Below are 210,857 nucleotides of genomic sequence, written 5' to 3' on the forward strand. Positions count from 1 at the left end.
GCCATCCTCACTATATTATTTTCTTCTTTTTCTTAAAAATAGATTTTTTTAAAAAAAGTATTTTTTTTATATGTAAGTCCATTGTAGCTGTCTTCAGACACACCAGAAGAGGGTATCAGATCCCATTACAGATGGTTGTGAGCCACCATGTGGTTGCTGGGATTTGAACTCAGGTCCTTTGGAAGAGCAGTCAGTGCTCTTAACCGCTGAGCCATCTCTCCAGGCCTTGAAAATAGATTTTTATACAATATATTCTGTTTATAGTTCCCCTCCCCCAACTCTTCCCAAATACTCAACCCACCCAAATACATACCTTTTCTTTCTCTCTCACATTAGAAAACAAATAAGAATCTAAAACAATAAGATAAAATAAAAACAGACAAGCAAGAATACGAGAAAACAAACAAACAGAAGAAAAAGAGTCAAAGAAAAAAATCTTAAGAAACACATACATTAGAAAAAGATCTTTTTGAGCTAGACTTTCATTATGTAGCCCAGGCTGACCTTGAACTTGCTTTGTAGCCTAGCCTGTTCTCAAACTCATGGTTCTCCCTGCCCCCAGCTTCCCAACTGGTGGGATTACAGGTTTGTGCTACCAGGCTTAACTCTACTATAGCCTATCACCACTGATGTGTGCTGACCTGGAGCCTTAACCCACGGTACATAGTATGTGTTTCTCATACACTAATAAAGGTGACTTTGAGCTTGGTGTGGTGGCTTGTGTCTGTAAGCCCAGCACTCAGGAGGCTATAGCTTGAGACTGTCTCAAACACACACACACACACACACACACACACACACACACACACACACACAGCCCATAAGAAAAATAAAATTAAAAAGCAACAAACAAAAGATAATTTTTGTGAAGAGTGGGAACTATCTGCTATATTTCCATTAATTCTGGTGCTAGTGGCTTTCTCAGTACTATTTCAAAAGATTTGGAACTTTCAGATTCATAAGTTCTAATCTTGGGAAATGACTATGCACTGGGGATCCAAAGCATAGGAAGGGCAGTGATCAGGGAAGACCCCAGGAATAAGATGACATTTTTCCAAACCATATGATCAGGACAAAAGATTTTCTTGCCCACTTGTTTTTCTTTTTCTTTTTTTAAATTTATTTATTTAATGTATGCTGGCACACTGTATCTGTCTTCAGACACCAGAAGAGGGCATCAGATCTCTTTACAGATGGTTGTGAGCCACCATGTGGTTGCTGGGAATTGAACTCAGGACCTCTGGAAGAGCAGTCGGTGCTCCTAACCGCTGAGCCGTCTCTCCAGCCCCGCCCACTTGTTTTGAGATGCGGTCTTGTTATGCTGTCAGGCTGGTCTCGAATGCCTGGGATAAAGTGGTTTTCCCGCCTCAGTTCTCAAGTCTTTTTCCTTTTTCTCATTTGTAAAGAACCAATGAACTGACATCATTAAATTTTTGTTTGAACAGTAGTGTATTACTTTTGTTGAAAGGGGTATTTCCATAAAATCAGGACTCTTCTCTAGAATACCAGCAACGGAGACCAGCTTCGTAGGGGGAGAGCAACTTCAGCTATTCTTTGATGACTGGACAGGATTGTAGGACGAGATCCTGGGGAAGGTGAGGGTTTGTACTCACAGCAAGGTGAACGCTTCTGTGGCAGAGATGTATAAAGGACAGATCAATCAAGGAGAGGAAACTGGGCTTTAAATGAAATAGACCAGGGAGTCTAGGCCACTTAAAGTTCTTGGGCAGAGAACAGCATGAAAAAACAGAAGATCCAGCAGGAGTTTCCTGCTTGCTCCTGGACCTGTTGGTTAGGATGTATTGGAGTCTGTTTTCTCTTAACTCTGTCCCACTCCTAACAACTAAGGACCTGGAGGAAAAGCTCAGTCCATCAACCTGACTCTGTATGCCCGGGCTGCACCTTGTTTCCACGTAGGCACTAAGGAAGCCCAATCCAGACCGGTCTCTGGTTCCCTGTGACATTTTGGGATAGTCCACCTCACGAAGCCAGCTAACAGGGGGCAGTGTGTGCGAAGGCAAGGGTGTAATGAATGTGTTCCTGCCCCTGCGTCCCTGTGAAAACACAGGACTGCTATTGGTCCTCCACCTCCCGATTCTGCACGGTCACAGATGGACAGGGCAGGGAGAGATGCACTTGTGGAACGCACGGGTTGCAGTTGGCATCCTTTCTGTAGCTAAAGCTGGTTCCTCTAAAACAGCCAGAGACTCTGTGGCTGTACCTGGCCTTGGCCATCTTCCCAGGTTCGCCTCCTGATCTTAATGAGGAAGGTGAGGCCAGTTCTGAACCCGGGTCCTGAAGGTGGGGGGAAGTAGGGCTCCTCATGAACGTGGCTAGTCTCTCAAGCCAGGCTTCTTTCACTCATTGTCTTCCTGATGTGGGGCTCACCACCTACGGGGCAGTCACTCGGCCCTGGCCCTACAGGCATCAGCCACAGAGCAGGTTGCAAGCTAAACACTACGCGCAGGAAACAAAGTTCACAAGGCAGCAGTCTTGGTGCGCATGCGCACAGCCGCATTTGCTCCATCGCGCCCCCTAGCGGCTAACTCTTGACACTGCCCGTGCTGACAGAGCGCGTGCGCAGACGTGGAAGCGGGTTGCGGAGCTTCCTGGAGGCTCCACTGAGTCTCGGGTAGGCGGGAACTGGGCGTTCGGTTGCAAGATCCCTTCAACTCCCTCGTGTCCGAGCCCGAGCTTTGTCTTGTATCCGAGATCTAGTGGACGCGAGGTAGTTGCACGCCAGCCCCGCAGGTCCCAGACATCCCCGGGAAGCGTCCTTCCAGGCGGTCACCCTCACCCTCCAGCCAGGGGACACCTAGGAGCCCGAAGCCGGCCCAGTTACCCAGGGGACAAGGCTGTGTCCTGAAGGCCGTTGTTGGTGAGGCTCTACCCTTCGGAAGCTGTGGTACTGACTACTTTGAAGCCCTGAGGGGACCTGCAGAGTTCTGATTCAGGACCCACAGAGGCCTTGTGCTGTGGAAAGTACATCACAGAGAATTTGGTGCTTGCTGTTTTTAGAGGGCTATTTTCTCCTGGGCCAGCCCCCAGCAAAAACAGGAAGTGAGGCTTTTAAGAGATGATCCTAGGAGCTTGAAATTTAAGCTGACCTCCTCTGTCTGTAGCCACAAAGCTGTAGCCTAGAGTGGTGGCTCATGTCTTTAATCCCAGCACTTGAGAGGCAGGTGGTGAGTACGGGCCAGCCTGGTCTACAAAGCAGACCCTACAGAGAAGCCCCATCTCAAAAAGGTAAACCAAACCAAAATCAGAAAAGCGTCCACTGACCCTGCGTCCAGTACGCTGACTTTAGTATGGGGGCGGGGGGATACTTCCCCTTCCCCCACCCCCCAGTGAGAGAGATGAAAATGGCAGCTATAGGATACCAGGGGTAATATTGTGGTTGGCTGTCCTCCAAATCATCAATTTTAGGAGCTGAAAGGACTTAAGAGATTCTGTAGTAGTTTCCTCAAGAAGCCACCGCTGGCTGTGGTAGCCCATGCCTTTAGCCGTAGAATTAAAGGAAGAGAAGGCAGAATCAGGCCGAGTTTTGTGAGTTTGAGGCCAGTCAGTATACATAGGGAGTTCCAAGACAGGTTGACTACATAGAGACCCCGTTTCAAAATAAATAGGTAAAGAAACCAAAAACAAATTAAAGAGCCATAAGCCTTGGAATATAGGCAGAGTCCTTGATTACCAGGTGTGAGGCTCCCTCCCCTACAGACGTCCTGGTCAGAAAATAAAATTATTAGACTCTGTTTGGAACAAGCCCCGTGACAGGGATCTGAATTCAGAGCAACATGTATCTTCCATCAGGGTTCAGGGTAAGCTCATTCAGTGCTAGAAGGCAGGAATCTCCCCAGCATGAGACAAGTGTGGCTTCCCTGTGCAAGTCTGTGGAGAACCAGACAGACACATTACATGTGGCAGGGCTCACCAAAGGATTTTCGCTTGTCTTGGGACTTGTCTTGGAGCAGCCACAGGACATCTGCATGAAGAAGCCCCATGGGGATTGGCATCTCCCCTAATGGCTTGAATAGGCTATCTTTAGGTTAAAAGAGCAGGCTTGGGAATCTGAAAAAGTATCCTGGATTTCTGTTTGGTTTCCCTAGTGTCAGAGAGCTTTGGGAATTAAAAAACCCTTCTGTCTGGAGCCATCTTTACCCACCTCCTGATTCCTGAGATCCTCCACAGTCTGGGCAGGGACCCAGGGTGCTGTCTCTCCTACTCCATGTTCCACCCACAAGCTCAGTTCTGCTAATTGCACTTCTGGTGCTGCTGGAGGAACACTGAGTTCTCCAGGGATAAGCAGCAACCAGTCTGGTGGGTAGTTTCACCAGCACCCCTAAAATGGGGTGCTGTGGAGTCGAGAGTTTTAAAATCATGGAGCTCTTCCTCCCAGGCTTCTTCTTTCCTAGAGGCTTCGTTAACCCTTCCCCTACCCAATCTAAGCCCCTCACCAGAGGAAGTTACAGAGTTTGTGTGCTATAAGCCTCACACTGCACTTGCATAGCAGTCCATTATGCAGAAAGTTGGGTCTTTGTTTAGAGAACTTGAAACATATTTATACTTAAACGTTTCTATTTATTGTCTGTATCTGTGTGCATATACGTGCAGATACACTCAGAAGAGGGTGTCGGGTCCTTCAGAGATGGAATTACAGGAGCTGGGAGCTGCTCAGCAGGAGCTTTAACTGCTCCTGACTGCTAAGCCATCCATCTTGCCAGCCCTTGCCTGTAGAACATTCTTATTAAATTTAAATTTAAGACTTTTACATTTTAACCCCCACCCCTTTTCCCTCCCTTTAACGCCTCCTGATTCCTGCTCTCGGAATTCATACCCGGGATGCCCGACAACTACTACCTTCTCCTCCTTCCTCACCCTCTTCTTCCTGCCCCTCCTCCCTCCTCCTACTCTTCCCCACTTCCCTCCCCTCACCCACCTCTGGCACAACCTATTGAGTCCATTATAGAAATATTTGAAAACCACGATGTTAAGAGAAAAGCCAGCATTGATCTCATTCTCCTTCAAGGCTCATCCTGACACACTTTTCATTCAGAACAAGCCCTGTTGCTAGAGCTTGGTTTCATTTTGTACTCTGGCTACTGGAATCTTTTCCTTGTATGGTCGCTGGTGTCCCGAAGTCTCGGGAGTAACGCACATGCTGTTGAACCTTGTTTGTGGGTTTGCCTAATGTCTGCGGTGTGTATGTCTTATATCCCACCGGTTTCAGCGGTGTCTTCTTTGTTTACAGGCTGTCTCAGCTAACCAGTTCTTCAAAACTCAGCACAGTCGACACCTTCCACTCGACAGGCTTGCAGTTTCAAGAGTTCAGCTTTTGTAAATCTTCCCTACACTGACTGCATTTTCCTTCTGTTACAGCAATATGGATATGCAACTTATTTTCTTGGTCAGGCTGAAGTAGGGAATGTACTGTTTGTTAGTGGATGGCTCCTGTTCCTAATAGAGGATCTCACACTTTGTAAAGCACCAGGGAATAAATGCATTCAGCCTTTTATAGTGGACAGTGTTAAGTTTTTTGTTTTTTTTTTTTTTTTTTTTTTTGGTTCTTTTTTTTCCGGAGCTGGGGACCGAACCCGGGGCCTTGCGCTTCCTAGGTAAGTGCTCTACCACTGAGCTAAATCCCCAGCTCCTCAGTGTTAAGTTTTAAACCCCTGACAAAGCGCTGAGGTGTCAACTTAACATATCAAAGCAGATTCGACTGCCAGGCTCCCCCAGCATCCCTCAGGCCCTACCTGTAACAGGCCATAGCTGGCATGTTCCACCCCTACCCTAAATGCTGCAGCCCATGGGGCTGGGATGCTCTTCCCTAAGTAATACAGCAGTTTTGTATACTTGCCCCTTTTGTACCTTTGCCCTCCTGGCTAATGCACCTTGGTGCTCTCGCTCTCGCTCTCGCTCTCGCTCTCGCTCTCGCTCTCGCTCTCGCTCTCGCTCTCGCTCTCGCTCTCGCTCTCGCTCTCGCTCTCGCTCTCGCTCTCGCTCTCGCTCTCGCTCTCGCTCTCGCTCTCGCTCTCGCTCTCGCTCTCGCTCTCCCCCCCTTCCATACCCTCCCCCTTTCCCCACGTGGCCAAGCTCAGTCTTGTTCACTCTGGACTCTCAGTCATCTCCGGCTCTGCCTACACTCTCCCACATACCTACAATAAACTTTCCCTTCCACCACACCCAGGAGTCGAGTCCTTTCCTTTCCTTTCCTTCCTTCCTTCCTTCCTTCCTTCCTTCCTTCCTTCCTTCCTTCCTTCCTTTTTTTTTTTTTTAGATCTGAGTCTTTAAAAATATTTATTTATTTGTATGTATATAAGTATTCTGTCTTCAGCCACACCCGAAGAGGGCATCAGATCCTATTACAGATGATTGTGAGCCACCATGTGGTTGCTGGGATTTGAACTCAGGACCTCTGGAACAGCAACCAGGGCCGTCCTCCTCTTCCTCTTTTTTTTTAACTCAGGAATTCAGAATTTATAAAGTGAAGATGTTTCCCTTAACGTAACTTTGTTTAAAACAGCATTCTGCTGTAAAGTGAATGCCTTGGTAGAGCAGAGGGTGAAGGAGGGGAAGAAGTCCCTTGTACTTTTATTGAGAACTTAAGATTTGGAGGGCTGGAGAGATGGCTCAGCGATTAAGAGCACCTGACTACTCTTCCAGAGGTCCTGAGTTCAATTCCCAGCAACCACATGGTGGCTCACAACCATCTGTAAAGAGATCCGATGCCCTCTTCTGGTGTATCTGAAGACAGCTACAGTGTACTTATGTATAATAAATGAATAAATTAAAAAAAAAAAGGTTTGGAGGAATGAAGAGACACCAGTTAGCCAGCAGGGAAGAACAGACTGCTTGTTTCCTCTCCAGAGAGGCCCCAACAGCCTGCTAGTTGTAACCGATCACCCTGAAGAATACACTGTAGCTTTTCCCAGGCTATCTCCTTTATGTTTGTCCAGACAGCAAAAGCATCACCCTTGATTTTTATCACTGCAGGGTGACGTAGGTCTTGCCCATAACTGCGCCTTCCCTTCTCTGTGGCTTGAGTTGATTCAGAATATCCAATTCCCAAGACAGACAGATGCTGGGCCCCTTCAGCAGAGAACGGGTGTGGGCTGGGGTGAGTCACCTGCCTTGTCACCGCCTACAGCTCGGCTCAAAGCCTTTGGGAATCAAAACAGTTCTCTAGAGAGGCAGAGGAGGCTCTCCTTAGAGATAGCAGCCTGGGATCCTGCAGACCACAGATGTCCCTGTGCTGGTGGGTCAGACAGAGTCCAGGGTAGCGAGGGCCATGTGGTTAGACAGCTACCCTAGAAAGGAGTTCCCTTTCTGGACAGCAGAGGACTTAGATTCTTGCTTGGGCTCTACCAGGAGGTAACTGTTTCTGTAAAGGAAGGACCCTAACTCTTTGTTTCTATCTCTTTCTTAAAATCACCTCCAGTCCCTTTGTGCCAAGGGTAGAAGGGTTACATGAAGTGAATACCTCTCCTCTTCCCATCCACAATGGTGTCCCAAGTCTCTACGTATGAGCTATAGTAATGAATAAAATTCTAAGACTCTTTTAGTAGCACAGGAGAGACTAAGTCCGCCTTCCCAGGGTGGAAATGAACAGGTGAGATAGAATTTAACAGAGGAGAGGACACTTGAGTTAGGCCCTAAGAACAGAACTCCTTTGCCTCTAGGGAATGTTGGGTACTACTATGCCAGTGGAATGTGGAGGAGAGGAGGGTGAAAGCAGATGAGACTTGAAGATCTGTTGGGATCTAGTAGGAGAAGACCTTCGTAGACTATGCAGATTTAGGGCCTTTTCCTGAGGGCACAGGAAGGACTTGGACTGCTTTATTAATATTAGTATTATTAGTATTGACACTTTTAGTGCTGGGCATTTGCGTGCTATACAAGGACTCTGCTCACTGAGATATATCACGAGGCCTCTCTCCCCTTTTCAGAGGAAATCGAGATAAGATCTTACTAAATTGTCTATGTTGGGCTTGCACCCTTTCTCCCTTGGCCTCCTGACCTGGGATTGCAGGTGCACCTCACGCTGCCTAGTTCTCACGGTTAAAGAAACTGTGTTGTAGAGAGAGCCCCATGACAGAAATGCAGGGAATGAATTGGAAGAGTCAACAATGATTGATAGATAGATAGGTAGGTAGATAGATAGATAGATAGATAGATAAAATATGACAGAAAAGAAAATTTGAGGACCTTAACTATAGGGCTAGAAGAGAAGAGTGGAGTACACAGGATTATCTAAAACCAATATTCCATGCTCCTGACTCAACTGCCTCTGGGTGTTCGTTTGTTTGTTTATGTGCCCCTTCCTAATGTAGCCTTGGCTGACTATCATGACTTCAAGAACAATCAGGGGTCTGTGTCCTGTTTGGATTTTGAACCTATTGCATTTCCCTGTTTTATTTACCAACACTTCAGAGAATCCTTGGGAATCAATCAGGAAACCATTGCTAGCCTCTCCTACTGACTCTGTTGCCTGGCATTGGAACCGGGACTTTGGGTTGGTCATGAGATTGCTGTTGTCCTTGATCTTTCCAAAAGGAAGGACTAGACTCTGGTCTCGTTGTAAGATGCCCGACAAGCAGGAACTCAAGAACACTGGATTAATAACCAAGTTTGGGATCTCAGTCTTAAGAGAGATGGGAAGGTGAAATTCAGGACAGCCCTATATGGTGACCAAACATGTCTGAGTACCTTGGTTTAAATTTAGATCAGTTATATAAAGTGTAACTGGAAAATCAAAAGCACACAGCTTCTCAGTACCTCACTGTTGCCTCTTGGCTGGGGTCACACATGCTGGGGTCACACATACTGGGGTCACACGTGCTGGGGTAACACATGCTGGGGTCACACATACTGGGGTCACACATGCTGGTGTCACACATGCTGGGGTCACACATGCTGGTGTCACACATGCTGGGGTCACACGTGCTGGGGTAACACATGCTGGGGTCACACATGCTGGTGTCACACATGCTGGGGTCATACATGTTCCCCTTGCTTGTTCTATTTGTTCATGAAGCTGTCATCTAATGGTGCTTGGACCAACAGACTTTAGCTGTCAATCAAGTAGTTTCCTGCTACCTATGGTGTTCAATTTACCCTTAATTGTCAATTTGACACAGTCTAGAGCCGTCTGAGAGGAAAGCTTAGATTGGGAAATTGCCTAGATTGGATTGGCTTATGGGCATGTGCAGGGGATTGTCTTGATTGCTAATTGATGTAGGAGGCCAAGCCCACTGTGGGCAGTGCCATCTTGCGGTAGGCGGTCTTGAGGCTATATAAGAAGGCAAAAGCCAGCATGCAGCATTCCTCCAGGAATTCTCCCTCAAGCTCCTATCCTGATTTCCCTTGCAGATCTACATGACCAGGACGTATACGATGAAATAAATATTTTTCTCCCCCAAGTTGCTTTTGGTTAGAATGCTTTATCATAGCAACAGGGAGGAAAATAGAACACATGGTTAATTTAACGATTGACACTCTAGTGCACAGCTGGGGTAAGATAGAGACACCCCTTGGCTATGTTTTCAAGCAATCAGGAGACACTATTATTATTTTATTTTATTCTAGTTGGGAACATCAACACCATGAAAACCAATTAAAGTACAGAAAAGTAGACAGTTGGGCATGAGTGGAACAGACTACAATTACCACAGACCCTGAGAAAGAAGAAGAAAGGGATTAGGCCTTTCGGTCTCCTCAAGTTGCAAGTTGGATCTACTGAAATCAACCTCAGAAGTCTGAGCCAGATCCAACTAGTTGTAGCAACACTCTACCTGGTCTCCATGGGGCTGTGGCCCTGCATTCACCTGGTTTTCTTAGTCTGAATTCCCTAGAAACCAAGATTTCCCATCCATCCTTCAAGGTTCAGACCAAACACCTCTGTTTTGTTTTGTTTTGTTTTGTTTTGTTTTGTTCTGTTCTGTTCTGTTTTCCATGAAGATTTGTCCCTCTCATTCCGGGATGGGTGATGTCTTCTTTGCTTGATCGTGTTTGTGATTTCACCGATTCCATTGGATGGTGAGGTGGTTGTTAGCAGGGCACATGGTCCGGTCCGATTGCTTTCTCTAACTAGGAGGCTAGACTGGAGTGGATCTTCACTCAGAAATTGTTTGCTTAATGGATGGAAATAGTTAAACAGATTTCATTCTCCCTGGCACTTCAGCTATATAAAATTGGTTCTATAAGATTAGTACTAAAATCAGAATGGACTGCTCCTGTTTTCTGGGTCCAGTTTCCAGCAGGACACATAAAGAGTAGTTGGGGACTTAGTTTGGTGGCAGAGTGTGGGATGTCATACAGGTGATGTGGATACAGGATAGAACTAGGCGTGTCATTGGACAAGAAGGAAGGATGGGTGGGAGAAAAGTTTGGGGGAAGGGGAGGAGACTGGAACAGAAAGGAGGAAGAGACAAGGAGAGACTTGAGAGTAGCCGCGGAGAGAGCATGGAGGCTGACGTTAAGATTCCACTCTGTGTATTTACAGGTTGTTATGAATATTCTTAAGGGATTGATGTGTACAGGGCTTTGTATGTTTAAGTGGACAATTATATCTTATCAATTGGATCATAGGTTATTGTGTTGTGTGTTCTTTCTTGTGGCGATTTAAGTTTAAGAGAGTGTGTGGCGGCTAGAGACACTGGGCCACCACGGAATTGGGATGTGTATGTCTGGCATGGTGGCAGCCTGCCTTGGGAACTGGATGGGTAGAGAGATTTTTGCCAGGCTCAGCGAGAAGCCATTGGCAGTGTGATATGGGATGGAGCTGAGCGGGTGAGAGGCTTTGCTGACTGAGATTAAGATATCTTTCAGGGGGTTGGGGATTTAGCTCAGTGGTAGAGCGCTTGCCTAGCAAGTGTAAGGCCCTGGGTTTGGTCCCCAGCTCCAAAAAAAAAAAAAAAAAAAAGGAGAAAAGAAAAAAAGATATCTATCAGATATCTTGGGGTGCTACGGTGCTGGACCTAGAGCAGGTAAAAAGACTGCCTTATTTTTTTATAATTTTACAAAAACAGCAGAGCACTTGGCTATAGAATTTAAAACAAAAGGTTTGATTCCCAGTCTCATAAACAACAACAAACCCCAAGATACATAGAGATGAAATTGAAGGGATTTAAAGTAGGGGTTATGTAAACATAGGACGAGTGTTCCACTCAGTCTCCTCTAGGTCTCGCCCTCTCAGGACCAAAGGGACAAAATGGGGTATGAGAGGCCAGAAGGCTTTTCCGTACTGCATAGAGTCAAAGAACTGGGGCCAAGTTCTGATGGCTCTTTGGTGGCATGAAGGGTGCCTCCCTAACCTGATGGTATGTAGACCAACTAAGGAAACTCTTTAGGATACAAAGCCCTACTTGTATGTTAGGCAAAGACCTCTTCATGTCTCCTGCTAAACAAGCCTGGGGTCACTGTGTCCCCACATTCTCAGCCCCTCCTTTCTGTAAAGAAAGCCCTCACACACTAGCCCCTAATATCTGCCTAGAATAATTGAGTCCCTATTTATTTCCAAAGGATAGATCCAAAATAGTAGTCAGAGAAGAACATTTTTTTTAAAGCTTACATTTGTTTTGTTTTGTTTCGTTGAGACAGGATTTCTCTATGTAGCTGGAACTACTAACTGTCCTTTAACTCACCATGTAGACCAGGCTGGCCTTGAACTCACGGAGATCTTCCTGCCCATGCCTCCCAAGTGCTAGGATTAAAAGTGTGTACCACCATGTCTGGCATAGTCTTTAACGTTATGTTTGATTTTGTGCACATTTGTACAGTCCAAGCCTAAGGACCACCAACTTAATTTTTGTCTATCTCTGGGGTACAGCTTGGTGCAGATGCCCTCAGTTCTCTCTGGAGCTGGAGTTACAGGTGATTGTGAGCTGCCTGATGTGGGTGCTGGGAATTGAACTCCGGTCCTCTGGAAGAGCAGTGCGTGTTCTGAATCACCGAGTCATTATTCCAGCATCTAGATCGTGTGTGTGTGTGTGTGGTGGGGGGAGGGCTTGGTGGTAAAGGCCTTTACTCGCTGAGCCATTTGCTGGCCCAAAGAGTGTGTATTGTGTTTTACTTTGCTGGCCTTCTGCTCTGAGCCTAGTTTCCCTACCTGTAATGCAGAGATAATGGTATCTGTCCCACCCACCTGTAGGGCTACTGGGAGGATCCAATGAGACAAAGAATGTGACAGCCTACGGACTGTCAGCGTCTGTACAAATGCTATAGGTTTAGTTTTGAATCTCTGCTCCAGGGCTTTGCCAAGACGGTTGCACATCTAGACAGTGACATCATGTGCATGTTATTGGAGCCCAGGGTGGGGCACAGAAGACAGACCCAGAATCTTGGGGCAGGCTAGAATGTAAAAGGGAGCCCCACCCACTGCCTGCCTGCAGAAAACCGAGTCTGTTGCCTTCGTTTCCCTGGCTCCTAAACAGTCAGAGGTTTGCCCACCTCTGTGCTGGGGCATGATGGGATCGCCAGTCAAGTGCAAGAACCACACCATTCTATTTCTCTATCTCCAGGGTAGAGCTTGGTACCTGGACGTGATGGGTATCCCAGATAAGAATTTTGTTCAACAAAATACAGGCATTGCATTTCGTGAGACCTCCTCATTGCCCCTTTCTCATTTCCTCTGTGTTTGCAAATCCTACTTGTAAATTAACATGAAAAACCAGGACATGATTCCGAGAAATGGAGGCCTGACTCGTGCATAAGGATGACTGGAGGGCTTCAGAATCTGAGTCTTATTAGGTTTGTTGATTCCAGTGGCCGTGAAGCACAGCGTGCCCATAACCAGACAGTTTATGAACACCTTCATAGGCCCCCAGGTCACTGGAGCAGAAAGGAAATGGTTTTGTTAACAAAGACTTATATTTATTGTGTGTTTGACTCTGTTCTGGGTGCTTTGGGGAATAAGATAAAGGATGTTGGGGTTGGGGATTTGGCTCAGTGGCAGAGCGCTTGCCTAGGAAGCGCAAGGCCCTGCGTTCGGTCCCCAGCTCCGAAAAAAAAGAACCAAAAAAAAAAAAAAAAAAAAAAAAAGGATGCTATGGCTTCTGAGCTAGCAATTCTTTTTTTTTTTTTTTCTTTTTTTCGGAGCTGGGGACCGAACCCAGGGCCTTGCGCTTCCTAGGCAAGCGCTCTACCACTGAGCTAAATCCCCAGCCCGACTTAGCAATTCTTTTTTTTTTTTTTTTTGGTTCTTTTTTTCGGAGCTGGGGACCGAACCCAGGGCCTTGCGCTTCCTAGGTAAGGGCTCTACCACTGAGCTAAATCCCCAGCCCCTGACTTAGCAATTCTTAAAAGGATGGTTACGATGATGGCAGGAGGCTCGGTGGAATCCCGGCTGCAGGCAGCTTTTGCAGAGGACCAAGGGTGTGGTAGAGAATCACTGATTTAGAAGACAGGCAGAGGCGGGGTGATCCTCAGAAGCTGTAGGGCGGGGATGCTGTCTAGTGGAGGTGGAAGCGTGAGGAAACACAGGCGACTGTGGACACTTGCTTTCCTCAAGCTGTCTTTCTGACCCAGTCAGTTTTCAGGCCCAGTTGCTGCCTTACAAAATGCCACAAGCTCGGCAACTTAAAAGAAGGCATCCACGTATTACGTCAAGGTTCTGGAGGTCAGAAATGCAGGCGTGGGGCTAGGGACGTAACCCAGTTGGTGGAATGCTCACCTAGTATGCAAAGAACCCTGGGCTTAAGCCTCGGTTCTGCATAAATTGAGCGCAGTAGCAGATGCCTGTAATCCGGGGGGTTGAGGCAGGAGGGTTATAAATTGTAAGCCGTCCTCAGTTAATCAGACAGTGCAAGACTGGCCTGGGCTACACAAACCAACCAACCACCATTACCACCAAGAACAAAAAAGAAGCCTTCAGGCATAGTTTTCCCTGCTTTGGACATCACAAAAAACCGGAATCAGCCAGTGTGCAGTCTGGGTAATGAGCTGAGGCCTGCTTCTGAGCTCACTGAAGCTGTGGTGGAGTTCATGTCCTCACAGTTGAAGACCCGAGCTCCCTGTTTTCCTGGTGTCATCTGGGTTGTTCTAGGCTCCCAGAGGCCGCTCCTCACACACCTTCTTTCTGTGGTCCCCCTCCATCTGCAGTTTAGCACATTAAACCTCCCTCGCGTCTTGAGCCCCCTACTTCCTTTCTTGTCTTCTGGGAGAAAGGGGTCTGCTTTGGAGGGTTCATGTGATTACGTGACCAATTGGAAACTAGAATTACCCTTGCAGATATCACCTCTGCTGGGCGTCCTCACATAATCGCAGTCTTGGGAAGGGAGTAAGAAATCTTGCAGGCATGGGGGCTGGGGATTTAGCTCAGTGGTAGAGCGCTTACCTAGGAAGCGCAAGGCCCTGGGTTCGGTCCCCGGCTCCGAAAAAAAAAAAGAACCAAGAAAAAAAAAAAAAAAAAGAAATCTTGCAGGCAGGAAGTTCGAGTTTCTGCTGTCACAGATAAATGAGAAAGCAAGGCTCACGGGGCTAGCCTTAGGGCTGTACAGAAGGGAAGGTGGAAGCTACAGGTGACAAGCAGTGAATCAGGCAGCTTTGCCAGCAGTGCGGCCGTCCTCACAGCAAAACTAAAAGCACGCGGGTTTTCACTTGCCTCTTTTTTTTTTGTTACAACACTGAAGACAAAGACAAGAAGAAGACAGCGACTCAGTGACAGCCCACCCCCCCCCCGTGACTCCCCAGCATCAGCCTTCAGTACTGGGGATGAACCAACCATTCTGTAGAGCAAAGCAAGGAGCCCAACCTGGGTCTAGAAGAGGCACAGAGAATGGAGGTCATTCGTAGAAGTATTCCCACCTCAGCTGTTTATCGAATGGATAGTCCATTTCCGTGTGGAGTCAAATACTCAGCATCCTCGGGCTACACAAATTCTGACTTTTTACCTTCAGAAAATCTGGTTTTCCCAGCAAGGGGAGGTCAGGGCCATCCCTGTTGTATACTCGCATGCCTGGTTACTGATTAAAGAACACGAGAAGAGCTGAGGGCCCACTTAGATCCAAGCAGGTCGAGGGAGGAGAGAGAGGGAGGAGGGTGGGATACGGAAACCTTTGTACCTAGCGTTATGGGCAGCGCTCAGTGCTCAGATCGGTTTTATGGTTTTAAAAGAGCTCTGACTTTGAGAAAAATAATTCGACTTAAAATTATCCTTGGGAGACAGGTTGGTAAAGAAGGCTGAGGAAGGTTTTTTTGGGTAGATCTGTTTAAATAGGTCCCCAATTGATGGGAAAACGATGCTTCCGTGTTTTGTCGTTGAGTTGGTTTATCTGCGTCTATGTGTATGAGCCTGCTCATCAGGTATGCACTGCAGGCATGCAGGTGCGTTGGGATGCCAGACAGGGCATCGGATGCCCTGGAACTGGAATTACAGGAGGTTATGAGCCACGATGGGTGTCAAGCATTGAGCCCATGTCCTTTGCAAGAGCAGCAAGTGCTCTTAACCTGAGCCATCTCTCTGGCCTTTTTTTTTTTTTAGGACTATTGTTCTTTAATAAAACCAGCACTGGTTATGGAGTCTGAAGACTGGGTTAAGTATCAATTCCAATATGAGTTCTGTGTCTTTGGGCATTTTTTCTTTTTTACTTCTTATTGGTTCTTAATTTCATAATCATGCACCCCAATCCCACTCATCTCCCCATCCCCTCACCCTCCACCCTTGTAACCTCCCCCACAACAGAGAAACAGAAACCTCATGGTGGAAGCTGTGTGTGTGTCCCAGTGTGTCCCACAGTACGTTTGCCCACATTTCTTTGCTGCTCTCCTGATCCCAGGGACAGCTCTCGCACCTATTATAGGTGGCAAGGGTGGCGGAGGGCATCCCTCTCTCGTCCACCCTGCTGCACACAAACAAGTTGGGACCAGCTCTTCCATGCTCACACCCTTGGGGCTCACTCACCCAGACTTTCACCACCAGGGTCAGCTCTTCTGTGCTGCCCAGTTGAGGTTCAGGGCCCGTTCTCCTCCCGTTCTCCCATTCTCCCAAGGGCTGCAGCAGGTGAGGTGCAATAGAGAGGGAAGGGGATCTCTCCCTCGCTAACACCACCATACAGCAGACAAGAGGCAGGGCTGCCTCACCCACAGCCCTCCCACACAGTGCTAGCTGTACTATGCTGCCCAGGGGAGGTGCAGGGACCTCTCTCCTGAACAGTAGGTGGGGGGGGGCAGCTCTCCCATGCTCATGCCCTTGGGGTGCTCACCCACATCTTAGCCACCAGGGTCAGCTCCACTGTTACAGGCAAGTGGAGCTCATTTTTATTTTCCAAGTCCAGGCAAGGTGCAGAGACTGCTCTCCCAAGTGCTGCAGTGGCGAGGGGTGGGGGTAGCTCTTCTCCCTGGTGACTCCAGGACCAGGTCTGCCACCTGCTGCACACGTCAAGGGGGGGAGAAGGATATCTCTCTCTTCTCCGTGCCACCTCACAGAAGACAAGTGTCAGGGACAGAGACAGCTCTGTTTACAGGGTGATGTGCAGGGACTGCTTTCCCCGAAGCCGCTAGGGGTGGGGTCAGTTCTCTTGCTCTCATGCCCCCAGGGCTCCCAAGATGTTGGACAAGTTTTTGAACACCTTTGAACCTTGGTTCTACTTCTGAACACTGATCCAAGTATCAAGATCTACCTCATGATATCAGAAAGAGTATGTGAAGAGTCTGGCAGAGAGCTCAATTGGTGATCTTTAGCACTCACGTTAAAAAAATGTGTGTGAACCAGTGTGTCTGTATCATGTGCTTGCCGCTCTTTAAAACACACATTAATTTTAATGTGTGCACATGCACATCCTTATTTGCCATGGTGTGCATGTGGATGTCAGAGGACAATGAGGGAGTGGGTTCTCTCCTCCCGCAGTGTGGAATCTGTAGCTGGGATGTGGGCTGTCAGGTTTGGCAGCAAGCATCTTACCTGTCAAGCGTCTCTCTGATTCCCTGTTTGTTCTTCTTTGCATTTAAGCATTCAGTAAATTGATCTTGCAGAGATCATTGATCAAGCCTGTTTGGTGACGGTCGAGAGCTTCTGAGCAGAAAAACCTGAGCCTATGTGTTTATTTTTCAAGTGTACTCTGTGTAATATTTTTATAGTGTTGCCTAAGATTAGCTGTTCACTGTTTTTAATGCCACTACCATTTTTATTTTCAAAAAGAAAAATTGTAGGCTTATTTTTTTTTCCCTTCAGACCCAGAGTGTTATGTAGCCCAGGTTGGCCTGAAACTCCCTGCATAGCTGAGGACAGTCTTGAACTCCCTACCCTCCTACCTCCATCCCTCGAGTGCTGGGATTACAGGAGTGTGCCAACATGACTATTTTTTCCCTCAGTGCTGTGTGTTGAACCTGCTGTCTCATGCATGCGAAGCAGGGTCTGTACTACCGAGCTACGTCTTCAGCTCACTTCATACTTTTTATTTTGACTCAGAATCTTATTAAATCGGCCAGGCTGACCTTGAACTTATAATCCTCCTATGTCAGGCAAGTGACAATTTTTAAGTATAGTGATACTTATCTTTATGGTACACACTATGGGGACCTAAGTCTGAGAAGAGCTGCTCCTTAGAGTCAGAGGACACCAAAACTACCAAATAAATGTCCTGGTAACAGACTGGGAGGTGGCACAGGCAGTAAGGCCCTTGCCTTACAAGCATAAGGGCCTGAGATCAATCCCTAAAACCCACCTAGAAGCACTATGTGTGGCAGCGCACACCTTTAGTCCCAGCACTCAGAAGGCAGAGGCAGGAATATCTGTGAGCTTGAGCCTTGGTCTACAGAGTGAGCTCCAGGACAGCCAGAACTGCAAAGAGGAACCCTGTCTCAAAAAACCAACCCCTCCCCAAAAGAACAATAAAAAGCTAGATGTAGGGGTTAGAGAGGTGGCACAGGGGTTAAGAGCACACACTACCCTTGGAGGATTCCAGTGCTGTTCCAACACCAGCATCAGGTGAGCTTACAACCACCTATAACTCTAGCCTCCATCTCTAGTGGCATCTGAAACCCTCCTCTGGCCTTCAAACACCATGTGCTGTTTACCCATACATGTAGGCAAAACACTGAGGTATATAGAACAAACCAAAATAAAACAACAACAACAACAACAACAGCAACAGAAATTAAAGCTTGGTACCACATACCTTTAATTCCAACACTTGGGAGGCAGAGACAGGAGGATCTCTGTGAGTTCTAGGTCAGCCTGGTCTACAGAGTGAGTTCCTGGTCAGCCAGGGCAACAAAACAAACAAGCAATCAAAGAATCAGAAATAATCAAAAAGAATGAAAGAAGGAAGGAAGGAAAGATAAAGACAGACAGACAGACAGACAGAAAGACAAATTGTTCTCCAAAGGATACGTGTGCAATGTCATTCCTGACAGTAGTACCTAAAGTTGTCCTCTGATACACACACACATGTGCACATGTGTGCATTTGTACCTGCATGTGTCCATGGGTGCACACACATGTTAGAAATAAAAGCATGTTCAAGTAAATATCTGGTGTAGACTCTGATGACTCAGCCCTTCACAGATTCTCACTTGCCTTTCTTCAGAACCAAGTGACTGCTCTGCGGTAGGCTGTACCAGTGAGAAGCAAAACAAGCAAGCAGAACCCCTTGTCCTTACCTAGGTGACAAGAAAGACAGACTTCCAGCATGTAGTCGCCAAAGCAAAGAAGTTACAGGAGGCCATTGTTTTTTTTTTTTTTTATTAAATCCCTTCATTAAACCCTAAAAATCCAGATGAAAAATATTTATAGTGATGCTAGTAATGGAAACTAGGCAGTGCTCTATCCAGCACACAAGAGTTTCAGATTGTAGTAAAACACAGATAGTATAAAATTTACTCTCCTAGACATTTTTCAGTGTATGGTTTTGTGGTATTAAGTTCCTTCACGCCGTTGGAAGCCATCACTCGCTGTCCATTGTCCACAGCCAGACTATGCTGCGCAGCTGAAAGTCTGCTCCCACTAAGCCCCGCCCCTCTCCAGGCCCTAGCTCCACCATTCTTTCCTTCTCTGTGAATTCGGTAGCCGCAGCGAAACCTCACATAGGCAGACTCGTACAGTATCTGTCGTCTTGCGAGGTGAACGTGATAACCACGACACTATGGAGGCTGCATAATACTTACCGTTTTGTGAGCCGAAATTCTAGTTAATGCCCTCAGGATTAATCACTATTGTGGACTATGTCAGCACGTTTCCGTTTTGTGGTTAAGTGATGTCCCCTCGCACCCTGCCCCAACCTCGTTTATCCGTCCATCCCTGAGTGCGGATGCTTGAGCTGCCCTCACTGTCGACAGTTGAGCAGAATCCCACTCGGTTGTGAACAGCTATGCAATGAATGTAGCAATGTTGCTTCCAGCCCCTGCTTTCGATGCTCGTGGGTGTGTAGCCCACAGTGAAATTACAGGAGCCGCCGTACTGCTCTGCGCAGCAGCCTCGCCGTTCACACACCCACCAACAGGGAACGGAGATCCGTATCTCTCCACAACGCAGCCTACACTTGTTTTGTGGTTTTTATTAAAAGCAGTCATTTCCCAGCGTCTTAGGCGATGTTTCATTGTGGCTTTGATCGCTTTTCCCCATTGGCTGGGGTTGCTATGGGTCTCCAAGTGTTTACTGATCCTCCGCGTAGGGGTCCTGAGATCTTGATTAAAACCCCAAGGCCACGTGACAATGGAATATTCTAGTCGCAGAAGAATGACCTAAAGGGGAAAGTGTTATTTCTTTAATCCACAGTGATAGAAAGGAGCTTAGAGGTTACCCAGGGTGCAGGTAGATTAGGAAGTGACTGCTGCTGGGTAGAGGTTTTAGGGGATAACACAGTGTCACAGGATTATATAGTTAAGCGACTGTGACCGTATTCGAAGCTAATGTGTTGCAGCTTTTGAATGGTTTTTAAATCAGGTGCAAGCCAGGCATGATTCACACATCTTTGATTCCCAACATTCAGGAGAAAGAAGCAGGTGGGTCTCTGTGAGCTTGGGGCCAGCCTGGCTTACATACGGAGTCCCAGGACAACCAGAGCCACGTACTGAGGCCTGTCCCAAAAGCTAAAAACTAAAAACGAAATCACTTGCCTTATGCCTCCAGAGACCTTTTCCGGAGGCCATCCGGAGGCGAGCTAGTGCAGAGACAGCAATACAGCAAGTGTTGCTGCTCCCCGAGCTGGCTGCACCCAGCCGGAGTGGCGCCCGCACAATTCGGGTGAATTTTCATCTGTTCCCAGAATTTCCGTCCTCCCTCCTGTCCCCGTTTCTCCCCATATATCCTGATTCTTTTCATCCGTCTCTGTCGTAGGGATCGTTCAGTTCCTTCTAATCTAGGAAACATCTTCAATTCATCTGAGTGGTGAACGAGCCTCCCGGCGTACTAAAATGTGGACGGGAAGAACAAGCCAGCGTGTGGACTCTGAGCTTCGCAGAGGATGAACGTCCCAGACAGCGGCGCATCCAGGGGTAGAGTGGGCCACTGCCAAAGCCGTGCTCCACAGGCCCCGGCCCATTGCCTTTGCAGTGACCACCCTAGGTCAGCGGCACCTCCTATGGGCTGGGGATACACTGCTACGAGCTGGCGACTCAGGTGTGGCAGGAGTCTACATGACAGAAGGTTTTGAAGTTCTTTGAGTCAAATAAGTTCGGCTAGGTGGTGGGACAGCCTTGGACCAGACACCATAGAGGAAGATGGGTTCATAGCGAACCTTTATTGGTCAGGAAAGTGGGCGACAGCAATGGACTTGTATGGGTGCAAGGTACTTATTCTGCAGGTCTCCTCCTTAGTGGTTGTTTGGAAAACCTGGACAGGTGGCTCCTTGCAAGCTTCATCCCTGACACAGTAAGAAAGCTGGATAGAGGGCTGGAGAGATGGCTCAGTGGTTAAGGGCACCGACTGCTCTTCCCGAGGTCCTGAGTTCAAATCCCAGCAACCACATGGTGGCTCACAACCATCTGTAATGAGATCTGATGCCCTCTTCTGGTGTGTCTGAAGACAGCTACAGTGTACTCATATATATAATAAATAAATAAAATATTTTAAAAAAAAAAAGAAAGCTGGATAGAGTCTCAGGTGGCAGGTGGTATTTTGGTAGAATTGGGGGTAGAGAGCTGTCAAATTCTTATGGTCCAACAATCTCTCTGTAGGTGTTCGATCTTTTACCAAAGACAGAATGGACCCTCCACCCACCCTTCCAGGTGAGATGGCCCCAGAGAGAGGAAATGACTGGCCCAAGACTGTACAGACAGTGAGTGGCTGAGACAGAACTCCCCAACTCTCTTCACGTGCCACAGACCTAGCGGACTGAGGCCGGCAGCCGCTTCCGTAGCACCCCTGGCTGAAGAGCAGCAAGGGTCCTGGATTCTGCCGTGTGTCTGTGCCAGGTCCAGCTTTCCCCACATGTTGCTCCTCTGGCTCTCCCTGGATGTCTTCTCTCCTGGTTGGCATCCTGCCCTCTCTGCTGCACCCCCATCTCCATGCCTGCGCCATCTGGGACTCGGTTTTTAATCACTCTGCCTGCCCCCTCCACCATGTTCTGCCGAGTGTGGGCCCACACCAACGCAGGCTTGCTAAGCACAGAAAGTTCTCCTTATTCATCTCTGACTGCTTAGAAAGGAAAAAAGAACTTACTTCTCAGACTTCAGAGTCCCAGCCCTGGAACAGTGTTAAGTTAAAAAACGATTTCCAAACTCGTCCCCCTTGGCATTTACTAGAGTTCCTCCTGTGACCTCTCTCTGCTGATGCTCGTCCTTGGCCTGGATTTGCACTGCAGACGGGATCCAGCAGTGGTTTGTTACATTTGTTGCCTTGTTTTGAGACAGGGTGATCTCACCTGTAGTTCCGACTCCTCAGACTCAGTGGCTGTCCTCCTGGTTCAGCCTGAGTGTTAGGATTACAGGTTTGAGTCACGAGGTCTGGCTTAGGATCAGTGGTTGAAAGAGGTCTGTCCCCCTGGTCACTGCCACGCACATCCTGACTGTCACCGAGGTCAGGAGTCCTAGGAAGCCCTCAAATGTTGGAGACACTGGCCCAGACAGATCCTTTTGCACAGAGGAGCTGCTGCACCCGCCTTCTCAAGCTGTGGCTTCTTTTCTCTGCTTCTCCCCCATTCTTGCTTCCTTTCTTTCTCCATCCAGCTTCTTTCGATAGCAGATTTACCCATCTTGTGGTCAAACCGACATCATCCACTTGCTACCCATGCGCGATGCCTTGTCAATGACACAGCTGTTTTCTGTATGCTGATTTGGTATAGTGGCTCCTCACGGCCCTTTGGGATACCAACTACCTAGGAATGTCTGAAACCAGAAGCCAGCTAGAGAAGTCGGCTGCTCCAGCATGGGACTCCGTCTCTGGAGGGAAATGTGTGGCTGCTTTGTGAAGCCAGGGAAGTGAGAGGCATCCAGGCATAAGTGGGCTCAGAGTTCTTCAACCTATGACACTAGCCTAGGCTTTTTTTTTTTCTCTCTCTCTCTGTGATGAAGATTTTTATTGTTTCTGTCAAGGCTTCCTTCCCTTAGGCCTCTCCCTATCTGTGGTGAGCCTTCCTGCAGCGGCTGGGAGGAACTGAAAAGCGGCCTAGAGAGCAGCCATGAAACAGCGGTCGGTATGTAATCAGGAACTGCCTATCTCGGCTTGGTCTCTGGTCTGTCCGTACCCAGTTAATCTGTGGGTGGGAGCCTGGCTTGGTAAATGTGGTTCCATTTGCTTGGTACCCTTTCCTCAGACTGCTTTGTCAAGCTGAGATCTCCTGTGCTGGGACTTCCATCCTGTGTGAAGCTGTATTCTTTTTTTTTTTTTTTTAAGATTTATTTATTTATTATATATAAGTACACTGTAGCTGTCTTCAGATACATCAGAAGAGGGCATCTGATCTCTTTACAGATGGTTGAGCCACCATGTGGTTGCTGGGAATTGAACTCATGACCTCTGGAAGAGCAGTCGGGTGCTCTTAACCGCTGAGCCATCTCTCCAGCCCCCGTGAAGCTGTATTCTTGGGTCTCCTGGCTGCTACTGTGTTCTCCTCTGCCTCACTTTTTTTTTTTTTTTTTTTGGAGCTGGGGACAGAACCCAGGGCCTTGGGCTTCCTAGGCAAGCGCTCTACCACTGAGCTAAATCCCCAACCCCCTCTGCCTCACTTTCATCCAAGCATTCACGAATGAGGCTATGGCCACATGTTGTTTGCCTGCTTCTCACACCAGGTTCTGGGCTCTCAAAGGACAGGAAGAAGCCTTGCAATAGCTCACTGTGGCTCTGTTGTGGTTGCCTTCCGGGTGAACGAAGCGGCCTCTGCTATGTGCACACATTTGCAAAGAGTGTGTGGATTCCGGCTCTTTTTGTTGGAATAAAAATTTTGGAGGGAAAGATCTCCATGCAGAGCATTAAGAGGGGCTTTATATAAGGGATCGTGTGCAGGCTGTATATTCTGCTGGTCCACTATAACAAACGCCTACAGACTTAGTGGTTCCAGGCACACACTGAGTAGCTTGAAGTTCTGAAGGTCAGAAGTTTGCAGTCACTATCACGGAGTTAGATTACAGCATCTCCGGGCTGTCTGAAGGCCGCAGGAGAGAATCCCTTGCCATTTAAGCATCTGGAAGCTGCCTACATTCCTTAGCTTGTGATTGCTCCAACCTCCTGCTGCCAGCTTCACTCCCAGAACTGCGATCTCTTGCACCCCTCTCCTAAGAGCTCTCATGACTTTCCTGGACCCACACGAATAGTAAGGATAACTTCTCGTTTTCATAATTACACACACAATATCCCTTTCGTCATGTAAGGTGACATGTTCACAGGTTCTGAGGATTAGAGCCTGACTGTCTTAGAGGAGCCCTGTTGTCCAGTCTGTTATATGCACAGTGATTCCTCCGCGTCTTCTCATCTGTTTGTGTTAGCTCCTCCTGCTATGGAAGACCTGTTCTGCCTCCTTCCTGAAATCTTCGGAGCACGGCCCCCAGCTGGATACTCCCCTTACCTCAGCTGGATGCTTCTTCCCCCTCAGCTGGATGCTCCCCCCCACCACAGCTGGATGCTTCTCCCCCCTCAGCTGGATGCTTCTCCCCCTCCCCCCAACAGCTGGACGATGCTCCTCAACCTTGGTTGCTGCTGCTGCCCTTCACCCTGAGCACCTCTCTGGTTAAAGCAAGCGTCCCTCCGCGTGTATGTGTCTCTCTCTGTGTGCCTTTATTCCAAGAACCATGGTTCTCTCAGGAAAGTCCCAGCCTGATGCTAGCTTACCCGCTCTCTTCCACAAAGTGCCCCTTCTCCACGCCCTTATTCTCAGGCAAAGGTTCTAGACTGGTAGGCCTGGGACACTTCTACATTTTTTTTTTAAAGATTTACTTATTTTATGTATATGAGTACACTGGCTCTATCTTCATGCACACTAGAAGAGGGCACCAGACCTGATTATAGATGGTTGTGAGCCACCATGTGGTTGCTGGGATTTGAACTCAGGACCTCTGGAAGAAGAGTCAGTGCTCTTAACCACTGAGCCATCTCTCCAGCCCCCGACACTTCTACATTTTAACGACCACTACAGTGCACTGCAGTTCTTTGCAGCCAAGTCTACAGGGCCAGCCCGGTGAGCGAGCCTCTGGACACTGGTTGTCTTTAGGAAAACCATCTTGGGGTTGGGGATTTAGCTCAGTGGTAGAGCGCTTGCCTAGCAAGCGCAAGGTCCTGGGTTCCATCCCCAGATCCGGAAAAAAGAAGAAAAAAAAAACCATCTTACCCTAGGCATCAGTATGGAGCACAGCCCATAGCACATGTGGACGGGGCAGGGTGAATACTGTTTGAGCTTCTGTGGCATCCATGAACTATACCTCTCTTTGGTACAGCAGTCGGTGTCTGCTGACATCATTGTGTCATGCATGTGTACTGCTCTCAGTCCCTGCCCCCAAACCCATTGGGATCAAGGTCTCCAGTGCAACACACAGTGTTCTACTGGGTCAAGTCAAGTGAACATGAACTTGAAGACGTGACCGTTTGCAGCCTACAAGCTTGTTAAGGGTCTTTGGACGAGGGAGCAGTCGCTCATCATATTCCGACCCATTGGTCACCACATCTACCCTGCCAGTTCTGGAGTCACTTTGCAGTTCCCTCATCCACTTTCCCACCACTCCCTACTGTGGCTTTCCTCTGGCGCTTTGCTTTTTAAACGTGCCGTCATCTATCAATGTATTGATTAATATCAAGAACGGGAACTGCCAGGCTGACAGATCCTATCTCTCTTGCAGCAGGAAAACTTCCCCTGAAGGACAACTTCGCCTATCAGAGTTGCCTAGGACGCAAAGGTCACAGATGACCTCCAAGAGAACATGGAGGTCACTCAGCTCCAGGGTCCAAAAGGGGATGGCCTGGGTCAAAGCAGACAGGCCACAGCCCCATGGGGCCCCTTCATCAGCAAGTAGGGCCTAAGGTGGTGTTATATCCTGCTCAGTCTGGTTCTGGAAAACTGTGTGTGAATGAAGAGACAATAGAGACAGACACACAAAAGCTAGGCTCAGGTGGGTTTGCCAGCTTTGATGGATCCCCTCCTCCACCCACTAAACCCAGAAACTCTATTACAGACAGCAGAGGAGGAGGCCTAAAGTCCTCTGGGTAGGAGGTCTCTCTCTGGAGGGATTAGTCCCAGGTTGTAGTCATTCTGGAGGAGGAAGCTGCGGTTGCTGGTTTTTGCACACACTGTTAACATCCACAGGCCATCAGCAGAAGGCTTTGCTACTTCTATAAGCTTTCTCCTTGGATCTGAGACCGGGTGCCTGGCTGAGGTCATGTAAACAGTACACATTCACGGCGGACTCCTCCTACCCATGCTTCTCACAAGGTAGCTCTGTAGGGCTGAGTGCACCCTGAGGCAGGTGGGCAGAGTTGATCAGGACGCACACCCACATAGCCTGGGCATCGTGGAAATGACCTTACACACGGCTCAGTCTCCTCCAGTGAACCATTGGCTCTTGCTGGACTCTTATAACTTGCAATGGCCATGCCAAAGGAAGGAGAGGATGCAGTTCCTGAAATGTAGCTTTTCCTTCCTCTCTTCTTCCTTCTGCCTGTCCTTTCTCTCATCTTTTCTTTTGGGGATTATGGCTGGATGCGTTTTGATGAAAGTAGACATTCATGCTGACCGAGAAAGCCGTCCTTCCCCACACGGATAGCAACCGAAGTGATAAATGAACGAAGAAAATACGGTTCGACCACGCAATAGAATATTACCCAACCACGAAGGGGAATGTATCAGCACACAGACGAATCTAGAGAACGCTCTAGGTGGAGAAAGGCAGCCACGAAAAGGTAGTACATTGTCTGGAATGCTAGACTAGGCAAACAGGCAGAGAGTAGGTGAGCAGTTTCCCTCTAATTAGAAAAATTACCTGAGCATTCCTGCAACGGGAAGTGAGTGCTAAGGGTACTAATTTTCCTGGAATTAAATACTGGCGAGAGCTGTATAGCTGAATATTCTAAAAACTGCTGGAGAGAGGGCTCAGTGGCTAAAAGCACATGCTGCTCTTGCAGAGGACCCAGGTTGGATTCTCTGCACCTGTATGGAAACTCACGGCCATCTGTGACTCCAGTTCCAGGGGAGAAGACAGCTCTTTCTGACTCCAGAGGGCACCAGACACGTGCATGGTATAAATACATATATGCAAGCAAAATACTCATATACATAGGATAAACAAATACAATAGAAAGACCCGATGATAACTTATTATTATCGTTATTAATTTTATTGTTACCATTATCTTGTTTGTTTGTTTGTTTGTTTGTTTTTTGGAGACACGGTTTCTCTGTGTAGCCCTGTGTGTCCTGGAACTCACTCTGTAGACCAGGCTGGCCTTGAACTCAGAGATCCACCTACCTCTGCCTCCCAAGTGCTGGGATTAAAGGCGTGTGCCACCAAAGCCCAGCCTCATTGAGCACTGAACTTCATGTTATGTAAAATATCTATCAGTAGGACTGAGATCTTAATGAATGTAGGACATTGTCATTGTACAGAGAGTGCTCCGAAGGCTGCAATCCCGATCCATCCCCGCTCCCCAGAGCACAGCACCTACAGAGACCAGAAGAGGGCATTGGCTCCTCTATGGTTACAGGTGTTATGAGAATCCAGATGTGGGTGCTGGGACCTGAACTCAAGTTGTCCTGAAGAGCCCCAGTGCTCTTAACCACTGAGACATTTCCCCAGGTCCCTAGTTCAGCTTCACTTTGTGGCATGATATAACAAGTTGGAGTTCACTCTTGCCTTTTTTTAAAAATTGGTGCCTTTGTTGGAAAATCAAACTTTCACTGACTATGCAGGTCTACATCTGGACTTCCAGGTTCTATTTGTGTGTCCTCTCGCATTACCCAGCATCTTAAAAGCCGTTGCTCATGGTACATTTTAAATCCTCTAGTGCGATGACTCCGACTTTGTTCCTTATTAGCAACATTTTAGCCCTTCTACATCTCTTTTTAAAATCCCACTTAAATTTGATCCGCTTGCTGACTTCTGACAAAATAGCCTCTGGATCTTGATTATGTCAAACCTGCATTTCGGTTTCAGAGACATCCTAATAATATTGAGTTTTTCAACCCATGAGCATGTGTGTATTTAGCTTTCCTTTAATTTAATTTCTCTCAACAGTATTTTGTACGTAGTCTTTTTTTTTTCTTCTTCTTCTTTTTTTCGGAGCTGGGGACCAAACCCAGTGCCTTGCGCTTGCTAGGCAAGCGCTCTACCACTGAGCTAAATCCCCAACCCCTGGGACGTAGTCTTTACTCAGAAGACTGCAATACACACCTTTTACTAATGTATTGCCAAAGTAGCGCTTTAATCCTATTAGAAGACACTAGAATTACCAGACAGGTGAAAGTGAAGCCACAAGTAAAACAGACAGTGAGGTGATGCTTGGCCTGGGGGCCTGCTGGGCCCTGTGAATGATCCCTTCCTCCATTTGGATATCAGAGCCAAGCTGACTCTGTGTGGGAGCATGACAGTGAGAAGTCTGGGTTCTCCTTTTCTTTGTCCACGGTGAGCACCTTCTCGGTGCTCCTCTCTGATCCTGGTTGTTCTTCACAGGCCGGTTGGTCACAGGCTGGTGGGGCTTGCGTGCCTTCCCTGGCTGACCTCTGGTGTGGGCAGCATCTGATGAGTCTCTGCGGTTTGTTGCCAGAACAGCAGCAACTAAATGCCCACTGTCAGGCCTGGCTCCGTTGCTCCGCTGCTGCCGACTGGAAAACGTGGTGGAATCAACCACGTGCTTGACCGGGAAGAGAAGCAAAGAGGCAGAGCCAAGGAGGGGGAGCTGGGGCACTTTAGCCGCAGAGTCCTAGGTTATGAGTCCTGAACGCTTCAGGGTCTGTCAGACTTTCTCAAGGTTCCTGTGAAGGTTGGGTAAACTCGGATTCATTTGTTTCTCATTTCCACTAGTGGCCAAGCAGCCTTGCCCAGCCCTTTGCATGAGCAAACTTGAGGGAATGGTTGCTTCTTGATCCTGGACATGCAGAACTAACATGTCTGCTGCCTTCCCTGGGGTCTCTGGTACTTCTAGCTTGGAGACTTTTTTTTTATTCATGTAGGTCAGTAGGTTCCACGAATATAAACAAAAAACAAACCAACCAACCCCCTGGGGTTTTCCTTTTTGTGACACAGAGGCAGAGGAGTTCTAGGAACTTTGGACTGAACCTGTTGGAGCCATTCTAAAGCCAAAGAGAGGCTGACAAGAGTGTCCCCCAAGAACACCTCAGAGAACTGGGGTTCTCAGGAGAGGAGCTGGCAGTGAACTTTGGAGACTGCTCCCAACCTGAGCATACTTGTTCTGGTGCCACATGGGGAACAGCATGGACAAAGATTTGGCTCAGCGTAAAAATGTTTCAGGAGCTGTACAGCCTAGGAGCAGGCCTCCCCACCTGCCTGAGAACTCGGGACGCAAGGCGTGCACCGGTAAACGCCTTCAGAGCTTCCTTCACTGGGCACAGGGGTTCAAGGTCCACTTGATTCTGCTCTGACGCTTTACCACGTGCTAGTTGATTACTCCTCCTCTCCCCCCTCCAAGACTCAAGAGCAACAAAGGAAGACTTTTTTTTTTTTTAAGTAAAAATTTAAGAGCATCGATATTAATTGTAGAGAGGTTTTTCTGGCCAAGGGTGAAGGGTTGCCACCCCTAAACTGAATTGGAGCTGGCTTACAAGATCAGCCATCACCCACTGTACCCCATTCTCATCCTCACTGATCATTGATTGAGCTCCCCGAAATTAGTTGAGCTCCCCTGCCTCTGTGCAGCTGTATCCCTGAGAAAGTACCAGAAGGGATGGCATCCGGGCTGGAGGAGAGAGTGGGGGCTGCAGGCTGTGGGCGCCTACTCAGGCTCTCAAAGGAGGCACGCTTCTCTCAGCAAAAGCTTGGAGCCAACTTTTCTGTTTCTTATGACTCAGCCATAGTTAATTAGCAAAACTGCCTGAGCGTTCTTCTTCAATTCAATCCAAAGCTCTGCCCATGCGCAAACTGTCCGTCCGCCCGCATTGCTCCCCCCTCCCCCGCAACCCCCTTTCCCTTTTTCCCACCGCACTTAAGGTCCCAGAGAGAGCTTTTCCTCTCCACTGGCCTTCTCCACAAGTTCCCTGTGGTGGAGGGCCACGTACTTTCCTTGTACTTTTTTACCAGGCCCTCTGTGATGTATCTCTCTAGAATACTTGCCCGGGGTCCAAGTGGGGAGCAGTGCAGGGGACTAGGGGTGAGGGTGAGTCACTTTCATCATGGGATGCGAGGCATCATGGGTAAAGAAAAGAGACTTGAGGTTGTTGAGCCTGATCTGTTTGCCAGTCTCAACATGAATTAGCAGTGTGACGCTGGGCAGCTGCTTAGCTCGCCGGGGCCTCAGTTTCTGTACGACAAATAGGAGGTCATGACGTCTCTTGTGCTAGATTGCTGAGATTGTTGGATGAGATAATGGAGGTAGGATACTGGAGGTGGAAGCAAACGGTGTCGGACTGGCTTTGCCATCCTGGCTCTGCCCCACCCCAACCCTCTCTGGAAATTCTGATTTTCATTTTGCTGGAGTTCTCTTTGGTGGCCTCCTAAGCAGGTGGTGATGGGTGTGGAAAGTCCCAATTTATGGGATGGAAAGTCTTGCTTCCGTTTGGGGCTCCCACGGGTCCAGAGACCCAGTATGTGGACACATTCTGCTACCCGAGAGGGTGGCCTGGGAAGGGACCACACACACCATCTGTCATTTGTTTGCTTCCCTGATGTATTTGCAGTTCCTCCCATTAGTCATGGGCATTTTCTATTGTCTTCTAGAAGCATTAGGCACACCTGGAGAAAGAGTCTGTAACGGTCTGACCCTAGAAAGCCCTTTTCCAGGGTGGAGACCAGGACCATGGAGGCCAGCGCATTGGCTCCCTCTGCTCTAGTACTTCATGGGCCCTCTGAGAAGGAAATTAGCTGACTGACTCAGAGCCGAGGCTGCCATACACCTTTTCCCCCTCAGGATCATTGGGTACAAGGCCCTGCCTGTAGCATGACTTCACAGAAAGCTCATCTCTAATTTGTACCGTATCTCGTCTGTTTTGTATGCATATTGTGTTTGTGTATAAGTGGAGTATGTGGGTATGCTGTATATGTATGTATATTATATATATATATATATATATATATATGTGTGTGTGTGTGTGTGTATGTGTATGTGTGTGTGTATATGGTGTATATGCGTGGTATATGTATATTGTGTGTCTATGTGGTATATATGTCTGCGTGTTCGTGGTACCATGTCTACACATGGGTGCATGTGGTGTATGCATGTGTATATGTCATACTGTGAACAATATGTATGTGTTCACAAGCACACACGTGAACAGAGTGGAGATCAATGTCAGGGGTTTTCCCCAATTGCTCTCCACCTTATTTTGTGAGACAGGGTCTCTCTGAACCTGGAGCTCATTGACTGACTAGATCCCCCTACCTCTGTCTCCCTACTACTGGAGTTAACAGGCATGGCCTCCACATCTGGCTTTCCACGGCTGTGCTGTGGCTTGAACCCAGGTTGTTGGGCTCACATAGTAAGCTCTTTGCCCGTGGATTCGTCCCTCAGTGAATGTGTTTGAAGAATAATGTGGCCTTTGACATGATGTGACTCCAACAGTGCTGTCTCTCCAGGACACACGCTGTGCCAAAGGAAGCGTGGCGAGACCCTGCTCAGATGGGCGTTTAGAGCAGTCAGAATCCCAGGTGGGCTGGGGCGGGGCGGGGCGGGGCGGGGCGGGGCGGGGCAGGGCAGGGCAGGGCAGGACAGGGCAGGGCAGGAGCTAGGGTTGGTGTTTAGTGAGGACAGAGTTTTAACACATACGGAGACGGATGGTGCTAGTCATGCCCGTAACGTTACACGGATGTTACAAATTACACCAATTACATACAGCAAACAGGAAGTGTCATGATGACATGTGACCTGAAGACCTTTATGGGCTTTCTCCTTTTTCAGCCAGTGCTCCTTGGCTGCTGGCTCCACCAGACTTGTGAGCTAATCTTGGGGATGGAGAAGCCGTCACGTGTCGGCTCCCAGGTCTAAGTTCAAATGTAAGAGCAATGTCCTGGCTGTGCACCCGATCTGCCGATCGGCCGACTGCAGCTTGTTCTCTGGCAGAAGACAGGAAGGAGTGATGGCTTCCACCTGGTGTTTGGGGCCGCTTTAGGGGAGACTTGCTCGAGGCTGTATTCATCGAGGACCTGTTTCAGGAGGGTCTCCAAAGAAGGGGGCAAGGAGAAAAACTGTAGGAGGAAAATGGGGCCACCCCTTGTGAGGTCTGGACCTCCTGACCATGGTAGGACGCTTGGTACAGCTCAAGGTGGGGTTTGAACATTGGAGTAATTTCAGTGTCCTTCAACCAGGTCCAGCTTCAGTTTAATTTCTAGATTAAACTATTGACCTTGGCTATAGAGCTCAGTTTTTATATCAGTAAAAGAGAGATAATAAAATCAGCTTCTCAGGCTTGTGGGATTAAGTTAGATAATTTTTTCTGGTCAAGTGTGGAACAGATATACCCATATCTGTATCCCCATCTCTTATCTGTATTGGTAGAACTGTACGGCCCATGCCTGTGTCTGCTCTCCACACACAGAGATAGATCAGAGCAGGAGAATTCCATGCATTTAAAAACAAGCCTTGATTATTAGTTCTGACAATCTGAAATTACACCTATTTACTGATTTTGTGTGTACATGCACATCCAGAGGACAGAATGGGGGAAGTCATTCTCCTTCTACTATATAGATCCCAGAGGCTGAACTCAGGTCATCAGGTCTGGTAGCAAGTACCTTTACCTACTCAACCATTTTACCAGCCCAAGCCTTGATTATTTATAGATTTTATTTCTCTGCTTTTCAACAAGGGTGTTTTGTCTGTGGGGAGTGGTGAGATCATCTCGGGTGTGCCTGACGCCCTATGTCTCCCCAGCTTGGCCTCTCTGTCAGAGTGTTGCTGGAAGGAGGATCTGGATAGGGTCTAGGGATGACTGTGAGGGTGGGGATCCGGGCTGTCGAAGCTTGAGGCTTGGCCTTTCTGTGGTCCCTGAGTCAGCAGAGTCCTGGACAAAGCTCTGTGTCTCTGAGTGGCCCATTTGCTGTTTTCTGAGGAGACTTTGCCTCAGTGTGGAGAAGCAGTTTGGGAGGCAGTAAAGTCATCTGTCTCTGTCAGTAGAAGACGATGTCCTCTTGTACTCGGCGGGGCATCAAGTATTGGTGACTTGGAGGTAATAGAGCCCAAGGACAATTTGCTTGGAAACGCACAGTTGGAAGGCGAAAAGGGAGGCAGCCCCGCCCCGGGTCTCAACAGCCCTCTGGGTTTCAGCTTAAGTCATTTTGTCAGCTCTCATGGCCACTGACAGCTCTGCGGGGACACTGAGGGGTGTGACACAAAGCATGGGAGACACAGTGAGATCGGGAAGTCATCTGAGAAGGCAATGGTGAGCCTTTGAATTCGGCCAGTACAGTAGCTAACCCTCGCTGAGCACTTGCTGTCTGCCAGGATCCGTGAGAAGCGTTTCAGACCTCTCTATTTTTCTATCTTTAGAATAAAAACGGTTGCATCTTCTGTCAACATCTAGAGTATATTTAGCATGTCCTTCAACTACGGGTATAGCAACAAGCCGCAATTCACAACTATTCACAAGGATGACTTTGGCCCTGGGTATCCCAGACTGAACCGAGGAGAGCACAGAATGGAGCAGAAGGATCTATCTCTACTTCGGCAAGCTCAAGAAACGGGCGTAGAAGTACAATTTTTTCGTTGTTGCTTTATGAGCCATGTTGGCATAATCACTGAAGGAAGATGTGTGGCTCACGGCCAGAGAGACAGTGTGAGCAACGCTTCCAGGATTTCGCTGGTGGAAATTTCCACAGATGTGTCTTCAGGGGAGGAGGTCAACTTATTGGATTCGTATGGAACTACGAAAAGGGCTCTGATTAATTTGTTAGCTCTCTCTCTCTCTCCATCTCTCTTTCTCTTTGTGGTGGAACCAAGGGTCCTTTGATATGCTCAGAACTCTGCAGATCAGCTAAAAACGTACCATTTTAAACTGCAAAATTTATTGATTTTAGTTTTTAATATGTATCACTATTATCAACAATTATTTATTTAGATTCTTAAGGATGGCTTCAGGTAGTCCAGGCTAGCCTAAACTCACTTTGTAGCACAGCGCCGTCATAATTCCTGACCCTTTTGCCTTTGCCTTTTTTTTTTTCTTTTTTCTTTTTTCCGGACCTGGGGACTGAACCCAGGGCCTTGCGCTTGCTAGGCAAGCACTCTACCACTGTTGCCTTTGCCTTATAAGCGCTAGGTTATAGGCATCTATCACCAGGCCTGGCCTCCGTGAATATTTTCATACATTCGCAGAGGTATGCATGCTCTGATTCTAGAACACTTATCACATTGAAGAACACTTCTTGGCATAAATTATTTACACTGGCCCCTGGCTCTGGTCACCACAAGTCTACTTTAAAAAATGTTATTATTGTAAGTGTGTGCGTATGTGTACCTGGGGTAGAGGCCGTGCATATGTGGAGGCCAAAGGACAACTCTGCGGAGTTCGTTCTGGGACGGAGCTCTAGGTAGTCAGGCGTATGCAGCAGCTGCTCTTTACCTTTGTGTAAGAGCCTCAGGGCAGTGAGATGACCCAGGAGTGCAGGCGCTCACCCCCAAGCCTGGGGACTTGAATTCAGTCCCTGGGACCCACGTGGAGGAGAGAGAACTGGCCCTTTCTAGTTGTCCTCTGACCTCATCACTCATGCTCTGGTATGAACATGTGCATATATACACATGCATGTACACTAGATGGTGTACACTAAATGGTGGTGCACACCTTTAATCCCAGCACTGAGGAGGCAGAGGCAGGGGGATCTCTGAGTTTGAAGCCAGCCTGGTCTACAGAGCGGGTTCCAAGACAGCCAGGGCTACACAGAGAGATTCTGTCTCAAAAAACATCAACCAACCAACCAAAGAAAATAGAAAGTGCCTATGGGATGGCAAATAACTTAATCACTTATTTATGCCTGGTCCATTTCCTACCTTTTGTTTTTCTTACTATGTTATTACGTGACTACAACCCTTCAAATGACATTGAGTAGAAAAAAAGCAGGGCTACCTGTCTCTCTTGTCCTGTTCCTGATGTTCAAGGGGTCAGTGTGTGTGTGTGTGTGTGTGTGTGTGTGTGTGTGTGTGTTCCTGATTCTCTGGAGTTGGGGTTACAAATGGTTGTGAGCCAACTGACATAGGTGTTTTGAACCAAATTCAGGTGTGAGTATTCTTAACGACTGAGATAAGAACACCAGCTCTCTTTAAAAAAAAATATAGATAGATAGATAGATAGATAGATAGATAGATAGATAGATAAAGGAAATCTCTATTCTTACTTAGTTTCTTGAAACTAATATCAACTATCAACAGTCGTCAGTTTTGTAGTGTTTTTCTGCATCCGTGGACTCAGATCAAGTGTGGTTCTAGGTTTAATTACACTGGCTGATCTGCCCACTCCCATGGTGCTGTGGGTTGACCCATGTATACGCCCAGTTCCACATTACTAAAATCTCTAATATGGTGACAGACTTGTATTTTTGGAACGGCTGAGCTGCACATGAGAGGGAATATAAACTTAGCAGAGAGCTCTGGGAACGCAGGCAGGACTTGCAGAGCGGTCTTAGGAAGAGAACCACGTGCTGCAGGGCACTGGAGGTGGCTGTGGAATCCTAAACCTCTTAGACACAGAACAAAGGTCCACGGGGCTAGTCAAGGAGCGATCAGAGAACTATGAACCATGTTAATCCTGGAGCTTGTAGAGGGTTAGGAAACATTTGACTTTGCCCAACTGGAGTAGAAAATCCCTTAGGCACATGTATAACATCCAGGAGAAACTTCAAAGGTTAACCCTAGCGGCCAGTGTGTTTCTAGAGTAAAGGCTACTGAAGGCCTTAAGAGCATCTCTCAAAAGAGTCAACTGTATCTGCAAGCAGCCTGCCTCCTGTCAAACAAATTTTAATGCTCTTAAAAATTAACATGATTAGGCGCACCTGGGAAGGGGAGAATGGAGGAGGTAGCATTTGGGCTATAAATTAATTAATTAATTAAAAAAATTAACATGAGGTCTAACATTCAACAAAGTAGGCTTTATAATAAAACGCTCCAGACAGCAAAACAAAGAGGCAAAATGCAGTCCGTGACCGGAAACAACGGCAGCAATGGACACAGACCCAGAGAGCAGAGGCTGTGCTACTGAGGGCAAGGACTTTAACATACCCACTGAATGGAAGAGAAATTACTCATGTTTGAGGAGAAAAGTGGAGGCTACTTAAAAAATAACCAAGCCAGGTGCAGTGGTCCATGCCAATAATTCCGGAACTCAGGAAAAAGGCAGGAGCACCAATGCAAGAAAGATGTCAGCGAGTTCCAGGCCAAACAGCAACAAAGAAAACCCAAATGCTGCCAACCCAAGTTCGATCCCTGGAACCTTCACGGTGGAAGGAAGAGCCCCCCCCCCCCAGTTGTCTCTGACCTCCACATATGCATGGTAACACCAGAGTGCCTGCGCTCTCACACACGTGTGCACAGTGGCACCGGTACTCACATACAAAATACAGGCTTCGTGGCTCACACTTGTAACTCCAGCACCTAGGAGACTGAGGCAGGAGATTACCATGATTTGAGACCAATTGGGGGGATAGAGTGTATCAACCCCTCCCCCAAAAACCCCAAGTTTTCTTAAAATGTCTTTAAAGGACTGTTGCTGTGTGACACAGTGCTTGCCTAGCATGAACTTGATCCCCAACGCTGCAAATATATACACATACATAAATATATCTGTGTACACACACACATATTAAAGAAACACACACACACACACACACACACACACACACACATACACGTTTCTTTAAAATATAACTGCCAGGTGGTGGTGACACACGCCTTTAATCCCAGCACTCAGGAGGCAGAAGCAGGTGGATCTCTGTGAGTTTGAGGCTATCCTAGTCTACAGAGTGAGTTCCAGGGCAGCCAGGGCTACAGTTTTTCCTCTAAGGAAACCAAAGTAAGTAAATAAATAAAAGATAACAGCGTCAGGGATGGTTTACTTGTAGCAGATGGTAAAGTCAGGACAGCTACAGAATGAAGAAAGGGAAAGGAAACAGAGTCTCAAAGAATTAGCGGAAATACTGTATTTTTTAAAACCATCACTGCGTCTGAGTTTTCTTCTCTTTGCTCCATGTTTTTTTTTTTGTTTTGTTTTGTTTTGTTTTGTTTTTTGTTTTTTCTTTTTTCTTTTTTTTCTGAGCTGGGGACCGAACCCAGGGCCTTGCGCGTGCTAGGCAAGCGCTCTACCGCTGAGCTAAATCCCCAACCCGTGCTCCTTGTTTTATAGTGGTGAAAAGAGCCCAGAATAAAGAGAGGTGATACTAATTAAGAAAGAAAGAAAGAAAGAAAGAAAGGAAGAAAGGAAGAAAGAAAGGAAAAAAGAAAGAAAGAAAGAAAGAAAGAAAGAAAGAAAGAAAGAAAGAAAGAAAGAAAAGCAAACCAGGAACCAGTATTTCCTTGAATGCCTGGAAAGGTTACGTGTGGCCATCCGAGCACTTTCTGGCCAATGCCCAGGGCTGGAGGTGTTGTGTGGTTCTCAGGAGACATAAAGGCAGAGATCAGGCCTCTCCTCTCACCTCCTCCTCCACACCTGGATTCCTGGCTGGAGCCTGGCAGTTATCTTGGATAAAAGGCTGAACTTTGTACCTCCGACCTTTACTCTTCCTTCCTGGGCAAAGAGAATGTAAGAAGACCTAAGGAACTTGGCTCCCTGACCCCGTGGGTCACCAACTTCGAGTTGCACCTTCTGGACATATAGCAGCAAGGAAAAGAATACATCTTGTTAAGCCACTGTCTGGGTAGATTCCTCTAACTCTGTTTTAACTAGTGTGATTCGTTATTTGAAAGAGTCAGGTAGTTATTAAACCCCTGACACAATGACATAAAAAAGAAGAGAAAACATTAATGAACAATACAGCTGTTAAAGGAGGGAAGAAGGGTTATTGTGAACAGCCCTGCCTTAGTGTGCAAGAACGTAAGCACTGGTGCTCTGACATATGAAGAGTCAGCAGACCAGTGGGTCCCTGAGACTTGGTCAGAAGGAGGGGGCTCATAAGTGGTGAGGACAGAGGTCACTTCAGTCCGAGGCAAGTGTACCTAGTTTGTCTGCAGCTGCTATCAAAGACTTCGAATGCACTCTTGGTGCTGGCCTGACAGGGTCAAGGTACAGATGAGGCCACAGGCTTTGGTTTATTTGTCGTATGTATGCTGGGAAACTGCGGAGAAACAAACCAGGAGTTCAGAGGGGCAATCGTCACAGTTACCAGTCAAGATGGCCACAATTGGGTGAAGGTAGACATTGCATAGTATAGCGGAGATCTTGGGAGAGATCATGAATATCATGACAGAGTATGGAAACCCTTTTGTTAAAGTCTTTCACATTAAAAAAAAAAAAAGAGGGGTTGGAGATTTAGCTCAGTGGTAGAGCGCTTGCCTAGCAAGCGCAAGGCCCTGGGTTCGGTCCCCAGCTCTGAAAAAAAGAAAAGAAAAGAAAAAAAAAGGAATAGTTTTTTTTGGGGGGGTGGGGAGGAAATTATTTATAGGAACTGTGACTAGAAAGCAGTCATTTGTATGTGAGTATTCATGTTATGCACAAGTCAGGGCGTTTGTAAGTGAAGGTGCAGACAGATAAACAGAGTTCAGAGGGTATATGCCCATATCTCAAGATAACAGCCTTCAAAGCGAATGAAACTTTCTTTCTCAGTATTGAGGGAGCAGGGTCACAGTCACCTGCATTCAGGAATTTGAGACTAGCTTGGGTGACAAGAACAAGATCCTGCCTCAAAACCCAAACCCAAGCCAACTGAGACACAGAACATACAACCACACAGTACACCAGGCATGGTATGCTAGGTGGGATAACCCGCGTATAAACCATTCTTGAGGTATTTACTTGTATGAATTTTCTAGAATGGTCAAATTTATGTATAAACAGAACACAGACTGGGCTGGGGAGATAGCTCAAAAGATAAAGATCTGTCTTTGAAAGGTTGAGGACCAGAGCCGAGATTCCTAAGTGGGCAGATGGGCGTGGGTGTCCTCCTGTGATCCCAGCACGAGAGAGAGAGAGAGAGAGAGAGAGAGAGAGAGAGAGAGAGAGAGAGAGAGAGAGAGAGAGAGGAGATGCTCTGAGAAAGCTGACTAGTGGGGGTTGGGGATTTAGCTCAGTGGCAGAGCACTTGCCTAGGAAGCGCAAGGCCCTGGGTTCGGAACCCAACTCCGAAGGGGGGGAAAAAAAAGAGAAATCTGACTAGTTAGATTATCTAAATTCTGCAGAGTCAAGAGTAGTGAGAGACCCTGCCTCAGTGAACAAGTGGCGAGTAATAGAGGAAGACACTGAACATCACCTTCAGGGTTCCACATGTATATGCATACATGTGAGTTCATAGCACATGTAGAACACACAAACATGAGAAAGGGGCCGGAGAGATGGCTCATCTTCAGTTCCCAGCACCCACATCAGGTAGTCCTGCTACAGGGAATCCAAATCATTTGGCCTCCATGGGCAGTGCACTCCCATGTAGATGCCTTACAGACACACAAGTGCTCACAGAACTACAAATTATAAAATAATTTTGTAAAAGAGAGAGAATAGTCATGGACTTGGGGACGTTCACCTTTCATGGGGGGGGGGTCTGTGTTTAAGAGATGAAGTTTGTTAGATGGTAGTTGTACAATGATGTGGACACATTCAGTGTCACAGTAACTGTAGCCTTAATGATTGTTAAGATGTATCTTCACAGCCATTTACATTGTTATTACGGTGTACTATCTTACCAGTGACTGTTTTTCTATTTAGCATTGTCAGGCCTCTATGCTAATAGAAACAGGATGCTGGCCATGACATTCTAAAGCATCTAGGCTGGTTCCTTCTGTCCTTGTCCTATCTGGGCACTTAAATGATAGGAGGAAGATGATGCAGAGATAGGACATGATAGCAAGGCAGGCACAAAGCCAGGGACCGTGGTGTGTTCCCATAATCCCAGCATGCAGCAGGCTGGAGCAAGCGGATTATAAGTTAGAAACTAGATATTTATAAAGAGGAAGAAAGATGCCCCTAGAACTATCTGCTCTACCTTGTCACCAGAGAGGCTGTGCCCATTTCCTCAGGGAGCCAGCAGGGGCTTCTGTTTAGTTGCCTCATGTGAGTGGGGCTTTCTGACCTGGCCTGCCCTTGGAGTTTCTGTGGGAGTGACATTCATTTGACACCAGGCTGAGAGCAGGGCTCTAGGACAAAGCCACCTCCCTCTGCCCACCTTGCAGAACCTGTCACTGGATGCTGCTTACCTGGACAGCTTACCTAGAGAATTACCCGAGTCTCAAAAATGCACCAGGAATTCACTTTGGAGCATAGCACATTCCAGATCCCTGTTGTTGGGCGCCGCACCCAGATTCCAGAGGAGAGCCTCAACAGCCCTGGCTCCTCCTGCAGGCCTTCCCCAGCCTCTCAGGTGTATCTGCCTCGTGACTTTGGACCAGGTGCTGTCATGCCAGGATGCGGCTGGCTCCTGCATTTCTGAGTGACGTCCCCTGTTCTGGGCAGGAGGTAGACCTCTTCCCCATCTCCAGCCCTCTTCTCTGACTGCCCGGGCTCTATTTTGGTAATAGGTATAACCTGGTGAGTCTGTGTAACATAGTTTGTCAAGGACTCTCCAGGCACTTAACTCCACCATCAATCTCCTAAGGGTTTCCGTTTGACCTCTGAGCCTCCTCTCAACCTGCCTTTCCTGTGGCATTTCCAGATGTTTCCTCCTGTGCCCTGTGCTGTGGTTTTCCTAGCCTGCTCATCCCCCACAGTGCAGCCTACATTTTTGCCTGGCAGAATGTCCTTGTGGCTCCTGGCTACCAATCTTGTGGTATTAGAGTTATTATTCAGAGAAACAGCATGGAGGGAGTAGATATACAGCTAGGTCTGTACCTCCTACCCACCTAAAAATGCCTGCCTGCCTGCCTGCCTGCCTGCCTGCCTGCCTGCCTGTCTGTCTGTCTGTCTGCCTGCCTGCCTGCCTGTCTGTCTGTCTGTCTATTCGTCCATCTTCTGTCACCAGTATCTAGAAATCTATTACCTGTTGTCATTTCCTTATCATCTATATGTCCATCATCAAATATCAGTTTATTTTAAGGAATCGGCTGCCATGATTGTGGGGGTTGGAGTCTCAAGGAGCAGTTGTTGTTACAGTTATTAATCTGTGGACAGAATATCTTCTTCCTCAGAGAGCCAGTCTTTTTCTCTTGAGACTTTCAACTGATTGGATGAAACCCACCTATGTTATGGAAACTTATCTACTTTATTCAAAGTCTACCAATTTAAATGTTAAACACATCTAAGGGGAAAAAACAAAACAAAAACAATCCCCAAACAAAAATATTCCCCTAGGAATATCTAGACTGGTGTTTGTTTATGTGCTGAGGTCGCAGAGCCTGACCCTGCAGACAGATACCTTTAGCCTTCACACAGGGCTTCTTCAGGGCTTACCTCCAGTGTGGTAGGCTCGTAGCAGGCAGGCGTTAGTTAAATATTCGCCACACACCAGGTACTGACTGCATTCAGTTCTCTTTGGCCTTTTTGACGTAATCTTCACCATAGCACTATGGTGTGGGTTCTGTGGTCATCTTCAGTCTACAGAAAAGAGGATTAAGGTTGAGAGAGGTTGAGTGACTGGTTCAAGATCACACAGAAGCTGAGGAACAGGTTGGAGGTCAGGAGCTCCCACCGCAGTGCCCACTGCATTAGCTGCCTTTTTCAGAGCCCACACAGAACGCCTTTCCAACGTAGACTTATGGACTGTTTACAGGTTTCGGAGGTAGTTTTCCATTGTCTGCCTGTGTCATTTTCCTACTCGTTGGAAACAATAGTAGGTTTTTTGCATGTGAGTAAAACCCCAGATTGCATGTGGCCAGGCATCTTGGACATCTCTCTTCTTTGTCCCGGCTTGAATACCTGGACATTTATGCAAAGCTCTGTCACAGACTACAGGGCCCTGAGTCCTAACCTCAGCTGATAAGGAGTGGGGAGGAAGCCTGGCTCTGGGTTGTGAAGTCAAATGAGGTTAGTTAGCCCCAGGAGGGCACTGTGGCCTGGCCTAGCAGAGGCCATCAGCCCAGGTCCCCGCCCTCTCTGGATAACTGAGTTGCTCAGGAATTCAATCCGAGCCCTGTCTTAGCAACGCTGCCCCGAGCTCCAGCCTCTCTGACCCTTACAAACCACAACTCTCATACTGGTTGCTCCAAGAGCCAGCATGCTGGCCTCTGGCCAGCCTTGGCCCCAGGGGATGGAAGCCGCTTTCTCACTGCCTGCCCCACCAAGGTCTGGCCTGAGGGACAGAGTGACTCTGTGGGCTTAAGTCAGCATTTTCCTTGAAGTAAGTGGGTAGCATCTCCCACAAATGATTTGTCCACCTCTCAACTCTGAGCACCTGTGCGTCTGATCTCATTTGGAAAAGACGTTTGGGCACATAAGAAAGCCAGGGATCTAACGACAAATCAAATCATTCTCTCCTTTCTTTCCCCTCTCTACCCCGAGTCTGACCTTAAACCCCAGTTCCTCAGATTGCTGTGCATGCTCACTAACCTAACACGTAGCCCAGGCTGTTCTCAAATTTGTTAGGTAGCTGAGGATGACCTTCAACTTCTGTCCTCCCTGCCCCCACCTTTCAAGGATAGGACCACAGCAGGTTTTGTGTGGTGCTAGACGCAAGCCCAGGGCTTTGTGCATTTGTACGCACTAGGCAGGTAAGTACACTGACTCAGCCACATCCTGGAGCACAGGAGGTTTTTGGGTTTTTGGTATTTTGTGGGGATGGGTGAGGGTTGGGGTAGGAAGATCTCACTAAGCAGTCCTGGCTAAGCTGGAATTCCCAGTGATCCTCCTGCCTCTGCCTCCTCAGTGCCAGCATTAGTGGTGGATACCATCATACCTGCCCACAGGTATCCTTTAAAAAGAGAGGTATGGGAGGTGTGTGCAAAGAGATGAATATGAAAGTCAGACTGCCTCAGGTAAGACATACCGAGACGGGCTAGAGGCTTGAGGGCCAAGGAAGTATCCTTTTGTAGAGCCTGTGGAGGGAACCTTTATTAGAGGAAGAGTGTTTTTCCCCTGGAATCTGCTAGCACCTTAATCTTAGACTTCTGGCACCAGACTGTGAGTGAACGTGTGTCTTTTGTCATAAGCTGCCCACTTGTGTGATTTGATAGCGGTCCTTATATATCAATGCCTCTCATCATGGGCCTGGGGTACAGAGAAGCAAGCCTGTGCAGTGTTGCCTGGCTGTCCTGCCCTGCCCTGTGAGACAGTTTGGGCTAGCCTGTTCCTTAGCTCCACAGCATTCAGGTACCCAATAAAAACTGGGGGGACTCGAACTGGAAGAGACAGACAAACACAGGACACCCAGCTGTGGTGGAGATGGTCTCCAGGCTCTAGTTCTCGGATTTGTGGGCCAAAGCCTGATTTCCTTGAAGGCTGTTGGAGGACCGAGGGGAATTATACAGGGACAATGGCAGGCACAGGGGAGGTGAGTGTCAATGGTGGTTGTTGCTCTCAGGGCAGAGCAGAAAAAAATATAGGACCAGAAAACATGGAGTGCAAGCCTGGATACACCCCAGCATGGCCTTGCCAAGAGCTCTGCCTGCACCCATTTTCACTTCAGGGACTGGAGTGCCCTACCCCTCCCCCGGCGCCCATCACAAGACTATCATGAGACTCATAGGAAGGAGGTTAGACACAAAACGTTTACAAACTATGCTCACAAGTCCAAGCTGTGCACACCCTGGTCACACAGTTATTATCTGTGTCCCAGTGTGTTTGGACCCTGGAACCTTCAAAAGTGCCTTCGTGCCATCCGAATCAGTGGAAGGGGCAAAGGGAAGATCTCAAGTCTTCAGTATTAACTAGATTTGAATTGTGCTTATTGAAGAAACTTGGCTCTGGGGATGGAGAGGTGGTTCAGTCCTTTAGAGCACTTGTTGTTCCTCCAGATGACCTACATTGATTCCTGGTACTCCTGTGGTGGCTTATAGCCATCTGTAACTCCAATTCCAGGGGATCCGATGTCCTCTTCTGATCGACAGACATCAGGGATACACAATGCAATACACATACGCAGGCAAATATTCATTTACATGCAGTAAATAAATCTGAAAATAAAACCTGGCTCTAGAATGGAGATTAAAACCGTCTTTCAGCCCATAACTCAAAAAAAATTTTTTTTAAAGCCTGGTAGTGGTGACACACATCTTTGATCCCAGCACTCTGGAGGCAAAGGCAGGTGGATCTCTGAGTTCAAGCCCAGACTGGTCTACAGATTGGGTTCCAGGACAGCCAGAACTACGCAGAGAAGCCCTGTCTTGAAAAACAAACAAAAAATTTAAAAAGATTTATCTTTATTATTTTTAATCATGTGTGTATGTCTGTGTGTCTGTGTGCACGCAGGCACTGGCACCTGTGGAGCCAGAAATGTCAGCTCTTCTGGAGCTAGATTTACAGACAGTTGGGAGCTGCCTAATGGTGGTGCTGGGAGTCGAATCCAAGTCCTCCAGAAGAGCAGCATGTCCTCTTGGCCACTGAGCCATTTCTCCAGGCTCAGCTCACAGCCTTCTGGGTCTCACACTATGGTCACCAACTGACTTCCTACAGCAGCTCTATGGAGAGATCCTTGTCCAGGAGCCAGGTCGCTTCAACACCGGCCTTTCCTATACCCGTCCCTGCTCTCCCACCTTAAACTGCGTTATGGTGAATCGTCAGCTCCAGGCTGTTAGAATACTGAGAGGGAACAGGTTCTTCGCGCTGGACACGTGAATGAAAGCATGTCACAGAACAGTTCTAGGGCCATTCCCATGAATCTTAAGAACTTGATATTCCTGTTCCCCCAAATTCCTGGTTACAGAGGTGTAAGGGGGGCAGTTGTATAAGGTGAGGGGTGAAGCAGGGAGAGGCATAAAGAAGAAAGATCAGAGGAACTGGAAGTTTTAAAGTAGCTCTTCCCACACAATGGGGCGGAAAGTCCTGCTTCTCTTTGAGTTCATACCCCTCCCCTACCCAGAGCTTACCTTTCCTCTTGACCCTAAGGCTGCCTGTCATGGCTCCTGCTCTGCTCTGCTGAAGATGCTGGTCTAAGTCTCTGTCCAGTCACTCTCCTCCTCTCTCCCTCCCTAATGGGTTCCTCGCACAGGCACTTCTCATATCCGGTTGTGCTGGACTGCGGAGGGCGGAGGGGGGGGAGCCGTCGCCATCTGGACGTGCAGGTGGTCGCTTCTCTCCTGAACATTCTGGGCCTGTGATTATTCTGCTTCTTAACTGGGAAAGCACAAGCAACAACAATAACAGAAGTTGTCTCACATAAAGTTACTTTCTTAGGGTGGACACAGTACAAAGTATCACTGACAGGGCGGCTCACCCAAAGGAAACTTTTTTTCTTTTTTCACAATTCTAGATGCAAGAACTCTGAGACTGGTTTTCAAACAGCCATCTTTTCTAACCGTGTCTTCCCTATATACCTATCTGCCACCAAAGTTCTTCTTATAAAGCCAATCATTTTGGATTTTGGGTTAGGCCCTACTCTAACAACTTCTCCTCTCCAAACACCCTCTTTTCCGGTGCACTCAGTGCTGAGGGAGTGGGGCTTAGTGTGTTAACAGATGAGCTTGGAGGCGATGCGATCCAGTCCATCCCAACACCGTTCTAACTGTTAGGTGTATCTCTGTATCTGTAAGTGTTTGCTGTATCTACATTGTATGTATAACTGTCCCCACCATCCATCTCTAAAACTGGGCCAGGGCCAGACTAGTGCAACCGAGGAGTAACTTCAGGAGCCCTGTCCAGGGTGGACAGTGGATGATCTCAGTGGGTGTCAGCATGGGTGTCATAGGTAGTAGAGTCCTGTCTGTCAAGGACTTTCACCACGTCCCTGTTAGAATTCGACACCAGTTCAGAGGTAGTGTCAATGCCATGAGGGTCGGAGCACCGCAGACTGGTAGTAACTTTAGTGTTAGGGAGCCTGGTTCCCACCCTTGACTGCAGCCTGGTGTGGCCGTGAAGAAGGAGGGCTCCTGGAATGTCATCCCCAGGGGAGCACTGCCCTGGGCTGTGCTGGCTGCTTGCAGTGGATTGCTGGCTCTGCATGGCTCCACAATGAAGGGACAGACTATCCTACCAGTCTTCATTAAGGCTGTTGGTGTCCTCTTCACTTCTTATATTGATTGTTCTGCAATATAAGAGGGCCCCAGCCAGCTGAGCCCTAAAGAGGGGGCCTGGCTCCCGGTTACCCAGTTGCCATCTGAGGGATCATTGCCTACCCCAGCCACAAAGTGAGCTGCCCCTCAGTTCTTCCTAGATGGTTTACCTCCAAAGGTGGCCTGGTGCCTACATAGCCTTGATACCTTCCAGGGAGGGCTTTTTCCTTGTTCTGTGTTAGGGTGAGGCATCCCAAGGCATGGTCACATTGAGTCCTCTGTTAGTCTCTCAGGGCACCACGGCATCACAAATGAGATAAACCCTTGTCCCAGAGCCTTCCTGTACACTCAGATAAGTATTGAAAGGCAATTTGAAGTACAAAAAACAAAATAAAAACTGAACCTGTACCTTTTTAGTAGCTCTCTACTTCTTTTGCTTAGCATAATGTCTTCAAGATCCACCAGTGTAGTGGACTCAGAAGTTTCTCTTCTTTTACAGGCTGACTCATAGTCTGTTGTGTAGAGGGAAGCAGTTGAATCTTTTAAGTTTATTTTTAGTTTACCAACTCAGCAAGCTACTTTGAATATAGTGTGTAGGGCCAACCTCTGTTTAAATTTGGTGAGTTTACCTGCATGGGGTTGGGGTCAGTCCCGAAAAAAACTCTAGGTATCCAGTACCACTCCAAGGACCAGGACCTTCAGCTTTAATGAAAGTATAAAACAGAATCTCCTAGTTTCTAAAATATGGCAGGTATAGCTTAAAAGCAGAACTCTTGTTTTTAGTTGAAGAGTTAATGCCCAAAGAACACCAGGGTGCCTAGAAAGTTACCCATCTCTTCCCAGTTACCTGAGTTGGGCTAAGTGGAATGCCCTGGAAAGATTTTGGCATAAAAGAAGGAAGTGACTCAACCCTCATATCTGCTTCTAAGATACCATGGTCTGGACTAGAAGGAACTTGGGTCAAGTATACAGTCTCTGTGGAGGGAGGCACAGAAGGACTTGGGTTTCCTTTGTCTTTGGAGAAAGCAGAACAAATCTTGAATTTGCCATTGCATGAATCTTTAAGAATCTTTCGCTTCCTTTTCAGTTGTAGTTGCCTTAAGCTCCCTCCATGTAGAAAATGGCTACCCTAAGCCAAAAAGGGATGAAAGGTTCAAAGAAAGAAAGATGGCTGGGAACCCCCAGATACTTTACATCTGGCCCATGGACTGGTTGAGTGCTTACCACTGGGGCATGGATGTGTTGGGTACTCTGGGGACACGCTCCATGCATGATCACGAAGAGCTGGTGGTGCAGGAGGAACTGTGGAACGATTCAGTTCCCACCTCCGGCCATCTGCTCAACTCCTCCCCGATATATACTGCATTTGAGGAAGACAAAACTCTTTTCTGAGTGATGCAGAATGCTGAAGTAAAGCCTGTGAAGTATAACACCTCCGTGTGAGTTGGTAGTGCATATTGCCAGAGCCACAGATGTATCCCTTTCAGCACCACTGCAGCCTGTTAGAGAAGATCCCGTGTCTGGCCGTTGCTGTGACCAAGTAGAACCCAGATGGAACTCAAGCCCTGGAAACCCGCTGGCTCCTTCAAGGTTAACTGTCTTATAGCTGTGGTTAGGAGGATGCAGACATTGCCTTAAACGATATGGCTGTTCTCTCCCCCCACCCCAAGATGGCAGGTAACCCCCAGATACTCTACATCTGCTTCACAGATTGATTGTGTGCGGTTGTAGTCAGGGTTTCTATTCCCACACAAAACATCATGACCAAGAAGCAAGCTGGGGAGGAAAGGGTTTATTCAGCGTACACTTCCTGCATTGCTGTTCATCACCAAAGGAAGTCAGGACTGGAACTCACACAGGGCAGGAACTTGGGGGCAGGAGCTGATGCAGAAGTCACGGAGGGATGCTGCTTACTGGATTGCTTTCCCTGGCTTGCTCAGTTTGCTTCCTTGCTTTCTCTCTTTCTTTCTCTCTTTCTTTCTTCCTTTCTTTCTTTCTTTCTTTCTTTCTTTCTTTCTTCCTTTCTTTCTTTCTTTTTCTTAAAATGTGAATCGTGGAAACATTTATTAAACATTTCCTTTACGTTACAGCACAGATAGAATAATGGCTACAGCATACAAATACTCAAGTCTTACTTCTTTATATCAAAAAACATTTTGTTCACCTGCTAGTTTAATAAGTAGCTCTGTTAAGTTATGTCTTTAAACAGCATTGAGTGAATTGTGATTATGTTCCCTGGGCTGCCTAGTTTTATATCAGCCTGCAAAACTAGGGTAATCTGAAAGGAGGGAATGTTAATTGAGGAAATGTCTCCATAAGATCAGGCGTTTTTGTTTTGTTTTGTTTCTTTTTTAATTGGATATTTTTTATTTACATTTCAAATGTTATTCTCTTTCTCGGTTTCTGGCCACAAGACCCCTATCCCATCCCCCTACCCTTCTTCTATAAGGGTGTTCCCCCTCCCCAACCACCCCCATTCCCACTGCCCTCCCTGATATTCCCCTACACTGGGGCGTCCAACCTTTGCAGGACAGAGAGCTTCTCCTCCCATTGGTGCCCAACAAGGCTATCCTCTGCTACATAGGCAGCTGGAGCAATGGGTTTTGGGGTAGTGGTTTAGTCCCTGGGAGCTCTGGTTGGTTGGTATTGTTGTTCTTATGGGGTTGCAAGCTCCTTCAGCTCTTTCAATCTTTTCTCTAATTCCTCCAACAGGGACCTTGTTCTCATTTCAATGGTTTGCTGCTAGCATTCGCCTCTGTATTTGTCATGCTCTGGCTGAGCCTCTCAGGAGACAGCTATATCAGGCTCCTGTCAGCATGCACTTCTTGGCTTCATCAATATTATCTAGTTTTGGTAGCTGTGTATATATGGGCTGTATCCCCAGGTGCGGCAGGCTCTAAATGGCCATTCCTTCAGTCTCTGCTCCAAATTTTGTCTCCATATCCCCTCCTATGAATATTTTTGTTCCACCTTTTTTTTTCTTTTCTTTTTTTCAGAGCTGGGGACTGAACCCAGGGCCTTGCGCTTGCTAGGCCAGTGCTCTACCACTGAGCTAAATCCCCAACCCCTTTGTTCCACCTTTTAAGAAGGACTGAAGCATCCCCACTTTGGTTGTCTTTCTTCTTGAGCTTCATGTGGTCTGTGGATTGTATCTTGGGTAATTTGAGCTTTTGGGCTAATATCCACTTATCAGTGAGTGCATACCACGTGTGTTCTTTTGTGATTGGGTTACCTCACTCAGGATGATATTTTTTTTTCTTTTTTTTTCGGAGCTGGGGACCGAATCCAGGGCCTTGCGTTTGCTAGGCAAGCGCTCTACCACTGAGCTAAATCCCCAACCCCAGGATGATATTTTCTAGTTCCATCCATTTGCCTACGAATTTCATAAAGTCATTGTTTTTGATAGCTGAGTAATATTCCATTGTGTAGATGTACCACATTTTCTGTATCCATTCCTCTGTTGAAGGGCATCTGGGTTCTTTCCAGCTTCTGGTTATTATAAATAAGGCGCTATGAACATAGTGGAGCATGTGTCTTTGTTATATGTTGGAGCATCTTTTGGGTATATGCCCAAGAGAGGTATAGCTGGGTCCTCAGGGAGTTCAATGTCCAATTTTCTGAGGAACCTCCAGACTGATTTCCAGAGTGGTTGTACCAGTGTGCAGTCCCACCAACAATGGAGGAGTGTTCCTCTTTGTCCACATCCTCGCCAGCATCTGCTGTCACCTGAGTTTTTGATCTTAGCCATTCTCACTGGTGTGAGGTGGAATCTCAGGGTTGTTTTGATTTGCATTTCCCTGATGACTAAGAATGTTGAACATTCCTTTAGGTGCTTCTCTGACATTCGATGTTCCTCAGCTGTGAATTCTTCAATTTGCTTTCTTATAGATCCCAAGACTACCAGCCTGGGGATGGCCCCACCCACAACAGGCTGGGTCCTTCTCCCTTGATCACTAATTGAGAAAATGCTTTGCAGCTGGGTCTCTTGGAGGCATTTCCTCAAGGGAGGTTCCTTTCTCTGTGATAACTCCAGCTTGTGTCAAGTTGACACACAAACTAGCCAGTACATGTGCTTACCACAGGGGCATGGATGTGTCCAGTGCTCTGGGGACACACTCCGTGCATGATCACAAAGAGCTGGTACAGGAGGAGCTGTGGAACTACTCAATACCCACCTCTGGCCATTGCTCAACTCCTCCCTGGTATGAGCTTATGGCCATCAAGAGCCCAAAAGCAGTTAGTGGACACAAGGCACTTCGATTGGTCATGGAAATGGCTTGGGAACACATCTTGGAATCTTTTTTTTTTTTTTTTTTTGGTTCTTTTTTTCGGAGCTGGGGACCGAACCCAGGGCCTTGCGCTTCCTAGGCAAGCGCTCTACCACTGAGCTAAATCCCCAGCCCCCACATCTTGGAATCTTACATGAGCCTCTGCTGCTCACTTCTTACCAGAAAGGCTGGTCTCACTTTACACAGCCTCCTCTACATAGTGAGGAGATCTACAAGACCCGGAATAGTGATCTTGTGGGGGAACGTGTGTGCACATACACAGGTATGCTCACATGTAGAGCTGGAGGAGGGTGTCGGGTGTTTCTCTCTATTACTCTCCATTTTATTTTTGAGACTGAACTGAAGACTTACTGATCTGTCAGGATCGGCCTGCCTCTGTCCCCCAGTGTTGAGGTTAAAGGCATGAGTGTGGCCGTGCCCTGCCTTTATGTGCGTGCTGGGGATTCAAACTCGGGCCCGTACACTGGCACAACTCTTACCCACTGAGCCATGTCTCTGTCTGAGGCTTTTGTTGTTGTTGTTGCTTTGAGACAAGGCCTAGGTTGACCTGGGTTCTGTTTGCCTAGCCTAGTGTCAGGGTTACAAGCCTGCACCACCATGTCTGTCAGAGCTGGGCTTCTATCATGGCTTGGGTAAGATTCCTGTCAGGAACCACCAGGACATGACAAATGCATTGGGATGGCAGAGACCTCCAGCAAGAACTGTTACGCCTCTGTGCAGCCTGCAGCCAGCAACGTAGACGGTCTCCGGTGTTGCTGTGTGCACTTCCTCTTGGAGTCATTCTGTGTTCATGATGTTTGTTGGGATTTTTTCTAGCTTGCGACCATATATTTGAATAATGTTAATGATTATATTATACTACCATGAGCCCAGTGTAGAACTGGATCTTAACAACCAAACAGAACTGGGTCTTAACAACCAAGCTTCAGGCTCCTACCATGGTGAATACCAAGCTTCATTCCAGTGGGTGCAGCAACATCTGTAATGAATCTTAAAATGGTTAAACATGAATTCAAAGGGCCCCAAGATTGGGTTTGCATGCCTGTGTTTGCACACATGTGTGTGTCTGTGTGCATGCATGCCAGCAGTTCATCATGGCTATCCTCCTGTACCTCTCTCTCTCCACCAGAATTCTTAAGGCAAGTTCCTCCAGTAAGCCAGGAACTCATCAGCTTAGCTGGGCTGACTGGCCAAGTTCCAGGGCTAGGATTTCAGGCACTCGTGCTCACACATGCGTGTGTGCACGCACGAGTGTGCACACACACACTCATGCACACATGCACACAAACACACACTCATGCACACATGCACACAAACACACAGGCACAGGCACACACGCCCATGCCCATGCCATGGCTCCACTTTTCATGCGGGAGTGGAACTCTTCAGAAGGTTTGCACGGCAGGCACTTTTCTCAACGAGCTCTTTTAACTGAAGGTTTAGCTGCTGCAGGATAAGACAGTCATCTGCCCTTTCCGGCTGAGTGGCAGTGGGCTGGAAGAGCTTTTATTCATGAAAATGTGATTAACCCAAGGATGAGACCCGAAAGATATTGACGAAGGAACATTCTAGAGCAGAGTGATCTACGTCATCATTATAACTAGAGTGTCAGGAAGGGAAGGTGGAGTGCAGGAGTCATCGACAATCGACGACACAACTTAAGAAAAGTTTCCGGGTTAAATGAACTGAAAGAAAGCAGGAAGTGCCTGACACAATGGATGAAAACAGACCCCCCCCCCCACACCCTGGTAAAACTTTACAACCTCAGGGAGAACTTACGGAGGGCAAAAAGCAAGTTCCAAGACCAAGGGTTAAGAGTGAGTCTTGCACCTGATCTCAGAGCACGGGTCCTGGGAGCCACAAGATTCTTGGCAGCTCAATAGCACAGGCCAAGAATTTTACTTCTTAGCTCCAGTTCTTTGCCCATAAAATGGGCACAATGTTTCAGGGTCCTTTAGAGATTTTCTGAATAGAAGTAGGAAGAACTTCCAGCTTCCAACTGGTCTTGTGATATCCTTGGGAACTCAGAAGACCTTGGGCTCTTACGGTGCTGAAGGTCTGCTCAAATCTGCTGGGAAGTGGGGGGGTCACCACCCACCTATCCTCTGGTTTTGTTCGCTCTGGTTAGAGGAGTCACACAACAGTTCTCTAAGTCAGGCTCTTGCAATTTGAAATGTCTTGCATTAAGCTCCCAACCCATTAAAAAACTGTCTACAATCTACAATCTAGGTTACTCAGAGCAAGAACAATTTACTCCCTTATAGATCTAGAGGCCAGGATTCTGAAATCAGAGTGCTAGTGGGGCCATGCTCGTGTGTGTGTGTGTGTGTGTGTGTGTGTGTGTGTGTGTGTGTGGTGTGTCTTATTTATTGAGATGGAGTCTTGATGATGCAGTCTTGGATTACTTAGAACTCAGGGAAATCCTCCAGCCTCAGCCTCCCAGGTGCTAGGATTACAGATCTGAACCATAATGCCTGGCAATACACTCCTACCGAAGGTTCTTGGGTAGTGGTTCTCAAGCTCCCTAATGCTGTGACCCCCTTAATACAGTTCTTCATGTTGTGATGACCCCCAACCATAAAATTATTTTGTTGCTACTCTATAACTCTGATTTTGCTACTGTTACGAATTCAATATAAATAAGCCACCACAAGGGGTTGGAACCCACAGGTTGAGAAGCCCTGTTCTGGGCAGATCTCCTCTTGCTTCTCCTACCTCTGGTAGCATCTGTCAGTGCATTCCTCTCTCCCCATTTCCATCCGTACATGGCCTTTCTCCATGTTCCTCTGAATCACCTATTTAGTCATTGGATTTAAGCCAACCTGGATCCAGGATAGCCTAACTTCATTAATTACATGTGTGCAAAGACCCCATGTCTCAACCAGGCTTGGTGGTATGCTATAGCAACATTCAGAAGGAGTAGATAGGATTGCAAGTTTGAGGACAACCGGGGCTGCATAGCAAGACACACACACACACACACACACACACACACACACACACACACACTCACCACCACCACCACCATCACCACCACCATCACCACCATCACCACCACCACCACCACCACCATCACCACCATCACCATCACCACCATCACCACCACCATCACCACCACCATCACCACCACCACCATCACCACCACCACCACCACCACCACCACCATCACCACCATCACCACCACCACCATCACCATCACCACCACCACCACCATCACCATCACCACCATCACCACCACCACCACCATCACCACCACCATCACCATCACCACCACCACCACCATCACCACCATCACCACCACCACCACCACCATCACCACCACCATCACCATCACCACCACCACCACCATCACCACCACCATCACCATCACCACCACCACCACCATCACCACCATCACCACCACCACCATCACCACCACCACCACCACCACCACCACCACCATCACCACCACCACCTCCTCCACCACCACCATCACCACCACCACCATCACCACCACCACCACCACCACCACCACCATCACCACCACCACCACCACCACCACCACCACCACCACCACCACCACCATCACCACCACCACCACCACCATCACCACCACCACCACCACCATCACCACCACCACCATCACCACCACCACCTCCTCCACCACCACCACCACCACCACCACCACCACCACCACCATCACCACCGCCATCACCACCACCATCACCACCACCATCACCACCACCATCACCACCACCATCACCACCGCCACCACTACTTCCACCCACCCCAACCAACCCTCATGTCTAAGCCTGGTTAACTTCTGAGGTTCCCTGTGGACATGGATTTTTCAGGATACTGTTCAAAACATTCCACAGCTCCTGCAGCTTCATGTATTCATTCTTTTCAGTTTGTCATTGTCAGCCATGGAAGGGGATGACAAAAGCTTAACAAATACTCAGTGGGAGCTGGGCCAGGTGACAAACCTAAGTGATGGGCACCATGTCCTACTTAGACCCTCCCATCCAGTCCTCCTCTAAGTTTACCTTGCTGAAGCCACCAACCAGCTCCTCCTTACTTGGAACAGCAGTCACTCGAGGGGGCTTGTCGTCCCTGCTCCAGGAGATTTTAGTTTTGGGTTCAGAGCAAACCCTCAAGTGTAGGTAGAAAAGATCTGTCAACACATGAACATTATATAAGGTGTTGCTTGTCCTGCTTATTAACAACAGCCGAACTGGGTGTGGTGACACATGTTGGTAATCCCAGCACTCAGGAGGCAGAAGCAAGAATTTAAGAATCAACAACCTGACAAATTCAGGGACAACCTGAGCTACCAGAGACCCTGTCTCAAAAAAGCTAGAAATAATAATAACAAGTCAATAAAGATAAAGGAAGCTAAGAGTAATTATTTTCCAGACATCTTTCTTATTTTGTGTATTGACTCACTGAAGACTTGCTGGGGGATATCCATAGCTAGTTTGAATACTCTTGGATTATGAGGGAATCTGCAAAAGAATTGGGTAGTCTTCAATCAGTCTTCTTTGCTTGTCTGGGACAACTGGCCCTGTCAACGTCAAGGCAGCTACTCAAGACGCATGAACACTACCAGGAAGTCAATGGTAGAAAAGTGTGGTAGTGTCTGACAAGCTCACCCTCTCCGGTTGTACACATAACTTGCATTGGCAGCCTTGGGGATGACTCAACAGAAGTAAGAGGATTGCATCTTCCAGTGGGAGGCTCTGCACCATCCTTGCCCTCCTGACTATCAAAACATGGGCACTGCTAAGATCTCAGGGTCTGTCATGATGACTGCCCAGAACTCAGTCAACATGTTACTTTCTCTCAAGGCTGTGTGTGTGTGTGTGTGTGTGTGTGTGTGTGTGTGTGTGTATCTATCTACCTGTGTGTAGAGACCGGAGGTTGATGTCAGGTGTCTCTCTTAGTCACTCTCCTCTTTAATTTTTGAGACAAGTTCTCTCATTAACCCCAGAGCTCACCAGTTTGTCAAGACTAGCTGTCCAGCGAGCTCTGGGAATCCCCTTGTCTCTGGCTCTCCAGTGTGGGATTATAGGTGTGTCCTTTCTCTTACCTTTCACGTGGGTGCTGGGGAATTTGGACTCTTGTCTTTGTGTGCCTGAGGCAAGTGTTTTACTAACTGAGCATCTCCCAGCCCTTTCGTGGTTTCTTATGCTTTGCCATCAAAGTTCTCAATGAGCAGGGAACCTTACATATGAGGGAAAGTGAGATCAGAGGCTGGGACAGGTAAAGCATTCTGTAAGTGTTTGTAGAGTTTGTGTAAACACATTCTAGTTCATACTGGGTCAGAATGTACACTCTTAGCGAATCTGAGATGGAGAGATCTGGTGGATCTGGTAGCACCGTGTGTTGGGTGTTTGGAGAAAGCCATTCCATCTATCCCATACATCCTAGGTATGAAGGCCTTTGTACTTTGTGGAGATGGAGAAGTAAGACTCTTCTGTGGATCCCTCTGGCTTTTAGCATTGTGCCATCATGATTAATATTGTTTTGTAGAACTCTCTGTTACATCCAGTCTGTCTCCAGGCAGAGTCGATCCTGTCCTCATAACCAATCATCCTTCCACAGCATAGGAAAGATACGAACGCACATCACTGTACCAATGGCTTAGGTACAGTGCTGGTATCTTAGTCCCAGACCTCGAGGCCCTACAGAATGATCCACACCGTAGCCTAGAGGGCATCTCTGGCTGCTTGTAGGCTTCGACAGCAGGGGATGCAGCCTCACCACTTCCAGAAACACACAGACAAGAGAAGGGAAGCCATAAGTATGCTCATCTCCCACATCCAACAACTGATGTGCCCTGCCGCTAGCAGGGTGACATAAGGATTTAAAAGTTGCTGTAAATGATGGGTGCATTGAGATGATCTGTGGGAGGCAAGGAGAAGTGCGGACAGGTGAGTTTTCCCATCTTTTAAGGTGACCAGGAAGGGAGGCAGCAATGCATTTAAGGGAGAAAAAATGGAAATGGTGAGACCTGCCCCTCAGAGCCTCTCACCAAGGTGGGTTGAGAGAGGAGATGGGCAGGTCCAGTGCCAGGTTGCGGTGAGCTTCAAGAGTGTAATAGCTTCCAAAATCTGAGGTCTGCTTTTAAAACACGAACTTACTATTGCCCTTTGTGGGACTTTGGTCGCGTTATGTTCCAGTACCCGTCTTCACATCTCTAAGTGAGGGGCAATAATGTCTTCCTCGGGGGTTGTGGTCAGCAACAGGTCATGAGGGAAAGCGTCCCTGGTCTCTGGCACTGGGGCATTCAGGCCAGTATCAGCTGACCACTAGAGCTTGTTAGCTTTTGCTGTGTGTTCCAGTTTTCCAAACCTCAGATACAGAGGCACATAGTAACTGCTCAGTAAACCTCCATTTTTATCTTTATTCTGAAATAATTTTAGAGTTAGGAGAAAGTTGTAGAAATACTAGGGCGTTCCTCTGCGCCTTACACTCAGTTTCCCCTAATGTTAGTGTCTTAGGTAACCATGGGACATCAGAATGCCATTAAACAAACTGCATGTTTCACCAGCCTCCTTCCTACTGTCTCTTCTTGTTCTCCGGGCAATTTGGCTGTGGAGTATTTCTCGGACTAAGTTCCTTCCTCGGGTGCTTTCTCACAATTAGGTGGAGGTTTTGCACTTTGGGCTGGAACATATCAGCCGTGACACGTTTACTTTAAAAAGTTCCTATCCGTTTACTCTGGTGCAATGCACACCACATAAAACCCATCATTTGTGCTGTTTTACTTATCATTAAAGCAATTCAAAGGCACCGACCGGTACATTCATAACGCGTGCACCCTCTGCAGAACTCGCGGCGTTCTGTTCCTGCTAGTTCATCTGCTAGTTCCAGACTTTTTCATCACCCCAAAGGAAGCCCCGGGCTTGATAGTGTCGTCAATATCACACATCCATCACCTGTATTCTCTCTGTGGATTTGCTTGTTCTGGGCATTTTACATGAAAACAACCACACAACATGTGGTCTCTTGTGTTTGGTTTCTTTTACCCAGTGTGTCTCAGAGGTTGTAGTAAGTGTGCTTCATTTTTATAGTTGAATAATATTCGGTTGCATAGATTTTACTTTCCTATAATTCCACAGTGAGTGTGGACTTCTGGGATGGGCCTAAGAGTTGTGGGAAGGAAGAGTCATTCCCCTGGGGTTGGCAGAAAAGCACTGTACCGTGAGGCGGCCAGGGTGGGACCAGGGAATATAGGATTGTGTTTATTCGGGCCGGAGTTTACACAGACCAGTGTAGAACTTGTTCATGGGAAGCTGATTTCTTTGAAAGTTTCTCCTGTGGAGAGGGAAAAAACAGTTGTTCGTGTGAAGGATGAGAGGTCTTCAGAAAACTTCCCCAGGGGTTGGAAAAGGTGATTCTCAGTGGCGCTGACTTTAGAAGCTATCAGAGGCGGCTTGGCTGGTGATGATTATTTTCATCCCTAAGCAAGTTCAGAGGGGCCTAGCGCCACTGGGAACACGCCTTTATTGCTGGCAGAAGGGGAGGTCACAAAAGCCAGGGGTTGAAAACTTCGTTGTATCCAAAAGGTAACCTGCCCTCGGATGCTTCCTGTGCGGACTTGGGGGGCCAGGCTGCGGGGCGGGTAGTCAGAGGCAGTCAAGGCCTTGGAGGAAGGCGGAGGCCTGGTGCCCACAGCAGGCGGCCAAGGCGCCGAGCGGCCCGGGGCGGAGGGCGGAGCCCACAGCGCGTCCGCCGGGCCCCGCCCCGCTGCAGCCCCGAGCCCGGAGCGCGCTCTTAGGCTGGGTGGCGCGCTGCGGGTGCGCGTGTCCCGGGCTTGGCGGTGGCGTGCGCGGGCCGCGCGTGCGCGCTGCGGCAGGGTAGAGGGGCGGCGCGGGCGCGCGTCTGTCAGTGACAGCGGGAGGGGGAGGGGGAGGGGGCCGGAGATGGTAGTGGTGGCGGCTGCGGCGGCTGCTCTTCCGACATGAGGCAGTGACTGCGGGAGAGCGGGCGGCGGGCGCAGCCGCAGCGGCATCTGTAGCTCGGGCAGGGCCCCTGGGGCGTGGGCGCGGCGTGCAGGCGACAGGCGTGCGGGCCGGCCGGCGTCGGGGGAGTCAGACTCTGCGGCAGCCCGCACCGCGGTCCGCGGAGGGACCGGCGCAGTGCCCCGAGCTCGGCCCTGGGCAGGGGTGCGGCGCGTTCTGCTGCGGGCAGCAGGCCCTGCTAGACCGGCTGCTCGGACCGGCGGCCCTCGGGCTTCGCAAGCTCGCGGGCCGGGGCACCGGGCAGGGTAGCCCGCCGGTGCTCAGCGGCGCGGGGACGGGACGCCGCAGGAGCCGCAGGTCGGCCCGCGCGCTTTGACGCACCGGGCGCTGCTGCGGCAGGATGAAGCGCTGCTCGCCTCCGGCCGAGTTGTTTTTGCGAAAGCTGCTCCTGGTGCCCGGAGCGCTCAAGGTCTGAACTTCCCTCTGGAGCTGCAGTTGGAGGCGCACGGGGAGAGGCCACCAGCGGGCGACGGCGCCCGAGGGGGAGCGCAGCGCAGCGCGCCAGGGACTTAAGACTCAGCGCGGCCGCCGCACGAGAACCCCGGGAGCACCAGGTACGGCCGGTGCGGTTCTCGCTTGCCTTGGCGCTTTTATTCGCCTTTATGGGCAGTTTTTGTGAACATATGGTGCCTTCCCAAGTGGCTCGCCAGAGCTCGCACTCGCCACAGGCACGGGTCTCGTGGCCCTCCGGGAGTGTGTGTAGTAAGGCCGCTCTAATTCTGCTGCTTTTGCCTGCAGGTACCCCTGACCTGTTCGGGAAAGGTTCCAAGAGCTCGGCAACATGGCTTCCTCACCCCACCAGCAGCTGCTGCATCACCATAGCACCGAGGTGAGCTGCGACTCAAGCGGAGACAGCAACAGCGTGAGGGTCAAGATCAACCCTAAGCAGCTGTCCTCCAACACCCACCCGAAGCACTGCAAGTACAGCATCTCCTCCAGCTGTAGCAGCTCGGGAGACTCAGGGGGCCTTCCCCGGCGGGTGGGCGGCGGGGGTCGCCTGCGAAGACAGAAGAAGCTGCCCCAGCTGTTCGAGAGGGCCTCCAGCCGGTGGTGGGACCCCAAATTCGACTCCGTGAACCTGGAGGAGGCCTGCCTGGAGCGCTGCTTTCCGCAGACCCAGCGCCGCTTCCGGTACGCACTCTTTTATGTGGGCTTCGCCTGCCTTCTCTGGAGCATCTATTTCGCTGTCCACATGAGATCCAAAGTGATTGTCCTGGTGGTCCCGGCTCTGTGCTTCCTGGTGGTATGTGTGGGCTTTTTCCTGTTTACTTTCACCAAGCTGTACGCCCGGCATTATGCGTGGACCTCGCTGGCTCTCACCCTGCTGGTGTTCGCCCTGACCCTGGCTGCGCAGTTTCAGGTTTGGACACCTCTGTCGGGACGTGTTGACAGCCCCAATCATACTCTCACGGCCAAGGCGGCGGACACTTGCTTATCTCAAGTGGGGAGCTTCTCCATGTGCATCGAAGTGCTCTTTTTGCTTTACACGGTCATGCATTTACCTCTGTACCTGAGCTTGTTTTTGGGGGTGGTCTATTCTGTCCTTTTTGAGACCTTCGGTTACCATTTCCGAAATGAAGACTGCTTTCCTTCCCCGGACCCCGGGGCCCTGCACTGGGAGCTGCTGAGCAGAGCCCTGCTCCACGTGTGCATCCATGCCATTGGGATCCATCTGTTTGTCATGTCTCAGGTGAGGTCCAGGAGCACCTTCCTCAAGGTAGGACAATCCATTATGCACGGCAAAGATCTGGAAGTAGAGAAAGCCCTGAAGGAGAGGATGATTCACTCCGTGATGCCGAGAATCATAGCTGACGACTTAATGAAGCAGGGGGATGAGGAGAGCGAGAATTCTGTCAAGAGGCACGCCACCTCCAGTCCCAAGAACAGGAAGAAGAAGGCCTCCATCCAGAAAGCGCCCATAGCATTCCGCCCCTTTAAGATGCAGCAGATTGAAGAAGTCAGTATTTTATTTGCAGACATCGTGGGGTTCACCAAGATGAGTGCTAACAAATCTGCTCACGCCTTGGTAGGGCTACTCAATGATCTGTTCGGCCGCTTCGACCGGTTGTGCGAGGAGACCAAGTGTGAAAAGATCAGCACCCTGGGAGACTGTTACTACTGTGTGGCAGGGTGTCCGGAGCCCCGGGCAGACCATGCCTACTGCTGTATCGAGATGGGCTTAGGCATGATAAAAGCCATCGAGCAGTTCTGCCAGGAGAAGAAAGAGATGGTGAACATGCGAGTCGGGGTTCACACGGGGACGGTCTTGTGTGGCATCCTGGGCATGAGGAGGTTTAAATTTGATGTGTGGTCCAATGATGTGAACTTGGCTAACCTCATGGAGCAGCTGGGAGTGGCCGGCAAAGTCCACATATCCGAGGCCACTGCAAAATACTTAGACGACAGGTACGAAATGGAAGATGGGAGAGTTATGGAGCGTCTTGGGCAGAGTGTGGTCGCTGACCAGTTGAAAGGTATGTGCTCTTCTTTGGCACCTCCCTCCCTGTCCTGCTTGCACCCCACGATATGAACAGCACTTGGAAATCCTAACCTGTCCAGCATTATTGTCTGCAGGCAGTCGGTTGTCTCGGGACAACTGGCTGTGGGGAGTCATTGTGCTTGTTTTTCCTAGCGAGTCGGATGTTACAGACCCAGTCACACTGCAGACAGGGACACGGAGACAGGGCTGACCTAGATAAGACCTTAGAAGGAAGGAGGACTTTGAAAACTCACACCCTGCCTATTGGCTGCAGAGTCTCAGAAATTCTGCTGGAAAGCCGGGTGGGGTAAGTGTGTGGGTTATCAGAGACCTTTGGAAGTTGCAACTTTTTAACACTTAAAGGAATTGCCTTGAAATCCTGAGCAGGGCAGATGTTTCCCTATCTCTTTTGACAAAATGGTCAACCCCAACGAGCCCCTTGTTTTCTTCAGGTCTTGCTTTGGTTATGGTCAAAATTGGGCTAGAAGACTGACTCTTCTGTAGGATCTTGGAGAATTAGACATATGTGCCTGTCAGCACACAGTACCTTTGCCTGAATCAGTCAATGCGTCCCTTCTTCCCTCCCTCCCTTCTTCCCCACTCTCCTGAGTTTTCATTTCTGTCTTTCAGCTTTCATTCAGTGCTTTGTTACTGTATCTGCCTGGCTTCATACAGCCCAGATTTCAGAACTCCCAACTCCACAAGCTGCGAGGTGCTTTGGAGGTGGAGTTCTTAATGTCTCCCTTACTCCCAGAGCCTTCACATCTAGTTCTTTGTCTTTAGTCTCAAGGTCCTTACTGACCTTGGAATTTTTGCTGAGTTACATCTTACTTTAGTTTATTTTCTTTTTTTTTTTTTTTTTTTTTTGGTTCTTTTTTTCCGGAGCTGGGGACCAAACCCAGGGCCTTGCGCTTCCTAGGTAAGCGCTCTACCACTGAGCTAAATCCCCAGCCCCTATTTTCTTATTTTTATATAGGACAAAAGTCTCTGAGGTCTGGGAAATGGATGAGTAAAATGGGACCTGAAACAAGTATCCTTAGTAATCTGCTACATTTCTTGCCCCATTTCCCTGCAATTTTAAACAGTCCCTGTATTTTACTATACTTTTTTATTTTTGTTTTTGGGTTTTTGTTTTGTTTTGTTTTTTGGAAACAGGGTTTCTCTTTGTAGCCCTTGCTCTATAGACAGACTGGCCTCAAACTCACAAGATCCTCCTGCCTCTGCCTCCTGGGTGCTGGGATTAAATGTATGCACTACCACTTTATAAATCTTCAGGATTTATAAAGGGACATTTATTTTAGAAGTATATAAAGAATTCGCATGGACTTTGAAAAGCTACATTAAAGCTGTATTGTGTTCTGTGGTACCCAAATGCCACACAATTACACAATTAAAAATCCCCGGGAGAGGGAACTGAGAGGTGACGGCTTATATCGGACAGGGAAATCACAGAGTGGCTGAGTTGTACTAGTGTGCTCTGTCTGCCTTACAGCACTGAAGAGAGTTCAGAGGGAGTTTGTGATCTGGGCTCTCTTGTCATTTATTCTTCTCTGGACAGGGAGGGTTTTCTTTCTCCTGAGTTTTTGTTAGTTGTTAAACTATTTATGGACATAGCAGGAGAAATTTCACCAGAGACTTCCCTTGGTTTAGAGAGATTCAAATGTGGGCATTGACCAGCTCACAAATGACGCTTTGAGTTCCCTTGGAAAGATCTCGCTATGACAAGTGACTTTGTAGTTATGACTGTGGCACCTGCTTTGGGGCTTCATGGTCCTGGTGCCCTCCTTGACATTTTGGTGGTTTTGGGGATTGTGGCACAGTTGTAGGCTGTGGTGCTGGACCACACTGCAGTGCAGTGTGTGTAAAGATTGAATGTGTGGGTCTCAGCGGAGGCAAGGCAGTTTTGTGACATAGCGTACTTTGTGTGAAGTAGCCTTTGGATTTCAGAAACAATAGGTGTAGTTTAACTGTATTTGGAAGTTTTAAAGTCATAGAATTCTTGGAAATACCAGTGTTTGTTAATTTATTGGTGATATTTTTCCCCTTTTAATTTATAGACCAAGGGTTTCAAAGAAATCCCCTCAAGAAAAAATACGAAAAGAAATCCCGGGTAGGGGTTGGGCGATGTTTTTTTTTTTTTTCTTTTTTAAAGTTTAATTGCAAATAAACTTAATTGTTTCTAATAGTGTAAACTTGGTAAGCCAACTTAAGAAGAAATGTGCATTATGTACGAACAAAAAGTTTGTAAATGGACAGAGAAAGGAAGAAGCAGAGGAAAGGAAGGAAGAAAAGATAGAAGGCTCAGATGAGATAGAACGCTGGGTTGGACCGTTGCTGATTTTTTTTTTTTTTTTTTTTTGGTTCTTTTTTTCGGAGCTGGGGACCGAACCCAGGGCCTTGCACTTCCTAGGCAAGCGCTCTACCACTGAGCCAAATCCCCACCCCCCCGTTGCTGATTTTTAAGTTCAGTATTCTCTCCTTGAACCATTTTCTCAAGACTGGTGTATGTATGTATGTATGTATGTATGTATGTATGTATGTATGTATTTTCCTCTGCTCATTTTGAAAAACCGCATGGACAGGACTCTAGCAGTAGCGTCTGTCTGCTCAGCTCCCCGAGCCCTTTTCAAAGTGTTTACCTTCTTTACTTCTTATCCCCCTTCATATTCTGGAATTGTGGCAGCATGGCAAGGCCAGTTCTGTCCAAAGGACCTGAATAGAATGCTGATCTCTTATTTCTTCCCGTTCATATTTTCTCCCTCTGTTTTCCTTCGTCTGTCTGTCTGTCTGTCTCCCCCGACTATAACACTCCTATGTCTGTCCACCACTGTGAACAGACCCATGGCAGTCCCAGCCTTGGCAGAGTTGTTGCAGAGTGTGTCTGTATGTTTGGGACACAGAGAGAGACAGGGGCTTGAGTGAGCCCTGAGACCAAGCTCTACAGTAGGCAAAGGAAGAACTCTAAGTACAGAGCAGACAGCTTGGGCCTAGGCTGTCACTCGTGTTTCTCAGTAGGATTGGGCTGTTGGACCCAGCTCATCGGGACTGGGAAGGCAATGGGTGACCTGAGGAGTTGGTTGGGGCTTATGTAAAAGCCCTGGTGATCTCGAGCTGAGAACTCAGTTCTGGTGCTCGTGGCCTGGAAGGGGGATGAGCCTGGAGATGAATGTGCTGTTTGAACAGTTCCTCGGTGAGAGGGTCGGGGGCAGCCTGAGGGGAAGTGTCGGTGGAGATGAGGGGACAGGTGCTAGCTGTGTTAAGATAACCCAATAGGACTCCAAGCCAGGCTTAATCTGAGGCTGGGCTGGGGTGTGGCGGTTTCATAGTTTGAAAGTGAGAGAGCCTTTCAGGTTTCTGGAACTGGCCTGGAGATTTTCGGATTAAAGAAGGGTCGGCATGGCATTGCTGTGGTGAGAAGGAGGGAGACGGATCTGGCTGAAGAAGATTGAACAGGTCTGGAAACCTTGACTCAGTTCTGGGTTCTGGGGCTACAATAGGGTACAAGAGATAAAGCGTCCTGTTCTCATCATGTGGAGGCTGGAGTTCGAATGAACAACTGGCTCTCTTAGTCTCAGACAGGGGAGTTAGCTTGTGGGTTAATTGAGAAGCCCAAGATTTTGGAAATGATCCACAGAGTAACAGCGGTTATGAAACCAAGGCGAAACAGCTAAATTTGAGCCACAGGAAGAGTGCTCCTGCTGTAGTGTTGAGATAAACCTCAAAGCTAGAGGGATCCTGGCCATTCTGTGTGCTGCCACCAATGGCTGAGGCCTGCTATCCAGAGGTTTGCTTCTTCCTGTGGTAGATGTGGAGTTCTGGGGGGGCAGAAAGTGAAACTGTCTCCAGCTGCCCTCTCCCCCTCCATGTGGAGAGGGTTAAGCTTCACAGAAAGAATTCCTGGTTGCCATTGCACTGTTAGTCATACAGATAAAGACATTTCCCCAAAATTCAGGCTGTGAGGCCTCCAGGAGAGAAACTCAGCTTCCACCACGTACGTGCTAGGGTAGCATCTCCCATACACACAGAGACACAGCTTCTCAGGAAGCAAGTGGCTTAGAGAAGATGAAGCAGAAAATGTGGCTTCACAGCTGGCAAAGGAGACCAAAGCCAACTGTGGAGAGGCGGCCCTGTGAGTTCCGTCTGTCTGAGACGATGCCTTGCTAAGCAGTGTGCGTGAGTATAACCCAGGCTGGGCTTAAGCTTGCAGTCCTGCCTCAGCCTCTCCAGTTCTAGCATGTGCTGCCGTGCCTGGCCTTTTCTATGTCAGTCTTTTCAGGCCCTTTGGGACCAAATTACATGGCTTCCAATAAGACGCACACAGCTGTTAATTCCCAAGATAAGCTTTTGAGTGAATTAACTTTTGGCAAGGAAATTAAGAATAAGGTTTGCTGATTTCCTGATGGAATACAGAGGGAGAAAAGGTAATCTTTTTGGGTAGAATTACTAAGAGGGAGGAAAACTAAGAACAAGATTCATAATAATTGTTTCTGCTGACCGGCCAGAGGTGCAAAGCCACACTGACTTTCCTATGCTTGGGTACACTGTGTGCAAGTGCGTCTGGTGGTCATGGTTTTGGTGTTTCTGGTGGGATTTTGGTGTGCTTGTCTACCCAGTCATCATTCATCGGTGTGGCTACCTTTTTGGTGATGACAAGAAACTGGTGGCCACAAAAAGAGTGGGACAAAGTGGCACCATATCCACTGGGCTCTGGCATTCATGTGCAGTTTGCATTTGCGACACTTCAGAATTCCCTAAACAGGACCTGGAACACCAGGGGGATTTTATAAAGAGAAGGAGCTGAGCTTCACAGGAAGGGATACCTGCAGATGGCCAGGGGAAGGGGCAGGTTTCCCCAAGGAACACCAGGGAAAGCTGAGATGATGTCCTACTGTTGAACCTGCTACACTGTGTCGGACCAGCCACCCCGTGCCTCAACTTGACTGGGAATTTGTGAAGGAAGCCGTAGTGGACTCTCCTGCCTTTGGAAATTGGGTGTGTACTGTAACATTTATCAGTGTACTGGAGTGTTTGGTACCCTCTGTGTTGAGTTGAGTGGAAGACTCAGGTCCTTGGAATAGGTGAGAATGTCAGTCTTCTCCTCTATAGTGCAGTAGCAACAGGGTAGAGGCCCTGGAGGCCGACAGTGGGACCCTCGTAGATTTGAGCACAGGGTGAAGAAAGTCCTAGGCCTGGGACATTCTGGTTTATGAAGTTTTCTGCAAGCTAATAGCTCAAAGCATTTGGTCTCAGGGTCCCTTTGCGCTCCTAAATTATTGAGGTCACTGTTTGTCCATAGATTTTTTTCTTTCACCCCATTAGAAACCAAATAGAGAAATTTAAACAAATATTTTGAATTTAATTTCAAAATAACGAACTACCACATTACTATAAACAATATTTTAATAAAAATGAAAACATCTAAGAAGTAACTATTTTCAGACATAAGGAATTGGTGAGAATGGGAGGGTCTGTTTTGCAAGTTTTTTAATGTCTGCGTTAATGAAAAGTTAATTTGAGACATTATAGACTCCATACAGTGGACCCTCCGTGTTAGTCTTCCTTGAGTGCCGGCTGTGTTGTTGTAACTGCCTCAGTGTGCACTCTGTCCCTGGGTATGAAGGACGCTTAGCGCATAGCACATCTGTTGATGCAGATGAGGCCTTGGGAAGTGAAGGACCGTTTTATTGAGATCACTGTGGGCATTTTTCTTTCTCCATGCCAACATTAACAAACAGGAGTTTCTTAAAGCTCCGTGACGACATGGAGCCCTGGGCCTTGTTCTCGGTTTCTTTTGTACGTTGTCACAGGATGTTTCACTGGATCTTCAAATGAGTTTTCTCTTCAGCTGTGACTTTACGGTGACATACATTGGTCATTTGGAGAAGTCTGAAGTCTTTTCCCAGTTCCAAACACGTCCTAAGTGTTGCTGTCAGGACAGGCTGTCTATAAACACTGGGCAGATGCTGACTTGACAGTGTCTGGTATATATAGAGCTCTCCAGAATTCCCATCTTCACATCAGAGTCTGAACTTTTATCGCTGACAGCAAACAGTTTTGATTTCCGTGAAGCGGCAGCCTCATTTAGTTTTTCAGACACAGTCTGACAGCACTCAGGCTCGTGTAGAGTTTGTCTGTAGGTCAAGTACTGATGGTGTTCCAGGAGAAAGGCCAGCAATTTAGCTTGCAGCCCCTAGCTGCATGGCGGCAGTCCTGACAACCTTGGGACCTTGGTGTGTGACACAGTGCTGGAGGCATGTTTCCCATTTTATCACAGAGACTACTAAAGAGACACATACCCAAGGCTGAGATTTAATAGTCATTACTGCTTCATCAAGGACGTTCTTCAGTGAAACTGTTTTCCTCTGCATGCATGGCATGGCTAAGAGCACCATGACAGTACAGTTTGGTCCTTTGCCTTGTGTAGCACATGGTGTTAGCGTTTTTTTACCCCGGTAGCTATCGTAACACCGTAACACACCTGAAAAGGCAAATAAGGTCTTTGAGACTTTATGAAAATAGTTTTGCCCTCACGAACTCGTCCTGCTGTGTGATCAAAAAAAAAAAAAAAATCCCAGCTAGCAGTGTTTGTCCCTACCACGCATGGTATTATGGGTTTGATCTGCAGCATAAAAGTATGGCGGTCATGCCTGTATTCTCAGCACGCAGGGCGTGGCAGCAGGGTCGGAAGTTCAGGGTCGTCCTCAGTTACATAATGAGTTTGAGGACAGTCTGAATTAGATGAAGCCCTGGCACGTACAGAGAAATAGAAAAAAAAGGCAGGGCTAAATGTATATTGCCCAAATATAATCATATACACGACAGGCATTTTACGTGTATTGTGGAAGGAGCTAGTGACTTTAGTTCAAAAATTTTGCTTTTCCTTAAAGCTCCTCTGTGAGAACTTTGGTGTTGTTTTGCAGCTTTTTAAAGTGTCCACTCCATTGCCCTGTAATTTAGTGGTTAGGTGCTTGGATTAGGTTTTCTGTTCTGTGTCTCTTCACTGCAGGACCTGACAAGCTGCCTGGGGGCTCTAAGTGCACAGAGGACAGATCCTCTGATAAGAGGGGAGAATCAGATGAGATGCTTCAAGTGATTGGCATAGGGACTTGTTTACATAGTGTCAGTGGCCGTTCAGTCACCAAGAACCAAGTCTCCCCCTCTGGGGCAAGTTATATTTTGTCCTCACAGAAGGCCCTTCTCCTTTGCTACACTTGTCTGGTGAACTCTGAAACCCAGAACACACCAGGGACTGGGACTGTGTCAGTTTCTTGAATTCAGAAGGACAAGTATCCAGACTGCAAGCCTACAGCTTGCTCTGGTTACACTGTAGCGGCTGAGCTTGGCAGCTTCCTCACTGCAAGCCCCGGGGGAGCTCACCAATATTGTTCTTGGGCAGCTTCAAGTCCCTACAGCTTTGAGGTACTTAGAATGATGTGGCCCTAGATAATTGAGGAATTATGGGAAAATCCTCAGCTTTGGGAGCCTGGGGATATGGCTGAAGTTTAAGCAAAAGCTGTTATTCTACTGTAAACTCTTTTTATTTACTCACTAAAAACTGAAGGAGTTCGTACCCTTGGTGAGGCATGGACAAAGACCTGGAGACAGACTGTGGTCCTCTCCTGGAGTATATGACCTGGATGTGTGAGGACCCACCAGTCAAGTGACCACACAACAACTGTGTACCAACCAGACTTGCCAGTTTTATGTTTATATTAATAGACATATATTTATGTAAGGCCAAGCAAGACAGGCTTCTGTTGTCTCCATTTTGTGAGTGAGGGAATTGAAATAGGGAGAGGTTCGGTAATTTATAATATTCCTTCCACTGGAAAGAGTTACCAAGTGGTTAATCCAAAGGAATGTATCAGAACGGGAGTACCCACCTCATTGAGTTGTAGCGATTAAACGTTAAGTACATGTCAAGTGCTTAGGAAGGACTTGGCACACAGTAACTCGTCAGAGAGGTGCAGCAGCTGAGTGCTTTGAAAGGGGTGATTCTTCAGCAGCACCCAGAGCAATCGTACCTCTCTCTACCCCTCTGTGGTTCACACAGCACCTTTACATGTCTGCCATCCCAGCTGCTGTGAAATCCTATCACTGTGACACACGTGTAAAAGTTTTTATGTCATTGGCCTCATTCCTTCCCTTTTTATTTTGGTTGGTTCTTTTTAGAACTTTTTGTTTATTCTGTGTGTGTGTGCATGTGCTCGCTCACCCGTGTGTGTGTGTGTGTGTGTGTGTGTGTGTGTGTGTGTGTGTGTGCGCGCGCGCTCCTGGAATGTGGAGGCCAGAGGAGAGCTTTTGAAAATTGCTTCTTTTCTTTCAGCATGGGACCTTAAGCTTGTGTAGCCAGTGCTTTTACCACTGAACCACCTTGCCAGCCCTGTTTCAAATTGGTTTTCTTAAGAAGAGATTATTTTAATTATACACGTGTGAGGGCTTTCCTGAGGAGGCCAGAGGTGCTGGATCCCCCAGAGTTGGAGTTATGGATGTTTGGGAGCCACAAATGTATGGGATGTAGTTGCTGGGAACACAGCTCTCTTCTGCAAGACCAGTATGATCTCTTAAGCTGTGAGCCATCTCTCCAGCCCCCAGTTATTTCCTTAACAGCTTTCTCAAGGAAACAGTGGGTTTCTTCATGATACATATAGACTTCTCTTTGATTTTATTTGATTTATATTAGTTGATATTCCATTACAGATATCACTTTTTTTTTTCCTGAGTCAGGGTTTCTCTGTGTAGCTCTGGCTACAGAGTCCTGGAACTTGACTCTTAGACCAGGCTGGCTTTGAACTCAGAGATCTGCCTGTCTTGCCTCCAGCGTGCTGGGATTAAAGTCATGTGTCACCACACACAGCTGAAGATCTTTTTCTGAAATATTTTTATTTTTAATTGTGTGCATGTTTGTGTATCTATGTGGGTATTTGTGTGTGTGAGTTCAGTTGACTGTGGAATCCCCTGGAACTGGAATTATAGGTGGTTGTGAGTCAACCAACATAAGGTCTAGGAACAGACTTCAGGTCCTCTTGAAGAACAGCAAGCACGCTTAACTGCTGAGCCACCCCTCTACAGAATGCTCCATTTTGATACCCAATTCGTGTCACCTCAGGCATGTGAGGGTCCCCAGAGCTTGGCTGACATAACCTTTTCCATGCAACCCCAGTGGCTTATGGTAGATTTTCTTCTCGGTAGCATTTTTAAGTAGCCGAGAAATTATAGGTATTGAAATCTCATTAATTCAGTTTTTCTGATATGTTTATACAGAGAGACAGCTAAAGTTTACCCTCTCCTGTTTTGAAAAGAAAATTAATAGCATATGCATGTTTACATGAAGAAATAAACCGCAGAGGAAAGCCACGTACATCTCCAAGTTCCTGGGAAGCTCTAATTTGCATCCTTGCAGTTGGCAATTATGAAGCAACGTGGCATTTATTTTTACAGCGTCTTCCCACTAAGGTCCGCTGAAGGACATGCAACCTCGAACATAGATAAATTGCGGCAAAGATCAGCAGAAAAAAAAAAAAAAAACCTACACCAAAATGAAGATGACCTGTTTGTGGCTGAGATGTATACTCAGCATAGCTATGGAAGGTTCCAGAAGACAATTGCAGTAGTCCCTTCTTGGGAGCCTTGTTCTAACAGTGCCTCCTGGGGGTAGGGGGAGTACTGGGCCCTCTCATTTCCCTCAGGCATCCTTGGGTTTGACTTACTTATTCGTGGGTGGTTTCTCTCCACTGTGCTGCAGCGTTTTGAGATAAGGGCTTTTCACAATTTAAGCCCTGCTGACGTATTATAGCTGCTCAGTGGTCACACAGCAGTGGTCACACAGCCCTCTGTCTTCTTCTGGGTTGCATATCTGTGGACTTAATCAACCTCAGAGAGAAAATATTCTGAAAAGCAAATTGTGTCTGCATTGTATATACAGCCTTTTCTTTCTTGTCTGTATTCCCTGCACAAGCTAGTGTAATGTCTACTTACCTATCACTTATAGTAGGTATTGTAAGTAATCCAGGGCCACCAGGAAAATATGCACGGATTACGTGCAAATGCTGTGTCTTTTTATAGAAAGGACTGGAGAGTTTATGAATGAACACTGCTATCCTGGAAGCAGTTCCCTACCACTCCACAAATACTAAGGGACCGCCACTTGGTTTTGAAAATTTAAGAACCACTTTTTAAATGTCTTAGGGAAGATGTAAAGAGAATATAATTGTTTAAAAAACAAGCTTAATTTTTCTCTCTGTGAGTGTATGTGTGTATGTGAGTGAGAGTGTGTGAGTATATGTGTGTGAGTGTGTTGTGTGTGTGTGTGTTTGAGAGAGAGTGTATGTGTGTGTGTGTTTGAGAGAGAGAGTGTATGTTTGTGTGTGTGTGTGAGAGAGAGAGTGTGTGTTTGTGTGTGTGTGTGTGTGTGAGAGAGAGAGTGTATGTTTGTGTGTGTGTGTGAGAGAGAGAGTGTGTGTATGTTTGTGTGTGTGTGTGTGTGTGTGTGAGAGAGAGAGAGAGAGAGAGAGAGAGAGAGAGAGAGAGAGAGAGAGAGAGAGAGACAGGGCAGCCTTGGTCCTTCCTCCACTTGCTCCTATCTAGTGGAGGAAACATTACCACAGTTTCTTACATTCTACATTGTGGACATTGTGGAATGCTCAGCAAGACTTAAGAGGACCTGCGTTCAGTCCTCACTACAAAAGAACCCGACCCAGCCCAAAGCAAACAGTAACCCACCTGCAGCTTCTGTTCAGTGAACTACCTAGCCATTCCTAGCAAAGCCTTGTGGCTGTCCCTGGCCTGCCTTCCAGTTGGTTCTGTGTAAGTGTTGGGGTATAGTCTGGCATGGAACAGAATCCATTCCTGAGTTAAGTCTTTAACACAGAGGGGCCTGACAGGAACTAGAGTGGGCAATGGAGGGGAGAGAGCCAGTCGAGACTCTGGGCTTGAGGATGTGAGCAGCCAAGTCCACAGCCTCTGGCCTGGTGTGTTCCTGTGGCTGGAAGGCCAGCAGAGCAGCCTAGGCTGGGTGACAGGAAAGCACAGGATTAGGGATGTGGGAAAGGTAGGGTGAACAAGCTTTGTTTACTCAGGCGATCTGCAAGCTTTAAAATGGACTGTTCAAGAAGTATATCTTAGTAATTTGGTATTCGTGATAATTCTTTATTTGAAATTTATGTACATTAAAAACCAGCATTATCCACTCATCTGCACCCCTTTTGGGGGACCAAAGCTTCAGGTTATTTGTCTCATGTAATTTCTAGGATTTTTTTTTTTTATTTTTGGAGCTGAGGACCGAACCCAGGGCCTTGCGCTTCCTAGGCAAGCGCTCTACCACTGAGCTGAATCCCCAACCCCAATTTCCAGGATTTTTATGTAATGTCATTAAATTCCGTTTAGTTTCTTTTTTTCTTCCAAAGGGGAGAAATGTGATGCAGAAATCAGCTTTTCATTCATTTGTTTCCATGTTTGATTTATTTGCAAAATATTAGCTGACTTTAAAAAAAATAACCATCTGGTCTAGAGAGAGAGGAAGAAAATCTATAGTTATCTCATATACTTTTTTTTGTATACAGATATTAAAATACATTGTGTCACAAAAGCCGTGATGTTCTAAGTAAATGTTGTTTATGATTGAGCCAGTTAACTCTTTACATTGTTAAGTGTGACTGCTTGAAAGTGCAGGTTTTTGGGACTCTGTGCAACTGAGTTCTTATCTCCAGGAGGAGTTTTTAAGGTCATCTCCATTTCTTTTTTGTTGTAAGGAAGCTGTTTGATAGCTGGGGGTGGGGGCTGTGTCTGAAGGGGGAGTGTTGTTACAGAATTATCACAGTCGTGAAGTGGACTTGCTCTTGTAGATTAGCTTTCCATCTTAAGATGCTTTCCCCACCCCCAAGTTCAACACATTTGGCAGAGATCCCCCACCCCCACTCCTGCTTAGCCTTGCTGGATTTCTCTTGTTTATAAAATATAAACTCTGAAGTGGCTGAGCTTTAAGGTCCCCACTGTCCTCTAGGAATAGCTGAGATTCTCTCAGGATTGGAAAATAGTACTTTTCTTAATACGGAGAAGTGGTTTCCCCTTTGTCCATTTATTTAAACTACGAACCCTCATTTAGACAAATTTAGCATCGGGAAGCTCAGATTTACGGAACCACTAAATTATGGGGTATGTTCGAGATTCTTAACTTCATAGAGGACTCTTTGCTTCCTTTAAACCTAAGTAAGGTTGAATTCTAGAAGTATAAATTTGCACATGGGTTTTCAGGGTCACATGTTATACAAAACAAGAATATCCGATGAGGACCCCTACTTCACTTTGAAAGTTTAGGAACTGTTTTTGAAATTGCTTGGGGGAGCTGAGAAGTGAATATGGTTGTTTAAAAGAGGCGTCTCTCTCTCTCTCTCTCTCTCTCTCTCTCTCTCTCTCTCTCTGTGTGTGTGTGTGTGTGTGTGTGTGTGTGTGTGTGTGGTAGGCAGGGGTGGTGTGCATGGGTGTCTGTGAAGGTCAAGGGTCGCCTTGGGTATTGTTGGTCTTTGTTTCAGACAGGATCTCTTTGTTGGTGCTGCTGTTTTACACCAGGCTGGCTGACCTGGGAGTCTCTGGGGATTCCCCTCCTCTGCTACCCACCTTACCTTAGCACAGGGTTTACCCGTGTGTGCTAGCCACATTCACCTTAGCCTATACATGAGTACCTGAACATTATGTCAGAAAGAGACCAGAAGATTAGTTGTCAATAAAATGAATTTCATGATGTTGGCAAGTTTTTCATTAGTAGCACTGAGCAAATATTAAGACTAATAAAGTCATTACCAAGTGTGCCATTTGTGAGGTGCTTGTTTCTCCTGCCTTTAGCCCTCAGTTTGGCTGCCACTTATAGCATATCAGAGGTCTTTCTCAGAGTCCCCAGATATACTTGAACTCTGGATATTGTAAATATTTTTATGATTTTCTCTGTATACTTTGCTTCATTTCAATCACTGATATAAAACATTTGATACCCCCCTGCCCCCCCCCACCACCACACACACAGTGGGAAGATTGTACTAGAAGGGAACAGAGAGCCTAGAGATTGGGCACCACCCTCTGCTTTGTTTATGGTGGTTTGAACCTTGTCTTTCTTTTCTTTGCATTCTTCATCCTTTCTAAGGAATAACAAGGGCACTCCTGGCAGGGAATGTAACATTTGCTGTGGTTTGCAAGACTAGTGAAATAAAGTAGCAAGAGGGAAGCTCTCTATTTGGTTTTGAAATACAGTGTAGTCATTGAGTACCTTTGTCCCATGACCTGCAGGCAAGCTTGAACTCCACAGAAGCCCAGGTAGTGAGACTGTAGCTGTCCTGAGTGCAGTTGCTCAGAGCCTGCCAGCCTGGGCCACCGCAGACATCCAGACTGATGGTGTTCCTGTCAGTTTGCAAGGCTTAGAACCTTAGGATCGACGTGCAAACAAGAACTTCAGAGTCGTTTCCTCGTCTTTTACACGCATTTCCCGGAGAATTTCTCAGCTGGAATAACTTAGCACAGTGTTCTTTCTGGCTCAGGAGAGAAATTTTTATCATGAGTGCTTTGAGAGCTGAGGGTTCTAAGATGTCAGCTTGGTTCCTCTGCTGTGGGAGCTGGAGTGGAAATGTTTGCTTTCCCAGCTCTGCCCATGCTGTTACTTTATTTAGTAGCAGATGAGTTTCTGATGCCTCCCTTGGAGAAGCCTGGCCCTGCAGTAGGATTTCTGTCTCTTCTGCAGCCTTGGCTGAGGTGTGTGGACTGTCAGCAAGTGTCGCTTGGGTGATAAATTTGAACTCCTCTTTGATTTACTTTTCCATATCAGAGTTTTTTTTAGATACAATTTTCATGGCATGCAACGTGCTTACATAAAGCATTCAGTAAATAGTTTTCAAACTACATGTACTTATTTATTTGTGAGTATGTATATAGGTGCATGTGTGCCAAAGCATGCATGCAAAGGTCAGAGGATAACTTGTGTGAGTCTCCTCTCTCACGCAAGAGGGTCCTGGGATTGAACATAGGTTGCCAGCCTTGGCAGCATGCAGTTTACCCATTAAGCCATCTGACCTAGTTATTTATTTATTTATTTTTCTTAAAAAAAAAGAGCTGTGGGATCATTGCCACAATCAATTTTTGGAATTTTATTACTTAGTAGCTGTCACTTCCTGTTCTCCCCAAGCTTCCCTCCTAGCCTCTGTCGGTGACGGTACAGAGCCTGCAGACTTCATTCAAATGGAATCGCCGGCCCTTTGATAGATATCTCTTGCTAGATATCATGTGACCCTCCCCTACATGCTGGAGATCAAAACTAAGAGCCTACAAGCTCTTAGGCAAGCACTCGATGCTCTCTGCAGCCCCAGTCTGGTGCCTCCTGAGCTCAGGACATCCCAGCAGGAACTCAGCACTTCACCTCAGTGCAAGGGCAGATCATTTTCTTTGTCCATCCATCAGTCAGTGGAGAACAAATTCTTTTTCTGAAGCACTCAAACTGATTAAAATAAGTTGAGTGATAGGGACCTTTATTATTTAGTGACCGAGATGTAGCTTTTTTATTTTTGCCAGTATTTGAGTTTTTCTGAAAGAGGTAGTTAAGTGAGAATTAGTACTGGATTATAATTCAATGTACATGTTTTATATAACCAGTTTGGTTAATGTCTTTTACTAGTCAGCCTCTCTTCTAGGCCTATTCCAGGTCGATTAAACACCAAGTTCTTAGGGGCTTTTCCTTTTCTTCCAGCCACTTCCTTAATGGAGGCTTTCAGGGGGAAGCATGTGGCTGAGTATGAAGCCGCTCTCATCTGACATTATATAGATGTGAGTACCAATTATAGTAAGTCCCTCTGGATGGCTGCTGAGTTCTCTGAAGAGCTGAAGATTTCATCTAGTAGTCAATCAAAATATCCGTTCTCTTTATTTATTTTGGAGACAGGGTCTCCCTTTGTAGCTCAGGCTGGCCTTGAATTCTTGGCAAGCTTCCCTTCTCAACCTCCCCAGTGCTGGGATTTCAGGTATGAGTCCCCTCCCGTGCCTGCCCAGCAGACGTTTTCCCCTTTTAACCAATCAAAACCTCTGGCTCTACGTTTTCGCAGTGTGTGAAACTGCATAGAAGTGAAATATGCCAAATAAAATGTAATTTTCTTGACTCAGTTATTTTTACTACTTGTTATTTGGCATTCACTAATAGAGAAATTTCCTTTTAAAATAGTATTTTTTTTTCTTTAAGCAAATGGAGATCGCTCTGTTTTTCTAGTCCTTACATTTTAAATATGAATCTTTTTGCTTGGCCTCTTTCTGTCAACTCTTACATAACTGTTAGCATGTTTTCATGTAGCAAGTTTGCTCTGGCTTTTACTTTGTTCCGTTAAAACAAAACAGAAAACATTCAAGCACGTTAATCCCGCTGGGACAGCTTGGTTAGGACTTGGGGTGTGAGCTAGGCTTGTGGTACTGGCCTGTAATCATAGATAGCACTCTGGAGGGACGGGAAGGAGTATCAGGAGTTCAGGATCATCCTTGGCTATGCAGGGAATTCAGGGCCACCCTGGGCTACTCGAGACCCTGTCCCAAATAAGAAACAACAAAATAAGAAACAACAAAATAAGAAACAACAACCTAGAAAGCAAACAAAAGGACTAAGAATGCCATCTTTGGGCCATTTTTTTTCTTGGTATAAATTCTGAATAAATGAAGTTGCAAGGTACATGAGTTCAGAATGAGTATATTAGCTTTATTTATTCTGGTGTGTGTGTGTGTGTGTGTGTGTGTGTGTGTGTCTGTCTGTCTGTCTGTCTGTCTGTCTGTCTGTCTTTGAGACAGGCTTTTTAGCTACAGCCTCAGATACACTATCTTGCCAAGGCTGTCCTTAAAATCCTTCCTGTTTCTACCTTCCCAGAGCTACAATTACAGGCGTGTGCCACCATGAATATTTTCTTTTTTTTTTTTTTTTGAGACAGGGTTTCTCTGTGTAGCTCTTGCTGTGCTGGAACTCACTCTGTAGACCAGCCACCTGCCTCTGCCTCCCAAGTGCTGGGATTAAAGGTATGCACTACCACTGCCTGGCACTTTTGAAGATTTTTAAAGGGGGAGAGAAAGAAATGTCATTGGAATTTGTATCCTAACCAAGACAACATGTTTGTTCCAAAAAGTGGATTTCTTTTCTGCATGTAAAAATAAAAGGTGGAAATTCTAGGCAAGACTCTATAATTGCTAATTAGAGTTAATAATGAACTCCGTAACTAGTTCTATTACAAACCTAAAATGTGAGTTTTACAGAAAGGATGATTTTTTTTAATTAAACCGTACCAAAATTTCCCAACAGTATTTTGCAGAACTCACAAGAAACATCTGGAGAACTGTAGAAACCATTACACGTATAGCAATTTTGTATGTTCTCTGACACATCACCATGGAGAATTGGCTAGCTCCCCTCTTCTCTGGCTTAAACTGAAGGTATGTGTGGAGTTTTCTCCTGGAAATCTTGTCACCTGATGCTCAGTAGTGCTGACAGTGCTGGCTTGTCACATGTGTCTGGAAGGTCTGTGCTTGTGGAAGGGCACTGTGAGCTTGCCCCGTGCAGGCTGCCGGTGCCTTAACTGTCAAGGTAGCCTGTCATTTAAAAATGGCGCCTAGTTACTTAAGCAACCTGAGTCTCTATTTTCTCCTTGGAAAAGAGACTCACTGAGCTTGAAGGGTGTGGAGTACGATTGATGAGATCATGTGTATAGAGTTATTGGTCCTAGTGGATGTTTGGAGAACATTGATTTTACCCTGCTGGTCTCTCCCAAAGCCTGTTTTCATCAGCACTGAAATTCACATACTTGCTGCTACCCTATATATGGGGGCTTAGAATGTCACTCTGACTTTTCAGGGATGATCCCTTACTGTCTATCAGAACTGTACCCTTCCTGGCCTCCTTAAACCAGAATCTCAATGTGCCAGCATCTAGGGTCTCCAGGCCATGGCCCTGGTGCAGGGCACCATGCTGTGACTGCAGCTAAGAGGCATAGTCAACAATTACAGCTGCAGTCAGTCATTTCCTCATCTGTGGACACATGCCAGGCCCCTTCTCACCACCACAAAAGTCCCTGCCTGAGGGGACTTATCCTGAGGTAAGAGAGACCAGTGACAGACAAATGCAAGGTCAGATGGACTCTGTGTCCAGTGGTGGTGTAAGGTGGGGCTCAGATGCTGGAGTGAGTGCAGGCACAGCCTCCAGGAGGTATTTAACAGTTCCGAGGCTGTAATAAGACTGAATGTGCATTAGTAGGGGTGGTTCATGCCTGTCGTCCTGGAACTCAGCTGAGTGAGGCAGGAGGAGTGCCACATGGTCTAGGCCAGCCTGGCCAAGAATAAAACCCTATCTCAAAAAGCAAAACGAGAAGAAGCCGGGGTGGCAGTTCATGCCTACAATCCTAGCTCCTAGGCCTCATCGGCGGGAGGACGACTGGGAATTTAAAGCCAGCCTGAGGTGCAGAGTGAGGCCCTGTACCAAGCAAAACAAAACCCTCTCATGTGGCTGCATGAATGTGGGGCTTCTCAGTGCTCTGTGACAGTCCGCCTTTTCAGGGCTCACAATCTGTCACACACACGCCCCCAAGCCTTGCTGTTACTTTTTTGATTCTCTGTGCTCTGTTAACTTTTTAAAGCATCTAAGTGAAACATGAAACCATCAGTTGGAAGCAGTTGGTTCCGCGCGCGCGCGCGCGCGCGGGTCTGGGTACCTTCATAATGTGCTGCTGTCAATCCGGAGCAGCTCCAGCTTGTTTTCAAGACATGCCAGAGCCCCAGGAAGCAGTCCCTCCCCACTTCCCCCAACCCAGCACCTGCCAGTCACTCATCTTTGACTCTCTAGGAGTCACATCTTCTAGACGTTTCATGTAAGAGAAATCCTGTAACACGTGGCCTCTGTATCTGGTTTCTCCTGTTCGTATGTTTTCAAAGTTTATCCATGTTGTCTCCCAGTCATCACGACTGCCATGATTTTCCATCCATTTAGTGATGGCTCAGTGGTCAGTGAGACTATATTTGTGTACAGAGTTTCTATATGGGTTTTGAGCTCTTGTGTCCTTATGCCTTGGCATAGAAGTGCTGGGTCACCTGGTATGTATAGCTTTTGGACAATAGTCTGCCAGTTTCAAATAGAAAGTCACATCTGACAGCTAGATGTTTTGAGGAGGGTCCCAAGGGTTTAGAGTGAAGCCTTAGTTCTAAGAATCATATAATCTTGTTTGTTTTGTGGTTTCGTTGTTACCGTTTTTGAGGCAGGGTCTCAATGCATAGCCCTGGCTGGCCAGGAACTCGCTATATAGACCATGGTAGCCACGAATTCAAAGATACCCTTTTGCTTCTGCCTCCTGAGTGCTGGGATTAAAGGTGTGCTCAACCTGTTCCTTGGCTTCTTGAGACAGGTTCTCTATGTGTGGCCCAGACTGGTTTCAAACTTGTGACCCCTTTTCCTCAGCTACCTGAGTGCTGGGACTATAGGTATCTCTGTACCCACTTTGAGTGATGTAATCTGGATAGCATTACTTTGTTGACTGTAAATTGGAGTAATGTTGAGATTATAGGGAAGATCCGATGTTGAGAGGCTTTTTAAACACGTAGACACGGCCACTTTGAGATTATGTGGTAAACAGCACCTAGGGCAAGCTTTAAAATTGCTGTGTAAATACAGACTATTCCAAACAAGTCTAGGAAGGTTCTTGTTCAAGTTAACTCGAAGTATCTGGATGCAGTGTGGTAAGATGCGGCTTCCCCCATGCTTCATGAGCGCCTGTGCCCAGCTGGGCTGCACTGCTCTTACCAGCTGCCCCGAGAGCCTGGGACAGAGATACTTTCCATAGCCGGTCTCGTTCCCACACACTTCCTTAATATAGAACGTTTTCAAAAGAAACACTGGCCACCAGCAAGCTCTGCTCCCATACATGGCCATGAGTTCATAGTTCATTTTATTTTGTTTTCATGCAGTTAAAACAAGGATAATATGTAAACTTTTCAGTGTAACGGAGTGTCAGTATGGCTCAGGGTGGAAAAGGAGCAAATGGAGTTTCAAGTCAGTAGAGGAGAAGGCAAAGTCCCCCTGCTGCTGAACATGTGGTGTAGGGGTTAACAAGGCCTTCCAGAGAAGTTGGGGAGGGTGGGTATTCCCACAGGTTATGAGTGTTATGTCCTGACACTGAACTGGACTGGACTCCCTTCCCTTTCAGTGGTTTTAACTCTCCACTGGTATGTATTGGCCCACCTGAAAATAGAACTTTGTGAGCCAGCTCAGAGTGAGTCACAACATGGCCAGGTTATACCCTGCACTGGATGGCCTCCAAGGCTTTTAGCCAGCCCTCAGTCAGAGTCCCAAGAACTGTATACTGTTAGCTGAGATGTAAGTGATGCCTGCAGATAAAATTGTTCAGGGTGAATGGAGCTTCCCTAAGGGACAAGGGGAGCTGGAATGGGTGTCAGGCACAGAATGTGCTGGAAGGTGACTGGCACTGTGTAGTCAGGCTTCATTTTGCTCTGTTTTGTTTTATCATGTTGTATTTGGGGCAGTCTTGCTTGGTGGTCTGGCACTCACTGTGTGGGCATGGCAGTTTTCTGGCTTCTGCTTCCAGAGGCTGAGAGAACAGGCATGTGCTATCACTTCTAGTGCTGATGTCTTTTAACTTGAATCTTTTTGTTTGATAATTTTATACACGTGTAATAACTAACAGCAACACCTGATTTTTTTTTTTAAAAGCCACCACACTTGTTGGTTGAGCACAGGTTTTTAGTGCCTGCTATAGATAAAGATATAGGTCACTATCTCAGGATCTCCCAGAATGTCTGACTCTGCTGGTGGGGATTATAAGATTGTGTAGCTATTATGGACAGCAGTGTGGCAACTCTTGAAGGGAGATACAGAGTTACAGTATATCCCAACAGTTCTGCACTCGGGAGATAGAGTTACAGTACGTCCCAACAGTTCTGCACTCGGGAGATACAGAGTTACAGTATGTCCCAACAGTTCTGCACTCGGGAGATACAGAGTTACAGTATGTCCCAACACTTCTACTCTAAAGCATACACCCAGAAGTACTGAGGACACAATCATGCAAAAAACTGCTGCACAGATGTCTATGACAGCTCAAAAGTGCAACTCAGCTAAATGTCTGCTAGTGAGTGAATAGATAGACAAGTGTGCACTGTCTGCATGGTTGAATATTGTTCAGTCATAAACATGAATGGCCAACTGATGCATGCTACAAGATAGATGAACCTTGGAAATGTGCTGAGTGAAAGATGCTAAGCACAGTCCACTGGTAAGAAATGCCCAGAATAGGGAATCATAGAACTAGAGACAGATGAATAGTTTGGAAAGGGGGAGGGGGATGCTTGCTTAGTGGAAATAGAGTTTTCTTCTTAGGACGATGAACAGTATTCTGAAGTCAGGCTAGTATACACCTGCCATCCCAGGAAGGAATCTCTTTGGGTATGAGTTCAAAGCCAACCTTGGCTACAGAAACTTGGTGTGTGTGTGTGTGTGTGTGTGTGTGTGTGTGTGTGTGTGTGTAGAACGAGGGAAGGAGGGAGAGAGAAAAAGAGAGGTCTGAAGCCGAAATGCTTATGCAGTGGCTGGCGGCTGGCAGCTGTAGTAAGGATCACTGGATTTTATACTTAAGTGAATGAGTTGTATGGTTTATGAGTTTTATTTAAATATAGCCATTACTAAATACCAGAGTAAAGTTAACAGCTCGTTAGGCATATTAACACACTGGGACTAAGCAAGTGGAGATTGGTGGTGCACAACTGTAATCCCAGTACATAGGAGACTGAGGCATTGAGACAGGAGCATCTCTGGGAGTTTGAGGCTAACCTGTTCTACATATTGGGTTCCAGGAAAGCCAGGACTACACAGTTGAGACCCTGGTTCTAATCACCATTCCCACAAAAGAAATAATGATTTATGCAGATAAGTCTGTGATGGATGCCATTGTAGTCTTTGGGAGAGACAGTGATCTTGATTTGAGGTCAGGTCACAGGTTAGCAGATTCAGTGTCTTCATTTCTGTGTTCAGACTTGTGTAATTTTGGAGACCTGATCTGGGCTAACCATGAGACCATCTGTAAGCAAAGGTGCCAGTGTATTAAGTTACCTTGGGGAATAGTATGTACTTTTCCAGTGTCAAGAATATTCCTACCTACTGCCTGGGCTCTCCCTCCATATCAGGGTGTCTGGTACCAATATGTCTGCTTACAGAGCAGAAAGCTATGTTATTCAGCCTTGAGGAAGTCAGTCATCAACCCTATCTCAGGCAGAGAACTTGAGTGTCTTCCTGAGCCAAGTTCTTCCTTTTGCTGTCCTTAAGAGAAAAGGTGTATAAGACAAGTCCACGTGCAAAACGAAACCTCCCTGTATGATGTGTAAATGTACAACTGCAGATCAGGTAAGAGGTTTTAGATCAATGGAGTGCAGATGAAGGGAATCTGCTGATAGGACGTAGGCAGGCAGAATCCATAGACTGGTAAGCCCTTTCCCTAAGGCAGGGATGTGGTGGGGAGAACAAAGAGAGGGGGGTTTCTCCAGAGATGGGCCTGATAACTGTACTTTACTCATGGTCACATGGTATAGATGTACTGTGATCCACACTGGAGAAGGCTATTTCAGTGTACAGTCAATGTGGACATGCTGATGAAGGTGTTGGTCACACATCTTAGAAGTACAGAAAAATAGTCCCAGAAGGAGCCTGGGTCGTCTGAGTCAGCTGATGACTTCCTGCTGGCAATAGGCGGGAACAAGATGCTCAGATATGATGGCCACTACAAGGCAGTCCCAGTGTGGGCCACTGATTAGCCGTGGAGAGACTGTTGAATTGATATCTGCCATGAGTGGGGGCAGGGCTGGGTCTCTCTCCTTGTATCACCATGTTGGAACTGGAATCCTAAGTGCCCCCTACCCCCCCATCTCCTGGTCACATTTTGAAACATGATCTTTCACTAGAATCTCACAGATAGAGAAGAGTCTGCTATTTCCTGATATGATGTGTGTTTTAGAGACATTTGTGGATATGGATATAACCTATATCCTGCACTGTTACAGAGAATGAAACCTCCATTAAGTAGAGCCATTATTCTGTGGGCCCTGACCCCTCCACCAGCCTCTGGGCTCTTTGCAGGTCTTGATGTTTCTTCACAAGTGTCTGGGTTCTTTGTTGCCAGACATGAGGCTGATGTTTCCTTCTCAAAATTCCTGGGAACCTGGGGTTAAGTGGGGCCCTTCCTTGTCCTGGAGCACACAGGATGCTGCCAACTGTCTTCAAAGCCTAGACACAGGATTCCTCTTCCCCTCCCTCTCCACTGTGCAGAGCCCCACAGCAGAACACCACCCTCCCCTGCCTCCTCTGAGCTTTCAGCTCTCACCTGCTGTCATGGAGAGCTTGTGGGTGTGATGTGATGTGGTGGGAGGTAAAGTCCTCGGGAAGGTTGTGAGCAGAGCTGAATGCCAAGGTGAATGTGCTTTAATGTGGTGAGAGACTTATCCCTTTAGCAGTCACCGTGAGGTGCCTTCCGTTTTGCCGATTTGTCTTTTCAGAAAACGTAACGAGCATAATCCTTCAACTTTGGCCTGGATCACCATGAAGTGTCACTTGTTCTTGGGAATGAGCACCTCCCACAGGGCCAGCTCTTCTGTGTCAGGGGCCTCTCTCGGCTCTGAGGAGGACATAGGAGTGGGCAGCTGAACTGTGGTCCAGTGTGAGTGGTGTAGTCTTTTCTGTAACACAAAGTGGCCAGTTTCTCAGGTGCCTGTCAGTCCTAGCTCTGACCTGCGGTCCATGAGAAAAGACGCAGGCAAGGTGCCTGCAGTTCCAGGAACACAAATATAAATGTTCCTCGAGGGTTGTCCCCCATCTTAGTCCCTCCCAGGTCGCCCCATGCACATACGCAAGCTTGCATTTCCTTCTTCATAAAGCTCCCGCCTATAAATACCCCTCGGTTTAAAAATAATGTTTCCCTACCGTGAGTCAAGGCTCAGCTCTTCTGTCTAATTTTAGCTCCTTGTTTTTATGAACTTGGAGATGTTTTCCTTAACCAAAAAACAGAATAAAGAAAGAAAAGAAAGAAGAAGCCACAGAGATGAACGGTCCCCATGCTTCATTTCCCATCAGCCCTCATCTCTGTGGTGATTTTTTTTTTAATATATATTGTGATTAAGCATCTGACTGAAAATTAAAATTGTAAATTCAGACAGGTGTTAGTGAGACACACAGGGAAAAAGAAGCTTCGGTCAGTCAGTTGTGCTGTGGGAAAGGGTTGGGAGTTTAAGACTGGTGTGGGAGCCTGCCAAGAAACTCATGTTAGAGGCTAGGGAGGACTGCCCTGGTTCTGAAACCACCTAAGTCACTTCTATTGTATCAATTTTGAGTGAAAAAAAAATTAACGAAGAATTCAAAGTACATAATTTGACTCCTGTTACCAAAACAACATCTGTGTAAGACTGTGTAACTTAATCTTGTATATAGACAGTAATTATTTATTGATTAAAAGGTACCAACCGGGCTGGAGAGATGGCTCAGCAGGTAAGAGCACACATTCTGTTCTTAGCACATGTTAAGTGGCCCACAGTTGTAACTCCAGCTCCAGGGGATCTGACACCTCTGGCCTCTACAGGCCACACACTCGTGCACACACATGCACACACTTATACACAATTAAAAATAATAAAAGCAAAATATTTAAAAAAGTGATACCAACCAACTTCTCTTAAATTTCTATTGCTATTTTTATGAAGTTGTGTGTGTGTGTGTGTGTGTGTGTGTGTGTTGTTGTTGTTGTTGTTGTTGTTGTTGTTTTGAGACTGGGTCTCACTATGTATCTTAATCCTGCCTTGGACTTAATATTTTACCCAAAATAGCTTCAAACTTGCAGCGATCCTCCTGTATCAGGCTTCTGAGGATTGAGATTCCAGGCGTGTGCCAGCATACCATCTATGTAGTCCACACATATTTATTTATAAGGTGGCAGTTCTTGAATTGACAAAGCCACAGTTCGATATTGCATTTCTTTTGTAAGCTTTTGGATTGTTTCAGGTTTCTGCCCCAACCTCTTTCTTTTGCAGTTGTAGCTCTAAGGAGTTTGCAACTTTCAAACTTCTGTATTTAGGCAGATGGCAGGGGAATAGACATTTACTTCTTGATTATAAAGAAAAACATGTTTATACTTTTAAGTCTTAGAAAAGTCTTAGGGGAGAAAGGTTCTAAGCTGTTTTTATTTTTGTGTGTTAATTATGATGGTTTATTATGGCATTTCATACATGCGCACATGCATTTGGATCCTACTGACCTTGTAGAGATCGTCAGGTCTCGTGTAGGCGGGCAGAGCTGCTGGAGTTGAGAAGTGCAGTAGCCACAGCCTGGAAGTCAGCACTCCAGACCTCTCTGGAGCTTCCTTTGGCTCTTATGCTCACTCTGAGCCTTTCCTCCAACCCCTGATGTGCCCTTATTTTTGGAGAAGATGGTATAGAGGCCCTATTTATGAGAAAAAACTTTGAAGGTAATTACCACCGGAAACAACATTATTAATGTTTTAGTATACTGCTTGGTTTTCTTTCAACGCAGATATCAATAATTATCAATATGCATCAATAATCATCTTGTGAGCAATAGTATTATTGCAAGCATGGCCTTTTGAAATCTTATTTTTATATAAACAGACCAAAGACTTCTTTTTCCTGATATTGTTTGTATGTATCTCCAATTCTACTTTAAGTGATTGTTTGTTTTATTTTATTTATTTATCCAGGAAAATCCACCTTGTTGAGCTTGTGGTTGCTTCCAGCATTGTATATGGCATCATCATGATGCTGTATGTACGTTTTCCAGACATGTCTCAAACCAGGCTCTGGCGTAAGTGGTGCGCCATGTTTATTTGGTAGCATTTGGTTCCATTCATAATGGAACACAGAGGCGTCTCTAATTTGATGGGACAGCCGCGGTTTTGTAGGCACGAGTGGCACAGGGATTAATCTTATAGGCAGTCTTTGCCCACATTAACTGCTAGTGAAACCAAATGCGTAGGTTTTACTGTTTCTCATTCCAACTACGGATGTGATTCTCTCCCAGCAAGACTTCCTGTAGGACACGGTTAGAACTTAGGAAATTTGCCAGTTTCCATCATTTGCATGGAGTAAAATCCACAGTTGGATGAGTTTTGATAAAAGCCTGCAGTTTGCTAACCACCGACACATTCGAAGCACATGGTAGTATACCTAAAGGTTTGATGCACACGACACTATACCTAAAGGTTTGATGCACACGACACTATACCTAAAGGTTTCCTTCCGCAGCCCACCCCTCTCTCCCCATCAGCCTTGGTGATGTTGATTTTCTCCATTTTGCAGACCGTCATGGAAATGAGATTATAGGGCTAGAGAGATGCCTGCTGTTTCAGAGGGTCCGGGTTCAATTCCCAGCACCCGCACAGTGTCTCATAAGCATTTAATTCCAATCCCAGGGCATCTGATTTTCTCTTCTGTCCTCCGGACACATGTCATGTACAGACATGTGCAGGCAAAACACCTATACATAAAAATAAATTGTATTTTAATTAAAAAAGAAATCATATTATATGGTGTGTCTTTGGTGACTGGTGTTTTCTCTCCCTCCCTCCCTCCCTCCTTCCCTCTCCTCCTCCTCCTACTCTTCCTCCTCCTCTTCCTTCTCTTCCTCCTCTTTCTCTCCATCCCTCCCCTCCCTCCATCCCTCCCCTCCCTCCCTCTCCCTCTTTCCTTCCCTCTCCCCCTCCCCCTCCCCTCCTTCTCTTCCCCTCCTCCCCTCTCCTTCCTTCCTCCCTCTCCCCCTTTCCCCCTCCCCCCTCCTCCCCTCCCCCTCCCTCCCTCTCTCCCTCCCCTCCCTCCCCCTCCCTCTCGGAAAGCTGCTTTTGCGAGTCCTGCATGGCCTGCTGTAGTCGTTTGCCCTGTCCTGACCTTGCTGGAGAGTATTCATTTATTAGGAGGCCCACAGTTTTAATCAGCTTGTTTATCTGTCAGGGAACATTTGGTTGTCTTCAGTTCGCAGATGTTATAAATAAAGCGGTTGTGAACATGCAGATGTGTATCTTTGTATCTCTTAGGTTAAACAGCGAGCGAACCATATGGCATGTTTAACTTCTAAAGAAACAGTAAAGTTCATAATGTTATTTTTCGGGGTTGGGGATTTGGCTCAGTGGTAGAGTGCTTGCCTAGCAAGCGCAAGGCCCTGGGTTCGGTCCCCAGCTCCGAAAAACAAACAAACAAACAAACATAATGTTATTTTTCTCTGAAATTGGTCACTTAATTGGAATGCTTATTGGGTCTAATTGTTTTTGACACAGTCTCTCACTGTGTAGTTCTTGATTGCCTGGTGTTCACTGTATAATCCAGGCTGGTCTCAAACTTACTGGCTGTCCCCTCGTCTCTCCCTACAGTGCTGAGATTGAAGGTACTTAGAGCTATGCCCAGCTTGGATCGGAACGACAGTTCTCTATATTCTTTGGAAGAAAAAAGAAAATAAGTGTAAAATCCCTTTTAATCTTTATCTTTTTTTAAGATTTGTTTTATTTCACGTGTGTGAGCTTTTTCTCTCCTAAATCTATGTAAGTAGGACTGGAGTTACAGACAGCTGAGACCCGAACCTGTGTCCTCTGGGAGAACAGTGTTCTTCACCTCTGGGCCCTCTCCCCAGTCCTCACCTCTCTTTAATCTTTAGTCTTAATTCTTTTTGTTGAAACAGAATGTTAAAGGTTTATAACAAATGTCTTCTCTTAAGAGTTATGGTATTGGGCTCATCTGTTTATTTGTGTATGTGTTTTCCTTCGTAAGACAGCTATCGAGTCACTGGCTTTGAGGAAGGACAGTTGATCTCCCCACAGCTGAAAACACCCCAAGAAATGTTCCCTGTTCGTGACAATGTTCTCTCTTGCACTCAGAGGTCATGAGAAACTGTACAGGGTTAGAGTGAGACTGAGCCGTTTAAGTAGTGACCTCTGCTGCTGTCCATGAGTGTGAGTCTCCTCCAGATAAGGCTTAGCTTGTTTCTTTGTTTGTTTCTTTGTTTGACACAGGGATTCTTTGTGTAGCCCTGGCTGTTCTAGAACTCCCTCTGTAGACCAGGCTGGCCTCAAAGTAATTTATGAATATGATAAGCATTAAGTTTTATACCTCCATTTTGGGTTTAAAATGTATTAACTTAATATACAGACTCCTTGGGATTTATTTTCATTTAAAATTAAATCAGGCTCTGAAATATAATGAACATACACTGAAATTCAGCCTTTTCTGTATATATTCTAGCTGCTGGGAACAGATGTTATTCCTGACTATGTATTTATTTGTTTATTTGTTTGTATATGTATGAGAGAGATGTATATGTATGTATGTGCTCGTGTGTGTGAGATGTGTATGTGTCTATGTCTTCATGTAAGAGATATGTGTGTATGAGCTCGTGTGGGTGTGGGTATGGGTGGGAGATGTATGTGCTCATGTGCATGTGATGCATATGTGCGTGTGTGTGTGTTTGTGTGTGTGTGTGTGTGTCTGTGAGAGAGATAGAGAGAGAGAGAGAGAGAGAGAGAGAGAGAGAGAGAGAGAAGCAAAGAGAGAGAGAGGAGAGGTATATGTGTATATGTGCTCGTGTGTGTGGTTGAATGAGCCCAAGCCAGAAGTTGATGTTGAGTGTCTTCCTCTATTACTCACTAACTTTCTTTCATTCATTCATTCATTCATTCATTCATTCATTCATTCATTCAAGACAAGGTCTCTGACTGAACCTGCAGCTCACTGTTTCTGCTAGACTATCTGGCCAGCAACCCCTTAGAATCTGATTATCTCTGCCCCTTCCTCTAGCTGTGGGATTGAAAGCACACTCAGCATTTATGTGGATGCTGGGGATCTAAATGCAAGAACTCATGCTTGCATAGGAAACACTGCCCACTGAGCCATCCCCCCAGCCCTTCACGTATTCAAATGATTCTAGTTTTATATTCTTTCCTAACATATTCTAGTGATTGCCCAAAGTTTACGATTTATATCTCTACCTTCCTTAGTCTGATTTTAAAGGTCATGTTACACACTGCATTGTGTAAGAACCTAGTAGCCAGGTGTGATGTCGTTTACTGGTTGAGTACTCAGGAGGTCCTGGCATGAGGACTACAGGTTCCAAGACTAGCCAGGACTACCTAGTGACATTCTGCCTTATAGGAACAAACTTACTGAGTTCTTTGGCCCGGGTTGTCACAATACTGTATTTTACACATACTATAAACTCTATAGCACACTGTTTTTGTAACTAACCGCCCATGGGAGCTGCATGTTTCAGTTTTACCTTTCTGCAGTGATGGGAACATTGTATCCTATGGTGCTGTATGGTAGGCGCTGCTGACGGCAGTGTGTGGCTAACTGGGACTGAATAGCTGAGTTTTAAGTGATGTGATACCAAATGAGATAGTGGAGCTTTACAAAGATAAAGACTCTAGGGTTTTGTACTCACCTTCTTATGCTCTCTCAGGACTCGGGTGTCTGCCCGCTCTTTCTCTCCTCCCTCCTTCTCCCCCTCCTTTCCCCTTGTCCCTCAGTTCCTCCTCGTTTCTTCATTTTTTAAGGATGAGGTCTCCAAGAAAACAAGACACTCTAAATAAACATGAACAAAGTTCGTATGAACTCACAGAGACTGAGGCAGCATGCCAGGGTCTACAGAGGATGGGGCTGCACCAGGCTTCTGCGCTACACTTTACAGCTCCTGTGAACAAGTGGATACCTGATTCTTGTGCCTTCTCTTGGGCTCTTTTCCTTCTGCTGGTCTGACTTGCCCAACTTCAAAAGGGTTAGGATTTGCTCTATAGTACTATATAGTACTATATGGTATATTTTTACAATGAATGAATGAGTGAATGAATGAGTGAATGAATGAATGAATGAAAACCTAGCTACCAGGTGATTCTCAACCTTCCTAATGCTGCAACCCTTTAATATTGTTCTTCATGTTATGATGACCCCCAGACTATAAAATCATTTCATTGCTACTTCATAGCTATAATTTTGCTACTGTTATGAATTATAATGTAAATATCTGATATGTGATTCCCCAAAGGGATCACGACCCACAGGTTGAGAACTGCTATACTAGGGTAGAGGTTGCCAACTGAACTGTGGTGTATATCTGCTAGGAGAGGAAAAAATCAATTTTCTCTGATGGAAATGACACTGGGTGTATCAACCAGGCCAGGGCAGGCATGGCAATTTTTTCTGTGTTTTAGTTTGAAGATATACACATGTAGAAATCATAACAATAAAGATATTTTCCAAAGTAAAAAATTATAGATGATTTGGAAGTGATATATATATTTGTTTGAAAATACAGATAAGAAAGATTTAAAGTAATCTTACATGCTTTATATTTTACAGCTGTGTATACTGCTTTTTCATTGTAGCAATTTTTGAAAAGATGTATGTATGATCTATCCAGAAAGTTGAATATTTGTAAACATGTCTGCAAATGAGGTAGATCTGCATGCACTAACCCACAGCTAATTAATTGAAAAGAATAAAATTGCAATGCCATATGTACAACATTACCTCACTCCCCATGCATATTTATGAGGCTTGTATGAAGTATATGTGGATGAGGCATAGAGGTGCTAAAGTGGACTTTGAAAGACACTCATCAGTCTATATCCATTGGATTAGGGAATGTTCTATTAAAAAAGAAACACTTTCATTCCTTCAGTTTTCTTCCTCGCTCGATATTTACCACTCTTGTTAGCAGGAAAAATAAAACCCTGATTACTTCTTTATATTTATTTACTTGTGCATATGTGTGTATATGTCACATCATGCAAGTGGAGCTCAAAGGGCACTTGTAGTGGCTCAGTTTCTCTCCTGCTCTGTAGGTCGTAGGGATTGAACTCAGCCCCTCAGGCGTGGTGGCAAGCATCTTTACTTACTGAGCTATCTGACTGACCCATGGTTTTGAAAAATAATTCACCATAGGAGTTATCCTAATTGGGGGTAACATGTTTAAGGCCTTCTGCGAGGAAAGCGGATGTAAATCACCTCGACTCTGTGCTGATCTGAGCCTTGATACTAAGACTCTTTCCCCCATAGAAAACTCTCCTTAATTAAAACCTTCAAGCTCAAAAGGGAAAGAAGAAACAAAAACACCTCCTCTATGTGTTTACCCCTAACCTGTTTAAAAACAACATTGCTTTTCCACCCAAAGTGAAACTGTGGTGTTAGTCTGGTCCCAAAACAAGGTTGAGATTTGTATCTGCAGACTCTGTGAAGGTACAGAATTTCAAGCAGCAAATATTTGCATGCATGGCTGACAGTGTAAGGCGTGTTTAGGGAGGGAGTGCCACGTTACCTACTTCCACCCATCCTCATGATCAGTGGGGAGCCTGCTCATGCCGCCTTGCTGGCTCCCTGTTAGGACAGACCCTAAGATACAACCTTCCTGGGGTGCATAGGGTTACCCCAAAGCAAGCAGTCAGCTTTGAGGTAGACTCAGCTGCTGGTGTAGGGTGGCTGTGTTGAACCAGGATGATCCTAATTTGATAACTATCCTAATTTGAACCAGCAGTCTTGGGTTTGACCCAGAACCACGTTGGTCTGCAGTGGAGTCATGGTGTATGTAATGCTGTCAGATGATGTTCATTGTTAGAAGCCAAGGGAAAGGAAGTGACTTGTTTGGCCAACACAAAAATAGCTAGTGTACAAGAGGAAGGATTTAAAGAATGAGTATTTTACTATCTTGTGGTACAATGTCGGCTATAAATACACGAGCGCCGTCAGTCCATTTATCAGTCCATTGTGTTTTTTTTTTTAAACCTGCATTTTTGACAGGGTTCTTATTTCTAAGTTGAGGTAATTTTTTTTTTATTCTCTTCTCCAACCTCATTACTCCAATGGCTTCTTAAACCTGCCATTTTAGTTAAGACTGTCTCCTGTGAGAGCCAGGCATCAGCAGCAGATTTCTCTAAGTCTCAGATGGTGACTTACAGTTTAGTTGTATGAAAGGTAAGAGAATTGGACGACGTTGGCGCAGATGCTTGGATGTTTTAAGGGAGGCTTTCTTTATCTCTGGCATCCGAAGGACATCCGACATCCACACAACAGTGAAGTCTTTCTTCGTATGTAAACGAGAATGTTGGAACACACAAGGTTGTGTTTGACCTGGTTTCTCTTAAGTTCAGATGGCTGCTGCCCGTCAGGTTCTTTTAAGACTAAGGGTTTTTGTAAGAATGGTATTTTAAGTAGTTATAGTCACTTTTTCCTGGATATCACAAGAAAACTAGTGAGAGGAGAAAGGAAAGCAGTGTACTAAAGAGTAGAAAGAGGTTTGACATGGGAAGTGGAAGTGAAAAGGCCAGAAGCACTCGTAATAGAGATTTCTGGGGAAATGGATGTAAGTGTTTAGCCAGTAGCTTAGTGGGTAGTGTTTACGTAGCATGTATGAGGCCTTGGGTTCCATCCCAGCACCACATACATGAGTTGTGCTAGTGCATGCCTGGTATCCTAGTACTTGGGAGGTAGAGACAGGAGAATCTGAAGTTCAAGGCCGTCTTCAGCTATGTAACTCGGTCGAGGCCAGCCTGGGATACAGGGGATCTGGTCTTAAACAAACAGCACACAAAAAGAACTATTTAACAGTTCTTAAAACTTGAGAATTACAGCAGGGGACCGAAAAGATGGTTCAGCGGTTAACGGTACACGCTGCTATTCCAAAGGCCCTGGGTTCGACTCCCAGAACCCCACTATAACCCCAGGGCATTGGACGCCTCTGGCTTCATCAGGCACTCACATGCCTACGAGCAGATATACATATAATTTAAAAAAAAATCTTAAGGGAAAAGAATTATGGCATGGTGGTGCACTTGGGAGGTAGAGACAGGTGGGTCTCTTTGAGTTCAAGACCAGCCTCATCTACATAGCAAGTTCCAGGGCTATGTAGTGAAACCTTATCTTAAAGACAACAACAAAAAAGCAACCAAAACCCCACAGCCACAAACTAAGAACATCTTAAGAATCGCATGGTTTCATAAGGTGGACCCTTCTCTACTGCCCCTCACACTGTCCAGGAAAATTTATATTCTGCACCCATTCCTCTAGACTGGTGTCGCCTTTGCTGCTAGAAGTTATCCCTGTGCCTTAAGGCACAGCAGCAGGAAGTGGGAGACATTTCCTATTTGCTTAAAGTGTGGGGCCTGGATGAGAGGCTGGATTCCATGACATGAGACCTCTGCCCTTTTGTCAGGCTTGACCCCACCTACCAGGCCACAGTGGTCTCCTGGGGATCCGGCAGGCCATGGATGGATAATGCTTTACAAACTCAAAGAGTAACACCTTTGGGAAGAAAGTCCCGGTGCTTGGCCGAAAGCAAAACGAAGGTTAATTTTCCCTCCCTGCCTGGCTCTCCAGAGTATACTCGGGAACAGAAAGTGAAAGGAGAGTACAGATGTTTGGGGCAGGACGACGGGGTTGTGCGGAGGAAGTAACGATAGCAATATTAAAAGGTCGGGCTTACCAAAACTAGGTAAGGTGGATGAAGCTAAGAAGTGCATGCTGACAGGAACCGGATATAGATCTCTCCTGAGAGACACAGCCAGAACATGTCAAATACAGAGGCAGCCGCAAACCACTGAACTGAGAATGGGACCCTCAATGGAGGAATTAGAGAAAGGATTGAAAGAGCTGAAGGAGTTTGCAACCCCATAAGAACAACAATGCCAACCAACCAGAGCTCCCAGGGACTGAACCACTACCCAAAGACTGTACATGACTGACCCTGGGCTCCAACTGCATAGGTAGCAGTGAATAGCCTTGCTGGGCACCAGTGGAAGGAGAAGCCCTTGGTCCTGCCAAGGTTGGACCCCCCAGTGTAGGGGAATGTCGGGGTTGGGAGGGTACTAAGGGGGGTGGATAGGGAGGGGAACACCCTTATAGAAGGGTAGGGAGAGGGGTTAGGGGGCTGATGGACAGGAAACCGGGAAAGGGAATTACATTTGAAATGTAAGTAAGAAATACCCAATTTAAAAAACATGGAAAAAATTAAATTAAAACAAAACAAAACAACAACAAAAAACAAACAAAACATTAATCTGATTGATACATTAATCTGGAAGCACCAACCATTTCAACTCAGACAGTTGCCATGCAAATGCCACAAAATCGCCCATGGCTTCCAGTCTGGCCTGTGGAGTTGCCATCAACTGTGAGACGGAAGCCTGGTTGGTGATGGGTGGTTTGGCTGGTGTCAGTGACCCTTTACCTGCCTTCCTGTGTCTTCCTTAAGTGCCATCTTGAATGCTCCCACCCACTCATTCACTACTCGTGCCTGCTGAAGTGGTCCGTGAGCAAGGATCAGCCTGGAGGATGAAAAGGGACGTCTGTTAGGGCAGTCCTTGACTTAACTGGTCATTTTTTTTTCCACTGATATTTTTAGCAAACAAAAAGCCCTTTATTATGGGTAAGTTCAAGCATGTAAAAGAGAATGGTATCTGTCAAGTTAGGGTTTATTCTATAAAGAGCTTTCAAGATGGTGCTGAGTCGGTAGACTTAATTTGAGAAGAAATACTCAAACCAAGTCCTGCAGGCCACGGTCATTCGTGTATTTAAATGTCAAAGGCAGTTTATGATTATTTGATTCTTAAATATTGATTGGAAATGTATAGGTTTGCACACCTTTTATTACATTTATTTCTGAGTGGCTTCTTGGTTTGGTTTGGTTTGGTTTGGTTTGGTTTGGTTTGGTTTGGTTTGGTTTGGTGTGTTTGCCACAGGGTCTCTATATGAAATCCTGGGTGTCCTAGAACTCACTCTGTCAAGTTAGACCAGGCTGGCCTCTAACTCAAAGAGATCCCCCCCTGCCTCTGTCTCCCAAGTGCTGGGATTAAAGGCGTGCACCACCACTGCGTGGCTAACGTAGTTTTTAGTTTGGATGCTACCATAGGTAGGGTTCTTTAATTTTTTTGAGATTTATATATTCTTATTTTATGTGTATGGGTGTTTTGCCTCATGTGTGTTTGTGTGCCATACGTGTGCCTGGTACCTGCCGAGGCCAGGAGTAAAGATTGAATCCCTTCAAACTGGAGTTACAGCCGGGTGCTGCGAATCCGACCCAGATCCTCTGGAAGAGCCGTCAGTCTATTAGCCTCTGAGCTGCCTCTCCAGCCGCTGGGATTATTTCTTAATTTCGTTTTTAATTCTTTATTGATATAGACTATCAAGTCGATCCTCTCACACTGATCCTGTATATTATAAACACTCTAAATTTGCTTATCAGCTTTGGTAGTTTTTGCAGTCATTCGGGTATTTTTTACATAGGGCATCAGCCTTGTCATCTTTGAATATGAACAGTTTTACTCCTCTCCGATATCTGTTTGTAATTCCCTTTCCTGCCTGATTGCACCGGCTAGGACCCTCGGTGTGCAGAACTGGAAAAGGTAATACTCTCGCCTTGGACCTAACTAAAGGAACCAGCTGCTGGTTGAATTGATTTCCTGCTTACTGTTCAACTTTGGTCTGCTAATACATTTCTTGTCTTTTTGAAAACTCTTTATAGAAAAACTCTTTAGTTCGCAGTAGCCACTCCCTGGCCCCTGTCCAAGAAAGTTTGCCTTCTTTTGAGCGAACCCATTTTTGTTCCTAGCAAGCGAGTGTGGGGAAGTTCTAACCTTAACTTCTCTCTTGAGCTTCTTCTCATAGACTGGATCGTCTCGGATAGCGGTGTGAGTTCTCCTCCACATGCCCTCTCTTGTGTAAGGACAGAGCTGTTTCTTGCAAACCCCTTCATCCATTGATAACGTGTGCAGTCTGTAGTTTTCTCTCCCTTCGGAGCTCTGCATGATCTCCTACCTTGAACGCCTCACTTTCAGAGTCATAACCAGGAAATCCTCTAGTCCTCAGATGGACACACAAGCTTCCATACTGCCGGTTGTAGTTCAGCAAAGCCTGCCTCCAGACAACAAGGGAAGGCACAGAGGCTGGCTGGCAGCTTTTATTTAGCACTGTGAATATAGCTTGCGTTGTTTCTAATGGAGAGTCAGCATTAACCTCTGGTGGTTCCCCTTACAGCTTCTCTTGATGCAGTCAACATTGTCTCTGGCATTCTGCATGTCCTAGTTTGTTTTCTATTGCTATGATAAACACATGACCAAAATCCGTTTAAGGAGGAACAGTTTTATTCTGGCTTGCAGGGGACAGTCCTCCATTTTAATAACCAGGGCAGGAGCTCAAGGCAGGCACCTGGACGCAGGAACTGAAGCAGGCCGTGGAGAGATGCTGCTACTGGCTTGCTTTCCACGGCTTCTCTGCTTTGTTTTGTTGTTGTGTTTTCTGTATATAACCCAGGGTCACTTGCCCTGCCCACAGTGAGCTGGCCCTTCTGTCACTTCAATCATTAGTCAGGAAAACAGCCCATACCTTTGCCCACAGGTCAGTCTGATGGAGGCAATTCTTAGCTGAGGTTCCCTCTTCCCAAGCGACTCCAGTGTGTGTCAAGTTGACAACAATATAGTCAGCACGTGGAGGTTTAGGCAAATGTGTCATGGCTAATCTCTATGTTATTGTGTGCCTGTGTGTGTCATCCTTGGAAATGCTTGTGATCTCAGGGCATGTGGCATGTGGAACTAGAATAATCCGTGAGACTTACTGGCTCGTCTGACAGACATTTCCAAGGATGACACTGCCTGGAATTTTTGCGTGGGTTCTGGGATCCCCATACTTAATAAGGCAAGTGCTCTCCTGCCTGAGCTCCCTCATGGCCCTGTTCTTTGGCTTTTGAGACAAGTCTCCTTCTGTAGCCGGCACTGAACAGGAGAAGAGCTTCTCTGTTAGTTTCCCTGGTGCTGGGAATACAGGTGTGCACCACCAGCCCTGTGAGTTTCCCTTTTTGCTTTCTTATACAAGGTCTTACCGAACAGTTGAGGCTGCCCCTAATTTTATGACCCTCCTGCCTCAGACTCTCAAGTGTTGGTATTGCTGGAACTCCTGTGCATTGGTATGCTTAACAGTATTTCGTTATCTTCATTAAAAATGCTTTTTCATATTGGATAGCTTTATGACCCTCGATCACATCTTAAATCTGAGCTCCAGGTGGTGAACTTTTTATTATAATTATTATACCTTTGAACTTGGTTCCTTTTATAACTTCAGTCTCTTTATTGGTCTCCCTTAGTTGTAACTGCACTTGCCCTTAACTCTTTAAATATAAATTTCTTCAGTTTTTTAAAAAATATATTTATGACAGCTTCTTCGAAATCTTTGCTATGTCCAGTGTTGCCCCTCCTCAGACTTTGAGTGATTTTTTTTTTAAAGACAAGGTCTCAGTATTTAGCCTGTGCTAGCCTTGAGCTTACAGTGGTCATCATGCTTTTGCCTTCCAAGTGGTGGGGTTATAGGTGTGTAGCAGCCCACCTGCCTAAGGTTTCTTTCTGTTCTGTTTTATGTTGGATTTTTAAAGGCAGGAACTCCAGGATATATGTAATGTCTATAGACTATAACTATTACCTTTGATAAAAATCTAAGATTTTTTTGTTGTTTGGGTTTTGCTTATTGGTCATCTGGGTTGACTGTAGAGACAGTACCTGAGGCACTGTGGTTTCTCACAGATTACATAAGATCTGCAAGTGGGTTGGCAGGCATGCTCACCATTCAGGCCTTAGAAGTCAACCTTGGCCTTTGCCAGGCCTCCCCCCATTTCTTCTGTGCATACACTTAAGCTCTTGCTGGAGCAGGACTGAGCAGATACCTAGAGGCTCCCCAGGGTCAGGTGGGTGTTCACCTTGCCCACAGAAGCTCTGAAGCTCTTTCTCTTTTGGCTGGTGTGTTGGTCTTGCCACACCAGTATTGCAGCCTCTCGCTGGCTGAGGTGCTGACCTTCTACAGTTTTCCATGACCACTGTTGTTTGTGACAATGCCCTTGGGCGTGTACCCTGCTCCAAGTGAAGCCACCCCTCTGGGAGCAGGCAGCGGTTTTCAGAGCCCGACCTGCTCTGGTTGGTCTGTGACAAGGGAGAGCTGAGGTTAGGGAAGGGCATCCCAGGAGGCCAAGCCCACCGGCTGTATGGTCCCAGCACAAAGCTTCAGAACAAATACTTCTGGGTGTGTCATCTTTGGTAGATATGCAGCCCTGAAACAGTTGTTTTTGACAAATTCATCCAGTTTTATAATTTCTTTTTGAAGAGTTTTGCCAAGTTTTTACTCTGTTACCCAAGAAGTTTTACCCTACTCTAAAGCTTCTTAATTTTTTTGGGGTTATTTCCCCAATTTTCTGAATATTGCAAGTTCATAGTGAAAGCTGCACATTGTAAAGATGTATAAAGTAGAAATGCAAATCGTTAATTCCATTTCGTGGACGGAGCCCGTTCACCGAGTGCGGCTCCAGAACGTTCCCATTGTTTCTTCAGCTGTGCTCTTGGCATCTCAGAAGTGCTGAAGCCGGGGAGACTTCCTTTAGCTTTTCCCACTTAAGGGGAGACACACTAGCAACAGATACTCGATAATGATTCTGCTGCTTGTCCTGTTCTCTGCCTGTTCTGTGATCTGGTAAGAGTGATCCAGCTGGGGATCTGGTAAGAGTGATCCAGCTGGGGTTCCTGACCATCTCTGCTCTTTGCTCATTTAAAATCATTAGACCAGGGCCTGCGTGTGCTAGGCAAGCACTCTACCATTGTGTCCATAAAGAAAGCAACTTTGAGCCTGCATGGTAGCACCTACCTGTAACTCAGTACTTGAGGGCAGAAGCACGAAGATAGGAAGTTCAAGGCCATCCCCAGCCTCACAGAAACTTTGAGTCTTGCCGGAGACACCAAGTGATGCAGGAAGGGGCCTTCTTCTCCTGGGGTTTTGCTGCTCATGAGACTGGAGAGACTCATTCTGCTTCATGAATTGCTCTGCAAAGCAACCCAAGGCCACCTTCTCTTGTGGAGCATGTTCAAAGAACTGGCTTTCTAGATGGTCTCTTCAGTGTTGGAGAATTAGCCTTACCCAGAGACCATGGCGGCCCTGAACCTGTGGTCCACTTGAATTCTGCTTTTCTGCCTTATGCTCCGGCTTTCCCTTGAGGCCCCGATCTGGTTCTTTCTGACCCTCTGAGGCTTTGAGATTGGGGTTGTATTAATTTCATCTGCTGAAGTCATTTATTAGGGTTGCTAGTGTACTGATGTAAGAACGGTAACGACACGGGGGCTGGAGAGATGGCTCAGTGGTTAAGAGCACTGACTGCTCTTCCTGAGGTCCTGAGTTCAAATCCCAGCAACCACATGGTGGCTCACAACCATCTGTAATGGGATCAGATGCCCTCTTCTGGTGTCTGAAGACAGCTACAGTGTACTCATATACAATAAATAAAATCTTTAAAAAAAAAAAAAAAGGTAACGGCAACCTCAGGAGTTGTTGAGTGACTTGTGGAACTCTTCTGCATAACTTGATTTTATAGGCAGTCACTTGAGTAGGGATGTACTTTTCCATTAACAGGAGACTTCTGGCATCTAATATCTCTAGCAAGCACAGTTGTCAAGTGAGCAAAGGAATCTCGAATGGCCAGTGGCATAATTTGAATGAGAATTATTTCAGACATGAGCCAGTTACCAGGTATTTGTTTAGTCCACTTCCATTTCCCCATGTTGTAAATTTGTGAACAAAACTGGAATCCTCACAGAATTGGTAGTTTGTAACTTTGGGACATAGGAAGATGAAACAGGAGGATTACCGTGAGTTCAAACTTAGCATGCTGAGTGTAGACCAACCGGGGCTACATAACAAGGCCCCATCTCAGGAAATCTAGAAAAACAAAAACTGGAATATCTATGGGGGCTGGGGAAGGCTGCCATCAAAGTCCGGAGCCCAGTACCAGTCAGTCTTCAGGATTTATATGTTTCCTGAAAACATTGTCTCTGCTAATTCAAATATGTGCCCAATAAATTGTGCTGGGTGCTGTTTTCAGCTCTGCAGAGACACCAGTTAACAACAGCGATGTAAACCCTGCTTTTGTGGGACACACTGAGTAAGCAAGTCCAAAAGTCGGCACGTCTGGGAAGAATATGGGGTGTATGGAGTATCATTCCTTCGGCCGTATGCCAGGAAAGTAGTCTATACTTTGAGCAGGGGAAGACATGGCCTTCTCGGGGAGGGGGCAGTGGAACTCTTGTGGTGGTGTTGATGGCCCTGGTGAGTGGCCGGGGAAGTCCTCACTCCTCTGGGCATTCCCTATTGCGCAGACTTTTGCAAGCCTACGGGGCTCTGTTTATTACCAGGAAAGAGTCATTTGTGAGCTTGCTGAAGCAGAGAACTTTTGAAGTTGGCACCAGCAGGATATTGTGCAACTGGGCTCGCTGGCGGCACCCCAGCCTCCACATCTGATGTGAACCCCAGCCTCGCAAGTCTTCCCTGTGCCATCCAAAAATATTTTGTGACCTTGCCGGTTGGCAGTTTTTTTTTTTTTAATGTTATTTTAAATCTCCAAAAAAGGGAAACAGGAGAGTGCAGGCTGCCCATCCATGTGCATCTAGAGACACACTTACAGCTGCAAGATACAATCCACTATTGTAGCGACATGAGGCCCGCTGTTATAAATAGACAGGGCTCGCATGCGGAACACTCCAGATGAAGGGCAAGTGCACGGGGGGGATGAATGCCAACTGCTGTTCTTGTCGAAAGTCCTTCTCAAAGATCAATATTATTTTTTGTTTCACTGGCCGAATCTAAAAAACAACTGTGAAAGGGCTGCCTAACTTAACTGTTTGTACTGTTCTGGCCCAAATGTCTTTTTCTCTCTTCATTCAGCGGTGTAGGCCTTGTGCTTAGTTAGTGATGGTTGCCTGATGGCTCACATCTTTCTTTGCACTTAAAATTTTGTGTGGTCTGCTTTTAAACAGTACGTTTAAGGATAATGCATCTACGTATGTGGAATGATTTGTGGCTGGAAATGTGCGTCTGGTTTGTTGCATATGGTATCCCCTATTCTAATGAACTTTTATAGCTCACACGTGACATGTCGAAATGTCTTAACATTTCGTATAAAGGGTGCTCGCTAATATACAAACCAGTCTGTCTCTTAGGAAAGAAAAGTACCGTGTGGCACTCTTGGTCTCAAACAAAGTCGCATTGTTCTTGGATTAGCTGGGCAGCAGCACAGTGTCAAAGAGAAACTGTGATTATATACTCTTGCAACCCTGGGACTGATGCAGTGTTAAAGTGGTTAATCTTCGTAGTTAATGTGTTAAGGGAGAGTTTGGTGTAGCAGAAGAAAACATGTTACATGTTCTTTGCCTTGGTATGAGCATCCTCTGGCTGCTGTAACAAAACCCCTGAAACTGAACACCTAAAACAACAGAAGAGGGGCATGAGAAGGTGGGCAGAGAGGGTTCTGGAGTCCTCAGGACAGTCCATCCTCCCTTTCTGGTTCCAGCCAAGTTGTTTTCATCCTTGGCTTGGGACTGTGTCTCTCCAGTCTCTGCCTCTTCATACACAGCTCTGCTCTGTCTCCTCGCTTTGGCTGTAGCTCTCAAGGACACGTTCTTGGGATTTAGGCCCTACTGTGTTCTAGAAGGATCTCTCGTCTGTCCTTAAATCACACTTGCAAAAATCACACTTTTGGATGAAGTCACAGTAGCGGGTGTTGGAGGCTTGAATTCTTCTGTTGGGATCCAACAGACGCATGAGCTTGTACTGGGTACTTGTTTGCTGAACACCTTCATGTGAGTATGTGTAAGTACTGACCACACCCTGGAAGCGGGGTGGAGGTCCCAAGACAGTTAGATTGCCCTCTCTTTGACAGGCTTACAATGTCCCACGACCAATTTTTTTCAGATGCCATTTAGTATTTAAGGTAAGAGAATAACAAGCACCAGCAGTCATTTCCACTGGGGGGGGGCCGTAGCTGTTACCTGGTGTCTCCATGTTACGTGTGGCTGGCCTGCGAGGGACCTGACCGCTGGAGGACTGACTAGTGGTAGGGTCAGCACATCTCCTCCTGGGCCCCACAGCTCTTGTCTTTTATTTCTTACCTCCTAACTTGGTTTATTGCAACAGATCAGTCTCACTTTGGAAGTAAACAGCATTTCCTTTGAGAATTAAAAACCTCCATTTTCACTTGCCTGCCAGGAGTCATTTTAGTTGAGGGCAGTGACAAAAATTTCTGGAGTCATTGTCCTTGATAGAAATGACCCCCTTGACATGACCTTGAGGTCATACTCTGTGACCTGTGGGTTTTTTTTTTTTTTGAACTGAGGAGGATTGTGCTGGCGTGGACAGTGGTGGGAGCTCAGTGAGTAGTGGCTCCTTCTGACCAGTCTGTGAGAATGCTAAGCCATGGAGAGCTTGGAGTGCTGTACTCTAATGCTCATACTTCCCGGCTGTCCAGAAAAGTTTCAGAATACCCCAAAAGTTCTGACTATATTTTTAACACTCACTACGAAGTGGACGCATACATGTGCACGTGCCATAAACACACACCCCTTCCTTTTCTTTTCCTCTTCATTTGGCAATCAGGTTTCAGCCAGCACCCCTTAATATTCCTGAATATTTCCTAAAAACAAGTGCCCCTTCCACACGTCCAACAACCTTCCACCTTCCCGAGTCAGGAAGTTAACACTGCCTTCATACTTAAGCCACAGGCAGGCCCCTGCATAGTGCCAGTTGCTCTTTTGAGGAATGTCCATCAGAGCCGACCCGTGCCACCAGTTGTCACAGCTCTTTAGCTTCTTCCTCCAGTCTTTGTCCTTTCATGACCTAGACATTTTAAAAGACAACTGGTTAGTTATCTTGTGTGACGGCCATTAGTTTCGGTTTGCTCCTGACTAGATTTAGGATGTGCCTTTGAGGGAAGAATACTGCAGAGAGGCTGTATGATTCCAGCCCTTCTGATGGTACGTGCAGTTTTTATTTGTCCCATTCCTAGATCTGTCAGGTTTCATTACTTGAGGCACAATTGACACGGTTTTCCCATTATAAAATTAATTAGTTATCGTTGGCAGTGTAGTTAAATTAGCACTTTATAAGGGAGACATTTGTAGCTGTTAGGATTGTGTCTCTTGGATGCATCAGTTAGTATGGCGCTCACCAAATGGTGATGTTCTTATTGCACTACTTCACCCATGTGTGTTAGTCATCATCCCACTATAGGAGAGTGAGTGTGCCTGCCTCCCTGCCTTCCCCCTCCCTTCTCTACCTGCTCCTCCCTCCATCCACACTCCTTGGGTTTATGTAATTACTAGTCACGTTTGCTTTCAAGCGCCAACTGTCCTAATGGGAGCTCGTTCATGCTGGCTTCCATGTCCTGTTAGCGTGTCCCCACCATCCTTGAATATCCCTTTACCTTTTGACAAAATATGTTCCAGGCTCTTCATGAATGTTCCCTTGCTCCAGCATTGAAATTGGCCTTTTCTACAATAGCAGAGAATGGTAAGCACTATTGTTCATTGCTATTGGCTGCTGAACTCAGTGGACACAGGAAGTGATGCATAAACACAGCTCCTACAGATACATGTCTGTTCCTGTGTTGGGTAGGGGGGCATCTAGAGTCCTGTATCTACCCACCTAACCAGCTGTAAGAAACAAGATGCAATCTTCATCCCATAGATAGATTTTTTTTTTTTGGTTCTTTTTTTCAGAGCTGGGGACGGAACCCAGGGCCTTGCGCTTCCTAGGCAAGCGCTCTACCACTGAGCTAAATCCCCAACCCCTGATTATTTTAACTCTATCCCATTCCTCTGCTGTTTCTCAATGCTAGGAGAACCAGGTGCTCTCATTGTCTTTACTGTTGTCAGTTGTTTGATCTGTAGTCTCGTGTGTAAGTATGTAACCAGTCTTCTGACCTCTGGGCCATCTGTCCCTGCACCTTGTCACCAGCATCGGGAGAATGGCAGCCTCAAAGCCTTGGTAAGACCACAGCAGACGAACTCAGGCCAGCTCGTGCTGGCAAACATACAGTGTGTTAGTTACTTTTCTCATTGCCATGATAAAATACCTGACAAAAGCCACTTAAGGAAGACTTCGTTGGCTCACAGTTCAAGGGTGTTATGGTCCACTGTAGCTGGAAAGGCAGGAACTCGGGGCAGCTGGTCACATTGTATCCATTGTATCCATCGTCTGAAAGCAGAGTGGGTGGCCAGTGCTGGTCCTTGGCTCTTTTTCTCCTTTTTATTTACTTAGAACAACAGCCCAGAGAACTGTGATACCCATATTTAGGGTAGGCCATCTATTAAAGTGATCTAAAAGCCCCTTACAGACATGCCCAGAGATCTGTTTCTATTAAGATTTTAAATCCTGTTGACCATCAAGATTAACCCTAACAGCTATTTTAAAATTTTAAACTTTTCTCTTAAAAGGTGACCCTGCTAGTCTGGGGGTGGGTGTTTGTGGTAATAGCCTAAACAGAACTGTTATTCAGCAAAAGACCTTCCTCATCAACACTTCTCAGTCAGAGGGAAGGTTTTGACCCTGAAGAGTAGCTGACTCTTGATAAAGGAACCACAGGTTTGGACCGGCCAGCGGTGTGGATGTTTGTGGCAGTGTTTCTCATCACAGAGTGGCTCTGTGCTTTGCTCTGTGGCTGGAAGAACTATCCATTTTCAAGTCAGCACTGGGGCAGGGTTAGGCTTGGGTTTGAGCTGGTTGGGCACATGCAAGAGAATTGGTTTTGCCCTGGTTAGGTCAAGGGTGTCTGTGTGTGTGGTTGTCTGTGGCCAACTGCCCTGGTACAACATTTTCTTTTTGGTCTGTGTGGTCCCAGGTTAGGATCTACACAGCTCTGCAAGGCAGGAGCTCCTTGTCTTCAGCCACTTGTAAACTTACAGGCAAGCAGGTGACAGAGTGAAGGTTTCCCAGTTTTCCAGTGAGGTAGAAATCCCCTCGGCTAAGTCTTCCGGCTCAGTGCTATGAGTCAATTGCTTGGTAGTGACCTTTGTTGCTCCAAGCCATCTGCTTCTCCACGTTTAGAACTTTCCTGTTCAGAAATTACTACTGTCCCCTCACTGAAATCAGGAAAGGTTCTTGGAGACATTATTGGGTTTTCTCCAGTGAGAGATTGGAGACCCTGCGCAGGTGGTTCTTGGAGACCCTCCAGCTTGAGAGTGGTCAGAGGACCAGGCAGCCAGCTAGAGTAGGCTCAGCTGGAACAGGTAGCTGTTGCATCGTCTAAGCCAACATCTCCTGTTCAGTCCCTGTGCAAAAGACATCACAACAAGTTCTGGGAAAGTAGAGAGGAGTCCTGTGTACCTCCTACCCTCCGGTAGGGCAGGGCCAGCTCCTCTTGGGAAAGCGGGAGTTGGCACCAGTGTGTTCTTGGTGGGTCACCATTTGGCCTCACGTGTGTCTGGATGAACGCCCGTCCATCTGCCCGGTTCTTGCAAGTGCACTGATGTTCCTTTCCACCTGACCCATGCCCTTGCCAAGGACAGGAGCCAGGGGTTGCGTTAGGCTCACGTAAGCCTGAAAGCTCAGTTTTCAAACTCTGTTGTGACATTGTCCTGCCACTTATTGGATAAAGAAGAGTCACACAAGACACAGAAGAGGAAGCCATGACAAAGAAGTAAACTGTTGTGTTTCACAGTCAGTGTGTGGAACTAATTTAGGATGAGTTTTTTCCCACTGTCAAAGAATTAAATGAAATTTGAACAATGCACAGTCAATTTCTTTTAACTTCATCTTAATGCTATTAATGTTTCTGATTTTAAAATGGCAGCACAAATACAGCTTTAAAACAGTACTTACAGTTAATTAGATTTCTTTGGTGTTTCCCTGACAGCTCCTCACTATTGGGCACTCTGATTCCCTCCTGTATTCATTTCTGTGTGCTGCCCCAAAGGCAGAGTCCAGAAACCAATGAAGAGCTCTTTTTTGCACCCTTCCCTAACTCAGACTTGTTTAGTCCAGGAGAACACAGTACAGAACTGGGTTGGTTCTTGTGTCCACACACGGCATGTTTCCCAGAGGACCATGGTGGGCTCTGAGGAAAGGCCAAATGCACACTTGAGAGCAGTAAGCTTGAGAGGTCTTACTCTTGGTCTAAAGTCCAAGGTCTTTCTTCTTACCATGTTCTTGGAATTCAGTCTGAGATCCCCAGGCAGTGGAGTCCAGTCTAAATAATGAAGATGGACTTCAAGTCCAGTCCAGGAGCAGTGTCTGGTCTTGAACCTTGGCTGTGCTGTAGCACACTGCCTCTGCTGGGCCTCCTGCCACCCAGTCCAGTAGAGCCCCATGAGCAAGGTTCTCCCAGCATTCTCAGACCTCCAGCAGCTCCTCTCAGCCATGCTCACCTGTGTCCTCTGTGCTGGAGACTGAGTCTGTCTCACTCACCCACTAAAAACCTCGCCATTGTGGAATGACTACCCTTACTATGGAGGAAAACTGTGTTCTTTGCTTGTTCTCAAGCCAACATGCACTCAGGGTTGGGAGAAAACAGAGAGATTTCATTCATCTATCTCTGAAGTATGAGGTGTGGCTGGGGAGACTGATCCTTCAGGTCACGAGGGATCAAAACTCTTCAGTCAGAAGACTTGGGTCCATGAGGAGAGGCCGCGAGGACCCCATGGGTGAGATGCCCATGTCCTTTTGATTTCTGACCTGAATACCAGCATATGGCATAGATTCCTGTGTCAATCTATTAAGGCAATGGTTCTTTTTTATTTTTCTATTTTAGCATAATGACTTGGTAGGGAACCAGCTGTTCATCGCTGAAAAAGAAACGCTGTCTGGAGAAGTGAAGCACATGAAAATGTTTTAGATTATGAGTGTAAATCAAGTAAGGAGGTCCATGGCTGTAATTCCAGGTCTGGGGAGGCTGAGGCAGAAGGCTCAGTGCAATTCTGAGCTCAGTCTTCATACATATAGTTTAAGATGCAGCCCCCCGCCCCCCGTAATTCAGTCAGAATGAGAATTAAAGTTTCAGTCAGTGCCACAGCCTCTCTCTCTCCCTCTCCCTCTTCTTCTCCCTTCCCCTCCCCCTTCTGTCTGTCTCCCTCTCTCCCTCCCTCAAGTTTTTTCCCAACCACAGCAACATTTTTTAAACTGCTCTGACCAATTAGCATAGAGACAACAATTTCCCCTCCAAACCCAGACATATTTTCCTTTATCTCATGGGATGTAAGTCTAAGCCTCTCCAATTTTGTATGACCATTTCTGCAAGGGAATCTGACAGTTGTTACAGTACCTCTACGTCCCAGTCAGCCTGTCTAGTTGGTTTGGAAAGCATCAGAAGAGGCACACTTAGTCAAACCATTGGTGCATGCCCACCAACCAGACTTGAGGGCTCAGTAACACGCCTGTCATCCAGATGAGCTAACACAGAATGATGGCAGAATGGCCACCCTCAGGATAAGGGGAAGTGTCTAGGGTAAAGGTTTTGGGATATTAGGCAAAGTTTAGCCCATTGTAAGTTGTAGTCCTCTGGTGTTAATGTGGGCTGCCCCCAGTCACAGGGAGTTTTGTCAGTCAGTGGCCTGACAGTATGGCTCCTCCTTATCTCTGTGTAGCGAAGGAGATGGGAGCCTAAGGGGACCAGCAATCCTGGCCGATTCCGGCTGGGAATGATTAACTCCATCCCCAGTGTCCCTTCCTGTGGCATAGAGTCTGATTCCTGTTTCCTAAATGCCAGAATCTTTTTAAAGGAAAATTTCAGGAAGCCTGAGTTTTACAACCCCAATTTATGCAGTGGAAACTCCCTTGTTTCTGGCAACCTTGGGGCAGGAGCAGCCACAGGGAATTCATAAAGTTACAATTTCTGTATTTCTACATCAAAAGATAAATCCCCATATCTTTTCCTTGCTTTCCCAGACACTTAGAGTGGGCATCGCGGGTTGCTGGTTTGTAGTCGCTTTAGACCTGGTTTCATCTTTTACCATGTGACAGCCATGGCTAATACTTTCCCTGTTGCGATCTTTTTCAGTTTCTAGTCCAGCCCTGAGGGCAGTAGGGGTTGGACTATGGCCCTGTGTTTGTAACTATACTGCAAAACCCACGTTTCAGGAGAAAGTAGTGGGGGCAGGAAGTAGAATGGCCCAGGGCCTCAATGAAATCTTTACTTTTCCACAGGCTAGACTGTCTGTTTGGTCATATCCTAGCTCCCACTTTCTTTTTTGTTTTGTTTTGTTTTTGTTTTATTTGATATTTTTAATTTACATTTTAAATATTATCCCCTTTCCCGGTTTCCCCTCCAGAAACCCTCTATCCCATCCCCCCTTCCCCTGCTTCTATGAGGGTGCTCCCTCACCCACCCACTCCTTCCCACTTCTTCCCACTTCCCTGCCCTGATATTCCCCTACACTGAGGCATTGAGCCTTGACAGGACCAAGGGCTTCTCTTCCCATTGATGCCCAACAAAGCCATCTTCTGCTACATATGTAGATGGAGCTGTGGGTCTATCCCTGTGTACTCTTCGGATGGTGGTTTAGTCCCTGGGAGGTCTGGTTGGTTGATATTGTTGTTTTTCTTATGGGGTTTCAAACCCCTTCAGCTACTTCTGTCCTTTTTCTAACTCCTCCACTGGGAACCCCATTCTCAGTTCAGTGATTGGCTGCAAGCATCCACCTCTGTATTTGTCAGACTCTGGCAGAGCCTCTCAGGAGACAGTTATATCAGGCTCCTGTCAGCATGAACTTCTTGGCATCCACAATATTGTCTGGGTTTGTGGCTGAATATGGGATGGATCCTGGAAGTGGGGCAGTCTCTGGATGGCCTTTCCTTCAGTCTCTGCTCCAAACTTTGTTTCCATATTTCCTCCTGTGAGTATTTTTGTTTCCCCTTCTAAGTTCTGAAGCACCCACACTTGGAGCTTCATGTGGTCTGTGAATTGTATCTTGGGTATCCTGAGCTTTTGGGCTGATATCCACTTATCAGTGAGTACATACCATATGTGTTCTTTTATGATTGGGTTACCTCACTCAGGATGATATTTTCTAGTTCATTCCATTTGCCTATGACTTTCATGAAGTCATTGTTTTTGATAGCTGAGTAGTACTCCATTGTGTAGATGTACCACATTTTCTGTATCCATTCCTCTGTTGAAGGGCATCTGGGTTCTTTCCAGCTTCTGGCTATTATAAATAAGGCTGCTATGAACATAGTGGAGCATGTGTCTTTGTTATATGTTGGAGCATCTTTTGGGTATATGCCCAGAAGACGTATAGCTGGGTCCTCAGGTAGTTCAATGTCCAATTTTCTGAGGAACTGCTAGACTGATTTCCAGAGTGGTTGTACCAGTTTGCAATCCCACCAACAATGGAGGTGTGTTCCCCTTTCTCCACATCCTTTGCTAGCATCTGCTGTCACCTGAATTTTTGATCTTAGCCATTCTGACCAGTGTGAGGTGGAATCTCAGGGTTGTTTTGATTTGCATTTCCCTGATGACTGAGGATGGTGAACATTTCTTTAGGTGCTTCTTGGCCATTCAGTATTTTCAATATTTCTCTCTCTCTCTCTCTCTCTCTCTCTCTATATATATATATATATATATATATATATATATATATATATATATCCCATTTTTTAAAAGGGTTATTTGATTCTCTGGAGTCTTAATTTCTTGAATTCTTTGTATATATTGGATATTAGCCCTTTATATCAGATATAGGATTGGTAAAGTTCTTTTCCCAATCTGTTGGCTGCCTTTTTTGCCTTATTGACGGTGTCCTTTGCCTTACAGAAACATTGCAATTTTATGAGATCCCATTTGTTAATTCTTGATTGTAGAGCATAAGTCATTGGTGTTCTGTTCAGGAAATTTCCCCCAGTTTCCATGTGTTCAAGGCTCTTACCCACTTTCTCTTCTATTAGTTTCAGTGTATTTGGTTTTATGTGGAGGTCCTTGATCCACTTGGACTTGAGTTTTGTACAACTCGATAAGAATGGGTCGATTTGCATTCTTCTACATGCTGACCTCCAGTGGAACCAGCACATTTGTTGAAAATGCTGTCTTTGTTGAGTATAGTTTTTGCTATCCTGGGTTTTTTTGTCATTCAAAATGAACTTGCAAATTGCTCTTTCTAACTTTGTGAAGAATTGACTTGGGATTTTGATGGGGAGTGCATTGAATCTGTAGATTGCTTTCAGTAAGATGGCCATTTTTACTATATTAATCCTGCCAATCCATGAGCATGGGAGATCTTTCCATCTTCTGAGATCTTCTTCAATTTCTCTCTTCAGAGACTTGAAGTTCTTGTCATATAGATCTTTCACTTGCTTGGTTAGGGTCACACCGAGGTATTTTATGTTATTCGTGACTATTGTGAAGGGTGTCGTTTCCCTAATTTCTTTCTCTGATTGTCTGATTGTCCTTTGAGTAGAGGAAGTCTACCAATTTGTTTGAGTTAATTTTATACCCAGCCACTTTGCTGAAGTTGTTTATCAGCTGTAGGAGTTCTCTGGTGGAATTTTTGGGGGTCACTTGAGGATACCCCAAATCATCTGCAAATAGTGATATTTTGACTTCTTCCTTTCCAATTTGTATCCCTTTGACCTCTTTTTGTTGTCTAATTGCTCTGGCTAGGACTTCAAGTACTATGTTGAATATGTAGGGAGAGAGTGGGCAGCCTTGTCTCCTCCCTGATTTTAGTGGGATTCAAGCTCCCACTTTCTTGACCTCGATGTGATACTATCTGCCTTGACAGTCATAGGAGAGAGAGCCCGACAACTGCTGGTCTCTGAGCCTGGGAAGCAGTGAGAAAGGTCTTCCAAAGATAATTTCATAGAGGGTAAATCCCTCCCTAAGTGGGGTACAGCAGAGTACATTAAAGCAAAGGAGGGAGGCCTAGCCACCTAAGGGGAGTTTTGCTAGAGTTTCTTTTAATGCCCTGCTTATTTTTTTAACCTGAGGTTTTTTTAGATCAGAACTCTGAGACCTATATGCACAATAAAGTTGTACATATAGTTTTCAATCTACACCTAAAACCTTAGCAATTAATTGATTTGGGCTATGAAAGCCAGACCATTGTCAGACCCCGTTGCTATGGTGAGGCCAAATCAGGGGACCAATTCCTGGAGTTTTTAACTATTTGAGCAGTTTCAGTCTGGATAGGATGCACTTTTACCTACCAAGAAAAGTATCTATAAAAACTAACAAGTAGTCGTAGTTCCCAGAGTTCACTGAAGTGTTGGCCTCTCTTTTGGACTCCTTCCTGGGTAAAGGTTCTCTGTTTTGGACTTAGTTAAGCAGAAAAAGCCTGGCATCCAGCTGGACATCCTGCACTAGGCTGTCCAGTATAGGCATAACACACATGGTCTGAGCAGCTTAGAAATTCTGTGGTCCCCAGATGAATAATCCGGTGAAGGTTGTTTACCAGAATCTTGCCGGTTGTTTCTGGGAGAATTTTTTTTTTCCCTCGAGTGTCCTCTATCAACCTGTGGGTTTGAAGTGTCCATTTCTTCTTTACCATGGAGTCTTGGACAGCACAGGGTTGGGGCATGCCATCAGAATTTCAGTAGGACCCACTGGTCTTAAGGGCTGTATGTTGGGCAGTCAAGTTGAGCAGTTGAGCGGCGGAGGGCAGCAATTTGTAGGGGAAGGCAAATAGCTACTAGGAGGGCCAAGGGGTCCCCTTCGTTTAAATGTCCTGTTCTCAGAGACGAAAACCCTCTTCCTCCCATCAGCCACACTGTGGGCATGCACAGTAGTAAAAGCACAGTGAATGACTGTGTACATTGTATATGGATTTCCCCTTTCCCCATCGGAGAGCCTGGATTGGATTGACCTCCTCTGCTCATTTCAGTTGAGGTACCACAGCTCTCACATAGCCTGGCTTCATCGTTCCTTTCATGACAGCCATGGATGAGCATTTGCCATGGATGAGCATTTTGCCATGGATGAGCATTTGCAGGTTGGCATCAGGTAAGAGGGTAGCAGATTGGTGGCAGTGGCTTTTTCAAACAGGACTCAAGGAGTAGGGCCTGATACTGGGTCACACAGTCTTTAGACAGCCAGCATTCTGCTGTTCCTTGGGGGAGGACCTCAACGGAGTAGTGGGTGCTGTGAGGATAAGATCTTCACCCAGACTTAACTCGTTTCTTGTTTTTGTTTTTCATTAGAGTAGCAGTAGCCTCCACAGCTCTTAGACGGGAGGGCCATTCTGTGGCCACAGGGTCCAACCGTTTGTACAGCTATGTCACAGGGCATTTCCGTGAGCGTAGAGTTTGAGTTAAATGATTGGGATGCAAAGTGAATATAAAAATAATAAATTATTGGGGAAAATTCCCTTTTTAAGGTCTTTTGTTTCATGGACAAAGAGATGAAAAGGTTTGGAGACATCTGAAATGCTAGGGCTAGAGCCAAGGTCAGAGCTGTTTTTAGAGCTTCAAATGCCTGTTGTTTTCAGTCCCCCGCCCCAACCCACCCCTGGTGCTGGTGTATAGAGAACTTGCTCTTTCCACGAACTCTGGTATCCAGAGGTAGCAATGCCTAGCTGCACCTAGGTACGCTCAAACCTGCCTTAGCCTTTGGAGGTGGGATCTGAGGGATGGCAGCATCTTACTGAGTCAGGCTCCTTTTGCCTCCCCTCAGCTGGTAGCCCAGATAGGTAGCCTCTGATGCACAAAGTTGGGCTTTGTTAGCTCACATTCTGTAGCCCAAGCTCTGTAACTCTTGCAGCAGCCCCTGAGCGGGTCTTTCATAATCTGTTTTCCTGGGAAACCTCTGACGGACGGGCAGGAGGCCAGCCTTTCATGTCTCATCACACAGCATTGGAGAATTTTTAAATCCTTGGGCAACCCGGTCTAGGTAACTCGTCCGCTTTAACCTCTCTCTGGGTCTGTCCATTCAAAAGCAAAGATGGGTTGAGTTACCTCTGCCCGTGGGAGTCTGAAGATGCATCTCCCAGGCCCTAGACAGTGAGCACCTGTTTCTCCAGATTTCTGTGCAGGCAGGAGACACATATTCCAGGAGCCTGGCAGGGCACCAGGACGTCTGACTTTTCAAGCCAGGCAATGCAGATTGCAATTTTCTCTTTGGTTTCCAGGGTTATTGAGTAATCATTTAATTTAGAGAGATAATCTACCTATATCTTTTAAGTGGGAGCCGAACTTTCAGCTAAAAGGTATTCTTCTGACAGAGGCTAAGACACCACAATTCTGCTGAGTGTCTGTAAGTCTCATTATCAGAGAAGGTGATGGTGGCTTCTAGTTAATGAAAAGGTCTTGTCCCAATCAGTTCTCTGTTATTTAAGCACCCTTTGAGCTATCTCTGGCAACTGGGACCTTTACTTATGCCTTTAACTTTTATAACTTTTTTCTAATATCTGAAGCTGACTGGGTGTCAAAAAAATCTTTTTTAGTGGCTGTGTTTAATCCTTTAAAAAAGGACTTAGCAAAATAGAGTCTCTTTGATCAATGTTGAACAGAAGGGGAAATCTCTTCTGTCCAGACTACATTGTCTGGTTGTCTGGTATTGATCCCCCCAGGGATGGTTTTACTATATATGTCTGTTTGTCTGTCTATCTGTCCCTGTGTGAGTCTGTCTCTCTGTCTCTCTCTGTCTCTCTCTCTGTCTCTCTCTCTGTCTCTCTCTCTGTCTCTCTCTCTCTCTCTCTCTCTCTGTCCCCCCCCCTCCATCTCTTCCAGTTTCCCAAATCATTGGTTGAAAAGGAGACATAAACCCAGTGATGGCAGTACAAATCTTTAATCCCAGCACTCAGGAGAACTCTGAGTCTGAGGCCAGCCTGGTCTATAGAGTGAGTTCTAGGACAACCAAGATACACAGAGAAACCCTGTTTTGGAAAACAAACAAAACCGAAACCAATCAAACAACAAGAGACATAAAAAGGATAATTTCCCTCCTTTCTTGGGCTGCTTAGAATAGGCACAGAGCAGAAGGGTGCGTACCTGGGGAACTGGTTCCCTTTCCCTCTGTGCTTTCTGCTTAGATGGCAGGGGTGAGATGTACAGGTGGATGAGAGGCACAGCTCCTCCCCACCTCCCAACAGGGATCCACCCTGACCATAAGCAAGAGTCAAGCAACAAGACAAGCAAATGCTTTTGCTTCCTCAGTGAGACAGATAAGTGGGGAGCTTGTTTTTTGTTCTCTTTGTGGGGGTTCTCTGAGCCACTTGACAGAGACAAAAGGATTCTGGTCCCCAACCAGGATGTTCTAACACCAGAGCAAGCTACCGCTCAATACAAGGTAACAGAATTGATACAGATGTATAGAAAGACACACGTAGAAATACACAGGCACATACAGAGATGGCACATAGGTGTACACACACACAGGGACCACACATAGGCGCACACACAGAGACAATACACAGGCACACACACACAGATGACACACAGGTGCACACATACACAGGTGACACACAGGTGCACACATACACAGGCACACACACACACAGGTGCACACACACACAGGTGCACACACAGGGACCACACACAGTAAACACAGCAGGGGTGACTACTGCACATCCGTACATCTAAACAGATGGAAGGATCCAGCAAGGTCTTTCATGGATCAGCAGCTGTGTCTGACCTCTCTTATGCATCCAAACAGAAGACACCTTAACCAGACAGACTTACCTCCAGCCATGACAGACTAGGTGGCTTTCTATTGTGTTTCCTCCTGGGGCAGAGAGGTCAGACCCCTCCGAAGCATTAGGCATTGATTATCGAAGGGAGGCCTAGGGACCTGGGATGTCTCGGGTTGTACACCTTCTATTGATCCCCTGGCCACCGCACTCTTCCTCTATCCAAGGGGCTCCGAGACTCTGGTGTCTTGAGAATCTCTGGGATTCTGGTGGGACCTCAGAAAAGTTGTGGTGCATTTGCCAGAGAAGACTGCTCCGACATGGGTTTAAGCTGGTAGAAGGTCTTTGTTAGCCAGCAGCTACACTGGGTCTTTGGGATCCCAGTGTATCCCTGAGCCTTTCTTGGGTTGGGTTTTTAAGCACAAAAACCATGTTCTGGGTTGGCTTCAGTTATCGAGAACAGTTAGCCAGAAGCAGAACTACAGAAGCCCAGAAAGCAAGGTTAGCACATTTTGAGACTTTCCCAGAACCTGGACTTTGATGGATTAGGTCTTTGTTTTCATTTTGTCAGGTGGTGCTGTCTGTCTGCTGAGTTTTACAGCCTGACAGAATGACACTCCCATCATGGAGTAGTTGGGCTGTGGTCTAGGGGCCTGTTACAATTACTAGGCTTAGTTTAAATGCTTGTAAATTAGCTTCAATGAGGGTTGGGGATTTGGCTCAGTGGTAGAGCGCTTGCCTAGGAAGCGCAAGGCCCTGGGTTCGGTCCCCAGCTCCGAAAAAAAGAACCAAAAAAAAAAAAAAAAAAAAGGGACCAATTAGCTTCAATGATTGTGTGTGTGTGTGTGTGTGTGTGTGTGTAATAAACACGTTTATTATTGCTTTGGAAATTTCTGCTAAGGCATTCATTTAGAAGTTGTCCTTTCTCCAGATCCAGTGCAAATGTTAGCTTCTTCAATTACTCCATTAAATATCTTACAACAGACAGACAAGCAGCATTGATTAAACTAAAACAGGAATCGTAGCTGCTTTCCCAGCTCAGAGCTGTATAGAATGTTATTGATGTAAGTTGTAGGGGAGTGCCGTGGCCTCTGGTCCGGTGCTGAGCCTTTCATACCACTTATCCTTTCTGACATCTGTGACCTTGGGAAGCTTCTTAAACCTCGGCTTCCTAACTGTTCATACAACTTACAAATTTATAAGAAGTTTCACAACTGGTTACCTAAAATCTCGACTCCTTAGATGGACCAAGAATCTTGGAAGGGGCTAGGCACAGCAGTGCATCCTGGTAATCCCAGCACTTAGGTTGAAGCAAGACTTCCAGGCCACCCTGGGATACGCAGTAAGAAGTTGTCTCAAAAAAACAAAACAAAATTAAAAAAAAAGTAACAAACAAACAAACCTCAGGAGACAGAGGCAAGGAGGATCAGGGGTTTGAGTCCTCCCTTGGCTGCATCAGATCTGTCTGTTTCCTTTTCCCACCAACAAAAGATAAATAAAATAAAAAGGTAAAATTATGTCATCCGTAATTAAAGCAGAGAGAAAGCTACTCATTGTTCCCCAGGCTTTGTTTTCTTAGTCACCCACTCTAATTCTGATCTGCTCCTCACAGATTTTCAGAGTCTAAATATGGTGCTAGGCTCCTCCATTCAGGACTGCACCCAAAGGATTTGTTATGATGTTTCCCTGATTTTTAAACTAGGGAGATTGAGTTAATTCATGAGTCTGTGTTAATAAATATTTATTGCATGCTTGCCCCATGAGCAACACACCATCAGCAGATTCATCTGTCAGAGAGCTTACAGGAAGAAAGGGAGCCAGGAACCGATCACTGTCACGAGGGGAAGCATGATTGTCTGGGGGAAAGAGTTATTGTTCTGAGTACAGTAAATGTGGGTGGAGAGTCCATCTGTCTGTCCTGGCTGTGGGTGAGGCCCGAGAACTCAGTGGGATGAGACTTTCTGCAGGCTCCAGTCTGGGGCACTTCCTAACATGTATAGTCTGAGTCCTTTCGGGCCCTCCCCAAAAAAGAGCATCCTCGATATTGGGGTTCATGAGCCTCCAGAAATGCAGATAGATGTATGTTCAAGTAGTTGCTAATTTCCCAAGAATAAATGCAGTATGCATGTTCACAATGAGGTGAACTCTAGTAACCGAGTTTTCAATGATTTAATTCCACAGGTTTATACTAGAGATGTCTAGCCTCTCATATAGCTAAAATCTTTTTCTCAGTAATCTCTTTTAGATATCCTTTGCCATGTGTTGTTAAACATCTTGAATAAAATGGCTTGATCAGGTCATAGAAATTTTTAATTTTATAACTCATAGTGTTTTTATAGTCAGAGTCTTTATGGTTTAGATAACTCTAGTCAAGCTATTTCATTTTAAAATTTTAAAGGTTTGTTGATTTTTTTAAATTTTATTTCATGTGCATTGAATTTCTGCCTATATGATGTATGTGTACCCTGTGCGTCCGGTGCCTGATGAGGTCGGACCCCCTAGACAGGAGTTATGAACGGCTGTGAACTACCATGTGGATGCTGAGAACTGGACCTGGGTCCCCTGCTAGAGCAACAGGTGCCTTAACAGCTGGGCCAGCTCTCCAGCCCCATGCTATTCCACTTTGTTTGTTAATGGAAAGAACAGTGATCCATGGAGCTTCAGTGCCTGCCCAAGGCCACAGAGATGCCCAGTGACCTTGTTACTAATGTCCTCCTTCTTGCTGTTCAAAGCAAAGGGCAGACTACCCCAAGGAGTCAACTATTATGTTGCTAATAAAGCTCGAATAGAAGAGTCATGCATATTTTTCCATTTTTTTGATATAAAATCAAAACGTGTGTGTGGGAGTGTGTAATATGGGAGTGTATGAGAATGCATGTTTGTGTGTGTGTATGTGTTTGTGTGTGTATGTGTGTGTGAGCATATAATATGGGAGTGTATGAGAATGCATGTTTGTGTGTGTGTATGTGTTTGTGTGTGTATGTGTGAGTGTATGTGTATGTGTTTGTGTGTGTATGTGTGTGTGAGCATATAATATGGGAGTGTATGAGAATGCATGTTTGTGTGTGTATGTGTGTGTATATGTGAGTGTGTGAGTGTGTGTGTATGTATGTGAGTGTGTGTGTATGAGAATGCATATCTGTGTATGTGTGTGTATGTGAGCATGTGAGTGTGTGTATGAGAATGCATGTCCGTGTGTATGTGTGTATGTGTGTGTATGTGTGTATGTATGTGAGTGTGTTTGTATGAGAATGCATGTCTGTGTGTATGAGTGTGTATATGTGTGTATGTATGTGAGTGTGTGTATGAGAATGCATGTCCATGTGTGCATGTGTGTGTATGTGAGTGAGTGTGTGTATGAGAATGCATGTCTGTGTGTGCATGTGTGTATGTGTGTGTGTATGTGAGTGTGTGTGTGTATGAGAATGCATATCTGTGTATGTGTGTGTGTATGTGAGCATGTGAGTGTGTGTATGAGAATGCATGTCCATGTGTGTATGTGTGTATGTGTGTGTATGTGTGTATGTATGTGAGTGTGTGTATGAGAATGCATGTCCATGTGTGCATGTGTGTGTATGTGAGTGAGTGTGTGTATGAGAATGCATGTCTGTGTGTGCATGTGTGTATGTGTGTGTATGTGAGTGTGTGAGTGTGTGTGTATGAGAATGCATATCTGTGTATGTGTCTGTGTGTGTGAGCATGTGAGTGTGTGTATGAGAATGCATGTCCGTGTGTGTATGTGTGTGTGCGTGTATGCGTGTGTATGTGTATGTGTGTATGTATGTAAGTGTGTGAGTGTGTGTGTATGAGAATGTATGTCTGTGTGTATGTGTGTGTATATGTGAGTATGTGAGTGTGTGTATGAGAATGCATGTCTGTGTGTGCATGTGTGTGTGTATGTGAGTATGTGAGTGTGTATGAGAATGCATGTCTGTGTGTATGTGTGTGTATATGTGAGTATGTGAGTGTGTGTATGAGAATGCATGTCTGTGTGTGCATGTGTGTGTATGTGTGTGTATGTGAGTATGTGAGTGTGTGTATGTGTGCGTGTGTGTATGTATGTATGTGAGTGTGTGAGTGTGTGTGTGTATGAGAATGCATGTCCGTCTGTGTGTGTGTGCGCGCGCGTGTGTGTGTATGTATGTGAGTGTGTGTGTGTGTATGAGAATGCATGTCCGTGTGTGTGTATGTGTGTGTGTGTGTGTGTGTGTGTGTGAGAGAGAGAGAGAGAGAGAGAGAGAGCACAATCTTTAGATATCACTCCTCACTTCTCTATCCTGTTTGAAACAGAGTCTTTTTGCCAAACTAGCTGTCCTGGGAGTCTCCACTGACTCTTTGTTGACATCTTCCATTTCTTAGCAGGGCTCCCAGAGATTACAGACAATCGAGCTGCTGTCTCCAGCTTGTGTTTGTTTGTTTGTTTGGTTGGTTGGTTGGTTATTTGGTTGGGTTTTTGTTGTTGTTGTTTGTTTGTTTCTCCGTGTAGCCCTGGCTGTCCTGCAGCTCACTCGGTAGACCAGACTGTCTTCAAACTTAGAGATCTGCCTGCCTCTGCCTCCCAAGTGCTGGGATGAAAACACTTGGAATGGGTCATACCACCCGCCCTAAATTAACTTTTAAAGGGATAGAGATTTTGCTGTGTTGCTCAGGCTAGCCTCAAACTTCTGAGCTGACAAAATCCTCCTGCCTTGGCTTCTCCAGTAGCTAAGTCTACAGACATGTGTCACATTACCCAGTTGTTGTTTTGTTTTTGAGACAGAGTCTCACTGTGCAGTCCTAGGGCTTATACCTCAGAGCAGGCTGACCTTGAACTCACAGAGACCCATCTGACATTGTCGGCTGAGTGCTGAGTGCATGTACCGCCATTTCTGACTCAACATTTTTTTTTATAGATAGGATCTCTACATAGCTCTGGCTGTCTTGGAACTCACTCTATAGACCAGGCTAGCCTCAGACTCACAGAGATCCACCTGCCTCTGCATCTCAAGTGCTAGGATGAAAGGTGTGTGCTATCATACCTGGCTAAATTTTTTTTAAAAATAGAAACAACTAAATAGATTTTAGAGGCATAGTTGTTAACTGACAACATACAGGATGGTTTGGAAGAGGAGTAATGCAAACCAGTAAATTAGATAGAAAGTATTTGCATAGACCCAGAAGACATTAAGGGGCAGGCAGTGGGAATGGAGATCATGTCATTCATTATAGGGGCTGAAGGGTGGGTGAGGAAATGAGAAGGAAGTACCTAGCAGGCGTTGTAGATAGCCGAGATCCATGACATCCTATTGCAGGGCCTGCAGGATTCCCTCTCAGGCCTTATGTGGCGATCCGTAACGCAGGGCTGCTCTGCAGAGCAGACAACATGGCTGGTCCCAGGCAGAAGCTTGATACACAAGCCTCCCCAGGATGTATGGTGTGTGTTGGAGGGGGACTGGCGTTTCCTATGAGTTAGTCATAAGAAATGGGATGTGGAAGATGCAAGGTGTCTGTCTGCTGAGCAGGGATGGAAGCCGCTTTCTCACACAGAGATTCTGGGGAATGGGCTTTGTGTTTGCCAAAGACTGGGGGCAGAGCCCTTAGAGTCTGTAAGTCCGGGAGCTGGGGGTTGGAGATTTAGAGATGTAATTAGGGAAGGAAGGAAGGGAGGGAGGGAGGGAGGGAGGGAGGAAGGAAGGAAGGCAGAAAAATAGAGAAAGGAAAAACTGAAGCACTGGGAAAAGTAAAATTGTCCTTCAGGAAGAAGGGATGAGAGTTTCCTGAGACAGCCCAGCTGCCAGACATCTTCCCCTCTCCGCATATAGTTGAAGTGACATGCAAACAAGTTTTGGGGAAAGAATATGTCTGCTTATGTTTTTGTATAATAAATTAATGGGGTTATGAGCTTGCATAATCACTCAACCTGTCAGCTGTACTCACATTAGCTTTCAACTTAGCAACAACTGGTACGGAGTAATATCCGTACATTAGTGCGTATTCTCTGTTAAGTAACTCTGAAGACGCAGCCGCCTGTTCTCCGTGAGTAGAGTGCGGTGACAGCGTTGCTGTTGGATGCCTGGGGTGGTACTGGGGAGTTTCCTGTGCTTTCCAAATAGTCAGTCAGAGCAGTGCCACATTCCTAGGATGGTAGGAGCTAAGTCACTCTGGTTACTACTGAAAGACCAAAAAGATGCAAGGGTGGTGGTTCCTGCCACATCTCCATTCCGTCCACAGTAAATACATGAGGGGCCTTGTACGGGAGATGGGTGGATCTCAGAGAATGCCAGGGGTTGTCATGGATGTAACCAGGTAGAGATTTCAGAAGCAGAAGCACTTCACTCCATCCATACGGCACCTTGCAGAGTTGTACCTTGGGGTGTGATCAGCTTTCTAACCAACTGTCTTATAACTTTGATCCCACGTGGTAGCTAAGGGATATAACTCAGGTAGAAGAGAACTGAATAGAGGAGGGTACAGGACTTTATTTTGGAGAGAGGGTTAGTATATTTTGTACTGTAAGAAGGGCACTGCATTGTTCTAGGTGGGACCAGGTTACTACAGACTATTTCGAAGTTAAGAACAGTTACAAAGGGTTCGGAGGGATGGCCCAGTGGTAAAGAACATTGGTTGCTCTTCCAGAACACCCGGGTTCAATTCTTAGTACCCACAAGGCCGCTCTCAACCATCTGTAACTCCAGCCCTAGCAGATCTATTGCCCTCTTCTAACCTCTTCAGGTATAGGAATACAGGTGGCACACAGACACACAGACAGACAAACACACATACACACAAAAATACATTTAAAAAATAAAAAACGATATGGATGCCAGGTTCGCAGCAGTAAACCGTACTGAGGTCAGTGAGTTACGTTGGAAGTCCATGTGTGTCCTAGACCACAAGAGACAGTTGGCACGGGCTCCAGATGGGAGCAGCCACCACCTCCTCTCCACCATCACAGAGCCAGTGCTGGAAGCAAGCAGGAGGTACTGTGTCTGCTGGACATGGTGCTGATGTGACAGCTCACCTTGCTGTCACACCTGAAGATCCTCTGGTGCCAGGAGACTATGGCTCTTCTGTCTATCTACATCTGTGGCCAGGTGATCGTAACATGTTGTTGTTGTTGTTGTTTTGAGACAGGGTTTCTCTGTAGTCCTGGCTGACCTGGAACTCACTCTGTAGACCAGGCTGGCCCTAAAGTCAGAGAGATCCACCTGCCCCTGCAGGTCTATTTGTAGGTGACCTCGATGGTGTGCGCCACCACTGCATGGCCTCATAACATTTTTTAACAAGCTAGAGTGGGTGTTTGTGTGTATCATCTGCATCTATAAGCACAGTACAAATCTTTACTCATGTAACATCTGTCGGGTCTGTAAGACAGGTGATATTATTATAACCTGCCAGAAGCTGAGACACGGAGAGGGTAAGTAGCTGCCCCCAGCTGCGCAGGCTCCGTAGGGCTGGGATCTGCACCCAGGCAGTTTGGTTCTGGAAGCCAGGGGCTGAGTGTAACCATGACCAGCCTGTCAAGGGCCTTCAGTGAGAGAGTCCATGGTCCACCTACCCTAACTGTGAAGGGGACCTGCCTTCAGCTTAGAATCTGGCATAATTAGCTTGGTAATAAACCAGCTAACCTGCTCAAAATTAAAGAGCTCGGTGGTCAGGCATGCTCGCTGCAATTCCTGAGCACCTAAGCCTGGATCCCATCACCCACACCCGGTGGCTAACAACTGGGCTCCTGCTCTGGGAGGCGGGGGGGTCCTCTGCCTCTGGCTTCCTCAGACCTGCACTCATGCACACACAGACAGGCACACACGCATAACTAGTGAGAATAAGCCAGACAGTGACTGTGAGCTGAGGTGGACTGTACACAACGGTGTGGTCTGGTCATAGGCAGGGGACTGCCAGAATCCACCAGGCCATCTGCAGTGAGCAGCCATCCTTCTGTCTTCTCCCTACCACGGTAGACACGTTCTTACCCCGTCCGGTGCCCGTGTCCTTGCTCTGCCTTCTGGTTTTCTTACTCAAGTGTAGGCACGGGCCTTTGCCTGTCTGCTGTGCCTGCTATTTGGTTTGCTCCTGGGTTTGCTTTCTATTTTGACAAATTTCAGACCTTCAGAAGTTGAGAGACCAGCATAACAGACATGATAGCTCACCCTACTTAGATTTACTAATCACTAACACCTGCCACATGTGGATACTCCATAAGTGTATGTTCTTAAATCTTTCCTGAACATGTGTGTATACATGTACACCTATGTGCTTGTGTGGATCTTGCTGTGTTGCCCTAGCTGGCTTTCCAACTCCTAAGTACGTGAGATCCTTCTCCCCGAGCCCCTGAGGAGCTGGGAGTGCTCACACACTACCTGTGTGGATCTGTATCCTTCCTTTTGGAGCCTTTTTAACCATTACAGAGTAAAATGTAGGCATCATGGCCCTGTACTCCCAAATTCTTTAGCAAGTATCTTGTGAGGGCAAGGATATTCTCCCGCATAGACAAACTTAGCCTACTCAGGCATGGTGGTGCATACTTGCAATGTTAGCACCCAGGAGGATTGTGAACGTGAGCCAGCATGTGCTACTTAACAAAACCTTAACAGAAACAACACACACACACACACACACACACACACACACACACACACACACACACACTAATAATAGCAACATTTGAAAACCAGGGGGCTGAAGATGAAGCTTGGTGGTAGCGGACTCGCCTAGCATGTGTGGTCCCGTGTTCAACACATTGTGAAAAGGGAATGTGATGTCGGCAGAGTCCTCTCATACAGTATGCTCTCATGTCCCCATTGTCCAGTGGTGTCCTTTCAGAGACTTTATTGTCTTCCTTGCTCGTCAACCACTGCATTTGGTAGTCACACCTGGGTCCCTTTCTGTCTAACCAGTGCCTCTGCAGCATTTGAATGGTTTGCTGTCTGTTTTCAGCTCTCTGTGTGCACGTGTGTGCGTGCCATAGCAGGCGTGTGGAGGGCAGAGGACAACCCTGGGCATTAGTCACTGCCTTCTTCCAGGTTCTGTTCATGGCTCCTTATGCCTGGCCTGCCAGCCTGGAGCTTCTTGGATCTTCCAGTTTCCACCTCCCGCCTTGCAGCGAGAGTTCTGGGATTCCAGATACACAGTCCTGTGCCTAGCTCCCATTGTTTCTCGGGGGTTGGAACTCAAGTCCTCATTCTTAGGTGACAGGTCCTTTTTTTTTTTTTTTTGCATTTAAGTGCGATGTCCATGCATAAAAAAATGCTTGAGACCTATCACAAAATAAACTGCACCTCCACAGACGTCATTCGGATAAAATAGAACATCCCATTAACTCCCTTACTACTACCTATGTCCTCCTCCTAACAGGAACCGCGTCCTGACTTCCGGCCTCATAGACTGCTTTTGCCTGCATTTGGGTTTCATATAAATGGACTCTGAGGTCTGTATGCTTCTGTGGTTCCTTTCTGTGCAGTACCTTGTTCAGAGATCATTCCTCTGGCTTCTGGTTGTCATTTCTTTTTCACACTGCAGTAAGTTCTCTGAGCACAGCGTAATGAGCCCACTCCGAGCCTGTGTGGACGTTTGGTTTTTACAGAGTTCCTGTGAAAGTTCACTTACAGCATCCTGGCGCATACCACCCTGCATTTCTGTTGGATAAGTGAGTGTTCAGAACAGGAACTGCTGGACCACAAATATGAGTGCCTCGCAAGACAGCCTTGGAGTGGATACCAAGTGCTTTAACGTCGACATGCCCGTCCACAGGGTTTTCGAGCCTCCATGGCTCCACCTGCTTCTAGATCTAACTTTAGCCACTCTGGTGGGTGGGGTAGCTGCCTGTGGCAGGTCCTGGCTGAGTGCCTTTTCACAGTCAGTTGGTCATGGTGCCTGGCTTTGCTCCCTGTGGTTGTCCACGCGTGTTGCACATTTCTACACAGTGCCTGGTTTTGTGTTCTTGGTGAATTTTAGGTGTTCTTTCTATTTAGATTGAGTTACATGTGCAGTGTAATTCTTCTCTCATATCGGGCTTCCCTTTTTACTACGGAAGTGCTGTTTTATGGGTCATTTGGTCAAATGTTGACTATCAGCATGAATTTTACCATAGTGGAATGTTTATTCGTCTTTCCCTCGATGGGTCTGTATTTTCTGTGCCATATTTCCCTATGTCCCTCTGAGGCCATGAAAGTCTTATGCTTTCCAAATGTTCTGTTGTTTAGCTTTTCAAATGTATGTCTGTAATCCATGTGACGTTGATATGTGTGTGTGCGTGCGTGCGTTTGTGTGTGCATGTGTGCATGTATGTGTTTGTGTCTGTGCATGTATATGTGTGTATGTGGGTGGTGGGCAGGGGGCAAGTTTGCATTAGAGCAAATAAAGATATCTACTCACCTCAACACTATTCCTAACCATTTTATTAAGGTGTCGTCTGCACACCACAAAGTCCCACTGTTACAAGTGTGCAGTTCACCTCTGGGGAGACAATTTAGAGAGGTGTTTAAAAACACTCCCATTACCCACCAGACTCCTGCTCACCATCAGGTAGTGCCTGCCCCCGGCGCCAAGCCTCAAGTCTATTTTGTCTTGCATTCGTCTTTTCTAGGCATTTCTTGTCACCAGAGTGATGCCGTGTGTGGCCGTTTCGCATCTGACTTCTTTCACTCAGCATTTGGAGAGTGAAGTTCATCCGTGATGTGGCACGGATGAAGTATCCAGTTCCTTCCGATTGAGTCAGTTTCTAGTGTGGACCGCGTTCATCCATTCACCAGCTGCCGCACATTCGGACGGCTCCCACATCTTGGCTCAACAAATAGAGCTACTCTGAACACCACACAAGGCTTGGTTTGCATGGATACGTTAGCTGCTCATAAGTAGCAGCTTGTCTGGCTGTGGTCGTAGGATTTTATTCTGCTAATTATCTTTGTAAGGTGGCTTTGTTTTTTCTAGGAATAACAGCTCTATTCAAGTTCAACCAGGATACTGAGCAGCCCGGCCCGTCACTTGCCAGTAGCGCGTCCTTGTGGTGACCTTTTCTAGGCAAGTTCTGGGCCGCTCCCTTTAGGAACACATCGTTGAGATGGAGTCATATGGTGTGTGGCCTTTATGGCCGGTCTGCTTCCTTGTGAGACTCATCCTAACTGTCGTGTCTGTCTGTAACACTCTTGTACTCCTGAACAGGGCTCCATTGTGTGGACAGATAGCCATGGTGTTTATCTGACCACCTACTGAAGGGCTGGAAGATTTGCTTCCAGTTTTGGGCAGCTGTGAGTAGAGTTGCTGTAAACATTGGCATATAGTGTTTTGTGTGAACACAAGGTTTAATTTCTCAAGGGCAAATATTCAGGGTTGAGGTCACTGGGTTTCAGGGCTGAAGGTTCCTCGTGGGGATCATCCCGTTTCCAATTGCCACCCCCATTTCTGCGGCAGTTCCTGTGATGTCAGAGCTCAGAAGGACTTAATGTCTCATTTATTAAAATTATACTAATAGGTATATAGTGAGGCCCATGAAGTTTTAATTTGCACTCTTGAAATGATGAGTGCAGGGCCTATCAGGTACAAATTGGAACTGGCAGCAACAACCGGTGTCCACTCTGACCCCAACCCGGTCCTCAGAGCCGCCCTTCCCTTGTGCTCCACCGTGGAAGTTTTATTGTGAGTCAGATGATACATTGTTTGTCTTTGCGTCCATGATACATTGTTTGTCTTTGCCTCGGTACCCACAGCCCTAATCACTTCAACTTTGTGCCGGGCACTGGAAGCCTATAAAAGTCTCCCCCACTGTTCTCCAGGATGTTTACATAGATGGAACCATACCCCGTGTGACCTTTCAGGTCTGTTTTCAAGGTTCACTGTGTCGTAACGAGTGTCCTGCTTTATTCCTTCCTCTGGCTGAACGATATTTCATGTGTGGATATGCCACGGGTTGGGAGTCGGCTGGATCATTTCTGCTTGTAAAGAACAATGGTGCTGTGGACAGTAGTTTACCTGTCTTTCTGTGGATGAGGGCTGTAGTTTCTCTCTCACTGTTCCTCCCAGCAGAAGTCCTAGGTCACATTGCCATTCTCTGTGTAGCACTTTGAGGAACTGCCAGACTGCTGTCCGAGGTGGGCCACTTCATCTCATAGTCTCAGAGAGTGAGGCTTCTATTTTGTCCTCATTCTCACCAGTGCTTACTGTCATCTTTGATTTTGGTTGTCCCCTCTTAGAGGGTAGAAACAGTGATTGGTTTACTCACTACTTTTAATTTTTTAAAAGATGCATTTATTATGTATATCATATAGAATATTTCATTTACACTTGAGAAGGCTTTACCTACACGCATGTATGCATACTGCATATGTGCCTGATGACCTCAGAGGTCAGAAGAGGGCATCAGGTCTCCTAGAACCGGACCTAAAGATGGTCATGAACTACTGTGTAGGTGCTGGGAACCAAATCTGGTTGATGTTCTTAACTGGTGAGCCATTTCTTTAGCCCCCTGTTTATTCGTGAGGGGACATATTCCATGTGGAAGTCAGAGGACAACTTGTGAGGTTCAATCTTCTCCTTCTACCACATAGATCCAGGGGCTGAACTCCGGTTCTTGGACAAGAGCAGCTCATGCACTGAGGCGTCTTACCAGCTCATCATGGTGGATTTTTTTTTTTAATGTTTGAAATAGAGATGTAAATATGACGTTTTCCCCTCCCTTCTCCTCCTTCCCATATACCTCTGTTTGCTCTTTCAAATTCATGACCTCTTATCTCACTAATTGTTCTTATACGCATGTTAGTATATACATCTATATTCCTTAATATAATCTGCTCGATCTGTAGAATGTCACTTGTGTGTACATTTTCAGGGCTGACCATTTGGTACTGGATAACCAGTCGGTGTGCTCTCCCCTGGGGAAGACTATTTCTCCTGCTCCCAGTGTTCCTTGGGTGCCCATGGTTCTTCATGTAGGGCTGAGGCTCAGTGGGCTTCCTCTCACCCACTTTGTGGTGCCCATCGATGTCATTTTGTTCAGCTCATGTTAATGAGATTTTGTGGCTTTAGCTTCTGATATTCCTAGGAGACCCAGTCGTACAGCAGACTCTGCTCCCCTGGCTCTTATAGACTTTCTGCCCCTTTCACCATGACCCCATGCGGGAATGTTTCTGTAGACATATTTATTCATGGGACTGTGCTCCACAACTCTGTGGTTTTCTGTAGAGGTTTTCATCTGCCTCAAAGACAGATCTCCTTGGTAAGGGCGTATCTGGGGTGCATGGGCAAATGCTTAGATTGTTCTTAGGGCTCGTGCTGATTTAGTAGGTTCTTCTCTAAATGCCCATGACTCCATTGGTCCTGAGTGATTGGCTAGATTTCTCATACGGGCTCATCGTAGCTTCGATTGGTATATTCTTGATGACTAATAATGTTGAGCAGCTTGGGTATGAGCATGCTCTTTGACCAAATGTGCATCTTCTTTGAAGAATTCAATTCAGATCCTTTGCTTTCTATAAAATGGGCATTTTAGACCTGTTCTTGTAGGAATGAATTGCACACAATTACTCCACACCCTGACCTCTGTCTCACCTCTGGCATAGCCCTGAGCCTATGGCTGATTTCTTGACGTATCCGTTTGCCCATTACTCGACATGTCGCTGCTTTTCATATGCCTTTCTGTTTCTTCGCTGGCAGTTTAGAAAGAGCTACTTCCCAATGTCGTTTGCTGGCAGCATGTTCCTCTGGAAGATTCTAGAATTCTTCCCCCTGAGAGCCTTTATTCCAGTGGGAACCTTGGGATATCTTGTATCGATCATTCAGAAATGCAAACTGAATCTCCACGACATAGTTCTGGTTTAGTTAGAGCCAATCAATGCTCTAACCATATTTCAGTAGTAGGAATTTCTTGTCACGCTCTACCAAGCAAAACCCGCCCTCTTCCTAAGGCCCACTCCTGAGTTTTTCTTTCTTCTTTCCTTTTCGTGGGGTTTATGTAATCCTGCTGCTGCCCGCCGAGTCTTCATCAGAATGTCAGGTTCTTTCTTTCTTCTATTTGACATTACTCTTAGATGTCTCCTTACATCTGTAGTCCCCTCTTCCCTTGAGCCTTCTCACCACATCCATCCTCCCAAGCTGCCATGGCACTCCATCCTGCCGCCGTACTTCATGGCTGCACTGACTCTGCACACCTCCCTTCGACAGGGCTAGCCTGCACTACCAATCTGTGTCCTTTCCTGCCTCGAGGTCTCTCCCCAGCGAGGCCCCCGACAGACTTTCAGGTTGTCCAGAGTCCCTTTTCGGATGGCCTCATTCTTTCTAGCAGCACTTGACCTAGCATTCCCATCCTGATTTTCTCCACCCTCTTGGCTGCCTTTGAACGCTCTGTTTCTGCTTATACCCGTGCCACTTGTTGCTCCTCAGACCCATTGCCAGACCCACCTCCCTCATCACTGCTGAGTCTCTCACTTCCTCAGGCCCATTTATGCTCCACTCTGTGGCAGGAGGATGGACGTCTGTGATTTTGGTGGCCTAGCCACATTAGCACCTTCCTTCGGGTAGAACCACATTATCGATAGGTTCTAAGAGTATTTTATTTATTGAAATAATGAATGATTAGAGTTAATATTCCCTTTTAAAAGATGGTCTGCATTTTTAAATAGTCTCTATATGTGTGTATATTTACATATACATGCACATGGACATATATTCTTTTACACACACTTTTATACATGTATAGAATTGTGGGATTCATTCTCTCTCTCTCTCTCTCTTATTTTGTTTCTGTAGGACAGGGTTTTCTTATTATAATTCTGGGGGACCTGGAGCTTGCCAAGAAGTTGTGGCTAGCTTTGACCTCCATATCCTCTTTCCTCTACCCCCCAAGTGCTAGAACGTACATGTGTGCACCACTATTCCCAGATTTCAACTACTATTAAGGTCACTTCCCCTGCTGAACACTCACTGCCCTATCTAAGGGAAGCTGATTAAAGGCTATGCAGAGGAGGTATTTTGGAAATTTGCTAGAAATGTTTTTGATGGTCTCGATGATTAAATATTATGTTGTCTATAAATTGGATTTTATTTCCACTTTGGAAAGAAGGCATTACAGTTTAAGTGTGTGGTAAAGATAATAAATGTTTAATGAAAAGGAGTCACTGGGTCTGCTAGAGTCGAGGACCTGTGGCTTGGCCTTGCTTCCAGAATGTGTTACTATGGCTGCTCAAGGGGATTTAAAATATTCCAAAGAACCTCACAGAGATCTTATGATGAGCCCCCAAAAGGGGAGAACCTTATGCTAGCTCTTCTTTCTGGAGGTCCCTTCATGCAAGGCCTTGTAGAAACAGACCAGATGTTGTAATAGAGGGACTTCTGATTTGCAACCAGGGACCCAGATATTGTCAGCCACATTTCTGTTGAGTAGCTATGCTCTTAATTACTTTTCTCTTGCTGTGAAGAGACACCATGACCAAGGTAACTTGGAGAAGAAAGAGTTTATTGGCACAGCGTTAGACTGTGTCTGCAACTGTCATGATGGATAACATGCACTAGGCAAGCAGGCAGGCACAGTGCTGAAACAGTAGCTGAGAGCTCACATCTGGAGATGCAACCAGAAGGCAGAGAGGGAAGGAGGGAAGGAAGAAGTGAGAGAGAGAAGAGACACACCTTCTCTAGTAAGGCAACACCACCTTGCCAAAAAGTTCCACCAACTGGGCACCAGACATTCAAATACATGAGCCTACAGGGGCCATGCCAGCTCGGTAGACCACAGAAGCCATTGAGCGGGAGGCTGGTCTTTGTGCTCAGTTGACTTGGTAGTGCACCATGGGATTACACTGTGCTCACAGTCCTGGTGGCTGTTCCTGGACAGCCATACAATAGGAGGGAGAAACGGTAGGGTAACCTTGGAGACATTGACGTTCAAGAGGAATTGAGGTGACCCAAGTTGGATTCTGTCTGCTTTCTAAATTCGCCTCCAGTAAGTCCTCAATAGGGACAGTGGAGTAAAACCTTCCCTGGAACGTGTTCTCTGGGCTCAATCCTATTAGCATTGTGGCCATGTGCCCAGTTAAACATTCAAGCCCCCAGCACGGTCATTTGTGCAGTGGTGTGTTGAAATACCTGTGTCACTTGTAATGGGTGTGAAAGGTCAGTGAGCTCAGGTGTTTGTGTCCCCATCTATTTTTAGGAATCAAATAGTAAAATTTAGAGTGTGCAACAAAGAGGAACGTATGGCCTGGTTCACAAATATTCACACCAAAAGCATCTTTGAGGATATCGTGTCAAGTTCGAGCTAAATAGATACAGATTTTGAATTGTGTTAAAAATCTTTTGGATCTGTTTGCTTTTGCAAATAGATCTTCTGCCTACATGTCTGTCTACATATTACACGTGTGCCAGGTATTCAGGAAGGTCAGAGAAGGATGTCAGATCCCCTGGAACTGGAGCCATAACCAGTTACAAGCCATCATGTGGGTACTGGGAACTAAACTGGGCCCCTCTTGAGGAACAGCCAGTGCTCTTAACCTCCGAGCCATCTCTCCAGCCCCTGAATTACATTTTTAAAACCAAATTTTCATCTCATTTAAGTTTTCCTGAAGATATTCCAGTGTTACCAGCAATTCTGTTTCTTAGGACATCTGCCATTCTGCATGAATCTGCTGTGTGCTTCTGAAGTGGCTATACAGGGAAATTTCCACCTTGTAGTATTAGCCCCTGAGCGCTATCCATAACAAGAATTTATATTTTCAACGGTTTCATATCGAGGTACACTTCTTCTGTACCCATTCTGTGTTTTTTTGTCTTTAACTACCTGGCGGCTGTTTAGTAAGGGGAAGAGTGGCGGTCTTCAGTTCATTCAATCCTGGCCATAAGGGTGAGCGTGGAGCCTTGCTGTCCATTATGGTAGCTGACAGCCCTATATAGCTACGTAAACTTTAATGCATTAAACAACAACAACAAATCCAAATTCTTGATCTTACTTGTCTTGTTTGATGCCTCATTTGCATATGGCTAGAGACCCCTGAACTGGACAACAGCAGGAGTCTGCTCCTTCCAGCCCATGGCCTCCCCATGCATCATCTGCTCCTTGCAACAAGCTTGGGACCTTGAAGAGAAGCCCGCTTCACTTCTGGGACCCTATAGAAGGTCCTCCTCTGGATCTAGAACTTATCTCTGCTGATGTGTTGGGACCCTTTTATCAGCAGTAACCTGGCAGAGACTTACTTCTGACCTTTGGTGATGGGGGTGTTTCTGTGGCTGTTTCTCGTCTCTTATTGATGGCAGATGTAGGCACATTAGCCTCAACTGACAGCCAGCAGGCGTGAGCACAAGCTCTCTCTGCCTGAATCCTCTTCCAGGTCTTACATTGTGCTGACCTGAAACTGTGTATCCCAGGTATGGCTCACAGTGGTCTTTTGCGTATTTTAATCCTATTATCATATATTGTGTTTAAGATGGTCTCATGAATCCCCCCGCCTCAACTCCCACATGCTAGGATTACAGGTGGGCACCTTCATGCTTGGCATCTCTCTTACTTTCACCAGGACTCGGGGGTTCGGAGTTGGTGTTGGGCTAATGCTGCTTTTCTTTTTTTTCAAATTGTAGAACATTATTCAGTGGGAAACCTCACAATATTGAAAATTAGTGAACACAAATCTCATATATCAAGATGAGCAAGTCTCACAGAGAGAACGCTCCACAAAGACAGCAGCTTCTAGAAAGAGTACTCGTAAAGTGATACCATCCATATGAATTAGTAGTAGTCCATGCATCCATGCATGCGTGTGTGTGTGTGTGTGTGTGTGTGTGTGTGTGTGTGTGTGTGTGCAGCCACATAGAGGTCGGAGGACACCTCTTGAGACTAATTTCTCTCCTCCTGTGATTCCTGGGCGGACTCTGGTTCTGAGTACTGAGTCACCTCACCACCTGCTTTAACGGGTACATTAGTGCTACACGTTGTTTAAGAGCCTGGGGAGCATGGGGCTAGATCAGTGTGATGGCTTCTCTATCTGAGGTAAGTCGGATCACAACTTTTCAGCACATTTTTCCTGACTCATTTTCTTTGTCTAAAATATTCTGAAACAAATTCCGATTTTCACCTTCCTCTTCCCCCTCTCCCCCTCCAGGTTTTCTGTTGTGCTGGCCTGGAACTCGGTAGGATTGGCAGGCTCCTCCCTTCTCCTCCCTTCTCCTCCCTTCCTCTGCCCTCTTCCCCCTCCCTTTCTTTGGAGACAGTCTCGTGTAGGCCAGGCGGGTCTCAAACTTCACACCACAGAAAAGGGTGACCTTCAACTTCCCATCTTTAAGTCTGGGGTGCTGGGTTTGCAGATGTAAGCCACCACATGGAGTTGATGCTCTTTGAAAGCACAGTACAGATGAAAATACGTAATAATATAGAAAGCAAACCTTTCCTGTCATCCGGGACCCTGCTACGTGCTGGTATACACTATGGTTTGCTTTAACGAAGCCAAGCGGTAGTTTTAACTAGATTCTGCTTTCCTGTGGCACTAACTTCTCTGGGTACTGTGTCATCTCAGGGGTGAGCACCTCTCCTCTTCTGGAACCTTCTTTCATGGACTGTTGCCCATTTCCTCCTCTCACAACAACTGTTCCCCCCAGGGCCTACAGTGAAGTTCAGTAACCATCCTGTGGCCAGGGAGCCTCCGAGGGTTCCTCCAGCCCCTTCTCGTAAGTGAGCTCTGTCCCTGTTGGTGTTTTCCATGAGCTGTGTCTGTGTCAGGTGCCCTGCCACACGGCCCTCCTCTAGAAAGGCACACACCCCCTTGCTTTTGCTTTCATTTTGTATGTGACTCTGCAGCACAGCTGTGATTTTTCTCAAGGCACCCATGACAGTCCTACTACACCGGAGTCCCCCACTCCCTGACCTTCCCTCGGACCAGAGGATCAGAGTCACATGTGCACAAGCAGCGTCTTGGAGGTTTGGATACCAAACAATCGGTCACACAGACAGTTCTGATTCCCCTGAAAGGAGAAAACAAAAGACTGGTGCTCCTGCACAGATGAAATCGGAGGCTGTGGAGATGCTTACAAGGAACAGGGTTTAGAACACGGCCGGTAGCTGTGATCCCTGCTACTTGGTAGGCACGGCAGGAAGAGTGCCACTTCAAGGCCTCAACTACAAAGTGAGTTCAAATCCAGCCTGGGCAACTTAGTGAGACATTGTCAAAAACAGTATAACGAGGGCCAGAAATAGAGCTCGGCTATAGTCTGGGTCAGTCTAGTCCACAGAACTCAAACAACAAGCAGAGGGTTGGGGACTTGTCTCTGCCATGTGCCCCGTAAAACTGCTTCAGACACTGGAGCAGCCCTCACACAGAATGTTCATCGAAAGAAAGAGCAACAGACTGGAGAGCTGGCTCTGTGGTTAAGAGCACTGGCTGCTCTTCCAGAAGACCTGGGCTCAGTTCCCAGCACTTACAAAATGGTTCACTACTATCTATAACTCCAGTCCTGGGGGATTCGGTCTTTGTCTGGTCTGTGCACGCTTGCAGACAAAATATCCAGCACACACACACACACAGACACACACACACACACACACACACCACACACCACACACACACATACATACACCACACACACACACACACCACACACACACACACACACACACACACACACCACACACACACACACACACACACACATACACACGGGAGCAGGGGAGGTGCAGGGAGGCAGAGACAGAGAGGCAGGGATATAGATCCTGATGGTTTTTAAAGTGGGAAATTGTGGGAAATTTGCATCAGGCCTGTCCCTCTAACTGGAGTGTGAGTTAGAAGAAAGCCAGAAACTCAAATAGACATTCTACAAAGCAACCAATGCTGAAGCCTTGTGCGACTGTTTAAAGGTTAATCAAGTTCTTAAGAATCCTGTCATCCCTCTACATAACCTGAAGGTAGAGACTAGGTTGGCACCCATGGTCTGTTGGCCTGTGCACCATCCTTCCCAGCTGAAGATGCTTCTCAGAGGTGTGGATGCAGGTGCCACAAACCATGAGTCAGCAGAAATGCCCCTGCCCAGGAACACATGCCCGGGAGAGGAAGAGCCAGCCTCCCGCCTTTGTGGCCACATGTTGGGAGCACTGTGAGACTGCGTGGTACACCACATGCTGTGGACGAGCTGTGTTAGCAGGCTAACACCCCAGCTGGGTGTTGGCGCAACCTTTCTGGCTACACTGCAAATATGAGAATTACAGATCTGGTGATTCTTCGAGCTATCTTGTGAAGGTCAAGTTTTGTTTTGTGAGTGTAATCTCTCACAGACTTTTGAATTCTTGCCATGTAGAATTTTCAGCTCTTCAAGGTTATTTAGCACTATTTCTTATTTACATGTTCTCTACTGTAGCTCTACCACATTATCTATTTCTAAGTTCCTTTTAAGAGACAGGTTTACCCCCCCTTTATTTGACCCCTTGGCTTTGTTTTGCATGCTTAATGCATATTTCTTCCTGGTTTTATTTCCTCCCGCATCCTGTCGGGGTTCACTTAGTTTTATTTCTCTTTTGTTCTTAAAACATTTTTGATTTATTGAGGAGTGATTCTCTACAGTCTGCAACTCCGTGATTTCTAGTGTATTTAAGAGTTGTGTAACCATTACCACAACTGTATTTGACAGGTCGGTCCATCATGCTGCAGAGGAAACCTCTATCTGTTGCCACGTGTCCTGGGCAGGCTTGGGCTGTAGCGGCTTCTGGTCTTTTAAGCTCTGGTGTCTCCTAGTCCTCCACAGTGCTCAGGCTGGGCCTCTGTTTCCCCTCACTGCTTGTTTAGCTCATTGTCAAGATGCCTATGTCTTTCCTGAACAGCCTATCATCCCCTCAGGCCCTCAGCCAACATCAGGCCGCTTTCTGTCTCCTCCAGTTCCCCATTTCGGGGACATTGCACTGAAATGGAACCATTTGCAAGTGACCTTTTGAAACTCGCTTTCTATTTTTCCCCCCACTGAGGAACCTGTGGTTTCTTTTCTTTTTTCAAGATACTTTTCTATTTGGTTATTCCCCTGTTACATCTTCTCAGATTTACTTATTAATTTGCAGCGTGGTCTGGAAAAGAGCCTTGTGCAGGAAGGGCAAATATCCTACCACTGAGCCACACCCGCTTCTCCAATCTTAATTTCTATTCTTTCTGGAATCAATTTTCCACGTGTCTGTCCATACTTAAATCCCTGGGAACTGAAACAGGCTCAGATACCTTTGCTGATGCACAGGGAGGCTTGCCTCCTCTGAGACACCGTAGTTGTCTGTTTCTCCCAGCTCCTGGTGTTGCGCCTAAGCAGATTGACTAGCAACATTGTCTGGCCCTTTAAGCCCTGGGGTCTCTGCTTTCCACAGTAGTTACCCTGGACCGCCACTTCTCTTCCGTTACCCACTCACTTTAAAAGCTTTCGTGACTCCTGAGCACAGAGTCAGCAGGAGCCTGGGACCCACGGATCCCCTCTTGTTGGGGATTGCGTTACTCTCTAGTTTCCTGTCCTTCCCTTCACACCAGTTGCCGCTCTCCTGTTTAGTCCTTCGTGTCCTTAGTTTTCCTCAGTCAGTCCTCAGCTGTCATGGAGTGCCCACAGCAGCCCTATGAAGTGCCATCACTACCATGTCGTAGCATTTTCGTTTTAAAGACGAGGGGACTAAGGTCAGCATTTTCGTTTGACGCGGTTTCCATAGCTGCAACAGTTTCTGTGTTTTAGTCCTCAGCCCAGGTCCTGATGCTCACCGAGGACTCAGTGTGGATTGGGTTTGCTGGGCTGGGACCAGCAGGCTGCTGTGAGTGTACGCAGTGCGCTCTTCCAGAGTCGCTGCTCCTGCAGCCTGGTGAAGACCACCATAGCTGGGGGTTGACGGTCATTTGGATTTAATTTCTTTTCACAGATAAACTCTCACAAGTATACACACACTGTTTGGTGAAACCTGTGATTATCATCAAGCGGTGAGCCAAGCAGTCAGTCCCCTCAGCCATTTGTTTTACATAGGTGTAGAAGAATTTGATCGATATAGAATTTTTTATTATTAAAAAATGAAATACTTTTAAGCAATCTTCTTCTCTTAAGCAGAAACATTAAAGAGCTAAAGTGTTTTCCAGGTCTTGGTGATTTGATGTGTTAAGAGTACTTTTAATTCTTGTTTTCCTTATTGACCGATTGAACTTTAGCTTAAAAATAATTTTTATTTTCTTGGTCATTTCCAATCCACAGGACAAAGGGAAGAGACATTTTAGGGTGCTCTGAGGCAGCCTAAGCTCGGTGCCTCTCTTGTGTTATTGTTTAAATCATTAGTGAGCTCAGCTTTTAGGCAGTTGTTATGTTGGTCTTTTAACCCCCAAGTCAATCTTAGGCACTTTTTCTCGGCCTTTTTTAAATGTCTTCTCTTTCTGGAGCACTGACCACCAAGTCCTTAGATTCTTGGTGACTAAGGAGTTCTCACTCCCAAGCAAGCACCCCACTGAAGAGGACACGACGGAAGACTCTATAACCACTCTTCTCTAAGCTGAGCTTGGTCATTTCCTCAGTCACTAAAACTGATCATCAGTGTGTACAGGACAGGGGTTTTGTCCTCAAAGAATTGGTGATACACAGTCGTCCCCTGGTATCATTGGGGGATTGGTTTAAGGATTCCCTGTGGACACCAAAATATGAGAATGTTCATGTCCCTTCTGTAAAATGTCATATTTTCGGGGTTGGGGATTTAGCTCAGTGGTAGAGCGCTTGCCTAGCAAGCGCAAGGCCCTGGGTTCGGTCCCCAGCTCGGAAAAAAAAAAAAATGTCATATTTTCGTATACTCTATTTAAATTGTTCTGTTTACTTTAGATTGTCTCTAGATTACCCAGAACACCCAGTACAGTGTAAACGCTATGTCAATGTTTGATACACAAATAGACAAGGAAAATGTCTGTATATGTCAACTCAGATACTTTTTTTGTTTTACATGTATGCATATGTGATATGCACGTGTATACATACATGTTTGCATGTGTGCATGTGCTCCCGTGTGTGAGTACATGTGTGTGTATGCATGGGAAGGCCTGAAGTTGATGCAAGGTGTCTCCTTCCATAGCCCTCCCACTTTACTTATTGAGGCATTTAAACCCAAGCCATCAATCAGCTGGACTAGTTAGCCAGACTTGTTCTGGGGATCCCATCTCTGCCTCCCAAGTGCCAGAATTATAGGTAGCTGCTCACATCTCCCTCACTTTTACATAGGTTTTGGGCATCTGAACTCCAGTCCTAATGAGGCATTTTATCCACTGAGCCATCTCTTCAGGCCCCCTGGATATAATTTTCTGAAAAAAATATTTTTGAGCTGCAGTTGATTTCGTAGATGAAGAATCCACAGGTGAGACGGATAAACTAAAGAACACTAGGGATGGAGAGATGCTCAGTGGGCAAGAGAGCTACTGTAAAGCCATGGGAATTGGAGTTCAGACCCCTAGCACCCACATAATAAGCCGTGTGTGGCTGTAACCCCAGTGCTGTGAGGTTGGGGGCAGAGCCTGAGTGGGGTGGGTGCAGGTAGGATTGCCTTAGATCCAGTGTCAATGGTAGACCTGGTCTTGATGGAATAGATGGGGAGAGAGAGAGCAGGATTCCCAGTGTCCTCTTTTAGCCTCTCTGTGTTTGGACTGCACATAACACACGCCCAAGGAAAGCTGGGTCTAGAATCCTAGCTACTTAGGAGGCCAAGGCGAGAGGATTGAATAAGGCCAGCCTGGGCTACCAAGTGAGACTGAGTCCAGCCCAAGCAACTTAGTAAGAGAAGCCTCCTGTGTGCGTGCAGGCATCGGTAAGTCACCAAGCTTCCATAAATAACTCCTCACTTGTGGTCTTGTGAGCAACCCTAATTAAACTCATCGGGTTACCAAAAATCCTATAGAATAAAATAAGAGATACAGGGAATAATGAGCATGAATAGGAGCTTAACAAGAGAGGGAAATGGTGGTAAATATGACCAAAATACATTGTATATATGTGTTAAAGTGTCCTAACAGAACCTGCCTACCATGCACTGGGTCAGGGCACAGTCTCCAGTGTGGAAGGGAGGGAGGGAAATATTCAAGGAGGAGAACCGTGAGAAGCCTTGCATATGAATTCTTTCACTAGGTGGGAACACATTACGAGGAAGCACCCCCCCCCCCCCCCGCAGCCCTTGTAAACTGAAGCTGATAAAAGATAGGAGTGTTGTGAGGTAAAAAAAACAAAAAATGAATTACCAAGAAAGCTCTCAGGAAATAATACTAATTATTCTCCCATGTGTGCACATTTAACAAGATAAATGCTTTGTCTGCCTGGTTTTGGCCTTTGAACCCAGATGAGCTCTTCGAGTTGCGTCGGAAGCCAGGGTCTGTGAGGGTGGTTACCCACAAGTCTTAACACTCAGGCCCACGACTTCCACAGGCTCAAGCCCAGAGCCTCTTTTGTCACCGTGGATCTCACTGGACGCTGAACCTGCCTTTCTGTTTCGTGCCGACGTCCCTTTAGTGTGGGCAGCAGGATTTACTTTAAATTTAGCTCTCCATGCTAAAGCCTAAACAAAAAGGTACTTCTCTGTCAGACCTCCTTGCTAGAGATGCCTTGTAGGTTTGAAGTTTGTGCAAGAGCAGTATTGTCTCTCCAAGTTGGTCATTCTGAGCTCCCTGAGGGGGACCCAAGTGCAGAGCAGACTGGAGCAGTTCTGTGCCTGCTTTCCTGTGTAAAGGGCTCTTGGGGATGAGCACATCAAGCACATTGACCATAGCAGCCACCATTGTCAGGCATACCGTGCCGTCTACGCGGACTCTTGGAATGTCACCCCAGTCTCGTGGGTGACAGATGAGCAAGCAAGATGAAGTATTCCATACACTTAAGAGGTAATGGACCCCAAGCCTCACGCTGAGGGCTCCTCTTCAGAGAACACACCCTGATCCTGTATTGGCCTCCTGTCACCACCACCCGCTCAGCCTTTTGCACTGGCCCCTTACTCTTTTTCCCTGCCTCCCTGTGCCATCCATGATGCAGACTCTGGTGACATCTGTAGATGAGTGCACTGCAGGAGAGCTGCTCTCCTGGCTACACACACACACACACACACACACAAACACACATACACACACACACACATACACACACACAAACACACATACACACACAAACACACATACACACACAAACACACATACACACACATACACACACACAAACACACATACACACACAAACACACATACACACACATACACACACACAAACACATACACACATACATACACACACAAACACACATACACACATACAAACACACATACACACACACTCACACACACACATATACACACACAAACACACATACACACACAAACACACATACACACACAAACACACACACACACACACACACACACACGATACACAAAGAGATTAGCCATGACACATTTGCCTAAACCTCCACGTGCTGACTATATTGTTGTCAACTTGACACACACTGGAGTCGCTTGGGAAGAGGGAACCTCAGCTAAGAATTGCCTCCATCAGACTGACCTGTGGGCAAAGGTATGGGCTGTTTTCCTGACTAATGATTGAAGTGACAGAAGGGCCAGCTCACTGTGGGCAGGGCAAGTGACCCTGGGTTATATACAGAAAACACAACAACAAAACAAAGCAGAGAAGCCGTGGAAAGCAAGCCAGTAGCAGCATCTCTCCACGGCCTGCTTCAGTTCCTGCGTCCAGGTGTCTGCCTTGAGCCCTGGTTATTGTAATGGAGGACTGTCCCCTGCAAGCCGGAATAAAACCGTTCCTCCTTAAACCGATTCTGGTATCACAGCAATAGAAAACAAACTAGGACATGCAGAAAGCCAGAGACAATGTTGACTGCATCAAGAGAAGCTGTAAGGGGAACCACCAGAGGGTTAATACAGACTCTCCATTAGAAACAACGCAAGCTATATTCACAGTGCTAGCCAGCCTGTGTGCCTTCGCTTGTTATCTGAACTACAGCTGGCAGTATGGAGGCTTGTGTGTCCATCTCAGGAACAAATGACACACACACATACACACTACACACACACACACACAGAGAGAGAGAGAGAGAGAGAGAGAGAGAGAGAGAGTCCCAACCAGCCATACTAAGTTTAGCATCATCTGTTGACTACACCTACCAGAGGCTCTTTTATTGGTGGGGTCCCCTTAGACTATGAAATACCACTGTCTGGGGATGGGTGCCTGGGCCGACCTCACTTGGAGGACATGCTATTGGATGAAGTTTTCTGTCCTAGTCTGATGGTTCTGTCATAACAGAATACCACAGACTAGGTAATTTATAAAAGTTATGTCGGACTGGAGAGATGGCTCAGTGGTTAAGAGCACTGACTGCTCTTCCAGAGGTCTTGAGTTCAAATCCCAGCAACTACATGGTGGCTCACAACCATCTGTAATGGGATCCGATACCTTCTTCTGGTGTGTCTGAAGACAGCTACAGTGTACTCATATATAATAAATAAATAAATAAATAAATAAATAAATAAATAAATAAATAAATAAATCCTTTAAAAAAAGTTATGTCTCAGAGCTCTGAATGTTTTTAAGTCTCAGATCAAGGCATTAGTGCTGATTTGGTTGCCTGGTGAGGGCTGTATCCTTCTGAGGCACTGTTGTCACAGGGCTGAAGGAAAAGCTATTCCAGTACCACATAAAGCCTTTATAAGAACCTCAGTCATCCACAAGGGGGAAGCTCCTTGTGACCTATCTGCCACTGGTAGGCCTGCCTCTTAATCCTGTTGGTAGCGGCCTTTCCGCATTGGAGAGGACATGTTCACACTCTTTGGTTACCCGGTATATACTTACCCTGCACGCTGGTGACAAAACCTCTGTCACACCCATCCATCCATCATCTGGGCTCCCTCTTCAAGTGATAGATTCCACACAGGTTCCAACCATGGTTTGTTCATGTGCCCTCCTGTCCCCCCTGCATTCCTCTTAGTAAATGTAGAGTGGAGGAGTGCCTGATGATATTGGCAACAGCCGACCCCAGGGAGCCTTGACAGCAGAGACAGGCTGCCGCCACAGGGTGCTTCTGAGGGTGTGCTCGGCCTGGGACCAAGAGGCCATGCTCAGGCTCGGGGCTCTTAAGGTGCGCCTGCTCAGCCCTTTCTCTAGTCTGGGTGCCACCTCCTCCAGGAGAAGCTACATTTTCTCCTGCAGTGCAGTTGGACAGTTTCCTGGATGAAGAACCCTGCCTGGTGTCACGGTCACCCTCGAGTTGATGACTCCTTACTATTAATGGTCAGAGATGGGCATTCGCAGGTCAGAACCAAACCGAGCAGACTGGGGAACTGGCCGTCAGTCTGCTCTGCCTCCTCCACAGAGCAGATGCGAGATGCCTCCGTGGAAGAGCTGTTAACATTTATTATTTTAGTTCCCAGAGGTAAACCGTGCAGCCAGCCACGGGCAAACATTGTGGAAATAAACAGTGTATCTTGGAGGCAGTGGTCTCCGAGGCTCCTCTGTCTGGGAAGACGGGAAGGCGCGGTAGGTAAGCTTCGGCCCTCACGGTTCGCAGCACCATGCTTCACCTTCCACAGAGAACAGGAGCCAGCCAGCTGCACTTGGGCCAACCGTACTTTCCCTCTGTGCTGATTGTAACTTTTATCCGTCATAGGTTTGAAGACATACCTGATATCGGGTCAGAGAGCCAAGGAGTCCCACTGCAGCTGTGCAGAGGCCCTGCTTTCTGGCTTTGAGGTCATTGACGACTCACGGGTGTCCTCAGGCCCTAGGGGACAGGGGACAGCATCGCCAGGGAGTGTCAGTGACTTGGCGCAGACTGTCAAAACCTTTGATAACCTTAAGGTTAGTTTTTTTTTTTTCCTCTCTCTCTCTCTTTCTCTCTTCTACGACTTTGTAGTAATCCTACAGTAGAAAACATGAACTAATCAATGCCCTAGGGCGCACGACTCAGGATGCCTTTCAATTTAGTTTTTATGGTTTAAGAATCTAGTATATTGGTCCCCAGCTCCGAAAAAAAGAAGCAAAAAAAAAAAAAAAAAAAAAAAAAAAAGAATCTAGTATAAAGTTAGTTACTTTGCACATTTCTAATATCCTTGCCTTTTTTTTTTTTTTAACACTTTACACACCTCCATTTTCTCTCTGTTCTGCTTGAAGATATTTCTCAGCTTGGTTAATTTTTTTTTTCTTTAGCCTGTGGTGTCTTTGGGGGCTTCTCAAAGATAACGACGACACCAGTAAACCTCCCTTACGTCATGTGTGCAGAGCTAGAATCCGTTTTATTTTGGAGACCACCTTAAATACTTTTGTTTTTTGAAATCCACAAGTAAATGATTACCTTTTCTGTTTTGTTGGGTTGGGTGTTGGTGTTTTGAGATGGGGTTTCTTTGCGCAGTCTTTGATATCCCGGAACTAGCTGCAGACCAGGCTGGCCTCACACTGGCAGAGAGTCACGCATTGCCCTGTCATTTTGTGATTATATAATTGTGTTGTATGGGTGAATCTTGCAATCTAGTGCTATTAGAACAGTATTGGTGAGAATATTCTGATGTTTTGCTAGTGCGACAGAGATCTCCCGTGACAGTCTAGAAGTGCCTATGTCTGGACTGACGACAGGTCATTAAAAACTACTGAGGGACTAACATACTCAACCTCGGGTCTGAGAAGTTTTCCTCATTGTGTACTGTGTTTCCCATATCTATTGGGTTTAGTTTCCCAGTTGGGGCCTTTTGTCTTTTGTTTGTTACTTTTACTTTATTTATTCATGCTCTGTGTCTCTGGCTCTGTGTGTGTGTGTGTGTGTGTGTGTGTGTGTGTGTGTGTGTGTGTGTTCATTGAGGCCAGAGGTCAGCCTCTGATGTCTCCCCTACCCGCCTCCCCCAACTCCTCCTTTAGAAACAGCCTCTCACCAGGACCTGGGACTCACCAATTAGACCCTGCTAACTGGTAGGCCAGTGTCCTGTCAGCCCCCTCAGCACTCAGAGTTTAAGTGTAGGTCACAGCCCCGGCTCTTCACGGGGAACTGAAATCAAACCCAGGCGCTTGAGTGTTCACTTGGAGCATCTTACTGATGGTGCTTTCCTTGCCCCTTCTGTTTATTCTCATGTTTAAATATTTGCTGTTTCCATTTTTAAAAAGAAAGCAAGATGCTTCTGATAGTTCTCTGCCCTTTGGAGCTCTCAGAGAACAAAATGGTGGGTGGTGGGCTATGGGAACAGCTGTTGTCTAGTGTGACTCACCCATGTTCATTAGCTTTCAAAGCTAGCTGCGTGTTTTAAGCTTGAGTGTTTCTGTAGGCTGGGTGGCTTATCATTCTAGCATCCAGGAGGCTGAAGCAGGAGGATTACTGTGAGTTTGAGAACAGTCTAAACTAGAGGGCAAGACCCTGTCTCCAAAATAAACAAACAGAAAATAAGCTAGCTTTGCAATGTGGCAGTCGTTTGACATGTCCATGTTATTTTACACGTGAAGGTTCTGAACCTCGGTGCCGGTTGTCTGATTACTTCTGGTCGCGCCGTGTCTAGGTTTATTGAAAGCTCACTTCCCATGTCACTCGTGTGCTTCGTTAATTTAAAGAACGTTCTTTACAGTTCTAACATTTCAGACCCAATAATCCTGAATATTGGGCTGTGCTGTGTATTTCCAGATGGTCAACCCCATCTCTGACCTCTGCCTACTAGTACCACATATCCCAGTTATGCTAATCCAAATGTCCCCATCATTGCCCAGTGTCACCTGGGCTACTACCGTGGGCGACAGCTGAGGATGGTAGTGTTAGAGCCCTGTATATGCAGGGCAGTCAGAATATCTGATTTAAAGGGAGAATTAAAATAAAACAAAACAAAAAACAAACAAACAAAAAAAACCCACGGTTTTCCAAAAGTGTTCTTTGTGCGTGGGGAAAGATGGCTTCCCCTAGGCCTCAAACTGAGCCTTACTTAGTGGAGAAATAGAGCTCAAAACTCAAAATTAATGACTCGTATGTGTCTGCCTGCTGGGCATGCGTGGCTGGGTTCCCCTGGATACACCAGCAACTCTAGTGCCAGGGATTCTGGGCTAAAATGCCTTAAGACAGATCTCTCTTCTCTTGAAAAACTATGTTCTTGTAGTTGCAAACCTGTTTTGATCAGAAGGGTAAAAACTATTTATCATATTCTGTTGTCATGTTCACGTTTCCAAATGCATTTCCTGGAAGTGGAAGACAGGGTCTGTTGAGTTGACTGAATGGCCAGGACATTTGCGAGATAGGGGAAAGAAGGCCCTTGTGTCCCTTCCAGGAGGGAAGGATGAGTTAGCTCATAAGGTATAATGTCTGGGTTCTGGATGGGTGGTTTGGCCACGTGGTAAGGGTTCTTCAGACTAGATCCCAGAACACTGGTGTGGGTCGATTCCACATTTGGGGTATACAGCACATGAAGAGATAAAAGGCAGGCCACAGGGTGGAGTCGGTACTGCCAGGAGCCCTTCTTACAGTCCCATCTCCCCAGCACCAGAAGAGAGCAGGCATCCAGGCCTGAGAACTCAGTAGCATTGCATAACTGTGCGCCGATTCTACCCAGAGGGGTAGAACGCTGAGTCTGCATCCAAGACAGTGAGGATGATATCAGCCCTATTTAAGACCCATTCTTGAGCAGATTTTGTAAAGTGTCAGTTGTCTGCTCTGCGTTCTTTGTGCCAGTCTCCAGTCACCTGTCAGTCAGTGCCTTGAACTCATGACATTAGTAATGCTGTCTGCCCTAACGTGAGCTTTTCCACTGCTCTGGGATCCTGTGCAGAGTCTGTTTGCTTCCCCTTCAGCAAACTGCTTTTCCTGTGTCAGGGACCACTTTGTCCAAGAGAGTAAAGTCCTGGTGGATTTATGACTTGGTACCCTGAAGAGGCCTAGCATAGAGTGGTGTCTCTCAAAATATGTTCCCTTTTGCAATAGAGTCTCAGGATGAACCCAGGTTGAGATACAAAAGAAAGTCCGGTTGGCTTGTAAAATTCTGAGTCAACAACCCAGACAGGATTTCTCTAACCCCTGGGCTACCACACCAGCCATTGCTACCTGTTCTACAAACTGAGAAATCAGAGAGGCATTTGGGAGGAATCTTACCATCTAACCCAGAGAAACCTCACGCTCACAGTCCTCCTGCCTCAGTCCCCCAAGTACTGAGAGTACAGGTATGTGACAATGTTTTTGATCCTGTTTCCCACAATTATAAGTCAGAAGATATTTTTAAAGACATTTTGAAACCCACGAGATGGCTCACGAGGTAAAGGTGCTTGTCACCAAACCTGACAACCTAAGTTCAGTCCTCAGGACCCTCAAGGTGGCCCACACAGGTTGTTCTGATTTCCACATGCATGCCCCAGCATGCACACAGCATAAGGAAACAAAAGTGTAATAAAGCACATATGTTAATTAAGTGGACAGACATGCATATGTCATTTGAGTGCTATTGGATGTATAGACATTTCCCAAAATACTATTTTTCTTATTTTGTTTTTCTGATGGAATTTTCCCACAACATAGTAACGTGGTCTACTAAAACTAATCTAGACTTTTTTTTTTCATTTTTCTTTCTCTTTTCTCAGAACTCCTGATCTCTCTGCCTATGCCTCTGGGATTATAAGACTGCACCACCGTGCTCAGCAGAATCTGATTAATCCTTCACCTGTGTGTGTGTGAGTGAGTGTGTGTGTGTGAATGTGTGTGTGTATGTATGTGTGTGAGTGTGTGTATGTGTGTGTATGTGTGAGTGTGTGTGAGTGTGTGTGAGTGTGTATGTATGTATGTGTGTGTGAGTGTGTGTATGTGTGAGTGTGTGTATGTGTGTGATGTGTGTATGTGCGTGTATGTGTGAGTGTGTGTGAGTATGTGTATGTGTGTGAGTGTGTGTATGTGTGTGTATGTGAGTGTGTGTGTATGTATGTGTGTGTATGTGTGAGTGTGTGTATGTGTGAGTGTGTGTGTATGTGTGTGAGTGTGTGTATGTGTGTGTGTGTGTGAGTGTGGGTGTATGTGTGTGTGTGTGTTGAATCAATCTTGGTTTTTAGGTTCAAAAGTCCTGTAGAGCTGAGGAATTAAATGAAAAGTTCAGAAATTACTGTTCTTTGATTCTATACGAGGTGACTTTGAAATCTTGTGTCTGAGTTTTAAAGTTGTTTATTCATGGCTTTGCCTCCAGTGTTCTTGAACTGTCTTGCTTCCTGTTCTCACAGATCTGTGGAGCCTTTCTCCTCTGTGATCATTGCCGCTCTGTTTTCCTGTAAGGATTCGTTTCTGTTCACTTCTGGTATTTTCTCAGCAGAAATCATCTGTTCTGAAAGTGTTAGTGTGTGTAGTTAGGGTCAAACGCTCTTCTGTTTGGGCTCATAGTTCCCTGGTGGCAGTCTAGCAGGGTGACTATATGTGAGCCCCTTATCTTGTCCGCCTCGGTTTCCTCTTGTATGAAATGGAACTTACTGTGCCTGTGTTGTGGGAGTTTCTGAGGAGCAAACATTGAGACACAAAGAGCTTCAGGGGGATTTCAGTGATTGTTGTTGTCATGCTTACCCCAGCCAGCCATGTCCAACGTGAGCCTCGTGGAGAGGCCTCTTCTAGTACCAGGACACAATGCTAAGTAGTCAGTGATCTGTAGACTAGACAGGCATACCCAGGGCTGATGTTTCCATCCCCCCGAGAGGCTTCCCTGGGGCAGTTATGGAAAGGGACAGGTGTTGACTTCACAATGATTTATCTTGCAAGAGCCTTGAGTAGAAACAAACAAAGAAGCCCAGCAACCCTGCTTTGTAGCTCTGTGCCAGGTATTCTGACCAGAATTAGGGGCATACGTTGAAACACACGAGAAACAAATGAAAATGGGTTCGTATGTATCAGAGGAATGGTTTTGGTTTTTCCTTCAAAGCCTGTGTCCATCAAGGGTGGAGGGGGGTGGTGAAATGTGCTCTCGGTGAGTTTCCAAGGACTCTCAGGTTACCCCGGCAACAGCCAGCAAACTCCTTGGCCTGTAAAGATGCCGTTTAGGGGATGTTTGCTCCCTTTAGTGTGTCTGTGCCAGTAGAGCTACTCAGAAGAGCCAAGGTGGAAGTTACAGCGGGGAAGGTGGGTCATTTCAGGTGATCAGAGCCCAGCAGATCAAGGTGTCAGGATCATTTCCTTGTGACAGGAGAGGCAGCCAGAGTCAAGTCCCATGGTGGTCAGGGGCCAGGAGCTCTTGAGTCAAACCCCAGTGTCCACAAACCATCCTCTCTTCAGAAGGCTCATGCCTTTCCTTTGAGTTTGTATGTGCTTGTGTGTGTGTGTGTGTGTGTGTGTGTGTGTGTGTGTGTTATATGCAGATGCATACATATGTATGCAAATGTGTGTTCTTGTGTGTGCTTGTTTGACAGCCAGCGGAAGACATTGGTTGTCCTGCTCTAATCACTTTTTTCCCCGCTTCCCTTGAGACACTGAGGGTCTCCCTGGAGCACAGTGCTTTCTGGCTAGGCTGCCTGTCCAGCGATCTGGGCCTCAGTCCTCATGTTTGCACAGCAGTGGATTTTCTCAGCAGCAGCAGAGCCTCCAGAGTCTTGTACACGACCAGACAACTGTAAACCTATTGTCATTACCTCTAACTCATAGCTGTTGCCGTTTTGACAGTGAACTTACTATAACATGCCTGCCAGCCTTGCTCCACAGCGAGCCGTGCCTTCCAAGGTTCTTGTGCGGGTTGGAGGTGGGAGGTTCTTGGCATTGTGGAGATGCCAATAGCAGAAGGGGGAGAGAGATGGACGTTCTTGGTAAGCGGGGAAGGTTTCATGGCTGTGTCAGCTCATCGAAAACTTCAGATTCAAGTTAGGCCATAGAAATCGTCAAAGGAAAATCCTGTTGGGGCTGTAGAGAATGACGTGAAATACACACCATTGTATAGTAAAGGGCCCATGCTACACAGGGGCCTCCAGTCTGAATAGGGTGTTGAGACAGGGGAGTATCTCTCCCAGGGAAGGTAGATTTTTCTGAAAAAAAAAATGAAATGTCATTTGTTCTAAACTTCTTTTTTTTTCCTTTTTTATTTTTTTTCGGAGCTGGGGACCGAACCCAGGGCCTTGCGTTTGCTAGGCAAGCACTCTACCACTGAGCTAAATCCCCAACCCCTGTTCTAAACTTCTAATCAAGAAAATCTCCCCAAAAGAAAGTGGCTGAGTGTCTTAGTCAGGGTTTCTATTCCTGCACAAACATCAGGACCAAGAAGCAAGTTGGGGAGGAAAGGGTTTATTCAGCTTACACTTCCACATTGCTGTTCATCACCAAAGGAAGTCAGGACTGGAACTCAAGCAGGTCAGGAAGCAGGAGCTGATGCAGAGGCCATGGAGGGATGTTACTTACTGGCTTGCTTCCCCTGGCTTGCTCAGCTTGCTCTCTTATAGAACCCAGGACAACCAGCCTAGGGATGGCTCCACCCACAATGGGCTGGGTCCTCCCCCCTTGATCACTAGTTGAGAAAATGCCTTACAGTTGGGTCTCATGGAAGCATTTCCTCTAGGAAGGCTCCTTTCTCTGTGATAACTCCAGCTTGTGTCAAGGTGACACACAAAGCCAGCCAGTACACTGAGAAAGAAAGACAGACTAGCAAAGAGCCCCATTTTAGAATTGAGTGAAATGATTTGCTGTAGGTCTCAGTCTCCCTGGTGCCACCCAGCTAAGAAGCCCTGAGACTTGCTCTTCACCACCATGCTCTCACATGTCCAGCCTTTTGTCCATGGCAGACATCACTAATCAATCAGTTCCCTCTGAGTTGGCACACAAAATAAAACTGCTTTGAAGACGTGTGTGGCGGTAACCCCAGCACTCAGGGTATGGGAGCAGAATGATTGCAACTTAAGAACAACCGGAACTAACTAGATTGTGTGACGTTTGAGGACATCCAGGGCTACACGGTGAGGCCATGTATTAAAACATATTTATTTTACTTTAATTATGTGTGTGTGTTAGTGTCTGTGCACACTTGTATGGGGTGGATCCCTTGGAGCTGGAGTTACGGGCGTTGTGAGTCTCCTGACATTAGTTTAGGGGTCTGAACTCCAGTGGTCATAGTTGAGTAGCCAGTGCTCTTAATCACTGACTCATCTCAATCCATTGAGCCTAAGGCCGTGTCTTAAAAATAAATAAATTGATTGATTAATTAAGTAATTAATCAATCAAATAGCTGCTTTTGAAATATTCTGACGTACTTTACGTGAGCACCCCCATCTTCCCCTTACAGCAAGACCTTCAGGTAGACATAATAACTCCATTTCATACAGGAGGCTTTGGAGAGATCCCACATCTACTTGTGTGTGTACCTGTTTGGGGCAGAGCCAGGGCCACCATGTCAGGCTGGTGGCCGTGTGGCTCTTCTCCAGGCTTGATGTTTAAAATTGGCCAAAGAAATAATAGCTTTGTGCTGCTTTGCCCTCCTGTTTCAAGATCTGTGGCACCTAAAGGTTTGGATGAAGTTAGTCTTTCAAACCGTAAGGTCAGCCTGTCCCCACTAAGCTGTGTCCTTCCCTGGTCAACTACTTGGTTAGTGAAATGTTCAGTGTGCCCTCTAGAGGAGCAAGCAGGCACTGCACCAGAACCAAGCTGACTCACCCAACCTTCCAAACAGCTCAGTTAGAATTAGGTATCTCTTGGGCCCATTTACTTCATTCCTCCACTAGAGGCTCAGAGGGTCACTTTGTGCTTGATATTGGGTGTGTGTGTGTGTGTGTGTGTGTGTGTGTGTGTGTGTGTGTGTGTGTGTGTGTGTGTGTGTGTTCATGTGTGTGTGTGCAGTATGGGTCAGAGGTCAATGACAGGTGTCCCCTTCACTTACTCTCCATCTTGATGAGACACAGTCAGTTCCTCACTGAACCTGCAGTTCCCTGATTCATCTACATTCGCTGGCCAGCAAGGCCCAGGGATCCTCCCATCTCAATTTCCACAGTGCTGGGATTACAGGTGCTCACCTGGCTTTAAAACATCAACAAAACAAACAACAAGGACGACACCTGTGGGCTCAGGGGATGGGACTAGAGTCCTCACACTTGCATGTGTGGAATCCTTCACTGACTCTTAACCCTGTCCCTTAGCAAATGTTTGAACTTTACCTCAGTCAGTACCACAAGGTGTTTTAAAATTATTTCACTATAGCGTATAGTGTATAAAAATTATTTCACTAGATATGGCAAATCCCAGCAGTTGGTAGGTAGAAGGAGGAGAATCAAGATTGTCGATACGTAAGTTCAAGACTAACTTGAGATATATGAGAGACCATCTTGAATCATTGCACTGATTTACGAATGGAGCACTTCTGTCTTTTTGACATCAGTTTGATAGTGTAAGCACAGCATCCGCGAGGCGCCTCTCTGGGGAAAGTGCTTGCCACACAGCCTGAATTTGATCTCCAGAATCCACTTAAAAATAGAAGGAGAAAACTAACTCCAGGAAGCCGTCCTCTGACTTCTGCGTGCTCCCCAGCCCAGCAAGCACACACTTGAAGATGAAGGGTGTAAGCAGACCTCACCTGGGAGCTAGTTTTGTCCGCACGTGCTAGCTAATAAATACTAGCTACCTTGGCATGTGTACACCCATCTTTGAAATGAACATGGATATTCAGTCTGCATTATGTCAGATTCCCAGACTGTGGGACTCTTTAGAATCTTTGTGCTTTCATCTCATTTCATGTGACCTCAGTTTGGATGTGAACTTGGGCCGTACTCTTACCTTTAGGCTCCTTTCAATTTCTCAATAGCATCTAGTCTTCCATAATTAATCATAGTGATTAATAGTTCTCGCTGAGAAGAAGTCATCTTCACTGACACCCAGCCCTCACCATGATATCCCTAGGCTGCTGTGTCACTTTGACCATAGCAATGACTCTGCTTGGGATATGGTGAGTCCCAGGAACCGTTCAGTTATACACACACTCGCTCCATTTAATCCTTAAAGCATCTCTCCAAGGAAAGTTTTCACTTTCACCTTACACATGAGGGTCCTGAGGTAAAGTCACTTTAGTCAGGGGATTAGTGAGTGATTGAGCCGAACCCTGAAGCTCCCGGAGATTGGAAGCAACAGCCTTCCTCTTTCTGTACCTGTCTGTGCTAATTCCTACAAGCTTGGAATTCCATGTCTTACAGGACATATCCCTAGTTTTCAACCCAGCTGCCCAGCAAAGAGAGCTCGTAGACCTCAGCTTAGCTCTGTCATCTCGAGGTGTGATTCACCTAACACAGAACTGATCTTTTAATCATGTACGTTTTCAGTGTATTTGCAAGGTAGTGTAACCATCGTCATGTTACTTCAGAATATTTTCATGACCCCTTAAAAAAAAAGAAAAAGAAAGAAAAGTCCATTTTCCTTCAGTTAACTGATATCACAAAAATCCATCAACCAGCCGTTTGATGCCCACGGTAGGAAGTTACCGCCATGCTGGAGAGATGGCTCGTATTGGTCTTGCTGAGGACCTGGATTTAATTCCTGAGCACTCGAATTAGGCAGATCACAACTGGCTTCCTCAGGAACCACTCCTGTGTGCACATAATACACAGAAGCACAATTAAAAATAAATGCAACTTAGGGGGGAAAAAGTTACTGCTCAGTGCTACTGCTCGCTGTTTTGGAAGCCAATACATTTGATATCCAGTGAGGATGTGACGCTGGCTCACAGATACTGGCCCTTTCTCACAGAACAGGAGTGGCCAGAGAATTGATTCCCTTTTGTAAGGGCAACTCGTAAGATCCCACTCATAAGAGCAGGACCTCCTGACTCGATTACCTGCCAAAGGCCCTACCTCCTGTTATGTCATCATAGGCTTCATGCTGAGAGAGGGGCACACAAGTCTGCAGCAAGGCAGTAGCTGTTAGCCACCACTGTTTCCCCTCCCAACGGCCGTCACCCTTTGTTCTTTCTCTAGAACCACCTTTACTGGGCATTTCACAGCTTCTCAGATGGAGTACATAGCTTTTGTTCCTGATTTTTATTGTTTGATTTTTTTTTTTGGCAGTGGATGTCCTTGGCTGGCTGGCCTAAAAACTCATTATGTCATTGTGTTGATTGGGCTGGCTTTGAGTTTGTGATAATCCTCCTGTCTCTGCCTCTCGAGTTCTGGGATTACAGATGTTCGCCACCATGCCTAGCTTTTTCAGAAAGCATGACAGAGGGCATCCAGGTATACACAGCCCTACAGCGCACATTGGAAGCCGCAGAAGTAGCCTGGGGCCAGACTCAGCTGACTGGCAGTGAATGCAGAACTCATGGTCACCTGGGAAACTGAGTATAAAGGCCCTGAACAGGACATTTATAGCACCCTTTGCCAAACGCAGGGAACATCATAGAAGATGGGGCAGAAGGAACATAAGAGCTTAAAATTAGGGGGAAGGGCAGAAAAACGCCATTCTTCTAGGTAGGGCACAGCTATTGCAACTCACTGCAGCTTGGTTACTGGCACCAGACAGGAGTCAGTAATGGATGGGGCTGGGGCTCATGGGACTCTACCCCTCCTGCTAACCTTATTGGCTCCTGACAGGTTCTGGAAGAGGCTGACTCTTTGTCTTCAGTTGCGTCTACACTCATAATCCCTCCAGGTTCTAGTGGATAATTCCGAGCCGATGGTCACACAGATGGTTCTAGATTAATTCAGATGAAGACTAATCAAAAAGACAGGAGTGTGGGGATGATACTTGTAGGAAGGTGACAGGGATAGAAGAGGGAGAAAGGAGAGTAAGGTCGGGAATAATTAGAATGTACTATATACACACATGAAATTGTTAAAGAACAAATTTAACTCAAAATGAAAAACAGCACAGTGTGTCCAGGGTTTGTTGTGCTGTGGCCGAATGACCACGGTCGGCTGACCCAGCAGCCAATGGGCATCTGCATTTCTTTTTGGCTGTGTGCTGCTCTCAGTTGTGTAAGGTTTGTCTCCCTTTTCATCGTACCAGTCGTTTGTCCTCGGGTCTCCCCGAACCTGTGTGGTTCAAGGAGCCTTCCACTTGGCTCCGTCGTTTCTGTGGAAGGGCAGGTTGTAACAACAACCCTGAATTGTTTGGATCATGTGTCATGGAGGTATTTTTCCAAGCATATTCCTATGGCCTGTGTTTTCCCTCAGACTTGCCCTTCATGTGGAATCACATTTGCTCCCAAATCTGAAGCTGGTGCAGAAGGAGGAGCTGTGCAAAATGGCTGTCAAGACGAGCCTAAGGCCAGCACCAAGGTAACAAGCTCATGGCTGTTGTTCCTGTCAGTACCTCTCCTGGCGCATCCACCTAAGGTGACATTCCTGTCTCGTCAACTTCCTAGCTCTGAAAATAACTCCTCTTAGGTAATAGCGTTCTGCACCTTTTAGACTTTGGGGTTGAATAGGCCATTAAGGAAGATGATGGCAGGGTCCGGGAGTACAGCTCAGGAGTGGAGGTAGAGCATGTGTTGTGCATGCATAGGCCCTGGGTTTGATCCCCAGCACGTAAACAAAACAATAAAAACCAGGGTGGCTGGTTAGAGCCATCTGGTATAAACTGGACTAGATTCCTCAGGGGCAGCCAGTTCCAAAGGCTTGTGTTAGAGGGCTGTGGGCTGGGCTTTGTGTATGGTAGAGTACCGAGGTGCAAAGAGGACCAAAGGCCTCCTCCAGGTAAGAAATGCACCCAAAAGAGAGGCTCCTAAGGCAAAGCTGAGCCTGGGTGCTGCCTGGAGCCAGGCTTTGAGACCAGGGCAGGACTGGAGTGGAAAGTAGGGTAGAGCCTGAAGGAAGAGCTTCGGGGAGGCTTTGGAAACTGCTTCCTTGGGAGCCCCTGTCTGTCATTCTGCACCTCCCAGTATCTCAGGGCACTCAGATGAGTGTCTCTCATAGCCAGAGGCACCTTCATCCAGAAGCCTGGGTTTCCCTTCCACAGAACTGTCCTTGAACCTCCTCTCCCTTCCCTGTAGCCCTCTTGTGTATTCAGCTTACTTTCCTTGCTCCATGGCTGTTCTACAACCTCTTTCTTCTGACCGCCAAACACCCAGACATGCCCTGTCCCAAAGCAGAGCCTCGAGGGAAGCAGGGCTGGGGGAGAAGTGGAGTATGGGGTTGGGATGGATTCACAGTCCTCAATGTGGAGGCCCCAGCATGCCGTGGGAAAGGTGTGAAGCAGGCGCTCCTGGCGACCATTTCACCCCCTGTGCTCCTTCCTCTATCTTGAGGCAGGCTTCTGGAGGACCCAACTCCAAAACCCAGAACGGACTCCTGAGCCCTCCTGCAGAGGAGAAGCTCACCAACAGCCAGACCTCCCTCTGTGAGATACTGCAGGAGAAGGGACGGTGGGCAGGCGTGAGCTTGGACCAGTCAGCCCTCCTCCCGCTCAGGTTCAAGAACATCCGTGAGAAAACTGACGCCCACTTTGTCGATGTCATCAAAGAAGACAGGTAAGGCCCCACAGCCCACAGCGCTGGCAGAGTCCGCAGGTTCTCGGAGCTGCCTCATCCGTGTGTCTGCTGTCGTTATATATCGCTTTATTTTTGTCCTGAGGTACCTTGAAGCTCACTATACACTCTGCCTGGCACACTCACTTTTAGCATTTTATTTATTTTCTTTATCGCTATTTTTCTGTCATGTTTGTGTCCCTGAATTTGGGTACGATACACATTGGATGTCAGAGGACAGCTTTTAAGAGTCGATCGAGGATCAAGCACAGACTGTCAGGCTTGCCTGCCCCATTTTTTTAAAAATAAAATTTTTTGGGTACCAGACGATGACATGGGTTTTGTGATACATTTATTGTTTTTATTTACTGTCCCCAATCGTTTTTGGGAACAGTGGTTGACTCAGGGTCTCGCCGTATAGTTCCTGGAGGACCTGGAACTTTCTATCTAGATCAGTGTGGCCTTGAACTTGAAACAGTCCTGCTCCGGCAGACACGTGTGCTGACACCCAGTATATATTTAATATTCAGTTCTCTCTCCCATGCCCTTCTCCCACCACCCTTTTTCCTTCCTCCCTTCCTTTTCTCTCTCTCTCTCTCTTTTTTTTTTTTTTTTGAACCAATCGAACCAGGTATGTTGGATTCAGTCCGCTCATCCCCACTTCGTATGTCAGTTCCTAAAAATAATTATGTTGTTGTACATACATGAAATTCGAGACGTTTGGGAATATGCTTCCTAGCCTTAAGACCGTGTTCCAGATTGTCAAATGACCCATCATGTCGCTGGCAGCGCGCTCTCCCTCCACCCCAGGATCTCATCCAGGCTCACGTGTTGTATCTGTTACTGATCAGTCCTCCAGTCTTTTACAGTCTGGGCTTTAACATCTTTGGCTGTCTTGTTTAGTCTCTTAAGATATTAACATTTGAAAAGCGTACAGGCTGACCAGTTTGTACAAAGACTTGGATGTTGGATTTCGTGAATTCCCGCCTCAGACTCAGGTTCTACTCTCTGGCCAAGGCCTAATGGGGGTGAGGTCTGTCATATCCAGAGGACACAATGCCCACTGGTCCTTAGTAAGCGATAGCATTTGTGCTGGGCGAGGCTTTACCAGTTCCTCTAAACAATTACAGTTTTCTCACTGTGACTAGTAGGCAGTCAGTGGGAAGATCCCACTCCTCGTCAGACTTCCTTGGGGCTAACCTCTGTTGACGAGCCTTGTCTGAAACTGTTTTTGCTGTGGTGGTTCAGGTGGTGGATGGCGTCGGCAGCATGCCGCCATTGGTGTTCCACAGACACTGTGAAGAGGTTCCCTCCCTGGTACTGCTGTATCCACCGATGTTAGCCTGAACTCACACACTCCTGTTCTGTCCATCCTTGTGCCTACGACACCCGATTGCTCGACTCTGTGTGGTGACCCCCTTAAGACTGGCGAGTGGGTCCTTTTGACATGGCCCCTCGTTTGTTTGACGTGGTCTCTTTAACAGGACGGGGTGTTCCAAGCTCACTTCATCCTTCCCTGCTTTAGCTTAGAATTAGCCTTTTCTCCAAGGTGCCCTGGCTCCCTTTCATGATGGGGATATGTTATTAACACCTAATTTAATGCTATTGTCCAAGCACACGCTCTGTGTGGCTTCAGTCCTTTAAACTGAGATTTGTTTTACGTTCTCATACAATGTGATGTGGTGGCTAAGACGTATGCACTTGCAACGTGTGCTGCTCGGTCCTTAACTGCTTTGCATTGTGCAGACTGGTCTGAGCTGTAAGCGTCAGTTAGGTCCAGGTGGCCGTCCGTATTGTTCTGATAATCCGTATACTCCATGGTTTTCCGTTGTTCTAGCTAGATGCCCAGACCACAGTTAAGTTGTAGCTCTAGGAATTAACAGGCACGTCCCCATTCTGGTTTCTATTCTATGTGTCACAATCCGTAATTGAGGGAAATCAGGGCAGGAACTCAAGGCAGGAATCTGGAACAGAAGCCACAAAAGAACACTGCTCATTGGCTGGCTCCCAGGACCACCTGCCCAGGCATGGCCCTGCCCACAGTGGCCTGGGCCCTCCCCGTCAATCAATAGTAAAAACCACTGGCCAGTCTGATGGGGGAAATTCCCTCAGGTGAGACTCCCTCAGAAATGCCAGGTCTATCAGGTTGACGCTGAAGCTAACTAGGACAGCATCCTTAGGCCTTATCTGTGGGCTTTGAGTGAATGTTAAGTCGCTTCATTTAAATGAACTCTTTCAGTGTATGCCTGTGACCCTCTCTTGTTATTCATGCCCTTGCATTCAACTACATGAATTATAAGTTCCTATTCTCTTACCCCAGACTCCCTGAAGTCTTGAGTGGATCTACAGGGACCGTATTTCTTTTATGTGGAATTGCGTTTTCCAAATTCTTTGCAAGCCTAGCAATGTTGGATTGTATTGCCATTGTGACACTTAGAAAGTCTGAAGGGTCACTTTATCTCCTTGGAGAATGCTAAGTGTTTGTGTCAGCAAACAGTTTACTCACCTGATTCAAATCAATGGACTCTTTCAGCTTTAACTGGGCTGCTTGGGGTCTGCCAGTCCCATGCAGTGAAGATGTACTTTCAAGAGTCAGGCTTAGATGCGAGAACAATTTATATGCAGAACCTGGGCTTCTTCCCCTACCCTGCCTCTGGATTTTCTGGGTTTTCTGACCTCATCTTTTTATCAGTAGTCACACTGTATTTCTATAATTGGGGTTAGCTTAACATTTTTTAAAAGAATTATTTATTTTATGTAGATATCTTCAGACACACCAGAAGAGGGCATCGGATCCCATTACAGATGGTTGTGAGCCACCATGTGGTTGCTGGGAATTGAACTCGGGACCTCTGGAAGAGCAGCCAGTGCTCTTAACCACTGAGTCATCTCTCCAGCCCTTAACTTAACATTTTTAACATTTATTATTTTATTTGTATAACTATGTGTCCTGCAGGAGTATGTTGTGCACCACATGTGTGTAGCTAGACGAAGACATCAGAGTTTCTGGAAGGGAGTAGTAGATGACCGTAAGCCACCATGTGTGTGCTGTAATTGAACCTGGGTCCTCTAGAAGAACACAACCTGAGCCATCTCTCCAGCTCCTAATTCCTAGGTTTATTTTTTATGCCATTAAGTCTGACTTTTAGAGCCAGACATAGTGATATAAATTCAAGATCCCAGCATTTGGGGAGTCTCTCTCTTCTCCCCGCCCCTTCCTTTCCTCTCCTCCTCTCTCCTTCCCTGCCCCAACCCCAGTCTTATTTATATTTATAGCTCACATGTCTTTAAGCCCATGACCTCCCTGCCTTGGTGTTCCTAGTGCTGGGATTTCTATTAGAGGCTCGGAGTGGTGCTAACTAATATCTGTCTTCAGGGAAACAAAGCGAAGGTGAAAGGTGGGAAGCTTCCCTGACTTCCCTCCCTTCCTCCAAGGATGTTCCTCTCCTTCCAGCGGTCTTGACTACTCTGTCTTGTGCCTCCCGGCAGTTGCTTTTATATCTTCTGTGAGATCCAGAAGCAGAGACTCCCAATATTAACTGAAAGAACCATGTGGCTTCCACAGGGTTGATCCTGCCACTGGACTGCTGGCTGCAGACACCAGATTCCTCAGTGACTGCCCTGTCATTTTATCTCTGCCATTGGAAAGGAAGGACAGTTTTTCCTCTTTTGAGTCTGAGAACATCTTGAGTTAGTGCTTCTTTGTCACAGAGAAGAATCCATTCCGCGGCGAGGGAAGGAGGAATGCGCTCTGGGACAGGCACATCCGAGGCTCCTTCCCTGTTTTACATGACTTCAGGCTAAAGGTTACTGTGTGTGGGAGAGAGGTTACATCCATATTTGTGTTTACCTTTTGAAATCACACCAGCATTCCCTTAAATTCATAGTAATCCTCCAGTGCATAGCAAGGATATTACGATTTGCTGACAGTCCGAAAAGCAGAAGAATGCCAGAGTCACGTAGATCAGATTTGATTTCTCAGCTGTTAAAGTCATTGAGCGTGGTCATTGTCAAGTCTCACCTACATTCTGAGAATTTAATAACAACCCCACAGTTACCCCATCTGCAAAGACCAGGAACCACTAGTTACATTTGAGGTGCGTGACTGTCAGTGTTCTGGATGACAGGAAGCCTCGGGACTGCACTCAAAGTCTCCAAATCTCTGTAAGTCCTCTCAGCATGAAGGTCTGCTGGCTTTCCGAAAAGATCACCTCACAGGATAAAAGAGCTGCCGTCACTGTCTTCCCATCCTGGGTGTGTGGACCATGTATTCAGAAGCACGGTCTGATGAGTGTAGTGATCGTGCACAGTGGTCACTCCCTAGTGAGGGGAAACCGCAGATGATGGCGTCCAGACACAAAGGACTTCGCTAGAGGCGTGTCTGTGGTGGCAGCACCCGCCAAGCGGTGACTTTCAGAGGGACGTAGCTCCGATGTTGTACTCGGAGAAGTGTGTGAGCCTGTCTCTGCTGATGTTGATGGAATGCGTTGGTTGTATCTTCCAGCCTGATGAAAGATTATTTCTTCAAGCCGCCCATCAGTCAGTTCAGCCTGAACTTCCTGGACCAGGAGCTGGAGCAATCCTACAGAGCCAGCTACCAGGAAGAGGTACGTTCTCACTGCGGCCTCACAACACAAGCCCGGACCTCATGGGACACCGTGCGTGCATGATTTACCGAGTAGCATGAAAATGAAGGCTAATACTGATTCCCCACAACCAGGAAGCCCTGTGTTGGGACTGTATGCGAATTTATATCTTTACCAGGGAGGAAAAACCCAAGGCTCCATTATCTTAAACCCACAGCACACCCCTGCCAGACTGTCTCTGCCATAGCTGGTGTTTCTGGTCTTCTAACTGCTACCCAGCCCTGGAAAGATGCCCGTTCATACCTGTTCTGGCCTCTTGAGTGACGCTTCTCTCCCGATATCAGGAGGTCTAGAATGCAGGGTTCACCCCCGTCCCCGATCACACTGCTACCTTGACTCCCTTGAGTTAAGGCAGTTAGCGTTCCTCTTAGCCTCTATGTCATGTTCCCCGTAGAAAACGTCCCTGACACCAGCTGGGTTTTACTGCCCTGTAGGCTTCTTTACCCGTCGTGTGCACCTCACATTGGAATCCCATGTGGCTTCTGAATCTAACACCCAGCTCTCTGTTTCTGTGCCGTCTAAATCCCATCACACACACAGACACACGCCCAGTCATACTCAGCAGGGATGGAAGAACCTGGAACCTGGTTGGAACTCTAGGTAGCGCGGATCCCAGCTTTCTCTCCCTTGGCCTCCCGACCCAACCTGAGTGTTCCAGAGCCCAAAGTGTGCCATCACCTGACCTGGGACCAAGAGGGCTTCCACTCAGATTTCACTTGCTCATTGAGTGGCAGAGTGTGATGTCTGTAATGTCTAGACCAGGGTGTACAAGCAATGGCTATTTGCTTTGTGTGGTTAGAATGGCTGCTCTGTCAGCCTCCCACTGGACAATGAATATCATCCCCAGCACGAACCCTGCTGGCGCCTGCCTAACACAAAAAATGCTAAGCTTTAGCATCTAGACCAGGAGTTGGGAAAGTTGGGAAACCTGGGTATTCAGGTGAGAGTGAAATCACCCCCATAACTCAACCCGCATCCCCACTGGCTGCCTGAGTCTTCCCTGACCAAGCCCTGGCTACTCCCTAGAATGTTTCCCAGATCCCCAGGAAGAGCGATACATTCATGTGGCTCTGCAGAGGTCACTGTGGCAGCCTCACCTCCCAGATCTTAGGTCTTTTTTTTTTTTTTTTTTAAAGATTTATTCATTTATTATATATAAGTACACTGTTGCTGTTTTCAGATACACCAGAAGAGGGCATCAGATCTCTTTACAGATGGTTGTGAGCCACCATGTGGTTGCTGGGAATTGAACTCAGGACCTCTGGAAGAGTAGTTGGGTGCTCTTAACCGCTGAGCCATCTCTCCAGCCCAGATCTTAGGTCTTTTAAAGGGACCTTAAGTTAGGACCAGGCCCACAGTCAGAGGTCTCAGAGCCTCTGAATTCCAGGGATGAGTAGAAGGCCGTGACTCTACCCCTGTGCCCGCTCTGCTCAGGTGAATTCAGTCGTGACACTGGGACTGCCCTCTCATTCCCCAAGGCCAAGTCCTGACTTCCCATTTTCTCCAGATCCTCCCACAGACTTCCAGTCTCTTCCGTCCCTGAGTCCTGAAGTCCCATCCGCCGTGTGCCATGTCCCCCTTTCCCTGTGACCCCTGGCTTGACATTCTGTATCTTCCTCCTAAGACAGGCCTGGGGTGCTCTTGGGGGGTCAGTTCATCTGACTGCAGCCCACTCTGGCTCTTCATCCCCTGTGTTCTTTGGGACAGCCACCCTGGACCTCCATCTTCACACAGGAACCATGTCACCTCTTCCTCTGTCGGCTGTGGAGAGCTCTGACTGAGGTGGCACCTCTCTGTAGGGCCTGTAGGGGTCTAGAACCGGTTGTGCTTTGGACACGTCACGTGGCATCAGTTTCCTTCTCCGGAATTCCCTGGCAGCGTGCACGTGGCTCCTTAGTAAACACCACACAGTGCCCTGTTTCTTGGGCCCGCTGTCCACCGTCAGGCTGCCTGATAGCCCTTCAAGTTTTGTTTCACTCCCACCCTGAGCCCAACCAGCCCAGAGCAGGCCCCACAGGCTTTCTCCCTTACAACATACACAACATACAGAGATTTTACTCTTTTTTTTTAACATGTGTGCTCTGCCTTCATGTATGTATGTGTACCACATGTGTGCCTGGGGCCTGTAGAGGACAGAAGAGGGTTTTGGATTCCCTGGGAACTAAAGTTAGGCATTGTTTTGAACCACCATGCATGTACTGGTCCCCTGGAAGAACAACGAACACTCAACTCCTGAGCCTTCTCTCCAGCCTGGAAGGCTCCGTTGATAAAGGTTATGTACACTCATTCCACACACAGAGGCTTTCCTCAGCTGCTGCTGCTGCTGCTGCTGGAGTAGCTACCTGTCTTCTGGTGAAGCTCTCACATCCACCCATCCCTGGAGGCCCCCATCACCTGCTGCCTTCCCACTGCCTTCCCAGATGTGTTCTCCCGACCTCTAAGGCAGTGGTTCACCTTTCTGAGTGACTGTGTGACTGTGTGAGAGAGTCTACCAACTTACAGTCTGCTGCTGTGCAACTCTGGGCAAGTTCCTTAACTTTAAATGCCGCAGTAGTGAGGAGATAACCATCCGTGTGACCCATGCCAGCTTCTGCCTGTCCCTCCCCACCGAACTCCCTGGCCATCTGAAGACAGGTCAGCTCACCCTGTCCTCTCCTGCTCTAAACAGGTCATAAAGAACTCTCCCGTGAAGACGTTTGCCAGTGCCACCTTCAGCTCCCTTCTGGATGTGTTTCTGTCAACCACGGTGTTCCTGATTCTCTCCATCACCTGCTTCCTAAAGTACGGAGCCACCGCCACCCCTCCCCCACCGGCTGCCCTGGCCGTCTTTGGTGCAGATCTGCTGCTGGAGGTGCTTTCTCTCATAGTGTCCATCAGGTACGCCCCGCTGGGGAAGTTGTCGCCAATGTTTAGCCTCTAGCTCCCCCTTCTGGCTCCATGGTTAATGGCAAACTGATGAACACAGGGACCAGGTGCCTGAAGAGAACAGAACTTCATTTCCTTCCTCCCACCCCATCTCAGGGATCCTCAGGGCCAGCACCGACCTTCACTCCACACCGGTGGCACACTAGAGGGTCAGCTGCCCTGCAGCCCAGCTAATGCCAGATCCAAATTAGAGATTAAAAGGAGAAGTGAGAAATTCAGAAAGAAGAAAGGGAGGAGGAAGTGCAAAGCCTCTGCTAACCTAAGGGCCAAGCTAGTCCAATTGAGGAAGTTGTGTCAACTTCTGAGCTTGGGACAGGCAGTACTTAGTTAGAGATGTCACCAAATGTGCAGGCTGCAGGAAACACAGATAACTGGACTTTATAAGTGTGTTTACATGGCGTGTTACATAGGATACGATCAAAGCCAGGCACGGTGGCACACACCCGTAACCCCAACTCTAGGGAGATAAAGGCAGAAGGATCAAGAGTTCAAAGCCACCTGGGCTGCTTAGCAAGTTCAAGGCCACCTGGGCCACACAAGACCCTGTCAGAAAACAAACAAAATAGCCTAACATGGAGAGAGAAACCTGGAGTGGGGAGGAGTATCGATCACATCTGTACCCAGGATCTAATATCTGTAGTGTATCACGTTGATACCACTCAGTCATAGAAAGACAACCCAGCCCATTTTATTTTTTAATTGAAAATAATTTTTAATACAATATATTCTGATCATAGTTTCTACTTCCTCAGCTCCTCCCAGATCCCCTACCTATCCAACGTCAAGCCTTCTTCCTCCCTATTTAGAAAACAAACAAGCCAAAAATGGAGGGTTAAAAAGAGAAAGGAAAAGCACAAGAAATATAAAACGTCGAGTTAATTTTGTGTTGGCCATATGCTGCTGGTATGTTTATATACCTAGTGAGACTCCATCGGAGAAAATTGCGTTTGTTTGTTTGTTTGTTTGTTTGTTTGTTTGTTTTGCAAGCAGCTGTCAACTGCAGATAGTTTCCTGGTTAGATGGGAGTTCTTATCCACTTTCCCACTCACCTTTGGGGTCTCATCTGGCTTGGACCGGTGCAGGCCCTGTGCACACTGCCACAGTGCTTGTGAGTTCATGTCTGCATCTGTCCTGTTGGATCTGAAAGACACTGTTCTTGTAGGATCACCCATCCCCTCTGAATATTACAGTCTTCCCACCCCCTCCTCTACACAGCTCCCTGACCCCTGAGGGAGGGTTTGATAAAGACAGTTAGGATCCAGTGGTTTGAGGTCTCTGACTCTCTTCACATTGTCCACTTGTAGGTCTCAGTTTTCCCTTCTATTTCAGGAGGGAGCTTTTCTGACAATGACCTATCTTCTTTTATTTATTTTATTTACATGAGTACACTGTAGCTGTCTTCAGCCACACCAGAAGAGGGCATCGGATCCCATTACAGATGGTTGTGAGCCACCATGTGGTTGCTGGGAATTGAACCACTGAGCCATCTCTCCAGCCTCAGAATAAATATTTTCAATAGACAAAAGGCTGGCCCAAGGTTCTGGGAAGACCTAGTTTTCTCCATGTCTTTTGGGTGTGGGTGCCCAGAACACTCTCTCTTTTTTTTTTTTTTTTTTTTTGGTTCTTTTTTTCGGAGCTGGGGACCGAACCCAGGGCCTTGCGCTTCCTAGGTAAGCGCTCTACCACTGAGCTAAATCCCCAGCCCCCAGAACACTCTCTTTGCATGCACACCCATGCCAATACATGCCTGCCTCTTGGCTACTGTGACAGGCGGTCTTTGCACCATGCCCAGCCTCGTTCAGTCCACTGATAATTGCCCCCAGGAGCTAAGGCAGAAATGGCAAGAAGTGCCTTGTCTGTGAGTCTCTTATCTGTGAGTCTCTGCTACTTGCACTCAACACCCAGTGCAAACAAACCAACCAACCAACCAAAACAACAGGACAGCTTGGGTTTGGCCCCGAGACTTACATAGTTTGTCTTTTCTCCCTTTGGAGTGGGCTGTGTGGGATACCCCCTCCCTCCTTTCTCACCCACAATCCTTCAGTTCCCTCCTTTCTCACCCACGATCCTTCAGTTCCCTCCTTTCTCACCCACAATCCTTCAGTTCCCTCCTTTCTCACCCACAATCCTTCAGTTCCCTCCCTGCAGCAGAGACTGCCCTCTCCCCCAGCTGAAATGATGTGTCTGCACCTTCCCTTAAATTCTCTTTCAGAATCAAGCCCTGCCCACAGCAAACAACCCTCCTGTTCCTGCCCCCATTCACCTGTGTCCTGTTCCCACTCCCCAAGACATGACTCATACACAATCTTACCAGGGTCTACTTCTGTAGGACCCAAGCCAAGAACTGCCTCAGCCTCTAAATGTCCTTTTTCTTTCTTTTGTGTGTGTTGGGCAGTGCTGGGGATTGAACCTAGGTTCTCTCGTGTGCTAGGCAAGTATCATATCACCAGATACACATCCTCACTTTCTTTTTCTTTTGAGACAGAGTCTCACTGAGTAGCTTACTCTGACCTTGAACTCATTCTGTAGCCCAGGCTGGCCTTGAATTCACTCTATAGCCCAGGCTGGCTTTGAACTTCTGATTTTCCTGCCTCAGCCTCTTGAGCACCTGATGTTGCAGTCCTGTGCCAGCATCTCTGGATTGTTGTTTTAGTTTACACATGAGCACAACTGAGCATTGCTGTGATACGTATTATTTCGAACATTTGGAGAGTGGAGGCTGAAGGACCTGAAGTTATAGGTTCCCCTTGGCAACAAACCGAATTTGAGGCCAGCCTCAGATGAGTTTGAGCCAAACTCAGAAATGAAAATTGAAAATAAAATGAATTTTATTGTGACAATTCACATGCAACAAACTCGCTCATTTAGGTAAATAATACAGTGGCTTGGGATGAGGCTCAGTGGTGCAGTCAGGGTCCTGGCAATATATAAATTATATACTACATATACATATATAGGCATAATAAACACACAGAGTTGTAAAAACATTATTGAAATGTGGTTTAGGATATTTCTGTCAACCCAAAGAGCCCCTGTGCCTGTGCGAGCTCTCCACACCTGTGCCTGTGTGTGCCCTCTGCCCACTTATGCCTGTGTGTCCTCTCCACACCTTGCCTGTTGTGCTCTCCACACCTGTGCCTGTGTGTACTCTTTGCACCTGTGCCTGTGTATATTCGCCACACCTGTGCCTACTCTCCACACCTGTGCCTATGTGTGTTCTCCATACCTGTGCCTGTGTGTGCCTTCTGCCCACCCATGCCTGTGTGTGCTCTCCACACCTGTGCCTGGGACCCAGCTCCATTTGTGTTCCTCTCTCGGGGCCCTGAGTTCTGCCTGTGAAAATATCCATGGTTTTTCCTCAGTGATGTTCCAAGGCCTGTGTTTTCATTTAGATTTGAGGAAGCCAGAATAGCCCAAGGACTCTAAAAGTGTACTTGAGTCTCTGTGAGCAATGCCAGAGGATTGGGGGTTGCTGGTCATGGCTGGATGTATAGGGTTAAGACCAAATGTGCAAGTTCTGGGCATGTTCAAGAAGTCTCTGCTACTGATCCCCAAGTAGCTCCTGACTAGATGTAAACACAGTGAGCCTGTCCATCCTCCCCAGCACAGGCCTGAGTTCTGAGTCTCCACTCGAAGGTCCCAGCATTCTCTCTTCCACCTGCCCTACCCTGTCCTGGGGGTCCCCTAAAGGAACCTGACCCTTCCTAGTCACAGTTCTCCGTACTCTCAGTCCCCACTCTTCATCAGAGGATTTACCAGATCACTGTCACTTTCCTGAGGTGGCCCCGATCTACAACGGTGAAGAGTCATAGGCTCTGTCACTGGAATAGGAAGGCGACTTCCAGGAAATAAAGATGTCTGCCGTGGGGAGTGGTGGCACACACCTTTAATCCAAGCTCCAAGAGACAATATCAGCTGGATCTCTGTGAGTTTGAGGCCAGCCTGGTCTACAGAGCCAAGGCTACACAGAGAAACCATGTCTCAAAAAACCAAAACAAACAAACAAACAAAATGACGACGACAAACCGGCCCACTGTGTTTCTCATAGTTATGATCCAAGTTGTGAATGAGGCAGTTGAACACACAGGGACGAGGTTAGTGGCAGTGGGCTGTCTTCGGTACGTGACCTATTTTGCTGAAAGGACGAATGCTCTTCGTGTCCTAACCCAAACAGAACCTGTTCAGCTGCAGCAGAGTTAACACCTCCAAAAACGTCCTGCTTGTGCACGGAGCTCAGCGAGCCCCAGGCTGAGGTGCTGTTGGCAAGGTTTTCACCTCTGTGTTTCCAAGGAGGAGGCAGTAGATATTGTGGGTCCCAGGGGAACAAGGGGGAATGTCACTGTGTGACCCTGGCAAGGCATCTCTACCTCTGGCTACCAACAGCAGCCTTCCCCCCCAGTGGGACCCCCAGAAGACTCAGTAGAACACCTCTGGATAGGTCCCACTGAGGACTTCCTGGCTACGGTAGGCTTTACTTGGGGCTCGTTCCTATCTTTCTCAAGCTCTGCAGACCTACAGAGGTCTCTGACATGTGCATTTTGTCCAAATGGAGACGGTACGCTTACAGTTGGATGTGAGGGGCTTCATATGCCCACTTGCCCCAGGCAGGCGTCAGACACGGGGACATGGGACCCATGACGGTGTGGCATGCTCACCCTCTGCTCCAACCTTCTCCCCTCTGTGTCCCAGAATGGTGTTCTTCCTGGAGGATGTCCTGACGTGTACAAAGCGCTTGCTGGAATGGATCGCTGGCTGGCTCCCTCGCCACTGCATTGGGGCCATCTTGGTGTCACTTCCTGCCCTGGCTGTCTATTCACACATCACCTCCGAGTTTGAGACCAACATAAATGTAAGTAGCTGCAGGCCATCTTCTCTCCATGATGCCCAGGCTCCCTAACCTCTTCTCTCACTTCCAGGCTGATCACTTGGGCCAAAATTCATGTCTTTAAAGAGGAGCTTTCCATCACTGCTTTTAGCCATCCTCGCCATCCTCTGAGAACAGAAAGCCTGAGCTAGCTGGGCATGGTGGGACACACACACACACACACACACACACACACACACACACCAACTATACCCCTGTACCACACACACACACACACACATACACCAACCATACCCCTGCACCACACACACACACATATACACACACACATACACCAACTACACCCCTGCACCACACACAGACACACTCACAGACACACACACACCAACCACACCCCTGCAACACACACACACACACACAGACATACACACACACCAACCACACCCCTGTACCACACACACACACAGACATACACACACACCAACCACACCCCTGTACCACACACACACACCAACCACACCCCTGCAACACACACACACAGACACACACACACCAACCACACCCCTGTACCACACACACACAGACACACACACACCAACCACACCCCTGCAACACACACACAGACACACACAGAGACATACACACACCAACCACACCCCTACAACACACACACACACACACACACAGACATACACACACACCAACCACACCCCTACAACACACACACACATACACCAACTACACCCCTGCAACACACACACACACACACATACACCATCTACCCCCCTGCAACACACACACACACCAACCACACCCCTGCAACACACACACACACCAACCACACCCCTACCACACACACACACACACACACACACACACACACACACACACACACACACTCTGTTCCTTTTAATTTGGGGGTGGGGTGGGGCCTTGCTTACACTAGGCAGATGCTCTACAACTGAGTCACATCCCCAGTCTTTTACCTTGTGAAGGACTTACAGAGATGGAGTCCCACAACAGTTTAAACATTTGTACTTTTCCTCACGCACCTGCCCCACGTGTCCATATGCTACAAGGCAATGTGCCGGCCTCTTAAAGTCTCGGACTGGCACCTGGAGTAGCTGCAGCTCTGGGAAGGAGCTTTGGAATTAACTCCACAAAGGGTGAGGTCATCGTGGGAAACATTTGCGCCTTGCCCATTAGGCTGAGATCTAGAGCGGTGTGCTTGAGTGTAATAGAACTACGTGGGAGCATCCGATGTCCTAGCATCAGATCACGTCTCAGTGGTTCACAGCAGGAAGTGTTTGGAAGGCGGACCCTCCCACAGTGGTAGGGCCCCAGGAAGCAGCCTCCCTTTCCTGTCGATCAAATGACGTGTGCCATCTGATATGTCTGGAGGAATATTCTCCTAGCAGCGTAGATTTGCACCTAAAGTGCTGTGATCTGTTTTTAAAACCAGTAGGTGACCCAAAGGAAGACTTACTGCACACCTCCCATTTCCTTCTTGTCACTGTGACCGGATGAGAAACCCGTAAGGGGTGGAGACTCACCTCCGGTTTGGGCCTGAAGGGAGCAGTCGGCCACAGCAGGGAAGGCATAGCTCCACCGTGATGGGTTTGTCAGGTTCAGACTCTTCATCTTACAACCTGCTTGAACAGGAAACAGCGATGGCATAGACCAGGCTCTAGACCTCAAGGCCCTTCTCTCCAGAGATCCACTTCCTGCTACGAGGGTCTACTTCCCAAAGATCCCACAAACTCCCAGAATGGCACCCCTGGCTGGGGACCAGGCATGCAAACGCATGCGCCTGTAGGGGACGCTTTACCTCTGAGCCATCAGAAGCAGCACCGGAAGTGTGGGCGAGTGGGTCTGCAGCACCGGAAGTGTGGGCGAGTTGGTCTGTGACGCACGGATTGGATGGAGGCTCTCCTAACACTGTGTTCTCTTGCAGTTCACCATGCTCACGGGCTCTGCAGTGCTGGTGGCCGTCGTGCACTACTGTAACTTCTGCCAGCTCAGCTCCTGGATGAGGTCCTCCCTCGCCACCCTTGTGGGGGCTGGGCCGCTGCTTCTGCTCTACATCTCGCTATGCCAGGACAGGTGTGTGACGGTGTAGCCCTCGCCTTGCATCTCTCAGGGCTCAGCAGCAGTTCTGTGTCAGTGCTGTGTCATGCGTTTCCTCCATGACTTGAGAGCCCCCAGCACACGTAGTGCTCAAAGGGTACCAGGTGGGGGTGTAGCTCAGCGGTAAAGGGCCTGCCCAGCACGCAGAGGCCCTTGGTTCAAGTCCCCAGGAGTACCAAAACCACACACACACACACACACACACACACACACACACACACCAAATATATAACCCAAAAAGTAATAAAGTGCCCTAAGAGTGATACGGAAAAGGAAAGGAAGTCATTAATAACACCACACAACAGGCTGTGCGTGTGAAACGTAGACACTGAAACATAAACGAACATTGGATTTAGACTTCATTTCTATCCCTGAAAGGCGCCTCTATCATCAGTTATGTACAGACATGCAGAATCCCACAAGACTTTTGATCCCACACACTGGGACTTGGGAACGCAATCTGTAAATATTTGACGATAGATGTCCTTGGGTACCTGCCTCTGTGAGACATGACGATTGCAGGGTATTTGAACTTTCCTTTGTAAGTTGTAATCTAAGAAAGTAAGAGCTGAATTATTTTACATGAGAGCATCAGGATGAGGAGAGACAAGAAGGAAAGCCTGAGTAGTGCAAGCCTGTAACCCTACTACTCAGGAAGCTGAGGCAGGCGGTCTAACCTAAGCTACATGGCAAGACTCTGCTGGTACATGCATGTCATCTCACCACATGGTAAGCAGAGGCAGGATAATCAGGGGTCCCCAGTCTTCCTCGGCTCTATAGAAAGTCTGAGGCCTTCTGGGCTACCTGAGTAGAAAGTATGGTGTGGACAGAGATTAGAGTCCACGATGGACCTCTGGAGACAGGAACAGTTCTCCATTGTGCTGTACAATGATAGGGACATTTAAACCCAATAAGAGCCAGGTATGGTGGCACACACCTGTAATCCCAGCTGGTGAAAGGGAAGTGGATGCAGAAGGACAGAAAGTTTGAGGGTAGCCTGGGCTACAGAGGGAGTGAGACCCACCCAGTGCAGTCGGCACAGCGAAATGCCCTGTGTGGATGACAGTGAGGTTCCTAACTCTGCAGGCTCCACCAGGGGGATCGCGTTGGCTCCTTGGTTTGTTACATGTGTCTCAAGTTTCCTGTTACATGCCAGCGACTGGCTTTGTGGCTTTTACTCTTTGTCAACTAAACAGGCAGTTGGAAGTAGAATAGAAACTCAGGTACCAGAATGTATACAGTACATTGTTGAAACATCTCATGATCTCTTAAACCAATTAAGCTTCCGTTTGTGTAACAAACAGCTAAATGCCAGGCCTTTCCGGTAACTTCTTAGACAGGTGCTGCCCAGGTGCAGCAGAGAGCCACATAGCCAGGGAGCAGGCAAGCAGGGTTCGTTGTATGTGGCAGGACATCCAACATTCCCGCTCCCTAACATATTGTCACAAGCAGGGCCTTCCACGTTTCCCGGGTGCCCCTTGGGATCGGCACTGGTGTCCCTGAGGACCACTGCTTTACTAAGTGCCATTGTCAGCAGCATCAAGAGTCTGTGAGAATCACAGTCCTCTGTCCTCAGTTTCCTGCCCGTATTAATAGCAGTGTGAAACGTTCGTGTTCTCTACAAAGCAAGATCAAGAGGGACTCTGGATTAGAGCCGCAGTTCAGGATCCGAGAAGAAGCAATGTGCGACCTCCTCCTGCCTTTGGGGAACATCTGGGCTCAGGGTCATCCCAATGCTTTGTACAGAGAGTATGGGATTCAGCAGTAGCCTTTAGCTTCAGATGCCTCGTGAACCCTTCAGGGTGACATTTAGTCATAGCTTTGGCTTCTCCTCTTGGATCCAGAGCGGCAAAGTGGGGGTCTCCCCTCTGCCTCCCAGCTACAATCCAAACAGCAGATTTTGGCGGAAACTAATAGATGAACCTTACCCTCCACGTGGAGGGTTCTCTGAGCCACGGCCCAGTCCCAGTTGCAGCTGGGATTAGCAGGGCACGGTGCTCACTGGGAAGTAATCAAAACCTGAGCGCACCTTTACAAAAGAGAGGGTGTCCATCACTTTCCTGTTGCTGTGATAAAACGTCCAGGCAACTTATAGAGGAAAGTGTTTAGTTGAGTTTATGGTTTGAGAGGGTCATGACCAAATATTTACCTCATGTCCCCAAAAGAGAAGTTACATGAACTCTCGGGTTGCTTTTAACAATGCCTTTTTGTTTCCTATAATATTTCATGCATTTTATTTCCAGTTCCATTGTGATGTCACCCTTGGACACAGCACAGAATTTCAGGTAAGCTTCCAACCTGTGGCCTTATCTCCCGAAAATATGCGCGCGCGCGCGCGCGCGCGCGCGCGCGCGCGCGTGTGTGTGTGTGTGTGTGTGTGTATACATAGGTTGAAAAAGCAAGCAATAAGTGCATATTAAAGTATCCGATCACAGTTGTTTCTTACTAGGAAGGTGAGTAGTCATTAGACATGTACTAGAATTAGTTTAATTTTATGTAACAGGAAACCTCACAGAAAATGTTTTATCATTTAAAGAATTTTGACCTGGAGCAGCCAAGATGTCTTAGCTGTTCAAGATGCTTGCTATGAGACTCTAGCAACCTGAATTTGATCCCCAGGACCCATGGTTGGAAAGAACCCTGTCTACAGTTGCCCTCTGTGTTACCACCACACATGCCCCTTGGGACACATGCTGCATCCTCACCCATGCACAGGCAGACAGTAATAATAAATAAATAAATAAATAATAATAATGATAATAAATAATAGATAAAAATAAATAAATAAATAATTTAATTTTATATATGACTATGTATCTGGCTAGAAATTTGAGATGATAAATATTTGAATTTTTAAATTAAATATTGAACCCTTGCTTCACTATAAACAGAAAAGTAAATCCAAAATAAATTGAAGGGTGAGATATAAAAATTATGTGTGCTGTGTACATGCAGATCTGCAGCCACTCGTGCTCCTATACGCACACACATACCACACAAAGAAATAATTAAACCATGAAGGCTAGAAAAATATTCATGTTCATGCCTCTTAAGACAGATAACTTTCCAGTGTTATCAATAATAAACAGGCCCACGAGGAAAAGACTGAATGACAAATTGGAAGGGACAGAAAACGTACATAGAGCATAAACCCCACACAGATGAAGTTCACAAGGTCTGTCACATATCAACCACATTCCCCCGCTCCTGGGAATCAAACAGGACACCATCCATGCTGTGCAAGTGTCCCTGCTGATCTTCAGCTCAGCTTATGCTGGACCCTCAGAAAGTCTGGCGATCAAGCTTGTAAGACTAGTACTCTGGAGCCTGAGGCGGGGGGCGGGGGGGATTGCTGTGAGTTTGAGGTCAGCCTAGGCCTATAGCGTGGCACTGTCTATACTGTGTATTTGGGATAGATCCCAAATGTTATTAGGTACCAAGCAAGGTGTCTTGCTGGTTAGGCTGAAAGTTGGCCCTTGCTTTCTCTTTACCTGCCTGCTATTTCAAGTATCTCTTTTACATGATAATAGATTTTAGTCTTTTACTTTAGCTTCCATCCAGTATTCAGACTCTTACATTCCTTCATCATGGACTGAGTGTGAAGAAGGTGACAGCCTGTAATCTCAGCTATGAGAGCGGACTCATACATCGTGAATCCAGTGCAGAGTGAGCTCAAGGCTGGCCTGGGCAGCTTTCTTTGAGAGGCCATCTCGAAGTGGGAATGAAAACTGAAAGAGCTTGGAATTGCTCAGTGGTAGAGCCCTTACCTAGCACAAGGCCCCGGGGTCACTCACCAATGACAAACACACCAAGAATCCTCTTCTTAGAGACTGGCCTTTGCTATTTAAATTTAGAACTGGATTGGCTGCTCTTGTCCACCTGTCTTAGAATAAGAATCACTGGGTATGATGGCATATCCCATAATCCCGCACTTGGGAGGTGGGAGCAAGAGGATCAAAGTTTCGAGTTCATCCTCAGCTACATAGTGAGTTAATTCCAAGACAGCTCAAGCAACATAAGACCCTGTCTTAATAAAACAAACCACAGGGCAACGTGGATTAGCAGGTAAGAGTGCTTTCTGCTTCCAGCACAAGGAGACCTGGTTCCACAGACTTATCCTCGGACCTGGACACACTCCTGGGTGTCTGCATCCACCAATCACATATACACATAATAATAAAGTTGTTTGGGTTCGGGGTTTGATTTTTTAAGGTATAAGTCAATGAGAATGCTTGTGCATGCTGCTTCCTACCAAACCTGTTGACCTAAGTCCAGCCCCTTAGGAAACTTACTACAAAGAGCTGTTCCTCAATGTCACAACATTGGGCAAAGTAACTTAGCTCCTGACCCAGCAAGCCATGCTCACAGGAGATACCGTTGGTTCCTCCCCAGAGAAACTGCTTAAAAGCCAGGCAGAGAGCCTGGTGGTGGTGGTGCTCACGCCTTTAATCCTAGCACTTGGGGAGCAGAGGCAGGCAGATCTCTGAGTTGGAGGCCAGCCTGGTCTACAGAGCGAGTTTTCAGGTCAGCCAGGGCTACACAGAGAAACCGCCAAAAAAAGTCAGAGAACCTCAGGCTAGACTAAACTGTGTTTTAGTCAGTTAAACAAAGTGCTCACTTTGCTTAGCATTTGAGATTGATAGACATTATTATTCGATTCAGTGCTTTAAATGAAATAACCATGGGATGTCCTAGGATAGAGCTTTGTCCTGTTCCCCACCTGCTGGTCTAGGAAACCTGACTGGTGTCAGGTCTCCTGTCCGCCTAGCTGGACTCCCAGGCTAGCTCAGCATAATTACAGGGAGAAGACACCAGAGACAGCAAAGTGAAGCGTTTCTCCCAGTGAGCTGTGACGATGGCCCTAGAGGATCTCAGTGAAGACAGGCGGCTCCGAGCTTCTAATATCCGCATAGGAAGCTCAGAGGGAAAGCAGGTGTTCAGAAAAGCTGCATTGTCTGCGCACGTAGCCTCAATACCACAGCTGCTGCTACCATCCAGGGACCCCTCCCCAGCCCAGCCCAGGCCTCTCTGAAGATGATAACCTCCCCTGGGGAGCTGGCACAGCTACCCTGAACATGAAGGGAAAAGGGACTTGGCCACGCACCAGCTAGTCTTCATGGTTTGCACATGAGGAAACCAAGGCCTGGCAGATGATATGGTCACCCAAGGCCTCCACTTGTCTTACCAGAGCAGCTACCCCAATGTCAGGACTTTTGTGGTGGTATTTTGAGGAGCGTCTTGAGTTCATCTATCTGTCTGTCTGTCTGTCTGTCTGTCTGTCTGTCTTTCTCTCTCCCTTGTTCTTTTTCTTCTTCTTTTTTTTTGAGATAAAATATTATATAAGCCAGGCTGACCTTGAACTTGCTGTGTACCCAAGGATAACCTTACACTCTTTTTTTAAAAAAAAATTTATTTATTTAATGTATATTACAGATGGTTGTGAGTCACCATGTGGTTGCTGGGATTTGAACTCAGGACCTCTGGAAGGGTAGTCAGTGCTCTTAACTACTGAGCCATCTCTCCAGCCCAACCTTACACTCTTAATAGTCTCTCACTAGTCTCTCACTCCAAAGGCTAGGATGTTAGATGTGTGCCACGAGGCCTTGCTGCATCCACTACTTTAAAATACCCTTATGTCAAAAGTGACAATAAGACCTTAATTAAATACTGTAGCTAAGGAACTAAGGTTTCTGGGTTCTAGATCTCATCGGAGGACACATCGGCTTTATATCCTTTATATTTACATAGTGAGCAATTCCACCATTACATAAAGCCCGACAACCTGCCTTGGCCGATTTAGAAATGCACTAACAAATAAAACTTATAGGAACTGAACAGTCAAAGTTTTGTTAAAAATAGAAGGGGGTGGCAAGAAAGGGATGGGGAGAAGGAAGCAGGAAATTCAAATGTTAATGTAAACTGAAGTAGGACAAGAGAAGAATCATTTTTTTTAATTCTACTTTCCCCCTAAATTTTCTATGATTGAGTATGCAGGATTTTTACAGAGGAAAAAACTGAGCGAGTCTGGCAGTGTATGCCTATGATCCCAGCACTTGGAAAGTGGAGGCAGGAGGATTAGAAATTCAAGGTTACCCTCAGTTATATATAGCAAATTCAGGCCAACCTGTGCTACATAAGATCCTGCCTTAAGAAGAAAAGGGTTGGGCTGGGGATTTAGCTCAGTGTAGAGCGCTTGCCTAGCAAGCGCAAGGCCCTTGGTTCGGGCCTCAGCTCCAAAAAAAAAAAAAAAAAAGAAGAAGAAGAAGAAGAAGAAGAAGAAGAAGAAGAAGAAGAAGAAGAAGAAGAAGAAGAAGAAGAAGAAGAAGAAGAAGAAGAAGAAGAAGAAGAAGAAGAAGGAAAAAAAAAATCATGGTAGCTCTCGGAGCTAACTTGGTTTCAGCTGCAGGGGCCTCGGTGGCACCTGCTTGCCGGAGAATGGCACGGCTGGATGTAAGTTCAGTCATCCAGCAAAGGGGACAGGAAGTGTGGCCTAGGACGTTTGTAGGCCAAGGTTATTGCTTAGAAAGAGAGCGCTCGTCTCCATGCACAAGGCTCTGGGCTCAGTCTATGCCTGTATGAGGACTTCTTGGGAATCTCTAGTTAAATCCTAAATGCTCTGCATTTGAAATGATTCAGTAATTCCAGGGTATGCAAAGACGAGGGTAGGAATGTTCTTTGAAACGTCATCTCTTCTCATAACTATGGTGTCCCTCAGTGTGAGTGTGGTACACCCATGTATTAACCTATGCTATAGCCCGGGGAAAATAGCTGTGCACGTTACCCTGAAGGAAAGATGTTCTGCTCTTTATGCTGCTGATTGATTTCTCACCGTGTGTGTGTGTGTGTGTGTGTGTGTGTGTGTGTGTGTGTGTGTGTACATAGAGATTTTATATATATATATATCATATCTTAAATGTATACGTCTCATTCTTTTTGGAAATGTTAAGATTTTCTTGAATAACTTTGGTGAAGCAAAACTACCTAGAAAGGGGGATGCGTTCTGTGAAAGTTTCATACAAGTTGAGAATAAATAAAGTATAAAACAGTCTTCGTAAAATGATGCCTGTTGCTTAGAAATCTGAGAATAAGGGGTTGGGGATTTAGCTCAGTGGTAGAGCACTTGCCTAGGAAGCGCAAGGCCCTGGGTTCGATCCCCAGCTCCAAAAAAAAGAACCAAAAAAAAAAAAAAAAGAAAGAAAGAAAGAAAAAGAAAAAGAAAAAAAAGAAATCTGAGAATAAAATCTATCAATATTCAGTTTCTTAGGTACAGTGATGACACTGTGATCACTAAGGGACATGTCTGTATCCTGGGAGAGACATACTTTCGAAATGCTTAGGAAAAAGCATTTGGGTCATTTTGTCTTTTTAGATTTATTATATACACAGCGTTCTGCCTGCATATATGTCTGCAGGCCAGAAGAGGGCAGCAGATCTCATTACAGATGGTTGTGAGCCACGATGTGGTTGCTGAGATTTGAACTCAGAACCTCTGGAAGAGCAGTCAGTGCTCTTAACCACTGACCCATGTCTCCAGATTAGGAAACAGTATTTGTGTGTGTCAGTTATGTCTTTGTATGTCACATGTGTGTATATATGTACTGTGAGGAAAGCAGAGAGGCAACATTAAACAGTTGAATCCAGATGAAGATTTATGAATCTGGATCCGAGTGTTACGAAATTTAGCGTTTCTATGAAGTTGGGATTTTTCTAAAAGAAAGAGTTGAGGAGAAATCTAGTAAGTTTTTCTAAAAGGCTGGGCCTAGTGGTCCAGGCTTGTCATTCTAGCATACTGGTATGGAGGCAGGACGATAATTCCAGGCCAGCCTCCAGCTGCATAGCAAGTCCAAGGCCAGCCTTGGCTGTATACAACAAGAAACCAAATTAAATATCAATAAAACAAAAGCGCCGGTGAAGCCTGCAAAACACCCAGGCTGCTTTATGGCTTCCGGTGCTGACGGGGCGTGCTCAGCCATGCTCGGCAGAGGGCTCACTGTCTGTGTAGGTTTGCAGCTCTCCCTCATGACGCGCTCTGTGCGGCTGTGTAATGTCTCCTCTCTCCGCTCCGCAGTGCCTCCGAGAGGAGCCCGTGCAACAGCTCAGTGCTGCAGGACGGCAGGAGGCCGGCCAGCCTCATAGGCAAGGAGCTCATCCTCACCTTCTTCCTCCTGCTCCTCTTGGTCTGGTTCCTGAACCGGGAGTTCGAGGTGAGCTACCGGCTGCACTACCACGGGGATGTGGAAGCAGACCTACACCGCACCAAGATCCAGAGCATGAGAGACCAGGCCGACTGGCTGCTACGGAACATCATCCCCTACCACGTGGCGGAGCAGCTCAAGGTCTCGCAGACCTACTCCAAGAACCATGACAGCGGGGGAGTGATCTTTGCCAGCATCGTCAACTTCAGTGAATTCTACGAGGAGAACTATGAGGGGGGCAAGGAATGCTACCGCGTCCTCAATGAGCTGATCGGTGACTTCGACGAGCTCTTGAGCAAGCCGGACTATAATAGCATCGAGAAGATCAAGACCATCGGGGCCACGTATATGGCAGCCTCGGGGCTGAACACGGCCCAGTGCCAGGAGGGCGGCCACCCACAGGAGCACCTGCGTATCCTCTTCGAGTTCGCCAAGGAGATGATGCGCGTGGTGGATGACTTCAACAACAACATGCTCTGGTTCAACTTCAAGCTCAGGGTCGGCTTCAACCACGGGCCCCTCACGGCAGGTGTCATCGGCACCACCAAGCTGCTGTATGACATCTGGGGGGACACCGTCAACATCGCCAGCAGGATGGACACCACCGGGGTGGAGTGCCGAATCCAGGTGAGCGAGGAGAGCTACCGCGTGCTGAGCAAGATGGGTTACGACTTTGACTACCGAGGGACCGTGAACGTCAAGGGGAAAGGGCAGATGAAGACATACCTTTACCCGAAGTGCACGGACAATGGAGTGGTCCCTCAGCACCAGCTGTCCATCTCCCCGGACATCCGCGTCCAGGTGGACGGCAGCATTGGGCGGTCTCCCACAGATGAGATCACCAACTTGGTGCCTTCTGTTCAGTATCTGGACAAGGCTTCCCTGGGGTCTGACGATGGGGCGCAGACCAAGGAAGCGACCCTGTCCTCTAAGAGGCCCTGGAGAGAGCCAGTCAAAGCAGAGGAGAGGTTTCGATTTGGCAAAGCCATAGAGAAGGAAGACTGTGAAGACACAGGCGCAGAAGAGGCCAATGAACTCACCAAGCTCAACGTCTCAAAGAGTGTATGAGGCAGCACAGAGGAGCTGCCGAGGTGCTCTGCTTGTCCAAACACAATAATATCTGTACCGATGGGCTGTTGTGCTAGCTAGCACCTCAGTTTCTGTCCCCAGATGTGGTGTCACGTGGTCATTTCAGCCCTAATCTCTGTGTGGAGCACAGTTATTCAGGGTTCATTTCCACCCATTTCGGTTTTTCCTTTACTCCCTTTCCAGGAAGCCTGCCCCTAGCCTGGGGGATCCATTCAGCAGTGTGGAGGAATACAAGTGCCTTCAGGGTTTGGCCTTGCATCTGGGGCTGAGGCCACTGGTGGAATCATGGCCCTGGGGATTATCTGACTTCTTTAAGAAAAAAAAAAAAAAAGGAAAAAAAAGCTGTGGTTAAAATACCATTTTTATTGCCTTTTCTCACAAGGTTTTTTTTTCTCATACAGTGTTTTCCAGTTTATTTTTTCTATATATGTAATAGTATTTTTCAGTCACCTGGCCTTTCTAAGCACATACACGCACACACTTGCATTTATGAATCTGATATAAAGTGCCAGTAACTCACCTGGGGGAGGGGCTATAAAAGGGAGCAGGGCTAGAAGCTCAGCAAGCCCCCTCCTGGCATCTCCCGGGTACCTGGGCCCACATTCCTGTGGTCCACAAATGGGCCTCTCCGCCCCCAACACTGGGCAGCTTCAGGGGCTCATCTGCACGCAGGCCAAGATTTCATATGCTCGCCAGGCGCAAAGCTTACAAACCAGGCCTCAGGAATCTCAAAGCCGTGTTTTCATCCCGACCCCCTCCACACACAGAGGGGTCTTCCAACCAAGAGTGAAGATGCTTGTCTCAGATGCTGACCCATCTGAGGGAGACGTTTAACCATCTGAGGATGCATTTATTTATTTATTTATTTATCAAAACATATGTATTACGGGGGAGGGGCCACTGGGTAGTTTTGGTAGAGGGGGAAACAGGGAGTGGTCAGGGCAGTTTGCAAAGGACACAGCTGACCAATGACAAGATGTCCCTCTATGTTCCATGTCTCATCCACTGTGGCCCACGGTGCCACCCAGGGTGCTGCTCCCCCTTGTGGGGATCCAGAGTAAAACTGGCTCGGCGCCAAGCGGGATTCTGCAAACCTTTTGTCGGCCCCGCCCACTGTCGGACTGTGCAGGCTGACTTGTGGTGGGATTTAATTCTGTCGAAGGGGGTTTCCTACGGTGCACAGAGGGACAGAGCCATCTGTTTTGCCAAAGGAGATGCAGACAGCCAGTCACAGAGACGCCGTTCACGTTGCTGGCTGCCGCTTGCTTGTAACGAAATTGTTCTTCCATGTTGAGTCCCAAGTTGACACTGGGTGGAGCTCAGGCTGCTACAGTTGCCCCACCGCCATCATTTTTCCAGGTCACGCTGGAGTGCAGCTCATGAGACAACTGAGGACCAGCTCTGTGTCTGTTGGAGGTCTTCATGCCATGCCCTGTGGTGTGTTCTTTCACTGGTAAACTTCACTGTCTAACTTTCACATCTGAGTTCAGCCCAGTTTTCACTCCTCCCCAAAGATGGACAGAACCTGCTTGTGCTAGCAAGGTGACATCTTAGTTCTTAGTCACTTCCCCAGAGACACCTGGGATGGCCACCCAAGCAACAAAGCCATGCCAGGACCCTGAGTATTCTTAGTGACTGGAAGATCTCTCTTCCCAGTTGGCTCCCTGTTGGTCTTCCAACTCGAAGAACAGAGAAGTTGTGACAATGCCTCTTACTTCTAAAGAATGTATTCCTGTACAATGCCACAGATTTTTCTTTTCTTAAAAAACACTACCTGATTCTTTCCTTGTGCTAGGGGTTTAGGGCATGCTGGGGTCTCCTGCTGTCAGTATTAGGGTGTGCTCATCTGAGAGAGGATCAGTCTGTCCTCTGTCCTCATCCAGGCTTCGTCACTTTGAGGAGCCAGCTAGTGGTCGGGGAGGGGGAGGGGGAGGGGTTTGCAATCTTGGTTCAAGATGTGCTTTGCCAAGTTCATCTCTAGCCGCATCTTCCCTCTCAAACTCTTTCTTTCTCTGCTGCAAAGGTCTCCATGACTCTTTCCCCAGCCCACTCCCCAGCCCCAGCCCTGCAAACCAGCTGGGGAGAATCGTTATTAATCTTGAGCAGGGGGTCCGGTTCTGCACCGTACAGAGAGAGCCCTGGCTGAAGGGCAGCTCAGGCCGAGTGCAGCGGTCTTAAGCAACACCCTGAGCCTTCCTGAAGAACCAGTGTAGACATTCTTCTTTCAGGGTGCAAGGCCCCTGGGGCCTTTCCAGCTCCCTGCCCCAAAGCATACCTCAACACAGAACCATGGGGGCTCTGTAGCACATCTGCCGTGCAGCTCGGTCTGTTGGCACTGAACGAACAGCCGTCGCAGGAGACAGTTGGGCTTCTAGGCAGTGGACTCGAGTGTCCATCAGATGGCAATACTCCTTAGGAACCTAGGGCAGGACGCAATACTCCAGAATTGAATGTGTGTAAATAGTTGCTTTGCACCGCAATTGCCCTTTCCCTCTTGGCCCAAGCTCAGATCAATTTTATACATCTGTCTGATCAAGCACACATAATTTCATCCCACACCAATGGACGTAGAACGTCGGTTATCAACCCCCAAACTGCTTGACGAGCCCCTCAGATGTGCCGCACCTGCGCATGGCTCCCTCCGCCCTAACGTCACTCCCAGGAGTGCGCCCTGCACATTTGCACACGACACGGCGAGCCAAAGGCAGTGTGCGACCATCACCTGGGCTGTAGTCACTTGTAGTTTCCAAAGATAAGTCTGCATTCGAATTTCTTGATTTTCGAGGTAAGCAATTTTTTTTTTTTTTTTTGGATTGGTGATTTTGAAAATCGCATCGAGCCTAGAACCTGAAATTCTGTTAGCAAGAGCTGACTGTTTGTATTCCCGCATTTTCCTTTGCTCTGCTCTTTTTAAATTGTTAATTCTAAGAATTTCAAAATGCATCCACTGAAAAAAAAAGGATATTAAAATGTTCTAAAACTTACCTTTGGTGCACCGTATTTCCTCACTGAGAAGCGTGGTCCCTACGGCCTCACTTCAGGTCGGGCCTCCTCTCACCCCGTGTATGTTCTGCAACTTGGGACCAAGACAAGATTTGCTTTTCATTCCTACCATGGTTTTAAAAATAGGGAGGAAAATTCTACCTTTCTGTGTTTCTGGGGCTATGTTATTATTTTTTAAATGAATTCACCTACTGTAGTTAACTTTGGTTGAGAAATGTTTATTTTTACATAGAACATTAAAAAAATAAGGCTATAGAACACATACATTTGATAATTTCACTAATCCCTTGGGAGTTTTCACGAAGTCCCACCCCCACCCCCAGCTCCCCTTTCTCTCTGGTTTGGTTGGTTTTGAGACTGGGTTTCTCTGTGTAGCCCTGGCTGTCCTGGAACTTGCTCTGTAGACCAGGCTGGCCTTGTGGTGCACAGCATTTAAGTGAAGGAAGAGATTGGCTAAGAGAACACAATAGGTTTTCTAAAAAGAGACCGTGAGACATCTGCGCCTCGTGGTGATTACAGCACTGGAATCTCGCTGCTTCTAGGTCCCAGCCCGTTTCAGAATCTAAAGTTACAGAACTGCCCACAGTTGGTGAGTACAGCTGCCATCTGGTATGTAGGAGACAGTAGCAGGAAGATCAGGATTTTGAGACCAGACTCAGCTACATAGAGTTCAAGGCCAGCCTGGACTATGTGGGACCCTGTTTTGTGCTTTTAAGTCATAGAAGCTCTCCCAAGGAAAAGTACATGCCATTTTGTACGTACCTTTAAGGGTTCACAGTGCCTCTAAATCCAAAACCAAACTGTAGCTCTTCCAGGGTGTAGCCCTCTTCACCTGAAAACTTTTCTTGGTGGGTCAAGTGTTGAGCCATGTCCAGACACAAAGGACCTCTCGTGGGTTGCAGACTCTGAGAAGGGAGATGAGGACATGGCCTCTATCCACTTGTCTATCAGCCTACAGAAACCCATCGTCTCCACCCACCAAGAGCAAAAGCACATCCGCTGACCAGGGTTCTTTCCTGACAAACAGTGCTTGTTGACTTCCCTAGGAGCCTTTCCCCAACTAGGGAGCAAGGACCCTCACCCTCACCATGCTCAAGGTCTGACAGGAACGTGGTCTTAGGCCACGAAGGGCACTCGGGGACTTAGACAGCTTTGCCGATGGGAAAGGCAGCCTCTAATCTTTGCAGTATGAGTTATCATTTGTGGTCTCTCTCATCTGAGATCCTTTCTGCACACGGTTGCTTTTCGTGCCGTCGGGCTCTATCGTTATGGCCACCTGGGATGGGTCCCAAAAAGAGGCAAACTGAAGGAATCAGCAAGTGAACGGGGGTGATGTTAAAAGTTCATATTTGCATATTATCTACGTGCACATTTAAAAGCACCCCAGTTTTTATGTCCATATCGTTTCTTTGTAAGAAGAAAGTTAGGATTTGAGTAATTAAGCCTTCGGAACTCTCTTCTCCCTGCTGGGTCTGCAAGTCTACAGAAACCAGAATTAAGCAAACGTCTGCTGTTGAAGCCTCACTTATCAAAAGCAGTAGATTCTTTACTTTTTATGTTTTTTTTTTTTTAACTCCAGGAGCTTCAATAATTTGATGAAAGTTGTGACCTCGTTGAAAAAAATGCACATAAAAACAAAACAAAACATAACTACTCTCTTAGGGCTGAGCAGATGGCTCAGCCAGAAGTGTTTACCTTGAAGCTTGAGGAGCAGAGTTCTGATCCCCAGAAATGCCGAATGGGTGTGGCGGCAGAAACAGATTCTCGGAAGCAAGCTACCCCAAACAATGAGCTCTCAACTCAAGTGAGAGGCCTTGAAGGCACCCAACACCAACCTCAGGCCCATAAGAACATGCATGTGTACACACACACACACACACACACACACACACAGCATTCCACACAAATGCAAAAAAGAATACACTCTTTGATATTGCATAAAATTTCAAATTCAGCACTCAGGAGACACAGGCAGGTGGAAGGAGACCCAGGCAGGTGGGCCTCTGAGTGTGAGGCCAGCTGATCTACAGAGCAAGTTCTAGGACAGCTGGAGCTACATAGAGAAATCCTGTCTTGAAAAAAAAAAAAAACCTAAAAACCAAAGATTTCAAATTTTGGGTTCTAGTAAACTACCCCTCGCTTGCAATAGCTAAAGGAACACTGAGGTTTTGTTCCGACTCTAGGTGAAGCCTCGAACATCTGTTTAAAGACTCCTGTTTGGAAACATGGAAATGCTTCTCCATTACATAAACATTTTTATCCGAATTATAATTTACAATTCTATGTGTATCGTAAATATATTTGAGGACCCTCAACTTTTCATGATATAAATATCAGTTTAGTCAAATTACTTGAAACAGGAGTAAAATTGATCCAGGATTTATTCATAAAAAGCCTACTGTGTGCCAGATAACACCCCAAAGCTTCCTTGATTTGGGTCACTTAATTTTTTTCCTCTGGTACTTAAGGACATCTGAGAAGCAGCTATGAGTTGAAACTGCTTTTCAGGATGGCTCTCCCAGACACCAGAAGCAACAGTAATGTCCTTTTCCTGATTGACATCTCTAAACAGGGTTCCTTAGTTCATCCAGGGCTCTTAGTGGGTCTGTCACTTGAAAGAGGAACACACTTTTAAAATAATTCTCTCAGTGACTAGCAGGCACTGCTTCAGGTTGGCTTTGATGGAAGGTCAGGAGTGACATACCACCCAATTAAGGTCTTGACCCCAACTTGAAAGCAGAGTTGTTGGCTAATCCGATGTCTGCTAGGCCTACCTCAGCTCTGAAAGGAAGAGGCACTTCCTCAAAAACTGCTCTTAAGTGTCTTTCTCAGATTTAAGACAGAGACAGACAGAATCCAGGTTGGCCTGGACCTTGCTATGCAGACCAGCTTAGCTGAACTTAGGGTGAATCTCCTGCCTCCGTTGTACCTACCATTACAAATGGCCTCTAACTCATTTTCCTCACCACACAACCGGTTACCTTTCCAAGTTGAGCTGGCCCGGAAGGAGAGAGGTCTGGATTTGACTGCTGTTCTAAAAGTTGCCACCATCAGGAAATGTTTAATGTGCTCCGAGAAGGGAACAAAGTGGGCCCCAACTATCTGCATACAATTACCTAGGCTCAGACTGTTAGGTCTCAGATTTAGGACAAATGGCTAGCAAATCAAAGCAGACTCTGGCTCCAGTCTTCCCTCAGTCCTACAGGGAAGTCCTCCCAGCTGGCATGCCCCGCCCCCTACCCGGAACTCTCCAGCCAGAAGCATGGGCTGCCTTCTCCGATTCCTGTATGACGTCAGCCATTTTGGCTACCAGTCCTTTTTTGCTTCTTGGCTGCAGCCTGCCGCTCTTGGTTCCCGCTCTGCCATCTCCCTCCTTCTCCCATACGGCTCGATTCAGCCCGCCAGCCATGTACACTCTAGACTCTTCCAGATGCCCCTGCCTATGCCCCCCCCCCATACCGACAATAAACATCCACCATACCAAGGAGCGCCAAGCCCTCATTTTCTTATTTCACTTACAGACATTGTTCCCCAGGACAAACTTAAGCAGCCACCTGCACCCCGCCCCGTCAGGACCACCCGTTAGTTGTACCCACGGTTATCCAGTCCTTCTTCCTGTCTCCTCAGATTGTCCTACGAGAGGCTTCAGTTGTAGCCCACTCTTGCTCTCTCTTTGAATCTGTCTCCAGAACGCTTTCCTTCAAGAAGCCTCAGGACACGTCCGTCCGTTCGTTCTCCACTTAACCACCCACCTCTGCATTCATGTTTGATCTCTGCTGGTCTCCTGTCAGGACTGGGCGCGTCCGTTAACCTTGAGTAACAGGCCGGAGAGACACTGCTCTGGCCTTATGCAGTATTCACTTAAAGAAAACTATTTAAATCAGGCTGTGGGGGCCCAGACCGATAATCTCAGCACTCAGGAGGCTTGAGACAAGAGGACTGCCATGATCACGAGGCCAGCCTTAGCTGGAATGTGTATTATGTTTTCCAGGGCTCGCAAGACACTATCTCAAGAAAACAAAAAGAGCTGCAGGTAAGAACACTTGTCACCAAGCCGGGGGAACAGAGCTTGATTCCCCAGGTGCTGCATAGAAGAGAGAATGGACTTCTACAAGTTGCCCTCTGACCTCTACCCTTGTGCTCTAATGCACCCATGCACACACATATACACATGAATTAAATAAATAAATGAAAAAAAAGATAGTTATATGGATTTTCAGAGAATTAAAGGAAAACAAAATTAGATGCAACTACTTTTTTTTTTAAAAAGTTAGATTAAAAGCAGTCATTTAGATAACTTTTCCCTAAAATGCTTTGAGTGAGACAATGAACTTCAGTGGGGCAGTGGTGGCTCACGCCTTTGATCCCAGCACTCAGGAGACAGAGGCAGGTGGATCCCTGAGTTTGAGGCCAGCCTGGTCTATAGAACTAGTTTCCAGGGCACTTGGGGCTGCACAGAGAAACCCTGTTTTGGAAAACAAAAGCAAAGACAGTGAGTTTCTTGCATGGATCTCATGGATAGTGATCCAGACTTCCAGGAATTTGCTGTCTGTCTCACGGCTGATTCAAGGGGCCATTTCCACCCTTTTCAGCTCCTTTCCAAATTCTCTCCTCTCCTTATCCAAGTGTGCATTTGCCAGCAGAATTACGACAGGCTTAGACATGTGAGATGTGACAGGAAGCACGGCACAGCTAGGAAGCGAGCATACGTTCCGTTTGGCCTCTAGTTGGCAACAGTTACTGGAACCCCCAAGAAAGCCGCCCATGTTCCTGGCCAGTGTCTTTCCTCTCACCACTGCAAACGTTGGGGCTCCCTGTTGGCATCCATCGCAACACCTTGAGGGTGACCTCAGCTCAAGCTTCCCAGAGTCACACCAATACCAGCTGCACACTGCACATCCCATTCCTCTGTAGCCACACCCACCATGTGCAGTATCAACCCTGGCAACCCTTGAGCTTCTTGGTAAACCCCACGCTGTGTCTACCACATTTTCTAGGTCTAGTATTCCTTCATGGTCCAGGTGAAGACTGGGCAAGCTTACTCCCCATAGGTTCTTGTGTGTACTAGATATACTCCTGCGGTACTGAAAGCCTTCCAGAAAGTTACTTGCAGTCCTTTCTCAGTTCAGAGAGAAGCTGCTGCCACTGTGACCTACTGGGAGCTTTGAGCCTACACAGGAAACATGGCACCTGCACTCCTGGGCCAGCCCAGGCAAGCCCTTGTATCAGCTTGGAACTTAAGCAGAGAATTCCTCACCTCCACCATGGTGATCCACACAAGTCCTTGCAGTTGGGAGAGAGCCATGACAGAAGAGGGAAGCCTGGACGTGGGTGTAGAACAGGTCACTTGGGTCCAGGGAAAACACAAGAGCAGGCATCCTACAAGAAACTGTGAGTCCTGCATACTGCAGTTTGGAGCACGTCAGAAGGCATCATCCAGGTACGACAGGCACAACTCCATGTGAACCTTTTCTAATCACACCATTAAACCAAACCACTAACGGTGTTGCAGATGAGCACAAATAGAAAATTAAAGCCTTAACGTATCTGCCTTGAGATCCCTGCATTGGGCTGGAGAGATGGCTCAGTACTTAAGAACATGCACTGCTCTTGCCCAGGGCCTCAGTTCAGTTCCAGCATCCTCATCAAACAGCTCACAACTGCCTATAACCCCAGCTCCAAGGGATCTGACAGCCTCTCCCTCTGCAGATGGTCTTCTCTCACAGCAGACACATACAGATAAACAAAACTTTCTCTTTTTTTCCATATTTCTTTTTTTTTATTTAATACTTAATAATAATTCTTTGGTTTCCGGGCAAACATCCCCCTCCCCCCTCCCCTTCCTTATGGGTGTTCCCCTCCCAACCCTCCCCCCATTGCCGCCCTCCCCCCACCAGTCTAGTTCACTGGGGGTTCAGTCTTAGCAGGACCCAGGGCTTCCCCTTCCACTGGTGCTCTGACTAGGATATTCATTGCTACCTATGGGGTCAGAGTCCAGGGTCAGTCCATGTATAGTCTTTAGGTAGTGGCTTAGTCCCTGGAAGCTCTGGTTGCTTGGCATTGTTGTACATATGGGGTCTCGAGCCCCTTCAAGCTCTTCCAGTTCTTTCTCTGATTCCTTCAACGGGGGTCCTATTCTCAGTTCAGTGGTTTGCTGCTGGCATTCGCCTCTGTATTTGCTGTATTCTGGCTGTGTCTCTCAGGAGCGATCTACATCCGGCTCCTGTCGGTCTGCACTTCTTTGCTTCATCCATCTTGTCTAATTGGGTGGCTGTATATGTATGGGCCACATGTGGGGCAGGCTCTGAATGGGAGTTCCTTCAGTCTCTGTTTTAATCTTTGCCTCTCTATTCCCTGCCAAGGGTATTCTTGTTCCCCTTTTAGAGAAGGAGTGAAGCATTCACATTTTGATCATCTGTCTTGAGTTTCATTTGTTCTAGGCATCTAGGGTAATTCAAGCATTTGGGCTAATAGCCACTTATCAGTGAGTGCATACCATGTATGTCTTTCTGTGATTGGGTTAGCTCACTCAGCATGATATTTTCCAGTTCCAACCATTTGCCTACGAATTTCATAAAGCCGTTGTTTTTGATAGCTGAGTAATATTCCATTGTGTAGATGTACCACATTTTCTGTATCCATTCCTCTGTGGAAGGGCATCTGGGTTCTTTCCAGCTTCTGGCTATTATAAATAAGGCTGCGATGAACATAGTGGAGCACGTGTCTCTTTTATATGTTGGGGCATCTTTTGGGTATATGCCCAAGAGAGGTATAGCTGGATCCTCAGGCAGTTCAATGTCCAATTTTCTGAGGAACCTCCAGACTGATTTCCAGAATGGTTGTACCAGTCTGCAATCCCACCAACAATGGAGGAGTTAAACAAAACTTTCTAACAAACCTGTGTCTGTCTTGTAGGTCCTGTTGGGTTTTAGCCTGAGATGATGCGGCCCCCTCTTCCACCTGTAGTCCTCATGGCACCATAATTCAGGGCACATGGGTCACGGTGGTGCAGGACCTGACACATTTTGCCTAGCATGACATGTCAGTGTAGGGAATGTCTTCTTATCTTCTTAAGCAGCTGGAAGCGACAAGGTGATCAGGCGTTGCAAAATGCCTCTTTGTTTGCTTATCTGTCTTGTTTTGTTTTTGAGACAGAGTTTCTTTGTAACAGTTCTGGCTGTCCAGAACACGCTCGGCTCCACAGACCAGGCTGGTCTTGAATTCACAAAGATCTGCCTGCCACTGTCTGGAGAGTACTGGGATTAAAGGCATGCACCACCACCACCCATCGTAAAATGAGTATTTCATACAAGCTGACTGGGACTTCCCATCTGTGGGCATTGCAAATTCTTGTCCTTAAATAAGTGACGGAAAATCATAAATAAATGTTTCATTCCAACACCCTGAGTACCTTTTTAAAAAAAAAAATCACGTCCTAGAATCAGATAGCTTTCCCTCCTCTACTCGCTAAGCTTCTTGACTGCATTTCTCTCATCCTGTCTTGTCTAGAGGACAAGACATCCCTGTTTCATTTCAGTGAGTGGGCAGCCTTGCTCTTCAGGTGCGTCCGTCACTGTAATTTTAAAAAGAAGGGAAGGCAGGGCTGGTTAGATGGCTTGGGGTGTTAAGTGCTTGTTGTGCAGCTGAGCTCACATCCTAGCACCCACATAGAAAGGCTGGGGGTAGCAGCACACACTTGATTTCCTGGTACGAGGAAGGGAGGATCCTAGTGGCTCCCTGGCCAGTGTGGCCAAAGTGGTAGGATATGGGTTCAGTAAGAAACCACGTCTGAAAAGAAAAGATGGAGAGTGATTGAGGTGATTGAGGGAGACACACACACACACACACACACACACACACACACACACACTGCCCTATTCACTGTTAACCTCAAACAGAGTCTGTAAGATTCTGAGCTAGCTGTGTACCTAGAACAATGCACAGTATCTTTAACTCATTACCGAAGCCCTGAAAAAACTATCAAAATGCTTCTCAAAAGTTTATTTTGAAAAAGTATATTCAAAAGCTTTTCTGCATCAGAGAAAACCGTGCATCGCAGATCCAGAAAATCTTGGAAAATAACTCAAACGCGCTACGATTAAATTCAAATTTCATTGTTGGTTTATTTTGGGCTCGTTGCGATTTCAGATAGAAAAATCTGTGTAATGGAAGACACTGGCTAGACAATCTGCTTGTAAGACTCTTGGAATGCCTTTTTAACACAATACCAGCTCACAGGCAAAACTTCATTCATTGGGGCTGGGGATTTAGCTCAGTGGTAGAGCGCTTGCCTAGGAAGCGCAAGGCCCTGGGTTCGGTCCCCAGCTCCGAAAAAAAAAAAGAACCAAAAAAAAAAAAAAAAACTTCATTCATGTATACTCAGTACAACTACCAAGGGACACAGCCTGGTGGCTGCATTGAAGGGCCTGGGGGACTTGAGGAAGTCTTTGGACTCAGGGGACTGGTACTTGGCCCTGATGTGGCCATTTCTAGTAGGATCGTGTGGCAGACTTGATCCAGTCTATTTCTGAGGGGCCACCCTCACCTGATTGTCCAGAATTTGTAGCTGGTTCCCAGTTTTTGGAGTCAACATTCTCTCTGCAGGAGTGAGTTTCAGAGGCCCCTTTTTTCCAGCATAAAGCTGCATAACCAACCTTGCAGCTGAAGAGAGGTGGGAGTGAGGAAGGAAGACAGCCTGTGGGCTCAGTGACACCTCCACAGGGCTCAGCCGCACCGGCTTCATGGGAGCTTCTTCAACACCAAGTGCACAGACCAGAGTCAGATGAGGCTTACTTGCTTGGCACTACTTTGAGCAGGAATAGAAGAAGGGCTCAATTTGTCCAGGATTTTAAAATTCTTCAATAATAGTACAGATCCGAAGTATTTAGTCACTGGCTGGGTTTCCCAATCTCTTCACATACAAGTGTGACTGCCAGTTCCCCAGTTCTTAAGAAGACACTGAAAATGAGTCACCAACCTTTGGTGCCCAAGAGTGAGATCGTTTTCCGTGGTGCGACAAGATTATGTTCCCAGACAGGACAGTTGGGTAAGTAGCTTTTAATACTGAGTACAAGTTTACAGCAATGATTAAACAAATGCAGTGCAGAGAAAGACCCTCTCTGGGAGACACTGGCAGTCTTATTTATCCATTGATTCATTCTGTTCTAACAGCACAGCTACTTAGAAAGAAAAAGCCCAGTTGTGCATGTTGAAACGCTCCTGTAATCACAGTGCTCAGGAGGCTGAGACAAGAGGATTGCTGTAAGTTCAAGGCCAACCTGGGTTCTAGACCAGCCAAGGGCTAAATAATTACTACTACTACTACTACTACTACTAATAATAATAATAATAATAATAATAATATAATAATAATAAACCTACCTCAATTACAGAATAGAATAGAACAGAACAGAATAGAATAGGAAGAAGGGACTAGAGAGTTGTTCCAGCAGTTAAAAAAGACTACTTCACTTCCAGAGGACCCAAGTTCAGTTCCCAAAACCCATGCAAAAACTCACAAATGCCTGTAACTCTAGCCCCAAGGATATTCAACACAAGTACATATAATTAAAAATAAATATTTTCTTAAAAAGGAAAGAGTTAGCCTTGCAGTGGTGGCGTATGCCTTTAATCCCAGCACTGGGGAGGCAGAAGCAGGTAAATCTCTGTGTTCAAGGCCACCCTGGCTACATAGTTCCAGGATAGCCAGAAAACCCTGCTTCAAAAAGCAAAAGAAAAATAAACAAGAAAAGAGTAAATTCAGTCTCAGGAGGATCTAGCTCCGTGGAGAAGAGGCTATGTGCTTATCCATAAAGGAAAACTACATGTGCCCCTCTCCCTCCTCTTCCTCTCTCAACTCATTCTGAGCCACTCTCAAATCACTACATAGACAAAGATGACCTTCAACCTCTGTCCGCCCGATGGGACTCCGTCCATGAGCCACAGTGCCTGATTTGTGAGTGCTGGAGATCAAACCCTAGCCTTCTTGCATGCTGGACACTCTACCAAGTGAGTCTACCCCATTTCCTCCCACACCTGCTCCTTACATAGTATCCTGGTGACGCCTCCTGTGTGACTGGACACTAACAGCGCCCTGTCTCTTCTCCTCTGGAGATCCGTCAACTGTGGCCGCCAGCAGATCAGTGCCGTAATGCTCTTTTTGAAAGTAAGAGGTCTTATTTAATAAATTTCCATATGCTTGAGGGGGGAATCTAAGAGTAAACATCAAATTCCAGTCACACACACACACACACACACACACACACACACACACACACACACACACATTTTGGGTTAAATGTACTGAATCGTTTTTGCTAGGAAGCTTTTTTCCCCCAACCAAATTTGTTACTTGTACACTATTGTGAGCCATTTGTTTTAATTTCATGGCTTTCTAAAGTTTACAGTTTTACAAAATTTGATATTGGTGAAATTCATTAGAACGTCCACCGTCTGGTGAATTTGGCATCATCTGTCTTGCGTATGCCCCCCGCCCCGGCAGCTTTCGATGGCCTTGACACATCTCAGACATGCCCCCGACTTATCAAACACACATATGAACACTCGTGCATTGAGACCCGGCTGGCTCATAAACTATGGCTGTCTCTGACGTGGATTCCATTTTGCACAAACGGGTCCTGGTGTCTCTACAGAAAAGCACGCACATACTGGGGTGCTCTGGAGCACTGATTTAAAAAGGGGTTCCTTCCAGTCCAGCAACTCTCCCTTTGCTCCTCTCCACTCACCACCCTTAAGTTTGCAATAAACCTGACAAAAACTTCCAGAAGGAAAATAAGAACGTTCGCTCGCATTTGAAGGAAATGTTGGCAGACAGCCACAGCCCGAAAGTACACTAGCTAATTTTGCTCTTGTTTTTCTGCCAGTAACTCCTTGGCCTCTGCACACCCCACACAGGCCAGCCGGCCCAGAGACAATTCCGATCCTGTTGAAAACTCTTGGCACGTGAGTCGATGAATCATGGCGACTTGAACTTCCTCTATTCCGGATGGACCGAGTGTTTCTCCTCACAGACTTGGTCAGCCCCAGTGATGGGACAATGAAGACATCTTAAGGGAGGTAAAACTGCTCAGCTTGCTTGTCACACAGGAGGGTGGGGCCAGCCAAAGGAGGTCCACTTCAGCTGCTGTCCCTCATTTCCAGATAGAGGTGACCCTTCATTTTACTACAGAGAGGGAGGAAGGAGGGAGGGAGGGAGAAGAGGGAAAGAAGGAATAAGAGAAGGGAGGTTTGGGGCCTGTGGTACAAGACTGAGGAGGCTGAGGTAGAAGAGCCTTCAAGTTTGATAATAGCCTGGCTACAGAATGAGACCCGGTGCAGAAGAAACGAAGAAAGGGATGGGTGGGGGTGCTGGAGAGATGGCTCAGCGGTTAAGAGCACTGACTGCTTTTCCAGAGGTCCTGAGTTCAAATCCCAGAAACCACATGGTGGCTCACAACCATCTGTAATGGGATCTGATGCCCTCTTTTGGTGTGTCTGAAGTCAGCAACAGTGTGCCCACATATATAAAATAAATAAATTTTTAAAAAGAAGAACAAGAAAATGCAAGAAAGGAAGAAGAGAGGGAGGGGAGCAAGAAGGCAATGCCTTGACTACTGTGTACTTGGTGTTGACTTTCAAATACACCCTCTAGACCGTACTTCCGAATATTACTCCTGCCTCAGATTTCTTCCCGACTCACTCTGCAGACCCAAAGATCTACACCCCATCTCAAGGTGCTGGCTGCTCCATGGGATTATTTATTTTCTGAATTTGTGGTGCTCGGGACAGAACCTAGGGCCTCCTGGATGCTAAGCCAGGTCTCTAGCACTGTACAGTACACCCACAGCACACAGCCCAACACCCAGGCAGAGGTTAAGCTAAATCCTGAGGAGGGCTAGAGTCTGACCCATTCCATCCACAATCTGCAAGGCAGATCAGAATGTGATGGGTGCAGGGGGAATCATTTAAATTTCTTAAACGAGGAACAAAGGCTTTAACCACCCCTGCACCAAGGTGATCAGGAAATAGAGTTGAGGGACCTTCCCCAAGAATGTTTTTATGAGGTCGGGAAAGAAGTTGGGATGGGTTGAATACCAGCATGTCACCCCAGAGAGATGACAGACAGTCCTGCAGGGGAGCCAGCACAGGCTGTAAGTCTATCCCACAGGAAGGCTGCTGGCCTCTCTAGCCAGAAGGCCTAGGTGACCCAAAGAGGCCAGAACCACCATCCCAGAAAGATTCAAAGCCTTATGAACTTTCTGGGAACCGGAAGGCAGGGGTCTCGTTCCGCTCAAAGAGCAGTGCCAGGGCACCCAGACCTGGAATGTGTCTAGAGATAAATGATTGGAGCTTGTGCTGGATAGTTTTATGTCAGTTTAATACAAGCTAAAGTCATCTGAGAGGGGGAACCTCAATTTAAAGAAAAACGTCTTTATAAGATCTCATTGTAGGCATTTTAAAAAAAGATTTATTATATTAAGTACACTGTAGCTGTCTTCAGACACACCAGAAGAGGGCATCAGATCCCATTACAGATGGTTGTGAGCCACCATGTTGTTGCTGGGATTTGAACTCAGGACCTCTGGAAGAGCAGTCGGTGCTCTTAACCGCTGAGCCATCTCTCCAGCCCACCAGCAATTTTCTTTATTAATGATTGTCTTAGTTAGGGTTTCCATTGCTGTGAAGAGACATCATGGCCAAGGCAACTCTTAGAAAGGACAACATGTAATTGGGGCTGGCGAACAGGTTCAGAGGTTTATCCCATTATCATGATGGCCGGAAGGTGGGAAGCATGGCAGTGCGCAGGCAGACATGGTGCTGGAGAAGGGGCTGAGAGTTCTGCATCTTGATCCGAAGGCAGCCAGAGGGAGACTGCCTTCTGTAGGTAGCCGGGAGGTGGAACACTTCTGCCCTGCAGAGAGCCTGAACACTAAGACCTCAAAGCCTACCCCAGAGTGATGAACTTCCTCCAACAAGGCCACACCTCCGAATAGTGCCACTCCCTGGTCCAAGCATATTCAAGCCCCCACAGTGATTGTGGGTGGTACAGTGCCTGGGATGCTGGTCCTGGGTTCTATATGAAAGCAAGTTGAGCAAACCACGGGGAGCAAGCCAGTAAGCAGCACCCCTTCATGGCCTCTGCATCAGTTCCTGCCTCCAGGTTCCTGCGTTGTCTTCCTTCCGAGTTCCTGTCCTGTCTTCCTTTTGATAATGAATGGTGATGTGAAAGTGTCAGCTAAGTAAACCCTTTCCTCCCTGGCTTGTTTTGGTCCTGGTGTTTCAGTGCAACAATGGAAACCCTAACTAGGACAGCCCACCTGGTGCAAAGGGACTTAGTGACCTGACGTCTCATCAGGAGACTTCGAAATGCCAACCCAAGAGTCAGCTCTCTGGAGGCAGGCTCCTCACTACAGCAACAGTTCTGAAATGTTCCAGAGTCTGTTATAAACTGTGTTCTGAGACATCGGTCCTGTGGACTCTACCATGCACACTGGATGGATGGACGGATGGAGGAAGAGAGGGAGGGGGAGGGTTGAAGGAAGGAGGGAGTCGTGCCCTCAAGAAGTCAAGGTGGAGCATGGAACATGGTCCCCTGAGGAGGGAGGGCAGCCATCTCACTGCTGTCTCCAGTGCAGACAACATGGGGAGCAGGTGACCTCACGGTCCTTGTCTTTGTCGAATGTGGCTATACCTCTCTCAGACACGGGTGTGGGGAGACCAGAGTCACCAAAGAGAGTTTGTGTGTCACCGCCAGAACCCACATTGAGCTCAAGACAAAAGCTGAGCCAGGCACAGTGATGAACGCCTATAATGCCAGCACGCGGGGAGCAACAACAGGAGGAGCTCACATTTGAGCTGCATGGTGCTTTTAAGATTAGCCTAATGTTAGGCGATGGTGCCACAGCCTTTAATCCCAGCACTCTGGAAGCAGAGGCAGGAGGACCTCTGTGAGTTTGAAGCCATCCTGATCTACAGAGTGAATTCCGGGACAGCTAGGACTACACAGAGAAGCCCTATTTGGGGTTGGCGTCGGGGAGGGGGAAGATTCACCCATCTGCAGAACAAAACAGTCCAGAAAAGCAAAAGGAACAAAAAGCCCTTAAGTCTGCCACAAAGTGTCCCTTACAGAAAGGCCAATCAGGGCTCTGACAACATACATGGGAGACAAGGCCAGTGTACAGTCAGACCAAGTGTTCTTCTCTGCCTGTGCCCCCGAGGAGGGAACAGAGCCCGGGCCCTCTGCTTCCTCCACACGAGAATCCCACATCCCCTGTCTCAGGAAGAGCTCCTGCAGGACCGCCTCTGGAAGCACATATTCCCAACTGCTGTGGTTTCTTGGAAGTAAGCCAGGAGTAAGCCTGTGGCTTAAATTCCTCACCACTCAGGGTACGTGGCTGGCTCACGTACTAAAGCTTAATGCTCAGCAAAAGTGTTCTGTGGCTTTTTCAGTGAGGTCTGGGCAGAGCTACATGCTTTTGTCCCTCTGCTCCAGCATTAGTAAAAGCTGAAGCCTTAGGTCATAAAATGCCTCTTTCAAAAAATAGTATGTTACTTTATTTGTACATTTGTGAACGCATGTTCTTGTACATGTGCAGAGGTGTGTGTATGCGTGTGCGTGCACGTGTGAGTGTGTGTGTGTGTATGTGTGTGTGTGCGCGCGCGCACGCATGCCGAAACACAAGAGTAGAGCTCAGAGGACAGCTTGTAGTTATCTGTTCTCCCAGGGTTGTGAATCCCAGAGACTGAACTTAGGACATGAGGCATGGGTGGTAAGTGCCTTTGCCCTCTAAGCCATCCCCCAAACCCAAAATGACTCTTTTTAAACTGAACAGTGCAAGTTAGGTGTGGTGGTGTGTGCCTGTAATCCCAGCATTGGGAGGTAGAAGCAGAAAGATGAGGAGTTCAAGACCAGCCTCAGCTACATGGTGAGTGGTAGGGCAGCCTGGGAAATGTATGGTCCTACCTCAAAAAACAAACAAACAAACAAACAAACAAACATGGGGTGGGGATACAGCTCGGTTGGTAGAGAATTTACTTAATGTGGACTGAGCCCTGGGTTCAAGCCCCAGCTCTCCCTTTAAAAGGACAGAGAACTAGGGAGAGACTTAACGGAGAAGAGCTTGTTGCGCAAGTACAAAGACCCGGACTCAAATCCCGGGTAACCTGAGCCTGTGAATCCAGGGCTTGTGCTGAGATGAAGGTCAGTGAAGACCCTGTCTAAAACAGGGTACAAGGGGAGGAGCAACTCCCAAGGTTGTCCTCAGACCTCTGTATACAAGCTCAAGAACACGTGTGTACACACACACACACACACACACACACACACACACACACACACACACTTCCAGTACCTCAGTATTCGATGGTGTTAGGAAATAAAGCCTTTAAGGGGTAATCAAGGTTAAGGGGCTGGGGATTTAGCTCAGTGGTAGAGCGCTTGCCTAGCAAGAGCAAGGTCCTGGGTTCGGTCCCCAGCTCCGAAAAAAAAAAAAAAAAAGAAAAAGAAAAAGAAAAAAAAGAAAAAAGGGGTAATCAAGGTTAAATGAGACCATTAGAGTAGGGGAGGCCCTAGTCCAATCCAAATGGTGTCCTTCTAAGAAAAGATCGGACACATATTTAGAAAGAGGGACACCTTTGAGGTTAGGGAGGAGGTGCTTCCTAGTGAGGGACTAAAACCACAGCAAGATCCACCCTGCCATGGACTCCAGGCCTAGGATTGTAACAGAATCAGCTGGTGCTATTGAAGCCACACAATCTGTGCTAATTTACCTTAGCAGCCCAGGACTTTACCCCTCAGGTCTTCCTCTCAAAAGTCAGTAACGTGGGCCAACCGTAGAATGCTTACCTTTCATGTACAAGGTACTACATTCCACCCCTAGCAACACAAAAGGTGTGTAGGGGGAAGGGGTGCTGAAAAATTAAGCTAGACCTAGTGGTCTACAAGTAATACCAGCACTTGGGAGCAGCTTGGAGATCAGGATTTCAAGGTCACCCTTGGCATATCCCAATCCAGGCCACTTAAGACAGGGCTGTTTAAGATGCTGTCTCAAAAAGAAACACTTGAACAAATTATCTGTAATGTCCCCTGTGTGATTCTGTGAGACCCACTGGTCTTATTTATAAACCTTCCTTTCCCTGAAGTTAGAGGGTGGATCTCCTACGGCGATGATGGGTCATTTCCTATTATTTGTTGGGTTTTCTTATTTCCAGAGCATAACTCAGAAGTTGGCAAATAAATGTTACCAGAATAACTTTTTGAAATAAAATGGGAAACGAGAGAAAGGAATCATTGGTAACACAGGGAAGGTTATTTTCATAAACCAAACTCTAGTTTCTCAAGAGGAAATCATTCAAACAGAATCCAGCTCTTGAGAGAACTTCTTACTTCAAAGAATGTGTGTCTATGCTTTTCGTGTGTGTCCAAGGGTGTGTGTATGGGTGGTTGGGTGGGGGTTCTGTAGTAATTTGTAATGTACTCTTTGTTTTAAATTTGTAAAAAAAAAAAAAAAAAAGATCAGTCCCTCAGGATGGTGGAGATGGCTCAGTGGGATGACTTGTAGTTTAGCTCCAGAGCCCACCGGAAGGCACAGAGGGTCTGTAATCCCGGAACCAGGAGATGGCAGCAGGAGAGTCCCTGGGACTTGCTGCTAGCTGGGCTAGCTTACCGGAGAGCTCTAGGTTCAAGTGAGAAACCCTGCCTCAATATCTAAGGTGTAGCTCAGGGAAGACACCTCATATCAACCTCTGGTCTCCCAGAGCATACGCGTCGTGCATATGCACACACGAGTGAGCATGAGTACACATGCACACCACAAACCCAGAAATGTAAAGCATAGTATCTGAACGTAATTCTCAATAAAATGTGTCTCTTCTTGATTCTGGATGCTGCCATGATTTTTTGTTTGTTTGTTTGTTGTTGTTGTTTTTTTTCAGATCCTGGATGTGAGATCCCTCTCCTGTCACACTGTAAGAAATACATTCCTTTCTATCTGTTTTGATGGATCTCTTGTATTTAGAAACAATGTGATTTTCCTTTTTTTTTTTTTTCTCTTCCTTTTCTTTTGCTTTTGTTTTGCGGAGACAGGATCCCTTGTCAGGGATGTAATTTTCTTGCCAATCAACAGTCTCCTGAAGCACAGCGTGAAGCAGTAAATCCTTGAAGTCTCTTCCAGGTTGGTCTAACAGCGATGCTCAGCTGGCCTGGGAGAAGAGGTAACCTGGACCAGTTGTGCCACCTGGCTGGAGCCCACCCGCCATCCTATGAAAGGTGCGACTGATCCCCACCATCAGAGAGGCGATGCTCTGCACCAGAGCGCTCCCTCGCGACCTCAAGCTCCAGGATCCTATTCTCTGGGCCCTCTCCCTAAACCCACGCTCCCTGTCGACCCAGCTCCGAGACCCGGGTGCCATTATCTTTTCCCCCAGGATCTCACACCGCTGCCCTGTGGCCCACGCTGGAGCGGGCTCGGTGCTCTCGGGCGCCCCCTAGCGCTAGCCAAGTAGGCCTCCTGCTGCTCTGGGACGGACGGCCCCACGCCCAGGCGCAGTCGGCGGTAGCAAGCTTGGGGTGGGGCAGCCTTGGGTCCCACTGCCAGCGCTGGCAGCCATCGAGACTGCTCCTGCCGTGGGATCCTGGCGTCTCTCTTTGGGGTCTCAGAGACGTGAAGTGTGCAGTGAAGGGTACTGGTGGGACGGGGTGAGGCCCAGGTTCGTTTTCGGTTCCTTCCACATCCGCTTGTTCCTGCAACGGGAGGCGCCCTGCCGCTGCGCAGGGCCAGCTTCGGAAACCATCCCTGGAAGAGGTCCAGACGCCTGCAGTTTGTTAACCTTGGCAGATCGCTAGGACCTCCGGGAACTTTTAAGAAGACAAGTATCTGGACCCCACCCCAGGCTGACTGACTTGGGAGTAGTATTGCCCTGGGCCCTCGGTGTGAAGAGCACCTATTAACTGTGAGCTGCAGTTCTCTTTTGCACTAAGCCCGCTTAACGGCTTGTGTGTACCCCGCTGTCCTTCCAAAGACTTGGCTCTGCAGAAGCACATGTTATGGGTCTAGCCTGGGAGTTTCACCTCACCCAGGAGGAGCGGGGTCTCTTTGTTTTGCACTAGACTCCTGCAAAGTAATGCCCACTGTCCCCAGCCAGGTTAAGGCCGACTCCAGACTAGGATCTGGATCCTTGAACTTCCTGTCCAGATGGGGTTGCCACGTCTAGCAAATAAAGGTGCAGAGTGTTCGGTTCAATAGGACTCTCAGATCAACCATGAATAATCTTTTAATTTATCTGAAATGTTGTGCAGGGAAGCCTGTAAACGCGGTGCCCAGGAAGTGTGGGAAGAGAGGAGTTATGTGAGGCCAGTTAAAGCAACTGGAGACCCCCTATCTCCAAAAGAAAAGGGAAATTCAAAAATGTGGGCTGTCTGTAACAGATCTGGAATCAAGACGTAACAAGGTATCCTGTATTTTGCCAGAGGACCCTCCCACCCCTGCCACGGGGGATCCTAGCTGCCTATCTAAGGCAAATATGTGTTCAGGCTAAATACCGGGAGCCCCCAGCTAGCCTGTCCTTGCCACACAGTTTGAGACTCTTTCCCACCCAGCTCCAGTCCTTGCTACACGCTCTCTCTTAAAGCTACAGGGTCTTCTTGGAAACTTCCTGGTAGGTACAGAGCCAGGCAAGGCTGCAATGTCTACAGCAGTGCCAAATACCTAGGAAGTGGAATGGCCGTTGGCAACAGTAAAACCCAAATTTAGGGTTTTCCCCAAAGCTGGTCCCCTAGACCGCCAAGCCAGTCTCGCCGGTGAGCTCCAGGTTCAGTGAGAGATCCACTCTCAAAAACAAAAACAAACAAACAAAAACCCTCAAGATGATAGTCTGGAGTGATGGCTCAGTGGTTAAGAGCAATGTCTGCCCTTCCAGAGGACCTGGGTTCCAGGAGGTCTCATGTCCTGCTTCTAATATCTGAGGCTACTGGGGGCAAATGGTTCATGCAGGCAAAGCATCCACACACATAGAATTAAAATAAACTTTCTTAAAAGGCGAAACATGAAGGACCAAGGCACGGGACATTAACCTCTGACCTCTGTTAGAATATGGCAGCTCGCACTTGCACACTCTCACAGGTACACCCTGTGTGGGGTTTTACAATCCCACAAATCCCTGCAGCTCAGGACCTGGCAAAAAGTGACAATGGAAGCCAGGACAAAGCCAGTGAATGTCACCTGGGGTGAGCAGTTTCTGTTCTCTTCTACTTTCTTTCTGTGGGGATCGTGATGGTGGTATTCTTTAAGCTTATTATTAGTTTCATCCTTTTCAACATATATTTATATATACATATATATATACACACACACATATATATTATTTTATGTGTCTCAGTGTTTTGCCCAGATATATGTTTGTGCACTATGTGAGTGCCTGGTGGCCACAGTGAGCAGAAGAGGGTGTCGGATCCCCCGGAACTGAAGTTACAAATGGCCGCAAGCTGCTGGGTGGGTGCTGGAAAACAAACCCAGGTCCTTTGTAAGAGCAGCCAGTGCTCTTAAGCGATGAGTCGCATCCCCACCTTTTTCTTGATACAAGGTCATTATATATCTCACACTGCCCTCAGCTTCTCAGTTACCCTCCTGCTCCCAGCTCAGGAATGACCTACCATGACATTTTTTTTTTTTTTTTTTTTTTTGGAGCTGGGGACCGAACCCAGGGCCTTGCGCTTGCTAGGCAAGCGCTCTACCACTGAGCTAAGTCCCCAACCCCCTACCATGCCATTTTTTAAAAAAGATTTATTTATTTATTATATATAAGTACACTGTGGCTGTCTTCAGACACACCAGAGGAGGGCATTACAGATGGTTGTGAGCCACCATGTGGTTGCTGGGAATTGAACTCAGGGCCTCTGGAAGAGCAGTCAGTGCTCTTAACCGCTGAGCCATCCCTCCCTGACATTTTTTTTTCCATCTTTATTAACTTGGGTATTTCTTATTTACATTTCGATTGTTATTCCTTTTCCCGGTTTCGGAGCCAACATCCACCTAACCCTCCCCCTCCCCTTCTATATGGGCTTCCCCTCCCCATCCTCCCCCCATTACCGCCCTCCCCCCAACAATCACGTTCACTGGGGGTTCAGTCTTGGCAGAACCCAGGGCTTCCCCTTCCACTGGTGCCCTTACTAAGATATTCATTGCTACCTATGAGGTCAGAGTCCAGGGTCAGTCCATGTATAGTCTTTAGGTAGTGGCTTAGTCCCTGGACGCTCTGGTTGGTTGTTCATATGGGGTCTCGAGCCCTTTCAAGCTCTTCTAGTCCTTTCTCTGATTCCTTCAACGGGGGTCCCATTCTCAGCTCAGTGGTTTGCTGCTGGCATTCGCCTATGTATTTGCTGCATTCTGGCTGTGTCTCTCAGGAGAGATCTACATCCGGCTCCTGTCGGTCTGCACTTCTTTGCTTCATCCATCTTGTCTAATTGGGTGGCTGTATATGTATGGGCCACATGTGGGGCAGGCTCTGAATGGGTGTTCCTTCAGCCTCTGTTCTAAACTTTGCCTCCCTATTCCCTCCCAAGGGTATTCTTGTTCCCCTTTTAAAGAAGGAGTGAAGCATAGTGAAGCATTCTCATTTTGGTCATCCTTCTTGATTTTTAATGTGTTCTGTGCATCTAGGGTAGTTCAAGCATTTGGGCTAATAGTCACTTATCAATGAGTGCATACCATGTGCGTTTTTCTGTGATTGGATTACCTCACTCAGGATGATATTTTCCAGTTCCAACCATTTGCCTATGAATTTCATAAAGTCATTGTTTTTGATAGCTGAGTAGTGATCCATTGTGTAGATGTACCACATTTTCTGTATCCATTCCTCTGTTGAAGGGCATCTGGGTTCTTTCCAGCTTCTGGCTATTATAAATAAGGCTGCTATGAACATAGTGGAGCATGTGTCTTTGCTGTATGTTGGAGCATCTTTTGGGTATATGCCCAAGAAAGGTATGGCTGGGTCCTCAGGTAGTTCAATGTCCAATTTTCTGAGGAACCTCCAGACTGATTTCCAGAATGGTTGTACCAGTCTGCAATCCCACCAACAATGGAGGAGTGTTCCTCTTTCTCCACATCCTCGCCAGCATTTGCTGTCACCTGAGTTTTTGATCTTAGCCATTCTCATTGGTATGAGGTGAAATCTTAGGGTTGTTTTGATTTGCATTTCCCTTATGACTAAAGATGTTGAACATTTCTTTAGGTGTTTCTCAGCCATTCAGCATTCCTCAGCTGTGAATTCTTTGTTTAGCTCCATTTTTTAATAGGGTTATTTGTCTCCCTGCAGTCTAACTTCTTGAGTTTTTGTATATTTTGGATATCAGCCCTCTATCTGTTGTAGGATTGGTAAAGATCTTTTCCCAATCTGTTGGTTGCCGTTTTCTCCTAACCACAGTGTCCTTTGCCTTACAGAAGCTTTGCAGTTTTATGAGATCCCATTTGTCGATTCTTGATCTTAGAGCGTAAGCCATTGGTGTTTTGTTTAGGAAATTTTTTCCAGTGCCCATGTGTTCCAGATGCTTCCCTAGTTTTTCTTCTATTAGTTTGAGTGTGTCTGGTTTGATGTGGAGGTCCTTGATACACTTGGACTTAAGCTTTGTACAGGGTGATAAGCATGGATCGATCTGCAAACTTCTACATGTTGCCCTCCAGTTGAACCAGCACCATTTGCTGAAAATGCTATCTTTTTTCCATTGGATGGTTTTGGCTCCTTTGTCAAAAATCAAGTACCCATGGGTGTGTGGGTTCAGTTCTGGGTCTTCAATTCTGTTCCATTGGTCTATCTGTCTGTCTCTGTACCAATACCATGCAGTTTTTATCACTATTGCTCTGTAATACTGCTTGAGTTCAGGGATAGTGATTCCCCCTGACGTCCTTTTATTGTTGAGGATAGTTTTAGCTATCCTGGGTTTTTTGTTATTCCAGATGAATTTGCAAATTGTTCTGTCTAACTCTGGATTGGTATTGGTATTTTGATGGGGATTGCATTGAATCTGTAGGTCGCTTTTGGTAAAATGGCCATTTTTACTATATTAATCCTGCCAATCTTTGAGCATGGGAGATCTTTCCATCTTCTGAGGTCTTCTTCAGTTTCTTTCTTCAGTGTCTTGAAGTTCTTATTGTACAGATCTTTTTACTTGCTTGGTTAAAGTCACACCGAGGTACTTTATATTGTTTGGGTCTATTATGAAGGGTGTCGTTTCCCTAATTTCTTTCTCGGCTTGTTTCTCTTTTGTGTAGAGGAAGGCTACTGATTTATTTGAGTTAATTTTATACCCAGCCACTTTGCTGAAGTTGTTTATCAGCTTTAGTAGTTCTCTGGTGGAACTTTTGGGATCACTTAAATAAACTATCATATCATCTGTAAATAGTGATATTTTGACTTCTTCTTTTCCGATCTATATCCCAGTCTGCGACCCTGACATTTTTTTTTTTTTTTGGTTCTTTTTTTCGGAGCTGGGGACCGAACCCAGGGCCTTGCGCTTCCTAGGTAAGCGCTCTACCACTGAGCTAAATCCCCAGCCCCGACCCTGACATTTTTAATTCAGGTTTTTGTTTGGTTTTGTTTAGTTTGTTTGTTGAAATTTTGTTTTGTTTTTTTGAGACAGGGTCTCTCTGTATAGCCTTCACTGCCCTGGAACTCACTCTGTACACAAGGCTGGCCTCAAACTCACAGAGACCCTCCTGCCTCTGCTTTCTGAGTGCTTGGATTAAAGGGGTGCACCACCACAGCCAGGGTTGACTGACTGGATTATAAGAATGTGTGTAGCCCATGGGGTTGGAGATTTGGCTCAGTGGTAGAGCACTTGCCTAGGAAGCGCAAGGTCCTGGGTTCAGTCCCCAGCCCCGGAAAAAAAAAAAAAAAAGAAAGAAAAAAAAAAGAAAAAAAAGAATGTGTAGCCCAGGTTAGTCTCACGCTCGCTACACAGCCAAAGACATGACCCCTCTTTCTGCCTCTACTGCCTGGAGTGCTCAGATTGCCAGTGAAGGTTACCATGCCCAGACAGAGACAGATTAAAGTGCCCGAGATCCACATAAAGTACACCAGCTACACTGAGTTGTCATTGTCAAGGGTACTGCCAGCCTAGGCAGGAAAGCCATTATCCAAGGCCATATGGGTGATTCAAACTGACTCAAACCCTGGAAAGGAAGGCAGTGACATCATCACAGGGAGCAGGGAGCAGTGCCTGGCCAGCTCCAGGGAGTGGGGACCACAGAGAGCCCAAGGGTTGTGGGCAGAGAAATCTGTCATATTCTGAGACTGCAAACCCAACATGTGCCACATTGTCCCTTCACGGCAAAACACAAGTTAACATCCGGACAATGACTTGCTTGGTAAGTTGTTGTCATGCAAGCCTGAGTGCCTCAATTTGATCAATAAAGCAACCACAATTAAAATAATAAACCAGTGGTATTACCTATAATCCCAGAACTAGAGAGGCAGAGAAAGGAGGGGTCCCAGGGCTCACTGCCTAATTGTCTGCCTAATAACAGGCAAGTTCTGTTTCAGTGAGAAACCCTGTCTCAAAAGATGACGTAAGACTAATAAAGACACCTGCTACTGACCTCTGGCCTCCATGTGAACTCACATACATGTACATCTGCACATGCGTGTACACAGAAACACGTGATACACTTTAAAAAAAAACCCAAAAGGTTAAGATTAAGAGTTTGTTACCTAGGAAGCGCAAGGCCCTGGGTTCGGTCCCCAGCTCCGAAAAAAAGAACCAAAAAAAAAAAAAAAAAAAAAAAAAGAGTTTGAAGCTGGGAACAGCAGAGGTTTGAACTGGCAGTTGGCCTTGTTCAACCTGTGGTGTGCTTAAGTCTGCCCAGGTCCAGCACAGTATCCAGGAGCCTCTGCATTAAAGAATGCCCAAGTTGACTTCTGGGACTCTGGAAACAACGGTGAGGACTTCCAAACCTGACTCATAGATTCTGGGTCTAACCCCAAATTCCTAAACTCTTCTCCAACCAAGCCCTGGTGGTCCCATCTGCTGTTTTTGTTTTGTTTTGTTCTTTAGGAATACTCTAGCTGCATTTAATAACTAACCCCTCTGTGCCTTGCTTTCTTATCTGCAAAATGGGAGAATAATGGAATCTTCCTCTTGGGATTGTGGTGAAGCCCCAGTGAATTTCTACAACATAATGCGCTCAGAATGCTTTGCGATGCACTCGCTGTACATGTGAAATGATGGTTAGTCCGTATTAAGAGTAGTCGCTCTGGACCACATGCAAGAGTAACTGTTGCCTGCTTTGTCTTCAATTATGTTTTTAAATACAAATAGGTCTTACTCCAGAAAAAAAAATAACAGAAAGAATGAATTAAGCGCAATATGGTGGCGTATGCCCATAATTCCAGCACTCAGGAGGCTCAGGCAGACCCAGGCTACATAACGTGAAACCTGTCTCAAAAGCAGAGAAAGCAACAGGGCCCATGGAGCTGCTCTCTCGGAGGACCAGGGTCCTAGCACCTCCACTGCCAGCCTCTTCTGGCCTTGCAGTCAGCCGTCGTGCACTCATTTCTGTGTGCGTGCTGGACTCCAGCTAAGACTCTGGAACACTAGGAAGGCGTTAGGGATTGCAGGTGCCTGCCACCAGCTACGTGTTCGAATTCAAAGCCAGCCTAAGATACCTAAAACCACATCTCAAAGAAGACAAAGGCAGTGTCACCTTCTGTGCACAGGGTAGTGCCAGTCTAGGTAAGAGACTGTAAGCTGGATGTGGTGGCTCGTGCCTGTGATGCCGACACTCAGAGAGGTATACAGGCAGGAAGGTTTCCAGTTTAAGGCTAATCTACACTATATAGTGAGTTCAAGGCCATCTTGAGCCCTGGAGTACTTTACCCAAGGTCTTGCAGCTAGAAGATAAGAAATCGATAACAAGGCTTATCTTTGTGTCTGTTTTGCAAAGCCGCCCCACGCTGTTCAGTCAAGTCGGGATTTCTCCTACTCCACCCACTCTGGGCGACCTCTGATCCCTCCTACTCCTCCTGCTCTGGGCAACCTATGGACACCTTCCTTCTTTCTGTTCCAGAGCTCTAGATAGCTGGAGTCAGCCTGCATGGCTCTCTAAGGCTCTGGCTTCTTGTCTTGTCCTCTTTGTTTTGCTTTTGGAGATAAGGTCTTCAAGGGTAGCCCAGGCTAGCCTGATACTCATCCTCCCACTTAGACCTCCCGAGAGCTAGGGTCATGGGTGTGGTCTGTAAACTCTGTCCAAGGCACTCGTGGTTCAGCTAGTCTCTTCCTTTTGGTGACGGAAAGGGGATTGTCTTGATCTCTCTGCCCACTGGGGAGTGTCTGGGTTGTTTCCAGTTTGAATACCCATGCTGCTGCTGTGACCATTTGTGTACAAGTCACTCTGCAGAAGATTCTCACTCTCCATAGGTAGGTGCCTAGGGGAGTTTCTGTCAGAGAGGGACATATGTTTAACATTCTGAGGTATTTTCCATGGTCTTGTATATCACACTTTCTCAAATAGACTGAATCATCTTGCCAGCACCAAAACATCACTGATTCCTTTTTTGGGGGGGATGGGTGCTGTCTGTTTTGTTTTAAATCCTATCCTATTCCTATTCTACCAGTGTAGAGAAGCACTCGTTGTGAAATTGTTATGTTGAATTTGTTTTTGGAGGACCAGGGTCTCACTGTATAGCCAGGCTAGCCTGGAACTCTTAGAAACCCTCCAGCCTTGGTCTCCTGAATATTAGACTACAAACACATGGCACCATACCTAGTTTCCTTTATGTTTGTGAGTGTGCATATGAGTGAGCTGGGATTCGAACTCAGGTCCTGATGCTTGTGCAGCAAACATTCTTTCCAGCTGAGTGATTTCTTCAGACCCCCTTTACATTTCCTAAATGCTATCCCTTGATAGGGAGGTGCAGGGGAGATGGAGATGGCCCAGGAGTGAAGAACGCTTCTTCTCTTGAGGGGACCTGTGACCTGGAACCCCGCACTTAGGAGGGCAGCTCACAGCCACTTCTAACTGCAGCCCCAGGAGATCCAGCACCCTTCTTTGGACTCTGCAGGAACTTCCACTCATGTGAACACATTTCTGCATAATTATAAATAAATCATTTTGAAAACAAACACTGACGAATTGTTTTAAATGGAAGGGTTGCGGCATCCTCCATCAAGGCATCGTGGCCTCATTCCCAGTTGTGCTGTGATAAGTAGCCAATGGGATAAGGCTAAGTGCTAGACTGGACCTCTTCCCCCCACCTCCCATTCCCTGGCCACTTCCTCTCTCCTTCTTTTCTATCTTCTCTTCTTATACTGGGGATTGAACCTAGGTCCTGTCCATATTAACCAACCCCTCACCACCAAGCCGCGTTCCCATCCCTAGCAGCCTGGGTCTCTTAGCATGTAAGTCAGATAGGCGAAGTTGGAAGCAGGGTCGCTATCCTATAGCAAGGATTCCGTGTTACGTCATCCAGAAGCCGCCATCTTCTAGGCAGGAGCCCGTTATGCACAGGCTCAGAGAGACTACAGCATTGGGCAAGAAAACATGTCTTCTGAGACCCGAATGCTTATGGCTTTTCTTCAGGGATCCAGTCACAGTCTTGGACTCAGAACACTTAAGAACAAACAACACAGCCCTGCAAAATATTCCAGACCAGGCCAGGATGGAGAACAGTGACGGAGATGCTCCGTTTCATATTTTGTCCTGGTGGAAGTGGGACTTGAAGGTGCCTCTGGGGACCCTGTGCCATGTCCTTCTGGATATAGCAAACTCATAGCCTTCAGCAAGCCATCTCCCTGCGCTGTCCAGGCCACTCCCTTTCCCCATGCCCTTTGGTACAGCACAGTTACGCAACTGCTTAAGCAGCTGGGTGTGGTGGCGCGCGCGGGTGATGCCAGTGCAAGAAAGGCTGAGGCAGGAGGATCTTCGGTTCCGGGCCAGCCTGGGCTATGGGTTGAGACAAAAAACAAATTAGTAAGAGTAAAAAATAATAGAGGCTAGAGAGATAGCTCAGTGATTGAGAACACTTGCTACTTTTACTAAGGACCCTGGTTCAGTTCCCACAACCCTCACGGTGGCTCGAAACTGCTTGTAACTCCAGTTCTGGGGGGGTCCAGTGCCCTCTCCCTGCTTCCTTAGGCACCGCATGCACGTGGTGCACAGACATCCCTGCAAGCAGAACACGCGAATGAAAATAAACAACTATTTTTTTAAAGAAGAATAAAAAGCAAATGTTTGCTTTGCATGTGGTCTCATTTTTATCTCTCCAACGAGGCATCTATGACACTCACATTGTGATGTATGAGAAACAGTCTATATCACTTTTATAAACATTGTAGTCAGGCGGTCGCGGAGCATGCCTTTAATCCCAGCACCCGGGAGGCAGCGGCAGGTGGATCTCTGTGAGTTCGAAGCCAGCCTGGTCTACAGAGTGAGTTCCAAGGCTACACAGAGAAGCCTGTCTCGAAAACCCCAAAACAAACGCTGTAAAAGACAACCACCCATCTATAGAAGGGTGTACATGAGAGTTTATCATGACGCAGACACCTGCATCATCACACCCAGCTCCCCGGAAAACACCTCGTGCCCTTTCTCATCAAGATCTTCTCGCCTCACACCCTAATTTGCATTTCATTCCTTTCTTGCTTAGACTTATAATTTTACGTACATTCCTAAACCCTGAGGCCCATCTGGGAGCACGTGCCGCTGGCTTCCGTCTGAGAACACGCTTGTCGCTGCGTGCTGTCTGCTCAGCCTCTGAGCAGCCCACAGTTTGTTTATCCCTTCTACCGGGGGTTGCCCTCAGTATGTGGGTTAGGCCCAAAGGTGGCGCGCTTACCTCGTTGAGTCTCTGTGTCCTTGGATACATTTGTTTGTTTGTTTGTTTGTTTATTATTTATTTAACTAACTTTTTTTGTTTTTGAGTCAGAGTCTTGCTATGGAGCGGAGTCTGGCCTGGCATCCCCTGTGCAGCCCAAGTTCATAGCAATCCCCCTGCCTTTGTGCTGACACTGCAGGCATGTGTTACCGTGTCCAGGTTATTTTGTTGTCTTATTAATATATACTACTGTAATACTATGAGAGTATTACTATATTTCCTTATTTACTTTTTATTTTTTTTCCTAAAGAGGTCTTATAAGGACAAGACTAGCCTTGAACTCTTTCTCATCCGTAGGCCTCGGCCTCCTAAGTGCTGGGACTGTAGGTATATGCACTCTCACGGGAAGCTCTTTTTAAATCTTTTGTAGTAATATAAATTTTATTTATTTATTTATCACTTATTTATTAGGTGTGTGTACATGTGATAGTGTGAGTGTGGAGGTCAGAGGTCAGAAGTCAGAGGGAAACCTGTGAGAGTTGGCTCTCTCCTTCCATTTGGGTCCTGAGGATCAAACTCGGGTCATCCACCATAGTGGCAGGTGCTTTTTCCGACTGATACACATTACTGACCCCTTAATATATTTTCAAATAGAAATCAAAAGGTTATTGAAAAACTTTAATTTTTTTGTTTTATTCCTTGGCATGCATATTTCTTCCTTTCTTTTTTTTTTTAATTTTTAATTTGTGTGTGTCTGTGAATGCCATGTGAGGGAGGGAGCCCTAGGGCGCCGAGAGCAAGGCATCAAGTCCTCCGCTGGAGTTAAGACAGGTGTGTACCATCCAACTTGGGTGCTGGGAATCAAACTCAGGTGCTTTGGAAGAGCAGGAAGCAGGGTGACACTGAGAAGTCTCTCTCCAGTCCTTCCTCCCTGCCTCAGCCCCCTATGTAGCCAAGGGTGACTCTGAAGTTCTGATTCTCCTGCCTCTGCCTTCCCAGTTCAGGAATTTCAGGAGCACTGAGTTTCCAGCAGGGTCTCTTCTTGACTTGTTTTTCTGTTTACTTCTGGAATGTGTGGACTGACTCTGTGCTTAGTAACGGTGCTAAGATTGTTTTCTTTAAAGATTTATTAACATTTATCAGTAGAATCTTCTTTTTTAAATATTTACTTATTATATATGAATGAGTACACTGTAGCTGTCTTCAGACACACCAGAAGAGGGCATCAGATCCCATCACCGATGGTTGTAAGCCACCATGTGGTTGCTGGGATTTGAACTCAGGACCTCTGGAAGAGCAGTCAGTGCTCTTAACCGCTGAGCCATCTCTCCAGCCCCCCAGTAGAATCTTCTAAACTGCCTTTTTCTGTTACTGAAGGAAAAAGATGGCGTTTTAGTCTTCTCTCCCTTCAGTCCTTTGTGTCTTTTTATCTCTGTTTGTTTTGTGTTTGTGTGTATGAGACACGGTAGTCAAGGGTAGCCTCTAACTCTACTGTAACCCAGGCTGGCCTCAAACAGGATCATCCTCCTGTCTCATCTTCCCAAGTGCCAGACTCACAGGCATAATAAGCCAGGTAAGTCTTTTTCTTGCCTTTCACACCTTCTCACCGAGGCAAAAGGCAAGTCAGGGCAGCAATGGGGTCTGGGGAGCAGTGGGGTGCAGGAAGCAGTGGGTAGTAGCGACAGTGGGGTACCAGGAAGTGCACAGAACTTCCCCGGTCTCCATTTCTCCTCTGACCACTGGTGACACTTGCCTGGTACCTACAGCTCGGGGGTCTCTGTGGAAATGACTGTGTGAAGACTGTGATAGCCTGAGGACCGGGGAGTTTGCTGTGAGAACGTGTGCCATAGAAACGTCAGATGTTAACTATAGTCTTCCTATCATGGCTGCCCAAACAGGAGCTGAACAAGGACCACAGCCATAAACATGCCAAGGTGGGTGTTTATTATGCCAAGAGGAAAATCCCGTAAGGCCTCAAGTCCTGCAAAGATCACAGGCAACTAAGGGATGCTGAGAGGAGGA

The 210,857-nt window shown here is 46.8% G+C and overlaps 1 protein-coding gene and 3 long non-coding RNA genes across 10 annotated transcripts; 3 read left to right on the forward strand and 1 right to left on the reverse strand.

The window, feature by feature from the left end:
- Positions 1-2,582: 2,582 nt before the first annotated feature.
- On the forward strand, positions 2,583-5,510 carry LOC148002768 (uncharacterized). Its single transcript, XR_015631446.1, has 2 exons — positions 2,583-2,878; positions 5,249-5,510. It is a non-coding gene; the product is annotated as an uncharacterized LOC148002768 (long non-coding RNA).
- A 16,483-nt stretch (positions 5,511-21,993) lies between these two features.
- LOC120095031 (uncharacterized) lies at positions 21,994-24,121 on the forward strand. Its single transcript, XR_015631447.1, has 2 exons — positions 21,994-22,565; positions 23,854-24,121. It is a non-coding gene; the product is annotated as an uncharacterized LOC120095031 (long non-coding RNA).
- A 33,759-nt stretch (positions 24,122-57,880) lies between these two features.
- Positions 57,881-181,015, forward strand: Adcy9 (adenylate cyclase 9). 6 transcript variants are annotated; one of them, XM_087571386.1, is made up of 12 exons: positions 57,881-58,043; positions 58,313-58,569; positions 58,754-60,489; positions 141,495-141,685; positions 152,933-153,094; positions 154,010-154,227; positions 158,729-158,831; positions 161,539-161,747; positions 166,485-166,644; positions 168,575-168,723; positions 170,991-171,032; positions 176,816-181,015. In XM_087571386.1, the coding sequence occupies exons 3-12, from the start codon at positions 58,797-58,799 to the stop codon at positions 178,008-178,010; spliced, it is 4,122 nt and encodes a 1,373-aa protein (XP_087427512.1). In that variant the 5' UTR covers positions 57,881-58,043; positions 58,313-58,569; positions 58,754-58,796; the 3' UTR covers positions 178,011-181,015.
- A 1-nt stretch (position 181,016) lies between these two features.
- On the reverse strand, positions 181,017-184,260 carry LOC102551062 (uncharacterized). Of its 2 annotated transcripts, none has more exons than XR_015631448.1 (3): positions 184,016-184,260; positions 181,797-181,939; positions 181,017-181,107 (listed from the first exon to the last, which is right to left on the reverse strand). It is a non-coding gene; the product is annotated as an uncharacterized LOC102551062 (long non-coding RNA). The 2 variants fall into 2 exon arrangements; XR_015631449.1 differs by lacking the exon at positions 184,016-184,260 and adding an exon at positions 182,122-182,310.
- Positions 184,261-210,857: the final 26,597 nt, after the last annotated feature.

Source organism: Rattus norvegicus, chromosome 10 (assembly GCF_021556685.1).
Source record: "Rattus norvegicus strain SHRSP/BbbUtx chromosome 10, alternate assembly SHRSP_T2T, whole genome shotgun sequence".
Classification (NCBI taxonomy): Eukaryota; Metazoa; Chordata; class Mammalia; order Rodentia; family Muridae; genus Rattus; species Rattus norvegicus.

What these genes read in the sequence shown, in the direction of transcription:
- Adcy9 (XM_087571385.1), top strand. Translation starts at nt 58,797, where the DNA reads ATGGCTTCCTCACCCCACCAGCAGCTGCTGCATCACCATAGCACCGAG. An exon ending in GAGCCAGCTACCAGGAAGAG is followed by an intron (nt 158,832 to 161,538) that starts GTACGTTCTCAC and finishes TGCTCTAAACAG; the next exon opens with GTCATAAAGAACTCTCCCGT. An exon ending in GACACAGCACAGAATTTCAG is followed by an intron (nt 171,033 to 176,815) that starts GTAAGCTTCCAA and finishes TCCGCTCCGCAG; the next exon opens with TGCCTCCGAGAGGAGCCCGT.